Here is a 288,358-nt window from a genome sequence, read left to right on the forward strand (position 1 = left end):
GGAATCTGTGTAGCTACATTCACAGATTCACTTTTCTGTTACCTGAAAGGAGAAAATGAATGCAATAGTGTAATTAAGAGCTCACATGTTAGGTGTGAAAAGAAAAAGTGCCGATGGTGATATTTGATTTGTTGCATGTGTTAGAGAATGTTTGATTTTATTTCTGAGAATAGAGTTTAAATAATAAGGTTGGTCATTTCATTTCATAATTATGTGATTTTTACATGGGATTGGACATCTACAATAAGAATCTCAACGCATTTTTTTTTTTTTTTTTTTTTTGCGGTACGCGGGCCTCTCACTGTTGTGGCCTCTCCCGTTGCGGAGCACAGGCTCCAGACGTGCAGGCTCAGCAGCCATGGCTCACGGGCCCAGCCGCTCCGCGGCATGTGGGATCTTCCCGGACCGGGGCTCGAACCCGTGTCCCCTGCATCGGCAGGCAGACTCTCAACCACTGCGCCACCAGGGAAGCCCTCAAAGCATTTTAAAAAATATATTTTCTTGGCCGCTGCGCCACGCAGCACGTGCAGTCTTCGCTCCCCGACCAGGGATCAAACCTACGCCCCTTGCATTGGAAGCACGGAGTCTTAACCACTGGACCACCAGGGAAGTCCCTCAAAACATTTTAAAAAGTAGGTTCATTGGCTCACTCATATTGGGGAACGAATTAGGGACAACCAGTTGTCAACCATCACCTGCAAAAAATGTTCACATAAAAATAGCAAAAATTGGGAATTCCCTGGCGCCCCAGTGGTTAGGACTCAGTGCTTTCACTGCCGAGGGCGTGAGTTCAGTCCTTGGTTGGGGAACTAAGATCCCACAAGGCACACAGCAAGGCCGGGGGGGAAAAAAAAAAAGCAGAAATTGTAGAAGAGGGAAAAGACTAAAGAAAATACAGAGTGACTACGGAGGGGACAAAGATGTAAAAAACTGGGGTATTGTGTGATGTTGGGACAATGCAAATCACTGGACTTCTGTATTACATTTATTTTATCACAGGTCCCTTGGTGAAGAAAATCTTTGCACATGGTCACTTCTATCTCAGTGTGTCTTCTTCAGACAGTGACCGCCAGGCAACTCTTGAAAGGAGCAGTTGCACAAATTAGTTGCATTCAAGGACTTTCATTTCTTCAGTTTAGCCCAAGGCTCTTAATCTCAGCAACAAAGTATATCTGAGACTGGTGCACTCAAGGAGTGTGTCATCTCAAGACAAAAACGCAGAGTGCCATTCATCCATTGCTTTCTGTGCCACTGCCCACCTTCTACGCCTTAATACCTTTGATCTATGGCCAGGGCTCCTTATCTGGTTGACTTCCCTTTAGTCTCTTTCTCACCCCTCCAATAAATCCTCCATACTGACTCTAATTGTGCATCTTTCCAGAACCAAGACCCAGCATGGCGTTCTTCCTTCATTGGATTTCTGCAGTGCAGCTAGAAAAAAACCCAGCTTCTCAGCTGGCCGTTTAAAACCTTCCCCAGCCTTCTCCTGACCTGCCTTTTCTACTTTGTCTTCTTTACTCCCTGCGTTCTATACAACTCCATGCTGTTGTAGCTACTGTTTCTGAATGCATCCTGCTCTCATCCACTTTCTGGGTCAAGCTCAAGCTTGCTTCTCAGCCTTGCTGCTAACCCCATCCCTTTACTGCCATTCTGACAATGGAGTCCTATCCATCCTCCGTGACCTTGTTCAAATAATTCCCTAGAGAATCCTCCTAGATGTCTGCAGTTGGAAGCAACCTACCTTTTGCTTATGTTCCCAGAACACTTTGCACCTTTTTCAGAAAACTCTTCAGCAGCTGGCCTTTTTAGTCAATTACTACCACTGCCTCCCTTTCACTAGATGATGAGTGCCTTTGGGGCAAAGCCTGTGTTGTAGTCATCATTGTGTCCCTGATAGTACCTAGCACAGTATGAACATTTGATGGGGATTCAGGAAACATTTGGTGACAACCTAAGATAAGATTACAGCAAGAATATCACACAAGTAATATCCAGGAGGTAATACTGAACATCCTGTTAGTTTTAATGGTAACTTTATCTCTGGCCCTATTTGTAAGACTGTTAGGCAATAAAGAACTTGCTAGATAAAACATTTCTGTCCCCTTTACTGAAGATTGTCATTCTATCCATTTATGCTAGATCTTTATTAGGGGGGTCAAAGTCAAATAGCAGAAACAGTTGAGATTGGCATTTTAAATAGAATTTGGTGTTACCCAGGTGTAACGAAAATTTCTAGTATATGATTATTGAAAGTCAGTTCTCCTACCATTGTGTAATATATTTTTTAGCGCATTGGTCAAGTGTTCTTCCCTGTTTGTTTTTAGAACCCTCTCCCTCCCGTACCATGGCAAACAGACCAGAGAGAGTTAGTAAAGAGTACTGATAACTATCACTTATGTATGTATCTTTTTATCATGTTCTGAGCACTATACTGTATTTTAGGTTATTTAAACCTTCTAAAATCTCTTCAAGGAAGGATTTGTTTCCTTTCTGTGAATGATGAATATTAGGCTCAAAGAGCTTAAAATTTCTTGTCTCAGATCTAACAGTCAGCAAATGGCAGAACCAGGTTCCAATCCAGATTTTCTGACTCAGAATAGCCTACTCGACCTTGGACGAGAGAAAGAAGAAGAGTTGCTCTATAGAAATATCATTTGCAGTCCATCCCCAGACCCAGCCAATATTCCCAGAATGTATCTAACCTCGAAAAAATCCGTGTAATGACTAGATTTCCCTGTACAGCCAAGCTTATCTATTTGTGTTTCAGCAATACCTGTATTACACTGAAAACTATCTGTGACCATTTTCCAAGATTAGTGTGGTTTGTTCTCTGAAAGAAAAACTTATGCCAGAGCTTATTAGAGCTCCAAAATGGGGAAGATGGAGCTAATGCAAGTCTTGTTGTAAATTGTCTAATTATCTTGACCTTCAAGAAAAGTTCAGAAGGAGCTTCCTTCATTCTCTCTTTCTATTATTTTACATTTTCACCGTTTTCTCAATACCAAAGAAATGTTTCTAAGGAGCTCCACTCCCGAGAACAGCCTGTCCGGGTCCTTTTGCTCCATCTTCTCCTGTATTCAGAGCCATTCCTATCTTTGCCTTCATGATCCTCAAATTCAGTATTTCTTAGCGAGCCTTTAATTTGCTCTCTTTTTGTTCTTCTCCTCACGGGACCAGCAGGTCATTAGATGCCCTCTCTGTGTGTCTGCCAACCTAGCTGTACTTCCCAAGTCAAAATTGGGCTGTGTGGTTTGACAAATACAAGCATGCTCTTCGAGGTAAGGGAAATGGACATTAAAATTGAGATTGTCCCAAACCCTTTGGATGTATGGCCCCATACCTATCTATGTATATTTTGTGTTCCTTTATTCTGTAGCTGTAACTTACCTTCACATGGGAGCAGAGGAGAGGGACTTGGATACCCCCGTTCCTGACTAGGTACGCGATTTAATTCTGTTACTTCTTCTTATTCACAACACCTCTCCACAGATTCCCTTGGAAAATAGAGACTGGCTAATTTAGAAGTGTTTCACGGATATGTCATCACCCTGTTTAGAGTGATCTTACTCCAAATTCTTGCACATAGCATTCAATAAGTATTGTTGAATGAATGAATGAACGAATTGAAATGAAACTGAGTTTATTTTAACTGTAGCACACAGGTACTCTTTGTGGTTAATATTCTTCTGTTGTCCATTCTCTGATTCTTGGCATGTGCCGCAAAGGTGAGGCAAAAGCTAACCCAGACTCTGAATTTTCCTGATAGTGTCTCTGATAAGGTTGGGCTACTTAGTGACATTAGTGAGATGTAAAAATCTCAAATGTTTCTGATGTGCATATCTCTCCCTCATCACCACAGATGATTCAGCCCCAGTTTTATTTGATCGAGACCCCGTGGATGTTGGGGATTTCCCCGCTATGCATCTTTATCGCCGCAGACTTACACCAAGACTCAAGGTGCTTTTGTTTTATGACTTAAATCTGTAATATCCAGATCCTGACATATTTTTCTCTGCACTAAGTGAACTCAGACTTGCCCCGCAACTCAAGATGTGACCCTAGAAATGCAAAAGGAGCCTTTATGAGAGGCAAAAACACATCTTCATTCTGCTGCCTGCACATCAAATTCATTAGCTTGTTCCCGAGCCTAAAAGGAGGGTAAATGCTGAAGGTAGATGATTCACTGTGAAGTGTAGAGTTAATTAAAGTCGTTGGCAGATGTTATATGACAACAGGGGACTCTATGGAGTCTTAGTACCTCCTCAGTACCTTTCATATGTCTTGTGGTTGGGTGACCAGACATGATGCAGCCTAAACTTGAGTTGTCTCTTGCTCCTTTTCATTTCTTCCAGTGGTCATGCAAGATTGTTAATGTTGTTTTCAAAGAAATTCTAGATCGGTTACTTATGCCACTGAATTAAACTAGCTGGAGATCATGATCCTTTTGCTTTCCCTTGTCAGTGATGTTACGACCGGGCCCGAGGCTCACAGTTTTCAATGTTCGCCGTCTCAGGACGTCTTTATTCCACGTTCCTTCCTTAGGTCTTTGTGTGAGTCTCACGTGATGGTGAGGAGATGGCCAAGATGAAGGGAAGCCGAAGGGGGTCAGGAGTGGGCATTCTGAGCTAAGCAAGGAGCATAAACAAAGGTGTCAGAGAGGAACAGCACAGGATGCTTGGGAAACCGCAAACAGTTGCGCGACCTCTGTAATTAGTCCAGAAATGGGAGGAGATGAAGCCGGACAGGTCGGCAAAGCCAGGTGGGGAACGACAAGGCCAGGTGGGGAGGGACAAGGACGCGGTGCGGTGCTGTGTGGGGGCCTCCTCATGTAGTACAGGGAGCCTCCCGGGGGTGAGCCAGGAGCGATGCTGTTAGAGTTACACTTACATGTGTGACTTGGGCAGCTGGGCGGAGGTTGGGGGGACTTTGAAAAGCACAGGCCTGGAAGAAGGAAGTCAGATGGGGAGGGAGCATGGAAGCCCAGGAAAGAGATGATAAGGGCCCACAGGAGGGTATTAGAAATGGGGAGGATGGGCTGAATCTGAGGGATATTTTAGGGGAGGGGAGGGGCGGGGTGTTTGGCTGGCTGGTTGGGCGGATCTGGGGAGGGAAGGAATGAACCCCAGTTCTGGCGGGTGCAGGGCGAGACCACGGTTGTTGGCAGCTGGGACTGACAACTCAGGAAGAGCGGCAGCAGGGTCGTCCTTCAGTTCAGCAGGATTTACAGAGGGCCTTCCTCAAGGTCAAGTAGCTGGAAGATGGTGAATGGGGTGCAGGAGACGTTGAGTTTGAGGTTCTGGTGGCATACCCACGGACAAATGTCTGACGGTGGGAAATGGAACTTTGAAGCTGGAAGGAGGGGTATGGGCCAGAGATAACAGATCTGTGAGTCCCCAGCTCATAACTGGTAGTCGAAACTGAGATTCAATTTATCTACCCAGGGAGCACGTGGCAGAAGGGGAACAATGGGCTTGGTAAAACTCTAGAAGATGTAAACATTAAACTGTTTATAGAATTCCCTTTATCGTTTGATAGGTAATCCATGCACATTATATGAAATCCAAAGGGTCGGAAAGGCACGTAGAGAAAAGTGAGTCTTTCTCCAACCTCATCCCCTGGCTGTAGTGCTCCCAGCGCTGGGGGCTGCCACCTTTATTGGTTTCTTGTGTACCGTTTGAAAGATATTCTCTACATATGCACATATTTGCAAATATGTTTGCGGTTGTTGGGGTTATTTCACACAGTGCCGTCTAGTGTTCAGTCTGGTCGAGCTGCGGTCCTGGGGACCCACCCATGTGCAGATGTCTAACAGTCGGTGAGAAATAGACCTTTGAGGCTTGCAGGAGAGGTGTCAGCCAGAGATAACAGATTTATAAGGCATCAGCTCACAGGTGGTAGTTGAAACCCTGAGATTGGATTATCTAGTCACGGAGTGCTTATTTCCTCCTAGAAATGCAACAGAGAGGGGAAGAGAGGAGTGAGCGATAGAAAGAAAAAGGGGGAGAGAAAGGGTGTGAACCTGAGGAGAAGTGAAGAAGGGGAGGGACGTTATTGCTTTTAAGAAAATAAATTATTAGAGGAAAAAAAGAGAACAGTTCAAGTTGTGTTTTGTTCCAGATAGCTAACGGGGTGGGGGAAATAAAGCATTATGATAAAATGGACAGCATAGGGCTTTTGGAAGAGGTGGAGGGACAGACAGCACAGAGACACCCTTTCTCTGCTTGTTTAATTTCCTTAAGACCTACATTCTGGGAAGTCTCGCGAAGCCTTCAAACCTAGAGGCCTCTCAGTAGTATGCATTGAAAATACATGGGACGTTTTCCTTTTAAAAGCATTCTAGCAACACCCTCCTCCTTTTGAATGAACCGGCCTCATGATGTCAGAAGTGGCGCACTCCAGCTCGGAGGTTCTGGGCAGTGGCTTGCTGGCCTCTAGTGGCCAGGAAGGAGCCTCGCCGCTCCCGGCTCCGCCTGGCTTCACTGTGACTTCAGCGAGGAGAGGGGGATGTGGACAGGGGTTTATGCTAATAAGGGTCTTAGTTACTAACCACGTGGAGGGCTTCTTGGGAATACTGGAGACGATTGGCTTCTTCATGCAAACCCCCATTTACCTGGATAACAAACTTGCTTTGGCCCAGAACAGATTATGGAGGCAGCATTTAGGCCCAGACTCGAATTCCTTGTTTCTAAGACGTAGAAAATATTCTAAAGATAATGCTTTCCAGTTTCTCTGGTGAAAGGTGCAAAAGTAGATGGCAGGTAAGATAGGTTTGGAGCAGACTCGTGAGCATGTGAGGAAGCAGATCAAATGGAAATAACGAAAACCAAACAAGTGTGTAAACTCTAAAGGAGGATGTACATAGCATTATTTTGAGGAAAACTCAGTGATCATGTGGCCTCCGTAATAGTTTCTTGAGCAACCTTTGCAACTTCTCCAAGCTTCAGCTTGCCCATCTGGGAATACCGGTACGTCCCACGTGTATGCGTTGCCAAGATTACACGAGTCAGAACGTGAAGGGCTTACTTTACCTTTCACTGTGCAGCAGTGACACTTATTAAGTTTTAATAAATTTAGCTATTATTATTATTTTACTGTTTTAGTATTATTATTCTCTAGGAGCTACAGTCCCATCTTCAGTTTTAGGACAGACCGGGAGAATCTTGCCCTAAATTGAAATTCTGCTTGACAGTTTATACAGGTCTTCAAGTACATGTTGATCCCACTTAATTAAGGCAGCGCCTAAAATTCCTCATAAACTTCTCCTCAAATAGATGGAATGCTCCTTCTTCTAAGGGGAAAGATGTACTTGAATGGCCTCTTTTTTTTTTTTTTTTTCCCCGCGGTACGCGGGCGTCTCACTGTTGCGGCCTCTCCCATTGCGGAGCACAGGCTCCGGACGCGCAGGCTCAGCGGCCATGGCTCGCGGGCCCAGCTGCTCCGCGGCATGTGGGATCTTCCCGGACCGGGGCACGAACCCGTGTCCCCTGCATCGGCAGGCAGACTCTCAACCGCTGAGCCACCAGGGAAGCCCTGATAGTACTTTCTGTTATTTATTTTTATTATCCCACTAGACTATAAAGAAAATGGTTGTTAGAAAACTCCGTTTTTAATAACTCAGTTTTAATAAATTCTCAAATACATAGGGACTTTAAAGGAAAAGCTTTTCATCTAACTTATATCATTATTTGTGGCGGTAAAGAGTGGGTTATCAATTGTTAAAAAAGAGAAAAGCCCTACCTGAAACATTCCACGATGAATGTTGAAGCTAATCCAACATCCCCTGTCAGCCATTCTGTAGGGTTCCATTGATCACTTAGGAGCACGAAAGCGAGTGTCTGGATACTGTTTCGAATGTGACTGCCTTTCGGGACTTCCGTGGTGGTCCAGTGGTTAAGACTCCGCCCTTCCAATGCAGGGGGCGCGGGTTCGCTCCCCGGTTGGGGAACTAGGGTCCTGCATGCTGTGTGGCGTGGCCGAAAAATAAAAAATAATTTAAAAAAAGAATGTTACTGCCTCTCAACTTTAAATAAACCTCGTCAATTACCTTTATTTTTCCAGAAGGAATTAACTTCTAGTTTTCAACTAGCTTGGCATTTTCATCTTCATTTCTAATATTTCCGGTATTCTCCAGCACAAGGGTCCTCACTTTTCTCCACGTATCTTCAGAATAGAACTCCTGTCTGTCCTCATGACTAAGCTTCGAACCACACGTCATCATATCCCAAAGACAGATTCATTCCTAGTTAGACACAAATCAAAAGTTTGTGAGTGATTTGACACTTATAATGTCCTTTATTATTTTGAATGAGTACATTATCACCAGGTACACCAAAAAACTGATATTGACATTACTTGTTTGCATTCAAGGCCACGGAACCAAGAGTAGGATGAAAACTGGAAGTGGAGAGAACGGGAGAGGATGACATCTTCCTGACTTGGCTAAGGAGCCAGACTTGGAGGAGTCGCAAGAAATCCGTCTGTCTTTGACTGCTGTGTCACTTTCCATGTATCTCCCAGTGCCCTAAGCCAGAGTTTCTTGCTCCCCGACGCACACTCCCCTGCCCCCCTCCCAATCAGAAGTCCTCTATTCTCAGTCTCTGTGGTCTTTGCTCCTTGTACCTGATCACACTCATGGGGTGGACAGTGCTTGCTACATTGTGCAGTTCATCTGTGGTGCCTTAATCTTCAGGCCTTTAGAAGAAAAGCAAAAACTTGTGGATAATGATGCCATCATGGATCTTTGTTTGAACATGGGCAGTTCCTTGTGCCACAGTGTTGGTTTTGGCAGCCAAATGTATCTGATTCTTCTTCAGACTGTGAGTAAATCTGGAGATTTTACAGGGCTGCTAGCTCACGAAGTGTTTCATGTTAGACTTGTGGAGTCCTCGCTCACGTAACTTCCTAGTTACCCTAGACAAGCAAATCTGCGCTCCCCGTGACTTTCATGACAACAAAGGGAAGGTTCTTCTAGTATGGCAGAGGCCCCAGGGACAATTCTACTGGTGATTTTAAGTTTTCCAAACACTGCTGAGTTTTCCTTATTATTCTCTTGGCCTTCTCTCTGAGTGGTGAGGTTACGCTAGAAGTGGAGCTTCTTAATCATAACATCACTACCTCATTAGCAGAAAGAAGTCAGGCCCAGAGAGCATAAGTCCTAGAAAGTTGTTTGCAAGCAGCCTCAGTAGTGGTGCTGCTGTCCTTGCCTGTCAGTGTAGAAGCCCAGCCGGAGAAGGCCTGGCCGGGACAGTAAATTAAACAAGGGGGCCCCTGGGCTGAGGTGGCTCGGAGGCCACTGTGAAAGTGCACTGAAGTCTAAGCCTGCATATGCCTCAAGGCTACTAAATTGAAACCTAAGGGCAACCAATCACAACAGGCCAACTAGGCTTTAAGCTGTAACCCATCGAAGCATTTCCTTTCTTTGCTTCCACACTTCTCTGTATAATCTTTCAGCAGAGCACCCCTAACAACTTCCGGTTTGGCACTGTGCCATTGGAATCAATGTTTGCTCGGATAAAATTTTTAATATACCTCAGTTTATCGTTTGACAACACCAAACGCTGAATACCTTCAGACAGGGACATTTATTTCCTCCCGAACATTCAGTTCAGTGAGCAGATGTGATGTCTGCTACAGTAGAATTCTGGCAAACAGGGAAAATAATCATCTTCTGTTTTCAATCTTTCTATGTTTTGCATTATATTTTTGATGTACCAGGGCGTAAAAGGCTTCCGACAGTAATAGGGACATTCCATGAGGTGGCAGTAATTTTACTGAAGCAAGTGCATTGAAATTCACTTGAGGTTTTTCTCATTATCAAATTCTATGCCAAATGAATATTCCATAAATCCAAATGGATTACCAGTGGGATATACACTTGTTATAGAACAACATTACATATTTGGTCTACATCAGAAATCGTAAGCCTTGTTTGCCGTTGAAAATGTCTTTATATGTTCCTTTTTAAACTTTTTAAACCATTTTTAATTGAAGTATAGTTAATTTACAATGTTGTGTTAGTTTCAAGTGTACAGTGAAGTGATTCAGTTATTCATATATATATATATATATATATATATATATATACACACATATTCTTGTTCAGATTCTTTTCCCTTCTAGGTTATTACAAGATATTGAGTATAGTTCCCTGTGCTGTACAGTCGGTCCTTGTTCGTTATCTCTTTGATACATAGTAGTATATGTATTTTAATCCCAACCTCCTAATTTATCCTGCCCCCCCACCCCCCATCCCCTTTGGTAACCATAAGTTTGTTTTCCATATCTGTGAGTTTATTTCTGTTTTGTAAATAAGTTCATTTGTATCATTTTTGTAGATTCCACGTATAAGTGATATCATATGATAGTTGTCTTTCTTTGTCTGACTTCCTTAATATGATAATCTCTAGGTCCATCCATGTTGCTGCAAATGGCATTATTTCATTCTTTTTTGTGGCTGAGTAGTGTTCCATTGTGTGTGTGAATGTATATATATACATACACACATACACACATACCACATCTTCTTTATCCATTCCTCTGTTGATGAACATGTATTTTGCTTCTCTGTCTTGGCTGTTGTAAATAGTGCTGCTCTGAACATTGGGTGCATGTGTCTTTTCAGATTAGAGTTTTGTCTGGATATATGCCCAGGAGTGGGATTGCTGGATCATATGGCAACTCTGTTTTCAGTTTTTTTGAGGAACCTCTATACTGTTTTCCATAGTGGCTGCACCACTTTACATTCCCACCCACAGTGCAACAGGGTTCCCTTTTCTCCACACCCTCTCCAGCATTTATTGTTTGTAGATTTTTTAATGATGGCCATTCTGACTGGTGTGAGGTGATACCTCATTGTGGTTTTGATTTGCATTTCTCTAATAATTAGCGATGTTGAGCATCTTTTCATGTGCCTGTTGGCCATCTGTATGTCTTCTTTGGAGAAATGTCTGTTTAGGTCTGTTCTTCCTGAGAGGCGCGTCTTAACTATCTAGGGCCCATTTTTCCAAAGCACAATGCTGTTGCATACTTAATAGACTCCAGCATAGTGTAAACATAACCTTCGTATGCATGAGGAAACCAAAAAATGTGTGTGACTGACTTTATTGCAATATTGGCTTTATTGCAGAGGTCTGGAACTGAACCTGCAGCATCTTCGAGGTACAGCTGTGTTTGTAAAAAAGACTGCAGTAATATCCTCCCACTGTCCACACCCATGAGCACTTCCCTCCCACACTGGCTCTGTGCTTGCCCGCGTGACTTACTTTGGTTAATGGGGCAATAGCAAATGTGACATAAACGGAGACTTGAAAAGTGCTTGCCTTCTTTTGCTGCTCTTGGGAACCCTGTAATCACCACCATCCAACAGGCCCAGACTAGCCTGCTGGATGATGAGGGACACATGGCCAAGTCATCCCCTGCCTCACCTGACAGAGAGCCAACAATCAGACACGTGAAGGAGGCCATCTGGAACTAACCAGAGAAAGAAAATTTAAGATAAGATCTGAAGCCTACTAGGAGTTAGCCAGCAAGTCTCTCTGTGCCAGCCAGTGCCCAATATCAAGCCAGGAACTGCCTCTCAAAGAAGGCGGGCTGGTGCCAGACACGTAACAAGACCCTCCTCAGGAGGATAATAGTTATGTATAATGCCTGCACTAAAAGATCCTGGTAGATAGCCTTTGAACAAGTGGTCACCTGGCAGTCATGTGTGTAATACTCGTGTGATAAACTGTATTCAGCATTTGAAGCTAGAGTAAAATGATAGCCCCAAATTAACTTAAATTTGAGATACTTTATTCTTTAATAAAAACACAGGATCATACTATACAGAATTTAAATATGCGTGAATCTGAACAATTTCTTTTATCACAGTGAGCATGCAAGTGTCTACAAGATGAGCACTCTTAAAATTAGGGCCAGATGATAGCTTCAGTTAGCTGGTTCCAAGTTTCTTTTAACTCTTGATGTCTTGGAATAGAATCTCGAGTGAAGAAGTCCTATATTTGGCAATATCTTAACACACTTATTTCTGTCTCAAGAGACCTAGTTACTACTACAGATGTGAATAATTCTAAACAGCAATACATGATTTACTTAGCTTCTGTACTTGTAAACTGGGAAAGGGAAGAAAAACAAAAAGTGTGGAATCATTTTAACATCATTAATTGTTGACTCTTAGTAAAAGTTACATATGGCCAGAAATATACATGGGATACAAGAACAGTAAGAAAAAGTCCTGCATCTTATTCCACTTAATCATCACACATGTAACAACTAATTGTAACTTTTATGGATATTTCATAAAACCAACTTGCACTCCCTTTTAAGTCCTCAGCTTCATTTTCTTTTTCTAAGGAAATTTTATTTATTTATTTATATATAAACATCTCTATTGGTATATAATTGCTTTACAATGGTGTGTTAGTTTCTGCTATATAACAGAGTGAATCAGCTCTATGTATACACATATCCCCATATCTCCTCCCTCTTAAGCCTCCCTCCCACCTCCCCCATCCCACCCTTCTAGGTGGACACAAAGCACCGAGCTGATCTCCCTGTGCTATGCGGCTGCTTCCCATTAGCTATCTATTTTACATTTGGTAGTGTGTATATATGGAACTTTACTTTTATTTATTTATTTATTTTTGGCTGCGTTGGGTCTTCGTTGCTGCACGCAGGCTTTCTCTGGTTGTGGCTCGCGGGCTCTAGAGCGCAGGCTCAGTAGTTGTGGCGCACGGGCTTAGTTGCTCCACGGCATGTGGGATCTTCCCGGACCAGGGCTCGAACCTGTGTCCCCTGCATTGGCAGGCAGATTCTTAACCACTGCGCCACCAGGGAAGCCATCAACTTTATTTTCAATCCCTGCTGTTAGCTTCATGCTTGGGACTTGCCAGATTAAAAATTTTATAACCATAAGCGTTTCAGAAGGAATTGTGATTAATTTTGGTAGATTGTATAGTGGATTACCACCATCTTTATTTCCTCTCCCCTACCGTTTAATTCAGTTAGGCCGTAAAGCTTGTGAAGGATATGTTTGCTATTTCGTTTCTGGCCTCTCCAGCACTTACCACAGTGTTTGGTAGGAGCTTAGTAAATGATTGTTGAATACTCAGAGGAAGTGCCTAATCCGTCCCTTCTTCTCCCTGACTTCCTCTTAGTCCTCAGTACATTTTGGCGAATATGACTAAGACATGCTCAGAATATGCGAGGGGGTTTAAGTAGGGATGCTTTAATGTCTCTGCACTTTGTCTCCATATATTACTGCCTGTAATTCCATGACTAGTGATACTCCCCTAGAGATCTGGACAGTATGCTTTCTTCTTTCCATTTCTCATGCTCTCTGTGAATCCCCATCCACCCTACGCATCAGGGCCAGGGCTGAATAACGTGTGTATCTTTACCTGGGTCAGTTTTGCAAATGTAAGGAATTTGTTGCTTCAGTGATTTGGACAAATCAATTCAGGTGGTTTCATGCACACATTCAAAACTGTGCCCATGTAATCATTGGAAAGAGTTAGCAAGGAAGGAGGCAAGCCTGGGAGAGATGGAATGCACTTACATTTTTCATTTCCCTCTGCATAAATACGTGTCATAAATACATTTTCTAAAATTTCTCTCGAGACTTCCTCTTTCACTGGATTGTTTAGAAGTGTGGTGTTTAATTTCCAAAAGATTGGAGATTTTCCTTTCTGTTAATGATTTCCAGTTTAATTCCATTACGATCAGAGATTTTAATTCTTTAAAATGTATTCATGTTTTATTTATGACCCAGGATGTGGCCTATCTTAGTGAGTATTCCCTGTGTGCTTGAGAGGAATGGGTATTCTGTTGTTGTTGGGTAGAATGTTCTGTAGATGTCAGGTGGATCCCGTTTGTTGATGTTGTTCGGTTCTTTTATACACTTGCTGATTGTTTATCTGGTAGTTCCATCAGTTACTGAAAGAGAGGTGTTGAAATTGTCAGCTATGATGTGGATTTGCCTATTTCTCTTTCAGTCATGTCAGTTTTGGTTTTGTGTGTTTTGCAGCTCTGTTGTTTGGGGTGTACATGTATGTGGGATTGCTACATGCTCCTGGTAGACTCATCTTTTTATCATTATATAATGTCCCACTTTATCCCTGGTGATGGTTTTTCCCCTGAAGTCTACTTTATCTGATATTAGTAGGTCACCCCTGCTTTCTTTTGAATGGTGTTTGTATGATACATCATTTTGCATCCTTTTATTTTTAACCTACCTATATCATTATATTTGAAGTGAATTTCTTGTAGACAGCATGTATTTGGGTTTGGGGAAATTTTAATTATTGTTTATTCTGCTCTTCCTTCCTGTTCATAATCTCTCAATCTCCTGTTTTCCCATTGTACTTTATTTGTATTTACGGTATAGCAGTTTATCACATCTTGTCTTATGTACGTATTCGAATGTGATTATAGAAGCAGTTTCTTATGTATTCGAATGCGATTATAGAAGCAGTTTCTTATATCTTTGATCCCCCATATGGAAGACAGGCAAATTTTGGTGGCTTGAGTTCAATATAGTACTATTTTTAAATTCGCTGTGCTCTATTACCTGGTTTTCTTTCATTGAAGTGCAGTTGACTTCCAATGTTGTGTTAGTTTCTGGTGTACAGCAAAGTGATTCAGTTATACATATATATACACATTCCTTTTCATATTCATTTCCATTATGGTTTATCACAGGATATTGAATATAGTTCCGTGTGCTATATACATCAGGACCTTGTTGTTTCTCTCTCTTACCTGTTAATGGTAAACTTAAAGTGTAAAATCCATGAAAGAAATGAGATTTTACATTTTGAAAAATCTCATCCTTAGTTTACTTTAGGAAGGCATATTGATGTTTGGTTGCTACACATAAAAATGCTTATGTAAAAGATTTAAAACTTTATTTTTAATTCCATCAAAGGGAAATATTATATCAGAGAGTCATAGTCTCAAATTCTGAAATCTGGGAAATCTAAATTTAAGAAAATACAAACTCGAGTGTATTTGACATGAGAACTTCTTGGGTGAATTAACGTAAGATTGTTAGAGGATGAAGAACTGTGGTGAAGGAGGGGAGTAGGTGGGAAGAAGCAAGTGAAAACTCCTTTCATTGCCAATTCATACCCATTCTCTGCAACAAATCAAATATTCTTACTCCCTAATTTAATGTCAATGCTAACATTGCCCCTCATATATATATATATATATATATATTTTTTTTTTTAAATCTTTTTTGGAGTATAGTTGATTTACAAGGCTATGTTAGTTTCAGGTGTACAGCCCTCATATGTTAATAATAGCAAAATATAGGGATTTCTGTTGGCTCATAAAATAATAGCCTCATTGATGAGAACTAATAATTTTCGCAGAAGTGTTTTAGTAACATGTAGACTATGGTAACATCAGGGAACATTTTGCTTTTCCTTCAAGGGTTGCAAACTCCACCGCCCACCTGGGTCAGGGAGGTCATTTAAATGTGTGAAATGGGTCAAGGGTTTACCAAGGAATGTTGAGGACTGTGGTAAAGTAGCAAGCGCACGCCCCATATAAAGGCATTCCATTTAAAACATGTTAAAAATTTTATGAAGGACATACAAAACACGTCTCCTGGCCAAGCCACCTTTGTGCGACCTCCAGTTAAATTACTTAGCCATTTCAATGGAGAAGAAAACTAGTCTGTCTTTATCACGTTCAGGGTGCCTTTACCTCACATGTAACTTTCTCGTTTCGGAGTCATGTGGAATCTCTGTATATGGAATCATCATATGGGGACATTTTACAGTATGTAGTGACTATAAGACAGGATGCTATGCCTCAGGAATTTCTGACCCCTAGAATCTTAAAATCAATAGGCAGATTAAAAAAATCAGGGTCCCAAAAAGGTCTAAATAGTCATTTTTACTTTAAAACTTATTTTGTATATGAACATATATAATCTTTCTTTAAAATTAAGAATGGGACTTCCCTGGAGGTCCAGTGGTTAAGACTCCATGCTCCCCCTGCAGGGGGTGCACGTTTGATCCCTGATCGGAGAACTAAGATCCCACATGCTGCGTGATGCGGTCAAAAAAAAAACAAAAAAAAAACTTAGGCTAAAACAGCAAATAATTAAAACACTTAGCAAAAAAAAAGAATAACAATTATTTTTAAAAATTAAATTAAGAATGGCATCAATGATTCAATATATATTTTGCTCTAGATCAGGGGTCAGCAAAATTTTTCTGTAAAGGTTCAGATAGTAAATATTTTAGGCTTGCAGGCCACATGATCTCTGTCGCGAGTAGTAAATTCTCTCATGATAGTACAAATGTAGCCACAGACAATATATGTGTGTGACTGTGTTCCAATAAAAGTTACTTATGGACTCTGTGATATTTTCACAGAAAAAAATTGGGGTACTAGTTTTTTAAAAACAAATGGGTAAAACCATTACTAGTTACCCAAACCTTTAATGCTCAGCCAAAATTGAGTTGATATGACCCTTGTTTCTGCACTCGAAATGAGCTCCATTTACTATCAAAATCCCACAGGGTATTTTCCAGTTGTTTTGGAAAGAAGGCAATATCATGTCTCAGAGCCAGCCCAGTGGCGTACAATGACCAGGCAGTGGGAGTGTCTGCCCACATGGGAAGGCTTATGACTTGCACTGTTTTGCTGTGCCTAGTGATAATAAAATGCAGACAGATTTTAGTCAGGTTTATTTTTTATTATTCTTGAAATTGTCTGTAGTCAGTGAACCCTATTGTTGGCTGTACTCATTGCCTACACCAAGGGGCAGACCGCTTCCACTGGCCCATCCTTGGAATGCCACATGGGGCCAGCCTACATGACGTTTGCCCACATGGTATCATTGGAGGGCTGTAGGAAAGCCTCAGACAAGTCTACCATAAAACAGCTGAAATTCTGCCATTCATAACAGAAATAATAATGATAGAAGTGGAGAATTAGCATTCATTGACTGTCTACCACGTGCCAGAAATTATGTGTTAAATGCTTTATTTATATTTGAAAGATGAGCGAATGGAGTTTCTGAGAGGCGAAATAACTTATCCAAGGCCACAGAAGGGGGCCAGATTCGGGGGGATTCGGGACTGGGCGCAGGGAGTGAGTAGGGTGGGGAAGACGATGTGAGAAACCTCAGGAAAGAGGATGCATAAAGTCATGAGAAGAAACGGTTCTGAAGAACCTAGGGGCAGGACAGGAATAAAGACGCAGATGTAGAGAATGGACTTGAGGACACGGGGAGGGGGAAGGGTAAGCTGGGACGAAGTGAGAGTGCGCCATGGACATATATACACTACCAAAAGTAAAATAGATAGCTAGTGGGAAGCAGCCGCATAGCACAGGGAGATCAGCTCGGTGCTTTGTGACCACCTAGAGGGGTGGGATAGGGAGGGTGGGAGGGAGACGCAAGAGGGAGGAGATATGGGGATATATGTATATGTATAGCTGATTCACTTTGTTATACAGCATAAACTAACACACCATTGTAAAGCAATTATACTCCCATAAAGATGTTAAAAAAAGAGAGAAATGTATGTGAACAAACAGCTCACGAGATGGGAACTTGAAGTGGCTATTAAAAATGTGGGGAAAAAAGAAAAGAAAGAGAGTCGTGAGAAGAGGCAGTTGCATGAGGAAAATATGAAAGGGTAGGGTTGAAATGAACGAGTGTGTCACAAGTTTCCCATGGCTGCCTTTGTTCCCCGGTGTGTCCTTTCTCCTCATCTTGAGCAGTGTATTTACAGCTAACAATATGCAGAATGCTTCCAGATTGCTGCTATCACAGGAGCCAGGGGTTTTCTGTGTCCGCTGAGCCTGCGGAATGCTCACTTGTTCAGTTTGTCAGCTATGCTGCAAACAAAGACTATGAACCATGTGACCAATCGTCATGTAGAATTGCTCGAAAAGAAAACTTACTCCATACACATTTATAAAGAAGCTCAAATAATCATTCAAGCCTTCTTCCTGGCACTTTGCCATAATATTAAAAAACAACAACACTGAAGCATCAGCATATTGTAGAAGCATCAGCATATTGTAGAAGAATTAATTACCATAGTTTGATTGTTATATAAGATCACCTTTTCTAACCCCTAAAATCTATTTAACACCTTTTGAAAAGTGAGGTGATTGTGTAAGATGTAAAGGTAGTTTTGGTCTCATAGAAAGATTTCAGCACTTAACAGGCTCAGGGCCTTCCTCGTTCAAAAGAGGTGTGTCTTATTTTGGCAACCCAGATCTTTTTCCTATGACTCTGTAAACATTTTAAGTATGGCCATAGCTGTCATGTAGTAAAAGACCTCAACTAAGATGAATACTAAAAGCACCTCTAGTGAGAAAAAGAAAAAGAAAAGAATAGAAAAAATAAGATGAAAGCATGTCTACAATTGGTAAAAAGGGAAGGGAGAGACAGGGAAGTTATCATCATATTCACTGAAATTGAAAGTAAATGTGAAATGGATAGAAAGTTTTAACGTTAGGAGACTAAAAGTGGTCCTGCAACTTCAGTGTGCATCTCTATCACCTGGAGGGATTGTTAAAACACAGATCACAGGTCCTCACCCTGAAAGTCTCTGATTCAGGAGGTCTGAGGTGAGGCCCAATAATCTGCATTTTTGGCAAGTTTCCAGGTAATGCTGATGATGCAGGTGTGGGGGGACCACCCTTTAAGAACTGTTGGACCAGAGCAATGCTGCTTACTCTTTTCAAACTAACTACTCCTGATAGCAGAGGAGAGCAGGCCACCATGGGCTGCATGTGTGAATCCTGTATCTACCATTCACCAATTGTATGACCTTGGCGTAGGTACTTGACTGCTCTGTGAATTTTGCATTCTACTCTGTGACATATCCCTGTTTTTTTTCATATAAGAATGATACCCCCTTAAATCTTTTGAGTAAAATGTTAAGTTCTAGGGTAAGGCACTGATCTGCAAACCCCACAGCACGCTAGAGTCACCAAGGGGACTCGAAAAAATACTGATGGCTGGTACCCATCCCCAGAGACTCTAACGTATTAAGTATAAGGTTAGCTTGGGAAGAGGCATTTTAAGAAAGTGGTTGGTGTAGTTATAACAGTACATGGTATAGATCAGTGAAAATATATAAGCCGAGGCTGCATGCATCTACATGGAGAAATAAACCCTCAAAAAAGCAACAGGAAATAGTCACATTATAACACAATAATACTTCTGTAAGGATCAAACACATTTAAAACAACTCCACATACATAGATGGTAAAAGAGTAAGAGTGTGGACAGGAAACATAACGTACACCCCCAAGGTAATATTTACCTCTTGTTAGGAAGGGGCTTGGAGGATGCCATTGAAGCGGCATACAAAAGAAACTTCTGGTGCAAAAATACTTAATTACTTTTAAAAAAGGAACGGGAGCAAGTGTGACAAAATGTTAACATCTAATACATCCAGGTGGGAGTTAGATGAGTAATTTTTATATCATTATATGCATTTCTGTTGTGTATTTGCAACTCATAGAAAGGGAAGCTACATCTTCTATGCTCAGGGAGTGTGTCAGTTGTGGACCCTGCTGTGTGGTACTGGAAAAGACAAAGGGGAATCTATTGCACTGAGAGAAATCTCAAAAATACTTGACACAGGGCCCTTTTATTCAAGGAGAGTCTTGTAGGATGAGAGCTGTCAGAACACATTTGGGAAGCACTGCTTTATTGAATGGTGGACACCATCATCCAACGTTCGGTGTCATTATATGTCACCCCCGATGAGTGAAGACACAGACTTAAGCTTGTAAAGGATGGACTGTCATAGTCATGCTTGAGCTCCCACCCCTGCTTGATAGTAGGAATCAGGCAATTTAGATCTGCAAGTAGTTCAGAGTCGGGAGGTACGTCCCGGGTCCTCAGTGTTGCACCCCGGTTCAGAGATTCACTAGGATTCTTGGAAAAGGATTCTTGGGAATCAGCATATAGTTGCAGTCGGGGCTGAGATTTATCACAGCCATGTCGTAAGGATACAGAGCCAGATCCTACGGGGACAAACACAGGCGGAGTCTGGAGGAATCCATGTGTACGCCTCCCATGAGGGGCCACACGCAACATCCTCTTCCCCCAGAAATTAAAATGCAGCATCATGTGTGCAATGCTTTTGCCCAGGGAAGCCCTTTGAGACTCAGTTTAGGGTTGTTCTTTGTTTTTTACTGGAGGCTGGTCACATAGGCACCCTCTGCCTATCATGTAGCAGAAGTCCAGACTTCCAGAAGGAAAGTAGGTGTCAGAATAAAAGACGATGTTTGTATTCGGTTCAGGCACAGTAAAAATTCATATCAATTAGGGAGTATTAAGTACCCCCCTCCCCCCGAAATCGAAGCTCCCAGACACCAGCCAAGGGCCAAGTTTGCAAACAGGCCTTTCTGAGGGTAGCAGTCTCAGGACTGCTATGTTCTTGTGTCTGCAGAGGACAGTTGGTGGAAATCTCAGATACTACCATCGCTAGTATTAAGGAACCCTACAGGATAGAATGATGGGGTGAAACCAGCAAGGTGAAGCCTATTAAGGGAAAACAAGAGCTTTGCCTTAAAGTCCAAAAGATCAATTCCGAGTACTGGCTGGAGGAGACCCAGCTTGACAGCAGTTAATGTGAAAACCCCCCAGGGGGTTTGCTGCTCAATATCAATTAACAGTGTTAACTGAGCCATTGGAAAAACTAATTGAAACTTATTCTAAATTAATGGGCGTGTCATGTCCAGATGGATGTAGAACTCCCATGGTATTCTGAAATGACCAAACATCATTTGGAAAATGTATGCACTTCTAAGGCTTTTATTCTAATACATGGATGAATATATAAAAGATGTGCAGTAGGTAGTGTGGGCTGCTAGAGTGACACATGTATGAGCAGCTTTACCTTTTTTTTTTTCTTTGCGGTACGCGGGCCTCTCACTGTTGTGGCCTCTCCCGTTGCGGAGCACAGGCTCCGGACGTGCAGGCTCAGCGGCCATGGCTCCGCGGCATGTGGGATCTTCCCAGACCGGCGCACGAACCTGTGTCCCCTGCATCGGCAGGCGAACTCTCAACCACTGCGCCACCAGGGAAGCCCAGCCTTATCATTTTTGAAATGAGGTTTTGAACATTTTGAAATGAGTCTGGGAGATTCTCTTTTGCTCCATTTGGCAGAACTGAGACCATGGAGGCAGCTTTAGGAGACAGGTACGGAGACAATGTAAAAAAGGAATGAGGGCAGCCCAGCTATGGAATTAGCTGACTTGGGCAAGAATGTCTTCCCCAATAATGGAAATGTACACACAGCTGGATGAACATGTGTCTCTAGACTGGAGGAGACATTGAAACTGAAGATCTGTAGAGTCTCTTTCTACTCTACAATGCTTGACCCTGTGGTCCTATTAATTTAGACGTTTCCACTGTGCCCGTGGCTCAGAGGCTGCTGAATGGACGGTCAAAGGAAGAACAGGAGTCATGACCTTTGTCAGGTGTCTCAGTCTCATTTTGAGTGTTGCTGCAGGAACCCCGGGGATGCTCCCAAGCCCTGGGGGCTCATTTCATAACATTGCCTCATACAGGCAGGCCCTAAAAGTTTTGGAGACAAAACTTTTCACTGGCAAGATTCATGCTTGAAATTCTACCTCGAGAATTAATCTGCTAAGGATTCTGTGACAGACATCAAGACACTACCTCAGTGAAGGACTCTGTTAAATTTGAGATGCAATTTCAGTATACACCAGGAAGTTCCTTAGTCCCAACTGACCAGAGCTCCTCACGTTATACCATTAAGCATTCATTTTTCTGCATCTTACTAATATGTCAACTTTCACAAGTCACCCACTAAAAATAAATACCCCTGGGTGAAGTAGTGCTTTAGCTAATCTCATGTAAATCAGGGTTCTCTAAATGCTTCATATTATGTAAAAAATATTGATTTCTATCAGGAAAAATTCAGTTGTATCAGTAAAAAAAAAAAAAAAAAAATTGTGTCCCCACCATGCCTATATCTATTTTAGTTCCTCATATACTTGACTCCCTGGACTCAGTCTCATTCAAACTTACTTCCTTGAAACAACCAGAACCCTAGTCACAGCCAGCTCTCTGCCTGCCCTGCAGCTGTACCCTGCTAGTGCCTTTGGCTGGAGTAAAACTCACCGCCACGCAGACGGGTCTCTCTTGAAATTCATAGTGCAAACCTCACGTGGGCCCTTAGTGCAGCTGGGCCATCAGACTGTTCTTCCCCAATCTAGTCACTCTCCCGGAAGTATATCTCAGACTTGAGTGTGCTGTCAATCACCGGGGGTCTTGATAAATACACTTTCTGATCTTGCCATTGAGTATGAGAGCCTGTGTTTCTAACAGGCCTCCAGGTAAGGTACAACGCTGGTGACCCTCGAGTAGCAAAGTCCTAGATGACTATTTCATACTTTATTATCTCCCTTCAAGCTTCTAACACTTGCTCCCCGACCCCTACAACCAGCTAGTGACCTGCTTCTTACCGTACCGAGAAAGTGGTAGGAATCAGAGGAGGGCATCACAGACTCCGTCACCTCACCTACTGTCCTGCCAGCACCTGGACCCACGCATTCTGCCTTCCCGTCTGTTAACAGACATCTCAGACATACGTTGCTCAAGAGTGAACTTCTGATGTTGTCCCTACTATCTCTTCTACCAAGTTCCATGCGCCCATCTCTGCCGGGCGCGTCTCTGTCATTTCTCCAGTTGCTGAAATCAAAAGCCTTGAAGTAATCCTTTCTCACGTTTCTTTCCTTCATACCCTATATCCAATCCTATTTGCTTTACCTTCAAAACACATCCATAGTCTGACCACTTCTCACTACCTGTACTGTTACCACCCCCTCCAAGATACCTGGATCACCATAATCATCTGGTAAATGGCCTCCCTGCTTCTAACCTTGCCCCATTAGGGTCTATTTAAAACTCAGCAGTGAGAGTGATCTTATTAAACTTACCATATGTTATTGAATCTAAGATGCCATCAATTGTAGGAAGCAGCCTTATTTTATGTATAAGTAAGTTTAAAGTAAGGGACATTGCCTTGAAGTAAACTATGACGCTTTGCCTTAATAATAATCTTGTGCAAAACATCACTTAGTCTCACCAGAATCTGTCTGCTTTGAAGATACTTCACAATTCCAGGATACTTGACACTTTTTACTGCATGCAGATTCATTCATTGCTTGATGGAATGGTAGGCAGTCCTTTCGGATGTATATCATGAACAAAAGAAAACCCAAGTCCATCTACTCATTGATACATTTTTAAAGCACTTACTTGGTAATTGCTTTGCAAGAAGTTATGGACTTTCAGTCATTCCTCCAACGATGAACATTCATTTCACTAGTATCCAATTTTTACGCTGCTGCTGTGTTTCCCTGACTTTCTGTTGCACCTTAACTTTTTGTTCCAGTACCAAATCATCATGTAATCTTTTGGAAGGCACTTGAAAAAGCAATTAGACTCAACATGGGTAGTACGGATAATGCACAGAACTCGCCTAAAGGGAGGACAATGAGAACTTTCCTGAACAAGTTCCTCTGTGCAGGCAGTGACAACTATGCCTGAACTGCCACTTGCCAGACAGGTATTCGAATACAATTTCTACAAGGATAATCCCGATAACCCCAGTGATAAAACGTAGGGAAAAAGTGATAAAATTCAGTACGTCAGATCATGTCCCTCCTATACTCGAAACTATCAAAGGCTGTCTATTGCATTTACCAGCATCTGTACCGTACCCTACAGAGTGTTAGGCGTGAGCTCCCTGGCCCCCACCACAAGCACTTGGGTCTTTGCCCTAGAGGGGGTTTGTCGTTAGAGTAACCAGGTGGGTGTTTGGAATCTAGCCACGAGGATACTGAGTTGAGGATATATTTAGTTTGGACTTCTGCGCTGTATTTCAGTGGTTCACAGTCCTACCTAGAGGTAAACTACTGCTAGCTTTCCCACGTACGAAATGGCTTCCAGAAATTCTCCTCATGTCCGCTGTGCTGACTCGCCTGTGTTAGGACATGAGGATGCAAGGCCAAAGGCTGTTTGGTAACATAACCACGTGCTCTGGCTCCCGGCACCGGGAAGAAGGGACGGACGGGCAGAGAAACACTTATCGGAATGCATGGTGCCAGAAGCTAGACCATGGGAAACTCTTCTAAGCACTAGCATATAAAATCGTAGGCAGAGGGCTTCCCTGGTGGCGCAGTGGTTGAGAGTCCGCCTGCCGGTGCGGGGGACACGGGTTCGTGCCCCGGTCCGGGAGTGTCCCACATGCCGCGGAGCGGCTGGGCCCGTGAGCCATGGCCGCTGAGCCTGCGCGTCCGGAGCCTGTGCTCCGCAACGGGAGAGGCCACAACAGTGAGAGGCCCGCGTACCGCAAAAAAAACAAAACAAAACAAAAACAAAACAAACAAACAAAAAATCGTAGGCAGAGTGGTTTACTCACATCAATGCTTGTCGAAACAGAAGTTCTCTCCTATCAGGAACATACATGAAACTGCAGCCGTAAACACCACCCCATACTTCAGGATTCTCAGTGTGTGTGCTGTTTGTCGGATTTTAGGGGTGGTAATATACTGCAGTTTCCTTTGTCATTCTACGTAAATCTTTGATTTTGTGCCTCATTTTGTATTTGTGCCTTTGAAGTCTTTTTTTTTCTAATACTTTTATTGGAGTATGATTGCTTTACAATGGTATGTTAGTTTCTGCTTTATAACAAAGTGAATCAGCTCTACATATACATATATCCCCATATCTCCTCCCTCTTGCGTCTCCCTCCCTCCCTCCCTCCCTAACCCACCCCTCTAGGTGGTCACAAAGCACCGAGCTGATCTCCCTGTGCTATACGGCTGCTTCCCACTAGCTATCTGTTTTACGATTGGTAGTGTGTATATGTCCATGCCACTCTCTTGCTTTGTCACAGCTTACCCTTCCCCCTCCCCGAGTCCTCAAGTCCATTCTCACCATCTGTGTCTTTATTCCTCTCCTGCCCCTAGGTTCTTCAGAACCATTTTGTTTTTGTTTTTTTTAGATTCCATATATATGTGTTAGCATACGGTATTTGATGTTCTCTTTCTGACTTACTTCACTCTGTATGACAGACTCTAGGTCCACCCACCTCACTACAAAGAATTCGATTTTGTTTCTTTTTATGACTGAGCAATATTCCATTGTATACATGTGCCCCATCTTCTTTATCCATTCGTCTGTCGATGGACACTTAGGTTGCGTCCATGTCCTGGCTATTGTAGATAGAGCTGCAGTGAACATTGTGGTACATGACTCTTTTTGAATTATGGTTTTCTCAGGGTATATGCCCAGTAGTGGGATTGCTGGGTCATATGGTCGTTCTGTTTTTAGTTTTTTAAGGAACCTCCATACTGTTCTCCATAGTGGCTGTATCAATGTACATTCCCACCAACAGTGCAAGAGGGTTCCCTTTTCTCCACATGCTCTCCAGCATTTATTATTTGTAGACTTTTTGATGATGGCCATTCTGACTGGTGTGAGGTGATACCTCATTGTGGTTTTGATTTGCATTTCTCTAATGATTAGTGATGTTGAGCGTCTTGTGTTTGTCGGCCATCTGTATGTCTTCTTTGGAGAAATGTCTGTTTAGTTCTTCTGCCCATTTTTGGATTGGGTTGTTTGTTTTTTTGATATTGAGCTTCATGAGTTGCTTGTATATTTTGGAGATGAATCCTTTGTCAGTTGCTTCGTTTGCAAATATTTTCTCCCATTGGGAGGGTTGTCTTTTCGTCTTGTTTATAGTTCCCTTTACTGTGCAAAAGCTTTTAAGTCTCATTAGATACTCTTTGTTTATTTGTGTTTTTATTTCCATTTCTCTAGGAGGCGGGTCAGAAAGGATCCTGCTGTGATTTATGTCATAGAGTGTTCTGCCTACATTTTCCTCTAAGAGTTTGATAGTGTCTGGCCTTACATTTAGGTCTTTAATCCATTTAGAGTTTATTGTCGTGTATGCTGTTAGGGAGTGTTCTCATTTCATTCTTTTACATGCAGCTGTCCAGTTTTCCCAGCACCACTTATTGAAGAGGCTGTCTTTTCTCCATTGTACATTCCTGCCTCCTTTATCAAAGATAAGGTGACCATATGTGTGTGGGTTTATCTCTGGGCTTTCTATCCTGTTCCACTGATCTATAGTTCTGTTTTTGTGCCAGTACCATACTGTCTTGATGACTGTAGCTCTGTAGTATAGTCTGAATTCAGGGAGCCTGATGCCTCCAGCTCCATTTTTCTTTTTCAAGATTGCTTTGCCTATTCGGGGTCTTATGTGTTTCCATACAAATTGTGGAATTTTTTGTTCTAGTTCTGTGAAAAATGCCATTAATAGTTTTATAGGGATTGCATTGAATCTGTAGATTGCTTGGGTAGTAGAGTCATTTTCACAGTGTTGATTCTTCCAATCCAAGAACATAGTGTATCTCTCCATCTGCTTGTATCATCTTTAATTTCTTTCATCAGAGTCTTATAGTTTTCTGCATACATGCCTATTGTCTACTTAGGTAGGTTTATTCCTATGTATTTTATTCTTTTCATTGCAGTGGTAAATGGGAGTGTTTCCTTAAATTCTCTTTCAGATTTTTCAGCATTTGTGTATAGGAATGCAGGAGATTTCTGTGCATTAATTTTATATCCTGCTACTTTACCAAATTCATGGTTTAGCTCTAGTAGATTTCTGGTAGCATCTTTAGGATTCTCTATGTATAGTATCATGTCTTCTGCAAACAGTGACAGCTTTACTTCTTGTTTTCCAATTTGGATTCCTTTTATTTCTTTTTCTTCTCTGATTGCTGTGGCTAAAAATTCCAAAACTATGTTGAATAATAGTGGTGAGTGTGGGAAACCTTGTCTTGTTCCTGATGATGTTAGTGGAAATGGTTTCAGTTTTTCACCATTGAGAACGATGTTGGCTGTGGGTTTGTCATATATGGCCTTTATTATGTTGAGGAAAGTTCCCTCTATGCCTACTTTCTGGAGGGTTTTTATCATAAATGGGTGTTGCATTTTGTCGAAAGCTTTGTCTGCATCTATTGAGATGATCATATGGTTTTTATCCTTCAATTTGTTAATATGGTGTATCACGTTGATTGATTTGCGTATATTGAAGAATCCTTGCATTCCTGGGATAAACCCCACTGGACCATAGTGTATGATCCTTCTAATGTGCTGCTGGACTCTGTTTGCTAGTATTTTGTTGAGGAGTTTTGCATCTATGTTCATCAGTGATATTGGCCTGTAGTTTTCTTTCTTTGAGACACCTTTGTCTCGTTTAGGTATCAGAGTGATGGTGGCCTCATAGAATGAGTTTGGGAGTGTTCCTCCCTCTGAATATTTTGGAAGAGTTTGAGAAGGATAGGTGTTAGCTCTTCTCTAAATGTTTCATAGAATTCACCTGTGAAGCCCTCCGGTCCTGGGCTTCTGTTTGTTGGAAGATTTTTAATCACAGTTTCAATCTGAGTCCTTGTGATTGGTTTGTTTATATTTTCTGTTTCTTCTTGGTTCAGTCTCAGAAGGTTGTGCTTTTCTAAGAATTTGTCCATTTCTTCCAGGTTGTCCATTGTATTGGCATAGAGTTGCTTGTAGTAGTCTCTCATGATCCTTTGTATTTCTGCAGTGTCAGTTGTTACTTCTCCTTTTTCATTTCTAAGTCCATTGATTTGAGTCTTCTCCCTTTTTCTCTTGTTGAGTCTGGTTAACGGTTTATCAATTTTGTGTATCTTCTCAAAGAACCAGCTTTTAGTCTTATTGATCTTTGCTATCGTTTCCTTCATTTCTTTTTCACTGGTTACTGATCTGATCTTTATGATTTCTTTCCTTCTGCTAAATTTGGGGTTTTTTTTATTCTTCTTTTTCTAATTGCTTTAGGTGCAAGGTTAGGTTGTTCATTTGAGATGTTTCCTGTTTCTTAAGGTAGGATTGTATTGCTGTAAACTTCCCTCTTAGAACTGCTTTTGCTGCACCCATAGGTTTTGGGTCGTCATGTCTCCATTGTCATTTGTTTCTAGGTATTTTTTGATGTCCTCTTTGATTTCTTCATGATCTCTTGGTCATTCAGTAGCGTATTTTTTAGCCTCCATGTGTTTGTATTTTTCCTGGAGTTGATGTCTTGTCTCGTAGCGTTGTGGTCAGAAAAGATAGTTGATGTGAACAACCAAACCAAAAAAGAAATCCACCAATGATAACAAGCACTAAAATGTATACTAAGAAAAAAAAAGGACATACAGAACCCTAGGACACATAGTAAAAGCAAAGCTATACAGACAAAGTCACACAAAGAAGCATACACTTACATACTCACAAAAAGAGAAAAAGGAAAAAAAGTATATATAAAAGGAAGAGAGCAACAAAAGCAATAAACAAATGTACCAATGATAATAAGCTCTACATACTAAATACAATAAACATAAAACCAGAAACAGATTAGATGCAGAAAGCAAACCCCAAGTCTGCAGTTGCTCCCAACGTCTACTGCCTCAATCTGGGGATGATTCATTGTCTATTCAGGTATGAATAGACAATGCAGGGTACATCAAGTTGATTGTAGAGATTTAATGCAGGGTACATCAAGTTGATGTACAGGGTACATCAAGTTGATTGTAGAGATTTAGGGTGCAGGGTACATCAGATGCAGGGTACATCAAGTTGCTTGTACAGATGCAGGGTACATCAAGTTGATTGTAGAGATTTAATCCGCTACATCTGAGGCTGCTGGGAGAGAGTTCCCTTTCTCGTCTTTGTTCGCACAGCTCCTGGGGTTCAGCTTTGTATTAGCCCCGCCTCTGCGTGTAGGTCACCTGTGGGCATCTTTTGGGAAGTCTGAGGTCTTCTGCCCACATTCAGCAGGTGTTCTGTAGGAGCTGTTCCACACATAGATGTATTTTTGATGTATTTGTGGGGAGGAAGGTGATCTCCATGTCTTACTCCTCCACCATCTTGAAGATCCCTTCCAATTCTTTCTTTTAATTGTGCAAGATTCAGGCCCCATGAAACCTGTATCTGTCCATGCTCTGACATCTATACCATCAGCCTTGGGCCCCTGTCCCCACACACTTGCCCTGAGCTCCTGCCGTGCTGGCCTTCTCACCATTCCTCAGACAATTCCGTCATTCCCTGGTCTCTGCACTGGTCCCCCTGCCTGGAGCCTTCTTCCTCCAAACATCCACATTGCTTGCTTCTTCCCCTTTCAGCAGTTTTTCTCAAAATTGACATTTACAGGGAAACTATATTCAATATCCTGAGATAAACTATAATGGAAAAGAGTAGTTTAAAAATGTCTATGTATAACTGAATCACTTTACTGTACATCAGAAACTAACAAAACATTGTAAGTCAACTATACTTCAGCGAAGAAGAAAGAAAAAATAAAATTCACCTTCTCCGTAAGGCGTTCCCTGTCCTGTCCTCTCCTTTGAATATGAAGTCCATATCTATACACACTCCTGAAATTTCTTATTCCGCTTTCGTTGTCTCCTTTCTGTAGCATCTTTCACACTCTAAAGTAGATAGATTGATAATGATTGATCAAGCAATAGATAGATGATAGACACTATCAGCAAACAATCAGGTTATTATGCTTCAAGCTAATTGCCTGCCCCTCCACAAGAATGTACTCAATAAATATTTGTTAAATGAATGAAACACTCCTTACATCAAAACCTGTGAATCATTTACTTAGGTCTCACACACACACACACACACACACACACACACACACACAAAACGGTCTTCTAAACCAAATGGATAACAACTTCTAGGACCTTAAGTGAAATGAAAATCAAGATGGAGTCACTATTGCTAAGAGAGCTCTCTAAAATGGAGCTGGGAGGCCATTAAGGAAGTGTGACTTATGCATGTCTCAGCCTGGATGGAATCTGATCTTTGGACCTGATGAAGCCTCCCAGAACACCGGCCAGAAACTCAAGATACTTATCTGACCGTGACCCTAAAGTAACTCGTGACAGTCTATCTATTATTGGACCCTTACCCTGAAACAACTTGTGTTCCTTAAGGACAGATATTTTCTGACTCGAGTCAGAGTCAGTCACCGTTCTCTCTCTCCAGGCAACTTTTAACCAACCATCGTGTGGCTTTTTGTCTCTATAAGCCCCTGACTCTTTCTCTTCCCCAGAGCATTCTTTAGGGATGCTAAAGAATGTGGGGATCTCCCAAATTGCAATTCTTAGGATCCCAGATAAACACTTTTCTTATCTGCAGCCTCCTGCATTATTATTATTTTTTTTGGTTGACACCCTTTACTGTGCCTTGTAGAAATTTAATATCAACATGATACTCTGTGCCCCAGATTGTGAAAGTGTGGAGAAAATGTGACTCTTTGATTGAAAAGGCCCAGGGAAATATTGTAGGGTTTAGTTGTAGTTGGTGGATGCATAGTCTTCTTTTTGGATTGTGTGAGGATTTTTCTTTTAAGACCATTTTTTTAGAGCAGTTTTAGGTTCGCAGAAAAATTGAGGAAGGTACAGACTTTTCCCATATACCCCCTGCCCAGAGGTTGCAGGTTCTTACTACAGAAAAAGGACGGGATGATTTTTATAGTTGAATGACTGCAGGACAAAAGACAAAAGCTGCCTTTGAAATAAAGCTTCTCAGACGCATGGCTCTCGGTTCAGGAAACCAGAGAATTCTATGGTGGTCATTATTTAGAACAGTGAGGAAAATGAGTACAGCGGAAAATGTGGAATGCTGTGAGCATTGGATACAAGCCAGACGTTTGAAATGATTGTTTATTAACTTCTTTTCTGCCTGAATTTGTTTAGCTTTTTTTTTTTTTCTTCTCTTCTCGCCTGAGAAGCGAGGATCATTTTTCCACACCTGCATGATAGGGTAGCATCCAGGGCTCCATTTCCATCACAGTGCAGGAGGGGATGGCGGCAGGATCCTGACAGATCTTAATTTCGCTTCTGTCTCAGAACTTCACGTTTCAGGAAAAATCTTCCTCCTTGTCAACAACAAATTAAGTTAGTGTTCATAGCTATGTTTCTTGTGTTTCCCCTGGCTGTGGGCGGCTTCGAGCAACTTCTGTCACTGTGTGAGAGGCTGAATGAGAGGTCACGCTTCTCCTTCTCGCTGAAACAAAAGAAAGATTCAGTCACTATGTTTTCTGCTTGGCTTAGCACATACCCTGGGATGCTTACATATTTTGCATGGCGATTCTAGGGAAATGTTAATTTCAAGAGCAGGTATCCCCCATGAGGATCAGTTGTCAGGGTGGTTAACCACGTTTGTCCTTCATGTATATTTTACAAACGTATTTGTAGCTTTGGTTCATGTCTGATACTGAGCCTTGCCAGTTGTCAGAGAGCTGTAGCTTTCTGTTCACAGCATGATGAACTGGCAGGAGGGGGCCTCCAATGGGAGCTGATGGCTTGTGGGGGCCGAGGGAGGGGCCACACGTGCCAGGGCCTATGAGGGCTTATGAGGTTTGTTACTTTGCTATCCAAGTGAATAAGACACTAGCCTTACTGCCTTCGTCCTGGCGCCCACACAGCAGGCCGAGGGACCCTGTTGAAACCGGAATCAGATCATGTCACTCCACGGCTTCGCACGTTCCCCTGGGTTCTCATTTCACTCAGAGGAAAGACAGAGTCTTCACAATGGCCCCCAAAGCCCTCCTCGATCGGACCCATGCCCGCCTCTTACCTCTCCAGCCTCTTCTATTATTCTCCACCCCCCTTGCTCCATCCACTTGGACCACACCGGTCTTCTTGCTGGGCCTAGGACACACCAAGCCCATACCCTCCTCTGGTCCCTTGCATTTGCTGTCTCTTCTGCCTGGAATTCTCTTCCCCCAGATTTCCTCAAGGCACCCTCCCTCATCTTCCACAGATCTCTGCTTAGAAGTCATCTTCTCACGGAGGCTTACCCTGACTGCTACATTTTAATTAGCACCCTCCAGACACCGCACTCACACATATATACCTAACTTTTCTCTGCTTTCATTGTCCCATAGCCCTCTGTCATCATGTAACATTCTAGATTATCTTTCTTGATTGTTGTATCGTCTGTCTTTCCTACTGTGTACAACGTAAGCTCCAAGAAGGCATTGATTTTTACCTTGATATGATATTCACTGCTCTAGTCCAAGCCCCTGGAATAGCACTTGGAATATAGCCAGGTTGAGCATCCATTACTGGTTTGCCAGGGCCGTTCCGGTTATGCCTGAGGTCCTGGTGTGATTATTAACGGCACTCCCTTCGCTGTGCAAAGTGTTAATGATTAGATTTATGGTCACTGTACACAGAGGAGAGGCTCAGTAACTATATCTTTATTTATTTATTTTTTCATTTCAGTTTATGGACAATGTATCTGCTAGGTTTTTTTGGTTATTTTTGTGTTTTTTTGGTTTTTTCTGGGGGGTGGTACGCGGGCCTCTCACTGTTGTGGCCTCTCCCGTTGCGGAGCACAGGCTGCGGACGTGCAGGCTCATCGGCCATGGCTCACGGGCCCAGCCGCTCCGCGGCATGTGGGCTCTTCCCGGACCGGGGCACGAACCCGTGTCCCCTGCATCGGCAGGCGGACTCTCAACCACTGCGCCACCAGGGAAGCCCTCAGTAACTATATCTTAATTGAGAGGCTGCTCCCTCAGGGGTAGAACCTTTTCTAGTTGTGGTTCAGGCGAATAGTCAGGACTGGGGGAAAAAATCAGAGCGCTCACCAGGATAAAGCAGCTGAGGCTCAGAAATGGTGGTATAGAAGAGCAGCTGGCAGCTGGACGGTCAGTCTTTGGGCTACAGTCCATCAGTCTCTGATATTCAGGAGCAGGGTACCAGTTTCCTACAAAGAGCACAGTGGAGTCACTGCTCCTGCCAGAAGCCTTGGGGACTAGAAAGTTGACCAGAGCAGAAATGTCGAATAGCATCCAAAACAGAAATCTAGCTTTAGAAACTGGGGTAGCAGCCAGGTAATCACACGCTCAGTTAAAAGCGCAGCTAATGAAAAGGATCCTCGGGACTTCCCCGGCGGTCCAGCGGTGAAGACTTCGTCTTCCCACGCAGGGGGTGGGGCGTCGATCCCTGGTCGGGGAGCTAGGATCCCACATGCCTCGTGGTCAAAAAACATAAAACAGAGGCAACATTGTAACAAATTCAATAAAGACTTTATTTTACTTTTTTAGTATTTATTTACTTATTTAATTTTATTTATTTTTGGCCGCATTGGGTCTTCGTCGCTGCACATGGGCTCTCCTGTAGTTGAAACGAGCGGGTTCTATTCTTCGTTGCGATGCGTGGGCTTCTCATTGCGGTGGCTTCTCGTTGCGGAGCATGGGCTCTAGTCACGTGGGCTTCAGTAGCCGTGGCACGCGGGCTCAGTAGCTGTGGCCTGCGGGCTCAGTAGTTGTGGCTCGTGGGCTCAGTAGTTGTGGCTCGTGGGCCCTAGAGCGCAGGCTCAGTAGTTGTGGCGCACGGGCTTGGTTGCTCCGTGGCATGTGGGATCTTCCCGGACCAGGGCTGGAACCCCTGTCTCCTGCACTGGTGGGCGGATTCTTAACCACTGCGCCACCAGGGAAGCCCTCAATAAAGACTTTTAAAATGGTCCACATCAAAAAAAAAAAAGAAAGAAAAACAAGATCCTTAATGCTTTACTCTCTTGAATGAATTCTGTGAAGCCTTTACGTATATTCAGAATCATCCTTTTCTTAATGAAGACTGTGGCTCCCCTTCTATTTGCCTTGTTAATCTGTGACTTTCCCTTGTTTCAAAATATATTCTTGAATATCTTTTTAAATATATCTTTCACCTTGATTTCTCTTATTCCCTGTATTAGTTTTCTATTGCTGACCTAGCAGCCGGCCACAAGCTTTTAGCAGCTCAAAACGACACAAATTTATCATCTCACGGTTCTGCAAGTCAAAAATATGGGTTGGATCAGCGGGTTTTTCTACTCTAGGTCCCACAAAGCTGAAATCAAGGCATTGGCTGGCCTGGGCACTTACGTGGAGGCTCTGAGAGCTATTCCCCTGCTAGGCACATTCAGGTTTTTAGCGGGATTCAGTTCCATGCTGCTTTAGGACTGACACCCCCATTTCCTTGCCGGCTGTTGTCTGGGAGTCATTTACAGCTCCTGGAAGCTGCCCACATTCCTTGGTTTGTGGTCCCTTTTTACCTTCAAAGCCAGCAAGAGGTGGTCGACTTCCTCTCCCAATTGGAATCGCCCTGACCTGTTCCTCCCTAGCATCTCTCCTCCATTCTCCTCTGCTGCTGCATCTCTCTGACTGACTTCCCAGCCTTCCTCTTTTGTTTCTCTGGATTCATTTGTTTCGAATGGGCCCACATAGATAACCCAGAATATTCTCCCTATTATAAGGTTAACTGATTAATCGCTGTTCATCAGTTATTGATGAACTGGTAATTGTAATAAACTGTAATAACTGTAAGAAACAGATGAATTACATCTGCAAAGCCCCTTCACAGCAGTACCTAGCTTAGTACTGGGTTGAATAAGCAGGAAAGGGGACTCTTGGGGGAGTCACCTTTAAGAATTCTGCCTGTCACACTCCTCCTGCTTTTGAAAATGTATATTTGAATCTCTCTTCAAAATGTTTACTGTCAGGCACTTGAGGTGTTCTTACTTGTGAGTATGAGGGCCTCCCTGCCCTGCAGCTCCCCAAATGATGCCTGCGAAGGTGGTAAAATGGGTGGGCAGAATCTTGGGCTGGACTTAAAAAAGTAGACTCATTTGGTGAGAACTGATTTGAGAGAGACCTCCGGCTTCTGGCTGGTACTCAGTAGCTTCATTCCTTCCTACCAGCAGAGTGTTCAGTGAATAGCAAAATTCGATGTCAACAATATGTCTCCAAGTCTCTGATTTCCCAGGCAGGGGAAATGGGTAGGAGGATGTGCACAGGGCTTAGAAAACTCCAGCACGGGAGCATAATTATCAAAACGGTGCACCCGGGAAGTGGAGGTGGGAGGATCCCACGGAACTGAGGCCCACCAGATAGAGGTGAATTGTGACAAGGGACATGCGGGTGATGATTCTGAAACTGCCGCAGTAACTCCTCTCTGGAGCTAGGATAGGTCAAAGGCGGGGGTTCTCCAAGTGTGAGTCCTAGACCAATCAGCGTCACCTGGGAACTTGTTAGAAGCGTCAGTTCTTGGGCCCCATTCCCGACCTATTGAATCAGAAACGCTAGGGATAGGGCCCAGGTGTCCGTGTTTTAACATGCCCTCCAGGTGATTCTGATGCAGGCTGGAAGGAGTCCAACAGTGATTTCAAAGGGATTCCAAGAGGTTCCCCTTTCTGAAGATTAGGCTGCTCTCAAGATAATGGAGAGAAAGGAAAGGGGTTTGCTCCCCGGTTGGGGTCCCCTTCTGTTTAGGCATCACACTGCACAAGAAACGGAAAGAGACACATTATCTGCAGGAGGTAAGGGTGTAAGGTTAAAATATCACGGACACTCTCAGTTACCTTTCATGCATAACACCGTGTTAGTGATTTTCTGAGAAGACGTGAGCACAGAATTATTTCCTCTAGAAATGTATACGCAAGACGCAGTTCCTTAACATCATATTTGAACATTCCTCTAGAACGGGAGCTTTTGTTGCCCGGAACCTCTGGGAACATTTTCCAACTTCAGTAATCTAGGGCTATACTTAGTGCCCAGGGGAAAGAATATTTAAAATTTGAAAAACATTCCCCAAGAGATTCTGATCAAGTTCAGCGTTTCCTGGTCCTGGTGAAAGCCACGGAGGAAAGAGTGTTCACGTCACGGTTCCAACCTGAGCTGAAGGTATTCCTAAGTCGTTCAACTGAAGCCCTTGAGGTCTGTCAGCTTTTCACTCACGACCCAGGGTGTGGAGGGCCCTGTTACCAATTTGGCTGCTAGATGGCTGGTGCTGAATAAAAGTAAGGGTCTAAACAGCAACAGTGAGCCCTGGCTCTCTACAGTGAGCTTCTCCTTTGATTGAACTTGGATGTGGGGCTGGCAAGTTGCCCAGACCATCAGCGAGTGAAAGAATTTATTGTGAGTAAATGCTTGAGGCGGAGGGAGTGGAAAAGGTCAAGGACACGGTTGAACTCAGACATCAGCTTGGCTTCATAAAGAGAGGCGTGGGCCGTGTTAAAGGAATTGAGGCTTTTGTCCTCTTTTTCTTTCTTTGCTAAATGCTGATTGACTCCCTTTTCACTGAGACGGTATGCTTTGGCTTTTGTTTTCCTCTGTGTTGTTTTTTGGTTGGCCTGGAAGCTCCATGACCAAAAGAAATGGCTTTTCTTGATGTTTTGTCTTCAAGTTTTGACATACCCCAGTAGCAACTCCTGAAACTTGTTCCTTGAGAGCTGCCTGCCCCCCAGCTCTGCCTTTTCCAAACTCTGTAAGCTTGGGCAAGTCACTTAGCGCCTCAGCGTCTCATCTGCAACATACAGATATAATAGTTCTTACCTCACTGGGTGACTTTAAGGGCTGAGTGGTTCATAAATGCCGAGTGCTTACAACCACGCCTCACACAGAATAGGCGCACAGCAAGTATGAAAATTCTTATTGCTGTTGTGGTGGCTGTTTGCCCTGCCCTGGGTCTCTTACTTCTCACACTTCCCATCCTTCACCCAGTATGTACCACGTGCCTGGTGGCCATAACTAGGGGAGAAGACAGACGCCATGGATTGGGGGTGAAATAGTTCCCCAAAGGCCACATCCCATCTGCATTCATAGTACCTCCTTGTCTTCTCTGACTGACCGAGAGTTCCTGAATGAAATGGTAGGAGAGTGAAAGAATAGCAAAGAACTACTTTAATGACCTGAAAACGTGGCCTTTTAGCATCTAGAAATGTAAACAGTAGAAACTAGCACAGACAAATTTTAAATCATTCCAACATAACGTACAGCCCGTGTCAGTCAGAATAGGCAACGTCTTGTGCAGGGAAGCCCGGCATTGTAAGAATGTATGACAACAAGGGCTTATTCCTTGCTCACATAACCAGTCTGTCCTGGGGAAGCTGGGTCTCTCCTCCATAGCTCTCTTCTCTGGCCGACTTGGGCTGTAAGGGCAGCCAGCATCTGGAGGGTTGCTGTATTGTCACCATGGCACATGAAGAAGGTCACGAGGGACTTCCCTGGGGGTCCAGTGGATAAGACTCCGGGCTCCCAACGCAGGGGGCCCGGGTTTGATCCCACATGCTGCAACTAAGAGCCCACACGCATGCTGCAACTAAGAGCCCACACGCATGCTGCAACTAAAGATCCTGCACGCGTGCTGCAACTAAAGATCCCGCCCGCCACAAGGAGGATCCCATGTGCCGCACTAAGGCCCGGTGCAGCCAAATAAATAAATAGATAAAAGAAATATTAAAAAGAAAAAAGAAAAGTAAAGCTTAAAATAGGATAAACAAGAAAAAGAAAACAGTCACGAGGCAAATCATGTACTCGCTCTTAAAGCTGCAGCCCAGAAATCAGCCACTTCTCCTCACATTCCTTTGGCTAAAGCAAGTCAGCTGTCTATGCTTAACTTCCACAGGGTACATTTAATCTTTGAAGCAATATCCTAAAAACTATAAACATTGTAAACTATTGCTTCAAAAGAAATAATGAAAAATATTTCATATTTAACAGTATAAGGACACAAATGAACCTGAAGTGAATCATCTCAACCCCAAATGCAAATTATATCAAGTCAGTTTTTTCAGTCTTAGCTCCCTTTTTTTTTGGCCGCACTGTGTGGCACGCGGGATCTCAGTTCTTCGACCAGGGATCCAACCCGTGCCCCTGCATTGGGAGCATGGAGTCTTAACCGCTGGACCACCAGGGAAGTCCTTCATGTAATATTTACACGATTAGTATACTTTTTCAAAACCATCACCATAAGCAGAATGATACAATTTTCAAACACTTCAGTTGTCTGAGAAAGAACTGCATAAAAAGATCAGTCTCATTCCGATTTTAGGACAATAGAGAGATAAGTGGAATTTTTCTCCCTGACTTAATTGTATTATCCTACATTTGTAGATATATAATTCCTAAAGTGTATTTTTCTGTAATGTCTTTTGTTCCTGGTGTTCAGTGTATGCATATATGTATTCCACTTGCTTTAATTCAAAGAAACTACTTAAAATTTAACTAAGGAAATATATCTTTGAGAAAGTCTATCAAGTTTACTAGGTTGTAAGCATGGACTATAGTCTTTTTCCTTTTAAGTTAACCTTGGTAATTCCAGCTGTATAGTTCAGTGTTTGCATTTAAAGCCAACTCTGAATTATCCACAGCCATGAAATGAGAATAATAAAAAACAGTATCTTAAGTTACTGTTTTATATACTTATTTAATCCCTTCAATGCTCAGAAGGAGGTGCTAGTATCCCCCCCGCCCCCATTTTACAATTTTAGAGATTGAGGAGAGGCTAAGAGACTTAACCAGGGTGACACAGTAAGTGGCAGAGAGAGCATGCAAATCCTAGCCTCCCTGGGCACCGGAGTCGGTGCTCTTAATACCACTCTATGCTCAGGCGCTGACCAAGCCCCCCCAAAGTGAAATAAGATCATTTTGATTATCCAACTGAACTTATCCACATGGAATCCCTGAATATATAAAACAAAAACAGGATTACTTAGGGCCAGATAAAAAGACATCCCAGTGAGTTAAGAGTAGGTATAATTTACCCAAAAGCATAGCGATCACCTACCCACACAGGTAGAATGAGTCCAATACAACGATATCTATGTTTAAAGTATATAAGTAGGGAGTAGCAGGCTTTTGTGGGCTAAACGGATGAAAAAACAGTTGTGCTTAGAGATAAGCAGCCGAATTCTTAATATTAAAGGAAAAACAACTATTTAAGAAATTGGGTTAAACTGGTAGGTATGTCAAAGGCTTCTTTAGTAAAAGTAGGGATGAACAGCAAGGAATGTGCAATAGCTTCAACTCACCTATTAACACGTGAACCTCCAGGCCTGCCAAGAGACTTAGAGTGGCCAAACGTGTCATAATAGGCTTTTAGTTTTCAACAGGATCAGAGAGAAATCACATTTTAACTCCGATTAATTCCAACATCCTGTTAATTGAATACCTTGACAAGCTGGTTAATGAGACCGTGGACGGAAGAATGTAAGAGCACTTGTTTTTTTATTGTGGCTTTTCAGTTTACATTTCCTTCATAAAGAAAAGCTGATAAATGACACTGGAACATCTATATTTGTAACCAGAAAATAAATTGCTATTACAGTAACTTTGCTGCGGTAGGCAGGCTACAGTATAAAGGGAATTTATTTTTAGGTAGATTGCTGGTGTTCAAAAATGTTCTATTTGCAAGGCTAGCTTGGTTAGCTACTATGCAGAAAAGAGTTAAGATAACATGCCTGAGACTGCTTTCGGAAGAATGGTCTGTTAGTAAGGTTGGACCTTGCCTGGCATCTGGGAACTTGGGTTTTGGGAGGGTTCCCACCAGTCCCAGAACTGATAAGGGTGACTCACTGTGTCTAAGTGGTTTGTGCAGTGTAGTGCCTGCTGAACTCTGCTTTCCTTCTGGGGGGAGTTTTGATATAGGATTGACAGAGGGGACCTACGTGACCAGCCCCCAGTGAAAAGCCCAAATGCTAAGTCTCCAATGGGCGTCCCAGGGCAGTAACATCACACACGTGTTGCTGCATTTTTGTTGCTGGGGGAAGAGTGCGCTCTGAGTGACCCCTCATGGGAGGAATGAAACCAAGTAGGACCGTGTGGGCCCCCTCCCTGGTAGAAAAGCGCCTCTGTGTCCCCCGTTTCTTGTCTGTAGAAAAAGGCTTTAGTCTCCTAGACCCTTCGTGAGTTCCAAAGAGCAGACTCCAACATTTGCTCATTGGGGAAGTGAGGGAATGCAGAAACAAAGGAGGAGCAATCAAGCAAGAAAAGTAATGACGGCTTAAACAGTAGTTCAGCAATAAAACAGAGTCTTAGTTCCTCCTCAGGAGATCCACATAATAATCTGACGTACACCTTTGAGTTGTTCTGCACAAACTAAGACTCCCCACCCAGGCGGAGGATGGTGACTACACGCTGACCACAAGCAAGTAGACCTGAGACTGACTGGAACCAGAAGTTTGGTGATTGATTAAGATTACCAAAACATCACCCTGTTACCTCACCACCAACCAATCAGAAGAAAGTCTTGCATCCTGCAGCCCTCCCCCCAAATGTTGCCTTCAGAAACCCTCCCCTGAAGCCACCAAGGAGTTCTGGTCTTTTGAGCGTGAGCTGCCCATTCTCCTTGCTTGGTGTCCCGCAAATAAATGCTGTACTTTCCTTTACCACACCTGGTGTCAGTAGACTGGCTTTGCTGCTCGGTGGGCACACGGACCCAAATTTGGTTTAGTAACTGGAAGAGAGTAAAAGGAAGCCTGCATGTGGATTCCTCTAGATCCTGCTCGTGTCTTTTTCCCTCGTGATCTGGCTGTATATCCATACTGTATCGCCGTAATACATCTTAGCCATGTGTGCCGCTATATGCTGAGTCCCGTGAGTCCTTCTAGTGAATCTGAAGGTGGGGATGGTCTTGGAAACCCTTCAGCACAGCTACTTTCTACAGGCATTTTACATCCACAGGCTTTAGTTTGAAAAGCAGTGCTAAGTACATGTGTTTCATCAGAAGCTTGTAGAAAGATGATGTCTTGCCCCTGTTCTGACCAGATAAATAAAACTCCAAATATATTTGCAATCTTTGATTTCAATACATCAGCCCGCAACAAACATTTTACACAGTAAGAAGCTCTGGAAGAGAATCAGGAAGGCAGTGAATGCACACAGCAGAAACAATAGTTCACTTTTAAAGAAAAGTAAGCAGAAATGTCATTGTTCCTTTAGCCTTGGGGCACAATTATTCTTTGTTCTGAGAATTGTAAAAAGAATAAAATCCAAGAAGCCATATGAAGGTCTCCTGTGGACTTTTAAAAGTATCAGCCAAGGGAGAAAGTGGGCAGAGATAGAGGGATCATGTTATTAACAAATGTTGTCTTTTTTGTTTGTTCGTTATTTTGTAATGCTTTTCTCCTTTTAAAATTTTTTTGCGCTTTGTGAATGTTGTCTTTTAAAATTATAATAACATTACCTTCACTACAATATCAGTATGTGTTTTATCTACTCTTCTTTTTAGGTACTGGGGGGCTGTGAAATATTTGTGAACAAAGGAAGAAAAAACATTCACACTGTATGTTTTGAAACGGAATTGAAAACAAAAGAAAAGAACAAAGCAGAGCATTCACTGAGATCATCACATGAAAAGAGAAGATGCCTGACAGGATTAAAATGCCAGTGCCTGGCATCAGGTAAAATTAAAATGTCAATTTCATAATAAATATGTCATGAAGAGATCCTGTCACACAGTATGAAATGTTAGAAAACGACAGTGCGGTGCAATGTACATCTTCTAAGCATCACTGTCGTTTTTTTCCCTCATCCTTTAAAGCAATATGATTTTTCAGAATGCATAAAATACAATGTTAGGACAGCGTTTAACACGTTTCATATAGTTTCACAGGGCACTTCCAGAATATGAGTAATAATTTAAGGAAGATATTTCATCTATTGAGAGTACGGTTTGGCACTCTCTTCCTTTCCTCTACGATTCCTGTAACATTTATGCATCTTTAGCATCGGCCTCCTGTGTTTTTCCGCTTGCCACCCACTGACTACTTTGTAATTAAGTTTATTTTTTTCTCCACAAACTGAAGATTTCTTAATGGAAGAAATGGTAAAAGACTGGCCTTAAAGGGCAACGGCTTTTGCCAGAAAGTTGCAAGAGGATAAGGTTAAAAAGAAGAAAGATAGTGAGAGTAATGAATAGTTTGAGGACTAGAGATAGCATGGAGTTACTGGAATTGCAATGTGAAGCCTATTGAAATGATCTGTCGTTAAAATAGAAGTGATGTGACAAGTAGCTATGTCTATCAAAGAACTTTAATATTGCCTCAAAAAGGATTATTTTCCAATACTCTCAGTCCAGTTAGAATAGATAAATCATTTGTAACAAAGATATTTTTATTTCTGTTACATTCCTCATAATAAAGGTGAGTAGATTTGGCTTCACAAAATTATTTCTAAGACCGTAAACTCCTTTAAGGAAGGGAAGTGACTCCATTATTCCTTACTTATATGTTTCTCCCCACACCCTCAGGCTCTTCTCAATGCTTAGTTCATAAAAGGAATTTGGAGAAAAGTGGAGGGGGTGATGGGGGCAGGTTGCTCCTTTTGTTGATAGGTCGACTTGAAGAAAAATGCACAATATAAGAGTTGTGAGTTTGGTGTTTGTTTTTAACTTTTTATTTTATACTGGGGTATAGTTGATTAACGATGTTGTATTAGTTTCAGGTGTACAACAGAGTGATTCAGTTATACATATTACATGTATCTGTTCTTTTTCAAATTTTTTTTCCCAATGAGGTTGTTACAAAATATTGAGCAGAGTTCCCTGTGCTACACAGCAGGTCCTTGTTGGGTATCCATTTTAAATACAGCAGTGTGTACATGTCAAGACCTTGCTGGGGACTATTGCCCAGGAGACAGCCTCTCAGTAGTTCCGAGGGAACTGCTCTGAAGAGGAAGAGGAAGAAGCCTAGTTTATATATGATTTTTGGCTAGGGAATCTATGCAGTCAAGCATGCATCTTGGTAGAAGATTACTGCTGTTCACAAAGAACAGGTATCTCAGGTTAATGATTTTGGTGCTTTTCTATGTATGGGTCTAACTATCTAAGGGGCTTGTTTTCTCCAAAGCACAGAGTGCCTCATCCTGATTTTCATCCTGAATGGTTCTCAGGGTACACTGTCAGTCAGTAACGACTTAGAGCTGGGTGCTGAGCAATGCTCTTTGCTCTTCTTTGTTTACAGCTATGTTATAAAAAATTAATTTTACTTTGTAATTCATAATTGAGAGGTGGACTGCAGCTCTATCTGATTTCAGTTCTAGAATTTCCACTGGGTTCTATTTATAGTTGATACTTCTTTGCTGAGAGTCCCTGTCTGTATATTCATTGTGAGGGTATTTTTATTTACTTCCCCTGAGCATAATTAAAATAGCTCCTTGAATATCCTTGCCTAATAATTTGGACAACTGCGTCATCTTAGGGTTGATCTCTGTTGATTAACTTTTCTCCTCAACACTGGGCCACGTTCTCCTGTTTTGTTGTATAATTTTGGATTTTTCCCTGGATATTGTGACTGGTATATCATGGAGACTCTGGATTCTGCTCTCGTCTCCTGAAGAGTTGATTTTGATATTTTGCTTGTTTGTTTGTTTTTAAGTCGGGTATGTCATTTGGCTGGTTTCAGACTTCATGGTCTGAATCTCCTGAGGTGGCAACGTCTCAGATTTCAGCTCTCTTAGATTTAGCTGTGTTAATTTGAGCCTACCCTAGCACCTGTGCAGATCAGGGGTCAGCCAGAGAATTGAGCGAAATTTGTAGAGAGAAATCGATGCACCCCCCTCTCTTGTCTCCTTTCCATTGTCACCCCCTTGCTTTCCAGTGGCTGTGGTTGCCCTGGATTCTATCCTCTATTTCTTCAGGCCAGAAATTCTGCAGATTTTCTGAGTTTTAGCCACTCCAGGTAGAGATACCTTTGTTTTTTCCTCAGTCTAACGGATGGAAAACTGGTACTGTGCTCTGTTCCTTCTTCCGAGTTTCAAATTCCCTCCAAGATCTACTGTTTTTGTTTATTCTCCTATGCCTCCCAGTCACTGTTTGTTTTATATTATTTTTGGTATTTTTTTCCCAGCATCTTAAATTGTTTCCTGTGGCAGGGTTGGATCTAGTAGAGCTACTCAGCTGTACTGATAGCAAAACGGATAGCTCTATGTGATTTCAAATGTGACAACTATAAAATGAACTTTGTGACTGTAAAAGTTTCCATGGTGTTTTCGCTAGTGGGATGTTATAATAAAAATAACCGGCCTAGCTATTAAAAGTGAGCCTACCAAATATAACTTTTCTATGAGCTATTTAAATATTTTAAAAATAGAACTTTCAAAAGATAGTAAAATAAAAAGTAAACAGAACTATAGTTACTTGGAAATTCATATTATAAATTAAGGGTATTTGAAGGAAGGATAAGTGGCATTACAGAAGACATAAGGTGAGACGTAAACACAAAGGCTGTGACCTCGATTCTAAGTCATTATAGATAAAGACATTGGACTTCAGTATAGGTTTTCTCCCTCAAAGTCTGATGTGGGTTGGCAGGGGCTCTCGTCCATTTAGTGACTCAGGGATCCAGCGTCGCACCATCTCGTGATGTTGCCATATAAACACGTGGCTTGCATGACCTCTGCTGTAGGGAGAGAAAGAGCCAGAGAGTTGCTTGCACACAGGCTTTTTATAGCCGGACTTGGAAACGGCGTGCCATTTTTGTCTACATTCCATTGGCAAGAACTCAGTGAAATGCTCCCAGTCCATCTGCAGGGGAGGTTGGGAATGTTGTCTTTCTGAGTGTCCAAGAAGAGGAAGTGGTACGGTGAACACACGGCACCGTATGTGCAACGCTCTCCTTGTAATCGAGGCTACAAGAGGGAAAAAAAAAGATACGGTTTTTAGTCCACATTTCTCTTCTTAATGGGAAAGAAAGTTGCTACTTCTTGCATATTACAAGAATACTGATAGGATCAAGATTACCTCAGAAAAGTATTTATGCAGTTGATCCAAAAGGAGCAGAGAGGCCCACTTACAGTAAAGAGTGACATCTGTAGTTATAGACAGACTGGTATTTGCGTACGAGGGCGGTGTTTTATAAGATGTTCTTTCTGCTCCCTTTTCTCAGTAGTTTTAGCAGCCTGCTCTATATTATAAGGGCAATACGGAGTCTGTAGTTCTTGTACCATAAGAGGTATAGGATATGTAGCTTTTATATACAAGAAGGTAATCTGCAGCCTATATGGAGGGTGGGAGCACTGAGAGCCCGCCACTGAGGTTGGTGCAGCTGGGCTCCCTTCATGCTGATTGTCCTTCAACCCCAGGGAGGCTGGTGGGATGGGCTTTGACCTATCTCTCCTGGGGCTCTCTGCCCTGACATGTGGGAGTGGCCTACGTGTAATCCATTCAGGAATCCCAAAGCTTGAAAAGTTCTCCATTGATTACTGATTCTCCCTTCAAGAGTATTCCCTACGTCAGATTTGGGACTTACCGTGCATGGTCTGTTTTATTGTTACAGTTGGGTTTTAATTTTGTTTTAACTCAGAATATCTTAGCTGATCTTTCATAGTTTCTCTGGTGGGGTTCTTTGTATTGTAACGAACTTTAACCTCTTTCCTGTTTTACTAAGTAAATGTTTAACACAGTTTTTTTTAGCTCCTTTCATACCTATATACAGAGAGGGAGAGAAGTGGAGCGAGAAACCAAAAGATATAGGAATAGATGGCAATTTCTGTATCCGATACAGGATTTTTGTGCAGAAATGATCAAAAACTATTTTCTGAAAGAGCCAGTATCTCTGTCACAATCATTTTATGAAGAAATTATTTTATTATTTTAATACTGTACATAATATTTTCTGGAATTTATAATATATTTCTAGAATTATAATACATTAATATATTATTGTATATTAATATATTATATATATTTTCTAGAATTTATACAATATAAAGTATACAAAAAATGCCCCAAAAAATCAAAAAGAAAAAAATCGCTCACAGTCCCATCATTCATTCACTGTTTACAATTTAGAAAATGTGTGCACTGAAAACCTGATGATATTTGTAAGGAGATAGAGGGCAAATCCGTTATAAAATCATGAACAGCTGGTTAGCTGAGGAGGCAGTCTGTAGAAATGGAGAGAATGGAAGATTTGAGACAGTGATATTAGAAGAGCATGAAGCAACTAAATGAATGAAGAGGCGTCAGAGAGGAAAATTTTTTCCTCTACCCTTCTGAGTTCTTCTTGCCGGTCTAAGAATTAATCTGACATGAGACAGACTGACAGCAGAAAATCAAACAAAAATTTAGTAACATGTAGACGTGGGAGAGACCCAGGAAAACTGAGTAACTTGCCAGAATGTGTGAAGCCCTCACCTTAAATACCATCTTCAGCTAAAGACAAAAGAGGATGTTGGGGGCAGTGGTTTGGAACTTCAACGGGGAGGAAGGCAATTCACACAGAGATGGAAAAGCAAATGTTCGCTAAACAAATGTTTGCTGGGCCTTGCAGAGATGATGCAGAAACAGAGTGGACCCTGATCTCTAGGCCCTGCTGAGTTTCCCCAATACATCTAGCCTGTGTTCTTTAGATACCTCTAGTGATAGCTCTATTCTGGGAACAGGACTTCTGTCTAAATTCTTTTAGGCAGTGAGGTGGAAGGTCAGAGATTCTTCCTGAGTCTTTTGGGTCTTGATGGTTTTCAGCTTGAAATAATCCGCATGTCAAAGAGACACATTTTGGTGTGGCGAATTTTGTTCCCCTATAGAGTAAAAGTGTTATAAAGGTATAGTGTTAGGGCTTCCCCGGTGGCGCAGTGGTTGAGAGTCCGCCTGCCGATGCAGGGGACACGGGTTCGTGCCCCGGTCCGGGAAGATCCCACATGCCGCGGAGCGGCTGGGCCCGTGAGCCATGGCCACTGAGCCTGCGCGTCCGGAGCCTGTGCTCCGCAACGGGAGAGGCCACAACAGTGAGAGGCCCGCATACTGCAAAAAAAAAAAAAAAAAAAAAAAAGGTTCTTAACCTCAAATGTGAAATGAGGATGATAATAAGTGCTACCTCAAAAAGGTACAGGGAGGACTAAAAGTACATGACACATTGTAAATGTTCACGTGTTATTATTAATACTGTCACTGCTACTGTGTATATGGTTTATTCAAGAATGACTACGGGAACCATCGATTGATGGAGCCATACTCAAAGAAGGCCCCCGGGCTTTAAGTCAAAAGACTGATAAATAAATGTACATATAGCTTTATGTTAAAATGAAGTTTTCAATTCTCCACTTTAGCCAGCTTTGCCAATTACCAAACCAATTCCAATCCTAATTGCCTTTTTTTTTTTTTTTTTTTTGCGGTATGCGGGCCTCTCACTGTTGTGACCTCTCCCGTTGCGAAGCACAGGCTCCGGACGCGCAGGCTCAGCGGCCATGGCTCACGGGCCCAGCCGCTCCGCGGCATGTGGGATCCTCCCAGACCAGGGCACGAACCTGTGTCCCCGGCATCGGCAGGCGGACTCTCAACTACTGCGCCACCGGGGAAGCCCCCTAATTGCTTTTGATGAGGGAATTGTCCTACAAGCTGGTTTATTTTTCTGCAAATTATTAGCTTACAAACACAAAAATAAGACCCAAATCCTATGAAAATACAAAGCTCCCGTGACAGATAAGTATCACTTCACTCAACCCTTCCTTCCATAGTTTTTTAAAGATTAAGAGTTTAAAACAGTAATGCCATGTGCCTGTGGCCCATGGCATCCTGTACCAGTCCGGCTCCACCCTTCTGTCCCTATGCAACATTCATCTTATATAAAACAAGGGCCAAGGTCTTTTCAAGCTGAGGTTGCCTTCTGTAGCTGGTGTAGGATTCCCGTTGCACCTTGCTTTCAAACATTTCAGTGTTGCCTCTCTCTTGTTATCTTACCTTAAAAAATCATATTGAAGTAAATGGTGTCAGACGTATCCTGAGACCTAGCCTATTGTATTGGCCTAGGTCACCCAGAGGGGTCTACCCACGAGAAATGAGGGAAATTAATCACTACCTCCCGACAAAATAAACGGAATTTCCCTTTTCTTATCCAGGATCGTAATAATAACTACTTCTGGTTAGGCTATAAAGGGCTCAAGTGAAGAGGGCAATGGAATCCCAGGTTGCTTCTGATAGAATCATCTCAATGTTTTAGTAATTAGCAATTGGGCTTTTCTCAAATGTCTTATATGGAAAATCTGTAATTATTTGGAGAAAAATGTTCCCTATTTTGGGGGTCAGATTGGGAGAAGATACCCCAAAGTCTACAGCTATTGATCCAAAGGGAAGACAAATCAGAAGGAAGCAAATATCATGCAGTAATATTTATTAAGGTAGGGCTCTGTTGGGCTTCTTCCCAAAGGTAAAAAGAGACTCGGCCCCTCTTCTCCCGGTGATAGTAGATTTAAGAAAATCAGCTCAGATTGTGATGAAACAAAAGACATATTAGAGCTGAAGACAAAATGGCCAACAAACACTCAGACCAAGCAGAGAGCAAATACAAAATCACTGAACGTTGTATCGATTTTTCTGTCTGAAAGCTGGATATATGTTTGACTATAGGATTTCAGAATTCAATCGAACGTCTTAGATTAAGAATCGTAACTCTTAGCCTTAAAAGGGATACTCATGATTTAGAGGCAAGAGCACCAAATGAGGTTTCAGAAGACCTGAATTCTAGTCCCAGCTCCATTCTGTATTTAGGTGAAGACACTTAACCTCTCAGAACTGAGTGAATTAGGATCACACACTTACTGGATTCTAATCTAGTCCTTGACCCTTAGCAGCCATGACCTTGGGCCCAGTGCTTAACCTTCCCTAGCCTTGGATTGGCTATTTGCAAAACAGGGATAATCATAGAACTAAACTGTAGTAGGTAGAAGTGATGATTCCATGGAATAAACATACGTAAAGAGCATAGCACTGTGGCCAGCATACAAGTACTCAACAAATATTAGCTGGAATTTACTTATTCACTTGTCTGGGAGGTGGTTAGAGAGACTGGCAGGAAGGAGTGAGTGTCAGAATCGGTGGCGTTAGCTCATTGAAAGGGAGCTATTTTTTTTTAAATTATTTACAATTTTTCAGCCTCTAAAGAAATGCTGGTACCCTAAGGCATAGTCCTGGGTGACCACACCCTAGTCAAACCTCTCATAACAGATCTTGCTCTTTTGCATGAAGATCCAGGGTCTGTGAATGCCTTCTGTGTAGTACTCATTCTTTTTAACCAGAAACTAGACAGTTAGCCTGGGGAATAAAAGAGTATGCAGAAGTACAATTTATATTTATAGTAATTATTTTAGCTTTTATTCCAGTATTGACAATGCCATATTAATAGTATCCTTTTCCAACAATTGAGAACTGTTTAGTCACCAAAAAGATGATCCAAATTTAATGCACTTAGGGCTTAGAGAGTGCCTGCTTAGAGAGTGACCTCCAGGAAGTCAACTCTGAGACAATCAGGATAAAAAGAGGTTTGGGGGAAGGATGGAGAAGTAGCATCTCTGAAAAGTAAATGGCGGGGGAAGGCTTGGGCAGAGAAAACCTTGATCCTGAGATGCTGATTTGACACTTCTGAAAGGAAAGCGAGGAGCTTCAGACCAAAATGCAGATGTGATCAAGTTTCAGCCAACCCGAGAGGGAGCTCCAGACCAAAGATTGCTCCTTAGAGGAGTCCCACATTGGGCAGGAAGGGCCAGGTACCAGTGACCCACCATGCTCATTCACATGGTGGGGATTGCCCATCAAGCATGCATCGCCTCTGCCCCCACCTCCGAAGTTGAGGCGCATCCTGAAGGTGATATAGCTGGAGGCTGCCCGCTAAGCCTACTGTTTGTAGCTGAGCAAGAATTTTCTTTCTTGAAGGAAGATCTGAGAGGCGTACCTGAATGGCTGCCAAAGAGAGTTCCCATAATATACACACCCTCAATATATTTTATTAGAATACAGACTTTTCCCGTTTTTATACCTTACATCATTTAATGTTTTGTGATTTAAATCTTTATATTTTTTCTTGAAATTTTTTTACCAAATTCTTGAGTAGTTAAATTGAAATAGCAAATTACAAATTATAGTAAAGGACTTTAAAGTATATATTTAAAAGTCGATTTATTTTATTTTTAGAGGCAACTAAGTAAATATTCATTCCTGTGTTCCCAGGTGTACCGATAAAGTTGGCATTTAAAATGCTGAGGTGCCTAACCATAAAATTTCATTTATATTTTGTATTGAATTAAAATTCGTACTTTTGAAGTCATAGTTTTGATATTGCAAGCACATGTTAGATGCAAAAACAGCATTCTCTTTTAGTTTTCAGGTTCTTTGAGGATAGGCATTGTATCCGTATTGCCAAGTATTTTCCAAGAGGTTCTGTAGCCCAATTATAATGACCAGAGAATCACCTCATTTCTTGAATGTGATGAAGGATTATTTAAAATAGACATTTAACATTAGTGAGATATATAAAACATTCATTGAAAATGAACTATGTTTTTTACATAACCTTACCTTTTAGTGAATTCAGGAGGATGATAGACTATGCTTTTGGATTACTCTGTGATACAATGAAAGTTGTAAACAAAATGAGCCATGGACATTAGAAATGAAAAGCCATACTCTCTCCATCATGACAGTAAACCAGAGGATATTCTTTCATATATATTTTTACAGACATGTATGGACAGACAGATTGAATTCTGTAGATATACGTTGGAATTTCCAATGTGCTTTAAGACCTTTTAAAAAATGTAAATATTGGCTCCCTGGATTATCTAAAGATTTAAATAAGTTAAGCTGCACATACATGGCAGTCATAATTATTATGTAACTAACTTTTGTATTCTGTAGCCAAAAGAAATTCCTGTATTCTGATGAGACTCAGTAAATATGGATAGAAAAAAATGTTTATTTAACATCTCCTAATTATATCACATTTTGCTGAGTATTTTTCCAATATTTTACTATAAAATTTTTCAATGATACAGACAAGTGGGAAGGATTGTACAGTGAACACTCACCAAAGAGATTCTACAAATAACATTTAACTTTACTTGCTTTTATCTGTCCATCTATCCATTACTTCATCCTTGCATCAGTCCAAATGATTTTCAACACATTTGAAAGTAGATCGTACATATCAGTATATTCCCCCTAAAATACATTAGAATTCATTAGAGTTTAATATTCGGTTGTATTTTTTTCTTTTGAGGTAAAATTTCGATACAATATAATGCAGATGTCTTGAGTGTGCCATTCGGTGAGGTTCCACAGATGCACAGATCTGTGCACCCAGAATACAGTATGTTAATATCATCCCATAAATTTTCTCATGCCTGCGTACCACTTCCCAGTGAATCTCCCAACACCCCACAGGGAAATACCATTGTCTTTTTTTTCCACCATAGATGAGTTTAGCCTGCTCTAGAAATTCATGTAAATGGTATCATACACATTCTTTCTTTCCTTTTTTTTTTGGTTCGGTTTTGTTTTTGGTTTTGTATGTTTTAAATTAATTTTTAGTGGAGTATAGTTGATTTACAGTGTTGTGTTGGTTTCTGCTGTACAGCATACAGCAAAGTGAATCAGTTATACATGTATTCACTCTTTTTTTAGATCTTATTCCCCTATAGGTCATTACAGAGTATTGAGTAGAGTTCCCTGTGCTATACAATAGGTTCTTATTAGTTTTCTATTTTATATATAGTAGTGTATATATGTCAATCCCAGTCTCCCAATTGATCCACCCCCCCTTCCCCCTTGGTAACCATAAGTTTGTTTTCTACATCTGTGACTATTTCTGTTTTGTAAATAGGTACGTTTGTACCGTGTTTTTAGATTCCACATGTAAGCAATATCATATGATATTTGTCTTTCTCTGTCTGACTTACTTCACTCAGTATGATAATCTCCAGGTCCATCCATGTTGCTGCAAATGGCATTATTTCATTCTTTTTAATGGCTGAGTAATATTCCATTGTAGATATGTATATATGAGGAGTACAGGGTGGCAGTGCCGACCTTCTGTGCAGGTTACTCTCTGTTTTGCCTTCTGCAAACCAGTTGCTGTACTCTCCTCCGAGGCTCTGAAGCTCCCCCTCTGTCTAGGCTGATCTCCCTGCTGGTGAGGAGACTTCCCAGAGTGCAGGAACCTTTCTTCCTTCACAGGTCCCTCCCTGGGGCACAGGGCCTGTCCCAATTCCTTTATTTTTCTTTTTCCTTTGTCCTACCCAGTTACGTGGAGGTTTTCTTGCCCTTTCAGAAGTCTGAGGTCTTCTATTGGCGTTCAGTAGATGTTCTGTGTGAATCGTTCTACTTGTAGATGTATTTTTAATGTTTTTGTAGGAGAAGGTGAGTTCCATATCCTACTCCTCCACCATCTTGATCCCCTTCAGCATTAATGTTTTAAATGTCTGGTAAAATTCAACTGTGATGCCATCTCGTCCTGGGCTTTTCTTCTTTGGGAGATTTTTGATTACTGATCCAGTCTCCTTACTAGTAATTGGATTGTTCAGTTTCTATTTTCTTCCTGATTCAGCCATGGTTGATTTTATTTTTCCAAGAATTTTTCCATTTCTTCTAGGTTGTCCTCTTTGTTGGCATATAGTTACAGTAGCTTCTTATGATTCTTTGTATTTCTGTGGTATCTGTTGTAATGTCTCCATTTTCATTTATAATTTTGTTGATTTGGATCTTCTCTGTCTTTTCCTTGTTTAGCTAAAGGTATGCCAATTTTGTTTATACTTTCAAAAAAACTACTCTTAGTTTGCTTAATTGTTTTCCTGTTCTCAGTTTCATTTATTTCTGCTCTAATATAATTTTCCATTGTCTGCAAACTTTGGGCATAGCTTTCTTCTTTTTCTAGTTCCTTAAGGCATAGAGCTAGGTTGTTTATTTGAAATTTTTCTAGTTTCTTTTTTTTTCTAGTTTCTTAGTGTAGGTGTTTATTGCTATGAACATCCTCTTAGAACTGCTTTTGCTATATCCCACAAATTTTGATAGGCTGTGTTTCCATTTTCATTTGCCTCAAGTTACTTTTTATTTCCTCTGCAATTTCTTTGATACATTGCATGTTCAGGAAAGTGTTTTTAAACTTCCATGTATTTGTGAATTTTCCAGTTTTCCTCCTGTTATTAATTTCTAGTTTCATACAGTTGTGGTCAGAGAAGATATTTGGTATGATTTCAATCTTCTTGAATTTTCTAAGACTGGCTAAACATATGGTGTGTCCTAGAAAATGTTCCATGCATGCTTGAGAAGAATGTGTATTCTGCTGTTGTCAGATAGAATGTTCTGTTTTTATCTGTTAGGTTCATTTGCTGTATGTTGTTCTCATCCACTGGTTCCTTATTGATTGTCTGTTTGGACGATCTATCCATTGTTGAGAGTGGGTAATTAAAGTCGCAATTATTATATTGTTTTTTATTTCTTCTTTAAACTCTGTTAGTTCTTGCTTTATATACTTGGGTACACCAATGTTGGATGTATAAATATTGAAAATTGTTATATGTTCTTTGTCTCTTTTTACCATTTTTAGTGTAAAGTCAATTAGGTATTCCTGCTTTTTCTGGATACCATTTGCTGAAATATCTTGTCTATCCCTTAACTCTTAGTATGTTTGTAATGCTAAAGTGAGTCTCTTGTAAGCAGCATATCACTGGATCTTGTTTTGCTTTTTATCGTTCTACGTATTTTTTTTAAATTTTAACATCTTTATTAGAGTATAATTGCTTTACAATGGTGTGTCAGTTTCTACTTTATAAAAAAGTGAATCAGTTATACATATACATATGTGCCTATATCTCTTCCCTCTTGCATCTCCCTCCCTCCCACCCTCCCTATCCCACCCCTCTAGGTGGTCGCAAAGCACTGAGCTGATCTCCCTGTGCTATGCGGCCGCTTCCCACTAGCTACCTATTTCATGTTTGGTAGTGTGTATATGTCCATGCCCCTCTCTCACTTTGTCCCAGCTTACCCTTCCCCCTTGCTGTATCCTCAAGTCCATTCTTTAGTAGGTCTGCATCTTTATTCCCGTCTTGCCCCTACATTCTTCTGACCATTTTCTTTTTTTTTTAATTCCATATATATGTGTTATCATATGGTATTTGTTTTTATTTTTTGACTTATTTTACTCTGTATGACAGTCCCTAGGTCCATCCACCTCACTACAAATAACTCAGTTTTGTTCCTTTTTATGGCCGAGTAATATTCCATTGTATATATGTGCCACATCTTCTTTATCCATTTATCTGTCAGTGGACACTTAGGTTGCTTCCATGTCCTAGCTATTGTAAATAGAGCTGCAATGAACATTTTGGTACATGACGTTTTTAAATTATGGTTTTCTAAGGGTATATGCCCAGTAGTGGGATTGCTGGCTCATATGGTAGTTCTATTTTTAGTTTTTTAAGGAACCTCCATACTGTTCTCTATAGTGGCTGTATCAGTTTACATTCCTACCAACAGTGCAAGAGGGTTCCCTTTTCTACACACCCTCTCCAGCATTTATTGTTTGTAGATTTTTTGATGATGGCCATTCTGACTGGTATGAGATAATATCTCATTGTAGTTTTGAGTTGCATTTCTCTAATGATTAATGATGTTGAGCATTCTTTCATGTGTTTGCTGGCATACTGTATATCTTCTTTGGAGAAGTGTCTATTTAGGTCTTCTGCCCATTTTTGGATTGGGTTGTTTGTTTTTTTGATATTGAGCTGCATGAGCTGCTTATAAATTTTGGAGATTAATCCTTTGTCAGTTGCTTCATTTGCAAATATTTTCTCCCATTCTGAGGGTTGTCTTTTGGTCTTGTTTATGGTTTCCTTTGCTGTGCAAAAGCTTTTAAGTTTCATTAGGTCCCATTTGTTTATTTTTGTTTTTTCTTTCCATTTCTCTAGGAGGTGGGTCAAAAAGGATCTTGCGGTGATGTATGTCATAGAGTGTTCTGCCTATGTTTTCTTCTAACAGTTCGATAGTGTCTGGCCTTACATTTAGGTCTTGAATCTATTCTGAGTTTATTTTTGTGTATGGTGTTAGGCAGTGTTCTAATTTCATTCTTTTACATGTAGCTGTCCAGTTTTCCCAGCACCACTTATTGAAGAGGCTGTCTTTCCTCCACTGTATATTCTTGCCTCCTTTTTCAAAGACAAGGTGACCATATGTGCGTGGGTTCATCTCTGGGCTTTCTATCCTGTTCCATTGATCTATATTTCTGTTTTTGTGCCAGTATCATACTGCCTTGATTACTGTAGCTTTGTAGTATAGTCTGAAGTCAGGGAGCCTGATTAGTCCAGCTCCGTTTTTCTTTCTCAAGATTGCTTTGCCAATTCGGTGTCCTTTGTGTTTCCATACAAATTGTGAAAAATTTTTTTCTAGTTCTCTGAAAAATGCCAGTGGTAGTTTGATAGGGATTGCATTGAATCTGTAGATTGCTTTGGGTTATAGAGTCATTTTCACAATGTTGATTCTTCCAATCGAAGAACATGGTATATCTCTCCATCTATTTGTATCATCTTTAATTTCCTTCATCAGTGTCTTATAATTTTCTGCATACAGATCTTTTGTCTTCTTAGGTAGGTTTATCCCTAGATATTTTATTCTTTTTTTTGCAGTGGTAAATGGGAGTGTTTTCTTAATTTCTCTTTCAGATTTTTCATCATTAGTGTATAGGAATGCCAGAGATTTCTGTGCATTAATTTTGTATCCTGCTACTTTACCAAATTCATTGATTAGCTCTAGTAGTTTTCTGGTAGCATCTTTAGGATTCTCTATGCATAGTATCATGTCATCTGCAAACAGTGACAGCTTTACTTCTTTTCCAATTTGGATTCTTTTTATTTCTTTTTCTTCTCTGATTCCTGTGGCTGAAACTTCCAAAACTATGTTGAATAAGAGTGGTGAGAGTGGGCAACCTTGTCTTCTTCCTGATCTTAGTGGAAATGGTTTCAGTTTTTCACCATTGAGGACGATGTTGGCTGTGGGTTTATATGGCCTTTATTATGTTGAGGGAAGTTCCCTCTGTGCCTACCTTCTGGAGGGTTTTTATCGTAAATGGGTGTTAAATTTTGTCAAAAGCTTTCTCTGCATCTATTGAGATGACCATATGGTTTTCTCCTTCAATTTGTTAGTATGGTTTATCACATTGATTGATTTGCGTATATTGAAGTATCCTTGCATTCCTGGGATAAATCCCACTTGATCATGGTGTATGATCCTTTTAATGTGCTGTTGGATTCTGTTTGCTAGTATTTTGTTGAGGATTTTTGCATCTATGTTCATCAGTGATATTGGCGTGTAGTTTTCTTTGTTTGTGACATCTTTTTCTGGTTTTGGTATCAGGGTGATGTTGGCCTTGTCGAATGAGTTTGGGAGTGTTCCTCCCTCTGCTATATTTTGGAAGAGTTTGAGAAAGGTAGGTGTTAGCTCTTCTCTAAATGTTTGATAGAACTCGCCTGTGAAGCCTTCTGGTCCTGGGCTTTTGTTTGTTGGAAGATTTTTAATCACAGTTTCAATGTCAGCGCTTGTGATTGCTCTGTTCATATTTTCGCTTTCTTCCTGGTTCAGTCTCGGAAGGTTGTGCATGTCTAAGAATTTGTCCACTTCTTTCAGGTTGTCCATTTTATTGGCATAGAGTTACTTGTAGTAATCTCTCATGATCTTTTGTATTTCTGCAGTGTCAGTTGTTACTTCTCCTTTTTCATTTCTAATTCTATTGATTTGAGTCTTCTCCCTTTTTTTCTTCATAAGTCTGGCTAATGGTTTATCAATTTTGTTTATCTTCTCGAAGAACCAGCTTTTAGTTTAATTGATCTTTGCTATCGTTTCCTTCATTTCTTTTTCATTTATTTCTGATCTGATCTTTATGATTTCTTTCCTTCTGCTAACTTTGGGGTTTTTTTGGTTCTTTCTCTAATTGCTTTAGGTGTAAGGTTAGTTTGTTCATTTTAGATGCTTCTTCTTAAGGTAGGCTTGTATAGGTATAAACTTCCCTCTTAGAAATGCTTTTGCTGCATCCCATAGGTTTTGGGTCATTGTGTTTTCATGGTCATTTGTTTCTCGGTTTTTTTTGTTGTTGTTTTGTGTGGTATGCGGGCCTCTCACTGTTGCCTCTCCTGTTGTGGAGCACAGGCTCTGGACACGCAGGCTCAGCAGCCATGGCTCACAGGCCCAGCCACTCCGCGGCATGTGGATCCTCCCCAACCAGGGCACAAACCCGTGTCCCCTGCAACGGCAGGCCGACTCTCAACCACTGTGCCACCAGGGAAGCCCTGTTTCTAGGTATTTTTTGATTTCCTCTTTAATTTCTTCAGTGATCTCTTGGTTATTAAGTAGTGTGTTGTTTAGCCCCCATGTGTATGTATTTCTTACAGATTTTTCCTGTAATTGATATCTAGTCTCATAGTGTTGTGGTCGGAAAAGATACTTGATACAATTTCAATTTTCTTAATTTTACCAAGGCTTGATTTGTGACCCAAGATATGATCTATCCTGGAGAATGTTCCATGAACATTTGAGAAGAAAGTGTATTCTGTTATTTTTGCATGGAATGGCCTATAAATATCAATTAAGTCCATCTTGTTTAATGTATCATTTAAAGCTTGTGTTTCCGTATTTATTTACATTTTGGATGGTCTGTCTATTGGTGAAAGTGGGGTGTTAAAGTCCCCTACTATGATTGTGTTACTGTCGATTTTCCCTTTTATGGCTGTTAGTATTTGCTTTATATATTGAGGTGCTCCTATGTTGGGTGCATAAATATTTACAATTGTTATATCTTCTTTTTGGATAGATCTCTTGATCATTATGTAGTGTCCTTCTTTGACTCTTGTAATAGTCTTTAAAGTCTATTTTGTCTGATATGAGAATTGCTACTCCAGCTTTCTTTGATTTCCATTTGCATGGAATATCTTTTTACATCCCCTCACTTTCAGTCTGTATGTGTTCTAGGCCTGAAGTGGGTCTCTTGTGGACAGCATATATATGGGTCTTATTTTTGTATCCATTCAGCCAGTCTGTGTCTTTTGGTTGGAGCATTTAATCCATTTACATTTAAGGTAATTATCAATATGTATGTTCCTATTCCCATTTTCTTAATTGTTTTGGGTTTGTTATTTAGGTCTTTTCCTTCTTTTGTGTTTCTTGCCTAGAGAAGTTCCTTTAGCATTTGAGGTAAAGCTGGTTTGGTGGTGCTGAACTCTCTCAGCTTTTGCTTGTCTGTAAAGGTTTTAATCTCTCCATCAAATATGAATGAGATCCTTGGTGGGTAGAGTAATCTTGGTTGTAGGTTTTTCTCTTTCATCACTTTAAATATGTCCTGATACTCCCTTCTAGCTTGCAGAGTTTCTTCTGAAAGATCAGCTGTTAACCTTATGGGGATTCCGTTTTGTGTTACTTGTTGTTTTTCCCTGACTGCTTTTAATATTGGTTCTTTGTATTTAATTTTTGGTAGTTTGATTAATATGTGTCTTGGCGTGTTTCTCCTTGGATTTATCCTGTATGGGACTCTCTGTGCTTCCTGGACTTGATTAACTATTTCCTTTCCCATATTAGGGAAGTTTTCAACTATAATCTCTTCAAATATTTTCTCAGTCCCTTTCTTTTTCTCTCCTTCTTCTGGGACCCCTATAATTCGAATGTTGGTGCATTTAATGTTGTCCCAGAGGTCTCTGAGAGTGTCCTCAATTCTTTTCATTCTTTTTTCTTTCTTCTGCTCTGCAGTAGTTATTTCCACTGTTTTATCTTCCAGGTCACTTATCCGTTCTTCTACCTCAGTTATTCTGCTATTGATCCCTTCTAGAGAATTTTTTATTTCATTTATTGTGTTGTTCATCTGTGTTTGTTTGCTCTTTGGTTCTTCTAGTTCCTTGTTAAATGTTTGTTGTATTTTCTCCATTCTATTTCCAAGATTTTGGATCATCTTTACTATCATTATTCTGAATTCTTTTACAGGTAGACTGCCTATTTCCTCTTCATTTGTTGGGTCTGTTGGGTTTTTGCCTTGCTCCTTCATCTGCTGTGTGTTTCTCTGTCTTCTCATTTTGCTTAACTTACCATGTTTGGGGTCTCCTTTTCGTAGGCTGCAGGTTCGTAGTTTCCGTTGTTTTTGGTGTCTTTCCCCAGTGGCTCAGGTTGGTTCAGTGTGTTGTATAGGCTTCCTGGTGGAGGGGGCTAGTGCATGTGTTCTGGTGGACGAGGCTGGATCTTGTCTTTCTGATGGGGAGGTCCACTTCTGGTGGTGTGTTTTGGGGTGTCTGCGGCTGTTATGATTTTAGGCAGCCTCTGTGCTAATGGATGGGGTTGTGTTCCTGTCTTGCTAGTTGTTTGGCATAGGGTATCCTGCCCTGTAGCTTGCTGGTCATTGAGTGGACCTGGGTCTTGGCGTTGAGATGGAGATCTCTGGGAGATTTTCGCTGTTTGATATTACGTGAAGCTGGGAGGTCTTTTTTCGGCCAGTGTCCTGAACTTGGCTCTCCCACCTCAGAGGCACAGCCCTAACGCCTGGCTGGAGCACCAAGAGCCTGTCCTCCACATGGTTCAGAATAAAGGGAGGAAAAAAAAAGAAAGAAGAAGATCAAATCAAATCAAATAAAGTAAAGTAAAATAAAGTTATTAAAATAAAAAATAATTATTAAGAAAAAATTTTTTTTCAAGTAATAAAACCAAAATTGGACAGACAGGACCCTAGGACAAATGATAAAAGCAAAGCTATACAGACAAAACCACACACAGAAGCATACACATACACACTCACAAAGAGAAAAGAAGGGGAAAAAATATATATATATCATTGCTCCCAAAGTCCACCTCCTCATTTTGGGATGATTTGTTGTCTATTTAGGTATTCCATAGATGCAGGGTATATCGAGTTGATTGTGGAGATTTAATCCGCTGCTTCTGAGGCTGCTGGGAGAGATTTCCCTTTCTCTTCTTTGTTCGCACAGCTCCCGGGTTTCAGCTTTGGATTTGGCCCCGCCTCTGCGTGTAGGTCGCCTGAGGGCGTCTGTTCTTTGCTCAGACAGGACGGGGTTAAAGGAGCAGCTGATTCGGGGTCTCTGGCTCACTCAGGGTTGGGGGAGGGAGGGGTACGGATTTGGGGTGAGCCTGCAGCGGCAGAGGTCAACACGACGTTGCACCAGCCTGAGGCGTGCCATGCGTTCTCCCAGGGAAGTTGTCCGTGGATCACGGGACCCTGGCAGTGGCAGGTTGAACAGGCTCTGGGGAGGGGAGGTGTCGAGAGTGAGCTGTGCTTGCACACAGGCTTCTTGGTGGCAGCAGCAGCAGCCTTAGCATCTCATGCCTGTCTGTGTGGTCCACGCTTTTAGCCGCAGCTCACGCCCGTCTCTGGAGCTCCTTTAAGCGGCGCTCTTAATCCCCTCTCCTCGTGTACCAGGAAAGAACAAGGCAAGAAAAAGTCTCTTGTCTTTTCGGCAGCTCCATACTTTTTCCCAGACTCCCTCCCAGCTAGCTATGGCGCACTAACCCCTTTAGGCTGTGTTCACGCCACCAAACCCAGTCCTCTCCCTGGGATCTGACCAAAGCCTGAGCCTCAGCTCCCAGCCCCCGCCCGTCCCAGGGGGTGAGCAGACAAGCCTCTCGGGCTGGTGAGTGCTGGTCGGCACTGATCCTCTGTGCGGGAATGTCTCCGCTTTGCCCTCTGCACTGCTGTTGCTGTGCTCTCCTCCGTGGCTCCGAAGCTTCCCCCGTCCGCCACCCGCAGTCTTCGCCCGCGAAGGGGCTCCTAGTGTGTGGAAACCTTTCCTCCTTCACAGCTCCCTCCCAGTGGTGCATGTCCCATCCCTATCCTTTTGTCTCTATTTATTCTTTTTTCTTTTGCTTTACCCAGGTACGTGGGGAGTTTCTTGCCTTTTGGGAGGTCTGAGGTCTTCTGCCAGCGTTCAGTAGGTGTTCTGTAGGAATTGTTCCACATGTAGATGTATTTCTGATGTATTTGTTGGGAGGAAGGTGACCTCTGTGTCTTACTCTTCCGCCATCTTTAAGCTCCTCTCTGGATCTTTTTTTTCAATCCATTCATTTATTTTATGTCTTGTGATTGGAGAATTTAACCCATTTATATTTAAAGTAATTATTGATAGGTACAGACTTGCTATTGTCATTTTTAAAATTGCTTTCTGGCTGTTATGTAGATCCATTGCTCCTGCTGTCTTTGTGTGTGTGTGTGTTTTGATGTCTTTTGGTATCTGTATGCTTTGAATTCTTTATCATGTTCTTTTGTGTAACTCTAAAGGTTTTTTTCCTTGTGCTCACCATGAGGCTCACATGAAATAGCTTAAAATTATAACACCCTGTGTTACACTGATAACAACTTAACTTCACCTGAATTTCTAAGCTTTACATTTTTACTTCTCCTTCCCCTCACATTTTTGGTTACTGATATTACAGTTTACATATTATTGTATAACTAATAACAGATTATTATAGTTCTGGTAACTTTTACATTTGGTTTTTAAGTTTTAAACTAGAGCTGTAAGTGAATTATGCACCACTATTATCATAGTAAAGAATCTAACTTTGACTATATATTTACCATGATCAGTGAGTTTTACTCTACCTTCTTACATTTTTATGATGTTTATTATTGTCCTTTTACTTTCACTCAAAGAACTCCCTTTAGCATTTCTTGTAAGGCACGTCTAGTGGTGAGGAACTCCCTCAGCTTTTGTTTGTTTGAGAAAGTCTTTATCCTTCCTTCATTTCTGAAGGACAGCTTTGCTGGGTATAGGAATCTTGGTTAACAGGTTTTTATTTTTCCTTACAATATTTTGAATATATCATGCTATTCTCTCCTGACCTGAAACGTTTCTGTTGAGAAATCCATTGACTGTGTTATGGGGGTTCCCGTGTACATAACTTCTCTTCTTTTTGTGCTTTCAAAATTCCGCCTTTGTGTTTGACATTTGACAACTTAATTATAATGTATTTTGGAGTAGCTGTCTTTGAGTTCAACCTATTTGGGATCCTTTAAAGACTCATGGATCTGGATGTCCATTTCTCTCCCCTGGTTTGGGAATTTTTTCAGCCATTATTGCTTCAAATATACTTTCTGGCCCTTTGTCTTTTTCTTCCCCTTCTGGAATCCTATAATGTGGATATTGTTTCTTTTCATTGTGTCCCATATGTCCCATCAACTTTCTTTACTCTTTTTCTTCTTTTTTCTCCTCTGACTGGATAATTTCAATACTCCTGTCTTCTCAGCCACTGATTCCTTCTTTGGTATGGTTGAGTCTGCTTTTGAAGCTCCCTACTGAATTCTTCAGTTTATTCATTATATTTTTATATTTTTTAGCTCTAGGATTTTTTATTTTTTGTTTTTGATGGTTTTTATTTCTTTGAAGTTTTGTTTTTGTTCATGTATTGTTTTACTGATTTCATTGAGTTTTCTGTGTCTTCTTGTAGTTCACTAAACTTCTTTAAAAGGATTATTCTGAATTCTTTGTCTGACAGTTCGTAATTTATATTTCTTTACAGTTAGTAATTGGAGTTTTCTTAGTTTCCTTTGGTGTCATATTTACTTGGTTTTTTATGATCTTTGATTCCTTACATTGGTATCTGCACATTTGAGTAAGTGGTTTCCTCTTCCAGACTTAACAGGTTTGCTTTGTCAGAGACAGTTCTTCAGAGCTGTTGGGTTCCTGTACATGTCTGCTGGTAACATCCTTGGGCCACTGGGGCTTGCTGGGTCTATTTTGGGGTAAGGCCACTACATGAGCTCCAAGGTTGGGGGGGTGTGTGTTGCTGGCTGAGAACTGTTGGATAGAACTGTTAGCTTTGTACCCTGCCCACATGAGGTTGTAGGATGGGCTCCACAGTTGCCTGAGTTTTCTCGTCAGGCTTCCTAGATGGTGGGGACTGGGTACTATACTGACTAAGCAATAAGGTGGAGCTATGAATTAATATTAAAGGATAGCAACTCTGGAAATCAGATTCTTCCCCCTCCTCAGGGTTTGTTTTTGCTACTTGTTTTAGTTGTTGTTTGTTGTTTTAGTAACATTTTAAACTCATTTTGTAAAGTCTGTATTCTTTGTCATATGTGGTTGAAGTCGTATGTGGCTGAAGTCTGTACTCTTTGTCATGTGATAGAAGTCTCGTTTGTTATTGTAGTGGTCAGCTAGTGACTTGACAGAGTTCCCTAAATGCCCCTCCCCCCAAAAAAGTGTCCTAGTTTTGGCAGATGGGCTCTTTGTGTTGGAGGAAACCTTCAACTGTCAGCCAAATAATATACAACTCTATCATAAACTTCACTTTTTGCTTATGGAGAACCTGAAGGTCAGACAAAGGTGAGAGTTTAAAGCCTCTCAATTTTCTTAAAATTTATTTATTTATTTATTTTTGGCTGTGGTTGGGTCTTTGTTGCTGTGCGCGTGCTTTCTTTAGTTGTGGTGAGTGGGGGCTACTCTTTGTTGCAGTGCGCGGGCTTCTCATTGCGGTGGCTTCTCTTGTTGCGGAGCACAGGCTCTAGGCGTGCGGGCTTCAGTAGTTGTGGCACGTGGGCTCAGTAGTTGTGGCTCACAGGCTCTAGAGCACAGGCTCAGTAGTTGTGGCTCGCAGGCTGTAGAGCATAGGCTCAGTAGTTGTGGCACATGGGCTTAGTTGCTCCGCAGCATGTGGGATCTTCCCGGACCACTCAAACCCGTGTCCCCTGCATTGGCAGGCAGATTCTTAACCACTGAGCCACCAGGGAAGCCCCAGCCTCTCAGATTTTTTAGAGCATGTACCCAGCTTTGGATATGTGCTTGGCCTTCTATTAATAGATTCCTAAGACTATGTGGGAGTTTTTCAAAGTCCTTATTCTCTTCATTCCCTAGCCTTTCCTCCCAAGTTTTTCATTTTGTCTATTGTTTATTCCAACTGTTACTCCTTGTCCAGCAGGTAGCAGCTAATGCTTTTACGTTTTAAGTAGTTTTGAACGTCCCCACCCCACCCTGGTAGCTGCCTCCACCTTGGGAAAGTTCTAAGTGAGGTGAAATAAACATCAGCCCTTTCAGCTGGTACTTCAGGAAGCCAAAATAAAGGGCTAAACAACCAACCTCAATTCTTTGAGAATAAGGTTCATTTTTCTCCTTCTGGTACTAGGAACCTATACCTGGAATGTGAGCTGTTGTCTTCCAAGATGCCACTGAGAAGGGAAGCAGGGGATAAGGGCAGGGTAAGTGAAAGTTTTTTTCTTGATTGGTTGCTATCAACTTTATTTCCAGAGTTCTAATGAAGTTGATTCTGACAGTTTTGGGCAGTTTATTTGCTGCTTTTGTGGAAGAACAGGCTTTCGGAGTACCCTGTCCATGCTATTTTCACTGACATTACTGTATGCTTATTTTAAAATGTGGTTTGTGGATACAATCAAACTATCATTTCCACAAATGCAAACGGACTGAGTATTGAAAATGTAGCAAAAAGTATGGTGATGATGGAAATGATGTAACCAAAGAATCAGGACTATTAACATTACATGGTGCTCTCCTCTGACAAAATTTTGATAGTGTTTGTTGGTGGCCAGTGCAGTATGCTAGGAACAGTTGGACCAGAAAGAACATTTTGAACCCTAAGCTGTGTGTTAGTGGAGGAGATTCTGTAGATTGCTTTTTTGCGTGTGTGGAAAAATGAGGGACTAAGAAATTGGACATCAATAGGAGATGTTATAGTGGTTTTCCAAGGAGATGTTATAGTGGTTTTCCAGTTATGTTCATCAAATTCGAATGTTTGCAGAGGGAACTTGGACTGACTTGAAGTAAGGGGGATTGACAAGGAAGGTCACAGATGGTGAGGTTCCAAGCTTCCCACTTCAGTAGTCAACCACAATAGTCTCATCTGTTTAATATATTAGGGCTCTATGAAAAAAAATTTCAAACTTAGTTTCCATTGTTAAAAACTTATAAAAATCACAACATAGCCTGCTATAAAGGACTACATGATAAAGATGACTGATTATAAATACCATAGAACTTTGGGCAAAAAGAATCTTTGTGAGATGGGGTAGAATTAGGGTTGCACTAAATTAGAAGATTAGGAAGTTATCCCAGTCTAATCCCCAGGGAGAAGGGCTATAGACACCATTGCCTTCTAATCCCATTAGTGTCTAACACAAGGTAGGTACTTTTGTAAATATCTATCATCTGAGCTATGGAAGGAAATAAGGTTGGATAAGCCTGTGGGGCCAGATTATAGCAGGTTTTGATCTGAAGGAAAAAAAAGTAGCGGATAAAGTAAATAAAATTCCTGAGAACAAAATGTTATCATACAAAGTTTAAGGAAATGGCATGTGATAAGAATTTTAGGATGAAGACAAGCATTAAGGGGACCAGCCAGAAAGGTACTGATCGTTTGGTCAATTTATAGTATTAGAAGAGTCCTCACTTTTAGGTATTTGGTGTATTTGTGGAAGGGAGTTAAAAGCATTAAACATAATTTTGGCCCTCAAAGAGCTTCAGGTATGTAGAAAAGCTTAGAATGAGTAGGTGATTTCAAGGAGGGCCAAGAGATGGAAGAGCAGCTCTGGAACTTCTAGCTTGAAGTTTTTGGAAATTCTTTAAAAAAGGAAAAGGGGTTGGGCTTCCCTGGTGGTGCAGTGGTTGAGAGTCCGCCTGCCGATGCAGGGGATGCAGGTTTGTGCCCCGGTCTGAGAAGATCCCACATGCCACGGAGCGGCTGGGCCCGTGAGCCATGGCCGCTGAGCCTGCACGTCCGGAGCCTGTGCTCCGCAACGGGAGAGGCCACAACAGTGAGAGGCCCGTGTACTGCAAAAAAAAAAAAAAAAAAAGGAAAAGGGTCAAGTCCATATGGCCACAGCAAAGTATGAAATTTTAAAAACTGATCTTTTATGATCAAAGTGAGAATAGTGTTCTCTTTAAGGAGGGGACGGGGTAAGAGGGAGCCTTCTCAGGTCCTGGAAATGTCTAGATCCAGGTGTTGGGTTTCATGGATGTGTTAAGATGTAAGTTATGTAATTTTTAGAAATTGCTATATGTTTTTAAAAGTACCTTCTATGACATTTTGGACAATTCTCTGAAAACTTATGCTTATAAAATGTATATTTAGACTTATAATTTATACTTAAAATTCTTCCTTGGATATAAGTAAACAGTTTAAATTTTTTTATACCATGAAGCTCAAGTCATATTTACATTTGCTTGGTTAATGACATGGCACATCAGCTTTTAGTCTTTGAGGTAACTGCACTTAGGGAGATGCCCTGTGGTCACATATGTTTCTATCCTTTGCTTTCCTTTCTCATTTTCTCCTGTCAAATGCAAGCTATTCTGCTAAGGAGGAATAACCCAGCTCCTTTGTATCTGCAGACAACACTAGTCCGAATAATTGACAAACCACAGTATAGCGGGGAACTCAATGTATCCCTTTGGAGCAAGTGTTCCCATTCTGTATCATTCCAGCATCATTCACAACTAGTACAGGTGGTTCTTTCTTATGCTGAGAACAGCCTGAAGTTTTCACCAGGTAATTTTTGATTTCTTTACTGACCAATATTCCCTAAATTCATAAGAAAAAATGTAATAATTTTACCATGTTAAAAAGATCACAATTAATAAGAGCTTGTTTGTCACCTAACCATAATATAGTTAACACATGGCAGAAGAAATTGCTTGGGTTTAAAAATAGCTTTATTTAGCATACCAAAAACACAGAAATGTAAGAAAAAACTTACCTAGAATAAACATAAAAAGTTAAATACCATAATTTAATGTAAACCAAGTGTTTAAAAATGTGTAATATTATAAAATACATGCTATTTACACAGAACCAAGTTAAAGCTACCTCCACAGTTATCCTATCAGATCATCAATCTTGAAGTCATCAGTAACAGTGAATCAAACACAGCATCTGTATTTGTACTGGTCAATAGGAAAACAGGAAATCATTTAATTTACTTTAAACAGATACAGTTCATTGTAACATTCAAAGCAGGGAGGCAGAAAAGTGCCAGTTCTAGGATTCCAGACACAAGCAGTGCATGTGGAGGCCTGGAAACGGGTCCACTGGAAGGCCCAGAAGCCCATTCTTTCATTTAAATGCACATTGGTTGATTCAGTTTAGTTACTACTTAAGGAAGGTACTAAATATATCTGTAAAAATAAACCTTTATTAAAAATAATCAAAGGTGAATGTAATAATCAGGTAATAAGAAAGGCCAAAGCATAAAAAATATGTTATTCCAGATAAGCCCCATTAATTATAACAAATGTTAAGAAACGCAGTTTATAAAACCAGATGGGGTAGCAAAAGGGTTTCTAAAAATGTCAAACCCAAACCAATATCAAACAAAACAAAGTAACCGAAGAGACTGTTTCTTGAAGAAAGTATTTTGTTTATCTTAACAATTTACTTCTTCTGTCATTATCACCTGAATGCTGCCAGGAGACCTGTGGCTCATGCCAGTTATCACTGTGGAATAGTGTGGTCTGTGACCAGCAGTCTAAAAAGCTGTAGTCATTGATCAGTTTAATCATTTGGCTTTTCCTTCAAGGATCAACATTCATTCTTATACTGAAATTCGGGTATCTCTAAGAGGCAGCATTAAGTCCAATACCAGGAGTTTAGAATGTAAAATAAAATTGCAAGAATACATACTTAGTAATAGAACATCCTGCTTCTTTGTCTAATCCTGTAATTCTCAAACTTTTGGTCTCCAGACCCTTTTATACTCAACATTCGTTGGGGATCTGGACACCAAAGAGCTTTTTTTGTTTATGGAGTTTATATCTACCAGTATTTGCCATCTAAGAAAGTAAAACTGAAAAAAGTTTTAAGTATTCATTTAAAAAGTAAAAAGTCCATTACATGCTAACATAAATAACACTTTAAAGAAAATAGTTATATTTTCTAAAACAAAAAAAAAATTCATGGGAAGATGGCTTTTACATTTTTAACTACTTTTTGAGAGAGAGTGGAAAGACAGCTAATGTCTTGGTTATTATTATGAGAATACTTTTGATCCCACAGATCCCCTCAAAGGTTCTCAAGGACACCCAGGGGTTCACTGGCCACACTTGGAAAACTGCTGGTTTAATCTAAGGCCTGTTATTAATGACAAAAAAGTCCACACAAAAGGAGCCTTACTTTTGCTTTAAAAATAAACCAAAATACATACCTACACACATGCACACAAATCACTGGCTCCAACACTCCCACTCTCAGCTTTAAATAGAAGCCACAGATCACCATGTACTCATGACCAAATTCAAAATAATATTGTCATTTCTGCTGAGACCAGGTTCAAGATTTATTCATTTTTAGTCCATGAAAGCTATAAAACCTATTATCTAAACACAGACATCTTAGTTCCCTTTCCAACATTTGCTTAATCCTGTTTGTGCTGAGCTGGCAGTCGTCATTCGGTAGGCCCAGCATTGGTAGAGACCAGAGAATGACAGGTGTTTAACTAAGAGCCCACACACTCAGATTAGGAACATGTTAGCCATTTATGGAGCCGCCTACTCTACTTCCTCACTATGTGAAAACTCAGATACATTTTAGGGAAACGGGGAGAAAATTCTCCCTTCATAGGAGCAGTGAGAACGATGCTATGACCTTTCACCTAGAGAGCTCTTCACGTCTTACAAATGACTTTCATGCACACCATCTCATTAGATACTTTTTAAGCCCCAGGAGAAAGGCAGGGCAAAGGATACTATTGCTGTTTCAGAGGGGAGGAATTTGAGGGTCAGATGTGGGTCTTTGCCAAGGTAGACTGGCAAGTGTATGGCAGAGCGGAATTCAAATTCAGGTCATCTGACTCCTTAGTTCAGGGTCCTCCTTCCTTGGGTTTGGGGGAGTCTGGCTGGGCTGGAGATGGAGGCAGCACGGTATGACACTTCCAAAACCTGCATTCCTTCTGCCTGCTCAACCATTTTATCCAACACTATGCAGTCATGGGAGTGGCACAGACATTTCCCTGACAGATATAATGAATTTTCCATCAGTGCATGTATAACTTTTATTTTTTCCTTTCTGAGCCAGTTTATGTTGGCAGTTCGTTCGCAGCCTGTTCCCCCTGCTCCAAGGGAAAAGTAAAAATCCTGCAGTTAAAAAAAAAATCTGATGAAAATACAAAATGAAATAGCAACAATGAGGTCTGTGTGCAGGTATAACTAGATTTATTGTGCACCTGGCACAGCACAGACTTTGCAATCTTCCTCCACCAACTGGAGAACAATATAAAAATCACAGTTCTTAATTTAATGGAAAATTGCCTCCTAATCATCTTGAGACAAAGGCTTCACCCTATATAAAAACATTAAGAAAATAATTTCAGGAATTGTAACTAAATTCTTAGGTGCTTGAAGATTCTGTGGTGGTAGGAGAAGGAGTAGAGTAAAGGGCAATGAAACAACGAGAAACAAATACTGTTGCCAATGGGCAAAGGAGAAATCTGCATCTGTTCCCTATCATTAATACGTGTATCTACTTGAGAAATTATTCTTTTGCCAGGATATCCACTCCATCAAGATGTTAATACAAATAGCATGACACATGCAAAGATACTGAGCAAATACTGTTTAATTTTTGTGGGGGAGGCAGTCAATAACAGCAATAAAAATCCCTCCTATGAAACCAGCCAAATGCCACTAAGGACCCATGATTTTCTTGCTGTCCACTGAAATAAGCAAGGTATTGTTTATTGTGCCTTCCTTCTCTGTCGCCTTCTGAGCTGTTCCTAAAGTCAAGATTGACTACATGCATTTTTTTTTCCTTTTAAGGTAGTTGAAGAAGGTTAACAAAAGCCTGTACGAATCAGAAAACATGCTAAGTTCATCTTATTTTCAAAATTCAACAGCATGTTGCTACCTGTTACACAAGTTGTTGGTGCCTTCTCCCCCACCCCGGTTTTGGTGAGTAATGTTCTAACTTTACAGGTGATTTAGATAGATGTTAATGACTTTTTAAGACAGTTGCCCGTACACTGGGCTGATGTACACACACACATATGTGCATGTACATATATACATAAACATATGCGTACACACATGTACATCTCCTCACACGAAGACCTCCACTAGTATTTTTCCCTCTTAACATATTTCCATTAGCAAAAATGAGCATGGATAATGAATTTATAGTAGGAAACAAAACTAATGAAAATCAAATCAGAGGATGTGAAGTGGTATGCTGTCAGAATCCAATAAGTCAAATGCACATTTATGTAGTGGTAAAGTGCTAGAAAGTTCTTTCATTAGTATTTTAAAAATGATTATAATAAAAAGAAGTGTGCAGTTTCATTTGATGGTGGTGACCACAGGCACCATAGCAATGGCACTGGCTGAGTTGGAGTTGATGATGTCCTCATACTCTGGGGGTGGATCTAAATGAGGTTCTGTTTCACTCCTCCGCAGGTTCACCTGACCAGTGGCTTCCTCGTAGGTCGGTGGGGGATCGCAGTTGGACAGGCGAGTGGAGACGGAATCTGAGCGCCCAACTACATATTCCAGAAAGCCTGGCGACAATCCGCTGCTATCAAAGACTTCATCTGGTGGAGGAGGCGGAGTGATAATATTGAGGTGCTGAGGGAAAGGAATATGGCCTTCAGTCACTGTCTGTCTGCGAGTTTTGTTTCTTAGGAAGCATCTCCAGATTAGGAAAATGACAAGGAGGATAATGAAGAGGCCAAAGATTAATGGAAAGGTAAGGTAAAACTGAAACCAGTCACTTCCTCTGTTACTCTCTCCTTGTTGTGCTTTTGTGTAAGTGTTCCAAAACTCCTTCTGAAAATACAAGACGAAATGAATTGAAAATCAGTGTAATCAAAAGATAGGAGATAGCAAATGAACACATATCTGGGTTCTGTTAACATGATGAAAACAAAACCCAAAACCAGACTCGCTGGTTCAGATGACCTACAGCCTATATTTTCCCTGACAAGAAGTTACAAATCATGGTGCTCACTCCGGATCCTCCCCTACAATAGTCAGTCAGAACCAAAAGTCTTCAAGACTTGGTGTTATTTGTATTTTCAGTTATGACATATTAGAAGGGGAAAAAAAGCATAAGGGATTTTCCTCTTTCCAAATATAGAACATAATCTTCCCTTTAAAATATAAGTTAAATACCATTTTCCATGTCCAATTACGAGGTTTTCATTCAGGCATCCCATCATCATTGTGCTATTTCTGGCTGTTGTAGGCTCTTAGTGTTCAAATGCTTCACAGATGAATGCCTTGTTTTCTTAATGGTTCTGTTTGGGATCCTCTTCTACCAGGTATTCCTCCCCAGCCCCAAAGTACACAGCTCTAATGCATCTAAGTAAGTAAGTCCCTAGCATATAAACATTCAATGAGTAGTAGTGATTATAATGAATTCTTGTATATCATAATCAAGCCTCTGCTTCAAATTGACTGATTAACCTATATCCCAAACCTTGGTACAGACACCACCCCCAGTGCTACTGACTTTGTTTTCAAGGCTTAAACTTAGCCAATAATAGCTTTTTTTTTTAAAACAATATTTGCAGGCACTACAGGTCACTGATATTATTTAAATATCTGGCAGAAAGTAAGACGGTGGGCACTATAAAGCTGCTTGTTTTATAGTACTATATTTTATTAGTCATAAAGGCTTTTAAAATTCTCTGGGTATAACAAATGACCCACAGTCATCAATGTTCCACCCCTGAACTCAATCTCCTATAAGGTACATTATTATTCCAACATTCTGTGATTCTAAGATAAAATTTCAATGTTATAAGAAATATGGTATTTACTAAAGGCTATGTACAGATGAAAATACACAAGGTGCACTATTAAAACAAGCCAAGAGTAGAGACAGTATAATCCCAAATCATACAGCATTTATTTTAGGACAATACCCCAAACTGGAAATTATATTTTTATTAGTGAAACAATCACTTGATAATCACAAGTTGAAAACTCATGAAACACAGATACATGAAGTTTTTTTAAACAATAAAACTGTACACTATTATCTTTTTGTATAACTGTTACTTTTAGGATTGCCAACTTTACTACAGAAAATATATACTACATAAAAATTTACTAATGCAGAAACATCTAAAAAAGAAAACCAATCACCTGCAATTAATTACATTGCAAAGATATAATCACTATTAACATTTTTGGTTTACATCTACTCTTACTTCCAACTCACATTCGAATCCTTACACACATACACATTCTTTAGAAATCTGGAATCAAACTAATAAACCACAATAAACTTTTTAATAATGTACTTACAGAGACCTACCAAGTATCTGATTTGTAGTCGATTTTCTTTACCTATATAGATGAGGATCCCTCCTCTCTTCCTAATCTCTCAGATCACCATCTCCTTCCCCCGCCCCGCATTTAATCTTAACCACAAAACACAATAAGTATGTGATTTCAGATAATTATCTAATGTTAATCTTAGATAAACACAATAAAATGTGGATTTTTAATCTTGTCCAGTCACTTTGGGATAATCAAGCATCAATGATGCACATGAAAATGATTTTTTTTTTCATGCTTGGCTTGTGTGATTCAATTTCTGAGGTTTCTTCCGCATGCTCAGAAATAATCTACAGACTAGTAATTTTTTTCTTTGGGAGAAAAAAAACTTTAAAACAAAGTCACACTTGTAGTTTCCAGGGTTAAAAATAAAGCTTAGGCAAAAATGGAATTACAACACCGATTTTTACTTTACCTATAGCAACTCAATTCTTAAGCCACACCCAATAATGAAGGTATAATTATCATCCCTACTTGCAGATGAGGAAATGGAGGCTCAGAGATGTTACCGAATAATAAAACCAAGGTCATTTAACACACAGATGTTGAGGCTGGGATTTAGAATGCCACAGGCCTGGCATCAGAGCAAACCAAAAAGCAATCTGCCCTGATGTATAAGGTATTTTAAACCTGGACACTTTCCTAGAAAATTCAATCTTCTCATCATGTTAAATGTGGAGTTGAAAGCAAGTTACACTGATCTGAATAAAAGGTACTGACAGATTTATTTCTTGGGAAACTAGCCTTACTTTGTCTTTGAGGCAAGAGAATTGGAGAAATAGTCATGTGAAATCAAGTAAAATACTACAAATGCCATTCAAACAAGTAAAATAGTATAACTGTCCTTCAAACAAGTAAACCCAGTTTATGTGTTTCTGAGCTCTTTAGATTCTTCTCTGTCTCACTGAAAACAGCCAGAAGATATTCAGAAAGAGCAAATAAGTGATTTCAAGACTTGGTAAAAATCCTTAATCTTTACTGCAGAAGGTATTCATATGGATTAAGACTTGCCGACCAGGTGAGTGGCAAGCAGCCTGCTTTATGAAGAAGGTATTCTTGATCTCCAATGTGAGGTAACAGGTTTTGTTGTTACTGATGCTTCTGTTTTGTTTTGTTCCTTCTTTCCATGATGGCTTTTACTTTTGTCATTTCTTAACCCTGGTCTGGATCTTTCAGATTACATGTAAGGATCAAATTTAACTTGCATGGAAAATAATAATTTATAACTAAATATAATATAATAATGATACACTATATTACAATGTGATATTATAACTAATAAAAATATAATATAAAAAAAGACTTGGTAAAACAGTGCTTTAGAGGGAATGAACATTTGTTTAATGAAGAAAAAATTTTAATGAAAAAGATTAAAGGGATTCAGTAGTTTTAGATAAGGCTAAAATGATACAGATAATAAATGTAATCAGAAGGGACCAGACAGGTCTGACAATCATTTCAGATATGCATCCCTGGGCTAAATCCCACTTGCTGGTGGTGTATGATCCTTTTAATGTATTGTTGAATTCAGTTTGCCAGTATTTTGTTGAGGATTTTTGCATCTATGTTCATCAGTGACACTGGCCTGTAATTTTCTTTTTCTGTAGGATCTTTGTCTGGTTTTGCTATGAGGGTGACGGTGGCCTCACAGAATGAGTTTGGGAGTGTTCCTTCCTCTGCAATTTTTTGGAAGAGTTGGAGAAGGGTAGGTGTTAACTCTTCTCTAAATGTTTGATAGAATTTGTGAAGCCATCTGGTCCTGGGCTTTTGTTTCTTGGGAGTTTTTAAATCACAGTTTCAATTTCGGTACTTATGATTGGTCTGTTCGTATTTTCTACCTCTTCCTGGTTCAGTCATGGGAGATTGTGCCTTTCTAAGAATCTGTCCATCTTATTGGCATAGAGTTGCTTGTAGTAATCTTTCATGATCCTTTGTATTTCTGTGGCATGTGCTGTAACTTCTCCTTTTTCATTTCTAATTTTATTGATGATCCTTTGTATTTCTGTGGCATGTGCTGTAACTTCTCCTTTTTCATTTCTAATTTTATTGATTTGAGCCCTCTCCCTTTTTTTCTTGATGAATCTGGCTAAAGGTTTATCAGTTTTGTTTATCTTCTCAAAGAACCAGTTTTAGTTTCCTTGATCTTTTCTTGTTGTCTTCATTCTCTATTTCATTTATTTCTACTCTGATCTTTATGATTTCTTTCCTTCTACTAACTTTGGGTTTTGTTTCTTCTTTCTCTATTTGCTTTAGGTGTAAGGTTAGGTTGTTTATTTGAGATTTTTCCTGTTTCCTGAGGTAAGACTGTATTGCTATAAACTTCCTTCTTAGAACTGCTTTTGCTACGTCCCATAGGTTTTGGATTGTCATGCTTTCATTTTCATTAGTCTCTAGGTATTGATTTCTTCAGTGATCCATTGGTTATTTAGTAGCATATTTTGTAGCCTCCATGTGCTTGTGTTTTTTTTTACACATTTTTCCTTGTAGTTGATTTCTAATCTCACAGCATTGTGGTTGGAAAAATGCTTGATATGATTTCAATTTTCTTAATTGTAAACCAAGGTTTGCTTTGTGGCCCAGCATGTGATCTATTCTGGAGAATGTTCCATGTGCACTTGACAAGAATGTGTATTCTGCTGCTTTTGGATGGAATGCTCTATAAATTTCAGTTAAGTCCATCTGCTCTAGTGTGTCATTTAAGGCCTGTGTATGTCTATTGATGAAAGTGGGGGTGTTAAAGTCCCCCGCTACTATTGTGTTACTGTCGATTTCCCCTTTTATGGCTGTTAGTATTTGCCTTATATATTGAGGTGCTCCTCTGTTGGGTGCATAAATAGTTACAATTGTTATATCTTCTTCTTGGATTGATCCCTTGATCATTATGTAGTGTCCTTCCTTGTCTCTTTAACATTCTTTAAAGTCTATTTTGTCTGATATGAGTATTGCTACTCCAGCTTTCTTTTGATTTCCATTTGCATGGAATACCTTTTTCCATCCCCTCACTTTCAGTCTGTATGTGTCTCTACGTCTGAGGTGGGGCTCTTGTAGACAGCATATATACGGGTCTTGTTTTTGGATCCATTCATTCAGCTAGTCTGTGTCTTTTGGTTGGAGCATTTAGTCCTTTACATTTAAGGTAATTATCAATATGTATGTTCTTATTGCCATTTTGTTTTGGATTTTGTGGTGAAGGTCTTTTTTCTTCCCTTCCTCTTTTGGTCTCTCCTCTTGTGATTTGATGACTATCTATCTATCTTCAGTTTTGTGTTAGGATTCCTTTTCTTTTTGTGTGTGTGTGTGTATCTATCTATCTATTGTACATTTTTGGTTTGTAGTTCCCATGAGGTTTTGATATAGCAGTCTATATATATAAACAACAAGATTGTTTTAAAAGTTACTGGTCTTTAATTTCCGATGCATTTCCACTATCCTGCATTTGTACTCTCCTCTTCTCATGATTGATTGCTGGTTGAGAGACAGCCAAGAGCTAGAGCAGGGTTGAATGATAAGGTTCATCTCCTACATGAGGCTACTCCTTCAAGACAGAGAGGTGGTTGTTTCATCTACTATATAGAAACCAATACAAAGAGTCAAGGAAAGTGAAGAAACAGAGGAATATGTTGCACATGAAATAAGATAAAAACCTCAGAAAAAAAATCCTTAATGAAACTGAGGTAAGTGACTTAGTTATCATCTGATAAAGAGTTCAAAATAAATAATGGTCATAAAGATGTTGCTGTACTCAGAAACATCAGGAAAGGAATGGATAAACTCAGTGATAACTTCAAAAGGAAGTCACAAAGCTGAAGGATACAATAACTGTACTGAAGAATACACTAGTGGGGTTCAACAGCAGACTAGATGAAGCAAAAAAGGTCAGTGAACTCGAAGACAGGGCAGTGGAACTCACCCAGTCAGAGCAGCAAAAAGAAAAAAAGAATGAAGATGATAGCTTAAGGGACTGTGGGGACAACATCAAGCTGACTTAACATTCACATTTTAGGGAGGTGCCAGGAGGCGGAAAGAGGAGAAAGGGACAGAAAGATATTTTGAAGAAATAATGGCTCAAACTTCCCTAACCTGGGGAAGGAAACAGACATCCAGATTGGGAAGCCTAGGGAGTTCCAAACTAACAAGATGAACCCAAAGAGACGCACACCAAGACACATTATAATTAAAAGTTAAGGAGAGACTTCTAAGAGCAGCAAGAGAAAAACAATTTGTAACATACAAGGGAACCCCCGTAAGACCATCAGTAGGTTTTTTAGGTGAAATGCTGCAGGCCAGAAGGGAGTGGCATGATATAGTCAAAGTGCTGAAAGAAAAACTTCCAACCAAGAATACTCTCCCCATCTAAGTATTGATAGTTAGTTGGAGACAGAAAGAGTTTTCTGGACAAGCAAAAGGTAAAGGAGTTCATCATGTTAAAGGAATTTCTTTAAGCTGAACAAAAAGGGGTACTAGTAACAAGAAAACATATGAAAGGATAAATCTCACTGGTAAATATATAGTAAAATGGTGGCTTAAAGCGAGTATGAATGTTAAAGGACAAAAGTAGTAAAAATAACTACAGACATAGTTGACTCTTGAACAACACGGGTTAAGTGTGCTGACCCTCCACCCACTTGAAAATTCGCATATACCAGTTCCACATCCGTGGAGTCAACCAACTGTACGTTGTGTAGTACTATAGTACATATTTTGTAGTACTGTAGTACATATTTAGTGAAAACAAATCCATGTGTAAGTGGACCTGGGCAGTTCAAACCCGTGTTATTCAAGGGTCAACGGTATGTAAGGGGGGGATATACGAGATAAAGAGATGTAAAATGTGATATGAAAAACATAACGTGGCAGGGGGAGGAGTAAGAATGTAGAACTTCAGAATGTGTTCAAAGTTAAAATATATAGACTGTTACTATAAGTTGCTATATGTAAGCCTCATGGTAGACACAAAGCAAAAACCCTATAGTAAGACACACAAGATAAAGCAAAAGAAATCTAAGCATACTACTAAAAATCATCAAATCACAAAGGAAAAGAACAGAAGAAATGAGAACTATAAAATGGTAAGAAAAGAATTAACAAAACAGCAGTAAGTATATACCTATAATTACCTATAATTCATTAACAAAACAAAAATAAGTATATACCTATAATTCATTACTTTAAATGTAAATGAACTAATAAAGTCTGTAATCAAAAGGCATTAAAAAAAAAGACGACCTATCTATCTATATGCTGCCTTCAAGAGACTCACCTTGCATGTAAGGACACAGAGACTGAAAGTGAAGGGATGGAAAAAGATACTCCATGCAAACAGGAACCAAAAGAAAGCCGGGGTAGCTATACTTACACCAGACAAAATAGACTTTAAAACAAAGACTGTAATAAGAGAGAAAGAAGGGCATTACATAAAGGGGTCAGTCCAACAGGAGTATGTACCATTTGTAAATATGCACCCAACATAGGAGCACCTCAATATATAAAGCAAAGATTAACAGCCCTAAAGGGAGAAATAGCAGTACAATGATAGTAGGGGACTTTTATACGTCACTTTCATCAATGGATAGGTCAACCAGACAGAACATCAATAAGGAAACATCAGCCTTAAATGAGTGATACATTAGAACAGATGGACTTGAGAGAGATACAGATCATTCCATCCAAAAGCAATAGAATACACATTCTTGTTAAGTGCACATATAATTTCTTCCAGTATAGTTCATATGTTAGGACACAAAATAAACCTTAATATATTACGAAGATTGAAAGCTGCTATCAAGCATCTTTTCCAACCACAGTGGGATGAAACTAGAAGTCCGTTACAAGAAGGAAACTGGAAAATTCAGAAATTAAACAACATGTGAACAACCCATGGGTCAACGAAGAAATCACAGAGAAAAAAAATTCCTGGGACAAATGAAATGGTAATAAAACATACCAAAACATACGGGATGCAGCAAAAGCAGTTCTAAAGGGAAGTTCATTGCAATAAATTCCTACATCAAGAAACAAAAATTGTAAAAAACCTAATTTTATACCTCAGTGAACTCAAAGAAGGAAAAGCGAAGGCCAAAGTTAGTAGAAGGAAGGAAATAACAAAGTTCAGAGTGGAAATATATGAACTAACTAGGGACTAAAAAGACAATAGAAAAATCAGTGAAACTGAGAGCTGGTTCTATGAAAAGCTAAACAAAGTTGACAAGCCTTTAGACTCACCAATAAAAAGAGAGGACTAAAATAAAATCAGAAATGAAACAGGACACATAACAACCGATACCACAGAAACACAAAGTAACACAAAGTATGTAAGAGACTACTATGAACAATTACCTGCCAACAAATTTGACAACCTAGAAGAAATGGATAAATTCCTAGAAATGTACAAACACCAAGACAGGATCATAAAGAAATAGAAAATCTGAACAGACCAATTACCAGTAATTAAATTAGAGATTATTAAACAAAAAACCTGCCAGCAAAAGACAAGGACCAGACAGTTTCACTGGTGAATTATATATACAACACATTCAAAGAAGAGTTAGTACCAATCCTTCTCAAAGGCTTCCAAAAAAAGGAGAGGGAACACTTCCAAACTCATTTTACAAGGTGAGCATAACCCTGACTCCAAAACCAGAAGAGGATGCTACAAGAAAAGAAAGTTACAGGCCAATATCCCTGATGAACACAGATGCAAAAATCCTCAACAAAATACGAGCAAACTGATTTCAACAATATATGAAAAGGATCACACACCATGATCTAACCAACTCAGGTGGGTAACCCCATCTGAGAAAGGGCACTGCTTACCTGAGGTCTGTTGAGCTGCTATGTGCTTTCACATACTGCCTCTGTTGCATGTTGCTTGCACATCATGGCTGCTATCAACAGTATACCCAGAGCAGTGTGATCAAGGGCATGTGGTCTAATAAGGTGATTAGACCACTAATTGTAGAGGCTTTAATTGACCATGAATGTGTGTGAGGGTACTCCACACCTCAAGGCCAAGGAGAACTTAGGAAGGTGGACTGGATCACCAGGCTATTGTCACTGACCAAGGAGAGGCTCTGGGCTAAAGGCAGGATGAAAGGGTTCCTGTAGGTAAGGAAGATAGGAGACTTCTGAAAATTGAGTTGGTGGGTCACGCTTGGACTGTGAGCCTTAACCCAGAACAGTGAAGTAGCCTCCTGACAGGAAACTGACGGCACCACAAAAGGGAAAATACAACAGAGGCCTGCAGTCTCTGTGTCACTGCTTCACTCACTACTATTGCTCTTCGCCTCCCAGACCTGATGAGATAAGCATCCCGGCCATGATGTTGCTAAACAATTAATGGACAAATATTTATAAATGTCCTGTCCTGAGCGCCTGGTGCCAGCACCTCCTAACAACTCTAAGGAGGTGTACCAGCTCCTTGATAAATGTAAAACCCCATGGAAGCTTCCAGGGCACTACTCAGTGCCGGCAGACCAACACGCCAAGACTGTGCTATTATGCTGCAGAGGCTCAGAGGCTTTTTCCAAAGGCCTTGTGCGTATCATGCTAGTGGAGGCACACCCTGGAAAGGAAAGCAGCTGCCCACGAAAGGGGCTCACAGCGATGTCATTCAAAATCTTCCAATAATAATTCTTAAGATTGAGGCAATAGGAAAAAATCAAGAAGTGCAACAGAAACAGATCAGAAACTATACCTTAACTAAATTCAAACCTTTCCTAAAGATTTTATGCAGCAGGAAGAAGAAGGGGAAGCTAACTGGCCATTGCAGGTTTTCGTGTTTTTTTGGGGGGAACAAACTCTGAATTGCTACTCATGGCTGCCAAAACGTGTTAACTGGTTGGTATCTCTGAAGATCCTAAAATCTATAACCTGCCCCTCTCCTGTATGATACCACAGATCCTGAGCCCCTCAGCTTTCCCCTGAATGAGGCAGAATGGAGAAACATGCCTCATGAGACATTCCTGCCACCAAAAGAAAAGCTGACGAGATTATCGGGGCCTCTATTGAGGAGGAGGAGGGAGAAGAGAAGGCAAAGGTTCCTAGAGCCACCGATACCTGTACCAGAGCCGTCCCTCTCCTTACTTGGATATTTATTGCCTAGCACCACCCCCATCCTTCCACCACAGTGATCACTGCTAAGCATCACAGTGAATGGAAAACATTAAGACGAGAACCATCTCCTGCTGCACAAAATTGGCACAATCCAATGGGTTGATGGTTTCCATGACCACAGTGACCCAAATGACCCCTTCTTCATTTCCAACCCTGAATGGGCCCCCTTGGACCCTGAGTCCAGAGAATTCTTTTTACAGGGTGTATTCCCCTAATTATTGGGGGGGTGTGTGGCACTACCTTTTATTGGGATTCCTGAAATGATCCAAAGGGCACTAAAACTCCTAGGAGCAAACTTACAATCTTTCTCTCTGTCCCTTGAAGATGTAAATCTTAGCTCCTGGGGAGATTATATTTCAAAGACATGGTAACTAAAACACTGCTCATAATCACCTAAGACTGAAGAAAAAGACGGTGGGGGGGATGCTTTTAATAATGCAACTGCCTTCAAAGCTCTGTTGCACAAAATCTACTCCATAGCCTCCATAATATTACTTGTCAAGGACAAATACAAATCTTTAAAGTCTTCTCCGAAAATATTAGTAAAAAGCTTTAGCCACTGGAGCAGGTAATCCTAACTTGTTCCATCTGCCAGACACAATTTGGATTCAATCATTATTTATACACAAGTGAGTTTTGTATTGTTGTATCTTATTCACGGCTAAAATTTGGAATGGAAGCTATAAGGTCTCTGTGGGTCTATGTATGTCTATGGATGCATGTTACGTATATGTGACCTTTTATCTACCTCTGGGTTATATTGCCAAAATTAATTTATTTAAAACAATCTCTATAACATCACCTCACACTGGTCAGAATGACCATCAAAACTTGTACAACAGAAAAGACGAACCAAGATGGCAGAGTAGAAGGACGTGCTCTCACTCCCTCTTGTGAGAACGCCAGAGTCATGGCTAGCTGCTGGACAATCATCAACAGGAGGACACCGGAGCCCACCAGAAAGGGTACCCCCACATCCAAAGACAAAGGAGAAGCCACAATGAGATGGTAGGAAGGGCACAATCACAGTAAAATCAAATCCCGTAACTGCTGAGTGGGTGACTCACAGACTGGAGAACACTTATGCCACAGAAGTCCACCCACTGGAGTGAAGGTTCTGAGCCCCATGTCAGGCTTCACAACCTGAGGGTCCGGCAACAGGAAGAGGAATTCCTAGAGAATCAGACTTTGAAGCCTAGTGGGATTTGACTGCAGGACTTCGACAGGACTGGAGGAAACAGAGACTCCACTCTTGGAGAGCACACACAAAGTAGTGTGCGCATCGGGACCCAGGGGAGGAGCAGTGACCCCAGGGGAGACTGAGCCACACCTACCTGCTAGTGTTGGAGGGTCTCCTGAAGAGGCAGGGGGTGGCTGTGGCTCACTGTGGGGACAAGGACACTGGCAGCAGAAGGTCTGGGAAGTACTCCTTGGCATGAGCCCTCCCGGGGGCTGTCATTGGCCCCACCAAAGAGCCCACGTAGGCTCCAGTATTGGCTCGCCTCAGGCCAAACAACCAACAGGGAGGGAACCCAGCCCCACCCATCAGCAGACAAGCAGATTAAAGTTTTACTGAGCTCTGCCCACCAGAGCAACACTCAGCTCTACCCACCACCAGTCCCTCCCATCAGGAAACGTACACAAGCCTCTTAGATAGCCTCACCCACCAGAGGGCAGACAGCATAAGCAAGAAGAACTACAATCCTGCAGCCTGTGGAACAAAAAACACATTCACAGAAAGACAGACAAGATGAAAAGGTAGAGGACTATGTACCAGATGAAGAAACAAGAGAAAACCCCAGAAAAACAACTGAATGAAGTGGAGATAGGCAACCTTCCAGAAAAAGAATTCAGAATAATGATAGTGAAGATGATCCAGGACCTTGGAAAAAGAATGGAGACAAAGATCAAGAAGATGCAAGAAATGTTTAAGAAAGACCTACAAGAATCAAAGAACAAACAGATGAACAATACAATAACTGAAATGAAAACTACACTAGAAGGAATCAATAGCAAAATAACTGAGGCAGAAGAACGGATAAGTGACCTGGAAGACAGAATGGTGGAATTCACTGCTGCAGAAAAGAATAAAGAATAAAGACTGAAAAGAAATGATCCCACATGCCGCGGAGCAACTAAGCCCGTGCACCACAACTATTGAGCCTGCGCTCTAGAGCCCACGAGCCACAACTGCTGAAGCCCGTGCGCCCTAGAGCCCTTGCTCCGCAACAAGAGAAGCCACCGCGATGAGAAGCCCGCTCACCGCAACGAAGGGTAGCCCTCGCTTGCCGCAACTAGAGAAAGCCCGCGCGCAGAAACGAAGACCCAACGCAGCCAAAAATTTAAAAAACTGTAGATTCTGATTCAGTAAGTCTGGGGTAGTGCTTAAGACTACTGAGTTTCTAACAGGCTCTCAGGTGAGGCTGCTGCTGCTGCTCTACAGACCACACTTTTAAGTAGCAAGGTGCTCATGCTGGTTTGACTGCCTGGGATGCCTAGGTCCCGCCCCCGGAGACTGATATAATTGGTCTGGGATGTACCCTGGAGGTAATTCTAACGTGCAACAAAGCTTGAGAACCCCCATGGCGAAGTGTGTGGTTATTTATCAATTTTAGTTATTATTTTGTTAGTAGCTCTAATGTGATCCTGTTTGCCTACTCCTCAGCCCCCCATTTGTGCCCACTCATTCCTCTCCTTTTCAGATCCCAACCTCCAGATGACAGGGGGATTACGATTAACGATTAGCACTTCATCCTTTTGCTCTTTTCCATCTCTGAGAACTGAGAGGTAGTTCAGGATGGAAAACACAGACTTGGGCAACCTGGAATTGGGAAGAATAAGCAAAAAGTGTTCTACGGGGTGATTTAAAAGGGAAGCTCATTGAGACAGAATGGGGAGGATTACTAGGGAAAACTGTCATAGCAAAATTCGCTTGTAGTCTTGGGCCTGAATTTGGGTTAGTGAAAATAGCGATCTACCCTCCTGAATCCTGGCAACACCTGACAACTAAGCAGCTACAAAGAGTTTTTCCTTCTAAATATGCAGGTAACGAATGTTGGTCAAAATGCAAGAGACCCACCAGTAGCAAAGTACAGACATGAAATCTTCTCCCCAAAGCATAAACAGCACAAAAAAACTTAGAAGTGGGTGGACAATGAGGATGGTGATGATAAACGATGACTAACACATAATGTACCTACTATATACCAGACACTGTTCAAAATGATTTACATATAGCTCATTTAATTGCAAAAACCCAATGGGATTGACACTTTTATTATCTCTATTTTACGTGTGAGGAAACTGAGGCACAGAGAAGTTACATAACTTGGCCAAGTTTACCCAAGATGAGTAAGTGGATAAACTGGGATTTGAAGCCAGGTAATCTGAGCTTAAGAAATCGGTACAGCAAACTGCCTCTCCAAGTCAGGAAAATAAGGATCCTCAGTCAATTTACAGTTATAAACACAGCTGCTTACACTGTGCTTCCTCATATCTAGAGGAGTACAGTTACTAGGTAGGATCTGAGTCGAGGTCAGAGAGAGGAGGGGTCCTTCAAGCAAGCAGAGAAAGAAAGAAAGTAAAAACTGTGACCAACTTTGACTAAGAAGAGGTAAATGCCAATAGCATTTTCTGGAAACTGAACTCACAGGGCCATAATTTTCATTTTTTAAAAAAGTGTTAAAATGCAGTGATGAATTGTGGATGGTAATTACTATGTAGATAAACTTATTCACGTTTTATTAGATGTTCAAAGCAATCTGCTAGCTTTAAAAAGACTCACACTATTCCTGTAACCTTGAATACTGCATACAAAAATCTGTAATTTTCAACTTTTATCTTTGTAACACATAGGCGGCTCAGAAGAAACAAAATATTTTGAGAATTTTTTCCCCAGACATGGACAACCTTAGACTTTACATGGGTACAGATTTCATCTGGTCAAACACGGTGGACTGAGTGAGAGACTGAGGTTTTGAAAGGGAACAGAAAAAAAAAAAAGACATATGGAAAAAGGAGATCATTTCCTTGGGGAATCTTCTTTTAACTAGCAAACAATTTCTTTCTATCCATAGCCCTGAAGACAACGTAAAGAGCTAACTCTTTTTCACATCCTGAAAGGAGAAACCAGAAGCCAGGCTGATTTGGGGCCACTGGGTGTGGACACAGGTGGTCACAGTCTGGAATGAGGTAATGGTCCAGGTGGGGCCAGCAGCTCTCTAGTGTTAGCTGCCCTGGGTGTGTGGCAGGCTGCGCCATGCTCTCTCCCCACTCCCTTTCTGGTAAGCTTCTCCAGTACCTTGACCTCAACTCAACATCATCTGTAGCTGATGCCTCCCATATGTATACTTCAAAACAAGACCTCCTCCTGAGCTCCAGATTCATTTTTCTGGCTACCTGCATGACAATTCCACTTGGATGTCTAAAATATGCATCTCAGATTTTGTTTAGATGACATACCTTCCCCACCCTTCCACCTCCAATGTATCCCCAGCAAAAGTCCCCAGATTAATAAACAGCACTACCATCAACCCAGGTGCTCAAGTCCAAACCTCTGAATCTAGATTTTCTCCATTTCTTATTTCTCACTTTCAAATCGATGAACAAATCCTATCAGCTTATCCAAAATCCATGTGACTCTGTCTATATCTCATTTCCTTAGCCACCCCTGTCGTTCCAACTACCATGGTCTTTCACCTGGACCTCTGCAATACCTCTTACCTGGTCCTCTTGCTTCAACTCTTCCCCAAACCCAACATCCTTCAGAACAGCCAGAATCATTTGCCTGCTTAAACCCCTTTACAGCCTTGCATTTGCACTTGGAATATAATTTGGACTACTCTAATACTGCTTACAAGACCCTACATCTCCACCTTACCTTGTACAACTCTACCTCAATTCATTATGGTTCAGTGACATACACCTCCTCCTTTCCGATACTCTAACACCTAAAATGCCTTCCCTTGGCTATTATATGCTGACTCTCACTTATCCTTTGGCCTTCAATATAACATCAACCCACAGAAGTATCCCTGATCACCTTATTCAAAATAATAATAATGTCTCCTCCAGCAAAAGCTATTCTCTATCACAGTAAACTAAATACTTATCTATGGTTTTAATCCCAATTGAAATTAATCATATTTATTTACTTATTTATTTTTAGGCTTTAAGTTCCTTTAAGACAAGGGCCTTTGTCTGACCATGCTATATCCTCATTGATGAGTATAGTGCGTGATACACAGTAGGCATGCACTAAATACTTGTTAAATGAACAATGAACAAAAAGAAATGAATGAAATTAGGGCAATTATATTCTCACTCGATATCATATACAATTAAAAATTAGCAAAAAGTGGTAATCCCAACATCTGTTTTAAATTTTATAAACATCTTTCTAAATTTCTTGAGTTAAAGGGAAAATAAAATTTGATATTCTAAGCTATTTAGAAACTAAAAGCAGTAAGAGAATTACATATTAAAATATGTTAGGATGGCCAAAATGGTATGTGGTGGCAATTAATATCTTGAAATCTAAGGAAGAATCTTGATAGATTACTAAGTATAATAAATAAGATTATCTATTTTTACTTTTCATTTAGTCGACAGATATTTACAAGGCATCTATTACAAGTGATTTATTATTGTGGTAGAAAACATGTAACACGATATCTACCCTCTTAATTAAAATTTAAGTGTACAATACAGTATCTTTAACTATAATCCCAATATTGTGTAGCACGATATCTAGAACTTTTTTATTGTGCATAACTGAAACTCTACACACATTGAACAGCAAATTCCCAGTTTTCCCTGCCCCCCAGCACCTGGAAATCTCCATCCAACCTTCTTTTTATGAGCCTGATTACTTTGTATATCTTCTATTAGTGGAATAATGCAGTATGTGTCCTTCTGTGATTGGCTTATTTCACTTATCATAGTGTCCTCAAGGTTCATACATATTGGAGCATATGAGAGGATTTCTTTCTTTCCTATTTGTATTTTCTTCACTGCTTCTTCCTTATGCATTCATTGGAGTCCTTTGTGGTTCCATGTGAATTTTTTTTTTAATAAATTTATTTATTTATTTATGGCTGTGTTGGGTCTTCGTTGCTGTGCGTGGGCTTTCTCTAGTTGTGGCGAGCGGGGGCCGCTCCTCGTTGCGGTGCACGGGCTTCTCATTGCGGTGGCTTCTCCTGTTGCGGAGCACAGGCTCTAGGCGTGCGGGCTTCAGTAGTTGTGGCACGTGGGCTCAGTAGCTGTGGCTTGCGGGCTCCAGAGCACAGGCTCAGTAGCTGTGGTGCACGGGCTTAGTTGCTCCGCAGCATGTGAGATCCTCCCGGACCAGGACCTGAACCTGTGTCCCCTGCACTGGCAGGTGGGTTCCCAACCACTGCACCACCAGGGAAGCCCCTATGTGAATTTAAGAAAAAATAATACTAATCCTTCTCAAACTCTTCCAAGAAACTGAAGAGGAGGAAACACTTCTAAACTGATTTTATGTGGCCAGTATTACACTACCTCCAAAGTCAGAAAATGAAATTACAAGAAAAGGAAACTACAGGCCAATATCTCTGATGAATATAGATGCAAAAAACCTCAACAAAATACTAGGCAAACAAAATTCAACAGCACATTAAAGGGATCATATATCATGACCAAGTGGGATTTATCCCTGGGATACAAGGATAGTTGAATGTATGAAAATCAATCAATGTGACACAAAACATTGCTGAAAGAAATTTAAAAAGAAACAAATAAATGAAAAGACATACCATTTCATGGATTAGAAGACTTAATATTGTTAAAATATCCATACTACCCAAAGCAATCCACAGATTCAATGCAATCCCTATCAAAATCCCAAAGGCATTTTTTTTTCACAGAAATAAACGTATCTATCTTAACAAAAAGAAAGCAAATCCAGATAATGTTAATGGGAATTCTACTAAACCGCCTAAGAACAAAACACCTATGATACGAAAACTCTTCCAGAGCATATAAACATGGAGAAAACTTCCCAGTTTGTTTTACAAGGGCAGAATGATCCTAACACCAAAGCAGGACAGGGGTGTTACTCACACATATTTTTTAAAAATCTACATGTTAAAGTATGAACACAGATGAAAAATCATAAGTAGAAATATTAGCAAGAGTAATGTCAGCATCATGGTGAAATAAGAGATTTATTGTTTTCGTCCCCCCTCAACAACAATTTGGCATCCATTCATGGACAACAGTGCCTTGTGGGAGCTGTGGGATGATGCAGCTCCATATGCTAAATGTCCCAGAAGGAGGCTCAACCACCCACACGCTGGGTAAAGGGCATATTGACTTGGTCCCAGGTATGGCTCCTGGGGTAGCCTGTGAACCAGTTCCAGCTTCTCTTGGCCACAGTCCAGGAGCCCCTGGAAAACACTGTCTTAGACAATCACCCACAGATGTGAGAACCTTTGTGGAAGTCCAGGTTTCCAGAGGAAAAGTTCCAACACACCATTGGAAAAAATAATACAAATTTCAGACACATTGGAGAGGAATACTGAATTGTGAGCTTCATGACTGGGGGTCAAGAAGAAGCTGAGAGAGTGGCAGACAGGCCTCTTAGAGGGCATTAAAGGGACATGGATCCTAATAATTGTGTCTTGGACTCCATCAAGAAGCCTGCCCACAAACACTGGTTATGCCTTGCTCATGGATGACCCCAATTGACCTGTGGGTACCCTCAGTACTCAGCATGCCTCCTCTACACACACACACACCCACACTTTGGTCAGCTCCCTGTGTGTGCTCCCAGTGGTGGTGGCAGGGTGAGCTTTGGAAAATGGCTAGTAAGCACGTGCAGAAAATCGCCCAAATCTGCAGGCTAGGGAAACACCACAAACTTGAGATTTAGTGCCACTTTTTGGAAAACAAAAGTGAGACTGTCATCACCTGTACTGGTGCAGCGCAAGAACAAGAGAAGGCATAAGAAAAACCTTAAGGGGCTTCCCTGGTGGCGCAGTGGTTGAAAGTCTGCCTGCCGATGCAGGGGACATGGGTTCGTGCCCCGGTCCGGGAAGATCCCACATGCCGCGGAGCGGCTGGACCAGTGAGCCATGGCCGCTGAGCCTGCGCGTCCAGAGCCTGTGCTCTGCAACAGGAGAGGCCACAACAGTGAGAGGCCCGCATACCGCAAAAAAAAAAAAAAAGAAAGAAAAAGCTTAAGACTTCTGCCACAAGAGGGAGGAAGAAGTATGGAGCAGCTATATCAATAGAAGGTCTGAGAAAGCCTCAGAATCACTACCAGGGCTCAGAGCAGGTATTTCTCTCCTGAAGGCAATTAGTAAAGACTGTAGGAGGTGACTACTGCTTCAAATGAAAAGACAGCAATGCAAAACTTCAAGGAACATGAAAAACATCAAGGAAACATGACATGACCAAAGGATCACAATAATCATCAGTAACCAATCCCAAAGATGCAAGGGAAAAACCTGTGTTAGATACAAAAAAAAGATTATAATAAAAGGAATCAAAGCATTCCACTACAAAAAGTCATCAAATCAAGACAGCAAGAGAGGCAAAAAAAGGAACAAAGGATGTACAAAACAGTCAGAAAACAATGAACAAAATGGCAATAGTAAGTCCTTACCTATAAATAATTATTTTAAACATAAAAGGATTAAATTCTCTAATCAAGAGACATAGGATGGCTGAATGGATTAAAAAAACAAGATCCAGTGATAAGTTGCCTACAAGATAATTACTTTAGCTTTAAGGACATACATATATAGAGAGTGTAGGGGTGGAAAAAGGTATTTCTAGCAAATATAACCAAAAGAAAGCAGAAGTAGCTATGCATCTATCACACAAAATAGATTTAAAGCTAAATATGGCCAAAGACACAAAGTCATTATGATAAAGGAGTCAATTCATCAAGAAGATATAACAAGTGTAAATATTTAGGCACCCAACACAGAATGCCTAAGTAATATAAAGCAAACACTAAGAGATGTAAAAGGAGAAATAAATAGCAATACAATAATAGTTGGGGCCTTTAATACTCTACTCTCAACACAGATCATCCAGACAGAAAATCAACGAGGAAAGGTTGGACTTTACTGTACTTTAGGTCAAAGGGGTCAAATAGATATATACAGATCATCCCATCCAACAGCAGGAGAACACACACATTCTTTTCAAGCACAGGAGAAACATTCTCCAGTGTAGATCGCATGATAAGTCTCAGAAAAAGTCTTAGCAAATTTAAGAAGACTGAAATCATACCAAGTAGCTTTCCTGAGCACAATGGTATGAAACTAGAAGTCAGCAATGGAAGGAAAGCTGGAAAAATCACCAATATGTGGAAATTAAAAAAACATACTCCTGAACAACCAAAGGGTCACAGAACAATTCAAAAGGGAAACAGAATATTATCTTGAGGCAAACAAAAGTGGAAACAGCATATGAAAACAAATGGGATGCACAAACAACAGTTCTAAGAGGGAAATGCATAGTGACAAATGCATACATCAAGAAAAAAATTAATGAAATTGACAACCTTTGGCTAGACTAAGAAAAAAAAAGACTCAAAATCAGAAATGAAAGAGGAGACATTACAACTGATACCACAGAAATACAAAGGATCATAAGAGATCCTATAAACAACTATACACCAACAAATTGGAACCTAGAAGAAATGGATAAATTCTGAGAAACATGCAACTACCAAGACTGTTATCAGGAAGAAACAGAAAATCTGAACAGAACAATAATGAGTAGGGTAATTGAATCACTAATGAAAAAGCTCTCCCAAAGAAAAGCCAGGACCAGATTGTTTCCCTGGTGAATTCTACCAAACATTTAAAGAAGAATTAACACCAATCCTTCTCAAACACTTCCAAAAAATTGGACAGGAGGGAACACTCCAAAAATCATCTTACAAGGCTAGCATTACCCTAATACCAAAGCCAGGTAAGGACACTACAAGAAAAAAAACTACAGGTCAATATCCCTGTTCAGTATAGATGCAAATATCCTCAACATAACCTTTGCAAACGGAACTGAGCAGCACATTAAAAAGGTCACGTTCTATGATCAAGTGGGATTTATCACTGGGATGGAAGGATAGTTTAACATATGCAAATCAAAAACTGATCCACTACATTAATAGAATGGAAGATAAAAATCATATGATCACCTTGATGAATAAAAATAATTTAATAAAATACATTCTTTCATGATAAAAATTCTTAAATTGGGTATAGAGAGAAGACACCTCAACATAATACAAGCCATATAGAGCAAGTCCACAGCTAACATCATCCACAATGATGAAAAGTTGAAAGCTTTTCCTCTAAGATCAGGAACAAGACAAGAATCCCACTTTCACCACTCCTATTCAACATAGTACTGGAAGTCCCAGCCATAGCAATCAGGCAAGAAAGAGAAATAAAAGGAAACCATATTGGAAAGGAACAAGTCAGAATGTCTTTGCAGATGATATGATTATATATATAGAAAGTCCTAAAGACTCCACCAAAAACCTGTTATAACTAATCAAGGAATTCAGGAAAGTTGCAGGATACAAAATTAACGTAAACAGTTGTATTTTCTATACACTAACAAGACATCTGAAAAATAAAGAAAACAATCTTATTCACAATAAAATCAAAAGCAATAAAATATTTAAGAATAAACTGAACTGGGCTTCCCTGGTGGCACAGTGGTTGAGAGTCCGCCTGCCGATGCAGGGGACACGGGTTCGTGCCCTGGTCCGGGAGGATATATATATAATATATATATATATTATATATATATATACACACACACACACACATACACAATGGAGTATTATTCAGCCATGGGAAAGAAGGAAATCCTGATGTTAACAACTAGAATGAACTAGAATTACTGAGAAGTAATAAACATTAACACTTGCATAATTTAATAAGCTAACATACTTCAGATAAAGTTGAAGACTCCATTTATTTAACCCCTGCCCAATCCCGTTTTTCACTTCTTCCTGGGAGGCAACCGCTATGATGCATTACAGAACATGTTTTTATCCACATTTTTACCATACACATGCACCCACAGACACCAGAGCCCCAAACCGCCCCTCTCACCTCACCCCACATAACCACACTGTTTATAAGGGGAAAGTAGAGGTTTTCTAAGGACAACTGCATGTCCTGCATAGGGGACCAGAGGAAGTCACCCTCACATCTATGGGGAAGACAGGCTAAGGCTCAGTTTCCCTTAACACTGTAGCGCAGGGTGAGCTTTTCAAAGAGGGACTCTGCTGTGTTGGCTTCCAGGGCCCCCCATCTTGCTAATCCAGAATTAACCATTAACATTTCAAATAAAGTGAAGACCCCCTTTATTTCAACCCCTGCCCAATCTCATTCCCTTCACTCTTTCCCCTGATCAACCCCAATCATGATTTTCAGGGCATGTTTTTATACTTCAACTATGTAGAGACATCCACACTCACCAGGGCCCCAAGCCACCCCCACATTGTTTATTAGGGGAAGACGGATTTTGTGTTTTCCAGGGTCCCATGGAACACCTTCTCCCTCCCTCTGTGGAGATCCTGAGCTACATGTGGACCGGGCATGGGTGGCTGGAGAGACTCCTGGATACTTGTTTTAAAACTTTAAAGGTAAGAGAGTTGCACACACGAATCAACCGGGCAATTGTTCTTATTTGATCTCTTCTACCCTTGATCCTTTTCCCTTTCAGTGGACTCCGTAGTAGGGATAAAGAGAAAAATGTCATTTACTACCCTAGAAGAGCTATTTACTCTACTGTAAATACAGTGGAGGCTGGTAAAAGCGTGTTGATAATAAGACATATTAGCTTTGGTTCTCTTGGTAGCAAATAACAAAAACTAAATCAAAGTTGGATATATGAAACCCAAGGGCAGAAATACAGCCAGGCTCAGGAAAGGTCTAGGAAGCAGCTATATCATTTCCAGTAATGTGATCACCGAACTGCTTTTCAACAAAGGGCGTCTTCCTAAGCAAACATTCAGAATGTAGTCTAGAGATTCAAAATGAACTCTGCTGCTGGTTGGAATTAAAATACACACACACACACACACACACACACACACACACGCATGCATATACACATACGATACAAAGGAAAGAAAACATATATAAGTGGATGTTTTGTTATTACAACATGCATGCCAGGCATTGGTGACCATGGGAAGTCACCCCCGTTGTTTCTGAGCAAGACAGCCTGACACTCATTTTTCCATTATCACTGTTGCCCAGAGTGAACTTGTCAAAGAGATACTCCACCATTCAGACTTCCAAACCCCTCCACCCCCCATCTTGCTACTCATACTTAACCATTAGTATCTGCATAATTTAATGAACATGAACATTTCAGGTGAAACTGAAGACTCCCTTTATTTTAATCCCTGCGCAATCCTATTCCCTTCACTTCTTCCCCAGAGGCAACTGCAATCATGATTTTCAGGCTATGGTTCTATACTTTTACTATGCACATGCACCCACATTCACCAAGGACCCCTACCTCACCCCACCCCACCCCAGTCTACCCCCATATACCCACATTATTTATAAGGGGAAGATTGATTTTGTGTTTTCCAGGGCCCCATGGAACACCTTCTCCCTCCCAGTGGAGATCCTGAGCTGCATATGGTTGGGGTATGGCTGTGTTCAGAGACTCCTGGATACCTGTTTTAAAACTTAAAAAATGAGATTTGCCCACATGAATCAACCAGAGACCTTTATTTATTTATGAACCAATAACTTTATTGGAAGAAACGGAAAAACTGGAAGAAAAAAACTTAAGTGATAAAGTCCAGGAAAAGAGTCCTGCACTTGTTGCAAAAAAAAAAAAAATCGAATTTCTTCTGCAAGGGCACTATTGCCGTCTGCATGGCAGGCACGGTGACCAGCGCTCTGGTCACCCCGTGGCTCTGGGGAAGTCCAGTCCACGCTCAGTTCTTGTCGCTGTCGCCCAGGGTGAGCTTGTCAAAGAGGGACCCTGCCAGGTCGACGTCCGGGGCCCCCATCATGCTCAGGGTGGTGACATGACCCTCCAGCTCGCTGATGAACGCCACCTGCTGGCGGAGGTAGTGAGTTGCCAGGAAGTGGCGCAGGTGGGGGTCGCTCATGTCGATGGCCAGCTGGTGCAGGTGGAGCAGGCTCTGGTTCACGAGCTTCTCCAGGAACAAGGCGCACTTCATGGCCTTGAGGCCACTCTTCCACTCGTCACTGTCTGGCTTCCTGATGTCTTGGAAGTGGAGGCGGCCCCCACGCTGGTTCTGTAGACCCATCAGGCCCTGGGCCCGCCTGCTGTGCTCGTGGGAGCGGTGCAGGAAGAACCGGGTGAAGTGCTTCAAGGCCACGTCGTCGCGGTCGAGGTAAAAGGCCAGGGCCAGGCACACGAAAGAGGCGTGGAGCTCCAGGGTGAAATGGCTGTTGACAGCGGCCTCGCAGTCGCGGTGGTAGTTCTGGCGCACCTGAGAGGGCGGCGTGGGCAGCGTGGCGAGCGTGAAGGCAAGGCCGCGGAGCCTGCGGTAGCTGCCTCGGAGCGGTCCCATGTGGTCGAAGAGGGCGGCCGCTTTGGGATGGACGGAAAGGGCGGCCCATTACCCGGGTTTGGGAGGGGGAAAGGAGGTTCCGGTTCCGTTACCGGGGGGGGGGGGGGGATTGGGAGGGTTGATGTGCACGGAGGGCGGGGCACGAAACCTGTGTTCCAGGTTTCATCCAGGCCTGGGTGAGGTAGGCCGACTGCGCTGAGCATCTGGCATCTATTAATCTTTAAATTTTGCAATAATATTTTTATCTTCCAAGGACTTTCTCTTGTTCTCTAATTGCTCCTTCTTATAGCACCCTGCTCTCATTTTATAAACCCACTATCTTCCTTAAAATTCTGAGAATATGAATTTGGATTTATTCTGTTTCCTGTATTATATTTGCTTTTTCTGCAGAAATAGTTGTGTTTGTTCATCATGATCTTCTCTTCTACTTTCCTCAATGTCTGGCAAGCCTTTTTGTTCATTTAAACTTAGGAAGAAAGGACTCATTTGATTAGCCTCGGTAATTAGCACGGATAAGCTCTGGAGTTCGGACATCCATTTCACTTATAGTCTCCTCCTTGGAATGGGAGGGCAGAGCGTGTCAATTATTCAGTGGCCTCCTTTGTGGGAACATGGCATGGAGCTTTCAGGTAGGCTAGAGACCCTCACTGTTGCCAAAAGAAAGATGTAATTTCTCACATCAGAAGACAAATGTTTTTCCCTTCGAGGTAGCTGTGTCCTGATGTTTCCCTTCTGTGCAGGTCTACAGGTATCTTAAGCTCATTCGGTGTCTTTGGAGTGCAGTTTTGGGAGATTAAAGGTGGTCATATGGCACAGGTGCTTATGCCCAATGGAAGCAGGGGTGGGGGAGGCTCAGGGCAGGATGAAACATGTACCGTTCATAGAGTAGGTCTTTCATCTCACTGCTGACCTAGGACTCTGTACAATGCTTCAGTTTTGGTGACTGTTCCTGAAGTGTGTCTGAATGGCCTCAGTTTTCTACCGCAGATGTTTCAAATTCTCTGAATTAACTAATTTGACTGTATCTGCCATTTCCTATCTTCCAAGAATTCGTCATATATCTGGTGTGCTAATGATACCCTTTAGGGTATGTGGTGTGTGTGTGTGTATGCGCGCATGCGTGCGCGTAGATGTTTTTGGTGTGTTTAACCACTACCATGATTCAATTATCATTTTTTAAAAATTTCTAAAACTGTAAAGAATTTTCTGAATAGGTAATATAGTCACATGGTTCAAAGCCACACTGGTCTCCTTTCTGCAGGCAACCAGTATGGTATTACTTCTTATAAATCAGGAGGAGAAAAGCAAAAGAGGAAGAAATAATACTCATGAAACAGAAGAGAAGAAACTTTTAAATATATTCTTTAGAAGTACATTCTTCTCAAGTACACATAGAATATTTACCAAGATAAATCATATTCTGGGCCATAACCAAGTCTCAATAAATTTCAAAGGATTCAAATCACACACGATTAAAAAAGAAAAAAACATGTAAAATCAAAAATCTAACCATCGCCCTTAAGGAACAAGAAAAAGAAGAGCAATAAACACCCAAATCAAGCATAAGTCAGGAACAATCAAGAAAGGAAAATTCAGTGAAACAGAAAATAAACAAAAAATAGAGAAAATAAATAAAACCAAACACAGACTCTTTAGGATTAAAGAAATTTCTAGACTGACAGATCAGGAAAAAAGAGAGAAGGCAAATTACCAATATCAAGAATGAGGGGGCTTCCCTGGTGGCGCAGTGGTTAAGAATCCGCCTGCCAGTGCAGGGGACACGGGTTCGAGCCCTGGTCTGGGAAGATCCCACATGCCAAGGAGCAACTAAGCCCGGGTGCCACAGCTACTGAAGCCCACGCACCTAGAGCCCTTGCTCTGCAACAAGAGAGGCCACCACAATGAGAAGCACGTGCACTGCAGCGAAGAGTGGCCCCTGCTTGCTTGCAACTAGAGGAAGCCCTCATGCAGCAACGAAGACCCAACGCAGCCAAAAATAGATTAAATAAATAAATAAATTTAAATAAATAAAATAAAAAACAAAAATTAAAAAAGAAAAAAAAGAATGAGGGAGAAGACATTACTACAGATTATGGAAAGGGAACAGTATTGCTGTGATTAGTCATGGCAATGACTAGACTAGACCAGAATCATGATTAGACTATGATTCACCTCTAGCACCTGGGTATGTTATTACTCCCCCAAATTGGGGTTCTCTTAGCAAGGAAGAAGGGGGTAAAATGGTTCTTAGATCAACTATCTGCCACACAGATTGCAACTTAGAATACATTAATTCAGGCAATTACTTTCTTTTCTCACCAAGAATGTTGGTGGTAGGACAATTCAGACCAAACTGCAATGAGCACAGGATTTCTAGTATAATGGAAATGAGTAATACAACAGGTGGTGGAGTGGAAAAGGCAAAGAGAATGGCATATACTGGAACAAGGTATCTCTTTATAGTAAGTTGAAGAGACATTACAATTCTTAGTAAATAATTATTTATCTCAGTTTTGTCTAAAGTTTACCCTGGATACTTTTTCTTTTTGTTTTTTGAAGTATAGTTGATTTACAGTGTTGTGTTAGTTTCTGGATTTTAATATTTTAAAATACAAAATAGCAAAATGGAACAGTTTTAATGAAAAACTAATATAAATTCTAGATTTGTGGGGAAATTCTAGATTTGTGGGGAATTATTGTTCTTACTACTTTATCTCATTTTAGTTATTAGTATGTACCTGGATCTTTATAATGTAATCTGTCTTTCAAAGTAATAAAAATAAATCTGTATAGAATTGAAAAGTTTCACTAACTTTAAATAGAATTCTTTATCATCTCTTCTACCTCTTCAGACATTACTCTAGAATTATAATGAAACCTCATCAGTTTATTTAGCTTAAAGACAGCTCCCTTGAAAATGATCTCACCATTAAACCAAACAAGTTCAAAACTGTCCAAGAGTTCAGGTTGCCACTTCTCAGATAGTAACAGGAAATTTCAGCCAACCTCTGTATTCTTTCCCAGTTGGCCCTATTATATTGCAAGTTCTATTAGGTTTTCTTTTTCTTTTCTTCCTGCCTTGTGCTCCAACTATGTCAGCTACATGGTATGATGCTCCGGAGTACCTGATTAGGAATCAAAAGCCACGAGTTCCAACTCCAGTCAGAAATCAGGCGCATCATTGGTCTTTTTGGCACTCACAATATTGGTCTACAGATGCAAAGAATGTCACCTGCTTTGCCTGTTCTAATGCACTTTAAAACAGTAAAAATAAAAATACAGCTAAGAGTATGAACCAGCCACCAGTTTTTCCATTTCGATCATATCTGGGCTTGAATAAGCATATTGTGATGTGCCTTTACTAATGGCCTAATAAGAACTGGCATAAGAAGCCTAGAGGTAAATTGTTCCACTGTGAAACCCCAGCATAACCATCACCCATTAAATTAGGAGGGAACTGTGTTCAACGCAGAGGGAGGAGAAGGCAGGGCAGGGAGACCTGGGTCCTACTTGGGGCTGGACCAATCAATATCTTGCTGTGGGGAAATGAGCAAACAGACAACTTCTCTGAGGCTGTTATTTCCTTCTTTGTGAAATGAAGAGCTTGACCTATTTGGTTTTCCTGGACCCTATCAGTTATAACAATGACTGGAGCCTATTCCATGAGTCCTTTCTTCAATAATAGAATGGAAAGAAAAATCAGGCTTTAGTCTATTCATGATGAGCAGTGATCGGTATCAACTACTAGCTTTGGGAATGGGGTAATATTTTAACATTCAGATAGTAATGCTATGTTAAGTTATGACAGTGCAACCCTCTGAAGCATACAATTCAAGAAAAGGCGGAGCCCTCTTTGCTCTGCAGGTGGCTGTCTGTGCACTAGGGGAAGAGATGCCCTGTTTCAGCTTGATGGTACTTAAGACCTATGGCTGACAATATAGGGCTATTGCAAAGTTCTAATTTCCTTTGCCATGGATTTTACTGTACCTTGCAAGTGGCTAAACTGAATCTTTTTTTAATCAATAGTCACTTTATTTATTTATTTATTACATCTTTATTGGAGTATAATTGCTTTACAATGGTGTGTTAGTTTCTGCTGTATAACAAAGTGAATCAGCTATACGTATACATATATCCCCCCATATCGTCTCCCTCTTGTGTCTTCCTCCCACCCTCCTTATCCCACTAAACTGAATCTTATTTTTACAGTTGCTGATATTCCAACCATGAGAACCATGGTCAGAAGTCTTGCCTTGGGGGAGCTGCACCCTAACACTAGAGGAACTGTGCCCTAACGCTGGGGGAAAGGACCAGTTACCACCCCCAATATTAAATCAGCAGCCACCCACTGTAACAGAAATTGATTTACAGTAGTGGCCCCATCCAGATGGGAATCTCTGAGGAGTGCGCAGGGGTGGTGATTGGCTGCTGTATTTTATCAAATATACCATGAATTGAAAAGCACACTTTTTTTCTGTATTAAAAAAGAAAAAAACATGCTTTCAAACACATGTCATTGATTGTAAGCTGCAGCACCTCAATTTCACAGAAGTTAAAATGTGAATAAATGATTAGAGAATTGATGAAATATGGTAAAACATATTGGGTTTTGTCATCCACTTGCCTTAGTATATTTATCAAAGTAGCTACTTTTTAAAATTATTCATAATTGTTTAAACTTTTTGGTAATTTATTTGTGGCCCTAATGGTCCACAGTATTATGCATAAATATGGAAAACATTAATTTAAAAAAACTGGCATTTTCTGTTGGATATTGTATCATTTTACAACACTTCAGCCTCATCCTAGGATGGGTGGTTTCTGACTTTTTTCTTCTTTCTTTTACTTCTTTGGAGAGAGAGGTTTAATGTATTAGGCTAAGGCATATAATTCCTTGGGTAACAGGTAAACCCCTGTTCTCTGAATTCATAGCTAACCTCCTCCTAGCATGCCATGGGAGGCATGTGACACCATCTTTCAGATGAAATAATAGGTGCGTTAAACATTTACCAAGCAAAGTTGCTGATTTAGGGTTCTACTCAAATCCCAGTTTGAATGTGAAAGTTCCATTCTCATCAATTCCACTGACTGAACGCCACTCATTATTGGATAGCATGAGCCGTTTCTAACAGTGACAGTACTGCCTAGCAAGCAATCAGGCACTCCAAAGCAGTGGCATGGTGGCTGACGGGGCCACTAGGATCACCACTGCACATGCTAGGTTGGTTGGTCACACTTTCATAAATTCAAAGTTACTGTTTAGACCCTAAGACCCTGAACTACTAAGGGGAGCTCTAAGAAAGCCACATGTAGGGTACTTGCAAGAGGAGAACACTAACAACCATTCCCCAGTGGACATCTGCTTAAGCAGTGGAATGGCCGATGTGCCCCACTCCTGCCCCCTGTGCCCACAGGGTGGATATGAGGAAAAGCAAAGTGGGGAACAGGGTCAGCAATAGAGCAGACTACTTCCAAGGATTAAAATGAGGGTGTAAGTACTTCCCATAAGTTAGGTGGATACTGTGCAAAACTTGAGCTATGTTGCTGCTACTCTGCCCCAGAGGGCTGTTTGCCAGGCAGACGGCCTCAACAACGAGGAAGTGAGGTGTGCATACCAGGATAGGAGCCAGCTGGGGAAGGGTGCAAAAGAGGCCAGTGCAGAGTCATGAGTCCTATTCTTGGAACTGTGTTGTGGGGAGGCTTCTTCTAGGAGCCCTTGAAGAACACTGTGCATCTCCCACCCAACTTATAATTAGGCCCACCAAAGAATTAGTGACAGCCAAGAGGGGGTGACAGCAATACCAGTTAAGTTAGAGACATCTGTCCCCTTTCCCCTTCCTTCTCCCAGGTCCTCAAAATACCAGAGGAGAGAGAAATGGGAAGGGGCAAGGGTTAAAGAGTAGATCATGACCGTTTCCTTCCTCCACGATCTTCAGGTCAAGGTCTAGCAGAAGCTGAAGGAGCAGAGGAGGAAAAGGTGAGTGCCTAAAGCGAATCCAACACTCAACTTTCAAGTGGAAGAGAATGGATAGGAATTTTTATGTCCCAAAGTGCCTAGAAAGGTAAGAAATTTGCCTGTCTTCAAGGAATAAGAGTCTACACTGTCAAACTAGAGTGGTCATGCAAGGCAGGGTCTTTTCAGACACCTGATTCATCACTTATGTGACCTTAAACTCTGGTGTGATATTCCCATGGAACCCTTGAATTTCTACCAGCTCTATTAGGAGAACTCCTTCTGGGCAAACTAATTCTAATGAGTATTGATGAGCTCTGAAATTCCACATGTGTCTTGAGGGTAATCAGGGGGTAAATAGCAGCATATTTGGAGGTTAAACAGGGCATCACTAACTGGACATTGCTGCCTAAGATACGCAGAGTTATATTAAATCTATGGTACAGATGATTCTACAAATGACAAAAAAAATGGACCCCTCAGCCCCACCAGTACCCAGTCTCTGAGGGGAAGTCTGTAAAAAGATTAACTGGCATTAAGACAGGAAACGTGCTGAGGTAACTTCAGGTCAAGGTTAACAGACTGCTGGCATGGGCAGGAGAGACCCACACTGGAGCAAGTCCACTGCTTTGTTAATATGCAGGCTGAAACCCTCCAAATTAAGTTACTACCATAACCTGAAAAGAATAACTGAAACTACATAGGATTTATAATCTACAAAAGGGCCCAACTGCCAGAGAATAAAATTCACCACAAATTTAAAAACAACATCGACAATATAATCAATAAAAACTTACCTTAAATGATCATATAATGGACAACATGCTGTCAGATCTTCCCGATCTTTCTGGTAGCTCAGAATACCAATTCCACAAAATAACAGACTTTGGTCCTGTTTAACTTACTCTCAAGAGATCCCAAAGGAAACAGTGACAGGGCTTCCCTGGTGGCGCAGTGGTTGAGAGTCCGCCTGCCGATGCAGGGGACGCGGGTTCGTGCCCCGGTCCGGGAAGATCCCACATGCCGCGGAGCAGCTGGGCCCATGAGCCATGGCCGCTGAGCCTGTGCGTCCGGAGCCTGTGCTCCGCAACGGGAGAGGCCACAACAGTGAGAGGCCCGCGTATCGCACAAAAAAAAAAAAAAAAAAAAAAAGAAAAGAAACAGTGACAAAGCCCATGGGAGCCCCAGGAAATACCCCTTGTGGCTAAAAGGGAACTTCATATTTGGCTCCTCCAAGAGGGTCTGGGATGGGTCCAGGGAAGGTGTGGAAAGATTTGGACGGAAATGCATAGAGTATGACTGGGAGACAGCCACACCGATGCCCCCTGTTTGGCCCCTATATGTCTATGCCCAGACTCGACTCTCTACCTTCCTAAATTCCCTCAGCTCTCAAAGGGCAAAGCTCTGAATCAGTAGCTCAAGGGCCATCAGTGGATCATGAGAAGCTAAGTGAAATAGGAGTTCCCCTAACAATGTCAAAGAATCCAAGTTTCTGCCTGCAGGTGTGACGAGTAATCTCCAGGGAACTAGTGACCAACTGTTAAATACCTCAGACACTGAGCACTTCTTGTTAATCACCATCTTCACCCAAAAATGTCTACATGCTACGTACGTCCTGCCGTGGGCTCTGAATTCAGAGATCCCCTATGTAGCTTTTGTAGCATATCCTAGTATGAAGGGGCACTGCATATCTCTTTCTTCAATTTCTCTTTTAATAATTTCCACACAAGACAAATTTAAGGCAACACTTTGGAATGAGAGGTATTATCCAAAAAGGAATAGCTGGACTTAGACTAAAATCCTTGGACCCAGTTTCTAAATTGCAGACACAGCTTGGGGGAGGAGTGGAGCATGGAGTGCACAGGGCATGGGACAGCCCCAGACAGGACAATCGTCCGCACCCCCACAAATACTACCCGCTGCAAAGCTTTTTGAGTATTCCAACTAAGCAGTTTTAGTTAAACCATTTGCTTTACAATCTAACAAAATGTAATCGGCTGATCACCTACATTAGAATCCCCAGGACTGCTCATTAAAGCAGATTCCCTGGTCCTATGGAGACCTGTGGACCCTGGACTGTGCATTCTTAAAATAATTTTTTTTCTTATTTTGGAGTAATTTTAGATTTACAGCAAAATCGCAAAGATAGTACAGAGCATCCCTCTGTACCCCTCACCCAGTATCCCCTCATGTTAGCATCTTACATTAGGATGGCACATTTGTTATAATTAATTAACTAATATTGGTCCATTATTATTAACAGTGGATTTGGATTTCACTGGTTTTCCCACTAATGACCTTTTTGTTCCAGAATCCAATCCACATTGCACTTAATCGTCATATATCTTTAGTCTCATCTGTTCTGTGACAGTTTCTCAGTCTTTTCTTCTTTTTCATGACCTTGACAGTTTTGAGGGGTCACTATTTTGTAGACTATATCTCAATTTGGATGTCTTTGGTAATTTTCTCATAATTCCATTGGGGTTATTGCTTTGGGGGGAAAATATCACAGAGGTGAAGTCCCTTCTCATAACATGCTATACATGACTTATCACTGGTTATGCTAACTTTGATCACCCTGTCAAGGTAGTGGTTTGCCAGCTTTCTCCACTGGCAAAGTAAGTGGAGAAGTAAGGTATTTCCCTCCACTTTCCGTACTCTAATCTTTGGAAGCAGATCATTAAGACCAAGCAACCCTCAAGAGAGGCAGAGAATTAAGCTCTGCCTCCTGGAGAGGGGGGTATTTACATACACAGTTTGGAATTCTTGTGTACTGTAGATTTGTCTCTCTCACCTATTTATTCATTTATTTATATCATTATGGACTCAAGCATTTATTATACGCTTTAGGTTATAATCCAATACTACATCACTTATTTTGTTATTCAAATAGTTCTGCCTTTGGCCGTTGAGAACTCCTTCAGATTGGCTCCTGTGCCTCTTGGACATGCTCTCATTTGCTCTTTGAGTACTTCCTTACTTTCTGTTACTACAGTACACTTCAGCTCATCTTGTATTCTCCCTGCTCCAGCCCTCGAATCAGCCATTTCCCCCAAAGAGTCCTGATTTCTTTTGCTGTGGTATAGTATGAGAGACCCAGATCTGGGCATTGAGGGGGACTGTGCAGTTTCGAGAAGCAACCAAGCCGATTCTTAATGCACTCTTCAAGTTTGAGGACAGCCATTTTGGAAAGTCAAGCACAAATAAACTAGAAATAATTTGTCAAGAAAAGTTCTGAAATAGTTGTTTTAAAGAATTACTACTATTTGGTTCATGTTAGTTCAAGATTAAAACTTCCAAAATGCAAAGTACCCTGGGGGACCTGTAGAGAGGAAAAGAGAGAAAACAATGGTAGAGATCGAATAATGATTCTGAAATAAAGTGATTATAATTCAGCACCTAAAAATTAGAATAAAATATATTTATCAAAGGCGTTCTCTGTGCCAGGCACTAAGCTAAGCGCACAGCTCCAAACATAATGCTGAGGGTGTAATTTCTCCTTTTTTAAAGGTACAGAAATTGAGGCCTAGAAAGGTGAAATGTTTGCACAAAGCAATACAGTCAGTAGGTGGCAGAGCTGAGACACCAAATCAGGTCCATGTAATCTTCCAAGCAGAGGATTTGTGCAGGGCATTCTGTTAAGTACTGCTTATGTGAGTATACAGGCTGTTTCTCCCAGATCTCAAATGCCAGGAGGGAGGGTCAGCTTATTCACTGTTGTATGTCCTGTGTCTGTTATACAGTAGGCACTCAGCAGATAACATCCGAATAAATCTGACCAAATTTCTACATTGGTGAAGAGGAGGACCATGAGGTATAACACATTTTCTTCTATTGTATCTTATAATTAGACTTATGTTCCAAATTAGGTAAGAAATTACCAAAAAAGAATTTTTACTGAAAGCATACTTCTAACTTCACACAGTTCAGATTTGGGGATGATGAAAATTAAGTATGAGTAAAACTGTCCTGAGTGATAAATTTTAGTAAACAAAAAGATAGTATGTACTCTAAGACTAGAAAGCAAATGTCAAAAGTCATAATTTTCTTCACTGCCTGGATTAATCAAGTGAACTTCAAAGACGATACTATGTTATTCAAATGCTTCTTAACACAGAGTAGATCCTTCTTAACAAATAACAAACAATATTCTGAAATAGATCAAGGATCAGAATACCATTTCTGTTACACTTACTAGACCAAAATCCCCTGATTACACCTTTTTGTAAATGGTATGGTTTCAATGGCATAAGCAAACTCAGATGACAGGCCGTAAACCATAAAGAAGGAAAGAAACCTAACACCAACATAATAAAAAATACGTTTTAAATTAAGTCCACATCTATCAGCTAACTTGTGAACAAGTTTCCGATCACTACTTCTATGAATTAAATGTACTTCATAACATGCCAATCCATTCGTTCATTCCTTCATCAAATATTTATTTAATTCCCATTATGTGCTAGCACTGTCTCAGATGCTAAAGACCACAGCTATGAACAAAACAGACGAGAAACACTGCTGTCACAGAGCTAACAGTTCTGGGGGGGAGCACCAATAAACAAATACAACAAATAGATGTCAAATGGTGGTAAGTGCTGAGAAGAAAAATAATTCCCAGAAGGGGCAAGAGGTTGCAATTTAAAGTAGGATACTTCCTCACTGAGAAAGTGAACGGGGAGTGATGAGGGAGCTCAGAAACATCCATGTGGAATAGGAAAGAGCAAGTGCCAAAGCCCTGAGGCAGGACATGTGCTATGTGTGTGTAAGGAGCCACAAGGAATCCACAGAAAAGTGATTAAGGGGTGATGTGTCATAGGAGATGAGATAAAGAAGTACCTGCAGCCATAGTGGAGGTGTGGAGGGGAAAGGGATGAGGACTGATCGTTTAGTGCCTTGTGGGTGATTCTGAGCACTTGGATGTGTACTGAGGAAGACAGGAAGCCTTTACAGAGAAGACACTTTAAAGGATCACTCTAGCCTGCTCTTTTGAGAATGACCTATGAGGAGGGGGCCAAGAAATCATACGAGTGACAGAGTGATGGTGGCTTGGATGTAAAGTGGTAACAAGTAGAGAGGCTGAGAGGTGGCTCTATTCTGAATATACTTTCATGTTAGAACCAACACTGTTGGCAGATGGAGTGAGGATATGAAAAAGGGAGAAGAGCGGCTGGGCCCGTGAGCCATGGCCGCTGAGCCTGCGCGTCCGGAGCCTGTGCTCCGCAACGGGAGAGGCCACAACAGTGACAGGCCCGCGTACCGCAAAAAAAAAAAAAAGGGAAGGAGATTTCACAGAAGAGAATATATAAATGGAAAATAAGAAAGGCTCCTCAGAGAAACAGCCAATTCCAAGACTGGGGTAGAGAAAGTACAAGATTATCCTGGACACCTTGTTGGGCCAAAAAGTAAAAAAGTGCTAGAAAAACTGATAGGGACATGTCAAAGAGACAGAGAAGCCAGTTTGAAGAAACTTCCATTAACCAAATTTGAGACATTTTGATCAATTTACCCTGAAGATATACTTCCAATAATGCAAACCTTGGCAACAAGGTTTGGGGCTTAGCAAAGAGATGGATGGATGCGTTACTACTGCATACTGAGATCAGAAAGGCTGTGGCAGAAGCAGATTTGGAGGGAAGGGACACAAATTTGTCTACGTAGAAATGTATCCAATTCCAAGAGGAGATGTTGAGTAGGCAGTTAGTCACCCAGGTCTGCAGTTCAAGGTAACCCTCCAGGATATAAATTTGGGAGTTATTAGCATTTCAAGCCACAAACTAGGAAAGCTCACCAGGGGAGTGAGTACAGACAGAGCAGAGTTTCAAGAAATGAGCTGATTGCTGAAGGGAGATGTAGGGTGAAGAGAGTTTTTTTTCCTAAGAGGTGTGTAGGCTAATGAGAATGATTCTACAGAGAGGAAGAGGTGATGCTGGAGAGGGCGGAGAATTGCTTGAGCAATTGCTGAAAGAGTTTCTTCTTCTATTTGCTTCGAAGATTGCTGAAATGCAGCATCCTGTCTCTGAGGGCAGGAAAGGATACAGAGAAGCACTGATACGCATAAGGGCCAGAGAGGGAAGCAATAAAAACATCATCATTCACCTTGAAAGCAATAAAAGAGGTCGGTAAGGTAGTAAGGTATACGATTAACACATAAAAATCAATAGCCTACAAAACATATACCTGACAATGGATTTGTATCTAGAATATACAGAAAACTCTCAAAACTCAAAAATACAAGAAAACAATCCAATTAGAAAATAACCAAAAGACAGGAAAGGGGGCTTCCCCGGTGGCGCAGTGGTTGAGAGTCCGCCTGCCGACGCAGGGGACACGGGTTTGTGCCCCGGTCCAGGAAGATCCCACATGCCGCAGAGCGGCTGGGCCCGTGAGCCATGGCTGCTGAGCCTGCGCGTCCAGAGCCTGTGCTCCGCAACGGGAGAGGCCACAACAGTGAGAGGCCCGCGTACAGCAAAAAAAAAAAAAAAAAAAAAGGGAAAGGAGATTTCACAGAAGAGAATATATAAATGGAAAATAAGCATATGAAAAGATGTTCAACATTACTGGCCATTAAGGAAATGGAAATTAAAACCACAATGTGGTATCACTACACGTCTATCAGAATGACTACAAAAGGAAACACAGTAACAGCACCAAGTGCTGGCAAGTATGAAGAGAAACTGGATCACTCAAACACTGCTGGTGGGAATTTAAAACAGTAATTTATACAATGACAACTTAGTCTGTCAGTATCCTAAAGAACTATACATATACTTAGCATACAACAATTATACCCCAGAGAAATAAAAACTTATGTTCACACAAAAACCTGTACACAAATATTCATAGCAGCTTTATGTAAAATAGCCCCAAACTGGAAACCCAGATGTCCCTCAACGAGTGAATGGTTCAACAAACTGTGATACATCCATACCATGGATAATAAAAAATAATGAACTATTGATATACACACAACTTAAGTGAACTCAAGAGCATTATGTTGAGTGTAAACAGGCAATATTAAAAGGTTCCATATATATGATTCCATTTATATAACATTCTTGCAATGACAGAATTACAGAGGTGGGGAACAGATTAGTGATTACCACAGGTTAGGGATGGTGGTGGTGTGGGGGGGTGCGACTATTAAGGGAGATTTTGTACAAATGAAAGAATTCTGCATCTTAACTGTAGTGGTGGTTACAGGAGTCTACACAAGTGATAAAATGGCACAGAACTATACACACGGATTGTACCAATGTCAGTTTCCTGGTTTTGATACTGTACTACAATTATGTAAGATGTAATGACTGAGGGAAACTGGGTAGAGGCTACATGGAACCTCTCTGTATTATCTTTGCAATTTTCTGAGAATCTATAATTATCTCAAAAGTTTTTAAAAATCTAATGCATCCTTGTAAGTATAACTTGGACCACAGGATTTCTCAGAACTCAAGTCAAAATAAATATATGGTTTATTAATTTTAAAAAATCAATAACCTAGTACATGAGTGTTCATAGCAGCTTCATTTGTAATAACCCCACACAGGAAACAACCCAAATGTCCATATACATATAATGATATACTACTCAGCAATAAAAATGAATAACTATTGATATGTGCACTATGGACATCTGAACATAATCATGCAGAGTAAAAGAAGTCAGACAAAACAGTGCATAATGTATGATTTCACTTACAGAAAACTCTAGAAAATATAAACTAATCTACAGTGACAGAAGTCAGATGAATCATTGCCTTGGGGTGCTCTTGATCATGGGGAGAGGTGGGAAGGAGGAATTACAATGGGGCAAGAAGGACCTTTTGGGAATGATGAATCTGTTCACTATCTTGACTGTGGTAATGGTTTCATAGGTGTATGCATATGTTAAAACTTACCAAGTTGTATACTTTATATATGTGTGGTTAATTGTATGTCAATTATAACTCAATAAGGTTTAAAAAAATCAGTAGCTTACACATTCACAAATAATAACCAATTAGAATATATCATGGAAAAGAACCCATGTACAGTAGCAACAAAGAAATAGTTAGGAACCAACCTAAGAACTGTGCAAAACTTATATGATGAAAACAATAAAACATTCCTGAAAGAGAGAAATACTGATTTCAACAAATAGAAAGAAATCTCTTCTTGTAGAGGGTGATTTAATACCTTAAAGATGTTAGTTCTCCCTAAATTAATTTACAAACTGAAAGAAATCCCAATAAAAATACTGACAAATGATTTTTTTCTGTGCTAGAAAAATTAATACTAAAATTTATATGGAAAAATAGGCATGTAACAATAGCTCACAAAACACTGAAAAAGAAGAGCTTATAAGGAGAACTAGTTCTAATTTATACTAAGTATACTAAAAATCTTCTATAAATAAAACAGTGTGTCACTGGCATTTGAGCAGAAGGATGGACCAATGGAAAAGAATATAAAATCCTGAAATTGACTAGGCACATACTGAAATTAGGTATATGATAAGGGTAATTAAATCACTGGGGCAAAGAAGGATTTCATAATAAATTGTGTTTGGACAACTGGATAGCTATGTGAAAACAAATCAGATCCATAACTCACACCACACCCAAGAATAAACTGTAAGTGAATCAGAGATCTAAATGTAAAAACTCAAATATGTTAGAAGAGATTGGGTGAATTCCTCTATAACCAGGGCATAAGAGGATGGTTTTCTACTATGATTAAAAATCTGGATTTAATAAAATATTTCTTTAATTTATGGCTACAATGAAAATGAAAAAAAAACTGCATGATAAAAATCCATAAGCAAAGTCAAAATATAAATGACAACTGTAAGCAAATATTTGAAATATATCACCAATAAAAGCTATAGTATCTCTAATATACTTATTAAAAATTCAGGGAAAAAAGACCATAAATCTGATACAAAAATGGGCAAAAGGCAAAGACAATTCACAAGACAGATATAAAAATGGCCCATAAACACATGGCAAAATACACAACTTCACTCATAAGAGAAATGTAAATTGAAACACCACCAAGATACCACGTCACACCCAAAAGATTGAAAAGAATGTCAACGCTTTTAAAATACACTCTGCTGGTCAGACTGTGAGGAAATAGGCACTCTCAAATATCTGGTGGGAATGTAAAATAGTACAAGCTTTACAGAGGGTACTCTGGCAATATCTAACAAAAGTACATATGCATCAATCCTTGACGAGCAATCCACTTCTAAGAATTTACCCTGAAGATACACTTCCAATAATGCAAAATTATTTACTACAGCATTATCTGTAATTGCAAAAATACTGGAAACTACTTAATGCCTAAATACAGTAGACTGGTTGAATAAACTGTGACACATCCTTACTAGGAAGTACTATACAGATTTTTAAAAATAGGATAATCTCTGTGAATACATAAGGAGTGACTTCCAGAATGGATAGATGGATGGATGAATATAAATGTTTTCCCCCTCCCTATTACGATATGGGTATTAAAATTCTGAAACCACTGTATGTGTGTTGTAGAACTGGGCAAATGAGTTAATATATTGATGTTACTGAAAGTCAGGGAAGAATATCTACAAAGAATATCTACATCGCACCTACCAATACAGAATGGGGAAAACAAAGAAGAACCCTGAGGGGTATTGGAATCGGAGATCAGCAGGATGAATATGCAAGTCCATACACCACACACATGCACATACACACATTTATGTGCATACATGTGTGTAATTATTTTCCTACCTCTGTTGCTGGAAGGCCCAGAAGCAATGATACTCTGATAGCAATGAGAACACTCTAGCTCCCAGATCTTGGTTTCTAAATATTATTCCTAACTATAAGTAAGAAAGGCTCCTCAGAGAAACAGCCAATTCCAAGACTGGGGCAGAGAAAGTACAAGATTATCCTGGACACCTTGTTGGGCCAAAAAGTAAAAAAGTGCCAGAAAAACTGATAGGGACATGTCAAAGAGACAGAGAAGCCAGTTTGAAGAAACTTCCATTAACCAAATTTGAGACATTTTGATCAAAACACTGACAGTTGGGCTTCCCTGGTGGCGCAGTGGTTGAGAGTCCGCCTGCCGATGCAGGGGACACGGGTTTGTGCCCCGGTCCGGGAAGATCCCACATGCCGCGGAGCGGCTGGGCCCGTGAGCCATGGCCGCTGAGCCTGCGCGTCCGGAGCCTGTGCTCCGCAACGGGAGAGGCCACAGCAGTGAGAGGCCCGCATACCGGAAAAAAAAAACAAAAAACAAAAAACACTGACAGCAATGAATTATAACTCACTGAATAAAATGATCTATGAAAGATAGATAAAGGGAAAGTTCCTGCCCATAGTGGAATGCCAACTAACAAACGTACACAGAATGATTGAGTCAGAAATTCACCATTTAGCGTTATATTAAACTAGAATTTAATTGATTCAGTCAAGAACTATCAACAGCAGACATTAAAACTAGACGGTAAGGTTGGAACTCATTTGAAAATACAAAATAAGGGAAACAACACATCAAAAAGCTGTGGACTGATTGCACTCAAGATCAACTCTAGGAACGAGTGGAAGGAGAAATTCTACTGAAAAGGAAAAATAAAGTTGATTTCTACTTGTATCTCACAAATCTTAGGACTTTTAATAAACCCGTTATACATATTGCTATGATAATCTGAACTTAAACTTAGCTGAGAGGGGAAATGTATGTGAGAGCAAAATGCCGTGTAAGGTGGGCAGAAATCATGTCTGACTAATGTGTACGATCCACAGCCAGTGTATATTTACAAAGTTTATTTAAGTCCTGACATATTCCATAGTTCAATCTCAAAGTATTATACTTCATGTAGTACTAAGAATGCTGTTCGATGATTGTAAAAATACTAGTACCTGGAGAAAAGCCTAATGACATTTAAATATGCTTGTTTTTAATAATGTTCTGGATTCAGAAGGGAAATTCAGGCTCAAAATTCTATATGCAATAAAAAGATTACACACTAAAAAAACCCCACAAAAACTAGTAGGTAGAAGTTTGGTGGAGAACAGAATATTTACACAGTCTCAAAGTATCTTCCCACTAAAGTTCTTACCATTCCTTTAAAGGAGAATGATAAAGCAGGATGAAAAGCCATTAGCTTTATGAAAACCACAGTAGAATATCTAAAATTTGTATTTTTTGGAAAATCACAATATCAAAAACTAAGTTCCATTTAAGTACATGAACTAGTTTTTTATTAAAACCTGCATGCTACAAAGCACCATTTATACGATAATCCTATTGTTCTTATTAAAAATTTATACTAAAAATAGGCTAGAATGATAAATACCAAAAGTATAAAACTGATGGTGCTAAGAATTCAAGTGATTTTATTCATTTTATGTTTTACTACATTTTCAATTTCTCTACAATGAACATATATTAAGAAGAAGAAAAAATGTGTAAAAAAAACCCTGCAAGAAGTAAGCAGATACAGAAGAAAAAAGCTGGAAAGAAATTAAAAAGCCAACAGTGCTTTGTGATTGCATAATGGCATCATGGGTGATGTATTCTTTTCCCTGTTTTTAACTGTGGGACTTAAGATTTAAAAGCCATGATGCTCACAACTTATCACTTTATAAACTGATTTTACCTTTGCTGTGCACACTGGAATCTAGCAATGCTGCCTCTCTGATAATCTCTCCTTGAACTCCTTCCTCTTACGCCCTGGATCCTTCTCTACCTAACAAGAGAACAAATCCTCTTTCTTTAAAACTTCTGCATCCACTGCTCCTGAGATTATTTGATGTCCCTTTATCACAGCTAACATCATTTGTTTCGCATGTAGTGTTATTTTCATGGTTAGCGTACAGGAATGGATCTTTATATAATGGCAACCACTGGTAATGTCATTTCCTACCATAAAGCAGTTCCAGAGAATGTATACCACTGCCTTGTGCTTTCTCATCCCTGTTCTCCTTGCATAGCAATTGGTCTAGAGTAAGGAGAGGTGAAGAGGTATCTTGTCGGAGTGGGTAGGGGAGTTCTGATATGTCTCTTCTTTTGTAGAAGTAAAACGTTTTATTATTTTTTATAACATCTTTATTGGAGTATACTTGCTTTACAGTGGTGTGTTAGTTTCTGCTTTATAACAAAGTGAATCAGCTATAGGTATACACATATCTATCCCCATATCTCCTCCCTCTTGTGCCTCCCTCCCACCCCTCTAGGTGGTCACAAAGCAGTGAGCTGATCCCCCTGTGCTATGTGGCTGCTTCCCACTAGCTATCTATTTTACATTTGGTAGTGTATATATGTCAGTGCCACTCTCACTTTGTCCCAGCTTACCCTTTCCCCTCCCTGAGTCCTCAAGTCCATTCTCTACATCTGCATCTTTATTCCTGTCCTGCTCCTAGGTTCTTCAGAACCAATTTTTTTAGATTCCATATATATGTGTTAGCATACGGTATTTGCTTTTCTCTCTCTGACTTACTTCACTCTGTACGACAGACTCTAGGTCCATCCACCTCACTACAAATAACTCAATTTTGTTTCTTTTCATGGCTGAGTAATATTCCATTGTATATATGTGCCACATCTTCTTTATCCATTCATCTGTCGATGGACACTTAGGTTGCTTCCATGTCCTGGCTATTGTAAACAGAGCTGCAATGAACATTGTGGTACATGACTCTTTTTGAGTTATGGTTTTCTCAGGGTATATGCCCAGTAATGGGGTGGCTGGGTCATAGGGTAGTTCTATTTTTAGTTTTTAAGGAAGCTCCATACTGTTCTCCATAGTGGCTGTATCAATTTACATATCCACCAACAGTGCAAGAGGGTTCCCTTTTCTCCACACCCTCTCCAGCATGAATTTTTTGTAGATTTTTTGATGATGGCCATTCTGACTGGTGTGAGGTGATACCTCATCGTAGTTTTGGTTTGCATTTCTCTAATGATTAGTGATGTTGAACATTCTTTCATGTGTTTGTTGGCAATCTGTATATCTCCTTTGGAGAAATGTGTATTTAGGTCTTCTGCCCCTTTTTGGATTGGGTTGTTTGTTGTTTTAATATTGAGCTGCATGAGCTGCTTGTAAATTTCGGAGATTAATCCTTTGTCAGTTGCTTCCTTTGCAAATATTTTCTCCCATTCTGAGGGTAATCTTTTGGTCTTGTTTATGGTTTCCTTTGTTGTGCAAAAGCTTTGAAGTTTCATTAGGTCCCATTTGTTTATTTTTGTTTTTATTTCCATTTCTCTAGGAGGTGAGTCAAAAAGGATCTTGCTGTGATTTATGTCATAGAGTGTTCTGCCTATGTTTTCCTCTAAGAGTTTTATGGTGTCTGGCCTTACATTTAGGTCTTTAATCCATTTAGAGTTTATTTTCGTGTATCGTGTTAGGGAGTGTTCCAGTTTCATTCTTCTACCTGTAGCTGTCCAGTTTTCCCAGCACCACTTATTGAAGAGACTGTCTTTTCTCCATTGTATATCCTTGCCTCCTTCATCATAGGTTAGGTGACCATATGTGCGTGGGTTTATCTCTGGGCTTTCTGTCCTGTTCCATTGATCTATAATTCTGTTTTTGTGCCAGTACCATACTGTCTTGATTACTGTAGCTTTGTAGTATAGTGTGAAGTCCAGGAGCCTGATTCCTCCAGCTCCATTTTTCTTTCTCAAGATTGCTTTGGGTATTTGGGGTCTTTTGTGTTTCCATACAAATTGTGAGTTTTTTTGTTCTAGTTCTGTGAAAAATGCCATTGGTAGTTTGATAGGGATTGCACTGAATCTGTAGATTGCTTTGGGTAGTATAGTCATTTTCACAATACTGATTTTTCCAATCCAAGAACATGGTATGTCTCTCCATCTGTTTGTATCATTTTTAATTTCTTTCATTAGCATCTTATAGTTTTCTGCATACAGGTCTTTTATTCAACATAGTTTTGTAAGTTTTAGCCACAGCAATCAGAGAAGAAAAAGAAATAAAAGAAATCCAAATCGGAAAAGAAGTAGTAAAGGTGTCACTGTTTGCAGATGACATGATACTATACATAGAGAATCCTAAAGAGGCTACCAGAAAACTACTAGAGCTAATCAATGAATGTAGTAAAGTAGCAGGATACAAAATTAATGCACAGAAATCTCTTGCATTCCTATACACTAATGATGAACAATCTGAAAGAGAAATTAAGGACACACTCCCATTTACCATTGCAACAGAAAGAATAAAATACCTAGGAATAAACCTACCTAATGAGTAAAACATTTTAAAACAGCATCACTATCTGTTAGCTTCCTCTGCACTTTCTCCCAGATGAAGCACGGTATGGTCATAATGGTATCTATAACTTTCCCGAACAAAGCCTTGTGTAAATCATGCTTCCCCCTTGCTCAGATGATCGATCTCAACTCAGCAGGGTCCTATGGCAATGGAGCCCTCAAAGACAGACCAGCACACAGGGAAGTGAAACTAGACCTCCGACCCGCAGAGTCGGGTGGCTTAGTTAGAGGCCCCGTTCAGAGTTAGTTCTTAGGGAGGGTAGTTTTTAAATGACAGCAGTGCACACAATTTGGGAATGCAGGTTTCAAATATACATCACAAAGGTAGGCAAATCTGTGAACATTTAAAAAAGACTGCCGATATACTTACAGTTTTTTCGTTATTTTCAAAAGCTTCTCTTGCTTCTTCAAATGTGCAGACTTCTTCTTTGCATTCACGTTCAATATTGCCCTGCCTTATCTCTTCAAAAAGTCCATTAGCTCTTGGGTAGCGTTTTAATACTGAATTGGCTTTTTCTCCTGTGAGGAAAACTAAAAAGAGATATAATAATAAGCATAAAACTGTAATTTAAAAAAATGTGGAAAGTTAATAAACAAGATGAAATCTGCTGGATACTCTTTAGAAAACATAGCCAACACCCTAAACCTCTTTCTCTAGGTCAGCAAAGTGACATTCAGCTCTCAACCACCAATCTGCTGTCTTCCTCATCATGTGAATGTGTCCTTTCAGTAGCAGTTGCCCTGGGCAGGGACAACAACATGATTAACGATGTTATATCCAGACTTTAGCACATTTCTGCCAACCATGGGTGTTTAAATATAGCAATAATGATACCAGTACTTGTGCTCATTACTGTAAGAGGAAGCCCCCAGGCGTTCTGCTGTTGGACAGCAGCAATGAGGTCAAAATCCAGTCTATGGACTATCAGTCTTTGTCCCCCTAACTAAAAAATAATAAAATTCCAATCAACCTAATAGAAACCCAGAGAACACTTACGAAAGGAAGTACGAAAGGAAGAGTTGACAAAATAATATCAAGAAATTAAGACAAATTTGGCCATAATTCATTCCAAGAGATATTAGTAATAATTTTGTTCTAAATGCACCTAAATATATTTTGACACTTTAATATATTTAACCCCATTTCAGTGTCCTTCAGAAAAAGAAAATTGTTCTGCATGACTTATAGGGGCATTTCATATAAACATTCAAAATGCACATTTATGATACCCAGTAAAATAAGGCAATGGTTATATGCATACTCATGGGGAATTATTTTTTTTTACGTACAGATTCATTTTAAACTATACTTCAATTACATTTTTCTAAAACTGTCCTGCTTGTTTGGAGAGATAAATAGAATGCTACCAGAATTTAATCTTTGCTAATGCAAAGAAATTACAAAATTCCCTAATCTTAAAGACCTCTGACATGAGAGAAGGCACATTACAGATCCTTCAAGATGTATTTTTTAAAAAAAAAAAGTGTACATTTTGCAAAAAACATTTTGAAGTAAAATGAAAACCGGTAAATGCTCTTTTAAAAATGGCCACAATAGCAATGAATTTAAGGTTTACCTCATTTTAGAAATGTGTATTTCACGTCACAGAAGATACGGATTCATTACTTAGGATTCTTTAAAGTATCCAAATTGATACCAATTAGATGGCTACATTGAAAACTACAGTAGGCCTTCCATAAGTGTTTCCTTCCTTCTGTACTTCAGAAGGGTAACCATCGATAAAAATTAATCACACAGTCATAAAATATCATTAGAAGAAATCTTAAAAAATAAAAAAATAAAAGGATGCTATTGAGTGCGAGAGTAATAGTAGAATATTCTATCAGTGCTTTTCACAGTTTAGCAGCATCAGAAGCCCATGCTGGACTTATCACACATATTGCTGGGCCGACCTCCCAGAGTCTCTGATTCCATAGGTCTCGGGTAGGGCCAAGAAGCTGCATTTCTAGTAAGATCCCAGGTAACACTGGTGCTGCTGGTCCCACTCCCACAGTTTGAAACCACTACTCAAATGGGAGCTCCTTAGAAAACTAGTTCTGAGGAAGGTGTTTATGGAATGCTGGGATTAACAAATTTAAAAAAGATCTTTTACTGCATGACTTTTCAGGACCCTTAATATGCACTTAATATATATTTTAAATCTCCAGAAAACGAACATGACACAGGCATGTGTCATATTTATTTGACTGTGGAGCCCTTTTTCAAGGAACATTTCACTGAATTAACAACTTCCTAGCCATTGGTTTTATTTATGCCATGACAAACAATTCTCTTCCATATAATAGGCCAACTAATTCATGAAGACAGTAACTGATTTCTCTCGAGGCTTCTCTTTTCTAGGATAAACATGTCTAGTTCCTTCATCTGTTGGTCATATAAAATAGATAGGAGTCTCCGTACCGTCTTTACCTCATGAAATATTGTATTCTACACTCAGTGTGGTCTGACAAGTAAAAAACTGATCAGGGCTATTGGCTTCCTTGTTTCTAAACACAACAGATATGTCAATAAAGTCTAACGCATCTTTGGCTTTTGGGACAGTTTTCTTGAAAATAAACCAATCAGTAATAATGTATTTTAAGCTTTTAAGAGGAAAAAAGAAACCTAAATTCTCCTAAGAGAAAATGTTATATACACTATCTCCATAAAGGGGTGAAGGAAAGCAGCTAACTCTTGAAACCAAAAAGCAGGCTAATTCAGAAGGTTAAGCAACTATAAGGTAATATAGCAAGACACAGCCCTTCTTATTCCAGCCGAATCAAATTACCAAGAGCATTCCACAAACACCTTCTGTGTATTTTCTTGTACTGGGAGGCAACATGATATAATACAGAGAACTCTAGATGGAATAAGCTGGCAAGTAGATTTTATCTCACCTGCCAAATGTGCTCAATTAGAAGATACCACCTAGAGTAAGAGTCTGACCAGTAGGAAAGATATTGTTACAGATTAGTTCCATTTGCCATATATTAGGGAATAGGAAGTTGTGGCAGAGTATTTGCTGTTCCTCATCAAGGTAATTTGGAAATCTCATGGGTGATACCAGAATTGGGACTCTTTCTATGTGGAAACAAAATAAAGAGAAAGGTGGCAGCTTGGACCTATAGGTTAAGATCAGACTATTTCTTCCTAAAACACTGGGCAGTTTCCACAATGCTAGGGCTTGTGTTTGGACTTAATGTTTGAAACTAGAGTTGATTACTTCCCTCTACCTCCTTCTCATCAAAATGTGTGAGTTGGGCTTCCCTGGTGGCGCAGTGGTTGAGAGTCCGCCTGCCGATGCAGGGGACGCGGGTTCGTGCCCCGGTCCGGGAAGATCCCACATGTCGCGGAGCGGCTGGGCCCGTGAGCCATGGCCGCTGAGCCTGCGCGTCCGGAGCCTGTGCTCCGCAACGGGAGAGGCCACAACAGTGAGAGGCCCATGTACCGCCAAAAAAAAAAAAAAAAAAAAAAAGGTGTGAGTTACCCCACAGCTGTCCAGAATCATGTGTATGCCTTCATCAGAGATTACATGATGTGGCAAGTATACAGACTGTAAATTTACTTTGAGAACACAACACTAAGGTATTAATCAAACATGTTCTTTTCTCATTAAAGGACATAAAGAAAAACCTAAGCTGTTTCTTTAGATTCAGTTAGGAAACACCCTTACTAAAGAAAATATTTAAACTCTAAGTCTGGTAAACACATAAACGACCACAAAATAAGTATATTAATTCAAAAAACGTAACTACTTTTTCATAATTTCAAAATAAATAGCTCTCACCCATGCTTTCTCCTCAAAAGAAAAAAGATAAATGAAATAAGATAGCTTCTCAAGTAACTCTCTAAATTACTGCCTTAAACCGAAATATGTAGTCATGTTACATATTTTTAATGCATTGCAGCATACTAAAACTGACATTTTAATGCCAAAAATCTTTATCTAGGCAAAATCATGTCCGTACATTTGCTGAAAAACAGCAGATGGTAAGGCCTGAAAATTAACAGCCCACATGGAAAATCTCTACTCCACTTATCTAATCAGTTCTCTAATCTTGGGTCTGGATTCATTGAAACAGTCATTATTTAAAGTTGCAAATGTTTACATTTTTCTTTTAAGTGAACAAAATTCCTTCTTTAGGACATATTTACTGAACACAGACTATGTACAATGAGATCATGACAAGTCACAAAGATGAGTAGGAGACTGCCTTTGACCTCAAGGTTCTTCAGTGCAAGAGATAATGAAGATAAAAGAGATACAAAAACAGCTCTAACACAAGATGAACAAGGTAGATGCTCTTTGAGGTCAGCAGGCAGGCGTACTTCTACTGGGTAAGTGTGTTTCGGGATGGGAGAGGAACCTGGAGAAGGGCAAGTAAAAAGTATATTTGGGCTGGCCTTTTAAAAATTGGCAGGATTGGGGCATGCAAAGATGGTGAGGAAAGACATCCTAGGAAGACAAAATAGTGAGTGAGGGCCTGAAATCGAATAAACCTATGGCCATAAATGAGGAATATGAGCTGGTCAGTAGGGCCAGAGTACACGATTCAAAAGAGGGAGAGAGGGAGATGAAACCGGAAAGGGGCCTGATAGCCATGTCATGGAGGCATTTAATGTTAGGCTAAGATATTTAAACTATTTGACAGCATTCAAGAGTTTAAACCGATACTTCATGGAGAATAACCTAGAAAAATGTATAAGTACAACAGATTTGGGGGTAGGATGAAGAGAAAATGGACGGATAAAGGCAGGAAAAAGGCTACTTACAACAGACCAGGTTAAGAAATAATGAGATCATGCATTAGCATGGTGGCAATAGGAAGGGAAAGAAAGGGACAGATGTGAAATATGGGTGATCTCTTTGGCCACTACACCCATCATGTACCTTATTCCTCAGTCAAACCAAATCTTACCATCCTTCATATAGGTTCTTTTTATGCCTCCATAATTCTGTACCTAATATTTCCTCTACCTAGCAAACTCCTATTCCATTCAGATGTAAAATCCTCTAAAAACTTTCCCCAGATTGTACTCCCCACTTCGTTAGACAGAGCTGCTATAGACTCTCAGTATTTAGGTATACTTCAATTATAGCAATTAACTATATTGTAATTTTATTATAATTTTTGGTATGCCTATCTGGTTCCCCCTCAAGACTTGAGGGCAGGGCCCATGTATTATTAATATTTTGATCCAACATCTGTCTTTCATAATACCTAGTAAAGACCTTGGTACAGTACATGATTCAATAAGCGTGGAATAAAGGAAAAGGCAGAATGGGAGAAACTTGATATCTGAATGACTAGAAGCTGGGAAGCCATGGACCATGCCTCTAATTATGAGGCAGCATCGCAAACTTAATATATTATGAAATCAATACATTTACTGCAAAGTTTCTAGTGAGACAGCATTTGAATATCCTTTTGCAAGAGAAACTACCTTTTGAAATTTGTACAGTACTTCTGTTTGGGCTCCGCTTGGAGCACGTCTTTTTTTGTTCTGAAAGAACCATTGATTTGCTGTAATACTTATGTAGAGGGAGAGTAGCTGGACAACTACTGTTGTGGGAAGAGGGCATAGCCAGATGCTTTTTGGCTTGGCAAGGAACTAGCACCTTGGCTCTCCAGGGTGCTGCAGTGAATTCATGAAGAATGTGCAGGATATTTTACAGTTTTGGAGAAATGCATTGATACTTAACATCTGTTGGATACCACACAAACTATGAGCTTAAGGTAATTCACAGTTTCATTATTAGATAGTTCTACATTCCTTTCCTTTGTGAAACTGGATTTTCAGCTCTGATTTTTTTTAAAAAAAGTGCTGTGTTTGACAAGAAGTGAGGTTTGAGAAGTGCGGTGCCTAACAGGTACACACATCCAATTAGTAACTGCATGGCTATTTTAAGATAGAAATATCGAAACAAAGCAAGTCACATGAGTTTTTTTGGTTTCCTAGTGCATTTATAAAAGTTACGTTTACACTATACTATAGACTATTAAGTATGCAATAGCATTATACCTTTAAAAAGCAATGTGCATACCTTAGTTAGAAAATACTTTATTGCTAAAAATGCTATTACCTGACAACACAGGGTTGCCACAAACCTTCAATTTGTAAAAAAACACAATATTTGCAAAGTGCAATAAAAGGAGGTATGACGCAGGCTTCCCTGGTGACGCAGTGGTTCAAAGTCTGCCTGCCGATGCAGGGGACGCGGGTTCGTGCCCCGGTCCGGGAAGATCCCACATGCCACAGAGCGGCTGGGCCCGTGAGCCATGGCCGCTGAGCCTGTGCATCTGGAGCCTGTGCTCTGCGACGGGACAGGCCACAACAGTGAGAGGCCCGCGTACCGCAAAAAAAAAAAAAAAAAAAAAGGAGGTATGTCTATTATTTTTTCAAATGGTTACCAAGCTGTCAGGATATAAATACCTATTAAGTTGTTTGGACCTAATTACTTAATAAATGGAACTATTAGGCATTTCTTTTGGCCTACGGCTGCTGTGAAAAAGTCTCTGCAATAACTAAGGGCACCTTAAACTCAGAAAGTTTGGGAACCTCTGACCTAGGGGTTCTAGAGGCTGATGGAGTCCTGCCACTGCTCTCCCAAATACGTCTGACACACCATGCTTGAATGGGCTAGGAAGTTCCTTCTCTGAGGAAGGAAACTGAAATCCCTTTTGAAAGTTTACAGTTACTGAAACCTGTCACATGGGTTACTGTGGCCCTGATAAGAGCTAGCAGGAAAAGAATACAGTACAGTTCCCCCCCATCCAGTCAAACCCTTCAATTGTAGGTTATCCTAAGGTCTCCCTCAATTAGCCACTCTGGTTCTGTGAGCTTGCCTGGGAAAGAGGCCAGGGAGATGAAAATGAAACAACAGGGTCACTAGGTAGCCGGAACACCGGGCAATCGGGCCTCCTGTGTTATGGAGCAAGCACAGGTGAGTGAAATGCTGGGTAGAAAGGTGCCCTACTCTTTTCCTGGCACTGCTGGTAATTACTACCAGCCAAGCAAAGGCAACCTATGCCACAGTTCACAAAGTGACTCCTCTACTGTCCTTGGAATTGTCCTGGGTACCAGAAAGCCTGGTTTGAGTGCCCTGGTTTTAATGTAAGACTATACGCCGGCGACAATAGCAAGAACATGAAGATTAAGAGAGAATGGGAACTTCCTACAAATGCACCTAGCATTCCATTATCTTTCTTCAGTGCAGGAGGCAGGGCATACTCCTCTGTTTGTGGGAGAGGGTGAGCTTCATGTCCTACTACTCCGCCATCTTGATTGCTCCTCCCAGGGCGTACTCCTCTAGACCTAAGGTGCAACCCTAGAGTTCTTCAATTTCCCATGGGAATAGGGTTGGTCAGGGAAGGAAGACAGACATTCTCATATTTCCAGGGGCTGTGGCTATTTAATCTGAGTAACAAATGTGATCTCATTGGTATTCCAAGCTTGTTAAATGGTACACATCAGTTATGCATTTAGACAGTAAGAAAAAGTTGTTAAAGCAAACAGCTATGTGAGGAAAGCAAAAACCCTACACTTCCCTTCCTCATCCATAAAATTGGAATAACAGCACCGACGTCATAGTTATAAATGAGGTAATGGACATAAAGTGCTTTGCTCAGAGCTTGGCAAAAAATGGAGCTCAATAAACAAGAGTGTGATTTGCTGTCACCATGACAGCTGTCATGGTGGCAGTTACTCCATTAAAGGAAAAACAAGAGATTTACCAAGATGATAAAAAAAATACACTTAGAAAATAAAGAATAAATGATAAAGGATAGGGTTAGCTTTCAGTCAGTCTGTATGTTTAACTCCAGGGATGCCTAGAAGTTTCGTCCCCTTGGTCAAGATTGGGATGAAATGTACTAGCTTTATAAAGTGCTGTTTAAAGCCCTTGGGGGCACTCTGTACTAGCTTGTCTACACTGTTTATTGAAAATGTATAGATTGATGGTTTGCACTGATGGTATGCAGCCTAATTTCATCTGTATGACCATTGGGTATCAAAGATTCTCAGTAAACATGTGCCTTGGCTTCCCTGAGTCCAAGGTTATCTTGCATGTATCTCGACTGTTCACAATTAGAAGAAAAAGCATGCCCTGTGTGACTAAAAATGGCCTTAGGAGCCATCTTTCTCCTGCTGCACCATACCTTTAGACATTATTAAAGCCTTATGAGAGTCTCATAGGGCCTTTCAATTAGCTAATGTTGAGTAGTGCCTACTTTGATCAGTCATAAATATTTTGAGGATATCATGAGATTTAAAAATTTCAGAAGTTCTTCAGAATGTAAATTAAGGACTATCTCTGGTCCTTATTTAGAAGGACTTGATTTTGTAAGAAACTCATAAGCAAGTATCCTTTACCATACCTTATATGTTTACTTTTATTAACTTCAACTTTGATTAAATGTATGCTGATAGTCTATCATCATGAGAATTTTAATAATAGATCACAAAGAAGCTCTTAAGAAGGACAGATTAAGAAATGAGAATCATACACATGACAGATATATATGTTCAGTGAATCATGAATGAGTAGCTATAACAAAATATACTAAATAAATTATTTTCCATTGATACTTGGGTTATTTGATAGTTCAGGTAGCTATTCAATATTTGACATAATCACTGTGGATATTAAGGACAGTAAGACATTATTTATGTAGAAGTCACTCAAATAAATCCAGTCTCATAAACTTAGAAACAAAAGATGACCAAGGTCATGCATTATAACTTATGTTTTACCTACAGGGGAGCCTCAGCTCCCTTAGACTAATCAAGGATCAATTTACTCAACCCTCATCCACGAGCCTGGCTATAAGACTTGAAAGCCTCATTGCACATTAAAGCTGAGAAGTAGAAGGGACTAGGGGTGGGCTGAACTAGATCAACACACTGACAGCAACAAGAAGTGAAAGCTGATGAATCTGAAGACAAGAGGAAAGACAGACAGAAGGCCCTTTGAGGGTTATTGAGTAGGTCCTAACCCTGCTCACACTAACAGCTCCCAAAGCTGTAGGCATCAATGATTATGTTTATGATGGTGAACCTGACTCACCAAGAAAGGACCACATGATGTTCACGATATTGTTTAAGAAGGCAGTAAGGTATATGATCTATTTTAGAACTATTTCCATAAAAATAGTTTTTAAAAAGTTTTTTTTAACAATTAAAAAAGGTGAGCATGAGCAGTCTGCAAAATGTATTTATTCAAGTGGAAACTTCATTCCTAGACAGTGCTGTGTAAATGTTGGTGTGCCACAGACTGAAACTATAATGAGTCCACATGCTAACCAGGAAGCTGTTTCTTTTCTGAATAAATCTCTGATATCTTGTTTAGTTGTGAATTTCTCATAAAAGACTGCATAAGATGCTAAGCTATCCACTTATTTGAGCCTTCTGTTAGTCATATGAAAACTGCCTTTTGAGGCTATCTTGTTGAAGTCTGAGAAAGCCAATATCCGTTCACCACTTTCACTAACCCTTTATTGAAACAAATGAAACTGCAGGCAAAGAGAAGAGGATGGTAGGGTGAAAAGGTCCCGAATTTGTAGTCAGGTATGCGGATTCCTGTCCAGCTCTGGCACTAACCTGGCTGCATGATTCTGCATTTGTTGCTTAATTTATCTGGGCCTGTCTCCTAATTTGTGAACCTAAGGTGTTGTATGTATATGATTTCTTAGGTCCTTTGAGTTGTAACTGTGAAGTTCTATACTTGGAAAGATTTTTGTTAAGTGGGAGTAGTGTATCACATCCAAATTCTTTGGGGATATGAACACACTATTTTTCAGCCAAGCAACCACCATCCCACAAACCAGCCAAAAAAAACAAACAAACAAGAAGCAAAAATCAACAAGAAGCGCACTAAATCCTGTGCTCAGATTTATATACTATAAAAGAAAATCTTATGAAGTGTCATACTCATAATTCTTTGTTTTCTTGCTTCTAAGCCATTTTGATACCATCATTTACTCAGTTGTGCGTGCATACGATGCCTTCAAGGTTTTTTTCCTGCTGAAATGGGTATTAAATAGGCATTTCTTATCAGACTGATGGATATAACTTTCCCTAGAAAAACAAAGTCTCACTAGAATTCTAAAGTGACATTTCACCTCCTAAAAACCAATATTATGCAAAATAAAAAGATCCTATTTGGATTATCTTCCTATTAGTTAGGGAGGTGGAAAAATCAGATTATTTCCCAATTGTATTTCACCACTGTAACCTATTTGTGGAAATTAAAGGTTAATTTTTTCATAGCAGGTAGGTTTATAATTCAGAATTTGTTGTACAGTGGTGCTCATGTGCCCAAACAGGTTGTCACAAACTTACAGCTTAGTTAGAATGGCATGTAGTATATGTATTCACAGGAATTAGGAAGCTGAAACCCACTCAAGGACTGAGATATTTGAAAAATAATGTGAAGTTACAGGACTGAGCTAGTTAGAGTGGGGAGTCTCAGGGTTTGAGAGAAGAAGTAATTAATATCTTTAATATCCTGAACCTGCTTCTTAAGGACAATGTAGTGGTTATGATCACGAACTAAAACTTTAAAAAAAGATATCTTTGTGCTACCGGAGGTATGCAATGAAACGCCAGATGATAACAGGCAGGTTTCCTGGAATAACTGTGGAGAAAATGCCAGAAATGGATTTCTATGAGAGAGAAGACAAAACAGGTAATGTACGTCTATAAAGCCAATATTTTTTTAAAACAAAACAAATATGGTTCCCCCCTGCCGACTGGGTCTTGCTAACTCAATATGGTTTTCTTAAAAGCTAAATTTTACATCAAATATTCAGATGTCTCTTGTCTAACAATTTTACGCTTTGTAAGGAATAATGAGATACAGAGAAAAGATCTAATAGATTCTCCCATAAAGGAAGGTAAAAGGCCAAATTTTCTTTGAAGGAGTTTTACAATTCATAACGCCTTATCAAAAAGAATTCTTAATGAAATAAGGATGACAGCAATCAAGTTAATAGCAATTGCAATAACTGGTTTAAATGTATGGTATGGTACTCTAACACATGATATTTATAGACTAGGGGCTGTGCCTTACCCACAGGAAACAAACATGGAATTAGAAAATGGTCTAATTTGCACAAAATTAAGCACACGATCAGGTGGAATCATGAAAACACGGGAATTCCAAAGATAGGTATTTCTCTTATCACTAGTGCCTCAACTGTTATCAACAAGAATATCATTAGTCTTAGAGTTTATAGTTGTCACGACCATAAAACTTTGTTTTTAGCTTATGGATCTGATTTACACTGATTACAGTTCTGTCCCATATGGAAGAAAATAGAAACAACTATAACAATCACCATTTAAATGGGGGGAAAGGCATGTAGAGAGACTCAGCAAATGTGAAATATAGTTTTAAATACATAGCTCTATGTTATAATCAATGCTTCACAATCTGTCAACATAGACAGTATGGGATTATCTATGTGATAGTTAGCTGTAATCTAGATGTAAGGAGTGAATAGATGTTAGGAGTGAATAGTTGTCCTAATAGAACACATACTACATTTAATCAAAAAGCCACATTTCAGAGGTGGTTGTTCAGACAGCATTCAAAGATAGTATTCAGCTATCTTTCTCTTCGGTGCACAAACAGCAGAGCATGGTGGATTTCAGAAATGGCGTCTCATTGACAAATTAGTGCCTTTGTTAATTAGCACATGGATTTCAGAAATGACTTTTCGCTGGTGAAATCAATGTTATTTATATGTGAATTTGCTCTAGAAATGATAGAATTCAAACTTTCGCTTGCTCTGTCTGAAGGGGAGGTACTACATACCAGGAGCTCTCTTTTCCTCCCCTTCTCTCATAGTGGCTCCTCAGGGACCCCTTTAGAAAACCTGGCGCTTCACTGAGCAACACTGGAAACCACTGATCCATCTCAATCCCTTCATTTTACACTGAAATCCAGAGGTTAAGTGACTTATCCAAGGACACAGCTGCTTGATTATAGGACCAGGACTGTACCTTGGTTTCTAGAACCATAATGAAAGAAAATTTCACATACTGCGGTATGGGAAAGTCATTCTGGCTTATATATGATTTAACTCGAAGTTTATGCTAACTAAAACAGCCTGTTTGTGGCCTATCAAACATGCATTGTACAGCTGCCTTAATCCTTAAAGAAAAGGGTGCACTGGCCAGAAGTAAAAAATGTCCATGTTAAAAATAAAGGTGAAATGCCTCCCTTCCTGGGTCGCCAATGCTGGTATGCTTTCAGTGATAGGACTCCCTTCCCAGGTGCCAAGGCCATACTGAGTCCCTGTGTATATGCTGATTTGTTGTGGCTGTTGTTTTGAAATCTTGAAGGAATGGATCCCTGACTTCTTTGATGTTCTTTGTTCTGACAAGATATAAAACTGTGCTGAAAACCATGCTTCTTCAGACTAGTTCCTCAGAGTTACCTGAGCTGCTGTCTACTGGGCTACAGTTCTTAGTTTGGCTCAAATAAAACTTCTTTCTATTCCTATCATAGATCAGTTTATTGATTATTTCTGTTGACAACCATATGCATTTGTCCCTCGGTAGCCATGGGGGATTCATTCCAGAACCCCCTATGGATACCAAATTCTGCAGATGCTCAAGTCCCTTATGTGAAATGGCATAGTATTTGCATATAACCTATGCACATCCTCTCATATACTATAAATCATCTCTACATTACTTATAATAACTAATACAATGTGATACATAAATAGTTGGAAACATAATGTAAATTCTATGTAAATAGTTGCAGGCATGCAGCAAATTCAAGTTTCACTTTTTTGAACTTTCTGAAATTTTTACTTTTTTCCAATATTTTTGATCCATGGTTGGTTGAATCCATGTATGTGGAACCTGTGGATACCTGCAGACACAGAGGGCCAACTCTAGTGCTCTCCTTTAGACCGGAATTACTTCTATGAAAATCATAATATGTTAATTATGGCTTATCTCTAAAGATTTCCTTCCCTTTATTCTAAATCAGTGGTTTTCAATCTTGGGAGATATCGCACCCCAGGGAACATTTGGCAGTGTCTGGATACATTTTTGATTCTCACAACTTGGGGGGTAGGTGCCACTGGCATGTAGTGGGGAGATGCCCCACAACAAAGACTGACCTGGCCCCAAATGTCAATAGTCACTCCTACATGTATGCCCCAAAGAACTGAGAACAGATACTCAAACAAAAACTTGTACATCGAGGTTCACGGTAGCACTATTTAGAATAGCCAAAGGGTGGAAACAACACAAACGTCCACCAACTGATGAATGACTAATCACATTGTAGTATATTCACACAATGGGATATTATTCAGCCATAAAAAGGAATAAGGTACTAATACAACATGGATAAACCTAAAAACCATTATGCTACGTGAAAAAAGCCAGACACAACAAAAGGGCACATATTGTATTATTCCATTTAAATGAAATATCCAGGATAGGTAAATCCATAGAGCTAGAAATCAGATCACAGGTTGCCAGGGCCTGGGAAGGGAGAAACAGAGACTGTTTAATGGGTAGAGGGTCTCCCTTGGAGGTGATGGAAATGTTTTGGTACAAGATAGTTGTACAACACTGTGACTGTACAAATGCCACTAAACTGCACACTTTAAAATGGTCAATTCTATGTTATGTGAATTGTTTTGCCTACATTATGTGTTTTGCCTCAATTTTTTTAAAAAAATGTCAATAGTGCTAAGGTTGAGAAACCATTCTAAACTTACGTACCAAAGTTATTTTCTTCTTGAATAGGTAAAAGGCAAAGAGGATTCCATCAAAGACAAAAAGCATCAAGCACTATAATGAGTTTAAAAAAAAAAAAAAAGCAGCCTGACCCTTAAATAGTAAGCTCATTTTTTTTCTGATGGAAAAAACTTGCCAGGAAAAAATAATGGCTGTTGTCAACCCCAAGCAGATTTGTTTTACTGTTATAAAATTATGAAGCTAGACAAGGGTTTACGATAAATTGGTGACATCATCTGAACTGCAGAGGCATGAATATGCTACCATAATAGAAAGACTCTCAGATTTAATATAGGCCAGAAAATGAAATAACTGTCTTTAAATGTGTGCCTTCACTTGAACTGTAAACTGGGAGCTGTCAAATAAAATTCGGCACTACATTACGAGACAGTCACTTTACAAGGCTTGTCAGTTTGAACACTCACTCATTCCCTGTTTGAAAACATGGAGCTGTATGCTCAGAATGAAAGTTTAGGATTGGCCTCAACTGAACAGTAGTTCACCAGTGACTCAAAGAGCTTAGAAATTTACTGTGGTAGCTATAAACCATCTTTCCTTCCATTAAGTCTTAATAAGTGGAGGGGACATGTTTGGGTTCTTTGAACTAAAGGAGCCAAGTACATCCAGTGACCCAAAGGAATGATGCTGCTATGTTTTAATAATAATAAAAAGAGTGTAACTGGTAGCACTGTCTCTGTTTCTCTACAGCACAACAATATATTCATGTATACTAGGACATCAAGGGCATGTTACCATTAAGCATGGAAAATGAAGATGGAAACTGACTTTGCAGATTAAGAATTTATAGACCTAGGGTTACCTACTAGGCTAGGTAAAAGCTATCTCCAAAGATTAAATACTGAAAGAGGAGAAACAGAAAAAATGCTAAGGTATCTTTTATATTTTTATGTTAATTATTCTTCACAAATAAGACCTGTCTGCCTGCTATCATTCAGCTATTCCAGATATTGTTTTCTACACAACAAAGCAAAATTAATCAGTTTGAAGATTCATGGCTAAATATTTTTCCTATTTTGTAAAAGACGAGTAGGAACATCTTGTGGTTTGCTATTATTGAGGAAACATGATGAATTTCTTCCAGAAGCTTTGTTATTAAGGTAAAGACAGTGAAATTAGCCATCATAACTGCATATTAGAGTAATAAATACCATAAATTGCTGCTATAGCACTTAAAATATGCAGAAAGTGTGTTCTGACAGAAAAAAATCAGATGGAAAATAGGTGTGATTCAAAGTCAAATTCTACTCAAAGATTGTAACAAAAACAACAACCCCCAAATTTTTTAGCAAGACATCTCCCAAGAAATTGCTTTGTGGAATACTGAGACTTTTGTCATTTTATCATGAATGTACCAGTTATTCGGGGCGGGGAGGGTAGGGGTAGGGGCGGGGATGAGAAGGTAGGATAAAGTTTTACTTTCCATCTGAAGACGATTATTGATATATACTCTCTAGTATTATGTACATGATATTTGGTAAGCCTATATATACATATTTGCAAAATCATTACATTCTCTTCTTTGTGAAAATGCTAATTCTCTACTAAAATCTTACACATAGTTTTATTTATACATGCTATTGTTTTTTTGTAACAGCATCTCCCCTTGTCGTCTACATGCTGTTCTGGTATTCCATGCTGTATTTTATTCTTTGTGTTATGAAGAACCACAAATATAAAAACCTATCAATCAAGAAGGTTGACTTTCACCACAGAAGTGGTATCTTAGGCCCCTTACTTTGGGCACCTCCCACTGTGGGCTGTGTACAGCAAGCTTCTGAGTTGAATTATCCTGTTATCTAGCTTGGTGACTGCCAATTACTGCTGCTGCCTTTGAATTACTGCAGCCACGGACCACCGCTGCTCAGAGGATTTTTTTTTTTTTTTTTTTTTGCAGTACGCGGGCCTCTCACTGTTGTGGCCTCTCCCGTTGCAGAGCGCAGGCTCAGCGGCCATGGCTCACGGGCCCAGCCGCCCCACGGCATGTGGGATCTTCCTGGACTGGGGAACGAGCCCGTGTCCCCTGCATCGGCAGGCAGACTCTCAACCACTGCGTCACCAGGGAAGCCCTGCTCAGAGGATTTTGATATTTGAGGCACTCTACTAACTGACACATGTGTTGTAGCTGTTACCATAAATGTTGATGAACACTGAGCCATTTCTCTTTTCCTATCTGCCCACTCCCCCCATGCTGTGAGAAACATATGAATATCATCGTAGTTCTAAGAAAATATTTTCTTCCATACCTTTCACAGCATCAGATAGCTCCTAAGTTTTTAATCAACTTTATACACTGCTGATGACTAGGGTGTTCAGAATACAATTTGTTGGAAGAAAATAAAAACTGGATATGACATAAGGAAACCCACGTTTGTCTTCTGACTCTTCATTTATAAACTGTGGACTTTAGATAAGACTTTCTCTCATGACCCTCAGTTTTATAATATATAAAATGAAGGTAATAATACCTATTTACATTATAGGGTTCTCTTACAACTCAAATAAGATAATGAAGGAGAAATATGTACGAGTTATGAAATGCTCTACAGATACTTGTTAATATCAAAATAATTATATATTCATAAAAGTCCTAAATACTAAATTCTAGCTAAATACTAAATCCCTATATAGCAAATGGGATTTCAATGCCACATACCAAGGACACAATTTGTAAGAATTTGTTTATGAATTTTTTCATATCACATAAATAAAAGAATGATTCCTCTAACATATTTATAAATAATTTCTTCATCCAGTATCAAAGAATACTAAAAGAAATTCACCTCAATTTCATTTTAATTTTTCATCTACACTGTATGGTTTCCCAGCTGTGTTCTTTGTTTTCATGGCTCCTTAATTAATGAGGCTAGTGCCATGTCTTTGTGATATTTTCCTCTGCTGTCCCTTTGTATGACACATTGAGCTATGTTTGTGAGAATCTTTGCCAAATCTACTAAAAACTCCATTGTACACTGCCAGAAAAGGAAAAAAAGAGCCCACAGAAGCACCTTTTTTTTCACTAAGCATCCTTTTTTTCATCAATTAACAAGTATAATCAGACAAACTAAGTAAAGCTTAGAGTGTAAAGGACAGATTCTTTGAGATTCAGGATTTTAAGGATGTTTTTAAAGTGCTTAACACAGTCAAAATGCTGCTATTACACACTTCCATGTGTTTGTAAAAGTAGTATTTCTTTTGAAGCACTTCCCTTATCTCATCTCCAGGTTGGAAACATGCCCATCTTTGCAGATTACAGTACCATGCCCTGTCCTTTAGCAAGAACTCTATTAATTACCTGACCATTTAAACAAATACTTGGTGGGGCGCCTTTTAAAGCAAGCACCGAATGATCTCCCTGCTAATAACCTGATGACCATTGTGAAAAGGAAGAATGAAAACAAGAAGTAATATGTTGCCCTGTCTCAGTGCAGCTTTCTTCACCATATGGCCATGATGAAATCCAATCATCACAACATTCTCCAAATTCACTTGAAGCTTGGAGAAAGTGAGGATCAAACCATGATGAGTCACTCTGGAAGGTTCTGTTGACAGCTGACTTGGAGTTAGGATGTGGTATGGATTAGTCCCAGAACTTTGACCAGTTTTTTTTATTTAGTCATTTTTTAAAAATTTCTAAACTTTCAGAGATTGGTATCTTTTGTGAAGGTTGGGAAAGAACCAGAGTACCCAGGAAAGCACTGGAGAAAACACACAAAAGCTGGCTCATCAAGGTTCAGGAAGATATTTTCTATCTATAATCCTTAGGGCTGCCTACCAGGGCCCATACTGACATGGGGCGAGAAAGATGCCTAGAGCATAAACATAAGGAAGCACTCTCTGTCACTTGCACAACCCTGGTCCCAGCCCTGCTGCCTACAGAGGCATCTGATCAAATAACTTCATTTTAACTACTGAAAGACATAACCAATGAAGATATACAGTAAGGACAGCAACGAGCACATCACTGCACTCTTCCATTATACTTCAGAGTTCTCAACATGCTTTCATATATATTATCACATTATGACAACCACAATCTCCTGAGGCTAATAGTGCAGAATGTTTTTAATCCCACCTCAGAGATGAACAAACAAGTTTAGGGGAACAGTAGGATTTGATCAAGACAGTAGAGGTAGAACTTGAATTCAGGTCTTTGACCTATGTCCAGTACTCTTCTCATTATACTTCCCCAATACCAAGTCTTCCTCTGAGGTCCTTTATAGCATCAGATTTTTATGGTCTACATTGATTAGAATTATTTATGAAATCACTGCAGTGGCTGGTTATTAACAACTTAAGAAAGAAATGACCTTAAATTTGTCTATTGTTCACTGCCCATATAACAGCCTTATGAGAAAGGAAAAATAAAAAGAATTCATCTAATGCTTCTTAATGCCAGGCTTAAACATTTTAGGGGCAACCAAAGCCATTTATAAGTCAACCTCACAGATGAATTTTTTACTATTATCACTGGTTGCACAGTACAATCATATTTTTGTTTATGTTATTATCAGCAAGGCTCAGAAACCATTAGCAGCATATGGGTTACTTTGCTAAGAGTTGTAAAGAAGCTGGGATTAGGGCAGGTTTATATAATATCAAGTTTGAGCCTTCTCTCCCTGTACTGGAAGATGTCCAGAAAAGAGCAGGGGAAACAAAAGACCCTTTCCAGTGAGCAACATGTGATCTGTTGGTCTTTTTCTGCACAGCCCTGCTTCAAACGAAACCTTTCTAACACTAACCAGAAATATGATTTAGGTGTCCACAAAAAAAACCAAAAAAGAACAAAAAAAAAACAACAAAATACAAGCTTTGAGTTGCAAATCTAATTTCCTGGATATAGTGGATTAATGTGGAGAGAATCTAAGTTATTTAAAAGTAAAGAGAAACTTACTTCTCCCCATGTTTTCCTGTGGTCTCTGGTAGGTCCTTTGATGATGATTCCCTGTAAAAAACACAGCACACACACACACAGTCAGATTCAAGTTCCATTAAAACTTATGTTGTCAACATGAGCATTTCATTCCAGTGCATTCCAATCTTACCCCCTTACCTAAATAAAACGGATATCTAACCTCAGAGGACAGAGACACAGTATTCTGGAAGCACGGGCTCTACATCAGCTTACTATGACCTTGTTTATCTGGCATTAGTTTCTGCCCTTGCCAAATAAAAGTCATCAAATTGGTCACATGGTTTATCTCTTAGGAAGGCAGTGATATCAGTAAAAAATGGTGGACAAAAATGCCAAAAGGCCCAATTTTAATAACAAGGCTAGCATGTTATTAGTTTGCCTATCCCTGGTTTCTCTTCAATGTCACTCTGTGACAAATCCAATACCATTTATAGTGTAACATTTTCCTGAATGGTGTCAAACAGCAGTACCTCTAATCAAATTATCCCTGCAGCAAAGCAGCCCACAGAGTTACTACCAATAAACAGTATGAATCAATAACTATGAGCTACTGACAACAGAAACTCTGGAGGAAAAAAATACATATTGCAAATGCAGGTGTGCATGGAGGAGCAGCAATTTATACTATAATGCTTTATTTTCTCACAGGGTTTAATCACAGAACTACCACACATCTATTGTTCACCTGCCACATTCCCAGTATGGAGCTAAGCACCAGAGAGGCAAAATTATAAGACATAATTTATCAATACGTTAAGGAATATATAATCTACTTGAAGTCAAGCATGAAGAGGAGAGTGATGTCATCAAGATGGTCACATAGATCATTCCCAACTTCAGTCTCCCTCACAAGAAGACCACCTAGCAACTATGCACAGAAAAGACTCCATTGTGAAGATGTTAGAACCTGAGGGTAAGGCTGAAGCACCCTGCTGGACAACAGAGACTGAGAAGGAGCATATTAGAAGGGTGAGAGAACTGGATATACCCTGACCACATCACCCTCCTCCCTGTGGGGAGAAGTGGGAATATGGATTCCATAATGGGAAAAGAGAGCCCGAGGTGGACAACCAGCATATGGGACACTTCCAGGAGGCCCACTCAGGTCTTGCCTCATGGAGATCATCAGAGGAATCTGCTAGGCTTGACTACTGGGGATCAGAGAGAGATGGAGAAGGGGGGCGGAGCTTACAGCAAACACTGCTCAGGCTCTGGAAAACGGCATTCCTGCTCATATCAGTGCCTGAGCAAAGATCCCAGCCAGCAACTCTGGCCATCTGCAGAGCTGAGCCAGTGGCCCCTTCTGGCTAGGGAGCTCAGTTGGTAGTTCTACCTGATTTGGACCCACAATCAATGGGCCAGACTGGAAATGGAGCCTGTTCTACCATCCAGCCCATGAAGGCAAGCAAATACTCAGCCTTACCCAAGTGCTGAGCATAGCCTCCAGTCTCTCCTTCCAGGAAGCCTGGCCAGGGAACTAGAGCAGCCACAAGCCCATCGTATAGCCCCACTTGGTCAGGCAGCCAAACCAGCAGCCCTGCCCAACTGGTGAGAATAGCCACTGGCCCTGCAAAGCCAGAGAGCTGGAACAGTGACCCTGGGTGACAAGGGAACCCAGCCTATGGGACTGCTAGAGAGGGAGAGCCCACCCTACAATCCCACTCAGCCATGGATCCCAGCCTTACAACCCTGATAAGCAGAGAAGCCCAGTCTACGGCCCTGCCCAATTGCTGAACACAGTCTGCGGCCTTGCCCAGGCAGGAAGCCCAGCCAGTAATCCTGCCCAACCAAGAAGCATAGCCTGTGATCCCACCCAACAAGGAAGCTCAGCCTAGCGGCAGAGCACAGTCTACTGATCAGGAACACCAGAATGCAGCCCTGCTCAACTTCAGGGCACAGTCTGCGGCCCCACCTAATCGCAGAGCACAGCCTAAGGCCACGTCGAACCAATACGTCCTGCCTGGGGCGCTACTTAAACATAAAATCCAGCCAGCGGTACCACTTGGTCGTGGAGCACAGTCTGAGACTCCACACAACAAGGGGTGATTGCTAAACCCAACCCACAGCCCTGCTCAATCATGGAATCCAACCAGTGGCACCACCCTAGCAGTGAACACAGCCTGGGACTTTACCCAACTGGAGGTGATTGCAGAAGCCCCATCTGACTGCTGAACAAAACCAGTAGCCCCACCCAAACAGGGAGATGGTTACCCAGTGGTCCTGCTTGAACATGGAGCCCAGCCAATAGGCCTACCCAACTGTGGAGCCCAGCCAGTGGCATCCCCCCAACCTCAGAGCACAAGCAATGGCCTCATCTAACTAGAGACCCCAACAGCAAGCCCTGCTGACTGTGAAGGCTACCAGCTGACCTGTCCAGTAGCCTCAAGCAATCATGACTGGTGAAGGTCTTTCCCTACAGAAGTGAACGTGTAAAGTCTGGAGGAAACTGTTTAAACAATGCAAGGAATCAAGGATCACGAAGAAAATAGGTAAACATAACATGACACCACCCAAAGAAACTAATAAAGCTCCAATAACTGACCCTAATGTAACAGAGGTCTATAAGCTGTCTGAGAGAGAATTCAGAATAATCCTCTTAAAGAACTTCAGTGAACTACAAGAACACATAGACATCTAAAGAAAATTACGAAAACACTACACAAACAAAACAAAAAGTTCAAGAAAGAAGGAAACTATCAAAAAAAAAAAGAAATCTTAGAGCTGAAGAATACAATGGCTGAAGAATTCAATAGAACAAAATGGCAATACCTATCAAAAATTACTTTAAACATAAATGGATTAAATTCTCCAATCAAAAGACAGAATGGCTGAAAGGATAAAAAACAAGATCCCAATGGCATGCTGTCTACAAGAGATTCAACTTTAGTTTAAAGGACACATATAGGATGAAGTGATAGATATTCCAAGCAAGTGGTAACTGAAAGAAAGCAGGGATAGCTATACAAATATCAGACAAAGTAGACTTTAAGCTAAATATAGTCATGAGAGACAAAGAAGGTCATTATATAATGAAAACGGGGTCAATTAATCAAGAAGATATGACAATTATAAATGTTTTAGCACCCAACACTGGAGCACCTAAATATATAAAGCAAATACTAACATAAATAAAATGAGAAATAGCAATATAATAACACCAGTTTACTTTAATATCCCACTCTCAGCAACGGACAGATCATCCAGACAGAGAATCAATCAGGAAACAGTGGATTTAAATAACACTATAAACTAAATGGATAAAACAGACACATATAGAACATTCCATCCAACAGCAACAGAATACACATTCTTCTCAAGTACAGAGAAAATTTTTCTAGGATTGATCATATGGTAGGCCACAAAATAAGTCTCAACAAATTCAAGAAGACAAATTTTATCAAGCATCTTTTACAAACACCATGTTATGAAGGCAGAAATCAATAACTGTTAGAAAGCCAGAAATTTTTCAAATACATGGAAATTAAACAACACACTCCAGACCAACCAATGGACCAAAGAAGAAATCAAAAGGTAAATAAAACAAATTTTGAGACATACAAAAATGGAGAAGAACTTCAAGATGGCGAAAGAGTAAGTAGAGATTACCTTCCTCCTCACAGATACATAAGAAATACATCTACACGTGGAACAACTCCTACAGAACACCTACTGAACACTGGCAGAAGACCTCAGACCTCCCAAAAGGCAAGAAACCCCCCACGTACCTGGGTAGGGCAAAAGAAAAAAACAGAGACAAAAGGTTAGGGACGGGACCTGCACCAGTGGGAGGGAGGTGTGAAAGAGGAAAGGTTTCCACACACTAGGAAGCCCCTTCGCGGGCAGAGAGCAGAGTGGGGTGGTGGGGAGGAGCTTCGGAGCCACGGAGGAGAGCGCAGCAACAGGGGTGCGGACAGCAAAGAGGAGAGGTTCCGGCAAAGAGGAGAGGTTCCCGCACAGAGGATCGGTGCCGACCAGCACTCACCAGCCTGAGAGGCTTGTCTGCTTACCCGCCGGGGTGGGCGGGGGCTGGGAGCTGAGGCTCCAGCTTTGGAGGTCGGGGCCCAGGGAGAGGACTGGGGTTGGCTGCGTGAACACAGCCTGAAGGAGGCTAGTGCACCACAGCTAGCCGGGAGGGAGTCTGGGAAAATGTCTGGAGCTGCAAAGAAGCAAGAGTTTTACTTGCCTATATGTTTCACGGTGCGTGAGGAGAAGGGATTCAGAGCACCGCTTACAGGAGCTCCAGAGACGGGCACAAGCTGCGGCTATCAGCGCAGACTCCAGAGCCGGGCATGAAACGCTAAGGCTGCTGCTGCAGCCACCAAGAAGCCTGTGTGCGAGCACAGGTCACTCTCCACACCTCCCCTCCCGGGAGCCTGTGCAGCCCGCCACTGCCAGGGTCCCGGGATCCAGGGACAACTTCCCCGGGAGAACGCACGGCGTGCCTCAGGCTGGTGCAACATCACGCCAGCTGCTTCCGCCACAGGCTCGCCCCGAAATCCGTACCCCTCCCTCCCCCCGGCCTGAGTGAGCCAGAGCACCCGAATCACCTGCTCCTTTAACCCCTTCCTGTCTGAGTGAAGAACACACGCCCTCAGGCGACCAACACGCAGAGGCGGGGCCAAATCCACAGCTGACCCCCAGGAGCTGTGCGAACAAAGAAGAGAAAGAGAAATCTCTCCCAGCAGCCTCAGGAGCAGCGGATTAAATGTCCACAATCAACTTGATGTACCCTGCATCTGTGGAATATGTGAATAGACAACGAATCATCCCAAATAGAGACGGTGGACTTTGGGAGCAACTATATATATATATATATATATATATATATATATATATATATATATTTTTTTTTTCCTTTTTCTCCTTCTGTGAGTGTGTATGTGTATGCTTTTGTGTGTGATTTTCTCTGTACAGCTTTGCTCTTACCATTTGTCCTAGGGTTCTTTCTGTCCCTTTTTTAAAAAAAATTTTTTTAGTATAGTTCTTAGCACTTGTTATTATTGCTGGATGTGTTTTTTGGTTTGGTTGCTCTCTTCTTTCTTTCTTTCCTTTTTTCTCCCTTTTATTCTGAGCTGTGTGGAAGACAGGCTCTCGGTGCTCTGGCTGGGTGTCAGAGCCGAGTTCAGTACATTGGTCCACCAGAGACCTCCCAGCTCCACGTAATATCAAACGGCGAAAATCTACCAGAGATCTCCATCTCAACACCAACACCCACCTTCACTCATGACCAGCAAGCTCCAGTGCTGGACACCCTATGCCAAACAACTGGCAAGACAGGAACACAACCCCACCCATTACCAGAGAGGATACCTATAATCATAATAAGGTCACAGACACCCCAAAACACCTGTCCACCAGAAAGACAAGATCCAGCCTCATCCACCAGAACACAGGCATTAGTCCCCTCCACCAGGAAGCCTACACAACCTACTAAACCAACCTTACCCACTGGGAGCAGACACCAAAAACAACGGGAACTACGAACCTGCAGCCTGCAAAAAGGAGACCCCAAACACAGTAAGTTAAACAAAATGAGAAAACAGAGAAACACACAGCAGATGAAGAAGCGAGGTAAAACCCCACCAGACCTAACAAATGAAGAGGAAATAGGCAGTCTACCTGAAAAAGAATTCAGAGTAATGATAGTAAATATGATCCAATATCTTGGAAATAGAATGGAGAAAATACAAGAAACGTTTAAGAAGGACCCAGAAGAACTAAAGAGCAAACAAACAATGATGAACAACACAATAAGTGAAATTAAACTTTCTCTTGAAGGAATCAATAGCAGGATAACAGAGGCAGAAGAATGGATAAGTGACCTGGAAGATAAAATAGTGAAAATAATTACTGCACAGCAGAATAAAGAAAAAGAATGAAAAGAATTGAGGACAGTCTCAGAGACCTCTGGAACAACATTAAACACACCAACATTCGAATTATAGGAGTCCCAGGAGAAGAAGAGAAAAAGAGAGGGACTGAGAAAATACGTGAAGACATTGTAGTTGAAAACTTCCCTAATACGGGAAAGGAAATAGTTAATCAAGTCCAGGAAGCACAGAGAGTCCCAAACAGGATAAACCCAAGGAGAAACACGACAAGACACAAATTAATCAAACTATCGAAAATTAAATACAAAGAAAAATTATCAAAACCAGCAAGGGAAAAACAACAAATGACATACAAGGAAAGCCCCATAAGATGAACAGCTTATCTTTCACCAGAAACTCTGCAACCCAGAAGGGAGTGGCAGGACATATGTAAAGCGATCAAAGGGAAAAAACTACAACCAAGATTACTCTACCCAGCAAGGATCTCATTCAGATTTAATGCAGAAATTAAAACCTTTACAGACAAGCAAAAGCTGAGAGAGTTCAGCACCACCAAACCAGCTTTACAACAAATGCTAAAGGAATTTCTCTAGGCAGGATACACAAGAGAAGGAAAAGACCTACAATAACGAACCCAAAACAACTAAGAAAATGGGAATAGGAACATACATATCGAGAATTACCTTAAATGTAAACGGACTAAATGCTCCCACCAAAAGACACAGATTGGCTGAATGGATAGAAAAACAAGACCCATATATATGCTGTCTACAAGAGACCCACTTCAGACCTAGCGACACATACAGACTGAAAGTAAGGGGATGGAAAAAGATATTCCATGCAAACGGAAATCAAAAGAAAGCTGGAGTAGCAATTCTCATATCAGACAAACTAGACTTTAAAATAAAGACTATTACAAGAGACAAAGAAGGACACTACATAATGATCAAGGGATCGATCCAAGAAGAAGACATAACAATTGTAAATATTTATGCACCCAACATAGGAGCACCTCAATACATAAGGCAAATGCTAACAGCCATAAAAGGGAAAATCGACAGTAACACAATCATAGTAGGGGACTTTAAGACCCCACTTTCACCAATGGACAGATCATCCAAAGGAAAACAAATAAGGAAACACAAGCTTTAAATGATACATTAAACAAGATGGACTTGTTATTTATAGGACATTCCATCCAAAAACTACAGAATACACTTTCTTCTCAAGTGCTCGTGGAACATTCTCCAGGATAGATCATATCTTGGGTCACAAATCAAGCCTTGATAAATTAAAGAAAACTGAAATTGTATCAAGTATCTTTTCTGACAACAATGCTATGTGACTAAATATCAAGTACAGGAAAAAATCTGTAAAAAATACAAACACATGGAGGCTAAACAATAGACTACATAATAACCAAAAAATTACTGAAGGAATCAAAGAGGAAATCAAAAAAAATACCTAGAAACAAATGACAATGAAAACACGACAACCCAAAACCTATGGGATGCAGCAAAAGCAGTTCTAAGAGGAAAGTTTAGAGCAATCCAATCCTCCCTCAAGAAACAAGAAACATCTCAAATAAACAACCTAACCTTACACCTAAAGCAATTAGAGAAAGAAGAACAAAAAAACCACAAAGTTAGCAGAAGAAAAGAAATCATAAAGATCAGATCAGAAATAAATGAAAAAGAAATGAAGGAAACGATAGCAAAGATCAATAAAACTAAAAGCTGGTTTTTTGAGAAGATAAAATTGATAAACCATTAGCCAGACTCATCAAGGGAAAAAGGGAGAAAACTCAAATCAAGAGAATCAGAAATGAAAAAGAAGTAACAACTGACATTGCAGAAATACAATGGATCATGAGAGATTACTACACGCAACTGTATGCCAATAAAATGGACAACCTGGAAGAAATGGACAAATTCTTAGAAAAAGGCAACCTTCTGAGATTGAACCAGGAAGAAACAGAAAACACAAACAGACCAATCACAGGCACTGACATTGAAACTGTGATTAAAAACCTTCCAAAAAACAAAAGCCCAGGACCAGATGGCTTCACAGGTGAATTCTATCAAACATTTAGAGAAGGGCTAACTCCTATCCTTCTCAAACTATTCCAAAATATAGCAGAGGAAGGAACACTCCCAAACTCATTCTATGAGGCCACCATCACTCTGATACCTAAACGAGACAAAGGTGTCTCAAAGAAAGAAAACTACAGGCCAATATCACTGATGAACATAGATGCAAAACTCCTCAACAAAATACTAGCAAACAGAATCCAACAGCCCATTAAAAGGATCATACACCATGATCAACTGGGGTTTATTCCAGGAATGCAAGGATTCTTCAATATACGCAAATCAATCAATGTGATACACCATATTAACAAACTGAGGAATAAAAACCATATGATCATCTCAATAGATGCAGAAAAAGCTTTTGACAAAATTCAACACCCATTTATGATAAAAACCCTCCTGAAAGTAGGCATAGAGGGAACTTTCCTCAACATAATAAAGGCCATATATGACAAACCCACAGCCAACATTGTCCTCAATGGTGAAAACCTGAAAGCATTTCCACTAAGATCAGGAACAAGACAAGGTTGCCCACTCTCACCACTCTTATTCAACACAGTTTTGGAAGTTTTAGCCACAGCAATCAGAGAAGAAAAGGAAATAAAAGATATCCGAATTGGAAAAGAAGAAGTAAAACTGTCACTGTTTGCAGATGACATGATACTGTACATAGAGAATCCTAAAGATGCTACCAGAAAACTACTAGAGCTAATCAATGAATTTGGTAAAGTAGCAGGATACAAAATTAAGGCACAGAACTCTCTTGCATTCCTATACACTAATGATGAAAAATCTGAAAGAGGAATTAAGGAAACACTCCCATTTACCACCGCAACAAAAAGGATAAAAGACCAAGGAATAAACCTACCTAAGGAGACAAAACACCTGTATGCAGAAAACTATAAGACACTGATGAAAGAAAATAAAGATGATACAAGCAGATGGAGAGATATACCATGTTCTTGGATTGGAAGAATTAACACTGTGAAAATGAGTACACTACGCAAAGCAAACTACAGATTCAATGCAATCCCTATCAAACTACCAATGGCATTTTTCACAGAACTAAAACAAAAAATTTCACAATTTGTATGGAAACACAAAAGACCCCAAATAGCCAAAGCAATCTTCAGAACGAAAAACGGACCTGGAGGAATCAGGCTCCCGGACTTCAGACTATACTACAAAGCTACAGTAATCTAGACAGTATGGTACTGGCACAAAAACAGAAATATAGATCAATGGAACAGGATAGAAAGCCCAGAGATAAACCCACGCACATATGGTCACCTTATTTTGATAAAGGAGGCAAGAATATACAATGGAGAAAAGACAGCCTCTTCAATAAGTGGTGCTGGGAATACTGGACAGCTACATGTAAAAGAATGAAATTAGAACACTCCCTAACACCACACACAAAAATAAACTCAAAATGGATTAAAGACCTAAATGTAAGGCCAGAAACTATAAAACCCTTAGAGGAAAACATAGGCAGAACCCTCTATGATATAAATCACAGCAGGATCCTTTTTGACCCACCTCCTAGAGAAATGGAAATAGAAACAAAAATAAACAAATGGGACCTAATGAAACTTAAAAGCTTCTGCACAGCAAATGAAACCATAAACAATACCAAAAGACAACCCTCAGAATGGGAGAAAATATTTGCAAATGAAGCAACTGACCAAGGATTAATCTCCAAAATTTACAAGCAGCTCATGCAGTTCAATACCAAAAATGCAAACAACCCAATCCCAAAATGGGCAGAAGACCTAAACAGACATTTCTCCAAAGAAGATATACAGATTGCCAACAGACACATGAAAGAATGCTCAACATCATTAATCATTAGAGAAGCGCAAATCAAAACTGCAATGAGGTACCACCTCACATCAGTCAGAATGGCCATGATCAAAATATCTACAAACAGTAAATGCTGGAGAGGGTGTGGAGAAAAGGGAACCCTCTTGCACTGCTGGTGGGCATGTACAGTGATACAGCCACTACGGAGAACAGTATGGAGGTTCCTTAAAAAACTAAAAACAGAACTACCATATGACCCAGCAATCCCACTACTGGGCATATACCCTAAGAAAACCATAATTCAAAAAGAGTCAAGTACCGCAGTGCTCATTGCAGCTCTATTTACAATAGCCAGGACATGGAAGCAACCTAAGTGACCACTGACAGATGAATGGATAAAGAGGATGTGGCACATATATACAATGGAATATTACTCAGCCATATAAAGAATCAAAATTGAGTTATTTGTAGTGAGGTTGATGGACCTAGAGTGTGTCATACAGAGTGAAGTAAGTCAGAAAGAGGAAGACAAATACTGTATGCTTACATATATATATGGAATCTAAAAAAGAAAAAAAAATGGTCATGAAGAACCTAGGGAGGATAATGGGAATAAAGTGATAAAGGGAATAAAGATGCACACCTACTAGAGAATGGACTTGAGGACACGGGGAGGGGGAAGGGTAAGCTGGGACAAAGTGAGAGAGTGGCATGTACACATATACACTATCAAATGTAAAACCGATAGCTAGTGGGAAGCAGCCGCATAGCACAAGGAGATCAGCTCGGTGCTTTGTCACCACCTAGAGCAGTGGGATAGGGAGGGTAGGAGGGAGGGAGACACAAGAGGGAAGAGATATGGGGATATATGTATATGTATATCTGATTCACTTTGTTATAAAGCAGAAACTAACATACCATTTTAAAGCAATTATACTCCAATAAATATGTTAAAAAAAGGTACTAAAAATAAATGAAACCAAAAAAAGCCCAAGAAAAATGAAAACAAAAATAGAAACACAACACAATAAAACCAATGTGATGCAACAAAGCATCTCACTGCTTTTGAGAGGAATGAGTTCTAAGAGGAAGTTTATAGCAGTAAACTTTTAAGAGAAAAGAAGGATCTCAAAAGAACAACCGAACTTTACCCCTCAAGGAATTAGTAAAAGAAGAACAAACTAAGCCCAAAATTAGAGGAAGGAAATACTAAATATCAGAGCAGAAATGAATGAAATAAAGAATAGGAAAAAGAAAAGATTAACGAAACTAAAAGTTGGTTCACTGAAAAGATGAACGAAATTTACAAATTTTTAGCTAGACCAAGGAAAAAAAAAGGACCCAAATAAATAAGGTCAGAAATGAAAGAGGAGACATTACAACTAATACCACAAAAATACAAAGTATCATGAGACTACTATGAATAATTATACACCAACAAATTAAACAACCTAGAAGTACTAGCATAGGAAAAAAACAAAACAAAACAGAAAGACCCAAAGAAAAGAATCCAGAATCCAGAAATAAACCCAAGCATATAAGGTCAACTAATATTTGACAAGGGAGGCAAGAACACTCAATGTGGAAAAGACAGTCTCTTCAATAAACGATTCTGGGAAAACTAGATATTCACATGCAAAAAAATGAAAGTGGACCACCTACCTTACGCCATCGACAAAAATTAACTTGAAATGAATTAAAGACTTAAATGTAAGACTTGAACTCATAAAAGTCCTAGAAGAAAACAAAGGGAAACAACACAGGCAAGAAAAAGCACAAATAAATGAGACTACACCAAAGTAAAAAGCTTCTGCATAGCAAAAGAAATGATCAACAAAATGAAGAGGTAACCAAAGGAATGGGAGAGTTTATTTGCAAACCACATATCCAATAAAGGGTTAATATCCAAAATATACAATGAACTTACACAACTCAAAAGCCGAAAAACAACCAAATTTTAAAATGGGCAATGAATCTAAGTAGATATTTTTCGAAAGAGAACATATAAATGGCCAACAGGGATATGAAAATGTGCTCAACGTCACTAATCATGAGAGAAATGCAAATCAAAACCACAATGATACATCACAGCTCACACCTGTTACTATGTCTATTATCAAAGACAAGAGATAATAAATGCTAGTGAGAACATGGAAAAAGGGGAATCCTTGGACACTGTTGGTGGGAATGTAACCTAGTACAGCCACTGTGGAAAGGAGTATGGAAGTTCCTCAAGAAAATAAAAAAAACAGAAATACCATGTGATCCAGCAATTCCTCTTTGGGGTATATAGCTGAAGGAAATGAAATCACTATCTGGAAGAGATTTCTGTACCACTATATTCACTGCAGCATCATTTACAATAGTCAAGACATGGAAACACCTAAATGCCTACCAACAGATGAATGGATAAACACACACACACACACACACACACACAAATATTATTCAGCCATAAAACAGGAAATCCTGCCACTTGTGACAAGATGGATGAATCTTAACGCATTAGGCTACGTGAAATAAGTCAGATACTGAAAGACAAATACTGTATAATCTCACTTATATGTGGAATCCGAAGAGAACCAAACTCATAAAAATAGAGAGTAGCCTGGTGGTTGCCAGGAGTGGGGGCAGGGAGTGGTGGTGAGAATGGGTGAAGATGGTCAAAAGGTACAAACTTCCAATTTTAAGATGAGTAAGTTCTGGGGATGTAATATAGAGCATGATGATTATAGTTATCAATACTTACTGTATATTTGAAAGATGCTAAGCAAGTAGACCTTAAAAGTTCTCAACACACCACACAAAAAATTATAACTATGTGAGGTGATGGATCTGCTAACTAACCGTACTGTGGTGATGGATATGTTAAGTAACATTATTGTGGCAATCATTTCACAATATATCTATGTATCAAATCATCACATTGTACACCTTAAACTTATACAATGTTATATATCAATTATATCTCAAATAAAGCTGGGAAAGAAAGAAATAAAGCATATATGAAATAGAGACAATCAGGGAATAAATATGCGACTGAAACCTGAGAACTAGTTGTGTAACACTGGAAAATTTTCTATCTCAAGTTCTGTGCAAAAGGAGGGAGCAGAACTAGATGAGTGTTTCCCAAATTGATGTCCACAGGATGTTAAAAGGTGCATTATTCAGAAATAGGGCTCTGATCAAATAAATGTAAGACATGCTGTCTTAAGGTTAAACAGGTTTATTATAAAACTTTTCAGAGCCTTAAAAATGCTAATAAGCAATGTGACAAAACTATAGTCTCTCAATGTATTTGGCTATACAATCCTTTTTGTGAGCAATCAGTATTTCTTAGGAGTTCTGTTCTTGGGAGCTCAGTTTGGGAAACTGGACAAGATAACTGCTAAAACCTCTCGCAGCTCTGAATTGCATTACTTTCTAACAAGGCATTAATTGTATGGAACAAAATTAACATAAGGTGAATCAAGAAAGAAGTCAAGGGGGCTTGATTCTCAGAGAATTTTGGAGCCAAAAGGAACTTGAGAAATCATCTAATGATTTCTCACCACCTCACCTTTTTTTTTTTTTTTTTTTTTTTGCGGAACACGGGCCTCACTGTTGTGGCCTCTCCCACCGCGGAGCACAGGCTCCAGATGCGCAGGCTCAGGGGCCACGGCTCACGGGCCCAGCCGCTCCGCAGCATGTGGGATCTTCCCGGACCGGGGCACGAACCCGTGTCCCCTGCATCGGCAGGCGGACTCTCAACCACTGCACCACCAGGGAAGCCCACCTCACCTTTTATTTAAAGCAACAGACTCACTCTCAAAAAATCTTATGCAGAACACTAATATATAAAATGGGTTAGGGCCAAAGTTTTCAGGTTGAATTGAAGTGGAGGGCTGTAGTCCCACTCACTGGGATTTCTCCTTGAGGTAGCCTAGAAACACCTCGTCGGAAAGCAAGAGTTTAGTGAGCCCTGGCCCTTTGGATGAAGCTATTCTGGGAAGGCTTTAGGAAAGAGCTGGAACTCTCATACATATTCACAGGAAGGTCCTTCACCCTTCCCAGTATCATCTCAATTTTCACTGTCACCCCTCCAAATCAGATAAGTAAAATAAGCATTAAGTAAAGAGAATTATAAAACCTTTTTGACTCCAAGAAAAACCACAAGAAAGTCAATACACTAAAATGCAATCCCTATACAAACAAGATGCTATGAAAGAGCTAAGCCAGGGAGTCACATGGCTAAATTTGGATTTTAAGAAGTTGTCTGTGGTGGCAGCAGGGAAAGGAGATTTGACTGGCAAGGCTTCTTGTATTTTATTTCTTGTTTCTTCTTTAATATTTAATAGTCTTTTTGAAAAGAATCAAGCCATTCTCAGTTGTGTTAGGGGAAGCACAAAGTAAAGGGTTGTCAGGCATAGGCCAGGATTTTCAAGAGGACTTGCCTCTCCAGAGGTCAACATGGTGGAGAGAACAGGCTTCAGAGGCAGCTCTCTTCCAGGCGAAGACAAAACCAAGGAGGTAAAGATCAATATTACCCGTCAGCTGACTCACCTAGTGTTCCAGTAGTAAACTTGCAAAGATCCGAATCTTGTTTTAAAGAAGACAGTTTCCTTACAGAGGTATGGAGTTTAAGGCCTACTGCCAATATTGCCCCCAAAACCCTGTATTCCCCCAGTCCCAGGTTATTACCCTGCTTCTTCTCCTGTTGCCAGGGTTTAGCTTTTTCTTTCTACTCTGATTCCCTCTTGCTTTATTCTCTTCTTTCGGCTGCTGTGTGTGTGTGTATATATCTAAGTCTGTATACCTCTCTAAGCAGCAGTATTCATCAATCTTGACTCTTAGTCAGATCCTCATCCCAAACTAAATATCACTTCTAAAGTAATGGCAACACACTTAAAAACAACAACAAAGCAGCTTTTAGCCAGACATTAGGAAATCTAAATGAAAATCACTGTTCCATGGACTTACCCAGCCTGGCATTAAACATTCTCGACAAGCAGGTTCCACCTTCATCATCAGTAGTCACCCTACATTGCAGCCAAGTGGCCTCTACTCATCCCTTAAGTATGCTTTAAACTGTTCCAGCTCTACTCCTCTGTGCTTTTTCTCTGCAATGTACATACCTACTAAGATTCCATTCATCCTTCACTATCAGTAGTGTGGCCTTTCCTCATCACATGAACAGGAAGTAATCTTTGTTTCCTTTGAACTCTCATACAATATGGAACTTAGGTGCTATGTCATACAGATGTGCATACCTTACAGTATCCATCAGACTGTCCAGTTTTCAGAGGGTAAGCAATTTGTCTTCAACATCTGTGCCTAGGTTGTACAGGACACCAGATCATTCCCAATGAGGGCTCTAGGGGCCAGACTTAGAGGAGGCTCTCATACCTGGTATATTCAGGACACACTGTTTGCCCTTAGTATAGAGCAATGCATCAAACTCCAGTCATTTACATACCACCTTAATCAATTTTATGATTTTTGCTAAATGCATTTATTGTCTACACTTACTGTTTCCTTCAATTAAGCCATTTTTTTTAAACTTCAGTATCCACTTTAGCCTTGTCCTGTAAAATACTATGTGAAATCATGGGTTCAAAACGTTATCTTTTTCTAATGCATATAAAAATGCATAACTATTAAAGTTCTAGAACTTTTTCAAGGTTCCCTCTAGTTATCTTGCATATCACAAGCAGTACACTTTGTGGAACACCGTTCACTCCTGTCTTCAGTCAATTAAAAAAATACTGGGGGTCTTTTACTTGCCAGGCACTGTTCTATTCTTTAAAAGGGCATTTGTTCTCAACTGGAGACAATTTTCTCCCCAAAAGACGTTTAGCAATGTCTAGAGATATTTTTGCTGGTCACAACTGAGGAGGGGTGCTACTAACCTCTAGTGGGTTGAGGCCAGGGATACTGGTAAACATCCTACAATTCACAGAACAGTCCCCTACAACAAAGAATTACCTGGTCCAAGATGTCACCAGTGTCAAAGTTGAGAAACCCTGCTTCAGAGAAACATGGTAAACAAAAGAGAGACAAATTCTCTGCTTTTTTGGAGCTTACAATCCAGTAACAACGTTACGGATGCTACTGTCTTCCAGTACATTCAAGTAACATTCATCAGTCTACAGGTTTTTAGGATTTCTTCTCTGTGGTGTGAATTTCTTATATACGGAAGGCATGCTGGTACTGAGCAAATTTCCAGAACGGTGGCCTCTTAAATAATGGCAGGTTACGTACATCCCGACAAAAGCTCCCCCACCAGGTCAGAGTGTGGGCTTTGCCACCACATGTACCAGGGTTTGAGGCCTGCCTTGCCAATCACTAGCTATGTGGCCTTGTGCAAGTTATTTAACTCTCTAAGTCTCAGTTTCTCCATCCATAATGGAGTTATTATTGGTAGCCCTGATTTCACAGACTTTGAGGGAAGATTAAATGAGAACAGCTAGAACAGTTCTTGATAACAATAAATAAACAGTGAGTAGGACCTGTGAGGATCATAACAAAGACTTCCTTTTCCCAAAATGTCTTGGTTCAATGTAGTTCTGGTGGTCAATCTGGTTCACTACATTAAGTGTAAATATTACTACTTAAGACAGAGGGTAGAATAATATATATTTTATGACCTGAATTTTTAAAAATAAAATTTGATTTTACAGTTTTAGCTTCAGTTGCATGTCCTATTTAAGTTTGAAATGTGTGCCCTCAGTTCTTTAAGAGCCTCCTTCGCCGTTTTTGACGTCCTTACACGCTTGCCTCTCTCCTCCCAGCCTTTCAGTGACAATCACAGCCTGGAAACTCCTAATCCCAGTAGTGATTCTTCTTCCAGTAATCCTCTGCGATTCAATTATATCTAGCTCTTTATTAGTTCTGAAACACTGCAGGGTACATTTTAATTTGTAGAGAAGCACTTCAATGATGGTTTTATTTTTTAGCCACATGGCTCTCTCATGGTTGATTAGGTAGGTCAATCGCTTCATTGTCCTCCACTGTGGAAGACACAGATATGCACTTGCATTAATTTCTGGCCACCTTACTAAAGGCTTTGCCAGTCCTAGTCTCCTGCTCTTCCCCAAGCCCCAAAGTCCTTCCAATTTTTAAGAGTCAGAGGGCCTAAGGGCCCTGTGGCATACTCCAGAGACAGATGAAGTCCATTGTCTCCTAATGGTGTCTCTTAAAGCCCCAGCTCTCTTCAGCTGCCTAAGGGCCCTTCTGTGAGAGATGGGCTTATTCTACTAGGTTTCTCAGAGCTTCCTCTCTGTACCTTCTCCACTTCCACATCCTTCAAATAATGAAGATTCGACTGGTATATGATGAATATCTACAACGGTTAAGACCATTTCACATACATCATCTTATCAGTGCTCACAACAACCTTATGAGATAGGTACAACAATATATCTTGATAACTGATAAAACTAAATTTCAAAGAAATTGACTCACTCATGTTCACATCATCAGTAAGCAGGGGCATCCCAGAATTGTTTTTAACTCATCAACACATCTGCATCAAAACTGCTCGGAAATGTACAGCTCAATGACTTCACAAACACACCTGTCTAACTGGCATCCAGATTAAGATTCAGAACACATTCCACAGGGTTTTAACCTAGGGGTTCTGACACCAAGTCTAGCGCTCTTTAAATCATGTATGTAGTCATTCAACAAATATTTACTTACTGCTTACTAAACGTCAGAAATTTGGTAAGCACTGCAGACTTGATGGTGAATAAGACAGACTTGATCCCTGCCTTAATAGAGCTTAGAATCTATAGGGGGCCATAATAGTTAAAAAACAAAACAAACAAAAAAACCCCCATACATTGGGACTTCATTGGTGGTGCAGTGGATAAGAGTTCACATGCCACAACTAAGGAGCCCTCGAGCCACAACTAAGGAGCCCACCTGCTGCAACTAAGACCCAGCACAACCAAATAAATAAATAATAAAATAAATAAATATTACAAAAAAACCTATACATAAAGGAACTTATGTTATTAAGGGAATTTAAAGAAGCTCAGTATGGCTTCAGCATGGCAAGCAAGAGAGAAGAGGTTGGAGAAAGAGATAAACAGTCAAATCATACAAGGATTTACTGGTTGAAAAATAGTTTGGATTCTAAATGTAGTAGAACACCGCTAAACAATACCCCTGCATTCATAAAACAACCTATTCCTAAAGAGCTTGCTTAATTCTTCAACTACTCTAACCTTTGGGTACTTACTCCACGCCACTCACTTCACTAGGCCTGTCGATCTCAATGTATAAATATAATAACTGACATAAAGGCTTTGTTTCGGCCTGTTCTCCAGTTATCCTCAGATTTGGGTAGAGTAATACGTAGTCAATTCAGCACAATCATTTCTTCAATTCCGCAAATATATCCTATGTGACTACTCAAATAAATATTGTGTTTCTACCACATGCCTAGGTACTGGGGAGACAGCAGTAAATAAAAAAGACAAAAATCCCTGCCCTCATGAAAGTTACAACCTAGATGGAAACCTGTGCTTGTTTATTGAAACAAGCAAAACATATAGCATACTAAATCGTGATAAACAGTGGTGCATACAAAGGATAAAAAAATAAAGCAGGAAAGGAAGACGGGATTAAAATGACTATCTGTGTAAACAAGCACTTCTTTTTGAATACTTGTCTTTTAGTAGTTTATCAATGACACAACTGTTGGTGGTGTATACCAGGGGTCAGCAAACTTTTTCCGTAAAGGGCCAGAGAGTAAGTATTTCGAGCTTTGCAGGCCAATTGGTCTCTGCTACAATGATTCGATTTTGTTGTAGCACAAAAGCAAGCACAGAAATGCATTTGTGTGTGTCTGTGTTCTAATAAAACTTTATTTATGGATACTGAAATTAGAACTCTGTATCATTTTTCACGTGTCATGAAATTTCCTTTTAAAATTTTTCAACCGTTTAAAAATGTAAAAACGATTCTCAGTTCACAGGCCACACAAAACAGGAAGCAAGCCATTATTTGCCAACCCCAGGATTATACTGTGAAATGGCTTACTGAATTTCCATAAATCAACAAGTCAAAAGACATACAAGTAGGCCCAGGATAAATATTATTGAAATATAAAGATCTAGCACTATCAATAACAACAGTTAGAAAATTCTCTAATAACTTTTAAGTTAGAGATATTAATTTTATATGATAGTGGGACTTATATTTCAAGTACAGAATAAAATATTAAAGACAATGGTGTAGCTATCTAAATAAATCATGCTAATGCTATAGAAGTACCTCAGTGAATAAAAAGAAGTCATCACAACTTACATCAAGTAATCTAGATGCCCTATAAATCACCTGATGAAGTCACCGGTATTTCCTAACAGAAACCATTTATTTCATCCACAGTAATGTTTCAATTATCACTTCCACCCCAATAAAATACAAAGCCATATATCCAGCCTTGACCTTTCCCCTAACTTCCATAATTCCGAATGCCTCAGAGAAATCTACACCTGGATATCGTGCCATCACCTGAAACATCACAGATCTAAAACCAAGTATTTTCTCCACCACATATATAAAATAGCTTCCCCTCTAAATTCCATAACTATATTATTGATATCATCATTATCTCATTCAACCCAAGTGTTGTGGGATTGACATTTTAAGGTATTTAAAGTTTTATTTCTCCCAAGAGTTCATTTTTTTCCTTTTCTTTCACCCTTACCTACTACTGCCTCCACAAGTAGCTAAGCCATTCTGTGCTCACTGCTTCAAATGAAAGATAAGCTTGGGTCAGAAAAAGAGAAAAAAAAATTCCTAACTTTGTCTTCCAAGGTACAGCAGACAATATGACTGAAGAATGTAACGAGAGCATGGATTCCCCCTCCGATCTCATCCATTCATTCCCCCATCCCAGGCTAGAAAGGCTCCCTTAGGTTAAAGGGAGAAGTCAGTGGGCCATATGACAGAAGGGCCAGATCTGCAGGGACCAAACAGGTGAGTAACGCTGGGCCATTTTAGTGAGGAGCATTACTTGAATGCCCAAGAGTCCCTTAGGAGTGGTTTTAGCATCAAAAGACCACAAGTGCAAGCATATGGACAGAATCTTTCCTGGTGGTGCATGGTGAGGGCTTCTCTCAGATGGTGCTCATCCCCTTGCTGACAACCTCCCTGCTAGAAGGATGCCTAACTATGTCTGAGGCTTTATTCAGTCCCCATCCAATGTGCCATGTAGATAGCCCACTCTGCAACTCCCCTGGACCATAAATCCTGAAGAACAGAGCCCCGATCACTCCTTGGAGGTGATGGTGGTAATGGTGGTTACGGTGATCAGGGCAAGCCCAGTACTCTGAATTAGCAAGATGAGGAAAGTGGGGGTGGAGGGGTAGACACCTGTAACTGCTAACCTGATTTCTTACACCATAAATGAGTTTTGCGTGTTTTTTGATCTTCATTTAAATGGAATCATAGTGTATACTTTGGGAGTTAGCTTCTTCCACTCAACTTCATGTTTGTGAACATCTATACTGTTGCATGTGGTTGTAGTACATTCATCCTCACTACCCACTCCCTATTAGTTATACATTCCTATTTATTTATTCATTCTATCACTGATGGAAATTTGGGTTGTTTCCAGTTTAGGGGAAGTAGTAAAACACACCCCTGTTACATGGTTTACAGCAGTGGCAGTATCCTCGGCTCAATCTAACATAAACAATCAGTAAGACATATTCACTCTTCCTTTGCTGTATCTCTAATACCTGATCCCAGTCTTTCCACACTCACTACTTCAAAACATAATCTTATTTCTTCAAGTTGATAGTAAGCCTCCCAAGGACAAAAAATATCTTAATTCTTTGGATCTTTCACAGGATATATACTTAGTATATATTCAAGGAATAATTACTGTACATGTATAACCACTACTATCAAAGTGACCACTAACAACATTTAAGGTAGAAATGCAAGTGGCATTCTGACATCTTGACTCATAAGGTCTTGGGATTTTTAAAGCATCCTATTTTGGGTATCTCTCAGCAAATTAAATGTCCCTAAGACATCACCTAAATACCAAAAGAGCCTGCCATTAAATACATACCTTTCCTCATCTTTAGTAAGGAGCTCAGAGGGAGGTAATACAGAAGAAATAGGAGTGAAAGGAAGAAGTAGGTGCCAGTAATATATTTGAAGGTAGGACACTATCAACTCACAGCTTTAATATCATCAGGAGAAACTGAGAACCCAGGCCTTTAGCATAGCAACCCACGAGAACAATAACAACAGAAGACAATAACATAGTGCTTTGTCATCAGATCATTATGTATACTAATTCCTTTAATCTTTGTTATCTTATGAGTTAGGTATAGTACTAGCATTAGCAAGAGAGGTAGAGATAAGGAATCTGATGCAGAATAATTAAGCAATTTGTCAAAGGTCATACAGTGTGCAAAGTGGCAGAGCTCAAATTCTAACCCAGGCAATCTGGCTTACGTGCTCTTGACTGGGAGAGGGGGATTTCTTCCTCCAAATGGGGTGAGAGTTCTACAATTTAAAGAAAAAATCAGATTGAGCTACCTGTGAGCCTACCTAAGTGTGGATTTTAAAGATGCTTTACATATGTAAATAAAACTTTTCAGCCATTAAAAAGAATGAGAGGAGGGATTATGATAAAGAGACAGGAGGAAACTTTTTGGGGTGAGAAGTTACTCATTATCTTGATTGTGATGACAGTTTCATGGGTGTATACATGCACAAAAAATTATCCAGTTGTACACTTTAATTATGTGCATGTATGTCAACTGTATGTCGATTATACCTCAGTAAAACTATATGCAAAAATGATGAAATAGATCTACAGATGAGCCAGTCATAAAAAAATGGATGCCCACAATGTATTGAGTGGAGAAAAAAATTATGACAGTATTCATTATAATTCATTAAATACATTTAAACGTGTAAAAACATTATACACACATATAGGTATATAAATAAATAAATGTGCAAATAAATGTTATCTGTGGGGTTTTCCTTTTTCCCAGTCTGTGGTAATATAAGGAGCTTTCAGTGAGGCCTCTGTCAACAGGTAGGTGACTGAGCCACCTTGAAGCAGATCCTCCAGCCCCATTCGAGGTGTCACATGACTGCAGGTCCCAGCTGACATGTTGTTAGCAACCTTGTGAAAGACCCTGAGCTAAAACCACCCAGCTTAGCTACTGCTGGATCATTAACTCTCAGAAACTGTGGGAGATAATTATTATTTTAAACTGCTAAGTTTTGGGGTAATTTGTTATGTAGCAGTAGATAAATAATACAGTACTTATTATTCGTTTATATAAAATATTATTAAAATAAAGCATACATACATAAAAGTGTACAAATCGTAAGTATATTCCTTGTTGAATTTTCATAAAGTGAGCACAACCCATGTAACCAGTGCCCAGACCAGAACACCAAACAGAATACTGGCACCCGAGAAGCCCCCCCAACCCCCCCTCCTGTCTAGTCACTACCTCACAGCAAGGGTAGCCACCAGCCTGATTTCTTACATCATAGATGAAGTTTGAGTGTTTTTGAACTTCATATAAGTAGAATCACAGTGTATACTCTTCTGGATCTAGCTTCTTCTGCTCAACATAATGTTTATAAGATTCATCCATATTGTTCCATGTAGTTATGGTTCATTCATTCTCACTACCAATTCCATGATAGGTATATATCCCCGTTAATGTATTCATTTTACTACTGATGGACATTTGGGTTTTCTCAAGTTTAGGTCTACTACAAATAGTGCTATGAACATTCTTGTACCTGTTTTTTTATGAATGTATGTAACTGTTTCTGCGTCTATGCCTAAAAATGGAATTAATGGGTTCATAGGCATGCGTATATTCAGCTCCACTCATTACCTGATCAACACTCTTCCAGTGTGGTTGGACCAATACACACTATCAGCAGCACTAGTGCAGAGTTCCAGTTACTCCACATTTTCACAGACTCTTGGTATTGTCTTTTTCATCTTTCCTACTCTGGCGGGTGTTAATGGTATCATATCATATTTTCCTGATGAGTGATGAAGCTGAACACCTTTTTGAACATTACTTGGCCATTTGGACATCTTATGTGAAGTGCCTGATTCAAATCTTTTGCCCATTTAAGCAAATATTACTTTTAAGATGAGCAAAATGCCATAATTTTCTAAACTAATAGGTTCTCTGTGGTATTGTGAAAACAAGTACCTTTGAGCAGAAGAGAGCCATCAAAAATAAAAGGAAAGTTAGAACTAACAGCAGGAATATGGTTAGGTACCTCTTCTAAATCTAGAAATGTTTTGAAAAGAGAAGCAAGAAAAGCAGTAAGTCAGAAAGAACCTTCAACGTGGAAATGAGACAAAAAGGGAGAGGCTACTATGAAGATGATGCATGTGGGTAGGATTTGCTTCGTTTTGGCGGATGGGAAGTGCAGCACACACAGGACATAACTCAAGAACCATGTTAGCCATAGTCACTGTCCAGAAAAGCTTTTCTGAGGAAAACAAGGGGCACAGATGGGCTTTACCCCTATTATATAGTGCTATATAATTCAGAGCAGTTTAGTGCTAGTAGGGAAAACAGTAAATATCTGCAAGTGGAAAAGTGTATCACCTACAAGTGTGGTCCCATTACATTACACTTCTCAGAGAGAAAAAATTGTAATTTACATATATCTTTGAATAGCCAATAAATACATACTCACCTTCCTTTAACCTCACAGGCCCACATTAGGTTTCACTTTCTTTTTCTCTTTTATGAGTTACCAAAATGCACTATGGCATTAGCTGCTTATTTTTAGTTTACTGATTAAATTTTAATACAACTCTTCAGATAGCAGAACAATCAGTTAAAGAAAGTTAATACTGCTGGACAAGATCAATGCATAATGGACACCATGTGTGAGTGAAAAAGTAGAAGAATAAACAATGTGGCTTTGGTTGTATTACCTTAGGCAAACCACAGCACAAAATCTTAGCCCTAAATGCAACAATACTGGTGCTTTAAATGTGATCATATAAGTAATTCAGGTTTACAATTTTTTTAAATAAATGAGGTCAGATATACTAAATAACTTCAAGAGCTCAACATTTACAATTCAACAAGAAAAAAAATCCGTTCTCACATTTTTAACATTCCCACTATCCTACTGTGTATGCACATGACAAAAATGGCATTGAAATATCATAACAAATAGTATATCGAACAAATCTGATATACCTCTAAGGCTTTAGAAGAAGAGCTCTTTCTATGACATGTAATAAGTTGCATCACTATTTAACAAAGTGTATCATTGTAGTGAATATGTTCAAGGATATTACAGTAAAGCTACTGGGAGAACCAAAATTTAATGGTTTGACATAGTCCATTAAACATTAAATTAAAACATTAACCTCAATTCTAAAGAAGGTTTATTTTGCAGGATGACTTTCCTAAATAAGTAACATTTATACCTTCTTCAATAAAAACTATTTCTGAGTAAAGGTCCATTTCCTATAAGCATCATTCAAATTTTTTTAAAGGAAATTTGTCTCGAGAACAAAATTAAGTTCGCAATGCGACCCAACAATAAGAATCACATTCTATAAAGGCTCGTGTCAGGTAAAACTAAAAAAATGTTTTTTTCCTTTGCAAACTAGTATCTTCTCCTGCAGAAGTAGCCCACACAAACTCACAAGGATAGATTTCTAGAAGAAGCTATTATACTGATGCCACTGGGCAGCACTGACCACATAGGTTAAAAAAAATAAAAATCTCAAGATGATGCGGAATGTTAGGCTTGAATTGTCTGTTGCTATTATTTTTAAATTCTACCACTCAATCTAACTGAACTGGAGAGCTATGAATTCCCAGACAAAAAGCAGAAGAGAAATGAAACCAAGGTCCTGGAGAATCCACAAACTAGAAAATGAGCTTAATCACATTTGACTACAAATCACCAATCCCCAAAGGGAGATTTAATTTCATAATCATGCCCTATTTTGTTTAATGCTGGCAGGGATCATGCATATCTTGTTTGATTCTATATCCTCACACTCATCACTCTACTTGACACACACTAGACATGCAAAATTTACTGAATAAAAAATTTATTGAAAAAATACAAAATTGTATTTTAACAAATTGAGCTCATATGATACTCCATTTTGTGTCCAACTTTTTTCATTCATACATAATAATCTTCCTATGAAATAAAATATTTCATAAACATGATTCTTGATGGTTACATTATATTCATGTACCATAATTTAATCATTCCCTAAATGTTCTACTATTCAGAAATAAACTTTGTCCCAGAGATAAACCCACGCACATATCGTCACCTTATCTTTGATAAAGGAGGCAAGAATATACAGTGGAGAAAAGACAGCCTCTTCAATAAGTGGTGCTGGGAAAACTGGACAGGTACATGTAAAAGTATGAGATTAGAACACTCCCTAACATCATACACAAAAATAAGTTCAAAATGGATTAAAAACCTAAATGTAAGGCCAGAAACTATCAAACTCTTAGAGGAAAACATAGGCATAACACTCTATGACATAAATCACAGCAAGATCCTTTTGGACCCACCTCCTAGAGAAATGGAAATAAAAACAAAAATAAACAAATGGGACCTAATGAAACTTAAAAGCTTCTGCACAGCAAAGGAAACCATAAACAATACCAAAAGACAACCCTCAGAATGGGAGAAAATATTTGCAAATGAAGCAACTGGCAAAGGATTAATCTCCAAAATTTACAAGCAGCTCATGCAGCTCAATAACAAACAAAAAAACCAATCTAAAAATGTGCAGAAGACCTAAACAGACATTTCTCCAAAGAAGATATACAGATTGCCAGCAAACACATGAAAGAATGCTCAACATCATTAATCATTAGAGAAATGCAAATCAAAACTACAATGAGGGCTTCCCTGGTGGCACAGTGGTTGAGAGTCCGCCTGCCAATGCAGGGGACACGGGTTAGTGCCCCGGTCCGGGAAGATCCCACATGCCGCAGAGCGGCTGGGCCCGTGAGCCATGGCCGCTGAGCCTGTGCGTCCGGAGCCTGTGCTCCACAACGGGAGAGGCCACAGCAGTGAGAGGCCCGTGTACCGAAAAAACCAAACCAAACCAAACCAAACCAAACAAAACAAAAAAACTACAATGAGATATCATCTCATACCAGTCAGAATGGCCATCATCAAAAAATCTAGAAACAATAAATGCTGGAGAGGGTGTGGAGAAAAGGGAACCCTCTTGCACTGTTGGTGGGAATGTAAATTGGTACAGCCACTATGGAGAACAGTATGGAGGTTCCTTAAAAAACTACAAATAGAACTACCATACGACCCAGAAATCCCACTACTGGGCATATACCCTGAGAAAACCATAATTCAAAAAGTGTCATGTACCACAGTGTTCACTGCAGCTCTATTTACAATAGCCAGGACATGGAAGCAACCTAAGTGTCCATCAACAGATGAATGGATAAAGAAGATGTGGCACATGTATACAATGGATTATTACTCAGCCATAAAAGAAACAAAATTGAGTTATTTGTAGTGAGGTGGAGGGACCTAGAGTCTGTCATACAGAGTGAAGTAAGTCAGAAAGAGAAAAACAAATACCGTATGCTAACACATATATATGGAATCTAAGAAGAAAAAAAAAAAGGTCATGAAGAACCTAGGGGTAAGACGGGAATAAAGACACAAACCTACTAGAGAATGGACTTGAGGATATGGGGAGGGGGAAGGGTAAGCTGTGACAAAGTGAGAGTAGCATGGACATATACACACTACCAAACGTAAAATAGATAGCTAGTGGGAAGCAGCCGCATAGCACAGGGAGATCAGCTGGGTGCTTTGTGACCACCTAGAGGGGTGGGATAGGAAGGGTGGGAGGGAGGGAGACACAAGAGGGAAGAGCTATGGGAACATATGTGTATGTATAACTGATTCACTTTGTTATAATGCAGAAACTAACACACCATTGTAAAGCAATTATACTCCAATAAAGATGTTTAAAAAAAAGACAAATAAAAGAAACTCTGTTACATTCATACAATAAAAATTTATGCAGCCATTAAGAACTGATTCTATTTTTTGCTGTCATAAATAATGTAGCAGTGTATATTTTAAAATATAAACTGTTATTCTCATTTCTGATTACTGCCTTGGGACAGATAAATGGGAGAAACTGGATTTAGATTATCTAGAGATAGAGCTATCTTATCCTTTGTGGCAAACCAGCATATATTACTAGGAAAATCAGAGGGAGTTATCAACTCTTCACACATGTGTAAATTAATTTAATCAGCTTGCTTCTTAATACCTAGCTGAAATAGACTACAAAAATTGGAGTTTTCCCATGCTAAAACAGAGATGATATGGCAATGAAAGAGTTGGATCATATAGGGTGGGTATGGGAGAATTGATCTTTTTTTTTTTTTTTTTTGAGGTACGCGGGCCTCTTACTGTTGTGGCCTCTCCCGTTGCGGAGCACAGGCTCCGGACGCGCAGGCTCAGCGGCCCTGGCTCACGGGCCCAGCCGCTCTGCAGCATGTGGAATCTTCCCAGACTGGGGCACGACCCCGTGTCCCCTGCATCGGCAGGTGGACTCTCAACCACTGAGCCACCAGGGAAGCCCAGGAGAATTGATCTTGATCAAGGAATGTGCACTGTGCTACTCCTTTGTTCTTGTTACTTAGTGAATTGTGAGAAATATCTGGAACTGGGTTTCCTCTTCTATATAAGGCTTCCTGGTGAAATGAACTGAGACTTGAGAAGCTTGACAGGAAAGGGCAGATATAACTTGTGCATACCTTGAGGTATTCACTGCAGGGGTTATTGTAGGCATATGATCATTTGTTGCTTTACCTCTCATGCTATCTTATCTAAAAGTTCAATTGTTATATACTTCAGCAGATCACCTACGTTGGCATCCTACATCACCACCAAGTCATAATAAATAACAGACACCATTTCAACACATTAAACTTAACATTTCAGTATCAAATTAATTTTATTTACTCATACCCTACCTAGTTCTGGAAAGACTTAAAGATGATCCATATAAAATCAGATAATAAAAGAAGATAAAATAAAATTAAAAAACAAAAAGCATTTGAGGAAAATGTGACAAAGGGAAAAATCAAGAATAGAAGAGTTTCAGGATAATATAGCCTCAAGAGAGAGAACTAAGATTTGTATACAAAAAACTTGCTGAAAGGTTCTGTGTCTTTGTTAAAGAAAGAGATAAACCTCTTAGTAGCTAATGCCAAGAGAAAAACACTATTAGTTACATAAGCCATGGCATTCCTACGATAAAAACAAACCAATTGCCTAGAAGGCTTATCACTTATGATTTTGAGATTAGAGAGAAAAATTATCCCAAGTGTCATACTGTAATGAACAATATCTTCAACATCCATATGGTAAATACTATAAGGTTTTGTTTTGTTTTGTCTTGAACTTTTTGGCTGCACCACATGGCATGTGGTATCTTAGTTTCCCGACCAGAGATTGAACCGGTGCCCCCTTGCAACAGAAGCACAGAGTCTCAAGTGCTGGAGCGCCAGGAAAGTCCCTAGTATAAGGCACTTTACAACACAATTTCAATAGTTTCTTTGTTATAAGTAGGCCAATGGCAAGATAGCACAGAAGCAGTGTACTCTACATTTGTATAATATATTTAGAAATGGACCCACTCAAATGGCTTCCTAAAACTTCCTAGATACAATCAAAAACACACCAGGCCCAGAGGAATGCCCATGCCAAAGGAAACTCACTGCACCTGGCTGATTCTGACAAATATCCTGATGGCCACTCTATAAACAAATCCTAAATGATCTGACTCACTCTGCTGGCCCTTAGCCAAAAAAGAGTGGCAGCCCTGGAAAAAATGCCGATAAGCAAACCCAAGGGCCAAGAGAATTCAGAATATCATTCTACACTAAATAATTAAGGATGAGGGACTATAGTTCATCTGGGGGTAGCCTTGGGTCCCTCAGAATTACTACACCTCGGAAATACATTGTGAATGCCTGTCAAGTGAGTTTACCAAATCAGTACAGCCCTGGGACCAACTGGCCAAAACAAAAGAGGATGTTTGTTACAATATAATCATGGCTGAAAAGCAACCCCCAAATCTATACTGGAGTCCAACTGTCTGGGGACAACGCACTAAGTATTCTGGTATTGGGTGGGGGAACATTTTTCTGGACTATTGTCATGTCAGTACTCAATTTTCAGGTGGCTGCAAATTTCTCTATAAATCCTTTATTTCCCTTAGTTACATACCTTTTCATCAGAGTTGAGGTTGAGGGAGCAGAGGGTACAGAGGGGGTTCTGTCTGAAGATTTTTTTTGCCCTTCCAACACTGCGTCAAGAAGAATCTTTATATCATTTTACTTGATCTGCACATTAGAAACCCTATGAATTCAGTAAGGTGAATAATATCATATTTGTCTTACAGATGAGGAAACCAAGGCTTGGTTTGGTTGTAACCAAACTCTGCAGAGTTGCTGCTTGGTAGACCCTGTAGCACATCCTAGATTTGCTTCTCACTCTAATGCTGTCCCCACTATAGTAGTGAACCAAGAATGGAAAATTTTCAGCTCTCAGCTTAATTCCATATGTCCTACAGTGGATTTTCGAATACTAAAACTGACATTTTTGCGACTTGCAATTAAAAGCAACAAACACAACTACATGCAAAGCTGCATCAGAGGTCTGAAGACAAGGGTGACATTCTAGGCTGAGTACTGGTCCCTGTTAATTGTTTTTCCACTCCAACAAGAATCCTACAAATCAAGTCAAGCCAGCTGTCTACAAATACTATATACTTTCCCACTTCCAAGCCTTTGTTCATACCGTTCCCCTTCATTTAAATATGATGTCCCTTCCTTTTGGCATATTTGAATCCAAAAGTCATTATTAATGACAGTATAATTTCCTGCCTCCTTAGAAATGCATCTCTATCAGCCCAGCAGGACATAATCTCTCCGTCCTCCGAATTTCTATAGCATTCAAATCTGTAGTACTCATTTGTCAAATATTACTCTCTCTTGTTTGTTCACCAATTTTCTGTGTATTATCTCCCCCAGATCACAAGCTGCTTGAGGGATGAAGCCATCACTTGGCCTTTCTGCACCCAGGTGACACAGAGAAAAAACACGCAATAACTGATGGCTAAGACACCAAGACCCCTGAACAGCCTAAACAAACCAGCTGCCGACTTCACTTTCTTTCATTATAAACTCAACCAATCTTTTAATTTTCCATTTTCCCCTTTACCTTTCTTTTTCTACTTTAACTGTTCATAACACAAAACCAAATTTTATGTTTTACCATTGCACTGACTACCGATTCTTGCATGACATGTATGGGAAATATTTTCTACTCAATGATATATACATAGGGCAGACAACTTGGAACACACATAAATTTTCATCACTACTTCATAATCCACTGTATGAATAGTTATCATTTATGTAACCAGTGCTTTACTGGTGTTCATTTAGGATGGTTCTGTTTCTTTATTATAAATAATGTTGATATGTACCCACCTATATTTTTATGCACATCTTATTGTTTTCTGAGATTCCTAGGTTGATTGATACATATTGCTAACTTGCCCTCCAGAAAGTTTAAAGCAATTTCATTTTTACCACCAGTATACGAGAATGCTTGTTTACAGAAAGTGGCTGTCTCAGGTTGGCTTTAGGGAGGTTGACAGTGAAGGAAGGAGGGAGGAAGAAAGAGAACCAGATTAGGGAGGATTAGGCCTTTAAAAAAAGATTCGAAATAAATAAAATAGTAGACATAGAAGTTTTCATCATACTGGCTTCTCTACTTTTCAGTATGCCTAACCTTTTATAATTAAAAAAAAAAACTTTTAAAGACTATTTCTCACACTTGTCAACAATGAGTATGAGCATTTTGTTTTTCAAATTTGTGAATTCTATAGATGAAAAATGGTATCTCATTGCTTTAGTTTACAATTCCTTGATCACAATCAGGTTGAACAGATTATATATAATGTATATATGAGCTAGCTGTATTTCTTCTTTTATAAACCTATAGCTTTTGGTTAAAATTTTGTGCTCTCTGCTCTTTTGGGGCATTTATGCTCTGTTTTTAATTGCAAAAGCATGGATGAAGAACATTTTCTCTCAAAAATAAAACTTCTACCCAAAAGAACTACCTTCTAAGTAGGATCTTTACATGTGTGGCCCTTATTTGATCTCTTCCTCCTTATATATGTGGCCTTCGAAGGAAAAAAATTTGTCCACTACCAAAATGGATATAAATTTCCTAGAAGCAACTTAAAAACTGCTTCAGAAAACCTCCAGAAAACCTCCTGCCTTTCCTAGAACAACTAAAGGGAAGGACTGTGGAGGAAAGCTTGGTCTCTGAGGAAAGGGATTTGTCTAATAGATATGACTGTAGTGTTTCCCTGTTGCTGCCGTAAGTAAGGACAAGGGAATTTATGGCTGAAAAAAACATATATTTGGATAAAGAAAGAGACATTACAATTCACAACTATCTAGAGAACACAATAAGGAATGCAAATAAAGTCACGAATCACAGGAAGGAGTGCCCTAAGAAGGCAGTAGAGAATAGGAGTGGGGGCAGCAGCAGCAAGGAGTAGAGGGTCCTAAGGGTTCCCAGATGCCCTCAGCTTCATTCCAACCAGTTTAAAGAGGACACCCAGAAACTATGTGTTGATACAGAAATTAAATATACTCACACTACAAATAAGGGGACCCATTAAGTGCTGCATCCCCTCCCTCTGTCAAATGCAATTCATAAAAGGAAAAAGGAATTGAAGGACATCTAGAAATCACAGAACCCTAGGAAGCAGAGAGACTATTTATGGAGTCCATCACTTACAGGGAAATGGTTTCCATACTGCTGGGGCCAAGTTCCTAGAACCACATTCTCTTGTACTACTGCTTATTTCCATCTCTGACCATAACCTTCATCTTGAAAATGGCCAAAGTAAGTTTAATTTGAAACCAAGAGCCAGACCACACTTTTAAAATAGATGCAAAGAATCTGAAGAAATAGCAAAGAAACAGATTTTGTTCTTGAGATTTAAAATGGTAAGCGTACTACTAAAATATGCTCAATATGTGACATAATTGGTTGGACATGTGCCAGGACATTTTTGAGGGAGACCCCAATCATCAACAGGAAACTGTAGACTACCTACACAAATGCCATCCACAATGCCTTTGCCCCCCAGCCTTTCTGTAGGAGGAGGGCTGGAAAAGTTCTCAGACTCCCTTGTAACTAAGGGTGTACATGTGACCCAGTTCTAGCCAATGTGATGTAAGGGAAGAGTCTTGTTTTCAAGACGACATACCTCTGCAAACCCTTCTGCCATTTGCCCTCTTTCTTCCTGCATGGAATACGGATGTGAGGTGTGGAGTATAGCCATCGTACAATAATGCGAATGAGAACCACATGCTAAACTTAATGGGTTGGAAAAACAGAAAGGTATGTGTCCTTGAAGACATCCACCCTGAACTGCTTACCTCCAAACTAATTTTGTGAGATAACTACACTCTTATCTAAGCCTCTATTAATTGCATTTCTGCTAATTGCAGCCAAACTCATTCCTACTAATATACCAAGGGTAAACAAACAAACTAATTGAGCTCCTCACTGTGGTATAAAGAGGCAGATACACATCAAAAATGAAATTAAAATGTCATAGATGCTATAAAGGAAGTAAAGGATACATTAAGGGAAGAATGGTCAGGTTAGTGGTAACCAGAAAAGATATGAAGTCTTCACAGACCAGGCAACACTTGAGAGTCCTGAAAAATGACTTGTTTGCCAGGGGCAGGAGGGAAAGTCTACACGTCAAGCAACCTAGGACACTGCAACACAATAGACTTCCCATTCTTCTAACAAAAATGTAACAGGATCTACCACAGTCAAGCATCGTGCCAGGAGTCTGATTACCAAAATAACATAAAACCTGCCTTCATGTTGCTTAGTCTAATTGACTTTTGTCAAGGCTATCTCAATAAAACAAGTAGTCACAACTTGGTGGCTGCATAACCGTATCACAGATATACTGCTGTGTTTGGCCTATAAGAAGTCTGGTTTTCCAAGTCTTCCAAACTAAAACCTACACTTTGTTCCTTATCACCGAGGAATCGCCTCCCTCCTAGAACAAAGGGAAAGACATCGTGTTGTCACTTATTTTCATTAAAAATCTCGGTGCAATTATGAAGCTGGCAAATATCCCCAGGAGATCAAATCAGTCTATTTTGTAACTCACAGCTTCAAATCCTCTGGAGACTATCAGGATACAAGTACTAAAGAAAATTACCTCACCATCTATTCACTTCCTTGGAAACTGCTTCTGAAATGTCTGCAACGTCTTGCTTTAGCTACCAAGGAACACCAATCTTAAGGAAGGTTCCTCCCACATACCAATTTATTGATAGCTACTAATTTGAGGAGAAAATTCTCTTTGGAAAAGCATTTCACCAAACTTCATAATAAGCATTATAGGATTCTAACACCTCATGCAGTTTATTCTAAAACAGATTTTCTTCCTGTCCTTCTTATCACACAGACACTGTGAAACACAAGGAAAGTCCCGTGAAAATACAGCCCCTTACCACCCGTTGAACTGAAGCATTCATCTACCTCAGAGATAGGTAGGACAAAGGGACATAAAATGATGTGGTCTGGTACAAAACCAATAGGAAGGTAACTGGATGCTCAGAAGAATCAAATATAAATTCATTAAATTATAAGCGAATCTTTCAGAATCATCTGGAAAAAAACTGAATCCTGCTGGCAACACGCATGAATATCCATAAAGACATTCTTTGGCCTTACCTTGTTATTCTGGTCTATAATTGTTTTCACATTTTGAGTGCTCACTCATGCAATTCAGGCCTCAAAGCAGCTTTGGGGCACTGGATTTCAACCCCAGAAAAGGGGTGCATACAGGGGGATCCATAGCTACAGGTCACTAGAGCCAACAGCAAGATAGCTACCACAGCCCCTTCAAAGTCCTAAGCCTTCTCAGGGTCCACCAATCTGCCTACGGCACTAAGTAAATGGAGACTTAGGGCAGAGAATTGAATGAGTTTCTGAGTTATGATGCTGAATACCTGGATTAATCTTAGGAAATAGCTCCATACTGCATCTCTTTTACAGTAACCACACTGACAAGTCAATGCCAAATCTCTCATTTTAGTGACAGGCCAACATGGCTGCTTTGATCTCATTCCCATTCAATAGTGAGTAACACCTACAGTACAGCCTGTGATTTACCATAACGCTATCAAGACCCCACATAATCTCTTACATGTGAATTTACAAGAGGATAATGAGCCAAAAGTATTGTGAGTTGTATTTTCATGAATTTTATACTTTGTATGTGTGCAGACATACACGCAGAACACTTTAACCCCATCATTAGAGAAACCTTAATTCTTTGCTCTTCTATCATTGTAAATTCCTTGATGATTTCTATAAGTCTCCTAATTACTGTATGCATTCTTAAGGTGTTCAAGTTAATAATCTCATTTACTCTGGCTGTCATATCAGGTAGAAACTACAAAACGAACTTTATTTAATTATCTAGCTCACTATTCCCTACAGTTCTTCAGCAAATGAGTGAGAAGAAATAACCATTACAGGGACTTCCTCCCAAACGCATTTATATAGCACTATATAACAAAGTATATCATGGACAAAGTAATCTTATTTAAAATGGCTTGAAATATATCAGCTGCATATCTACATGAGTACAAGAAGAAAAAATATACAAATATATTTCTTTAATTTTCTTATTTCTGAGATAATCAAAATGCTCACTCTTAGTTAATTTATTAATGGTGAGTAATTTATTATGGTGAAACAACATTTACTGAATACCTACTACAAGCATTGTACTAAGCAGAGTAGAATCTAGCATTTGACTTAAAACAGCTCTAAATAGGTTTTTTAAAAATCTCCAGGCTTGGTGAAAAGTTATTCTATTTTCAATACAACTTAGTGAGGTGGGATCATATAGGTTGCTCATAGCCCTTAAAGGATTCTGCTTATCTCTAAAATGTCTCTGCCCCCTACTCCCTTTTGTATGGAAAACAAGAGGCTAGGACATCACAGGATTCTGTCTTACCAACATTCCCTAAAGGAGCACATGGTCTTGGATTCTAAGAGGTTATTCAGTAAATTGGTTTTTTGCCCTCATGGAAGTATTCCTCAAAACTTTCCATTTCTGGATATGATAAACTCAGAACCTATAGGACTCTCTCCGTCCCCCGCACATATACACACAAAAAACAACCACAAAACCTACGTATCATAGAAAGAAATGAACTGAAGGTACTGGACAGTGAGCAAAAGCATACAGACTCTCACAGGGAACTCACAACTGCTGGGAGGAATAGAGACAGGGAACTATATCAATAAGTTTTACTCACCATGGCTTTTAGCCTGGGGCTAAGTGCAGCATTTGTGATGAACAGCAGCTAGTGGAGGACAGGGCACACACAGAAAAAACCCGACATAATCGTGGCGTAGGGAACCAGAAAAGGTGAGTTGGGAAAATGCTGAAGAAGTGAGGGAATCCCAGAAGGAAGACAGCCAGAGAGGGAACCCCCAAGCTCTGTATTCAATTACATCTGTAATTGAATCCTAACTATGGTGGTATGGAATAAATGCAAAACAAAAGAACAAATTTTGAACTAAGACTATAACTGCCACCCAGAAGGTGCTGATGAGTGAAGAGAAGCAGACAGACACTGGCAGATTGTGCACTCAGTTGAAGGAGAGGAGATGATGTGCCTTTTAGTCTGGATTTAGGTGAAGCCCAAGTGCTCACAGCAGAAGTATAAGCATGTGTGAAAAACCCAGTCATTCAGACCTGAAAAACCAGATAAAAAGAATCCAGGAAATCATGAGCATTGAAGAGAAAGACCCAAAGAGTAGATCCCTAATCCCTGATTACCCACATCTCTGACTAAACCCTGAACAACACTTGCACAGGCTAGACTATTAACAGCCCATCCAAAAACAGCAGATCTGAACAAAGACAAGAGCTACTACACAGGAGTTAGCTGTTCAAGCCCAGCCAAGAAAACTGGCTGCTAAGATAAAGAAATAGTACTTATTGGATAAAAATAACATAGTCCAGAATTTCCTCAATTTAACATTCATAACATCCAAGATATAATCCCAAAGTAGCCAGCATACAAAGAATCAAGAAAATATCGCACACGCACACACACAAAATATAACACATTATCAGGAGAAAAGAAAATCATTCTGGTCCAACTCCAAGATGAACCAGAACTAACAGACAAGGATGTTAAAGTGGCTATCCTCAATGAAATACAAGAAGACAATGTTTTCAATTCATAAAAACCTGACTTCTGACCTTGGTATAGAAGGACTTTGGAATTTATCACTCCCATTCTCACAACAAGAAAAAAGGTGAACAAACTGAAAGTCAACAACTCTTTCTAGATCCAGCAGAGCACTGAGCTCACAGGGCAAAACACTGTCCCCAAAACTGTAGAAACAGACAGGTGCATACAGAAAATCCAACTTACCAAAGCAGAGGCCCAGGAACAGAAAACTCCAGAACCAGTACCAGAGTAGAAAACCTAAACTGTAGTTGATTGCTAGAAGCTCAGTGTGGACAAGTTTGAGAGTTAAAAACTTCAGGGGGGCTTGATCTTAGGGGGACCCTCATACTTTTTTGAGTTTTACCACCAGGAGCCCTGCCAAGTTCTCACAGTGAAGATCAGAGAAAAATTCCCTCAGGCTTCCAGAAGTGGGAGGGGGAAAGTAGCCACTTTGTAATATGCCCAGAACATTCTCTACCTCTTAACAAGGTCTGCCCTCAAGAGAAACTATTTAACAGAGCCTAATCAACCTTGGGGAAGTGAAATACTCAAATTGGCTCAAAATACCCAAATACCCAGTTGGTTCTAACCCCCTTTAGCCTTCCACACGGGGGGAAGGAAATCACCCAATTCCAGCCCCCATCTAGCCTTCCTATTTCACCTAACGGTGAAAAACAAATGCTGAGAAGCAGTCGTGAAGGTCACAGCCCAGGGGTACAGGCTCACTAAAAGACTGAGACCCAGTGTTAGGATTATAAAACACTTCCTCTCTCCCCACACCTTCCCACTACATCAGTAGAACTCTTGTATAATGACAGGGGAATAAAACTGAGCGAATAGCTCATCCCAGACCTTATTTAAGAACAAGTCCCTAGGAGAACCTGAAGACAATAGGGGAGTGAAAAACAAAGACACCAGCGGAAGGTTTATCCTCTGTCACCTACAGCTACAGTACATACTACACAGTCTAACTTCTAGCTAGATAAACATCAAACTTCACACTAAAGGCCTATTTACCTCAGCTCCTATTACTCAGTACATGATGTCCAGTTTTCAACAAAAAATTTCAAAGCATAATAAAATAAAACAATCTAGTTAGATGAGACAAAGAAAGCATGAGAACTAGACTCAATTATGGCAGAGATGTTGGAATGATCAATTGATGAAAACTTCAGCAGAGAAATTGGAAGTCTCAGCAGAGAAACAGAAACAATAAAAATGAAATTTTAGAACAACAAAAAAATATAATTTCTGAAAAAAAATCACTAGATTGACTAACATCCAAATGGATATGACAGAGGAATGAGTAAGTGAACTTAAAGACAAATCAACAGAAATTACAGAAGGTGAAGAATAGAGAGAAAAAATTAAACAAAATGAACAGAAGCTAAGAGACCTGTTAAATGATATTATACAGTCATAAATAAATGCAAATAGAATACCAGATGAAGAGGAGAGAGAAAACGTATTTGTAGAAATAATGGATAAAAATTTCCCAAAATTGATGAAAGAAATTCGCAGATACAAAATACATGAATCAAAGCAGGATAAACACAGAGAAACCCAGCCACGGTACATAATAAACCATTGTAAGGCAAAGATAAAGAGCAAACCTTGAAAGCAGCCAGAGAAAAATGACATATCACCAACAAGAGAACAATGATCTGATTAATGCTTAACTTCTCATCAGAAACCATGGAAGACAGAAAGACTGGAACATCTTTGAAGTCTTGGGGGGGGGGGAAAGAAATGTTAACCCAGAATTCTGTATCCAGCAAACATATCCCTGAAGAGTGAAAACAAAATAAAGATACTTTCAGATAAAAGAAAACTAAAAGCATTTGTCACTGGCAGATCACTATAAGAAGTGCATTTGCTGGCAGCAGACTTGCACTGTAAGAAATGCTAGAAGTTATTTAGATGTAAGGCAAATGATACTAGATGGAATTGGGACATTCAAAAATGAATAAAGAGCATCAGAAGTGATAAATGGAGGAATAAATACAGAGGACTATATTTTGCTTTTTTCCTCTGAATTTCTTTATAAATCAAATAACTGTCTAAAACTAAAATGGTAAGTGTCTTGTGGAGTGTGTATGTGTGTGTGTGTGTGTGTGTGTGTATGTGTGTGTTTACATGTATCAACTGTAACAAAAAGGATAGAGGTGTGGACCTATAAGTTTGTGAGTTTTCGATGTTTTACTTGAAGTAGTACAGTATTAACTAATGTACTAAGTAGTACATTATTAACTAATTAAGTGGACTGTGAAAAGTTATTTTTGTATATTATAATCCCTAGGGCAGCCGCTATAAAAATAGTACGAAAAAGAATAGCTAAAATATCAAAAGACAAAATAAAAGAGAATTCTGAAAACATATTCAAATCCTCTACAAACAAGGCAGGATGAAGAGAGGAAGGAAAAACAGAGATGTGTAGAAAATAAAAAATATTAGGCCTAAGCCCAATCATGTCAATAATTACATTAAAGATCAATGAACTAAACACTCCAATTAAGAAGCAGAAATTGTCAGAAGGCAAAAATAAAACAAACTACACAAGTCTACACTGTTTACAAGACACTCATTTTAAATATAAATACACAGACAGGTTAAAAATGAGCAGATGAAAAACATACCTTGCAAAGAGTAATAAGCAAAAGGCTGGAATGGCCATTAACATCACAAGACAAATTTCAAAACCAAATGTATTACAAGAAATAAAGGAGAATGATAATAGAGTCAATAATGATAAAAGAGTCAATTCAACAGAAAGGGACCAACCCAAATGTGTATGCATCCCATAACAGAGTTTCAAAATATAGGAAACAAGAATTGACAGAATTAAAGGGAGAAACAGACAATTCTCCAATCATAGTTGATGACTTTAACACTCCTGTCTCAGCAATGGATTGAACTAGAAAAAAAAAGAACAATCAGCAAAACCATAGAAGACATGCACAACATTATTAGCCACTTTGACCTAATATATATTTATAGACTGATATACCCCAAAATGGCAAAATACACATTCTTTTCAGATTTACATGGGATAGTTACCAGGAGAGATCATATTCTAGGTTATAAAACAAGCCTCAATAATTTTTTTCTTAAAGAAACCAAACCTGAAATCATATGGAGTATGTTCTCTGACCACAAAAGAATCAAATTAGAATACCATTTTAGGGCACACAGGACCACCCTCAAGTTTGTGATTCACCACGGAAGAGTCAACAGTAGGTTATATTCATGGCTAAGATTTATCAGTCTAGGGTACAGAGTAAAAGCAGGAGGAAAAAGATATGCATTGGGTAAAATCCAGAGAGGTCACAGACCTTTTTATACATACTCTCTCTAGAAGCAAACTATAGGGATATATGCAAAATACCTCTGACCAGGGAAGAGCAGAAAGAGCAACTGAGTCTCAGCTTTCATGGCTTGTAAGAAAGGCTGGTCATACAGGCATATCCTGCTACTTGACCGCCATGGTAACTGAAACTCAGGACCCCAACAATGAAACTAGGTACACTTCATCAATCTGGATGTTTGTACAAAGCAGTTCTGACAAACAGGTACAGCACGGTCTATTGCTCCTGGTGTTCAAAACTAAATCAACCATTAACATAAAAACATGCGGAGGGCCACATTCCCAGGGGTTAACCAAGAGTCAATCATGGCTCCAGGTTCCCTTAGAGACATGAAGGAGTCAGCAACCAGACCCCCTGTGTTAACATTGTCCTCACAAATACCAATATGTAAACCAGGAAAACACTACATATTTGGAAAGTAAACAATAAAACTCTAAATAATCACTGGATCAAAACATAAATTACATATATGCTAACTTCTCTCATGAAAGGGATCTGATAAGTTGAAGGAGTATTACTGTATTAGAATAAAAATTATAGTAGTATGTAGTGAAATGTATGTGACTGCATTTGGATAAAAAGCTTTCAACAAAGGGAAACACACAAAAAATCAATTACAAGAGAAATTAGACAATATTTTGAACTAAATGGTAATGAAAATACAACATAAAATCTGTGGAATGCAGTTAAAGTTGTGCTTAGAAGGAAAGTTATAGCCTTAAATGTCTATATTAAAAAAGATCATAATGCAAAATCAACAAGTACTATATAGAAAAATTTTCAAAAATATATAAGTAGAAATTACCCTCCATGTTGTCTTCCATTTTTCCCAGATCTAATGCCAGAATAGAAATGTTTGTAGGTGCTTGTAGGGTGAAACATTTGGTTTCTTTGGAAACCAAAATATCACAAAATCTATGAGCAAGAGGGAACCACCTCCTGAGTAGGAATGTATCATTTAAAGTACACCCTAACCCTAACCCTGGTAGTCCAGTGGTAGAGAATCCACCTTCCAATGCAGGGGACGCGGGTTCAATCCCTCATCAGGGAACTAACGTCTCACATGCCACGGGGCAACTAAGGCCACGCGCCACAACTACTTAGCTCACGCACCTCAACTAGAGCCCGCGTGCCTCAAACTACAGAGCCCACGCGCCCTGGAACCCGCATGCCACAACTACAGAGAGAGAACCTGCATGCCACAACTAGAGAAAAGCCTGCATGCCGCAATGAAGATCCTGCTCGCTGCAATGAAAACATCCTGCGTGCTGCAACGAAGATCCCACATGCCGCAACTAAGACCCGACGCAGCCAAAAAAATAAAAAAATAAAGTACACCATTCTGAGTAGGCCCAAACACTGTGATTATTCTCTGTTTCCTACCACACTTAGAGAGATGTAGAGGCTGGGGGCGGGGGGAGGGAGGGAGGCGGGAGGCAGGTGTTAGGGGTCAGCTTTAGAATTTGTGTGGTCCTTCCAGTTGTATAAAAAGACTTTCTGATGAGCAGATTTTAGTATTTTTGTTGGCCTGGCAATGTGAGAAAAGGGTAATTCCAATAGGGGCCTCACTCTGCCCAGAGACGAGTACAAAGGCTCAAAGGGTAACCCATGGTACATATAGGAGCCGAGTGTTTGGCCAGTGAGAGCCCCACTGCCCCACTGCGTCACACAGTCAAACATTCCCAAAGCAGCAACTCAATGGATCACAGGGCCACAAGTATTACTAGTACAGCTATTAGGTTGGCTTGCCACACTTCCACAGGTTAGTCTGGTCAGGAGACAATGAGCTCAAATGGATTCAGAAAATTTATTACTCAAACACACAGCAAAAGCAAAATCAGCACGGTGTCAGTGTACCAAGCCCTTAATCCCACATGCTGACATCAAACAGGAAGGGCCAGATGACAGATGTTCAAGCGATGTGTCATGCTGCTGTCAAGGAGCCACCTCTAAACTAAATCCAAGCAGTTTTACAGACTTACAGAGACACCTCAAGGGTACAAGGTACAAGGTGGAGACCCCTGCACTCAGCTGAACGAGGAGATGTATGAGAAATGGACTTATGACAGTTTCCCACAAGGTACGTTAGGAGAAACCACCTAGTGACAGCTCCTCACCAAGCTGCTTATCTCCCCTTGCTCCGGGAGGAACCACAAGGCATTTCGCCAAGACTTGAGTCAGACTGTGGTGAAGCATTGCCCACGTGCCCTGAATGAAGACGTGCAAGGTGGGCAGGGTGCTGCACAGAGAAGCTTTTCCACAATATGTTGATTTTATGTGCTTTTACTACAGTGATATTCAATGCCAAGAATTCTGAAGCACTCACTAAGAAGTGATACTGAGCATTTCAGCTGGGCCCTGAATTAACTGAAAGAAAGTCATGGAGGAGGACAGTAAGTGTGAAGTTTTTAACAGAATATCTTCTGTCATCTACCCATACAGGCTAATGGAATTAACCACTCCAAATACAAACACCCTTGAAGCAGGGGGCCTATTTGTGGGAGATGTGTGTAGTGCACAATGAAGGAAGCTGTGTACCAGCTATATGACTTCCTTAACCACTCACTCTTGGTCCTACAGAAGGATACTCTCAGGGTCTTGTAATACTCTGTGGTGTGGAATTAATGCTGCTACTTCTGGTCAAAAAGAATAAGGTCAGATCAAAGGCTGTGGTTCTAAAACAACCAGTGCACTATAATCAGCAATATCTGCCCCAGACAGTGTGAGAACCTTAGGCTATAAACAAACCCATCTCAGAGCTCTCTGAGACAGTCTGCCTTAGTCCTGGCTAGCTGGGGAACCTACAACAAAATGAGTTTGGGTTTTTTTTTTTTTTGAGCCAATGAATTAGACAAGCTTTATGTTGATTAAAGACCAGACAAGATGCTAAGCGGTGAACCAAAATCAAAACAAACACTGATGCACAGTTTTGCTAAGAGAACTCTCTCTCTAGTAAGTTTAGAAAATGAACACTACGGTTATATACCCTTAAAATAAACAGTGAACTTAATCATTATAGGTAGCTTAAAAATATTGATTGTGATCAGTGATCACACACTGCATGAAACAACTAACAAATTATTTAATATTCTCATTTTTTTAAGAAATGTAGAGAACAAAGGTATTTAATTATGTTCGTGTCCCAACCACTTACTGACAAATTTTCATCTTACAGTGAAATAACATATAATATAAAAATGATAATAACATCAAACAACTTTCACTTTTCACCAGACAATCTAACACTACATTTACCTTTTTTTAAAAATTTTTATTGGAGCATAATTGCTTTACAATGGTGTGTTAGTTTCTGCTTTATAACAAAGTGAATCAGTTATACATATACATATGTCCCCATATCTCTTCATTCGTGCGTCTCCCTCCCTCCACCCTCCTTATCCCACCCCTCTAGATGGTCACAAAGCACCGAGCTGATCTCCCTGTGCTATGTGGCTGCTTCCCACTAGCTATCTATCTTACATTTGGTAGTGTATATATGTCCATATATATACTACCACTCTCTCACTTCAACAAAATGAGTTTGAATTACGTTTCTTCAAATACAGATATGGACAGACAGACAGCAAATGGTCACATAGCAACTAAGATTTACCTATGCCAAAGTGGAGGCTAGATTTGCATTAACTTTTGGTCATCTTATAGTAAACATTTTGTAATAAAAAGAATAAAATACTCCTTATAAATTTCTCTTTAATATGACTAAATGTAGGAAGGAAATGCTTAAGATTTCTTTGCCAACATTATACACAGACAGCGACTGACTTGATTAAGGCTGTTTGAAGACATTTCATATACAGTTTTAGACAAATGGGTCCCACACAAATGTGATGAAGGAAAAAAAGAGAAGCAAAACCACATGCCATTGTAGTAATGTAACAGGACAAAACATAACACTATCAGCTGAAGTCCAGTGACTCTAGCACAAGAAAGGGAAACCATGAATAGGCCCAGAGAAATAGGTAAGAGTTAACCGCACTGTGTCACTGGGCAGGCCTGCTATGAGGACTGCAAGTAACAGGAAAAATAACTCACAAAACAACTTATGGTCTATTATCCAGCCAGGAAAGAAACAGACAATGGGGGAAAAGTCTACACAAACCTTGAGAGAGTTCTGTGGATGTGATAATCAAAGTACATTCTCTCACACATCATGCTTGAGAAAGGAATGTAATGAGAAAGAGGCCTCACTCTCCTGTCATCCCTGCTTGCATCGGCAAGGAGGAATAGAAGGTCAGTGGCACAGAAAAGCACCAAAAGACAAAACTTGTTTGGAGGGAGTGATGTAGACCACTGTTAGCCCCTTAAGTTAGGGGGTCTTAAATCTAGGTCAACACTGATTTCTCCAAAGCAGTGGCTAAGGGAACCCCATGTGGTCACATTCGTGATTATACTGAGGCTGCTTCTTACCCAGAGGTCTCTGTCCTGAATACAGAGTTTCCTCCCCTTTAACAATACAAGACACAAAGGAGAAGCAGCAGATATATACACGGGGTAGTGGGCAGGGTGGGAAAGTTCTATGACATTTTAGTTTAAGGTAGACAGTCATTTACATGACCCTGGATCGTCAAGGAAAAATTCTGCCTAAAAAATTCTGATATAGCTGTGGGAATTGTTAGTGTGCAGAATGTAGCTGGTTATGAGAATTAATGGCATTATCCAAGGGCAAGGGCCAAAGTCAAGGAAGGAGTTTTAAGGAGTGAATAAGTGAGAGGTCGAGTAAGATGAAGTAGGTAAATGAAGCATTCTACTGGAAGTGGAGCTCATCATAGGATATCAACTACTCTTTGAGGGATACAAAGGAAAAAAACATCCATTAAAACCCATCTTTTCTTCACCAGAAGACTAGATCTATCACTCAAATACTTATATTCATCATCATGTTTTAATAGAAGGGTGCACTGGATAATCTCATTAATTCAACAATATCTGAATAATCTCATTCATTCAAGTATTTTTGAGCACCTACCGCATGCCTGCCACTGTGTTAAGCACAAAGAAATTGCCCTTTCTAACAAATTTACATAGTATCCTCTCATTCATTCATTTATCAATTCATTCAACAATCATTAAGCACCTAATGCTTGCTAGACCATAATGTTTGATGCTTGAAATGCATGCATAGTAAGTGTTCAATATATATTTTCTCTTCCTGAACACAAGAGTTTTACTGTATAAAGCTGAAAATGGAAAGAGGCAGCCCAAAAGCATGCTTCATGCACTGGGGCCTCCTGAAAAAAGCTCCAAGCTTTAGTGTCAGAGAGCTGGACTGGAATTCCAGCTCTACCACATACCCCAAAGTGACCTTGAGCTCTTAACCTCTCTGAACTGCAGTGTCCTCAGTATACAGTGGGGGTAAATGTCATATCCCCTGCAAGGCAACAAAAATAATAAAAGTAAAATGTCTGGTACAACACAGAGGGGTTGTCATTGCTGTTATTATCACTATTAAGGAAGATAATCTGTGTGGTAAGGAGTTGCTTGAGAGATGAGAAGAAAAAATAATGTGGGCAACCTTCTGAATAATGAACTCACTATACTCCCATGAAGGACAGGGTTGCTAAGAGTGTGCTTGGGTCCCAGAGGAAAAAACAAAATCCCATTCTAAGCAGGATTTACCCCAGTGCCCTTCCTGGTCTTCTGAAGGCCCTGATTATCTTCTTCCTCTTATCAGCCCTGATGAAGTACACTAGAGGCCACCCAATCTAGTGGCAGGGAGTCGCGGGGTGTTCAGAATCCTGATTCCCAACACTAACCAGGCAGAGACCAAGTAGTCAAAGACAACAGTGATGCTCTGACCCCTGGCTAACGAGGCTGAGATTCTGGCAGAGAACTAGCACCAGTTCATTAGTTAAGAACTGAAATGCAAATGAGGAATCAGACAGAAAAAGCAGAAGCCAGCTGCGGAGCACAGGCTCCGGCCACGTAGGCTCAGCGGCCATGGCTCACGGGCCCAGCCACTCCGCGGCATGTGGGATCTTCCCGGACCGGGGCACGAACCCGTGTCCCCTGCATCGGCAGGAGGACTCTCAACCACTGCGCCACCAGGGAAGCCCTATACAACTTTTTAAGAAAGTAAAGAGGTCAGACTTTAGGGGTGGGTGGGGCTTTCTAGAAGCACTGTGAAGGGTGGTACCTGTAGGCTGGAGGCTTTCAGTATCTGTGGATGGGCAGATCTGCATTAAGCACTGGTAAGAAATGCCTGAGGAGACCAGTAAAAAGGATATGATTATAGTGTTAGGAAAGAAGTAATGAACCCTGAACAAGGACAACAGAGTGGGGATGGACTATTGAAAACTTTGCAAAGGTCAATTTTGTAAACTAGGTGAACATTCAGAGTTGAGAAAATGAAATATAAAAAGATGCTAATAATAAATATTAATATCTACCATTTGCATTTTAAGTTAAAGGAACTTTAAAATACAAGGAACACTAAATTTTGTATACTTCATATTAATGCAAAATAAAACACTTGTATTTTCAGACTAACTGCTTATGAGCCTAAAGAAAGAATTTTATTTTTACTCCTCTATATAATAATATTTTCTTGACAAATCCTAGGGAAAATATGAGTGAGATACTGAAGTATGATAAAATTACACAGGAAAGTAAATATACTCTTGCCAAAATCATTATCCTGGTCCCATGAGTAATACTAACACAGAGGAAAAAACTAGGACTATATTCCATTAACTTTTTTTCTGCAGTGACAGCAAATTTTAAACTAGGCATGTGTTTCTAACTTTGCCAGCTTTCTCCCTGAAGCAAACGTGTCAGAGAGGATTACTGTGGCAAGTTAGTCATATGGATTTTTTTTTTTTTTACAAAATGGTAACGCATAACATTAGAAACCAAACCACAAAGAACAGGCTCTCTAGAGCCAGACTGGAGCACATACACAGAACATACAGTGCTTTGAGTAACAAGGTTTTGTCACTCAAAAAGGAGGAGTTTGGTTACCTAGGATTCCAGGAAATAACACATATCTTCTAAGACACAAAGAAGGGAAAAAACAGAATGCAAGGAACTTATTCCAAGGCAGGAATATAAAAGAGAATACATTTTCCTAAAGAAATCCTAGATTTTAAATTCTGAGGCACTGAAAAAAAACGTACCTAAGAAGCTCAAATTGTTATTTAAATTCTGACCCATTTAACTGCCAAGACTTTCAAGAAGATAATGAATGCTATCAAAACTTCATCATAAGTATGTGAATGAGCTTGAAAAGAAGTATACCAGCTGTTTCCATGCAATAATAGAGAAAGCAAAGCAACCACTGAGCATCTTTAAGAGCTCTAATTATCTCTGCCTTGTGGAACTTTATTCGACTCTCACTTCATTATGCTCAATAACATTCTTGAGAAATATTTATGTTTCTGCTTTACAAAGGGTAAAGCATACCCCTTTCACAGCAAAGGTGTTCAATAAATGCTAAATAAAAGTTTGACAAACGTTGTATAAAGCCATTTCTTAAAGAGACTCTAAAAGTCAACTTGCACTGACAATATTATTTCAAGGTTTTCAGGATAACCCAATCACTTTGCCATTGTAGGAAAGGTATTGCAATACCAAGAGGTTGTCTTCTAAACCCCGTGAAAAGGGAGAAAAATCAAAACAAAACCAGAGTCAGATATGGCAGGAATGCTGGAATTATCAGACCAGGAATTTTAAAATACTAAGAATAACATGCTATAGGCTTTAATGGAAAAAGTAAACAACATGCAAGAAAAGATGGACAATGTAAGCAGAGAGATGGATATTCTAAGAAAGTATCAAAAAGAAATGCTACCAATCAAAAACGCTGTAACTGAAATAAAGAATGCCTTTGATGGGCTCATTAGTAGAATGGACACAGGTGAGTAAAGAATCTCTAAGCTTGAAAATATGACAATAAAAACTTACCAAAACTGAAAAGAATATCCAAGAACTCTGAGACAACTACTAAAGATGTAACATATGTGTAATGAGAATACCAGAAAGAGGAAACAGAGAAAAGAACAGAAGCAATATCTGAAGCAATAGTGAGTGAGAATTTCCCCAATAAGTGTCCGATACCAAACCACAGATCCAGGAAGCTCAGAGAACACCAAGCAGGATAAATGCTTAAAAACATAACAAAACAAAGAAACAGGGCTTCCCTGGTGGCACAGTGGTTAAGAATCCGCCTGCCAATGCAAGGTACATGGGTTCAAGCCCTGGTCCAGGAAGATCCCACATGCTGCGGAGCAACTAAGCCCGTGCGCCACAGCTACTGAGCCTGTGCTCTAGAGCCTGCGAGCCACAACTGCTGAGGCCACGTGCCTACAGCCCATGCTCCACAACAAGAGGAGCCACCGCAATGAGAAGCCCGCGCACAACAACGAAGAGTAGCCCCCACTTGCTGCAACTAGAGAAAGCCCATGTGCAGCAACAAAGACCCAACACAGCCAAGAAATAAATTAATTAAACCAAAAACAAAAAGTTTAAAAAATACAAAAACAAAGAAACAAACAAAAAGCTATGTCTAGGCATGTTATATTCAAATTGCAGAAAATCAAAGACAAAAAAATCTGGAAAGAAGCCAAAGGGGGACAAAAAAAAACTTACCTATAGAGGAACAAAGGTAAGTTGATCCTTGAATAACCTGGTTTTGAACTGCCTGGGCTCACTTATATGCAGATATTTTTCAATAGTAAATACTGAAGTACTACACGGCCCATGGTTGGTTGATGCAGATGCAGAGGACGCAGATGCAGAGGGATGGCTGTAAGTTATACTCACTTGGATTAACCCCCACATTGTGCAAGGCTTAACTGTACATCTGACTTTCCCTCAGAAACGAAGCAAGCAAGAAGGGAGTGAAGAGAAGTATTTACAGTGTTGAGATTAAAAAAATCCACCAATTCAGAATTCTGTACCCTGAGAAATTATCTTTCAAAAGGGAAGGAGAAATAAAGACTTTCTCAGACAAACAAAAACTGAGGAAACTTTTAGACAGATCTGTCTGACAAGATATGTTAAAAGAAGTTCTTCAGAGAGAAGGAAAATAATATAGGTCAGAAATAAGGATCTACATAAAGAAAGGAAGACCATCAAAAAATGAATAACTAAAGGTAATATAAAAACTTTTATTTTTCTTATTCTTAAATGATCTAAAATATAACAATTTGTTGAAAATAATAGCAACAATGTATTCAATTATGAATGCTTATATATGTAGTATGCTTTTGTATAAGTGAAATGAATGATAACAATGATACAAGGAATAGGAGGGAGGAATTTGGAATATTTTGTTATTATACGGTACTTGTATTACCCATGAAGTGATACAGTATTATTTGAAAGAGGAATTGGATTAGTTGGAAATGTATATTTAGCCAATGCTAGGGAAACCATTAAAAGTTTTTTCAAAAAGGCACAATTGATACGCTAACAAATGACAGAAAATGGAATCATATAAAGTGCTCAGTTAAAACCACAAAAAGCCAGAAAAAGTATGAAAGACAAAAACAGGAACAAAGAACAAGGGCAACAAATAGAAAACAGTGACAAATATGGTAGTTATTAATCCAACTATATCAATAATCCCTTTAAACTGTCAATGATCTAAATATACCAATGAAAAGACAGATTGCCAGAGAGGATGAAAAAAACAAAACCCAAATATATGTTGTCTACAACAGGAGTCCCAACTCCCAGGCCGCAGACCAGAACGGGTCTGTGGCCTGTTAGGAACCAGGTCACACAGCAGGAGGTGAGTGGTGGGCAAGTGAGCGAAGCTGCATCTTCCGCTCCCCGTCACTCGCATTACCACCTGAACCGTCATCCTGCTCCCACCCCTGTCCGTGAAAAAATTGCCTTCCACGAAACCGGTCCCTGATACCAAAAAGGTTGGGGACTGCTGGTCTACAAGAAACTCATTTTATTATTTTTTTTAACTTTTTACTTTATACTAGAGTATAGCTGATTAACAATGTTGTGACAGTTTGAGGTGCACAGCAAAGTGACTCAGCCATACATATGCATGTATCCATTCTCCCCCAAACTCCCCTCCCATCCAGGCTGCAACACTAAGCAGAGTTCCCTGTGCTATACAGAAGGTCCTTGTTGGTTATCTATTTTAAAAACAGCAGTGTGTACCTGTCAATCCCAAACTCCCTAACTAACCCTTCCCCCAACTCTTCCCCACGGGGAACCATACGTTGTTTCTCTAAGTCTGTGAGTCTGTTTCTGTTTTGTAAATAAGTTCATGTGTATTATTTCTTTTTAGATTCCACATATATGCGATATCACAGGATGTTTCTTTCTCTGACTTACTTCACTCAGTATGACAACCTCTAGGTCCATCCACGTTGCTGCAAATGGCATTATTCAGAAACCCATTTTAAATATAAAGACATATATACATGAAAAGTAAAGGCATAGAGAAAGATACACCATGCTAGTAATTAATCAAAAGAAAGCAGAAGCAGCTGTATCAATTTCAGACAGAACTACTTCAGGGCAAGGAAAGTTTTCAGCAATAAGAGGATAATACCATAACATAATGATAAAGGGGTCGATCCTCCAAGAAGACATAACAATCCTCAATGTGCATGCACATAACAACAAAGTGTTAAAATATATTTGGCAAAACCTGACAGAACTGGGCTTCCCTGGTGGCGCAGTGGTTGAGAGTCTGCCTGCCGATGCAGGGGACACGGGTTTGTGCCCTGGTCCGGGAGGATCCCGCGTGCCGCGGAGCTTCTGGGCCCGTAAGCCATGGCCACTGGGCCTGCGCGTCCGGAGCCTGTGCTCCACAACGGGAGAGGCCACAGCGGTGAGAGGCCCACGTACCGCAAAAAAAAAAAAACAAAAAAAAAAACCTGACAGAACTGCAAGGAAAAGTAGATGAATCCCCTATTATAGTTGCAGACTTTAACACTCCTCTAACAGAAATGGACAAATCCAGCAGGCAGAAATTCAGTAAGTACACAGTCAATCCCTACAGCACCATCAATCAATTGGATATAATAGATATCTAAAGACTACTTCATCCACCAACAGCAGAGTTCACAATTTTCTCTAGCTTGATGGAATATGCACCAAAACAAACCACATTCTGGAACATAAAACACAACCTTAACAAATTTAAAAGAATAGAAATCATACAGTGTCTGCTCTCAGACCACAGTGGAATTACACTAGAGATCAGTTAACAGTAAAATAACTGCAAAATCCCAAAATATATGCTGATTAAACAACTCACTTCTAAACAACACATGGGTCAATGAAGAACTCTCAAAATAAATTTTAAAATATTTTGAACTAAATGAAAAAGAAAATGCAACTTACCAGACACTATGGAATGCAGTGCTTAGAGAGAAATTTATAGCATTGAATGCATATATTAAAAAAGAAGAAAGATCTAAAATTAACAATCTAAGGTTCCACCTTAGGAAGCCAGAAAAGAGCAAATTAAATTCAAAGTAAGCAAAAGAAGAGAAATAATAAAAATTAGAGCAGATAGGGCTTCCCTGGTGGTGCAGTGGTTGAGAGTCCGCCTGCCAATGCAGGGGACACGGGTTCGTGCCCCGGTCCAGGAAGATCCCACATGCCGCGGAGCGGCTGCACCCGTGAGCCATGGCCGCTGAGCCTGCGCGTGTCCAGAGCCTGTGCTCCGCAACGGAAGAGGCCACAACAGTGAGAGGCCCGCGTACCACAAAAAAAAAAAAAAAAAAGAAAGAAAATTAGAGCAGATATCAGTGAAATTGAAAACAAGAAATCAACAGAGAAAGTAAAACCTAAACCTGATTCTTTGAAAAGATCTTTAAAATTGGTAAACTTCTAGCCAAGCTAAGAAAAAAAAGACGAATTACAATATTAGAAATGAAATAAAAGACATCACAACAGATTGCATGGAGACATTAAAATGTTAATAAAAGATTATTATGAACAAATCCATGCCCACAAATTTTATAACCTAGATTAAACAAACCAATTCCCTAAAAGAGTCAATCTGCCAAAACTTACACAAGAATAGACAGCATGAATAGGCCTATATATATTAAAGAAATTAAATCAAAAATTAATAACCTTCCAAAACAGAAAGCAACAGGTCCAGATGGGCTCACTTGAGAATTCTATCAAACCCCTAAGGAGAAATTATACCAATTTTCTACAATCTCTTCCAGAAGACAGAAACCAAACTAAGGGAATACTTCCTAACTCATGAGGCCAGAATTAACCTAATACCAAAACCAAAGACATTACAGGGAAAGAAAACTACAGACTAGTACCTCTCATGAACATACATGCAAAAATCCTCAAGAAAAGATTAGCAAATCAAATGCAACAATGTATAAAAAAGATTACACACCATAACCAAGAGAGATTTATCCCATGTATGCAAGGCTGATTCAACATTTGAAGATCAATTAATGTAATCCATCACATCAATGGGCTAAAGAAGAAAAATAACATGATCTTATCAGTAGATGTAGAAAAAGGACTTGACAAAATCCAACACCTATTCATGATTAAGAACTCTCAGAAAATTAAGAATAGAGGGGAACTTCCTCAATGTGTTAAGGATATCTACAAACAACATACAGCTAACATCATACTTAATAAGGAGACACTCAAAGCTTTCCAACTAAGATAAGGAACAAAGAAATAATGTGCCCTTTCACCACTCCTTTCCAAGTTATACAGACTGGTAAGTAAGAAATCAAATGTTCACAGATGGCATTATTATCAATGTAGAAAATCCAAAAGAATCAACAACAACAACAACAATAAAACTCGTGGAACTAATAAGCAATGATAGAAATGTTGCAAGATACAACATTAATATGCAAAAGTTAATCAATTTCCTATATACCAGCAATAAATAAGTAGAATTTGAAATTAAAAATACATTACCATTTACATTAGCACTCCCCCCACCAAAATGGATTACTTATGTATAAATCTAAAAAATCTGTACAAAATCTGTATGAGGAAAATTACTCATAATTGTGACAAAAGATATCAAAGAACTAAATAAATGGAGAATTATTCCATATTCATGGATAGAAAGACTCAATAGTGTCAAAATGTCAGTTTTTCCCAAGTTGATCAACAGATTCAACATAATCTCAGTGAAAATACAGCAAGTTATTTTGTGGATATCAACAAACTTATTCCAAAATTTATATGGAGAAGCAAAATACCTAAAAGAATCAACTCAATACTGAAGCAGAACAAAGTCAAAAGACTGACTCGACCCCATTTACAGAATTACAATAAAGGTACAGTAATCAAGAGACTGTGGTATTGAGAAAGAACACAAATAGATCAATGAAAAAAACAGGGAGCCCAGAAAAAAGACCCAAATAAATATAGTCAACTGATTGTTAACAAAGGAGCAAAGGCAACATAACGGGGCAAAGATAGCCTTTTCACCAAATGGTGCTATAACAACTGAACATCCACCTACAAAGAAAAAAAAAAGAATCTAGACGCAGACTTTACACCCTTCACAAAATTTAACTCAAAATGATCAAAGACCAAATGTAAAATACAAAACCCCTGGAAGATAACATAGGAGAAAACCTAATTGGCCTTGGATATGGCAATGACTTTGAGATACAACACTAAAGGCATGATGTGTGGAAGAAATAAACTGATAAGCTGGATTTCATTAAAATTAAAAACTTCTGCTCTGTGAAAGACAATGTTAAAAGGATAAGAAGACAAGCCACAGTCTGAGAGGAAATACTTGGAAAATAGATATCTGAAAAAGGAGTGTTATCAAAAAAATACCAAAAAACTCTTAAAACTCAATATGAAAATTAACAAACTGAATTTAAAAATGGGCAGTGACAGCTTTACTTCTTGTTTTCTGATTTAGATTCCTTTTATTTCTTTTTCTTCCCTGATTGCTGTGGCTAAACCTCCCAAAACTATGTTGAATAACAGTGGTGAGAGTGGGCAACCTTGTCTTCTTCCTGATCTTAGCGGAAATGGTTTCAGTATTTCACCACTGAGAATGATGCTGGCTGAGGGTTTGTCATATATGGCCTTTATTATGTTGAGGAAAGTTCCCTCTATGCCTACTTTCTGCAGGGTTTTTATCATAAATGGGTGTTGAATTTTGTCGAAAGCTTTCTCTGCATCCATTGAGATGATCATATGGTTTTTATCCTTCAATTTGTTAATATGGTGTATCACGTTGATTGATTTGCATATACTGAAGAATCCTTGCATTCCTGGAATAAACCCCACTTGATCATGGTGTATGATCCTTTAAATGTGCTGCTGGATTCTGTTTGCTAGTATTTTGTTGAGGATTTTTGCATCTATGTTCATCAGTGATATTGGCCTGTAGTTTTCTTTCTTTGTGACATCCTTGTCTGGTTTTAGTATCAGGGTGATGGTGGCCTTGTAGAATGAGTTTGGGAGTGTTCCTCCCTCTGCTAGATTTTGGAAGAGTTTGAGAAGGTTAGGTGTTAGCTCTTCTCTAAATGTTTGATAGAATTCGCCTGTGAAGCCATCTGGTCCTAGGCTTCAGTTTGTTGGAAGTTTTTTAATCACAGTTGCAATTTCAGTGCTTCTGACTGGTCTATTCATATTTTCTATTTCTTCCCGATTCGGTCTTGGCAGGTTGTGCATTTCTAAGAATTTATCCATTTCTTCCAGGTTGTCCATTTTATTGGCATAGAGTTGCTTGTAGTAATCTCTTATGATCTTTTGTATGTCTGCAGTGTCAGTTGCAACTTCTCCTTTTTCATTTCTAATTCTATTGACTTGAGTCTTCTCCCTTTTTTTCTTGATGAGTCTGGCTAATAGTTTATCAGTTTTGTTTATCTTCTCAAAGAACCAGCTTTTAGTTTTATTGATCTTTGCTATCGTTTCCTTCATTTCTTTTTCATTTATTTCTGATCTGACTTTTATGATTTCCTTCCTTATGCTAACTTTGGGGGGTTTTTGTTCTTCTTTCTCTAATTGCTTTAGGTGCAAGATTAGGTTGTTTATTTGAGATTATTTCCTGCTTCTTAAGGTAGGATTGTATTGCTATAAACTTCCCTCTTAGAACTGCTTTTGCTGCATCCCATTGGTTTTGGGTCGTCATGTGTCCATTGTCATTTGTTTCTAGGTATTTTTTATTTCCTCATTGATTTCTTCAGTGATCGCTTCATTATTAAGTAGTGTATTGCTTAGCCTCCATGTGTTTGTATTTTTTACAGATGTGTTCGTGTAATTGATATCTAGTCTCATAGCGTTGTGGTCGGAAAAGATACTTGATACAATTTCAATTTTCTTAAATTTATCAAGGCTTGATTTATGACCCAAGATATAACCTATCCTGGAGAATGTCCCATGAGCACTTGAGAAAAATGTGTATTCTGTTGTTCTTGGATGGAATGTCCTAAAAATATCAATTAAGTCCACCTTGTTTAATGTATCATTTAAAGCTTGTGTTTCCTGGAGGACGAGGGCAAGATGGCGGAAGAGTAAGATGCGGAGATCACCTTCCTCCCCACAGATACACCAGAAATACATCTACACGTGGAACAATTCCTACAGAACACCTACTGAATGCTGGCAGAAGACCTCAGACCTCCCAAAAGGCAAGAAAGTCCCTACGTACCTGGGTAGGGCAAAAGAAAAAAGAAACAGAGACAAAAGGATAGGGACGGAACCTGCACCAGTAGGAGGGAGCTGTGAAGGAGGAAAGGTTTCCACACACTAGGAAGCCCCTTTGCGGGCGGAGACTGCGGGTGGCGGAGAGGGAAGCTTCGGAGCCAGAGCCACGGAGGAGAGCACAGCAACAGGTGTGCGGAGGGCAAAGGGCGGAGTGATTCCTGCACAGAGGATCAGCGCCGACAGGCACTCACCAGCCCAAGAGGCTTGCCTGCTCACCCTCCGGGACGGGGGGGGCGGGTGCTGGGAGCTGAGGCTCGGGCTTCGGTTCGATAGCAGCGAGAAGACTAGGGTTGGTGGTGTGAACACAGCCTGAAGGGGTTAGTACACCACAGCTAGCAGGGAGGGAGTCTGGGAGAAGTCTGGAGCTGCCGAAGAGGCAAGAAACTTTTTCTTACCTCTTTGTTTCCTGGTGCGCTAGGAGAGGGGATTAAGAGCACTGCTTAAAGGAGCTCCAGAGTTGGGCGTGAGCCATGGCTAAAAGAGTGGACCCCAGAGACAGGCATGAGACACTAAGGCTGCTGCTGCCGCTGCCAAGAAGCCTGTGTGAGAGCACAGGTCACTATCCACACCCCCCTTCTGGGAAGCCTGTGCAGCTCGCCACTGCCAGGGTCCCAGGATCCAGGGACAAATTCCCTGGGAGAATGCACAGCACGCCTCAGGCTGGTGCAACGTCACGCTGTCCTCTGCCGCTGTAGGCTCGCCCTGCCCTCCGTACCCCTCCCTCCGCCCGGCCTGAGTGAGCCAGAGACCCCGAAGCAGCTGTTCCTTTAACCCCGTCCTGTCTGAAAGAAGAACAGACGCCGTCCGGCGACCTACACACAGAAGCGGGGCCAAATCCAAAGCTGAGCCCCAGGAGCTGTGAGAACAAAGAAGAGAAAGGGAAATCTCTCCCAGCAGCCTCAGAAGTAGCGGATTAAATCTCCACAATCAACTTGAGGTACCCTGCATCTGCGGAATACATGAAAAGACAACGAATCATCCCAAATTGAGGAGGTGGACTTTGAGAGCAAGATTTATTATTTTTTCCCCTTTTCCTCTTTTTGTCAGTGTGTAGGTGTATGCTTCTGTGTGAGATTTTGTCTGTATAGCTTTGCTTCCACCATTTGTCCTAGGGTTCTATCCGTCCATTTTTTTTCTTAAAAAAATTTTTTCTTAATAATTACTCTTCATTTTAATAACTTTATTTTTTTATTTTACTTTATTTTATCTTCTTTCTTTCTTTCTTTCTTTCCTTCCCTCCTTCCTCCCTCCCTATCCCCCTCCCTTCCTCCCTCCCTTTCTTTCTTTTTCTTTCTTTCTTCCGTCCTTCCGTCCTTCCTTCTTTCCTTTCTTTCTTTCTTTCTACTTCTTCTCTCTTTTATCCTGAGCCATGTGGATGAAAGGTTCTTGGTGCCGCAGCCAGGAGTCAGTGCTGTGCCTCTGAGGTGGGAGAGCCAACTTCAGGACACTGGTCCACAAGAGACCTCCAGGCTCCACATAATATCAAACGGCAAAAATCTCCCAGAGATCTCCATCTCAACACCAGCAACCACCTGCACTCAACGACAAGTAAGCTACAGTGCTGGACACCCTATGCCAAACAACTAGCAAGACAGGAACACAACCCCACCTATTAGCAGAGAGGCTGCCTAAAATCATAATAAGGCCACAGACACCCCAAAACACACCACCAGACGTGAACCTGCCCACCAGAAAGACAAGACCCAGCCTCATCCACCAGAACACAGGCACTAGCCCCCTCCACCAGGAAGCCTACACAACCCACTGAACCAACTTTAGCCACTGGCGACAGACACCAAAAACAATGGGAACTACGAATCTGCAGCCTACAAAAAGGAGACCCCAAACACAGTAAGATAAGCAAAATGAGAAGACAGAAAAACACACAGCAGATGAAGGAGCAAGATAAAAACCCACCAGACCTAACAAATGAAGAGGAAACAGGCAGTCTACCTGAAAAAGAATTCAGAATAATGATAGTAAAGATAATCCAAAATCTTGGAAATAGGACAAAATGGAAGAAACATTTAACAAGGACCTAGAAGAACTAAAGATGAAACAAGCAACAATGAAACACACAATAAATGAAATTAAAAATACTCTAGAAGGGATCAATAGCAGAATAACTGAGGCAGAAGAACGGATAAGTGACCTGGAAGATAAAACAGTGGAAATAACTACTGCAGAGCAGAATAAAGAAAAAAGAATGAAAAGAACTGAGGACAATCTCAGAGACCTCTGGGACAACATTAAATGCACCAAAATTCAAATTATAGGGGTCCCAGAAGAAGAAGAGAAAAAGAGAGGGACTGAGAAAATATTTGAAGAGATTATAGTTGAAAACTTCCCTAATATGGGAAAGGAAATAGTTAATCAAGTCCAGGAAGCACAGAGAGTCCCATACAAGATAAATCCAAGGTGAAATACTCCAAGACACATATTAATCAAACTGTCAAAAATGAAATACAAAGAAAACATATTAAAAACAGCAAGGGAAAAACAACAAATAACACACAAGGGAATCCCCATAAGGTTAACAGCTGATCTTTCAGCAGAAGCTCTGCAAGCCAGAAGGGAGTGGCCGGACATATTTAAAGTGATGAAGGAGAAGAACCTGCAACCAAGATTACTCTACCCAGCAAGGATCTCATTCAGATTTGATGGAGAAATTAAAACCTTTACAGACAAGCAAAAGCTGAGAGTTCAGCACCACCAAACCAGCTTTACAACAACTGCTAAAGGAACTTCTCTAGGCAGGATACACAAGAGAAGGAAAAGACCTACAATAACGAACCCAAAACAACTAAGAAAATGGGAATAGGAACATACATATTGATAATTACCTTAAATGTAAACGGACTAAATGCTCCTACCAAAAGACACAGATTGGCTGAATGGATACAAAAACAAGACCCATATATATGCTGTCTACAAGAGACCCACTTCAGGCCTAGAGACACATACAGACTGAAAGTAAGGGGATGGAAAAAGACATTCCATGCAAATGGAAATCAAAAGAAAGCTGGAGCAGCAATTCTCATATCAGAAAAAACAGACTTTAAAATAAAGACTATTACAAGAGACAAAGAAGGACACTACATAATGATCAAGGGATCGATCCAAGAAGAAGATATAACAATTGTAAATATTTATGAACCCAACATAGGAGCACCTCAATACATAAGGCAAATACTACAGCCATAAAAGTGGAAATCGATAGTAACACATTCATAGTAGGAGACTTTAACACCCTACTTTCACCAATGGACAGATCATCCAAAATGAAAATAAATAAGGAAATAGAAGCTTTAAATGATGCATTAAACAAGATGGACTTAACTGATATTTATAGGACATTCCATCCAAAAACAACAGAATGCACATTTTTCTCAAGTGGTCATGGAACATTCTGCAGGATAGATCATATCTTAGGTCACAAGTCAAGCCTTGGTAAATTTAAGAAAACTGAAATTGTATCAAGTATCTTTTCCGACCACAATGCTATGAGACTAGATACTAATTACAGGAAAAGAACTGTAAAAAATACAAAATACATGGAGGCTAAACAGTACACTACTTAATAACGAAGTGATCACTGAAGAAATCAAAAAGGAAATCAAAACATACCTAGAAACAAATGACAAAGGAGACACGACGACCCAAAACCTATGGGATGCAGCAAAAGCAGTTCTAAGAGGGAAGTTTATAGCAATACAATCCTACCTTAAGAAACAGGAAACATCTCAAATAAACAACCTAACCTTGCACCTAAAGCAATTAGAGAAAGAAGAACCAAAAAACCCCAAAGTTAGCAGAAGGAAAGAAATCATAAAGATCAGATCAGAAATAAATGAAAAAGAAATGAAGGAAATGATAGCAAAGATCAATAAAACTAAAAGCTGGTTCTTTGAGAAGATAAACAAAATTGATATACCATTAGCCAGACTCATCAAGAAAAAAAGGGAGAAGACTCAAGTCAATAGAATTAGAAATGAAAAAGGAGAAGTAACAACTGACACTGCAGAAATACACAGGATCATGAGAGATTACTACAAGCAACTCTATGCCAATAAAATGGACAACCTGGAAGAAAGGACAAATTCTTAGAAATGCACAACCAGTCAAGACTGAATCGGGAAGAAATAGAAAATGAATAGACCAGTCAGAAGCACTGAAATTGCAACTGTGATTAAAAAACTTCCAACAAACTGAAGCCTAGGACCAGATGGCTTCACAGGCAAATTCTATCAAACATTTAGAGAAGAGCTAACACCTATCCTTCTCAAACTCTTCCAAAATCTAGCAGAGGGAGGAACACTCCCAAACTCATTCTACGAGGCCACCATCACGATGATACCCAAACCAGACAAGGATGTCACAAAGAAAGAAAACTACAGGCCAATATCACTGATGAACAAGATGCAAAAATCCTCAACAAAATACTAGCAAACAGAATCCAACAGCACATTAAAAGGATCATACACCATGATCAAGTGGGGTTTATTCCAGGAATGCAAGGATTCTTCAATATACGCAAATCAATCAACGTGATACACCATCTTAACAAATTGAAGGAGAAAAACCATATGACCATCTCAATAGATGCAGAGAAAGCTTTTGACAAAATTCAACACCCATTTATGATAAAAACCCTGCAGAAAGTAGGCATAGAGGGAACTTTCCTCAACATAATAAAGGCCATATATGACAAACCCACAGCCAACATCATCCTCAATGATGAAAAACTGAAAGCATTTCCACTAAGATCAGGAACAAGACAAGGTTGCCCACTCTCACCACTGTTATTCAACATAGCTTTGGAAGTTTTAGCCACAGCAATCAGAGAAGAAAAGGAAAGAAAAGGAATCCAAATCAGAAAACAAGAAGTAAAGCTGTCCCTGTTTGCAGATGACATGATACTATACATAGAGAATCCTAAAAATTCTACCAGAAAACTACTAGATCTAATCAATGAATTTGGTAAAGTAGCAGGATACAAAATTAATGCACAGAAATCTCTGGCATTCCTATACACTAATGATGAAAAATCTGAAAGTGAAATCAAGAAAACACTCCCATTTACCACTGCAACAAAAAGAATAAAATATCTAGGAACAAACCTAAGGAGACAAAAGACCTGTATGCAGAAAATTATAAGACACTGATGAAGGAAATTAAAGATGATACAACTAGATGGAGAGATATACCATGTTCTTGGATTGGAAGAATCAACATTGTGAAAATGACTCTACTACCCAAAGCAATCTATAGATTCAATGCAATCCCTATCAAGCTACCACTGGCATTTTTCACAGAACTAGAACAAAAAATTTCACAATTTGTATAGAAACACAAAAGACCCCGAATACCCAAAGCAATCTTGAGAACAAAAAAACGGAGCTGGAGGAATCAGGCTCCCTGACTTCAGACTATACTACAAAGCTACAGTAATCAAGACAGTATGGTACTGGCACAAAAACAGAAAGATCAATGGAACAGGATAGAAAGCCCAGAGATAAACCCACGCACATATGGTCACCTTACCTTTGATAAAGGAGGCAGGAATGTACAGTGGAGAAAGGACAGCCTCTTCAATAAGTGGTGCTGGGAAAACTGGACAGGTATATGTAAAAGTATGAGATTAGATCACTCCGTAACACCATACACAAAAATAAGCTCAAAATGGATTAAAGACCTAAATGTAAGGCCAGAAACTATCAAACTCTTAGAGGAAAACATAGGCAGAACACTCTATGAAATAAAGCACAGCAAGATCCTTTTTGACACACCTCCTAGAGAAATGAAATAAAAACAAAAATAAACAAATGGGACCTAATGAAACTTAAAATCTTTTGCACAGCAAAGGAAACCATGAACAAGACCAAAAGACAACCCTCAGAACGGGAAAAAAATATTTGCAAATGAAGGAACTGACAAAGGATTAATCTCCAAAATTTATAAGCAGTTCATGCAGCTCAATATCAAAAAAACAAACAATCCAATCCAAAAATGGGCAGAAGACCTAAACAGACATTTCTCCAAAGAAGATATACAGACTGCCAACAAACACATGAAAGCATGCACAACATCATTAATCATTAGAGAAATGCAAATCAAATTGCAATGAGATATCATCTCACACCGGTCAGAATGGCCATCATCAAAAAAATCTAGAAACAATTAATGGTGGAGAGGGTGTGGAGAAAAGGGAACACTCTTGCACTGCTGGTTGGAATGTGAATTGCTACAGCCACTATGGAGAACAGTATGGAGGTTCCTTAAAAAACTACAAATAGAACTACCATATGACCCAGCAATCCCACTAGTGGGCATATACCCTGAGAAAACCATAACTCAAAAAGAGTCATGTACCAAAATGTTCATTGCAGCTCTATTTACAATAGCCCAGAGATGGAAACAACCTAAGTGCCCATCATCAGATGAATGGATAAAGAAGATGTGGCACATACATACAATGGAATATTACTCAGCCATAAAAAGAAACGAAATTGAGCTATTTGTAGTCAGGTGGATGGATCTAGAGTCTGTCATACAGAGTGAAGCAAGTCAGAAAGAGAAAGACAAATACCATACGCTAACACATATATATGGAATTTAAGGAAAAAAATGTCATTTAGAACCTAGGGGTAAGAGAGGAATAAAGATACAGACCTAGTAAAGAATGGACTTGAGGATATGGGGAGGGGGAAAGGTAAGCTGTGACGGCGTGAGAGAGTGGCATGGACATATATACACTACCAAACGTAAAAAAGATAGCTAGTGGGAAGCAGCCTTATAGCACAGGGAGATCAGCTCGGTGCTTTGTGACCACCTAGAGGGGTGGGATAGGGAGAGTGGGAGGGAGGGAGACACCAGAGTGAAGAGATATGGGAACATATGTATATGTATAACTGATTCACTTTGTTATAAAGCAGAAACTAACACACTATTGTAAAGCAATTATACTCCTATAAAGATGTTAAAAAAATAAATAAATAAAAATAAAAAATGGGCAAAAGATCTGGACACCTGAAAAAGAAAATATACAGATGGCAAGTAAGCATATGAAACGATGTTTAATATCTTATATCATTGGTGAATTCCAAATTAAAGCAATGAGATATTACTACACACCTATTTGAATGACCAAAACCCAAAACACTGAAAAAACCAAATGCTAGTGAAAATGTGGAGCAACAGGAATTCTCATCCATTGTAGGTGGAGATGTAAAATGGTACAGCCACTTTGTAATACAAACTGGCAGTTTCTTACAAAGTTAAACATACTCTTATCATATGATCCAGCAATTGTGTCCACAAAAAAAGCCTACACATAGATGTTTACAGCAGCTTTATTCACAGTTGCCAAAACTGGGAAGCAACCAAGATGTCCTTCAGTAAATTAACGGATAAATTGTGATATATCCAGACAACTGAATATTATTCCGCACTGAAAAGAAATGAGCTATCAAGCCATTAAAAGACATGGAGGAAAGTAACGCATATTGCTACATGAAAGAAGCTAATGTAAAAAGTTCACATAGGGTGGCGCAGTGGTTGAGAAAAAAAAAAAAAAAAAAAGAAGTTCACATACTGTGGAATTCCAACAATTGACATTCTAGAAAAGGTAAATCTATGGAAACAGTAAGAAGACCAGGGTTGCCAGGGATCAATAGGCAGACCACAGAGGATTTTTAGGGCAGCAAAACTATTCTGTATGATGTTACAATGGTAGATGCATGTCATTAAACATTTATCCAAACCCACACAATGTACAACACCAAGAGTGAACTCTAATGTAAACTATGGACTTTAGGTGATAATGATGTGTCAGTGCAGGTTCACTGCTTATAACAAAGGTACCACTATGTTGCAGGATGTTCATAGTGGAAGAGTTCGTGTGTGTTTGTGGGTATATGGGAACTCTGTATTTTCTGCTCAATTTTGCTGTGAACCTAAAATGCTCTAAAAACCAGTTCATTAATGTTTTTAAAGCAAAGGAGTAACCCTTTCTCTTTCCTTGTAATGATTTGTTCCATTCCCAGAGCTTCCTGTCCACCCATGCCACTCTCCTGAATTCCACCTGGATATCAAACAGTCATCTCAGACTCAGCATGCCTAGTACTGAATCCTTGGTCTTCCTTCTCTCAAATTTTTTTCTCCAACAATCTTCCATATCTCACTAAATAGCTACTCCATCCTTCTAGTTGTTCAGATCAAAATCCTAGGCGTCATCCCTGACTCTCATGCTTCGTCACATTCCCCTTCCAATTCCACTTCCAATAAATGATCAGGAAATCTGATCACTTATCATACCTCCAGCATTATACTGTCTTGGTCCGAGCCACCACAACCTCTCCTCAAATTGGTCTCTTCTGTTCTTGCTCCCCTTATAATCTATTCTCCACAAAGCACTCAGATTGATCCTTGCAAAAAACAAATCAGACCACATCATTTCACTCTTCAAACATTTCATGGCTTTCCTTCTCACTCAATAACCTTACAATGTCCTCTCACAAGGAGCTGAATAGCCCTACATGCTCTTCCCACCCTCCAACACACCTTCTTACTTATCTGACCCTGTTTCTTATTATTCATCCCCACTCATTCATGCTACTCTAACCACAAGGACTGTTTTGTGATTCCTAGCAAAAAGGTCTCAAAAAGGTACCACCTCAGGACGTCTATACTTGCTGTTCTCTGTGCCCAGAAAGCTCTTCCTCCAAATAAATGGTTTTCTCATCTCTTACAAGTCTTTGCTGACAGCGAAGTCTTCCCTGATCACCACCCTCCAACAGACTCTATTCAACTACTGGTGAATACCTATAGATGCTCCACTATTCACTTTCCCTACTTTGTATTTCTCCAAAGAATGCAACACTTTATAACTTTACATACATACACATATATACATATACGTGTATGTGTATATATATATATATATACACACACACACAGAGAGAGAGAGACAGCACACACATGCACACTTATATTTTATTTATTTATTTTGTTTATTATCTTCCTCCCTCAAATAGGATGTGAGCTCCTTGAGGACAGAAATTTCCAATAAAATACAAATATTTTATTCACTGCTGTATCCTTAGTTCTTAGAACAATGCCTGGCAACTGAGAGGTACACAAACATTTGTTGAATAATAATCATATAAATACTTACGATATGTCATCTTATGGCAAGGGCTGGGGCAAGAGCGTTACAGCACAGCAAGTCTAGACTTAATTTCAAAAAATTCTTCTAAATGAGAAAAGTTGTGAAAAAACACAACTGTGTAACCATTAGAGGGAGCTGGAGTAGCTGAACTGACTAGTTTATTTACCAGCATTACTAACCTTGAAAAATCCATAGAGTTCATGGACTATTTAAGTTCCACTGAACAGTAGTATGCAAACAACCTCCCTTAAGGAGTGTTCCTTCAACTTCTCCCCTCTCTACTTTTAGATTTATGTTTCTTCACTCATTCTTTTCCCCTCTATTCTCTTGGTGCCCGATTCTATTCCCTCCTGCCCTCTGGCTCCAGTTCTCTATTTCATCAATTATATCCCCTTAGCATTACACCTTCAAACACTCCAGCAGGCTTTTTACCTCTTTTTACACATTCCTGTTTTCTTGATCCCGTAAAATTCTCAAACTCCAGTGTTTTTCTTCCCTTCTCACTTCATCAACAATTTACCAAAAACTTGGTTTATTTTCAGTGCTTCTACTTCCTGACCATCATTGTTCAAAGAAGTGGTTCTTAACCAGGGTGTACATGAAAATCTCCTGGAATTTTTTCATGCCCAGGTTCCACACACTGAAATTCTGACTTGATGAGTTTGCATTGGGGGGAAGGGCACTAAACATAAGTATGCTGGTGAAAACAACTCCCTAACAGAGTCTAATGCACACCCCAGATTAAGAACCATTACCTCAAATACCTGCCATATGTTTTTTCTGGTCATAATAATGATAATATTCCACCAACTGAGGAGTATAATTAAATCAACCCTCTGTATCTGACACACATGAAAAACAAACAAAAAGGCTCCTGGTCACCAAATCCAACTGTGTTCTCTTAGTTTTATCCTTTCCAAACTTTACAAGATATTTGATACCACCAGCTTTTAAGTATGCTCCTCTCTTCGATAACTTTTTGGTCTTTTATTTTTTTGGTCTCCCTTCCTCCCTGCCAATTTGTCTTAATCCATCTAGATCAGTGCCTCTCAATGTGATCCAAGGGTCAGCAGCATCACTATCATTTGGAAACTTGTAAGAAATGAAAACTCCTCAGGCCCCATCCCAGACATCAGAAACTCCAGGGATGGGGCCCAGAAATCTACGCATTCTTGTGATTATTATGCATGCTGATGTTTGGGAACCACTGTGCTAAGCCACCTGTTTTAGAAATATGGGAGGAATCTACAATCACAGAACTGAAGCTCCAACAGAGTAGATGTCAATACATCCATATTTTGAAGTTAACTGCTAGTGAAATTATACTACTTGTCATAAGAAATGGCAATTAGGAATAACGATAGCTACCATTATTAGGGCAATTAGTATGTGCTAGATATTATGGTAAGCTGTTAATACACTTGATCTCACTTATCAGGTGTTATAATTATCATTTTTACAGATGAGGAAACTGACACTTAGAGAAAGATTTTTAACATCTTGCCTCCAAATTTCACGCCCTTGACCACCATATTATTGTCTCCTGCAAAGAGTGGGAAAGAAGGAGTCTTGGACAGAATCCTAAGAAGACTCAGTGGAAGTGACTGAGGTTGACTGGTCAAAGAATGAGAGGAAAAACCAGAAATAAGGGAGGAAGTCCAGGTGAGGAAAGTTTTAAGTAGGAAGCCTTAATCACAGTAGTTGGGATTTTTTTTTGTTTTTTCAGTGAATCTACAGACCACAGAGGATGTAGAACTTTTTTAGAAAATGTTTTATGGCGGCTACTCATTCTCTCTGATTCCCAAGTTTTACTGACAAAAACCAGACACTAACTTGCAGTGTTTTGAGGGGAACAGTGGTTAATATTATATATATTTTTAAAAAGTGACATGAAGAAAAAGAGTTTTCTTCATGTGGAGAGGGGATAAATTGAGGGGAGAAACCTTACAAGTTTACTAAGAGCCAGAATAGGTTTTCTGCTTTGCAGGCACAGAAGCCTAGAGTAACCAAGTAGTCAATCCTGACTCATTTTTAAAACTAAAGTATCAATTTTCTTCACTTATAAGCTGAGTAAACATTTGCTCACGGTATTCTCTGCGATGGGTAAATCCATCTAGCAGACGAAAGCTAGGTGTAGGGGTGATGAGCTTGAGTGGTGAGGGGCAAGAGGAAGATAATCCCTGTTATGAGCCGGAGGTGACTAGAAGGCCAGTGGTGCTGGTGCAGTGAAGAGAACTGGCTGGCAGAAAATAGGACAAGCCTATTGAGGGCACTCTGAAGTGAAGAGACTCATTAGCCAAATACTCAAATCACCTTTTAGGAGGAGTATAATGCAATTGACTAGTCTCTCTAATTGGTCTAATAGGTTACAGCTTCTTTAGTTACATTAGCTTTCATAAGATACCATCTGGCCCGCTTAATCCGCTTACAAATTTCCTAAATTCCAGCAGCAACCTATTTGTGTCTTTCTACAAATGATTAATCTTCCTTTCATGTTGACTTTTCACTCGTTTCAGTGTCAGAAGTTGACCTTTTAAAAGAATTGGCCTTTTTCTGATGTCTATTTTGTCAATATCCGCAAAGCTTTTTCACCTCTTTTAGAAGGATAATCCACAGACTAATACATGGGAACATATTTCCATACTTGTTTCTTATCCATATTCCAAATAATGTTGTTCAAATACTAAATACAATTTCAGCATTTTGAATTTCTTCCATTACCCCATGAACTTTATGTGATACAAATTACTATCTTTCCAACAGCACTTATTAACATCTAAGTGTATTCATTAGGCACTTAGTACCTACCCAGCAGCCCTAGGTACTGGGATAACACAGAAGACTGACGTTCCAGTAGCAAGAGAGAAATAAGGCCAGTAGTATCAGTTTAGCAGAAAAGGGGGGTGACTAATTCATTCTGATGGATCTGGCAATTTTTCCAAGTGGTGAATTAGGCTGAGTCTGAAGGGATGAATAGGAGTTCATTAGCCACTGGAAAAGGGAAGTATCCCTAGCACCTCCCTCCCCAAATCTGGTAATGTTAGTGGCATTTAACTTAAAATAACAGTAAAAGAAAGAATAAAATGACAATAACACAAGAAGAAATCGTGCTCACTTCATGATTTGGGGGTTGGAGGGGGTACTGAGCCTTTAAACACACTTCAGATCTGAAAGTAAATGTTTATAAAACAGGATTCACAATCGAGGGAAAGGGGTGGAGGAGGAAGAAGTTCAGTTTGTTTTATTGTATTAAGTTAAACAAATGAGTAAAAATATCAACATCTATGCTTGGGAACACATACTACTTTCCATAAAGATCCTAAGCTTGAAAATGAAAGCCTCAGAATCTTATCTAAAATTACAATATTTGCCCTGGTGTTGTTTTTTTTTTTTTTTTTTGCGGTACGCGGGCCTCTCACTGTTGCGGCCTCTCCCGTTGCGGAGCACTGGCTCCGGACGCGCAGGCTCAGCGGCCATGGCTCACGGGCCCAGCCGCTCCGCGGCATGTGGGATCTTCCCGGACCGGGGCACGAACCCGGTCCCCTGCATCGGCAGGCGGACTCTCAACCACTGCGCCACCAGGGAAGCCCCTGCCCTGGTGTTTTATATCCCCAATACCAAACAATCAACCACACCCTAACCAACTTCCACTTACTCTAACTTTCACATCTCCACATCCTTCAAAGTTTGGCTTAATTTATAGTATAACTATCTCAAAGCATTAATTTAGTTCTAAGTTTTGGCACTCCACCTCTTCATCCTTCCGTTCAATTATTTCCTCTTAAATTCCATTAATTTCGCCTTTCTCCTTAAGGGACACTTAGAAAATACATCAACAGCACAATTACAAAACCAATGGCTGCAGCAAGTCTGCACACACACACTCATTTCCACTCACATCCTTCTCGAGGCTGTTTCTACCACTGATCAAAATCAGCGGACCAGGAAGGAGGAAAAAGCTGAGCCAGGAGGGTTGTTCCCTTCCTTCCACTCCCCCCAAGCCTGCCCCCCCCCGCTCCCCATTCCCCCAGGGCCGCACCGCGACCTCGTGCGCCCCCCCTCCACCGACCCGCCCCCGCTGTCACCAGCCACTGCCTAGAAAACAGTCATAGCCTTTGTTAAAACGTCCATGAGCACAATGTACCAGAAGACGGACACATTCCCGGGGGCGGGGTGAAGAAAGTCACACGAATGCCACTCCCTCAAGCTTGGGGCGACAGCCCACCTCCTCCAAATCCTCTCCCCCCGCGACGCGGAATGTTCCTGGCAACTCTGCACTCCGAGGCGGCAGCGCGGGGGAAGGGACAGGCCCGGGACGCCCGCCGCTCAGGGGCACCAAGCGAGGGTACTGAACTTGAAGCTGGGACACCCTCCAGCGCTCTTGGCGAGGCTCCCGGTTCTGCCAAGCCTGAGTCCGGACTTCCAGCCTCTGGAGCCCTTTCCTTCAATTTCTCCTCACACATACCCTCTCCCGCTCCCGCCACCACGCACTCAGCTCCCCACGCGGCCGGGGCCGGACACTGTCCGGCAGCGAGGCCAGCCCCGCTGCCGCACGTCTGGCAGGTTTCTCCTTATGGGGCCGACGTCTCCCCGGGCCGCCACCCGCACACGTTCCGAACCCTCCCCGGACGCCCGCCCGAACCACGTTCCCCGGCTGCGAGCCCCGCGCCGCCACCGCACTCACCGCGCGTCCCGCGCCACTACTCCGCGCTCCTGCCGGCCGCCAACCGCGCTTGCGCCTTCCCACCGCCGCCGAGCCCAGGAGGAGCCAGGAGCCGACGGGAAGGGCGGTGGGAAGCGGCGGGGGCGGGGCCCGGGCGGAGTTAGGAAGGGGAGGGGAGGGGCCAGGCAGGGTGGGAAACAGAGGGGCGGGGCCTCCGCCGCCTAGGTTCGGAAGACTTAGTGCTCAGGACACCGCGTTAGAGCTTTCCACTCTTGAGATCTGTTATAAATAACACTGGCAAGAGAAGTCGTCGAGGCCCCTGGGTGCACCCCACGCACATTCACACTCCAGAAAGCCCAGCATGGCGCGAGGCCAAGCTAGCCAGCCCCCCGCGTCAGCACGCCTCTCCCTGGACCCACCCTAGATCCTCGCGAGCCTTTCACCCTTTTACATGCCTACCTCCCCACACACTATTCCGCCCACTGGCCTCTCTCCTCATTGCGCGGTGTCCTCAGCCCATGGTAAGCGGCATGGAAATTTCTCACCCACAAAGCGCCTGTGCAGGGCACCCTAGTTAACATGTCTCTGCTGTGTGAGCCCAGAACGTGGTTGGTGACTTTCCAACCGTTGCCCACTGTTACAGTTCAGCCCTTTCCCTGAGAACAAACTCTTCTGCTGTTCTGGCCTTTTGCTGACAACATCTGCTTTTTCTTAAAAAAAAAAAAAAAAGTCTTGAACAAACCTACCCAAATATCTTGGGGAGAAGAACACATGTTGTCAAATAAGACCCATTATTGACCCTGCTTTTTTAGGGAGCTACCTCAGAATTTGAGCCTTCTTAAAAGCCCTTCTGAGAAACAGAATATTCAGCCTGTGTTGTCCTGTGAATTTTGCTCTATTGGTTTCAGGTTTTCTGGCAGTTAGCATTTTAAGAAGCCTAACTTGATTATTATTCCATGCTGCATGCGTGCTTAGTTTTAAGTTCTGTACTTTTCTGTTTAAAATCTGGTAAGCTGTGGTATCTCACATGCCTTCAGATCAGCTATTAAAACAAACACACCTGAGTGAATCCAAAGTGAATTGGCCTGTGGGCCTGAAGTGATTTATTCCAAATTACTTTTCCTTTCTTCTTTTTACTTCAGTTATGATGGAACTAAGAAACATTTGGCTTATTAAGAATAATAGAATTGCCACAGGGCCACACCAATAGTCCTTCCCAGCAAGTATTCTGACCGAAAAGGGAAAGGAACATTTTTGGGGAGAGACTGGTCACTGCCCTTAGAGATCTGAATATCCTGAAATGCTTCCCATTAACCTTTGTGATTCTTCCGTTTGTGTATTTTACAAACCAGACTTTCTGAACTCATTTCTGTTTTGCTTTTGTCAAATAAGCATAGGGGGATTGCAGTAAGAACAGACTGCAAGAGGGTATGTATACTGGTAAATGTAGACAGACTCTGTAGGCTGAATAAATCTGTAAGTGCCTGGAAGTAGGACCTTGTCCTAGTTACTTCACTGGTAAAATGTTTTACATACAGAAGGTGCTAAAAGAAAAAACAACAATAACACTGTGTTAATAAAGATAATTTTTGCATCTTTAATAGATGCAGATATATGTTTGTTCACTTTCATTTGATTATGGATTTATTTTCTTATTTTATATCTGAATTTGTCTGAATATTTTTTTTGTCTGAATATTTTGATTGAAGTGACGAAAACTAAAATGCAGTAGCTTAGGCAAAAAGAGAAAGTTATTGTGTAACCCAAGTTGCGAAAGGGAAGTCTATGATTGGCCTTAAGAATAAATGGAACCAGTAACTGAATGCTTCAAATTCCAGATTAGGCTCTCAACCCTGCCTCTCTTGGAAGGGTTCACTCTTCAGAACCTCCAAGTCATGTTCTGTACACTTGGAACCATGGCTTCGGACAAATTGTGGGCTCACATCTACCAAGCTGTCAGCAGACAGAAAGTACCTCTCTTCCCGAAGTTTCAATTTTTAGAACACCAGATAAAGAGCATGACTGGGTGAGGCTGAGTCATATAACCATTCTTGGAGAGAAAGTGCAGGTGGGACATAAGAATGGTACCCCCCAGTAGAAACTCAAAGTTGGAGGAAAAAAATGAAGAGAAAATTTCTAAATGAAAACAGAAGGTAGAAGGAGATGCTGTCTTCAGAAGAGAAGCGCTACAGAGACTGAAAAAAAAAAAAAAGTTCAATGTTCACCATGGAACAACTGTATTTAAGGAATACAGCCTTGGAATTATCTTTGATCTCTCTCTCTTTTATTCAAGTACGAACCAGTCTTCTCAATAATGTCTCTGTATTGGTTTTCCATGGCTGCTGTTAAAAAAATCACCACAAACTTCATGGCTTAAAACAACACAAATGTATTACAGCTCTAGAGGTCAGAAGTCTGAAAAGTGTCACACTGGGCTAAAATCAAGGTGCCAGATGGGTTGAGTTCCTTTACGGAGGTTCTAAGGGAGAATGATTTTTCTTGACTTTTCCACTTTCCAGACACCACCCACACACCCTGGATAATGGCCCTTTCCTTTCCATTGCTGTAAAGCCAGCAATGACATTCCTCTCTCACACTGACAATTCTGCTTACCTCTTCCACATTTGAGGACCTTTGTGATTATATCAGTCCCACCCAGATAATCCAAAACAATGTCCTTATTTTAAGGTCAGTTTTTTAGCAACCTCAATTCCATCTGAAACTTTAATGCCCCTTTGCCATTTAACATAATATTTCCACAGGTTCTGGCTACTAGCACATGGACATGGTGGGGGCATTATTAACCCTACCATAGTCTTTATTTTCATAAAAATAATAGAGCCTAAGGCATTGGTTCCCAAACTGGGACACTTCTAACAGATACTGATGTCTGGATACCACCCCCAGATCTAATGATTTAATTGGCCTGGAGTCCACTGGCCCTTAACACACACACACACACACACACACACACACACACACACACACACACACACACACACACACACACACACACACACACACACACACACACACACACACACACACACACACACACACACACACGATTGGATCAGGATGGACCCTCTCACCCATGCTGGCCCAATCAGAGAACTTGCCTGGAGATTTAGAACTTGCCTGGGGATTAGAAAGGGGAAATTAGTAACACTGGGTGTTTGGAGCTATAATATCAATTTAGGACCTATGGCATCAGGAGAAAGATAAAAAACAAGTCAAGAAAGGGAAGAGACACAAAGAGAAAGGAGGTAAACAGAGTGGAGCCAAGCCTGGAGTCTCAGTGGCTGTCCACCTCCTGCTTACAGTGGCATTCTTACCCTTGGCTGCTATGAGGCACCCCTGCATTCTCATAAGAAAATCTTATTTTGCTGAAGCTAGCTCACATTGGTTTCTCTTGCATAAACCCCCAAATGTTCTCATTAATACATGATGTGAGCTTAATTTTCCCCCAATTGCTTATTTATGAGATGTCTCTTGTTTAAGAAATGAAGCAAATTTCAGAACCAAACTGTCAGAGTTGGTATTCAAGAGCTGTCTACTTCACTAGTACCCCACCTCCTGGTTACCCTCCTTCCTCTTAATAGTTACTCAAAGGCCCAGAAGGGGACTCACAAGTTATCTCAGCCTTTTTCTCATTCAATAGTCCAGTCTCCACAAGACACACCAGGTGGATGTAGTTCTAGTTCTCTGCTTGACTGCTGGCAAGTAAATGACTTGCAAATCAAATCTCCGGCCTCCCCTTCTCCTAATCTTCAGTTCTATAGTTAAAACTGACTAATGGATCTTTCCTCCTCAACTGATAAGAAATGAAACTCAGTTTTTCTTCCAAATCCTGCTTTTGTCCTGCAATTTCTTTCCTTGTTAATGAAACCCCTACGCACCCCATCACACATTAGAAATGGGAAAGTCACATGCAAAGTAAATTAGTTATTGCTATTCCCCTTGCTCTCCTAGTACCAGCAACCCCCTCTTCTTTATGCCTGAATCTTTCACTTTACCCAGACCTCTGAGGCAGGGGAACAATGTAGCTCTGGCATTAATTACAAAGCCTGACACATACAAGGTTAGAAAAAATTCTTGTGGGAAATAAAGAAGGAACACAAGGAAATAAGATTCCATGCTGTCTTCTGCTCATGACTTGCCAGATCCTTTTTTCATCCCTTAATCATTTCACTCATTAGTTCTCCAATTTCCAATCTAATAGTTTGCACCCAGCACTTGCTTCAAGAATTGGCTTAAACACTCATGTCCAGAATAAGCGGAGGGGTGCATACCCTGTTGTGCCCCTACTCTGGTAAATCCTTTCCTTTAGGACTTTTCATCACTTATGTGGTTAATCCCTACTGATGATATAATTTAGTTTTTCCTGACTTTGTTGTATTGTTCCATGTATTTACATTTCTAACTCCCATGTGGTTGGGAAACTGCAAGAAAGCAGAGTTTAATTTTTGTATTTCTTTTGTATCATCTCAAACAATCTTGGTAAGCATACAGGTAGCATGGAAGACCATATGATGGGCCATAAAACTAAGGTCAATAAACTTAAGAGGACTGAAATGAAACAGAGTATGCACTCTGACTACAATGAGATTAAATTAGAAATAAGTACAATAGGGACTTCCCTGGTGGTCCAGTGACTAAGACTGGCACGCCCAATGCAGGGGGCACGGGTCCAATCCCTGGTCAGGGAACTAGTTCCCACATGCTGCAACTAAGAGTTCGCACGCCGCAACTAAAGACCCTGCATTGCCGCAACTAACAGATCCCGCATGCCACAACGAAGATCCCGCACAAGGCAACTAACCGCAACTAAGACCTGGCACAGCCAAATAAATTAATTAATTAAAAATAAAAAATAAAATTATCAAAACATTAAAAAAAGAAATAAGTACAATAGATATTTAGACAAAATCCATATATTTGGAAATAAAATAATAGAAAAAGTCAATCATGTTTTATATGCTAGCACACAATTAGAAAATAAAACTGGAAACAGTTTAATTTATGATAACATCAGAAACTATAAAGTGGTTAAGAATAAATTTCACAAAGGATATGCAAGACCTCTTTATTATTAACTACAAAAAACTGCTGATAGAAATTCAGAAAGACCTAACTAAATGGAAAGATACACCATGTTCATGTACTGGAAAACTCAATGTTAAGACATATTTCTCCCAGTTTTGATTTTAGACTCATCACATTCCCAATCATAATCCCAGCAGACCTAAAAAATAATCACACTGAATATAAAAGGAATATAGGAAAATAAAGCCATATAGGAATGTAAAGGAAGAATACAAATTATCCAAAGCAATTTTGAAAAAGAAAAGCAAACTTAGAGGACTTACAATAACTGACTTTTAAGACCTACTATAACGTCATAGACAGCCTGGCATACAGACCAATAGAAATATCAATAGATTAAATAGAGAGCACAGAAGTGTCCCATTTATATGGTCATTTGATTACTGACAAAGTAGCCAAGGCAATCTGTTAGGGACAGGAGAGCCTTTTCCATGAATAATGCTGGAATAACGGGGTACCCATATGCAAAGATATTGAAACTTGATTCCTACTTCACACAATAAAAACTTAATTTGAGATAGAACATAGACCTAAATGTACAAAGTAAAACTATAAATCTTGTATGTGGGGGACTTCCCTGGTGGCACAGTGGTTAAGAATCCACCTGCCAATGCAGGGGACACGGGTTCGAGCCCTGGTCCGGGAAGATCCCACATGCCGTGGAGCAACTACGCCCGTGCGCCACAACTACTGAGCCTTCGCTCTAGAGCCCGCGAGCAACAACTACTGAGCCTGCAAGCCACTACTACTGAAGCCCACGCACCTAGAGCCCATGCTCCGCAACAAGAGAAGCCACTGCAATAAGAAGCCCGCCGCTCCACAATGAAGAGTAGCCCCTGCTTGCCCCAACTAGAGAAAGCCTGCGTGCAGCAACGAAGACCCAATGCAGCCAAAAATAAATTAGTTAAGTAATATTAAAAAATAAAATAAAATAAATCATTTATGTGGAAACAGAATATTTTTGTGACTTGGAGGTAGGCAAAGATTTCTAAGACAGAACAAAGAAAGCAATAACCATAAACAAAAATAATGATGAATTAGACTTCATGAAAATTTAAAACTTTTGTTCATCAAACAGTATCATTTAGAAAATTAATGAAAAACCTTCAGACTGGGAGAAAACTCTGCATAACATATATCTCACAAAATACTGCCATCAATATACAAACAGAATTTCTGAAACTCAATAATAAAAAGAAAAAAGCAATTTAAAAATGAACAAAAAAGTTGAGTAGAGATCTCACAAAGGAAGAGATACAAATGGTCAATGAGCACATGACAATGTGCCCAACATCATCAATCATCAGGGAAATGCAAAATAAAACCACAATTAGCTCACAAAACATACCCACCAGTTTGGCTAAAATTGAAAAGATCAACACCACCAAATGTTAGTGAACATATGGAGCAATCGGAACATTCATACATTGTCGGTGGGAGTGAAACAACATACAACTACTTTGGACAAAGATCTGGCAGCTTCTTCTAAAATTAGACATATGCCTACTCTATAACCAAACAACTCCCCTCATCAGTATTTACTCAAGAGAAATGATAACAAATGTGTACAAAAAAGACTAGTATGAAAAGGTTCTTAACAGCTTTATTTACAGTAGTCTGAAATTGGAAACAGAGTTGCCCATAAGTAAGACAATGAATAAACAAACTGAGATCTTCACACAAGGAGGTATAACACAGCAAAAAAAATAAATAAAATAAAAAGAAATGAACTACTGAAACAAGTAACAATGTGGATGAATCTGAAAAAAAAGTGCTGAGTGAAGAAAGCCTTACATGAAAGACTATGTAGGAACAAAATGAAAAGACAACCCACAGAATGGGAGAAAATATTTGCAAATGAAGTGACCAACAAGAGATTAATCTCCAAAATATACAAACAGCTCATGCAGCTCATTATCAAAAAAACAGGGCTTCCCTGGTGGCACAGTCGTTGAGAGTCCGCCTGCCAATGCAGGGGACACGGGTTCGTGCTCTGGTCTGGGAAGATCCCACATGCCGCAGAGCGGCTGGGCCCGTGAACCATGGCCGCTGAGCCTGCGTGTCCGGAGCCTGTGCTCCGCAACGGGAGAGGCCACAGCAGTGAGAGGCCCGCGTACCGCAAAAACAAACAAACAAACAAACAACCCAATCCAAAAATGGGCAGAAGACCTAAATAGACATTTCTCCAAAGAAGACATACAGATGGCCAACAAACACATGAAAAGATGCTCAACATCACTAATCATTAGAGAAATGCAAATCAAAACTAAAATGAGGTATCACCTCACACAGGTCAGAATGGCCATCATCAAAAAATCTACAAACAATAAATGCTGAAGAGGGTGTGGAGAAAAGGGAACCCTCTTGCACTGTTGGTGGGAATGTAAATTGATACAGCCACTATGGAGAACAGCATGGAGGTTCCTTAAAAAACTAAAAATAGAACTACTATATGACCCAGCAATCCCACTACCGGGCATATATCCTGAGAAAACCGTAATTCAACAAGAGTCATGTACCACAGTGTTCATTACAGCACTATTTACAATAGCCAGGACATGGAAGCAACCTAAGTGTCCATCGACAGATGAATGGATAAAGAAGATGTGGCACATATATACAATGGAATATTACTCAGCCATAAAAAGAAACGAAATTGAGTTATTTGTAGTAAGGTAGATGGACCTAGAGTCTGTCATACAGAGTGAAGTAAATCAGAAAGAGGAAAACAAATACTGTATGCTAACACATATATATGGAATCTAAAAAAAAAAAATGGTCACGAGGAACCTAAGTGCAAGATGGGAATAAAGATGCAGACCTACTAGAGAATGGACTTGAGGACATGGGGAGGGGGAAGGGTAAGCTGGGACAAAGTGACAGAGTGGCATGGACATATATACACTACCAAATGCAAAACCGATAGCTAGTGGGAAGCAGCCGCATAACACAGGGGGATAAGGTCTGTGCTTTGTGACCACCTAGAGAGGTGGGATAGGGAGAGTGGGAGGGAAGGAGATTCAAGAGGGAACAGATATGGGGATATATGTATATGTATAGCTGATTCACTTTGTTATAAAGCAGAAACTAACATACCATTGTAAAGCAATTATACTCCAGTAGAGGTGTTAACAAAAACAAAACTAAAAATAGAGCTACCATATGATCCAGTAATCCCACTCCTGGGCATATATCCATATAAAAACATAGTGTGAAAGGATACATGACACCAATTTTCATTTCAGTACTGTCTACAATAGCTAAGACATGGAAGCAACCTAAATGTCCATCGACAGATGAATGGATAAAGAAGATGTGGTACATATATACAATGGAATATTACTCAGCCATTAAAAAGAATGAAATAATGCCATTTGCAGCAACATGGATGGACCTGGAGATTATCATACTGAGTGAAGTAAGTCAGACAGAGAAAGACAAATATCATATGATATTGCTTACATGTGGAATCTAAAAACACGGTACAAACGTACCTATTTACAAAACAGAAATAGTCACAGATGTAGAAAACAAACTTATGGTTACCAAGGGGGAAAGGGGGGTGGATCAATTGGGAGACTGGGATTGACATATATACACTACTATATATAAAATAGAAAGCTAATAAGAACCTATTGTATAGCACAGGGAACTCTACTCAATACTCTGTAATGACCTATAGGGGAATAAGATCTAAAAAAAGAGTGAATACATGTATAACTGATTCACTTTGCTGTATGCTGTACAGCAGAAACCAACACAACACTGTAAATCAACTATACTCCACTAAAAATTAATTTAAAACATACAAAACCAAAAACAAAACCGAACCAAAAAAAAAAGGAAAGAAAGAATGTGTATGATACCATTTACATGAATTTCTAGAGCAGGCTAAACTCATCTATGGTGGAAAAAAAAAGACAATGGTATTTCCCTGTGGGGTGTTGGGAGATTCACTGGGAAGTGGTACGCAGGCATGAGAAAATTTATGGGATGATATTAACATACTGTATTCTGGGTGCACAGATCTGTGCATCTGTGGAACCTCACCGAATGGCACACTCAAGACATCTGCATTATATTGTATCGAAATTTTACCTCAAAAGAAAAAAATACAACCGAATATTAAACTCTAATGAATTCTAATGTATTTTAGGGGGAATATACTGATATGTACGATCTACTTTCAAATGTGTTGAAAATCATTTGGACTGATGCAAGGATGAAGTAATGGATAGATGGACAGATAAAAGCAAGTAAAGTTAAATGTTATTTGTAGAATCTCTTTGGTGAGTGTTCACTGTACAATCCTTCCCACTTGTCTGTATCATTGAAAAATTTTATAGTAAAATATTGGAAAAATACTCAGCAAAATGTGATATAATTAGGAGATGTTAAATAAACATTTTTTTCTATCCATATTTACTGAGTCTCATCAGAATACAGGAATTTCTTTTGGCTACAGAATACAAAAGTTAGTTACATAATAATTATGACTGCCATGTATGTGCAGCTTAACTTATTTAAATCTTTAGATAATCCAGGGAGCCAATATTTACATTTTTTAAAAGGTCTTAAAGCACATTGGAAATTCCAACGTATATCTACAGAATTCAATCTGTCTGTCCATACATGTCTGTAAAAATATATATGAAAGAATATCCTCTGGTTTACTGTCATGATGGAGAGAGTATGGCTTTTCATTTCTAATGTCCATGGCTCATTTTGTTTACAACTTTCATTGTATCACAGAGTAATCCAAAAGCATAGTCTATCATCCTCCTGAATTCACTAAAAGGTAAGGTTATGTAAAAAACATAGTTCATTTTCAATGAATGTTTTATATATCTCACTAATGTTAAATGTCTATTTTAAATAATCCTTCATCACATTCAAGAAATGAGGTGATTCTCTGGTCATTATAATTGGGCTACAGAACCTCTTGGAAAATACTTGGCAATACGGATACAATGCCTATCCTCAAAGAACCTGAAAACTAAAAGAGAATGCTGTTTTTGCATCTAACATGTGCTTGCAATATCAAAACTATGACTTCAAAAGTACGAATTTTAATTCAATACAAAATATAAATGAAATTTTATGGTTAGGCACCTCAGCATTTTAAATGCCAACTTTATCGGTACACCTGGGAACACAGGAATGAATATTTACTTAGTTGCCTCTAAAAATAAAATAAATCGACTTTTAAATATATACTTTAAAGTCCTTTACTATAATTTGTAATTTGCTATTTCAATTTAACTACTCAAGAATTTGGTAAAAAAATTTCAAGAAAAAATATAAAGATTTAAATCACAAAACATTAAATGATGTAAGGTATAAAAACGGGAAAAGTCTGTATTCTAATAAAATATATTGAGGGTGTGTATATTATGGGAACTCTCTTTGGCAGCCATTCAGGTACGCCTCTCAGATCTTCCTTCAAGAAAGAAAATTCTTGCTCAGCTACAAACAGTAGGCTTAGCGGGCAGCCTCCAGCTATATCACCTTCAGGATGCGCCTCAACTTCGGAGGTGGGGGCAGAGGCGATGCATGCTTGATGGGCAATCCCCACCATGTGAATGAGCATGGTGGGTCACTGGTACCTGGCCCTTCCTGCCCAATGTGGGACTCCTCTAAGGAGCAATCTTTGGTCTGGAGCTCCCTCTCGGGTTGGCTGAAACTTGATCACATCTGCATTTTGGTCTGAAGCTCCTCGCTTTCCTTTCAGAAGTGTCAAATCAGCATCTCAGGATCAAGGTTTTCTCTGCCCAAGCCTTCCCCCGCCATTTACTTTTCAGAGATGCTACTTCTCCATCCTTCCCCCAAACCTCTTTTTATCCTGATTGTCTCAGAGTTGACTTCCTGGAGGTCACTCTCTAAGCAGGCACTCTCTAAGCCCTAAGTGCATTAAATTTGGATCATCTTTTTGGTGACTAAACAGTTCTCAATTGTTGGAAAAGGATACTATTAATATGGCATTGTCAATACTGGAATAAAAGCTAAAATAATTACTATAAATATAAATTGTACTTCTGCATACTCTTTTATTCCCCAGGCTAACTGTCTAGTTTCTGGTTAAAAAGAATGAGTACTACACAGAAGGCATTCACAGACCCTGGATCTTCATGCAAAAGAGCAAGATCTGTTATGAGAGGTTTGACTAGGGTGTGGTCACCCAGGACTATGCCTTAGGGTACCAGCATTTCTTTAGAGGCTGAAAAATTGTAAATAATTTAAAAAAAAATAGCTCCCTTTCAATGAGCTAACGCCACCGATTCTGACACTCACTCCTTCCTGCCAGTCTCTCTAACCACCTCCCAGACAAGTGAATAAGTAAATTCCAGCTAATATTTGTTGAGTACTTGTATGCTGGCCACAGTGCTATGCTCTTTACGTATGTTTATTCCATGGAATCATCACTTCTACCTACTACAGTTTAGTTCTATGATTATCCCTGTTTTGCAAATAGCCAATCCAAGGCTAGGGAAGGTTAAGCACTGGGCCCAAGGTCATGGCTGCTAAGGGTCAAGGACTAGATTAGAATCCAGTAAGTGTGTGATCCTAATTCACTCAGTTCTGAGAGGTTAAGTGTCTTCACCTAAATACAGAATGGAGCTGGGACTAGAATTCAGGTCTTCTGAAACCTCATTTGGTGCTCTTGCCTCTAAATCATGAGTATCCCTTTTAAGGCTAAGAGTTACGATTCTTAATCTAAGACGTTCGATTGAATTCTGAAATCCTATAGTCAAACATATATCCAGCTTTCAGACAGAAAAATCGATACAACGTTCAGTGATTTTGTATTTGCTCTCTGCTTGGTCTGAGTGTTTGTTGGCCATTTTGTCTTCAGCTCTAATATGTCTTTTGTTTCATCACAATCTGAGCTGATTTTCTTAAATCTACTATCACCGGGAGAAGAGGGGCCGAGTCTCTTTTTACCTTTGGGAAGAAGCCCAACAGAGCCCTACCTTAATAAATATTACTGCATGATATTTGCTTCCTTCTGATTTGTCTTCCCTTTGGATCAATAGCTGTAGACTTTGGGGTATCTTCTCCCAATCTGACCCCCAAAATAGGGAACATTTTTCTCCAAATAATTACAGATTTTCCATATAAGACATTTGAGAAAAGCCCAATTGCTAATTACTAAAACATTGAGATGATTCTATCAGAAGCAACCTGGGATTCCATTGCCCTCTTCACTTGAGCCCTTTATAGCCTAACCAGAAGTAGTTATTATTACGATCCTGGATAAGAAAAGGGAAATTCCGTTTATTTTGTCGGGAGGTAGTGATTAATTTCCCTCATTTCTCGTGGGTAGACCCCTCTGGGTGACCTAGGCCAATACAATAGGCTAGGTCTCAGGATACGTCTGACACCATTTACTTCAATATGATTTTTTAAGGTAAGATAACAAGAGAGAGGCAACACTGAAATGTTTGAAAGCAAGGTGCAACGGGAATCCTACACCAGCTACAGAAGGCAACCTCAGCTTGAAAAGACCTTGGCCCTTGTTTTATATAAGATGAATGTTGCATAGGGACAGAAGGGTGGAGCCGGACTGGTACAGGATGCCATGGGCCACAGGCACATGGCATTACTGTTTTAAACTCTTAATCTTTAAAAAACTATGGAAGGAAGGGTTGAGTGAAGTGATACTTATCTGTCACGGGAGCTTTGTATTTTCATAGGATTTGGGTCTTATTTTTGTGTTTGTAAGCTAATAATTTGCAGAAAAATAAACCAGCTTGTAGGACAATTCCCTCATCAAAAGCAATTAGGGGGCTTCCCCGGTGGCGCAGTAGTTGAGAGTCCGCCTGCCGATGCCGGGGACACAGGTTCGTGCCCTGGTCTGGGAGGATCCCACATGCCGCGGAGCGGCTGGGCCCGTGAGCCATGGCCGCTGAGCCTGCGCGTCCGGAGCCTGTGCTTCGCAACGGGAGAGGTCACAACAGTGAGAGGCCCGCATACCGCAAAAAAAAAAAAAAAAAAAAGGCAATTAGGATTGGAATTGGTTTGGTAATTGGCAAAGCTGGCTAAAGTGGAGAATTGAAAACTTCATTTTAACATAAAGCTATATGTACATTTATTTATCAGTCTTTTGACTTAAAGCCCGGGGGCCTTCTTTGAGTATGGCTCCATCAATCGATGGTTCCCGTAGTCATTCTTGAATAAACCATATACACAGTAGCAGTGACAGTATTAATAATAACACGTGAACATTTACAATGTGTCATGTACTTTTAGTCCTCCCTGTACCTTTTTGAGGTAGCACTTATTATCATCCTCATTTCACATTTGAGGTTAAGAACCTTTTTTTTTTTTTTTTTTTTTTTTGCAGTATGCGGGCCTCTCACTGTTGTGGCCTCTCCCGTTGCGGAGCACAGGCTCCGGACGCGCAGGCTCAGTGGCCATGGCTCACGGGCCCAGCCGCTCCGCGGCATGTGGGATCTTCCCGGACCGGGGCACGAACCCGTGTCCCCTGCATCGGCAGGCGGACTCTCAACCACTGCGCCACCGGGGAAGCCCTAACACTATACCTTTATAACACTTTTACTCTATAGGGGAACAAAATTCGCCACACCAAAATGTGTCTCTTTGACATGCGGATTATTTCAAGCTGAAAACCATCAAGACCCAAAAGACTCAGGAAGAATCTCTGACCTTCCACCTCACTGCCTAAAAGAATTTAGACAGAAGTCCTGTTCCCAGAATAGAGCTATCACTAGAGGTATCTAAAGAACACAGGCTAGATGTATTGGGGAAACTCAGCAGGGCCTAGAGATCAGGGTCCACTCTGTTTCTGCATCATCTCTGCAAGGCCCAGCAAACATTTGTTTAGCGAACATTTGCTTTTCCATCTCTGTGTGAATTGCCTTCCTCCCCGTTGAAGTTCCAAACCACTGCCCCCAACATCCTCTTTTGTCTTTAGCTGAAGATGGTATTTAAGGTGAGGGCTTCACACATTCTGGCAAGTTACTCAGTTTTCCTGGGTCTCTCCCACGTCTACATGTTACTAAATTTTTGTTTGATTTTCTGCTGTCAGTCTGTCTCATGTCAGATTAATTCTTAGACCGGCAAGAAGAACTCAGAAGGGTAGAGGAAAAAATTTTCCTCTCTGACGCCTCTTCATTCATTTAGTTGCTTCATGCTCTTCTAATATCACTGTCTCAAATCTTCCATTCTCTCCATTTCTACAGACTGCCTCCTCAGCTAACCAGCTGTTCATGATTTTATAACGGATTTGCCCTCTATCTCCTTACAAATATCATCAGGTTTTCAGTGCACACATTTTCTAAATTGTAAACAGTGAATGAATGATGGGACTGTGAGCGATTTTTTTCTTTTTGATTTTTTGGGGCATTTTTTGTATACTTTATATTGTATAAATTCTAGAAAATATATATAATATATTAATATACAATAATATATTAATGTATTATAATTCTAGAAATATATTATAAATTCCAGAAAATATTATGTACAGTATTAAAATAATAAAATAATTTCTTCATAAAATGATTGTGACAGAGATACTGGCTCTTTCAGAAAATAGTTTTTGATCATTTCTGCACAAAAATCCTGTATCGGATACAGAAATTGCCATCTATTCCTATATCTTTTGGTTTCTCGCTCCACTTCTCTCCCTCTCTGTATATAGGTATGAAAGGAGCTAAAAAAAACTGTGTTAAACATTTACTTAGTAAAACAGGAAAGAGGTTAAAGTTCGTTACAATACAAAGAACCCCACCAGAGAAACTATGAAAGATCAGCTAAGATATTCTGAGTTAAAACAAAATTAAAACCCAACTGTAACAATAAAACAGACCATGCACGGTAAGTCCCAAATCTGACGTAGGGAATACTCTTGAAGGGAGAATCAGTAATCAATGGAGAACTTTTCAAGCTTTGGGATTCCTGAATGGATTACACGTAGGCCACTCCCACATGTCAGGGCAGAGAGCCCCAGGAGAGATAGGTCAAAGCCCATCCCACCAGCCTCCCTGGGGTTGAAGGACAATCAGCATGAAGGGAGCCCAGCTGCACCAACCTCAGTGGCGGGCTCTCAGTGCTCCCACCCTCCATATAGGCTGCAGATTACCTTCTTGTATATAAAAGCTACATATCCTATACCTCTTATGGTACAAGAACTACAGACTCCGTATTGCCCTTATAATATAGAGCAGGCTGCTAAAACTACTGAGAAAAGGGAGCAGAAAGAACATCTTATAAAACACCGCCCTCGTACGCAAATACCAGTCTGTCTATAACTACAGATGTCACTCTTTACTGTAAGTGGGCCTCTCTGCTCCTTTTGGATCAACTGCATAAATACTTTTCTGAGGTAATCTTGATCCTATCAGTATTCTTGTAATATGCAAGAAGTAGCAACTTTCTTTCCCATTAAGAAGAGAAATGTGGACTAAAAACCGTATCTTTTTTTTTCCCTCTTGTAGCCTCGATTACAAGGAGAGCGTTGCACATACGGTGCCGTGTGTTCACCGTACCACTTCCTCTTCTTGGACACTCAGAAAGACAACATTCCCAACCTCCCCTGCAGATGGACTGGGAGCATTTCACTGAGTTCTTGCCAATGGAATGTAGACAAAAATGGCACGCCGTTTCCAAGTCCGGCTATAAAAAGCCTGTGTGCAAGCAACTCTCTGGCTCTTTCTCTCCCTACAGCAGAGGTCATGCAAGCCACGTGTTTATATGGCAACATCACGAGATGGTGCGACGCTGGATCCCTGAGTCACTAAATGGACGAGAGCCCCTGCCAACCCACATCAGACTTTGAGGGAGAAAACCTATACTGAAGTCCAATGTCTTTATCTATAATGACTTAGAATCGAGGTCACAGCCTTTGTGTTTACGTCTCACCTTATGTCTTCTGTAATGCCACTTATCCTTCCTTCAAATACCCTTAATTTATAATATGAATTTCCAAGTAACTATAGTTCTGTTTACTTTTTATTTTACTATCTTTTGAAAGTTCTATTTTTAAAATATTTAAATAGCTCATAGAAAAGTTATATTTGGTAGGCTCACTTTTAATAGCTAGGCCGGTTATTTTTATTATAACATCCCACTAGCGAAAACACCATGGAAACTTTTACAGTCACAAAGTTCATTTTATAGTTGTCACATTTGAAATCACATAGAGCTATCCGTTTTGCTATCAGTACAGCTGAGTAGCTCTACTAGATCCAACCCTGCCACAGGAAACAATTTAAGATGCTGGGAAAAAAATACCAAAAATAATATAAAACAAACAGTGACTGGGAGGCATAGGAGAATAAACAAAAACAGTAGATCTTGGAGGGAATTTGAAACTCGGAAGAAGGAACAGAGCACAGTACCAGTTTTCCATCCGTTAGACTGAGGAAAAAACAAAGGTATCTCTACCTGGAGTGGCTAAAACTCAGAAAATCTGCAGAATTTCTGGCCTGAAGAAATAGAGGATAGAATCCAGGGCAACCACAGCCACTGGAAAGCAAGGGGGTGACAATGGAAAGGAGACAAGAGAGGGGGGTGCATCGATTTCTCTCTACAAATTTCGCTCAATTCTCTGGCTGACCCCTGATCTGCACAGGTGCTAGGGTAGGCTCAAATTAACACAGCTAAATCTAAGAGAGCTGAAATCTGAGACGTTGCCACCTCAGGAGATTCAGACCATGAAGTCTGAAACCAGCCAAATGACATACCCGACTTAAAAACAAACAAACAAGCAAAATATCAAAATCAACTCTTCAGGAGACGAGAGCAGAATCCAGAGTCTCCATGATATACCAGTCACAATATCCAGGGAAAAATCCAAAATTATACAACAAAACAGGAGAACGTGGCCCAGTGTTGAGGAGAAAAGTTAATCAACAGAGATCAACCCTAAGATGACGCAGTTGTCCAAATTATTAGGCAAGGATATTCAAGGAGCTATTTTAATTATGCTCAGGGGAAGTAAATAAAAATACCCTCACAATGAATATACAGACAGGGACTCTCAGCAAAGAAGTATCAACTATAAATAGAACCCAGTGGAAATTCTAGAACTGAAATCAGATAGAGCTGCAGTCCACCTCTCAATTATGAATTACAAAGTAAAATTAATTTTTTATAACATAGCTGTAAACAAAGAAGAGCAAAGAGCATTGCTCAGCACCCAGCTCTAAGTCGTTACTGACTGACAGTGTACCCTGAGAACCATTCAGGATGAAAATCAGGATGAGGCACTCTGTGCTTTGGAGAAAACAAGCCCCTTAGATAGTTAGACCCATACATAGAAAAGCACCAAAATCATTAACCTGAGATACCTGTTCTTTGTGAACAGCAGTAATCTTCTACCAAGATGCATGCTTGACTGCATAGATTCCCTAGCCAAAAATCATATATAAACTAGGCTTCTTCCTCTTCCTCTTCAGAGCAGTTCCCTCGGAACTACTGAGAGGCTGTCTCCTGGGCAATAGTCCCCAGCAAGGTCTTGACATGTACACACTGCTGTATTTAAAATGGATACCCAACAAGGACCTGCTGTGTAGCACAGGGAACTCTGCTCAATATTTTGTAACAACCTCATTGGGAAAAAAAATTTGAAAAAGAACAGATACATGTAATATGTATAACTGAATCACTCTGTTGTACACCTGAAACTAATACAACATCGTTAATCAACTATACCCCAGTATAAAATAAAAAGTTAAAAACAAACACCAAACTCACAACTCTTATATTGTGCATTTTTCTTCAAGTCGACCTATCAACAAAAGGAGCAACCTGCCCCCATCACCCCCTCCACTTTTCTCCAAATTCCTTTTATGAACTAAGCATTGAGAAGAGCCTGAGGGTGTGGGGAGAAACATATAAGTAAGGAATAATGGAGTCACTTCCCTTCCTTAAAGGAGTTTACGGTCTTAGAAATAATTTTGTGAAGCCAAATCTACTCACCTTTATTATGAGGAATGTAACAGAAATAAAAATATCTTTGTTACAAATGATTTATCTATTCTAACTGGACTGAGAGTATTGGAAAATAATCCTTTTTGAGGCAATATTAAAGTTCTTTGATAGACATAGCTACTTGTCACATCACTTCTATTTTAACGACAGATCATTTCAATAGGCTTCACATTGCAATTCCAGTAACTCCATGCTATCTCTAGTCCTCAAACTATTCATTACTCTCACTATCTTTCTTCTTTTTAACCTTATCCTCTTGCAACTTTCTGGCAAAAGCCGTTGCCCTTTAAGGCCAGTCTTTTACCATTTCTTCCATTAAGAAATCTTCAGTTTGTGGAGAAAAAAATAAACTTAATTACAAAGTAGTCAGTGGGTGGCAAGCGGAAAAACACAGGAGGCCGATGCTAAAGATGCATAAATGTTACAGGAATCGTAGAGGAAAGGAAGAGAGTGCCAAACCGTACTCTCAATAGATGAAATATCTTCCTTAAATTATTACTCATATTCTGGAAGTGCCCTGTGAAACTATATGAAACGTGTTAAACGCTGTCCTAACATTGTATTTTATGCATTCTGAAAAATCATATTGCTTTAAAGGATGAGGGAAAAAAACGACAGTGATGCTTAGAAGATGTACATTGCACCGCACTGTCGTTTTCTAACATTTCATACTGTGTGACAGGATCTCTTCATGACATATTTATTATGAAATTGACATTTTAATTTTACCTGATGCCAGGCACTGGCATTTTAATCCTGTCAGGCATCTTCTCTTTTCATGTGATGATCTCAGTGAATGCTCTGCTTTGTTCTTTTCTTTTGTTTTCAATTCCGTTTCAAAACATACAGTGTGAATGTTTTTTCTTCCTTTGTTCACAAATATTTCACAGCCCCCCAGTACCTAAAAAGAAGAGTAGATAAAACACATACTGATATTGTAGTGAAGGTAATGTTATTATAATTTTAAAAGACAACATTCACAAAGCGCAAAAAAATTTTAAAAGGAGAAAAGCATTACAAAATAACGAACAAACAAAAAAGACAACATTTGTTAATAACATGATCCCTCTATCTCTGCCCACTTTCTCCCTTGGCTGATACTTTTAAAAGTCCACAGGAGACCTTCATATGGCTTCTTGGATTTTATTCTTTTTACAATTCTCAGAACAAAGAATAATTGTGCCCCAAGGCTAAAGGAACAATGACATTTCTGCTTACTTTTCTTTAAAAGTGAACTATTGTTTCTGCTGTGTGCATTCACTGCCTTCCTGATTCTCTTCCAGAGCTTCTTACTGTGTAAAATGTTTGTTGCGGGCTGATGTATTGAAATCAAAGATTGCAAATATATTTGGAGTTTTATTTATCTGGTCAGAACAGGGGCAAGACATCATCTTTCTACAAGCTTCTGATGAAACACATGTACTTAGCACTGCTTTTCAAACTAAAGCCTGTGGATGTAAAATGCCTGTAGAAAGTAGCTGTGCTGAAGGGTTTCCAAGACCATCCCCACCTTCAGATTCACTAGAAGGACTCACGGGACTCAGCATATAGCGGCACACATGGCTAAGATGTATTACGGCGATACAGTATGGATATACAGCCAGATCACGAGGGAAAAAGACACGAGCAGGATCTAGAGGAATCCACATGCAGGCTTCCTTTTACTCTCTTCCAGTTACTAAACCAAATTTGGGTCCGTGTGCCCACCGAGCAGCAAAGCCAGTCTACTGACACCAGGTGTGGTAAAGGAAAGTACAGCATTTATTTGCGGGACACCAAGCAAGGAGAATGGGCAGCTCACGCTCAAAAGACCAGAACTCCTTGGTGGCTTCAGGGGAGGGTTTCTGAAGGCAACATTTGGGGGGAGGGCTGCAGGATGCAAGACTTTCTTCTGATTGGTTGGTGGTGAGGTAACAGGGTGATGTTTCGGTAATCTTAATCAATCACCAAACTTCTGGTTCCAGTCAGTCTCAGGTCTACTTGCTTGTGGTCAGCGTGTAGTCACCATCCTCCGCCTGGGTGGGGAGTCTTAGTTTGTGCAGAACAACTCAAAGGTGTACGTCAGATTATTATGTGGATCTCCTGAGGAGGAACTAAGACTCTGTTTTATTGCTGAACTACTGTTTAAGCCGTCATTACTTTTCTTGCTTGATTGCTCCTCCTTTGTTTCTGCATTCCCTCACTTCCCCAATGAGCAAATGTTGGAGTCTGCTCTTTGGAACTCACGAAGGGTCTAGGAGACTAAAGCCTTTTTCTACAGACAAGAAACGGGGGACACAGAGGCGCTTTTCTACCAGGGAGGGGGCCCACACGGTCCTACTTGGTTTCATTCCTCCCATGAGGGGTCACTCAGAGCGCACTCTTCCCCCAGCAACAAAAATGCAGCAACACGTGTGTGATGTTACTGCCCTGGGACGCCCATTGGAGACTTAGCATTTGGGCTTTTCACTGGGGGCTGGTCACGTAGGTCCCCTCTGTCAATCCTATATCAAAACTCCCCCCAGAAGGAAAGCAGAGTTCAGCAGGCACTACACTGCACAAACCACTTAGACACAGTGAGTCACCCTTATCAGTTCTGGGACTGGTGGGAACCCTCCCAAAACCCAAGTTCCCAGATGCCAGGCAAGGTCCAACCTTACTAACAGACCATTCTTCCGAAAGCAGTCTCAGGCATGTTATCTTAACTCTTTTCTGCATAGTAGCTAACCAAGCTAGCCTTGCAAATAGAACATTTTTGAACACCAGCAATCTACCTAAAAATAAATTCCCTTTATACTGTAGCCTGCCTACCGCAGCAAAGTTACTGTAATAGCAATTTATTTTCTGGTTACAAATATAGATGTTCCAGTGTCATTTATCAGCTTTTCTTTATGAAGGAAATGTAAACTGAAAAGCCACAATAAAAAAACAAGTGCTCTTACATTCTTCCGTCCACGGTCTCATTAACCAGCTTGTCAAGGTATTCAATTAACAGGATGTTGGAATTAATCGGAGTTAAAATGTGATTTCTCTCTGATCCTGTTGAAAACTAAAAGCCTATTATGACACGTTTGGCCACTCTAAGTCTCTTGGCAGGCCTGGAGGTTCACGTGTTAATAGGTGAGTTGAAGCTATTGCACATTCCTTGCTGTTCATCCCTACTTTTACTAAAGAAGCCTTTGACATACCTACCAGTTTAACCCAATTTCTTAAATAGTTGTTTTTCCTTTAATATTAAGAATTCGGCTGCTTATCTCTAAGCACAACTGTTTTTTCATCCGTTTAGCCCACAAAAGCCTGCTACTCCCTACTTATATACTTTAAACATAGATATCGTTGTATTGGACTCATTCTACCTGTGTGGGTAGGTGATCGCTATGCTTTTGGGTAAATTATACCTACTCTTAACTCACTGGGATGTCTTTTTATCTGGCCCTAAGTAATCCTGTTTTTGTTTTATATATTCAGGGATTCCATGTGGATAAGTTCAGTTGGATAATCAAAATGATCTTATTTCACTTTGGGGGGGCTTGGTCAGCGCCTGAGCATAGAGTGGTATTAAGAGCACCGACTCCGGTGCCCAGGGAGGCTAGGATTTGCATGCTCTCTCTGCCACTTACTGTGTCACCCTGGTTAAGTCTCTTAGCCTCTCCTCAATCTCTAAAATTGTAAAATGGGGGCGGGGGGGATACTAGCACCTCCTTCTGAGCATTGAAGGGATTAAATAAGTATATAAAACAGTAACTTAAGATACTGTTTTTTATTATTCTCATTTCATGGCTGTGGATAATTCAGAGTTGGCTTTAAATGCAAACACTGAACTATACAGCTGGAATTACCAAGGTTAACTTAAAAGGAAAAAGACTATAGTCCATGCTTACAACCTAGTAAACTTGATAGACTTTCTCAAAGATATATTTCCTTAGTTAAATTTTAAGTAGTTTCTTTGAATTAAAGCAAGTGGAATACATATATGCATACACTGAACACCAGGAACAAAAGACATTACAGAAAAATACACTTTAGGAATTATATATCTACAAATGTAGGATAATACAATTAAGTCAGGGAGAAAAATTCCACTTATCTCTCTATTGTCCTAAAATCGGAATGAGACTGATCTTTTTATGCAGTTCTTTCTCAGACAACTGAAGTGTTTGAAAATTGTATCATTCTGCTTATGGTGATGGTTTTGAAAAAGTATACTAATCGTGTAAATATTACATGAAGGACTTCCCTGGTGGTCCAGCGGTTAAGACTCCATGCTCCCAATGCAGGGGCACGGGTTGGATCCCTGGTCGAAGAACTGAGATCCCGCGTGCCACACAGTGCGGCCAAAAAAAAAGGGAGCTAAGACTGAAAAAACTGACTTGATATAATTTGCATTTGGGGTTGAGATGATTCACTTCAGGTTCATTTGTGTCCTTATACTGTTAAATATGAAATATTTTTCATTATTTCTTTTGAAGCAATAGTTTACAATGTTTATAGTTTTTAGGATATTGCTTCAAAGATTAAATGTACCCTGTGGAAGTTAAGCATAGACAGCTGACTTGCTTTAGCCAAAGGAATGTGAGGAGAAGTGGCTGATTTCTGGGCTGCAGCTTTAAGAGCGAGTACATGATTTGCCTCGTGACTGTTTTCTTTTTCTTGTTTATCCTATTTTAAGCTTTACTTTTCTTTTTTCTTTTTAATATTTCTTTTATCTATTTATTTATTTGGCTGCACCGGGCCTTAGTGCGGCACATGGGATCCTCCTTGTGGCGGGCGGGATCTTTAGTTGCAGCACGCGTGCAGGATCTTTAGTTGCAGCATGCGTGTGGGCTCTTAGTTGCAGCATGCGTGTGGGCTCTTAGTTGCAGCATGTGGGATCAAACCCGGGCCCCCTGCGTTGGGAGCCCGGAGTCTTATCCACTGGACCCCCAGGGAAGTCCCTCGTGACCTTCTTCATGTGCCATGGTGACAATACAGCAACCCTCCAGATGCTGGCTGCCCTTACAGCCCAAGTCGGCCAGAGAAGAGAGCTATGGAGGAGAGACCCAGCTTCCCCAGGACAGACTGGTTATGTGAGCAAGGAATAAGCCCTTGTTGTCATACATTCTTACAATGCCGGGCTTCCCTGCACAAGACGTTGCCTATTCTGACTGACACGGGCTGTACGTTATGTTGGAATGATTTAAAATTTGTCTGTGCTAGTTTCTACTGTTTACATTTCTAGATGCTAAAAGGCCACGTTTTCAGGTCATTAAAGTAGTTCTTTGCTATTCTTTCACTCTCCTACCATTTCATTCAGGAACTCTCGGTCAGTCAGAGAAGACAAGGAGGTACTATGAATGCAGATGGGATGTGGCCTTTGGGGAACTATTTCACCCCCAATCCATGGCGTCTGTCTTCTCCCCTAGTTATGGCCACCAGGCACGTGGTACATACTGGGTGAAGGATGGGAAGTGTGAGAAGTAAGAGACCCAGGGCAGGGCAAACAGCCACCACAACAGCAATAAGAATTTTCATACTTGCTGTGCGCCTATTCTGTGTGAGGCGTGGTTGTAAGCACTCGGCATTTATGAACCACTCAGCCCTTAAAGTCACCCAGTGAGGTAAGAACTATTATATCTGTATGTTGCAGATGAGACGCTGAGGCGCTAAGTGACTTGCCCAAGCTTACAGAGTTTGGAAAAGGCAGAGCTGGGGGGCAGGCAGCTCTCAAGGAACAAGTTTCAGGAGTTGCTACTGGGGTATGTCAAAACTTGAAGACAAAACATCAAGAAAAGCCATTTCTTTTGGTCATGGAGCTTCCAGGCCAACCAAAAAACAACACAGAGGAAAACAAAAGCCAAAGCATACCGTCTCAGTGAAAAGGGAGTCAATCAGCATTTAGCAAAGAAAGAAAAAGAGGACAAAAGCCTCAATTCCTTTAACACGGCCCACGCCTCTCTTTATGAAGCCAAGCTGATGTCTGAGTTCAACCGTGTCCTTGACCTTTTCCACTCCCTCCGCCTCAAGCATTTACTCACAATAAATTCTTTCACTCGCTGATGGTCTGGGCAACTTGCCAGCCCCACATCCAAGTTCAATCAAAGGAGAAGCTCACTGTAGAGAGCCAGGGCTCACTGTTGCTGTTTAGACCCTTACTTTTATTCAGCACCAGCCATCTAGCAGCCAAATTGGTAACAGGGCCCTCCACACCCTGGGTCGTGAGTGAAAAGCTGACAGACCTCAAGGGCTTCAGTTGAACGACTTAGGAATACCTTCAGCTCAGGTTGGAACCGTGACGTGAACACTCTTTCCTCCGTGGCTTTCACCAGGACCAGGAAACGCTGAACTTGATCAGAATCTCTTGGGGAATGTTTTTCAAATTTTAAATATTCTTTCCCCTGGGCACTAAGTATAGCCCTAGATTACTGAAGTTGGAAAATGTTCCCAGAGGTTCCGGGCAACAAAAGCTCCCGTTCTAGAGGAATGTTCAAATATGATGTTAAGGAACTGCGTCTTGCGTATACATTTCTAGAGGAAATAATTCTGTGCTCACGTCTTCTCAGAAAATCACTAACACGGTGTTATGCATGAAAGGTAACTGAGAGTGTCCGTGATATTTTAACCTTACACCCTTACCTCCTGCAGATAATGTGTCTCTTTCCGTTTCTTGTGCAGTGTGATGCCTAAACAGAAGGGGACCCCAACCGGGGAGCAAACCCCTTTCCTTTCTCTCCATTATCTTGAGAGCAGCCTAATCTTCAGAAAGGGGAACCTCTTGGAATCCCTTTGAAATCACTGTTGGACTCCTTCCAGCCTGCATCAGAATCACCTGGAGGGCATGTTAAAACACGGACACCTGGGCCCTATCCCTAGCGTTTCTGATTCAATAGGTCGGGAATGGGGCCCAAGAACTGACGCTTCTAACAAGTTCCCAGGTGACGCTGATTGGTCTAGGACTCACACTTGGAGAACCCCCGCCTTTGACCTATCCTAGCTCCAGAGAGGAGTTACTGCGGCAGTTTCAGAATCATCACCCGCATGTCCCTTGTCACAATTCACCTCTATCTGGTGGGCCTCAGTTCCGTGGGATCCTCCCACCTCCACTTCCCGGGTGCACCGTTTTGATAATTATGCTCCCGTGCTGGAGTTTTCTAAGCCCTGTGCACATCCTCCTACCCATTTCCCCTGCCTGGGAAATCAGAGACTTGGAGACATATTGTTGACATCGAATTTTGCTATTCACTGAACACTCTGCTGGTAGGAAGGAATGAAGCTACTGAGTACCAGCCAGAAGCCGGAGGTCTCTCTCAAATCAGTTCTCACCAAATGAGTCTACTTTTTTAAGTCCAGCCCAAGATTCTGCCCACCCATTTTACCACCTTCGCAGGCATCATTTGGGGAGCTGCAGGGCAGGGAGGCCCTCATACTCACAAGTAAGAACACCTCAAGTGCCTGACAGTAAACATTTTGAAGAGAGATTCAAATATACATTTTCAAAAGCAGGAGGAGTGTGACAGGCAGAATTCTTAAAGGTGACTCCCCCAAGAGTCCCCTTTCCTGCTTATTCAACCCAGTACTAAGCTAGGTACTGCTGTGAAGGGGCTTTGCAGATGTAATTCATCTGTTTCTTACAGTTATTACAGTTTATTACAATTACCAGTTCATCAATAACTGATGAACAGCGATTAATCAGTTAACCTTATAATAGGGAGAATATTCTGGGTTATCTATGTGGGCCCATTCGAAACAAATGAATCCAGAGAAACAAAAGAGGAAGGCTGGGAAGTCAGTCAGAGAGATGCAGCAGCAGAGGAGAATGGAGGAGAGATGCTAGGGAGGAACAGGTCAGGGCGATTCCAATTGGGAGAGGAAGTCGACCACCTCTTGCTGGCTTTGAAGGTAAAAAGGGACCACAAACCAAGGAATGTGGGCAGCTTCCAGGAGCTGTAAATGACTCCCAGACAACAGCCGGCAAGGAAATGGGGGTGTCAGTCCTAAAGCAGCATGGAACTGAATCCCGCTAAAAACCTGAATGTGCCTAGCAGGGGAATAGCTCTCAGAGCCTCCACGTAAGTGCCCAGGCCAGCCAATGCCTTGATTTCAGCTTTGTGGGACCTAGAGTAGAAAAACCCGCTGATCCAACCCATATTTTTGACTTGCAGAACCGTGAGATGATAAATTTGTGTCGTTTTGAGCTGCTAAAAGCTTGTGGCCGGCTGCTAGGTCAGCAATAGAAAACTAATACAGGGAATAAGAGAAATCAAGGTGAAAGATATATTTAAAAAGATATTCAAGAATATATTTTGAAACAAGGGAAAGTCACAGATTAACAAGGCAAATAGAAGGGGAGCCACAGTCTTCATTAAGAAAAGGATGATTCTGAATATACGTAAAGGCTTCACAGAATTCATTCAAGAGAGTAAAGCATTAAGGATCTTGTTTTTCTTTCTTTTTTTTTTTTGATGTGGACCATTTTAAAAGTCTTTATTGAGGGCTTCCCTGGTGGCGCAGTGGTTAAGAATCCGCCCACCAGTGCAGGAGACAGGGGTTCCAGCCCTGGTCCGGGAAGATCCCACATGCCACGGAGCAACCAAGCCCGTGCGCCACAACTACTGAGCCTGCGCTCTAGGGCCCACGAGCCACAACTACTGAGCCCACGAGCCACAACTACTGAGCCCGCAGGCCACAGCTACTGAGCCCGCGTGCCACGGCTACTGAAGCCCACGTGACTAGAGCCCATGCTCCGCAACGAGAAGCCACCGCAATGAGAAGCCCACGCATCGCAACGAAGAATAGAACCCGCTCGTTTCAACTACAGGAGAGCCCATGTGCAGCGACGAAGACCCAATGCGGCCAAAAATAAATAAAATTAAATAAGTAAATAAATACTAAAAAAGTAAAATAAAGTCTTTATTGAATTTGTTACAATGTTGCCTCTGTTTTATGTTTTTTGACCACGAGGCATGTGGGATCCTAGCTCCCCGACCAGGGATCGACGCCCCACCCCCTGCGTGGGAAGACGAAGTCTTCACCGCTGGACCGCCGGGGAAGTCCCGAGGATCCTTTTCATTAGCTGCGCTTTTAACTGAGCGTGTGATTACCTGGCTGCTACCCCAGTTTCTAAAGCTAGATTTCTGTTTTGGATGCTATTCGACATTTCTGCTCTGGTCAACTTTCTAGTCCCCAAGGCTTCTGGCAGGAGCAGTGACTCCACTGTGCTCTTTGTAGGAAACTGGTACCCTGCTCCTGAATATCAGAGACTGATGGACTGTAGCCCAAAGACTGACCGTCCAGCTGCCAGCTGCTCTTCTATACCACCATTTCTGAGCCTCAGCTGCTTTATCCTGGTGAGCGCTCTGATTTTTTCCCCCAGTCCTGACTATTCGCCTGAACCACAACTAGAAAAGGTTCTACCCCTGAGGGAGCAGCCTCTCAATTAAGATATAGTTACTGAGGGCTTCCCTGGTGGCGCAGTGGTTGAGAGTCCGCCTGCCGATGCAGGGGACACGGGTTCGTGCCCCGGTCCGGGAAGAGCCCACATGCCGCGGAGCGGCTGGGCCCGTGAGCCATGGCCGATGAGCCTGCACGTCCGCAGCCTGTGCTCCGCAACGGGAGAGGCCACAACAGTGAGAGGCCCGCGTACCACCCCCCAGAAAAAACCAAAAAAACACAAAAATAACCAAAAAAACCTAGCAGATACATTGTCCATAAACTGAAATGAAAAAATAAATAAATAAAGATATAGTTACTGAGCCTCTCCTCTGTGTACAGTGACCATAAATCTAATCATTAACACTTTGCACAGCGAAGGGAGTGCCGTTAATAATCACACCAGGACCTCAGGCATAACCGGAACGGCCCTGGCAAACCAGTAATGGATGCTCAACCTGGCTATATTCCAAGTGCTATTCCAGGGGCTTGGACTAGAGCAGTGAATATCATATCAAGGTAAAAATCAATGCCTTCTTGGAGCTTACGTTGTACACAGTAGGAAAGACAGACGATACAACAATCAAGAAAGATAATCTAGAATGTTACATGATGACAGAGGGCTATGGGACAATGAAAGCAGAGAAAAGTTAGGTATATATGTGTGAGTGCGGTGTCTGGAGGGTGCTAATTAAAATGTAGCAGTCAGGGTAAGCCTCCGTGAGAAGATGACTTCTAAGCAGAGATCTGTGGAAGATGAGGGAGGGTGCCTTGAGGAAATCTGGGGGAAGAGAATTCCAGGCAGAAGAGACAGCAAATGCAAGGGACCAGAGGAGGGTATGGGCTTGGTGTGTCCTAGGCCCAGCAAGAAGACCGGTGTGGTCCAAGTGGATGGAGCAAGGGGGGTGGAGAATAATAGAAGAGGCTGGAGAGGTAAGAGGCGGGCATGGGTCCGATCGAGGAGGGCTTTGGGGGCCATTGTGAAGACTCTGTCTTTCCTCTGAGTGAAATGAGAACCCAGGGGAACGTGCGAAGCCGTGGAGTGACATGATCTGATTCCGGTTTCAACAGGGTCCCTCGGCCTGCTGTGTGGGCGCCAGGACGAAGGCAGTAAGGCTAGTGTCTTATTCACTTGGATAGCAAAGTAACAAACCTCATAAGCCCTCATAGGCCCTGGCACGTGTGGCCCCTCCCTCGGCCCCCACAAGCCATCAGCTCCCATTGGAGGCCCCCTCCTGCCAGTTCATCATGCTGTGAACAGAAAGCTACAGCTCTCTGACAACTGGCAAGGCTCAGTATCAGACATGAACCAAAGCTACAAATACGTTTGTAAAATATACATGAAGGACAAACGTGGTTAACCACCCTGACAACTGATCCTCATGGGGGATACCTGCTCTTGAAATTAACATTTCCCTAGAATCGCCATGCAAAATATGTAAGCATCCCAGGGTATGTGCTAAGCCAAGCAGAAAACATAGTGACTGAATCTTTCTTTTGTTTCAGCGAGAAGGAGAAGCGTGACCTCTCATTCAGCCTCTCACACAGTGACAGAAGTTGCTCGAAGCCGCCCACAGCCAGGGGAAACACAAGAAACATAGCTATGAACACTAACTTAATTTGTTGTTGACAAGGAGGAAGATTTTTCCTGAAACGTGAAGTTCTGAGACAGAAGCGAAATTAAGATCTGTCAGGATCCTGCCGCCATCCCCTCCTGCACTGTGATGGAAATGGAGCCCTGGATGCTACCCTATCATGCAGGTGTGGAAAAATGATCCTCGCTTCTCAGGCGAGAAGAGAAGAAAAAAAAAAAAAGCTAAACAAATTCAGGCAGAAAAGAAGTTAATAAACAATCATTTCAAACGTCTGGCTTGTATCCAATGCTCACAGCATTCCACATTTTCCGCTGTACTCATTTTCCTCACTGTTCTAAATAATGACCACCATAGAATTCTCTGGTTTCCTGAACCGAGAGCCATGCGTCTGAGAAGCTTTATTTCAAAGGCAGCTTTTGTCTTTTGTCCTGCAGTCATTCAACTATAAAAATCATCCCGTCCTTTTTCTGTAGTAAGAACCTGCAACCTCTGGGCAGGGGGTATATGGGAAAAGTCTGTACCTTCCTCAATTTTTCTGGGAACCTAAAACTGCTCTAAAAAAATGGTCTTAAAAGAAAAATCCTCACACAATCCAAAAAGAAGACTATGCATCCACCAACTACAACTAAACCCTACAATATTTCCCTGGGCCTTTTCAATCAAAGAGTCACATTTTCTCCACACTTTCACAATCTGGGGCACAGAGTATCATGTTGATATTAAATTTCTACAAGGCACAGTAAAGGGTGTCAACCAAAAAAAATAATAATAATGCAGGAGGCTGCAGATAAGAAAAGTGTTTATCTGGGATCCTAAGAATTGCAATTTGGGAGATCCCCACATTCTTTAGCATCCCTAAAGAATGCTCTGGGGAAGAGAAAGAGTCAGGGGCTTATAGAGACAAAAAGCCACACGATGGTTGGTTAAAAGTTGCCTGGAGAGAGAGAACGGTGACTGACTCTGACTCGAGTCAGAAAATATCTGTCCTTAAGGAACACAAGTTGTTTCAGGGTAAGGGTCCAATAATAGATAGACTGTCACGAGTTACTTTAGGGTCACGGTCAGATAAGTATCTTGAGTTTCTGGCCGGTGTTCTGGGAGGCTTCATCAGGTCCAAAGATCAGATTCCATCCAGGCTGAGACATGCATAAGTCACACTTCCTTAATGGCCTCCCAGCTCCATTTTAGAGAGCTCTCTTAGCAATAGTGACTCCATCTTGATTTTCATTTCACTTAAGGTCCTAGAAGTTGTTATCCATTTGGTTTAGAAGACCGTTTTGTGTGTGTGTGTGTGTGTGTGTGTGTGTGTGTGTGTGAGACCTAAGTAAATGATTCACAGGTTTTGATGTAAGGAGTGTTTCATTCATTTAACAAATATTTATTGAGTACATTCTTGTGGAGGGGCAGGCAATTAGCTTGAAGCATAATAACCTGATTGTTTGCTGATAGTGTCTATCATCTATCTATTGCTTGATCAATCATTATCAATCTATCTACTTTAGAGTGTGAAAGATGCTACAGAAAGGAGACAACGAAAGCGGAATAAGAAATTTCAGGAGTGTGTATAGATATGGACTTCATATTCAAAGGAGAGGACAGGACAGGGAACGCCTTACGGAGAAGGTGAATTTTATTTTTTCTTTCTTCTTCGCTGAAGTATAGTTGACTTACAATGTTTTGTTAGTTTCTGATGTACAGTAAAGTGATTCAGTTATACATAGACATTTTTAAACTACTCTTTCCCATTATAGTTTATCTCAGGATATTGAATATAGTTTCCCTGTAAATGTCAATTTTGAGAAAAACTGCTGAAAGGGGAAGAAGCAAGCAATGTGGATGTTTGGAGGAAGAAGGCTCCAGGCAGGGGGACCAGTGCAGAGACCAGGGAATGACGGAATTGTCTGAGGAATGGTGAGAAGGCCAGCACGGCAGGAGCTCAGGGCAAGTGTGTGGGGACAGGGGCCCAAGGCTGATGGTATAGATGTCAGAGCATGGACAGATACAGGTTTCATGGGGCCTGAATCTTGCACAATTAAAAGAAAGAATTGGAAGGGATCTTCAAGATGGTGGAGGAGTAAGACATGGAGATCACCTTCCTCCCCACAAATACATCAAAAATACATCTATGTGTGGAACAGCTCCTACAGAACACCTGCTGAATGTGGGCAGAAGACCTCAGACTTCCCAAAAGATGCCCACAGGTGACCTACACGCAGAGGCGGGGCTAATACAAAGCTGAACCCCAGGAGCTGTGCGAACAAAGACGAGAAAGGGAACTCTCTCCCAGCAGCCTCAGATGTAGCGGATTAAATCTCTACAATCAACTTGATGTACCCTGCATCTGTACAAGCAACTTGATGTACCCTGCATCTGATGTACCCTGCACCCTAAATCTCTACAATCAACTTGATGTACCCTGTACATCAACTTGATGTACCCTGCATTAAATCTCTACAATCAACTTGATGTACCCTGCATTGTCTATTCATACCTGAATAGACAATGAATCATCCCCAGATTGAGGCAGTAGACGTTGGGAGCAACTGCAGACTTGGGGTTTGCTTTCTGCATCTAATCTGTTTCTGGTTTTATGTTTATTGTATTTAGTATGTAGAGCTTATTATCATTGGTACATTTGTTTATTGCTTTTGTTGCTCTCTTCCTTTTATATATACTTTTTTTCCTTTTTCTCTTTTTGTGAGTATGTAAGTGTATGCTTCTTTGTGTGACTTTGTCTGTATAGCTTTGCTTTTACTATGTGTCCTAGGGTTCTGTATGTCCTTTTTTTTTCTTAGTATACATTTTAGTGCTTGTTATCATTGGTGGATTTCTTTTTTGGTTTGGTTGTTCACATCAACTATCTTTTCTGACCACAACGCTACGAGACAAGACATCAACTCCAGGAAAAATACAAACACATGGAGGCTAAAAAATACGCTACTGAATGACCAAGAGATCATGAAGAAATCAAAGAGGACATCAAAAAATACCTAGAAACAAATGACAATGGAGACATGACGACCCAAAACCTATGGGTGCAGCAAAAGCAGTTCTAAGAGGGAAGTTTACAGCAATACAATCCTACCTTAAGAAACAGGAAACATCTCAAATGAACAACCTAACCTTGCACCTAAAGCAATTAGAAAAAGAAGAATAAAAAAAACCCCAAATTTAGCAGAAGGAAAGAAATCATAAAGATCAGATCAGTAACCAGTGAAAAAGAAATGAAGGAAACGATAGCAAAGATCAATAAGACTAAAAGCTGGTTCTTTGAGAAGATACACAAAATTGATAAACCGTTAACCAGACTCAACAAGAGAAAAAGGGAGAAGACTCAAATCAATGGACTTAGAAATGAAAAAGGAGAAGTAACAACTGACACTGCAGAAATACAAAGGATCATGAGAGACTACTACAAGCAACTCTATGCCAATACAATGGACAACCTGGAAGAAATGGACAAATTCTTAGAAAAGCACAACCTTCTGAGACTGAACCAAGAAGAAACAGAAAATATAAACAAACCAATCACAAGGACTCAGATTGAAACTGTGATTAAAAATCTTCCAACAAACAGAAGCCCAGGACCGGAGGGCTTCACAGGTGAATTCTATGAAACATTTAGAGAAGAGCTAACACCTATCCTTCTCAAACTCTTCCAAAATATTCAGAGGGAGGAACACTCCCAAACTCATTCTATGAGGCCACCATCACTCTGATACCTAAACGAGACAAAGGTGTCTCAAAGAAAGAAAACTACAGGCCAATATCACTGATGAACATAGATGCAAAACTCCTCAACAAAATACTAGCAAACAGAGTCCAGCAGCACATTAGAAGGATCATACACTATGGTCCAGTGGGGTTTATCCCAGGAATGCAAGGATTCTTCAATATACGCAAATCAATCAACGTGATACACCATATTAACAAATTGAAGGATAAAAACCATATGATCATCTCAATAGATGCAGACAAAGCTTTCGACAAAATGCAACACCCATTTATGATAAAAACCCTCCAGAAAGTAGGCATAGAGGGAACTTTCCTCAACATAATAAAGGCCATATATGACAAACCCACAGCCAACATCGTTCTCAATGGTGAAAAACTGAAACCATTTCCACTAACATCATCAGGAACAAGACAAGGTTTCCCACACTCACCACTATTATTCAACATAGTTTTGGAATTTTTAGCCACAGCAATCAGAGAAGAAAAAGAAATAAAAGGAATCCAAATTGGAAAACAAGAAGTAAAGCTGTCACTGTTTGCAGAAGACATGATACTATACATAGAGAATCCTAAAGATGCTACCAGAAATCTACTAGAGCTAAACCATGAATTTGGTAAAGTAGCAGGATATAAAATTAATGCACAGAAATCTCCTGCATTCCTATACACAAATGCTGAAAAATCTGAAAGAGAATTTAAGGAAACACTCCCATTTACCACTGCAATGAAAAGAATAAAATACATAGGAATAAACCTACCTAAGTAGACAATAGGCATGTATGCAGAAAACTATAAGACTCTGATGAAAGAAATTAAAGATGATACAAGCAGATGGAGAGATACACTATGTTCTTGGATTGGAAGAATCAACACTGTGAAAATGACTCTACTACCCAAGCAATCTACAGATTCAATGCAATCCCTATAAAACTATTAATGGCATTTTTCACAGAACTAGAACAAAAAATTCCACAATTTGTATGGAAACACATAAGACCCCGAATAGGCAAAGCAATCTTGAAAAAGAAAAATGGAGCTGGAGGCATCAGGCTCCCTGAATTCAGACTATACTACAGAGCTACAGTCATCAAGACAGTATGGTACTGGCACAAAAACAGAACTATAGATCAGTGGAACAGGATAGAAAGCCCAGAGATAAACCCACACACATATGGTCACCTTATCTTTGATAAAGGAGGCAGGAATGTACAATGGAGAAAAGACAGCCTCTTCAATAAGTGGTGCTGGGAAAACTGGACAGCTGCATGTAAAAGAATGAAATGAGAACACTCCCTAACAGCATACACGACAATAAACTCTAAATGGATTAAAGACCTAAATGTAAGGCCAGACACTATCAAACTCTTAGAGGAAAATGTAGGCAGAACACTCTATGACATAAATCACAGCAGGATCCTTTCTGACCCGCCTCCTAGAGAAATGGAAATAAAAACACAAATAAACAAAGAGTATCTAATGAGACTTAAAAGCTTTTGCACAGTAAAGGGAACTATAAACAAGACGAAAAGACAACCCTCCCAATGGGAGAAAATATTTGCAAACGAAGCAACTGACAAAGGATTCATCTCCAAAATATACAAGCAACTCATGAAGCTCAATATCAAAAAAACAAACAACCCAATCCAAAAATGGGCAGAAGAACTAAACAGACATTTCTCCAAAGAAGACATACAGATGGCCGACAAACACAAGACGCTCAACATCACTAATCATTAGAGAAATGCAAATCAAAACCACAATGAGGTATCACCTCACACCAGTCAGAATGGCCATCATCAAAAAGTCTACAAATAATAAATGCTGGAGAGCATGTGGAGAAAAGGGAACCCTCTTGCACTGTTGGTGGGAATGTACATTGATACAGCCACTATGGAGAACAGTATGGAGGTTCCTTAAAAAACTAAAAACAGAAGGACCATATGACCCAGCAATCCCACTACTGGGCATATACCCTGAGAAAACCATAATTCAAAAAGAGTCATGTACCACAATGTTCACTGCAGCTCTATCTACAATAGCCAGGACATGGACGCAACCTAAGTGTCCATCGACAGACGAATGGATAAAGAAGATGGGGCACATGTATACAATGGAATATTGCTCAGTCATAAAAAGAAACAAAATCGAATTCTTTGTAGTGAGGTGGGTGGACCTAGAGTCTGTCATACAGAGTGAAGTAAGTCAGAAAGAGAACATCAAATACCGTATGCTAACACATATATATGGAATCTAAAAAAAACAAAAACAAAATGGTTCTGAAGAACCTAGGGGCAGGAGAGGAATAAAGACACAGATGGTGAGAATGGACTTGAGGACTCGGGGAGGGGGAAGGGTAAGCTGTGACAAAGCAAGAGAGTGGCATGGACATATACACACTACCAATCGTAAAACAGATAGCTAGTGGGAAGCAGCCGTATAGCACAGGGAGATCAGCTCGGTGCTTTGTGACCACCTAGAGGGGTGGGTTAGGGAGGGAGGGAGGGAGGGAGACGCAAGAGGGAGGAGATATGGGGATATATGTATATGTAGAGCTGATTCACTTTGTTATAAAGCAGAAACTAACATACCATTGTAAAGCAATCATACTCCAATAAAAGTATTAGAAAAAAAAAGACTTCAAAGGCACAAATACAAAATGAGGCACAAAATCAAAGATTTACGTAGAATGACAAAGGAAACTGCAGTATATTACCACCCCTAAAATCCGACAAACAGCACACACACTGAGAATCCTGAAGTATGGGGTGGTGTTTACGGCTGCAGTTTCATGTATGTTCCTGATAGGAGAGAACTTCTGTTTCGACAAGCATTGATGTGAGTAAACCACTCTGCCTACGATTTTTTGTTTGTTTGTTTTGTTTTTGTTTTGTTTTGTTTTTTTTGCTGTACGCAGGCCTCTCACTGCTGTGGCCTCTCCCGTTGCGGAGCACAGGCTCCGGACGCGCAGGCTCAGCGGCCATGGCTCACGGGCCCAGCCGCTCCGCGGCATGTGGGACACTCCCGGACCGGGGCACGAACCCGTGTCCCCTGCATCGGCAGGCGGACTCTCAACCACTGCGCCACCAGGGAAGCCCTCTGCCTACGATTTTATATGCTAGTGCTTAGAAGAGTTTCCCATGGTCTAGCTTCTGGCACCATGCATTCCGATAAGTGTTTCTCTGCCCGTCCGTCCCTTCTTCCCGGTGCCGGGAGCCAGAGCACGTGGTTATGTTACCAAACAGCCTTTGGCCTTGCATCCTCATGTCCTAACACAGGCGAGTCAGCACAGCGGACATGAGGAGAATTTCTGGAAGCCATTTCGTACGTGGGAAAGCTAGCAGTAGTTTACCTCTAGGTAGGACTGTGAACCACTGAAATACAGCGCAGAAGTCCAAACTAAATATATCCTCAACTCAGTATCCTCGTGGCTAGATTCCAAACACCCACCTGGTTACTCTAACGACAAACCCCCTCTAGGGCAAAGACCCAAGTGCTTGTGGTGGGGGCCAGGGAGCTCACGCCTAACACTCTGTAGGGTACGGTACAGATGCTGGTAAATGCAATAGACAGCCTTTGATAGTTTCGAGTATAGGAGGGACATGATCTGACGTACTGAATTTTATCACTTTTTCCCTACGTTTTATCACTGGGGTTATCGGGATTATCCTTGTAGAAATTGTATTCGAATACCTGTCTGGCAAGTGGCAGTTCAGGCATAGTTGTCACTGCCTGCACAGAGGAACTTGTTCAGGAAAGTTCTCATTGTCCTCCCTTTAGGCGAGTTCTGTGCATTATCCGTACTACCCATGTTGAGTCTAATTGCTTTTTCAAGTGCCTTCCAAAAGATTACATGATGATTTGGTACTGGAACAAAAAGTTAAGGTGCAACAGAAAGTCAGGGAAACACAGCAGCAGCGTAAAAATTGGATACTAGTGAAATGAATGTTCATCGTTGGAGGAATGACTGAAAGTCCATAACTTCTTGCAAAGCAATTACCAAGTAAGTGCTTTAAAAATGTATCAATGAGTAGATGGACTTGGGTTTTCTTTTGTTCATGATATACATCCGAAAGGACTGCCTACCATTCCATCAAGCAATGAATGAATCTGCATGCAGTAAAAAGTGTCAAGTATCCTGGAATTGTGAAGTATCTTCAAAGCAGACAGATTCTGGTGAGACTAAGTGATGTTTTGCACAAGATTATTATTAAGGCAAAGCGTCATAGTTTACTTCAAGGCAATGTCCCTTACTTTAAACTTACTTATACATAAAATAAGGCTGCTTCCTACAATTGATGGCATCTTAGATTCAATAACATATGGTAAGTTTAATAAGATCACTCTCACTGCTGAGTTTTAAATAGACCCTAATGGGGCAAGGTTAGAAGCAGGGAGGCCATTTACCAGATGATTATGGTGATCCAGGTATCTTGGAGGGGGTGGTAACAGTACAGGTAGTGAGAAGTGGTCAGACTATGGATGTGTTTTGAAGGTAAAGCAAATAGGATTGGATATAGGGTATGAAGGAAAGAAACGTGAGAAAGGATTACTTCAAGGCTTTTGATTTCAGCAACTGGAGAAATGACAGAGACGCGCCCGGCAGAGATGGGCGCATGGAACTTGGTAGAAGAGATAGTAGGGACAACATCAGAAGTTCACTCTTGAGCAACGTATGTCTGAGATGTCTGTTAACAGACGGGAAGGCAGAATGCGTGGGTCCAGGTGCTGGCAGGACAGTAGGTGAGGTGACGGAGTCTGTGATGCCCTCCTCTGATTCCTACCACTTTCTCGGTACGGTAAGAAGCAGGTCACTAGCTGGTTGTAGGGGTCGGGGAGCAAGTGTTAGAAGCTTGAAGGGAGATAATAAAGTATGAAATAGTCATCTAGGACTTTGCTACTCGAGGGTCACCAGCGTTGTACCTTACCTGGAGGCCTGTTAGAAACACAGGCTCTCATACTCAATGGCAAGATCAGAAAGTGTATTTATCAAGACCCCCGGTGATTGACAGCACACTCAAGTCTGAGATATACTTCCGGGAGAGTGACTAGATTGGGGAAGAACAGTCTGATGGCCCAGCTGCACTAAGGGCCCACGTGAGGTTTGCACTATGAATTTCAAGAGAGACCCGTCTGCGTGGCGGTGAGTTTTACTCCAGCCAAAGGCACTAGCAGGGTACAGCTGCAGGGCAGGCAGAGAGCTGGCTGTGACTAGGGTTCTGGTTGTTTCAAGGAAGTAAGTTTGAATGAGACTGAGTCCAGGGAGTCAAGTATATGAGGAACTAAAATAGATATAGGCATGGTGGGGACACAATTTTTTTTTTTTTTTTTTTACTGATACAACTGAATTTTTCCTGATAGAAATCAATATTTTTTACATAATATGAAGCATTTAGAGAACCCTGATTTACATGAGATTAGCTAAAGCACTACTTCACCCAGGGGTATTTATTTTTAGTGGGTGACTTGTGAAAGTTGACATATTAGTAAGATGCAGAAAAATGAATGCTTAATGGTATAACGTGAGGAGCTCTGGTCAGTTGGGACTAAGGAACTTCCTGGTGTATACTGAAATTGCATCTCAAATTTAACAGAGTCCTTCACTGAGGTAGTGTCTTGATGTCTGTCACAGAATCCTTAGCAGATTAATTCTCGAGGTAGAATTTCAAGCATGAATCTTGCCAGTGAAAAGTTTTGTCTCCAAAACTTTTAGGGCCTGCCTGTATGAGGCAATGTTATGAAATGAGCCCCCAGGGCTTGGGAGCATCCCCGGGGTTCCTGCAGCAACACTCAAAATGAGACTGAGACACCTGACAAAGGTCATGACTCCTGTTCTTCCTTTGACCGTCCATTCAGCAGCCTCTGAGCCACGGGCACAGTGGAAACGTCTAAATTAATAGGACCACAGGGTCAAGCATTGTAGAGTAGAAAGAGACTCTACAGATCTTCAGTTTCAATGTCTCCTCCAGTCTAGAGACACATGTTCATCCAGCTGTGTGTACATTTCCATTATTGGGGAAGACATTCTTGCCCAAGTCAGCTAATTCCATAGCTGGGCTGCCCTCATTCCTTTTTTACATTGTCTCCGTACCTGTCTCCTAAAGCTGCCTCCATGGTCTCAGTTCTGCCAAATGGAGCAAAAGAGAATCTCCCAGACTCATTTCAAAATGTTCAAAACCTCATTTCAAAAATGATAAGGCTGGGCTTCCCTGGTGGCGCAGTGGTTGAGAGTTCGCCTGCCGATGCAGGGGACACAGGTTCGTGCGCCGGTCTGGGAAGATCCCACATGCCGCGGAGCCATGGCCGCTGAGCCTGCACGTCCGGAGCCTGTGCTCCGCAACGGGAGAGGCCACAACAGTGAGAGGCCCGCGTACCGCAAAGAAAAAAAAAAAGGTAAAGCTGCTCATACATGTGTCACTCTAGCAGCCCACACTACCTACTGCACATCTTTTATATATTCATCCATGTATTAGAATAAAAGCCTTAGAAGTGCATACATTTTCCAAATGATGTTTGGTCATTTCAGAATACCATGGGAGTTCTACATCCATCTGGACATGACACGCCCATTAATTTAGAATAAGTTTCAATTAGTTTTTCCAATGGCTCAGTTAACACTGTTAATTGATATTGAGCAGCAAACCCCCTGGGGGGTTTTCACATTAACTGCTGTCAAGCTGGGTCTCCTCCAGCCAGTACTCGGAATTGATCTTTTGGACTTTAAGGCAAAGCTCTTGTTTTCCCTTAATAGGCTTCACCTTGCTGGTTTCACCCCATCATTCTATCCTGTAGGGTTCCTTAATACTAGCGATGGTAGTATCTGAGATTTCCACCAACTGTCCTCTGCAGACACAAGAACATAGCAGTCCTGAGACTGCTACCCTCAGAAAGGCCTGTTTGCAAACTTGGCCCTTGGCTGGTGTCTGGGAGCTTCGATTTCGGGGGGAGGGGGGTACTTAATACTCCCTAATTGATATGAATTTTTACTGTGCCTGAACCGAATACAAACATCGTCTTTTATTCTGACACCTACTTTCCTTCTGGAAGTCTGGACTTCTGCTACATGATAGGCAGAGGGTGCCTATGTGACCAGCCTCCAGTAAAAAACAAAGAACAACCCTAAACTGAGTCTCAAAGGGCTTCCCTGGGCAAAAGCATTGCACACATGATGCTGCATTTTAATTTCTGGGGGAAGAGGATGTTGCGTGTGGCCCCTCATGGGAGGCGTACACATGGATTCCTCCAGACTCCGCCTGTGTTTGTCCCCGTAGGATCTGGCTCTGTATCCTTACGACATGGCTGTGATAAATCTCAGCCCCGACTGCAACTATATGCTGATTCCCAAGAATCCTTTTCCAAGAATCCTAGTGAATCTCTGAACCGGGGTGCAACACTGAGGACCCGGGACGTACCTCCCGACTCTGAACTACTTGCAGATCTAAATTGCCTGATTCCTACTATCAAGCAGGGGTGGGAGCTCAAGCATGACTATGACAGTCCATCCTTTACAAGCTTAAGTCTGTGTCTTCACTCATCGGGGGTGACATATAATGACACCGAACGTTGGATGATGGTGTCCACCATTCAATAAAGCAGTGCTTCCCAAATGTGTTCTGACAGCTCTCATCCTACAAGACTCTCCTTGAATAAAAGGGCCCTGTGTCAAGTATTTTTGAGATTTCTCTCAGTGCAATAGATTCCCCTTTGTCTTTTCCAGTACCACACAGCAGGGTCCACAACTGACACACTCCCTGAGCATAGAAGATGTAGCTTCCCTTTCTATGAGTTGCAAATACACAACAGAAATGCATATAATGATATAAAAATTACTCATCTAACTCCCACCTGGATGTATTAGATGTTAACATTTTGTCACACTTGCTCCCGTTCCTTTTTTAAAAGTAATTAAGTATTTTTGCACCAGAAGTTTCTTTTGTATGCCGCTTCAATGGCATCCTCCAAGCCCCTTCCTAACAAGAGGTAAATATTACCTTGGGGGTGTACGTTATGTTTCCTGTCCACACTCTCACTCTTTTACCATCTATGTATGTGGAGTTGTTTTAAATGTGTTTGATCCTTACAGAAGTATTATTGTGTTATAATGTGACTATTTCCTGTTGCTTTTTTGAGGGTTTATTTCTCCATGTAGATGCATGCAGCCTCGGCTTATATATTTTCACTGATCTATACCATGTACTGTTATAACTACACCAACCACTTTCTTAAAATGCCTCTTCCCAAGCTAACCTTATACTTAATACGTTAGAGTCTCTGGGGATGGGTACCAGCCATCAGTATTTTTTCGAGTCCCCTTGGTGACTCTAGCGTGCTGTGGGGTTTGCAGATCAGTGCCTTACCCTAGAACTTAACATTTTACTCAAAAGATTTAAGGGGGTATCATTCTTATATGAAAAAAAACAGGGATATGTCACAGAGTAGAATGCAAAATTCACAGAGCAGTCAAGTACCTACGCCAAGGTCATACAATTGGTGAATGGTAGATACAGGATTCACACATGCAGCCCATGGTGGCCTGCTCTCCTCTGCTATCAGGAGTAGTTAGTTTGAAAAGAGTAAGCAGCATTGCTCTGGTCCAACAGTTCTTAAAGGGTGGTCCCCCCACACCTGCATCATCAGCATTACCTGGAAACTTGCCAAAAATGCAGATTATTGGGCCTCACCTCAGACCTCCTGAATCAGAGACTTTCAGGGTGAGGACCTGTGATCTGTGTTTTAACAATCCCTCCAGGTGATAGAGATGCACACTGAAGTTGCAGGACCACTTTTAGTCTCCTAACGTTAAAACTTTCTATCCATTTCACATTTACTTTCAATTTCAGTGAATATGATGATAACTTCCCTGTCTCTCCCTTCCCTTTTTACCAATTGTAGACATGCTTTCATCTTATTTTTTCTATTCTTTTCTTTTTCTTTTTCTCACTAGAGGTGCTTTTAGTATTCATCTTAGTTGAGGTCTTTTACTACATGACAGCTATGGCCATACTTAAAATGTTTACAGAGTCATAGGAAAAAGATCTGGGTTGCCAAAATAAGACACACCTCTTTTGAACGAGGAAGGCCCTGAGCCTGTTAAGTGCTGAAATCTTTCTATGAGACCAAAACTACCTTTACATCTTACACAATCACCTCACTTTTCAAAAGGTGTTAAATAGATTTTAGGGGTTAGAAAAGGTGATCTTATATAACAATCAAACTATGGTAATTAATTCTTCTACAATATGCTGATGCTTCTACAATATGCTGATGCTTCAGTGTTGTTGTTTTTTAATATTATGGCAAAGTGCCAGGAAGAAGGCTTGAATGATTATTTGAGCTTCTTTATAAATGTGTATGGAGTAAGTTTTCTTTTCGAGCAATTCTACATGACGATTGGTCACATGGTTCATAGTCTTTGTTTGCAGCATAGCTGACAAACTGAACAAGTGAGCATTCCGCAGGCTCAGCGGACACAGAAAACCCCTGGCTCCTGTGATAGCAGCAATCTGGAAGCATTCTGCATATTGTTAGCTGTAAATACACTGCTCAAGATGAGGAGAAAGGACACACCGGGGAACAAAGGCAGCCATGGGAAACTTGTGACACACTCGTTCATTTCAACCCTACCCTTTCATATTTTCCTCATGCAACTGCCTCTTCTCACGACTCTCTTTCTTTTCTTTTTTCCCCACATTTTTAATAGCCACTTCAAGTTCCCATCTCGTGAGCTGTTTGTTCACATACATTTCTCTCTTTTTTTAACATCTTTATGGGAGTATAATTGCTTTACAATGGTGTGTTAGTTTATGCTGTATAACAAAGTGAATCAGCTATACATATACATATATCCCCATATCTCCTCCCTCTTGCGTCTCCCTCCCACCCTCCCTATCCCACCCCTCTAGGTGGTCACAAAGCACCGAGCTGATCTCCCTGTGCTATGCGGCTGCTTCCCACTAGCTATCTATTTTACTTTTGGTAGTGTATATATGTCCATGGCGCACTCTCACTTCGTCCCAGCTTACCCTTCCCCCTCCCCGTGTCCTCAAGTCCATTCTCTACATCTGCGTCTTTATTCCTGTCCTGCCCCTAGGTTCTTCAGAACCGTTTCTTCTCATGACTTTATGCATCCTCTTTCCTGAGGTTTCTCACATCGTCTTCCCCACCCTACTCACTCCCTGCGCCCAGTCCCGAATCCCCCCGAATCTGGCCCCCTTCTGTGGCCTTGGATAAGTTATTTCGCCTCTCAGAAACTCCATTCGCTCATCTTTCAAATATAAATAAAGCATTTAACACATAATTTCTGGCACGTGGTAGACAGTCAATGAATGCTAATTCTCCACTTCTATCATTATTATTTCTGTTATGAATGGCAGAATTTCAGCTGTTTTATGGTAGACTTGTCTGAGGCTTTCCTACAGCCCTCCAATGATACCATGTGGGCAAACGTCATGTAGGCTGGCCCCATGTGGCATTCCAAGGATGGGCCAGTGGAAGCGGTCTGCCCCTTGGTGTAGGCAATGAGTACAGCCAACAATAGGGTTCACTGACTACAGACAATTTCAAGAATAATAAAAAATAAACCTGACTAAAATCTGTCTGCATTTTATTATCACTAGGCACAGCAAAACAGTGCAAGTCATAAGCCTTCCCATGTGGGCAGACACTCCCACTGCCTGGTCATTGTACGCCACTGGGCTGGCTCTGAGACATGATATTGCCTTCTTTCCAAAACAACTGGAAAATACCCTGTGGGATTTTGATAGTAAATGGAGCTCATTTCGAGTGCAGAAACAAGGGTCATATCAACTCAATTTTGGCTGAGCATTAAAGGTTTGGGTAACTAGTAATGGTTTTACCCATTTGTTTTTAAAAAACTAGTACCCCAATTTTTTTCTGTGAAAATATCACAGAGTCCATAAGTAACTTTTATTGGAACACAGTCACACACATATATTGTCTGTGGCTACATTTGTACTATCATGAGAGAATTTACTACTCGCGACAGAGATCATGTGGCCTGCAAGCCTAAAATATTTACTATCTGAACCTTTACAGAAAAATTTTGCTGACCCCTGATCTAGAGCAAAATATATATTGAATCATTGATGCCATTCTTAATTTAATTTTTAAAAATAATTGTTATTCTTTTTTTTTGCTAAGTGTTTTAATTATTTGCTGTTTTAGCCTAAGTTTTTTTTTTTTTTTTTTTTTTTTTTTTGACCGCATCACGCAGCATGTGGGATCTTAGTTCTCCGATCAGGGATCAAACGTGCACCCCCTGCAGGGGGAGCATGGAGTCTTAACCACTGGACCTCCAGGGAAGTCCCATTCTTAATTTTAAAGAAAGATTATATATGTTCATATACAAAATAAGTTTTAAAGTAAAAATGACTATTTAGACCTTTTTGGGACCCTGATTTTTTTAATCTGCCTATTGATTTTAAGATTCTAGGGGTCAGAAATTCCTGAGGCATAGCATCCTGTCTTATAGTCACTACATACTGTAAAATGTCCCCATATGATGATTCCATATACAGAGATTCCACATGACTCCGAAACGAGAAAGTTACATGTGAGGTAAAGGCACCCTGAACGTGATAAAGACAGACTAGTTTTCTTCTCCATTGAAATGGCTAAGTAATTTAACTGGAGGTCGCACAAAGGTGGCTTGGCCAGGAGACGTGTTTTGTATGTCCTTCATAAAATTTTTAACATGTTTTAAATGGAATGCCTTTATATGGGGCGTGCGCTTGCTACTTTACCACAGTCCTCAACATTCCTTGGTAAACCCTTGACCCATTTCACACATTTAAATGACCTCCCTGACCCAGGTGGGCGGTGGAGTTTGCAACCCTTGAAGGAAAAGCAAAATGTTCCCTGATGTTACCATAGTCTACATGTTACTAAAACACTTCTGCGAAAATTATTAGTTCTCATCAATGAGGCTATTATTTTATGAGCCAACAGAAATCCCTATATTTTGCTATTATTAACATATGAGGGCTGTACACCTGAAACTAACATAGCCTTGTAAATCAACTATACTCCAAAAAAGATTTAAAAAAAAAAAAATATATATATATATATATATATGAGGGGCAATGTTAGCATTGACATTAAATTAGGGAGTAAGAATATTTGATTTGTTGCAGAGAATGGGTATGAATTGGCAATGAAAGGAGTTTTCACTTGCTTCTTCCCACCTACTCCCCTCCTTCACCACAGTTCTTCATCCTCTAACAATCTTACGTTAATTCACCCAAGAAGTTCTCATGTCAAATACACTCGAGTTTGTATTTTCTTAAATTTAGATTTCCCAGATTTCAGAATTTGAGACTATGACTCTCTGATATAATATTTCCCTTTGATGGAATTAAAAATAAAGTTTTAAATCTTTTACATAAGCATTTTTATGTGTAGCAACCAAACATCAATATGCCTTCCTAAAGTAAACTAAGGATGAGATTTTTCAAAATGTAAAATCTCATTTCTTTCATGGATTTTACACTTTAAGTTTACCATTAACAGGTAAGAGAGAGAAACAACAAGGTCCTGATGTATATAGCACACGGAACTATATTCAATATCCTGTGATAAACCATAATGGAAATGAATATGAAAAGGAATGTGTATATATATGTATAACTGAATCACTTTGCTGTACACCAGAAACTAACACAACATTGGAAGTCAACTGCACTTCAATGAAAGAAAACCAGGTAATAGAGCACAGCGAATTTAAAAATAGTACTATATTGAACTCAAGCCACCAAAATTTGCCTGTCTTCCATATGGGGGATCAAAGATATAAGAAACTGCTTCTATAATCGCATTCGAATACATAAGAAACTGCTTCTATAATCACATTCGAATACGTACATAAGACAAGATGTGATAAACTGCTATACCGTAAATACAAATAAAGTACAATGGGAAAACAGGAGATTGAGAGATTATGAACAGGAAGGAAGAGCAGAATAAACAATAATTAAAATTTCCCCAAACCCAAATACATGCTGTCTACAAGAAATTCACTTCAAATATAATGATATAGGTAGGTTAAAAATAAAAGGATGCAAAATGATGTATCATACAAACACCATTCAAAAGAAAGCAGAGGTGACCTACTAATATCAGATAAAGTAGACTTCAGGGGAAAAACCATCACCAGGGATAAAGTGGGACATTATATAATGATAAAAAGATGAGTCTACCAGGAGCATGTAGCAATCCCACATACATGTACACCCCAAACAACAGAGCTGCAAAACACACAAAACCAAAACTGACATGACTGAAAGAGAAATAGGCAAATCCACATCATAGCTGACAATTTCAACACCTCTCTTTCAGTAACTGATGGAACTACCAGATAAACAATCAGCAAGTGTATAAAAGAACCGAACAACATCAACAAACGGGATCCACCTGACATCTACAGAACATTCTACCCAACAACAACAGAATACCCATTCCTCTCAAGCACACAGGGAATACTCACTAAGATAGGCCACATCCTGGGTCATAAATAAAACATGAATACATTTTAAAGAATTAAAATCTCTGATCGTAATGGAATTAAACTGGAAATCATTAACAGAAAGGAAAATCTCCAATCTTTTGGAAATTAAACACCACACTTCTAAACAATCCAGTGAAAGAGGAAGTCTCGAGAGAAATTTTAGAAAATGTATTTATGACACGTATTTATGCAGAGGGAAATGAAAAATGTAAGTGCATTCCATCTCTCCCAGGCTTGCCTCCTTCCTTGCTAACTCTTTCCAATGATTACATGGGCACAGTTTTGAATGTGTGCATGAAACCACCTGAATTGATTTGTCCAAATCACTGAAGCAACAAATTCCTTACATTTGCAAAACTGACCCAGGTAAAGATACACACGTTATTCAGCCCTGGCCCTGATGCGTAGGGTGGATGGGGATTCACAGAGAGCATGAGAAATGGAAAGAAGAAAGCATACTGTCCAGATCTCTAGGGGAGTATCACTAGTCATGGAATTACAGGCAGTAATATATGGAGACAAAGTGCAGAGACATTAAAGCATCCCTACTTAAACCCCCTCGCATATTCTGAGCATGTCTTAGTCATATTCGCCAAAATGTACTGAGGACTAAGAGGAAGTCAGGGAGAAGAAGGGACGGATTAGGCACTTCCTCTGAGTATTCAACAATCATTTACTAAGCTCCTACCAAACACTGTGGTAAGTGCTGGAGAGGCCAGAAACGAAATAGCAAACATATCCTTCACAAGCTTTACGGCCTAACTGAATTAAACGGTAGGGGAGAGGAAATAAAGATGGTGGTAATCCACTATACAATCTACCAAAATTAATCACAATTCCTTCTGAAACGCTTATGGTTATAAAATTTTTAATCTGGCAAGTCCCAAGCATGAAGCTAACAGCAGGGATTGAAAATAAAGTTGATGGCTTCCCTGGTGGCGCAGTGGTTAAGAATCTGCCTGCCAATGCAGGGGACACAGGTTCGAGCCCTGGTCCGGGAAGATCCCACATGCCGTGGAGCAACTAAGCCCGTGCGCCACAACTACTGAGCCTGCGCTCTAGAGCCCGCGAGCCACAACCAGAGAAAGCCTGCGTGCAGCAACGAAGACCCAACGCAGCCAAAAATAAATAAATAAATAAAAGTAAAGTTCCATATATACACACTACCAAATGTAAAATAGATAGCTAATGGGAAGCAGCCGCATAGCACAGGGAGATCAGCTCGGTGCTTTGTGTCCACCTAGAAGGGTGGGATGGGGGAGGTGGGAGGGAGGCTTAAGAGGGAGGAGATATGGGGATATGTGTATACATAGAGCTGATTCACTCTGTTATATAGCAGAAACTAACACACCATTGTAAAGCAATTATATACCAATAGAGATGTTTATATATAAATAAATAAATAAAATTTCCTTAGAAAAAGAAAATGAAGCTGAGGACTTAAAAGGGAGTGAAAGTTGGTTTTATGAAATATCCATAAAAGTTACAATTAGTTGTTACATGTGTGATGATTAAGTGGAATAAGATGCAGGACTTTTTCTTACTGTTCTTGTATCCCATGTATATTTCTGGCCATATGTAACTTTTACTAAGAGTCAACAATTAATGATGTTAAAATGATTCCACACTTTTTGTTTTTCTTCCCTTTCCCAGTTTACAAGTACAGAAGCTAAGTAAATCATGTATTGCTGTTCAGAATTATTCACATCTGTAGTAGTAACTAGGTCTCTTGAGACAGAAATAAGTGTGTTAAGATATTGCCAAATATAGGACTTCTTCACTCGAGATTCTATTCCAAGACATCAAGAGTTAAAAGAAACTTGGAACCAGCTAACTGAAGCTATCATCTGGCCCTAATTTTAAGAGTGCTCATCTTGTAGACACTTGCATGCTCACTGTGATAAAAGAAATTGTTCAGATTCACGCATATTTAAATTCTGTATAGTATGATCCTGTGTTTTTATTAAAGAATAAAGTATCTCAAATTTAAGTTAATTTGGGGCTATCATTTTACTCTAGCTTCAAATGCTGAATACAGTTTATCACACGAGTATTACACACATGACTGCCAGGTGACCACTTGTTCAAAGGCTATCTACCAGGATCTTTTAGTGCAGGCATTATACATAACTATTATCCTCCTGAGGAGGGTCTTGTTACGTGTCTGGCACCAGCCCGCCTTCTTTGAGAGGCAGTTCCTGGCTTGATATTGGGCACTGGCTGGCACAGAGAGACTTGCTGGCTAACTCCTAGTAGGCTTCAGATCTTATCTTAAATTTTCTTTCTCTGGTTAGTTCCAGATGGCCTCCTTCACGTGTCTGATTGTTGGCTCTCTGTCAGGTGAGGCAGGGGATGACTTGGCCATGTGTCCCTCACCATCCAGCAGGCTAGTCTGGGCCTGTTGGATGGTGGTGATTACAGGGTTCCCAAGAGCAGCAAAAGAAGGCAAGCACTTTTCAAGTCTCCGTTTATGTCACATTTGCTATTGCCCCATTAACCAAAGTAAGTCACGCGGGCAAGCACAGAGCCAGTGTGGGAGGGAAGTGCTCATGGGTGTGGACAGTGGGAGGATATTACTGCAGTCTTTTTTACAAACACAGCTGTACCTCGAAGATGCTGCAGGTTCAGTTCCAGACCTCTGCAATAAAGCCAATATTGCAATAAAGTCAGTCACACACATTTTTTGGTTTCCTCATGCATACGAAGGTTATGTTTACACTATGCTGGAGTCTATTAAGTATGCAACAGCATTGTGCTTTGGAAAAATGGGCCCTAGATAGTTAAGACGCGCCTCTCAGGAAGAACAGACCTAAACAGACATTTCTCCAAAGAAGACATACAGATGGCCAACAGGCACATGAAAAGATGCTCAACATCGCTAATTATTAGAGAAATGCAAATCAAAACCACAATGAGGTATCACCTCACACCAGTCAGAATGGCCATCATCAAAAAATCTACAAACAATAAATGCTGGAGAGGGTGTGGAGAAAAGGGAACCCTGTTGCACTGTGGGTGGGAATGTAAAGTGGTGCAGCCACTATGGAAAACAGTATAGAGGTTCCTCAAAAAAACTGAAAACAGAGTTGCCATATGATCCAGCAGTCCCACTCCTGGGCATATATCCAGACAAAACTCTAATCTGAAAAGACACATGCACCCAATGTTCAGAGCAGCACTATTTACAACAGCCAAGACAGAGAAGCAAAATACATGTTCATCAACAGAGGAATGGATAAAGAAGATGTGGTATGTGTGTATGTGTGTATGTATATATATACATTCACACACACAATGGAACACTACTCAGCCACAAAAAAGAATGAAATAATGCCATTTGCAGCAACATGGATGGACCTAGAGATTATCATATTAAGGAAGTCAGACAAAGAAAGACAACTATCATATGATATCACTTATACGTGGAATCTACAAAAATGATACAAATGAACTTATTTACAAAACAGAAATAAACTCACAGATATGGAAAACAAACTTATGGTTACCAAAGGGGATGGGGGGGTGGGGGGGCAGGATAAATTAGGAGGTTGGGATTAAAATACATATACTACTATGTATCAAAGAGATAACGAACAAGGACCGACTGTACAGCACAGGGAACTATACTCAATATCTTGCAATAACCTAGAAGGGAAAAGAATCTGAACAAGAATATGTGTGTGTATATATATATATATATATATATATATATATATGAATAACTGAATCACTTCACTGTACACTTGAAACTAACACAACATTGTAAATTAACTATACTTCAATTAAAAATGGTTTAAAAAGTTTAAAAAGGAACATATAAAGACATTTTCAACGGCAAACAAGGCTTACGATTTCTGATGTAGACCAAATATGTAATGTTGTTCTATAACAAGTGTATATCCCACTGGTAATCCATTTGGATTTATGGAATATTCATTTGGCATAGAATTTGATAATGAGAAAAACCTCAAGTGAATTTCAATGCACTTGCTTCAGTAAAATTACTGCCACCTCATGGAATGTCCCTATTACTGTCGGAAGCCTTTTACGCCCTGGTACATCAAAAATATAATGCAAAACATAGAAAGATTGAAAACAGAAGATGATTATTTTCCCTGTTTGCCAGAATTCTACCGTAGCAGACATCACATCTGCTCACTGAACTGAATGTTCGGGAGGAAATAAATGTCCCTGTCTGAAGGTATTCAGCGTTTGGTGTTGTCAAACGATAAACTGAGGTATATTAAAAATTTTATCCGAGCAAACATTGATTCCAATGGCACAGTGCCAAACCGGAAGTTGTTAGGGGTGCTCTGCTGAAAGATTATACAGAGAAGTGTGGAAGCAAAGAAAGGAAATGCTTCGATGGGTTACAGCTTAAAGCCTAGTTGGCCTGTTGTGATTGGTTGCCCTTAGGTTTCAATTTAGTAGCCTTGAGGCATATGCAGGCTTAGACTTCAGTGCACTTTCACAGTGGCCTCCGAGCCACCTCAGCCCAGGGGCCCCCTTGTTTAATTTACTGTCCCGGCCAGGCCTTCTCCGGCTGGGCTTCTACACTGACAGGCAAGGACAGCAGCACCACTACTGAGGCTGCTTGCAAACAACTTTCTAGGACTTATGCTCTCTGGGCCTGACTTCTTTCTGCTAATGAGGTAGTGATGTTATGATTAAGAAGCTCCACTTCTAGCGTAACCTCACCACTCAGAGAGAAGGCCAAGAGAATAATAAGGAAAACTCAGCAGTGTTTGGAAAACTTAAAATCACCAGTAGAATTGTCCCTGGGGCCTCTGCCATACTAGAAGAACCTTCCCTTTGTTGTCATGAAAGTCACGGGGAGCGCAGATTTGCTTGTCTAGGGTAACTAGGAAGTTACGTGAGCGAGGACTCCACAAGTCTAACATGAAACACTTCGTGAGCTAGCAGCCCTGTAAAATCTCCAGATTTACTCACAGTCTGAAGAAGAATCAGATACATTTGGCTGCCAAAACCAACACTGTGGCACAAGGAACTGCCCATGTTCAAACAAAGATCCATGATGGCATCATTATCCACAAGTTTTTGCTTTTCTTCTAAAGGCCTGAAGATTAAGGCACCACAGATGAACTGCACAATGTAGCAAGCACTGTCCACCCCATGAGTGTGATCAGGTACAAGGAGCAAAGACCACAGAGACTGAGAATAGAGGACTTCTGATTGGGAGGGGGGCAGGGGAGTGTGCGTCGGGGAGCAAGAAACTCTGGCTTAGGGCACTGGGAGATACATGGAAAGTGACACAGCAGTCAAAGACAGACGGATTTCTTGCGACTCCTCCAAGTCTGGCTCCTTAGCCAAGTCAGGAAGATGTCATCCTCTCCCGTTCTCTCCACTTCCAGTTTTCATCCTACTCTTGGTTCCGTGGCCTTGAATGCAAACAAGTAATGTCAATATCAGTTTTTTGGTGTACCTGGTGATAATGTACTCATTCAAAATAATAAAGGACATTATAAGTGTCAAATCACTCACAAACTTTTGATTTGTGTCTAACTAGGAATGAATCTGTCTTTGGGATATGACGACGTGTGGTTCGAAGCTTAGTCATGAGGACAGACAGGAGTTCTATTCTGAAGATACGTGGAGAAAAGTGAGGACCCTTGTGCTGGAGAATACCGGAAATATTAGAAATGAAGATGAAAATGCCAAGCTAGTTGAAAACTAGAAGTTAATTCCTTCTGGAAAAATAAAGGTAATTGACGAGGTTTATTTAAAGTTGAGAGGCAGTAACATTCTTTTTTTAAATTATTTTTTATTTTTCGGCCCCGCCACACAGCATGCAGGACCCTAGTTCCCCAACCGGGGAGCGAACCCGCGCCCCCTGCATTGGAAGGGCGGAGTCTTAACCACTGGACCACCACGGAAGTCCCGAAAGGCAGTCACATTCGAAACAGTATCCAGACACTCGCTTTCGTGCTCCTAAGTGATCAATGGAACCCTACAGAATGGCTGACAGGGGATGTTGGATTAGCTTCAACATTCATCGTGGAATGTTTCAGGTAGGGCTTTTCTCTTTTTTAACAATTGATAACCCACTCTTTACCGCCACAAATAATGATATAAGTTAGATGAAAAGCTTTTCCTTTAAAGTCCCTATGTATTTGAGAATTTATTAAAACTGAGTTATTAAAAACGGAGTTTTCTAACAACCATTTTCTTTATAGTCTAGTGGGATAATAAAAATAAATAACAGAAAGTACTATCAGGGCTTCCCTGGTGGCTCAGCGGTTGAGAGTCTGCCTGCCGATGCAGGGGACACGGGTTCGTGCCCCGGTCCGGGAAGATCCCACATGCCGCGGAGCAGCTGGGCCCGCGAGCCATGGCCGCTGAGCCTGCGCGTCCGGAGCCTGTGCTCCGCAATGGGAGAGGCCGCAACAGTGAGACGCCCGCGTACCGCGGGGAAAAAAAAAAAAAAAAAGAGGCCATTCAAGTACATCTTTCCCCTTAGAAGAAGGAGCATTCCATCTATTTGAGGAGAAGTTTATGAGGAATTTTAGGCGCTGCCTTAATTAAGTGGGATCAACATGTACTTGAAGACCTGTATAAACTGTCAAGCAGAATTTCAATTTAGGGCAAGATTCTCCCGGTCTGTCCTAAAACTGAAGATGGGACTGTAGCTCCTAGAGAATAATAATACTAAAACAGTAAAATAATAATAATAGCTAAATTTATTAAAACTTAATAAGTGTCACTGCTGCACAGTGAAAGGTAAAGTAAGCCCTTCACGTTCTGACTCGTGTAATCTTGGCAACGCATACACGTGGGACGTACCGGTATTCCCAGATGGGCAAGCTGAAGCTTGGAGAAGTTGCAAAGGTTGCTCAAGAAACTATTACGGAGGCCACATGATCACTGAGTTTTCCTCAAAATAATGCTATGTACATCCTCCTTTAGAGTTTACACACTTGTTTGGTTTTCGTTATTTCCATTTGATCTGCTTCCTCACATGCTCACGAGTCTGCTCCAAACCTATCTTACCTGCCATCTACTTTTGCACCTTTCACCAGAGAAACTGGAAAGCATTATCTTTAGAATATTTTCTACGTCTTAGAAACAAGGAATTCGAGTCTGGGCCTAAATGCTGCCTCCATAATCTGTTCTGGGCCAAAGCAAGTTTGTTATCCAGGTAAATGGGGGTTTGCATGAAGAAGCCAATCGTCTCCAGTATTCCCAAGAAGCCCTCCACGTGGTTAGTAACTAAGACCCTTATTAGCATAAACCCCTGTCCACATCCCCCTCTCCTCGCTGAAGTCACAGTGAAGCCAGGCGGAGCCGGGAGCGGCGAGGCTCCTTCCTGGCCACTAGAGGCCAGCAAGCCACTGCCCAGAACCTCCGAGCTGGAGTGCGCCACTTCTGACATCATGAGGCCGGTTCATTCAAAAGGAGGAGGGTGTTGCTAGAATGCTTTTAAAAGGAAAACGTCCCATGTATTTTCAATGCATACTACTGAGAGGCCTCTAGGTTTGAAGGCTTCGCGAGACTTCCCAGAATGTAGGTCTTAAGGAAATTAAACAAGCAGAGAAAGGGTGTCTCTGTGCTGTCTGTCCCTCCACCTCTTCCAAAAGCCCTATGCTGTCCATTTTATCATAATGCTTTATTTCCCCCACCCCGTTAGCTATCTGGAACAAAACACAACTTGAACTGTTCTCTTTTTTTCCTCTAATAATTTATTTTCTTAAAAGCAATAACGTCCCTCCCCTTCTTCACTTCTCCTCAGGTTCACACCCTTTCTCTCCCCCTTTTTCTTTCTATCGCTCACTCCTCTCTTCCCCTCTCTGTTGCATTTCTAGGAGGAAATAAGCACTCCGTGACTAGATAATCCAATCTCAGGGTTTCAACTACCACCTGTGAGCTGATGCCTTATAAATCTGTTATCTCTGGCTGACACCTCTCCTGCAAGCCTCAAAGGTCTATTTCTCACCGACTGTTAGACATCTGCACATGGGTGGGTCCCCAGGACCGCAGCTCGACCAGACTGAACACTAGACGGCACTGTGTGAAATAACCCCAACAACCGCAAACATATTTGCAAATATGTGCATATGTAGAGAATATCTTTCAAACGGTACACAAGAAACCAATAAAGGTGGCAGCCCCCAGCGCTGGGAGCACTACAGCCAGGGGATGAGGTTGGAGAAAGACTCACTTTTCTCTACGTGCCTTTCCGACCCTTTGGATTTCATATAATGTGCATGGATTACCTATCAAACGATAAAGGGAATTCTATAAACAGTTTAATGTTTACATCTTCTAGAGTTTTACCAAGCCCATTGTTCCCCTTCTGCCACGTGCTCCCTGGGTAGATAAATTGAATCTCAGTTTCGACTACCAGTTATGAGCTGGGGACTCACAGATCTGTTATCTCTGGCCCATACCCCTCCTTCCAGCTTCAAAGTTCCATTTCCCACCGTCAGACATTTGTCCGTGGGTATGCCACCAGAACCTCAAACTCAACGTCTCCTGCACCCCATTCACCATCTTCCAGCTACTTGACCTTGAGGAAGGCCCTCTGTAAATCCTGCTGAACTGAAGGACGACCCTGCTGCCGCTCTTCCTGAGTTGTCAGTCCCAGCTGCCAACAACCGTGGTCTCGCCCTGCACCCGCCAGAACTGGGGTTCATTCCTTCCCTCCCCAGATCCGCCCAACCAGCCAGCCAAACACCCCGCCCCTCCCCTCCCCTAAAATATCCCTCAGATTCAGCCCATCCTCCCCATTTCTAATACCCTCCTGTGGGCCCTTATCATCTCTTTCCTGGGCTTCCATGCTCCCTCCCCATCTGACTTCCTTCTTCCAGGCCTGTGCTTTTCAAAGTCCCCCCAACCTCCGCCCAGCTGCCCAAGTCACACATGTAAGTGTAACTCTAACAGCATCGCTCCTGGCTCACCCCCGGGAGGCTCCCTGTACTACATGAGGAGGCCCCCACACAGCACCGCACCGCGTCCTTGTCCCTCCCCACCTGGCCTTGTCGTTCCCCACCTGGCTTTGCCGACCTGTCCGGCTTCATCTCCTCCCATTTCTGGACTAATTACAGAGGTCGCGCAACTGTTTGCGGTTTCCCAAGCATCCTGTGCTGTTCCTCTCTGACACCTTTGTTTATGCTCCTTGCTTAGCTCAGAATGCCCACTCCTGACCCCCTTCGGCTTCCCTTCATCTTGGCCATCTCCTCACCATCACGTGAGACTCACACAAAGACCTAAGGAAGGAACGTGGAATAAAGACGTCCTGAGACGGCGAACATTGAAAACTGTGAGCCTCGGGCCCGGTCGTAACATCACTGACAAGGGAAAGCAAAAGGATCATGATCTCCAGCTAGTTTAATTCAGTGGCATAAGTAACCGATCTAGAATTTCTTTGAAAACAACATTAACAATCTTGCATGACCACTGGAAGAAATGAAAAGGAGCAAGAGACAACTCAAGTTTAGGCTGCATCATGTCTGGTCACCCAACCACAAGACATATGAAAGGTACTGAGGAGGTACTAAGACTCCATAGAGTCCCCTGTTGTCATATAACATCTGCCAACGACTTTAATTAACTCTACACTTCACAGTGAATCATCTACCTTCAGCATTTACCCTCCTTTTAGGCTCGGGAACAAGCTAATGAATTTGATGTGCAGGCAGCAGAATGAAGATGTGTTTTTGCCTCTCATAAAGGCTCCTTTTGCATTTCTAGGGTCACATCTTGAGTTGCGGGGCAAGTCTGAGTTCACTTAGTGCAGAGAAAAATATGTCAGGATCTGGATATTACAGATTTAAGTCATAAAACAAAAGCACCTTGAGTCTTGGTGTAAGTCTGCGGCGATAAAGATGCATAGCGGGGAAATCCCCAACATCCACGGGGTCTCGATCAAATAAAACTGGGGCTGAATCATCTGTGGTGATGAGGGAGAGATATGCACATCAGAAACATTTGAGATTTTTACATCTCACTAATGTCACTAAGTAGCCCAACCTTATCAGAGACACTATCAGGAAAATTCAGAGTCTGGGTTAGCTTTTGCCTCACCTTTGCGGCACATGCCAAGAATCAGAGAATGGACAACAGAAGAATATTAACCACAAAGAGTACCTGTGTGCTACAGTTAAAATAAACTCAGTTTCATTTCAATTCGTTCATTCATTCATTCATTCAACAATACTTATTGAATGCTATGTGCAAGAATTTGGAGTAAGATCACTCTAAACAGGGTGATGACATATCCGTGAAACACTTCTAAATTAGCCAGTCTCTATTTTCCAAGGGAATCTGTGGAGAGGTGTTGTGAATAAGAAGAAGTAACAGAATTAAATCGCGTACCTAGTCAGGAACGGGGGTATCCAAGTCCCTCTCCTCTGCTCCCATGTGAAGGTAAGTTACAGCTACAGAATAAAGGAACACAAAATATACATAGATAGGTATGGGGCCATACATCCAAAGGGTTTGGGACAATCTCAATTTTAATGTCCATTTCCCTTACCTCGAAGAGCATGCTTGTATTTGTCAAACCACACAGCCCAATTTTGACTTGGGAAGTACAGCTAGGTTGGCAGACACACAGAGAGGGCATCTAATGACCTGCTGGTCCCGTGAGGAGAAGAACAAAAAGAGAGCAAATTAAAGGCTCGCTAAGAAATACTGAATTTGAGGATCATGAAGGCAAAGATAGGAATGGCTCTGAATACAGGAGAAGATGGAGCAAAAGGACCCGGACAGGCTGTTCTCGGGAGTGGAGCTCCTTAGAAACATTTCTTTGGTATTGAGAAAACGGTGAAAATGTAAAATAATAGAAAGAGAGAATGAAGGAAGCTCCTTCTGAACTTTTCTTGAAGGTCAAGATAATTAGACAATTTACAACAAGACTTGCATTAGCTCCATCTTCCCCATTTTGGAGCTCTAATAAGCTCTGGCATAAGTTTTTCTTTCAGAGAACAAACCACACTAATCTTGGAAAATGGTCACAGATAGTTTTCAGTGTAATACAGGTATTGCTGAAACACAAATAGATAAGCTTGGCTGTACAGGGAAATCTAGTCATTACACGGATTTTTTCGAGGTTAGATACATTCTGGGAATATTGGCTGGGTCTGGGGATGGACTGCAAATGATATTTCTATAGAGCAACTCCTCTTCTTTCTCTCGTCCAAGGTCGAGTAGGCTATTCTGAGTCAGAAAATCTGGATTGGAACCTGGTTCTGCCATTTGCTGACTGTTAGATCTGAGACAAGAAATTTTAAGCTCTTTGAGCCTAATATTCATCATTCACAGAAAGGAAACAAATCCTTCCTTGAAGAGATTTTAGAAGGTTTAAATAACCTAAAATACAGTATAGTGCTCAGAACATGATAAAAAGATACATACATAAGTGATAGTTATCAGTACTCTTTACTAACTCTCTCTGGTCTGTTTGCCATGGTACGGGAGGGAGAGGGTTCTAAAAACAAACAGGGAAGAACACTTGACCAATGCGCTAAAAAATATATTACACAATGGTAGGAGAACTGACTTTCAATAATCATATACTAGAAATTTTCGTTACACCTGGGTAACACCAAATTCTATTTAAAATGCCAATCTCAACTGTTTCTGCTATTTGACTTTGACCCCCCTAATAAAGATCTAGCATAAATGGATAGAATGACAATCTTCAGTAAAGGGGACAGAAATGTTTTATCTAGCAAGTTCTTTATTGCCTAACAGTCTTACAAATAGGGCCAGAGATAAAGTTACCATTAAAACTAACAGGATGTTCAGTATTACCTCCTGGATATTACTTGTGTGATATTCTTGCTGTAATCTTATCTTAGGTTGTCACCAAATGTTTCCTGAATCCCCATCAAATGTTCATACTGTGCTAGGTACTATCAGGGACACAATGATGACTACAACACAGGCTTTGCCCCAAAGGCACTCATCATCTAGTGAAAGGGAGGCAGTGGTAGTAATTGACTAAAAAGGCCAGCTGCTGAAGAGTTTTCTGAAAAAGGTGCAAAGTGTTCTGGGAACATAAGCAAAAGGTAGGTTGCTTCCAACTGCAGACATCTAGGAGGATTCTCTAGGGAATTATTTGAACAAGGTCACGGAGGATGGATAGGACTCCATTGTCAGAATGGCAGTAAAGGGATGGGGTTAGCAGCAAGGCTGAGAAGCAAGCTTGAGCTTGACCCAGAAAGTGGATGAGAGCAGGATGCATTCAGAAACAGTAGCTACAACAGCATGGAGTTGTATAGAACGCAGGGAGTAAAGAAGACAAAGTAGAAAAGGCAGGTCAGGAGAAGGCTGGGGAAGGTTTTAAACGGCCAGCTGAGAAGCTGGGTTTTTTTCTAGCTGCACTGCAGAAATCCAATGAAGGAAGAACGCCATGCTGGGTCTTGGTTCTGGAAAGATGCACAATTAGAGTCAGTATGGAGGATTTATTGGAGGGGTGAGAAAGAGACTAAAGGGAAGTCAACCAGATAAGGAGCCCTGGCCATAGATCAAAGGTATTAAGGCGTAGAAGGTGGGCAGTGGCACAGAAAGCAATGGATGAATGGCACTCTGCGTTTTTGTCTTGAGATGACACACTCCTTGAGTGCACCAGTCTCAGATATACTTTGTTGCTGAGATTAAGAGCCTTGGGCTAAACTGAAGAAATGAAAGTCCTTGAATGCAACTAATTTGTGCAACTGCTCCTTTCAAGAGTTGCCTGGCGGTCACTGTCTGAAGAAGACACACTGAGATAGAAGTGACCATGTGCAAAGATTTTCTTCACCAAGGGACCTGTGATAAAATAAATGTAATACAGAAGTCCAGTGATTTGCATTGTCCCAACATCACACAATACCCCAGTTTTTTACATCTTTGTCCCCTCCGTAGTCACTCTGTATTTTCTTTAGTCTTTTCCCTCTTCTACAATTTCTGCTTTTTTTTTCTTCCCCCCCGGCCTTGCTGTGTGCCTTGTGGGATCTTAGTTCCCCAACCAAGGACTGAACTCACGCCCTCGGCAGTGAAAGCACTGAGTCCTAACCACTGGGGCGCCAGGGAATTCCCAATTTTTGCTATTTTTATGTGAACATTTTTTGCAGGTGATGGTTGACAACTGGTTGTCCCTAATTCGTTCCCCAATATGAGTGAGCCAATGAACCTACTTTTTAAAATGTTTTGAGGGACTTCCCTGGTGGTCCAGTGGTTAAGACTCCGTGCTTCCAATGCAAGGGGCGTAGGTTTGATCCCTGGTCGGGGAGCGAAGACTGCACGTGCTGCGTGGCGCAGCGGCCAAGAAAATATATTTTTTAAAATGCTTTGAGGGCTTCCCTGGTGGCGCAGTGGTTGAGAGTCTGCCTGCCGATGCAGGGGACACGGGTTCGAGCCCCGGTCCGGGAAGATCCCACATGCCGCGGAGCGGCTGGGCCCGTGAGCCATGGCTGCTGAGCCTGCACGTCTGGAGCCTGTGCTCCGCAACGGGAGAGGCCACAACAGTGAGAGGCCCGCGTACCGCAAAAAAAAAAAAAAAAAAAAAATGCGTTGAGATTCTTAATGTAGATGTCCAATCCCATGTAAAAATCACATAATTATGAAATGAAATGACCAACCTTATTATTTAAACTCTATTCTCAGAAATAAAATCAAACATTCTCTAACACATGCAACAAATCAAATATCACCATCGGCACTTTTTCTTTTCACACCTAACATGTGAGCTCTTAATTACACTATTGCATTCATTTTCTCCTTTCAGGTAACAGAAAAGTGAATCTGTGAATGTAGCTACACAGATTCCTTTAGAAAGCAATCAGACATAGAATGACTCTAAGTGAAGCCTCCAGGCACTTTTCTATGTGTATAAAATGCATGCACTCTGCATACCAGTGGCAAAACCAGAAAGAACATTCACTGGTTTTCTTCCTCAGGATCTGTTAGGATTCCTTCTAGCCCCCATCTTTACTCACTCTCTAAGGAAATTAAGATCTGGGCAGCAATGCCAGGCTAGGGGGTCAGCGGGGACCAGGAACCCAGGAGTGTATTTAAAAACAGAAACATTGGGACTCCACTGGTGGTGCAGTGGTTAACAATCCGCCTGCCAATGCAGGGGACATGGGTTCCATCCCTGGTCCGGGAAGATCCCACATGCCGCAGAGCAACCAGGTCCGTGTGCCACAACTACTGAGCCTGTGCTCTAGAGCCCGTGAGCCACAACTACTGAAGCCCACATGCCTAGAGCCCGTGCTCCACAACAAGAGAAGCCACTGCAATGAGAAACCCGCGCACTGCAACAAAGAGTAGCCCCCGCTCGGCGCAACTAGAGAAAGCCTGTGCACAGCAACGAAGACCCAACACAGCCAAAAATAAATAAATTATTTAAAAAAAACAGAAACATTTATTAGTGTTTGACAATTAATTAGATCTTATCTTCTTGCTTTTAAAGACAGTTTCATAATGTTAAAATGTAGTCTACCATTCTACTGGTGATAATTCAAAGTCCTTCTCGCTCACCCTCTCTGACATAAATCACAGCAATATTTATTTATTTATTTATTTTTGCGGTACGCGGGCCGTACTGTTGTGGCCTCTCCCATTGCGGAGCACAGGCTCCGGACGCGCAGGCTCAGCGGCCATGGCTCACGGGCCTAGCTGCTCCGCGGCATGCGGTATCCTCCTGGACCGGTGCACGAACCCGTGTCCCCTGCATCAGCAGGCGGACTCTCAACCACTGCGCCACCAAGGAAGCCCCATAGCAATATTTTTTTATCTGTCTCTTAAACCTAAGGAAATAAAACTAAAAAAAAAAAAGGGACCTAATTAAACTTAAAAGCTTTTGCATAGCAAAGGAAACCATCGACAAAACAAAAAGACAACCTACTGAATGAGAAAATATTTGCAAATCATATGACTGATAAGGGGTTAATATCTAAAATATATAAATAGCTCATACAACTCAACATTTTAAAAAAAACCAACTAAAAAACAGACAGAAGGGACTTCCCTGGTGGTCCAGTGGTTAAGACTCTACGCTTCCAATGCAGGGGACGTGGGTTCAACCCCTGGTTGGGGAGCTAAGATCCCACATGCCACACAGGCAAAAAATTGAAAAACAAAACCAAAATAAACAAACAAAGAAAAAAACCAGGCAGAAGACCTGAATAGGCATTTTTCCAAAGAGGAAATGCAGATGGCCAATAGGAAAAGATGCTCAACAGCACCACTCATCAGGGACATGAAAATCAAAACCACAGTGAGATACCACCTCACGCCTGTCAGAATGGCTGTCATCAAAAAGAACACAAATAACAAATGTTGTCAAGGATGTGGAGAAAAGGGAACTCTTGTACACTGTGGGAGGGAATGTAAATTGGTGAACTACTGTGGAAAACAGTATGGAGGTTTCTCAGAAAACTGAAAATAGAACTACCATATGACCCAGCAATTCCACTGGGAATTGCTGGGACATATGGTAAAAAAAAAAACAAAAAACCAAAACCAAAACCACTAATTCGAAAAGATACATACATCCCAATGTTCATAGCAGATCTATTTACAATTGCCAAGATATGGAAGCAACCTAAGTGTCCATCAACAGATGAACGGATAAGGAAGATGTAGTGTGTGTGTGTGTGTGTGTGTGTGTGTGTGTGTGTGTGTGTGTGTGTGTGTGTATACACATACATACACTCATACAATGGAATGTTACTCAGCCATAAAAAAGAATGAAAGTTTGCCATCTGGGGCAACATGGATGGACTCAGAGGGTGTGCTAAGTGAAATGTCAGACAAAGACACATACTGTATGATAGTACTTATATGTAGAGTCTAAAAAAATACAACAAATCAGTGAACATCACAAAACAGAAGCAGACTCACAGATATAGAGAACACACTAGTGACACTAGTGTTTACCAGTGGGGACAGGGAAGTGGGGGAGGAGTAACATAGGGATAGGGGAGTAGCAGGTACAAACTATTATGTATAAAAGAAGCTACAAGGATATATTGTACAGAGGGAATATAGCCAATATTCTATAATAACTATAGATGGAATATTACCGTTAAAAATTGTGAATCACTATATTGTACACCTGTAACTTAAATAATATTGTACATCTATTATATTTCAATAAAAAGTGCTTTTTGTTCAAATTCTCCGTTGAATTTGGTTAGTCCATTTACATGGGTAAGTGAAAGAATCACAGAGATACTGGGACACAACACTGACAAGTAATAGTTGATAAATATTAAAATATATATTAAGGGCTGTATAATACCTTTGCTATCAAGCCTATCGAGGTGTTCACTGATCCATGCCATTCTTGGTGTTGACTAGGAAAAAAAACTCCAATCCAGCCAGTCCTTAATACATAGAGTTAATATGTTCTGAGAGGGAGGGGGCAGTCAATGTAACCTTTATCCCTAACAGAAAGTGCTATTTCAGTAACCCACTTGAACATTTAAAACTCTTGGAGGCAAGATGGTAAGGACAATTAAACTGCAGATAAATGAGTGCCTCATTCAATTACTGTTTGGATCAGAAAAAAGAAAGAAAGAAACAATAAGGTGACTGTTTAAAAGGAGAGTAAACAACTCTTTCCTTAGAGCACTAATCTTGGGTGACAATGGGGCAAAAGGCTTATATCTTGGGAGGCAGCTGCACCCCTGCCTGGAAACCAGGAACTCTTTAATACAGAGGAGTAAATTATTTTCTAAATGCATTGATCCAAGCTCCTAAAAAGTCTGCTTATCTCCAAGGTAGAAGAACTTCATTTTGTTCTGAATGAAAGGGTAAAGCTCTTTGTTTCTGGTTAGAGATCATTAAGATGATACTTTAATATTCTCCTCACACCCAGATTTTTCAGATATTTATGAAAAAATCTTCCTGATTTAAATTATCTTGGTCCATTAAAAATTGTGACTCACTATATTGTACAACTGTAACATACGTAATACTGTACAGCAACTATACTTCAATTAAAAAAAAAAACCCAAATGAAAAAAAAAAGAAACTATCTGGGTCCACAAAGTCAGATAATCTGCTTCAACCACTACATTTTACACCTGAGAAAAGGACCCCAGAGGTTAAGGAAACAGCTCTAGATTGTCTATTATTCTTTAAATGTACCTGCTTTTAAAAAAGGGAGCACGAAAAGCATTTCTTATCAATATATACAAGCTGTTTTTTGAAATCTTTTCGATCGTGAGCTTGTTTGGAGTGCTACAAGCTCTGATAGCTAAGTAAGGAGGGCCTACATAGGACAATGCCCAGATACCAAATCTCGAACTGAATTCTGAGCTGATCCACTGATAGCCACCCAAAAATACTGTGATAAATCCACACTCATATCTCCTCTGACAGCCTCGTTTTTTCCTCCTCCATTGTTTATTTTTTTGCATTGCACGTCCTTCCTCCTGTTAGATTCTGTGGCATACGTGAGCCGTATGGATTCACAGGTGCAGGTCAACATATTAGTAAAATAATAAAAACAAACAAAAAAATCCCAGAAAAGCCTATTAGCCTCCCAAGCCTCCTTAGCATGAAACTCATGTATTAGCTCTTGCTCATGTCAACTTATTATTCCCACAAGAGTTGGTTGACATGGATATGTATTTATTGGACATATGTTTAGGTTGCTACAGGAGAGAAAAGGAGAGTCAATTCTAGGCACTGGCTTTTTTTTTTTTTTTTTTTGCATGTGACGCTGGTGCCAGGTGGAGTGCAGTAGGAGCATGGAGAGTGCCAAGTTCCTGTCCTTGACCCTGGTGGAGCAGCACCGTAGTTTTAAAAGGTGGGGTTACAGGGTGGGTCCCCAAAGGGATGCTCTCATATTAGCCCTGGCCAGCTTGGCTCAGCCTCTCCAGCCTGGCAAGGGTAACTACACTTACATCAGACAAGACAGACTTTGAGTCTAAAACTGTCTTTGGAGACAAAGAAGGTCATTGCATAACGATAAAAGGGTCAATTCAACAGGGTGATATAACATTTATAAATATATACACAGCTAAATACATAAAGCAGATATTGATAGATCTTCATGTTGTATGTCTTAAATATACAAAATTTTTATTTGTCAATCATACATCAATTAAGTTGGAAAAAATATTGACAGATCTAAAGGCAGAAACTGACAGCAGGACAATAATAGTAGGAGACTTCAAAAGTAGGAGACTTCTACTTATGATAGTAAATAGAACATCCAGACAGAAAATCAAGAAGGAAACAGCTGACTTGAGAACACTATAGACCAAACTGACATAACAGACATATACAGTACTTAGCATCCAAGAGTAGAAGAACACACATTCTTCCCGAGTGTATACAGAACCTTCTCCAGGATAGATCACGTTAGGTCGCAAAACAAATCTTAACAAATTTAAAACCCCAAATAGCCAAAGCAATCCTGAGAAATAAGAACCACACTTCCTGATTTCAAAATATATTGCAAGGCTACAGTAATCAAAATAGCATGATATTGGCATTAAAAACAGACATAGAGACCAAAGGAACAGAAGAGAGCCCAGAAATAAATCCATACATCTATGGTCAACTGATCTTTGACAAGGCTGCTAAGAACACCCAACGGGGAAAAGATACTCTCTTCAATAAATGGTGCTGGGAAAACTGGATATCTACATGCAGAAGAATGAAATTATCTCACCCCATATTAAAAAAAAACAACTCAAGATGGATTAAGATTTAAACATTAAACCTGAAACTGTAAAACTACCAGAAGAAAACATGGGGAAAAAGCTTCTTGACGTTGATCTGGGCAATTATTTTGTGGACAGGTCAGTAAAAGCACAGGCAACAAAAGCAAAAGTGGACAAGTGAAATTGTATCAAAAGCAAAAGCTTCTGCAAAGCAAAAGGAACAATCAACACAGTGAAAAGGCGATCTGCAGAATGGGGGGAAATATTTTCAAACCGTATATCTCATAAGGCTTAATAGCCAATATTTATAAGTAAGTCATACAACTCAATAGCCATAAAAAAACAGCCCTCAATTTAAAAATGGGCAAAAGACCTAAATTTCTACAAACAAGAGATACAAATGGCCAAAACGTAGGAAAGGGTGCTTGACCTCACTAATCATCAGGGAAATGCAAATCAAACCACAATGAGATACCATCTCACACCTTTCAGAATAGCTATTATCAAAAAGACAAAAGAGGGCTTCCCTGGTGGCGCAGTGGTTGAGAGTCCGCCTGCCGATGCAGGGGACGCGGGTTCGTGCCCCGGTCCGGGAGGATCCCACGTGCCGCGGAGCGGCTGGGCCCGTGAGCCATGGCCGCTGAGGCTGCGCGTCCGGAGCCTGTGCTCCGCAGCGGGAGAGGCCACAGCAGTGAGAGGCTCGCGTATGGCAAAAAAAAAAAAAAAAAAAAAGACAAAAGATAAGTGTTGTTGAGGATGTAGAGAAAATGGAACCCTTGTGCATTGCTGGTAAGAATGTAAATTGGGATAGCCATTCTTTTTTTTTTTAACATCTTTATTGGAGTATAATTGCTTTACAATGGTGTGTTAGTTTCTACTTTATAACCAAGTGAATCAGCTATACATATACATATATCCCCATATCCCCTCCCTCTTGCATCTCCCTCCCTCCCACCCTCCCTATCCCACCCCTCTAGGTGGTCACAAAGCACCGAGCTGATCTCCCTGTGCTATGTGGCTGCTTCCCACTAGCTAGCTATCTTACATTTGGTAGTGTATATAAGTCCATGCCACTCTCTCACTTCGCCCCAGCTTACCCTTCCCCCTCCCCGTGTCCTCAGGTCCATTCTCTACATCTGCATCTTTATTCCTGTCCTGACCCTAGGTTCTTCAGGACTTTTTTGGTTTTTTTAGATCCCATATATATGTGTTAGCAATATGGTATTTGTTTTTCTCTTTCTGACTTACCTCACTCTGTATGACAGACACTGGGTCCATCCACCTCACTACAAATAACTCAATTTCGTTTCTTCTTATGGCTGAGTAATATTCCATTGTATATATGTGCCACATCTTCTTTATCCATTCATCTGTCGATGGACACTTAGGTTGCTTCCGTGTCCTGGCTATTGTAAATAGAGCTGCAGTGAATATTGTGGTACATGACTCTTTTTGAATTATGGTTTTCTCAGGGTATATGCCCAGTAGTGGGATTGCTGGGTCATATGGTAGTTCTATTTTTAGCTTTTTAAGGAACCTCCATACTGTTCTCCATAGTGGCTGTATCAATTTACATTCCCGCCAACAGTGCAGGAGGGTTCCCTTTGCTCCACCCCCGCTCCAGCATTTATTGTTTGTAGATTTTTTGATGATGGCCATTCTGACCGGTGTGAGGTGATACCTCATTGTAGTTTTGATTTGCATTTCTCTAATGATTAGTGATGTTGAGCATTCTTTCATGTGTTTCTTGGCAATCTGTATATCTTCTTTGGAGAAATGTCTACTTAGGACATCTGCCCATTTTTGGACTGGGTTGTTTGTTTATTTGATATGGAGCTGCATGTGCTGCTTATAAATTTTGGAGATTAATCCTTGGTCAGTTGCTTCATTTGCAAATATTTGCTCCCATTCTGAGGGTGGTCTTTTCGTCTTGTTTATGGTCTCCTTTGCTGTGCCAAAGCTTTTAAGTCTCATTAGGTCCCATTTGTTTATTTTTGTTTTTTCTTTCCATTTCTCTAGGAGGTGGATCAAAAAGGATCTTGCTGTGCTTTATTTCATAGAGTGTTCTGCCTATGTTTTCCTCTAAGAGTTTTATACTGTCTGGCCTTACATTTAGGCCTTTAATCCATTTTGAACTTATTTTTGTGTATGGTGTTAGGGAGTGTTCTAATTTCATTCTTTTACCTGTACCTGTCCAGTTTTCCCAGCACCACTTATCGAAGAGGCTGTCCTTTCTCCACTGTACATTCCTGCCTCCTTTACCAAAAATAAGGTGACCATATGTGCGTGGGTTTACCCTTGGTCTTTCTATCCTGTTCCATTGATCTATCTTTCTGTTTTTGTGCCAGTACCATACTGTCTTGATGACTGTAGCTTCGTAGAATAGTCTGAAGTCAGGGAGCCTGATTCCTCCAGCTCCGTTTTTCTTTCTCAAGATTGCTTTGGCTATTCGGGTTCTTTTGTGTTTCCCTACAAATTGTGAAATTTTTTGTTTTAGTTCTCTGAAAAATGCCATTGGGAGTTTGATAGGGATTGCACTGAATCTGCAGACTGCTTTGGATAGTAGAGTCATTTTCACAATGTTGATTCTTCCAATCCAAGAATATGGGATAGCCATTCTTTAAAACAGTATGGAGATTCCTCAAAATATTAAAAATAGAACTACCTGATGATCCAGCAATCTCATTTGGGGGTATACATCCAAAGGAAATGAAATCAGTATATTGAGATATACTCACGCCAACGTTCACTGCAGCATTATTCACAATAGCCAAGATATGGAAACAAATTAAGTATGTGTTCGGAGATGAACAGATGAAGAAAATATGAGGTACACACACACACACACACACACACACACACACAAATATTACTCAGCCTTGAAAGAGAAGAAAATCCTGCCTTTAACATGGATGAATCTGGAGGGCATCATGCTAAGTGAAATAATCCAGATGCAGAAAAACAAATACTGCATGATTTCACTTATATGTTGAATCTAAAAGAGTCAAACTCCTTGAAGCAGAGAATAGTAGTAGGAGAGTAGGTTGTCAGAGGCTGGGGGGAGGGGGAGATGGGAAGGTTGTTGGTCAAGGGGTACTAATTTTCAGTCAGTTAAGATGAATAAATTCTGGAGATCTAATGTATACCACAGTGAATATAGTTAACAATACTGTATGTTTGAAATTTTCTGAGAGGGTAGATCTTAAGTGTTCTCAATACCCACAACAAAAGATGGTAACTATCTGAGGTGATGAATATGTTAATTAGCTTGACTGTGGTGATTGTTTCACTATGTATATGGTTATCAGATTATCAAGTTGTATACCTTAAAAATATGACATTTTAAATTGTCAATTATACCTCACTAAAGCGGGGGAAAAAAGATTAATAAATTTCAAAAGACTGAATAGAGAAAAACTCTGTACATGAAGATTCATAGCAACATTATTCATAAGAACAAAAAAGTGGAAAAACCCAAATGCTCATCAACAGACGAATGGATAAGTTACATATGGTATATCTACATAATTGATTAGTATTTGGCAATAAAAAGAAATGAAGTACATATACATGCTTCACCATGGATGAAACTTGAGAACAGTATGCTAAAGGAAAGAAGCCAGTCAAAAATGACCACATTTTCTATGATTCCATTCATATAAAATGTCCAGAATAGGTAAATCTAAAGAGACAGAAGGTAGATTAGTGGCTATCAAGGGCTGAGGTGGCTGGGGGATGGACGAGGTGACTGCTAATGGGTATGGCGTTCCTCTGAGGTTCATGACTATGTGTCAAAACTGATTGTTTTGATGGTTGCATAATTCTGTTAACACACTAAAATCCATTAAATTGTACACTTTGAATGAGTGAATTGTTAATGTGTAAATTATCTCTCAGTAAAGCTGTTATTTTAAAAAGGAAGAATCTACATCAGTGTGCAGCAGAGGAGACGAGCTAGAAAGAATAGAGTCCAGAAGAATACGGCCGTCTGTCCTCCAGTAGCTGAAGGAGACTGGTTCCAGGACCCCCGCAGATACCAAAATCCGTGGCTGCTCAAGTCCTTTATATGAAATGGTGTAGTACAGTCGGCCCTCTATGTCTTTGGGTTCTGCATCCATGGACTCAACCAACTGCAGATGGAAAATATTTGGAAAAAGAAAATTCCAAAAAATCCCCAAAGGCAAAACATGAATTTGCGGCGCGCTGGCAAGTATTTACATAGCATTTACTTTGCAGGAGGTATTATAAGTAATCTAGAGATGATTTAAAGTATACAGGAATGTACACTGGTTATACGTAAATACTGCACCATTTTATATAAGGGACTTGGACATCTGTGGATTTTGGTATCCGAGGGGAGTCCTGGAACTAATCCCAGGTGGATACCAAGGTACCACTGTGAAATGTTTCTCCTTCGTGAAATCAGGAACGATACTTTATCCTTTGATATCTTTCCCTATACCAAATATTAGTGCCTTATTACAGGAAATAATTTGTGCCTCTCCTGATAGTTTAAAGCTGAGTTCCAATGACGTAATTCTTTAACTCCTAAAACTCCTAAAACTTTTGGTTTGTCATTATTCTAGTACGCTTCCAATTATAAGTTATAGTGGCTGTTTTGTTTCTTTTATTAAAGTTGTACGTACTTTACACAACACATCATCTTGGTTGTGGTTTCTTTTGCAAGTCTGGAAATAATATAAATTTTCACTGTCATGCTCTTTCCATTTAATTATTTAAGTAATAAGAGCTTTCTTGATAGTTCAGCAAGAACAAACTTTATATCTTTCCATAGTAGAAATTAAAGGCAAAAAGAGATGAAAGTTCAGAGAGGCTGAACAGAAAAAAGATGTGAAAGAGCTATACACTGACAACTAAAAAATATTGCTCAGATAAATGAAAGAATACATACATAAATGAAGAGATGTACCTTTGTCATGGGTCAGGAAACTCAATATTGTTAAGCTGTCAATTATCTCAAAACTTATTTGTAGATGCCATAAAATCCTAATCAAAATCCCCACAGGTTTTTTTTAAGACATTGATTCTAAAATTCCTATAGAAATTCAAAAGACCTACAAGAGTCAAGACAACTTTGTAAAAGAATAAAGAAGTTGGAGGACGAATACAGCCTAATTTTAAACTTACTGTAAAATATAATCAACACAGAGCAGAACTGGTGTAAAGACAGAAGATTCAATGAAACTGAAACGCGTGTCTAGAAATGGACCCACAAAAATAGGGACAACTTACACTCACAAAGCGACAAAAGTAATTCAGTGGAGAAAAGCTCCTCTTTCCCATAAAATTCTGGAACTACTGGATATCCACAGGCAAAAAATAAAACTAAAAATAATAACTTTGATCCATATCATTCATCACCTAAAAAGTTAAATTGAAACAGATGACAGATCTCAATGGAAAAGCTAAGATTATACAAATTTTAGCAGAATGAAAAAAGTCTTCATGACCTATGAATAGGCAGTTTTCTTATATACAACACAAAATGACAATCCATAAAAGAACACACTGATATACTGGGCTTCATCAAATGTAAACACTGCCCTTAGAAAGACGGTGTGAAGACAATGGAAAGACAAACCACAGATGGAGAAAAAGATTTACAAATCATATTGCATCCAGAATACACAAAGAATCCTCAAAACAAGAGATGTCAAGCAGAACAATTTTAAGAAGTGCAAAAGTTTGAACAGATTCTTCACCAAAGGATCGATATGAATGGCAAATAAGCACAGGAACAGATGTTCAACACCAGTGGTCCTTAGGGAAATGCAAATTAAAACCACAATGAGATGCCACTACACACCTATTAGAGCAGCCACAACGAAAATGACTAACCTTACCGAGTGTTAGGGAGTATGTAGACAGAGCGCCATTCTCATATACAACTAGAAGGAATATTAATTAGTACAACCACTTTGGAAAAGTTTGGTGGTGGTCTAAAACATAAAACATCATCTGCTCCCACCATGCCACTCATAGCTAAAGTTTACCCAAGTGAAATGAAAATATGTACATGGACATACAAAACCAGGAACACAAATATTTGTGGCAGCTCTATTCTTAATAGCCTCAAACTGTAAACAACCCAAATGTCCATCAAAAGGTGAATGGATAAATAAATGGCACTATGTCCATACAACAGAACAGTATCTACAACAGAAAGGAATGTGCTTTCACCCACCGCCCATCCTGGGAGAAATGCAGGCTTCACAGGGCGCCTGCGTTGACCCACCTCCGGGAAGAACCTGGCTGCAGCTGGCTACACGGTCTCCTAGCAACCGGAGAGGCCGGAACAGCAAACTATTGAAGCGGTGGTCCCCCCCCAAAGGCCAGGGGAACCATAGCGGACAAGAAGTGGCTGCTAGGACCGGGGCCACTGGAACCGATGCCCCTGGACGTGACCTGCAAGCCCTGGTACAAAGACAAGTTACTCTCCAAGTGTTTTGCAAAGCACAAGAACGTGCTCCCGAAGTTCCCCACCTCCCTGGACAGCCGGCGGTGGATATTTGTGAAAGAGCTGCTGGACGACTTCCGGAAGGGTTGCCCACCTTGTGAAGATCTGATCACTCGCAGCCCTAAGGAGGGCTTCCTCCCCTGGATTGTTCACAGAGTTCCCCAGCATGCCCCCAAAAAGGGTCAGAAAAAGCTGCCCGAGGAAGCAAACCCGTTTTCCACGCTCTCGCCAGCCCAGCTAGCACAGAAGGCATTCGTGGAGAACATCGAACCCCAGCTAACCAAGCACCCCTTGGCTCTCTACCCGAATCTGGAGGAAAATCTACCTGCAGACCTCTTATTAAAGGTGCTGGAAGTGCTCGATCCTGACGGGAAGCTGGAGGACACATGGGCTTATTGTCAGGGCCCCAGGAAAAGAACGAAGTCCCCCACAAAGCTTCGTAAAAAACGTCCTGGCAAGGTCTACCTGGAACCTCCAAAGAAGGCTCCTGTGTCACATCCAGCCACTTTGCATCACGAAGACAAGAAGTCAAGCAGAAAGGATTCACTCACTGATCCTCCTGTTCACAGAGCAGTACCGAAAGCAATTCGTAAATCCTTCAAATGGGCTGCTGCTTTTGGAAACTTGGGCATTGATGAAGAGCTCATCACGAAACTGTGTGAGGTTGGCTGTGAGTGGCCACCAGCCCAGGATACAGTCTACATGAGGAAAGTAACCCAGGTCCCTTCAAAGGTAAAGTACAGCATCGGGATAGAGAAAATGGAGAAGATAAAAATTACCCGGAGAGGAAGGAAACTGGGAGAGGAAACCCCAGAAACCACAGAATCCTTAAAAACCCAACTCGGTGGAGATGAGGTATGGTGCATTGTACCTGAAGCCCAAGTTGTGGAAAAAGCTAGTAAATGACGAACCTTCAATTGACCCCAACGTCTTACTTGAAGATGGGAGTTTTAGAAAGGAGCTTCCTGAACACGACACTCTTGAAGATCTTTATGGAACAAATAGCATTTAAAGGTTTCATTCTAAGCAAGGGCTACAGGATACCAGACATCCTTGAGAGGCTGGTCCTCAGGAAGGGATGGAAATATGATTCTGTTAAGACTCCTATACACAAAGTAATAAAAATCAGCCAAAATGGAGATGATGCACGGGAAGATGTTTAGACAGTTTTCTATTTACTACTTACTTGGCTATTTCTCTCTCTCATTTTAATACCAATCAGAATTCATGGTGAGTGTCCTTCCCACCATGTATGTACAACTTTGATTCTACATCTCTTCATTTAACACCTAATCCTTATAAATATTTCTCAGTGACCTTCTGCTTGGGTTCATCAATATTACATACATTTTATCAGTTATGAAATCAATATTCACATATACTCTTCTCACATTTTATCATGTGAATACTACATTGTTGTATCAATTATTTGTAAAAATAAGACCATTAAAAAAAGAATTACTTTTTAAAAGTATGATCTAGTTAGGTCAGCTACAAAATGGGATACATTTCAAAATAACTGTGCTGAGAAAAAGGAGTCAGAGAGTTCTACTTGTATTAAAATTATAATGAATTAATTATGACATTTACTTTCTTAAGCAAAACTTGAAATCGGTAGCCAAAATAATGTGTAGCCCCATTTAATAATGAAATGGTTATCCCCCTTATTAGCATCGCATCAAGCCCCCAAAACAGATTGAAAACTATTTACCAAAATTATAGGTGAAACTTTACTTATGCTCTTTTGTCATGCTTCCCAACTGAACATACTTAAAATTTTTTACCATATTCATAAAAATTCACTGTGAAAGAGTCTTGCCATATCATATAACACAGGTGCAGAATAGCAGGGAGCTTCAAGTTCTTGGCAAATCTAGTGTGCAGAATAGGTCTGCACGAGCAAAACTACACAGCACCATCAAATCTCCACACATATCTATTCAAGTAAGATTAATCTTTGCATTCCATGAATAGCGACTTAAAACGCACTCATAAATGTAAAATAAGAAATCAAGCAACTTCTTTACATTTCCAAAAGAACAGGTAAAATTGTCTGGGACAGGAAAGTTGTAGCTAGAAAGATTTGCAGCACAGATTTGCAGCACACTTCTGTTTCCAGTAATGAAGGAATTTATCTGTAAATGGAAGTATGTGTATATACTTCACCCTCGTGAGAAAGGAACACAGCCATCAGGTTGTAGTATTCACCAACATCCTCACTGCAATCAACTACTCCCTTTTCACTCACTTCCGCACTTTCACTGAGGTTACTTAGTGTCTGAATCCCTGACTTGCTCCCTGTGACTACTCTCATCCACGTTCTTGATTTAAATATTCACAAAGACGATCCATTCAAATCCTGGCACTAGCTCCATTCGTCTGGTCCTCATCTCACTAGAGACACCAGTCCCTACAGTCAGACTCTAGACTTTGTTCTGGGCAATAATTACACCAACTTCACATCTCAATTTCAGTTAGTTATTCCACCTTCCGATCCCTGCTTTTTACCTACTTGATCACCCCTTTTCATATTCCCAAACCTCCAATCCTTCAATTCCAACACGTTTCCAATCCAGTGACCCTGACCACTCTTTCAGCATTCATCGTGCCTTGCTTTCAGCTCCTTACTTTCCCAGCTTAGACTCCACCGTCCTCTCCTATCCTTTCTTTGAGTCTACTTTTAACTCCTTTGCCTCTCTCTCTCGCTCTTATATTCTTCTGAGAAAACCCCAGTCCTGGTTAAATCTTAATCTCTGCCATTCTTGTACTTGCACCCAAACAGTTAAATATGGCTAGAGAAAAACACATACCACACTGACTGCTTACATATGGCATGAATCCTACAAGAGCCTTCAACGCTAGCTGAAAGTTCTGCCCCATTTCCCTCATCAATATATTTTCCCATTTTCCAATGATCATCTTATTTCTGTCATCGATTGTCCAACACCCTGTTTCCATTTCTCCTTCTCAAAGCATTGCTTTGTACATCACGGATAAAATAAAAAAATTTAGAAGAGAACCGTCTTTTTCTCCCATCACCACATCTACCAGGCCAGTGACATCTGTACCCATATTCTCTATCCCCACGGAGATAAAGGATGAACTCTTTCTTCTACTGAGGCAAAGCCTTTCCTTTGTGCACTGGATCCCAGCACTTTGCCAAATTAAATATTTGTGAACACAGCCTGAAGGGGTTAGTGCACCACGGCTAGCAGGGAGGGAGTCCGGGAGAAGTCTGGAGCTGCCGAAGAGGCAAGAGACTTTTCCTTCCCTCTTTGTTTCCTGGTGCGCTAGGAGAGGGGATTAAGAGCGCTGCTTAAAGGAGCTCCAGAGACGGGCGCAAGCCGCGGCTAACAGCGCAGGACCCAGAGACGGGCATGAGACGCTAAGGCTGCTGCTGCCACCACCAAGAAGCCTGTGTGTGAGCACAGGTCACTATCCACACCTCCCCTCCCGGGAGCCTGTGCAGCCCGCCACTGCCAGGGTCCCGGGATCCAGGGACAACTTACCCGGGAGAACGCACGGCGCGCCTCAGGCTGGTGCAACGTCACGCCGGCCTCTGCCGCCGCAGGCTCGCCCCGCACTCCGTACCCCTCCCTGCCCCCCGCCTGAGTGAGCCAGAGCCCCCGAATCAGCTGCTCCTTTAACCCCGTCCTCCCTGAGCAAAGAACAGACGCCCTCAGGCGACCTACACGCAGAGGCGGGGCCAAATCCGAAGCTGAACCCCGGGAGCTGCGCGAACAAAGAAGAGAAAGGGAAAGCTCTCCCAGCAGCCTCAGGAGCAGCTGATTAAATCTCCACAATCAACTCGATATATCCTGCATCTGTAGAATACCTGAATAGACAACGAATCATCCCAAATTGAGGAGGTGGACTTTGAGAGCAAGATTTATTATTTTTTCCCCTTCTCCTCTTTTTCTGACTGTGTTTGTGTATGCTTCTGTGGGAGATTTTGTGTGCATAGCTTTGCTTTCACCATTTGTCCTAGGGTTCTATCCGTCCGTTTGGTTTTTTTTCTCTTTTTAAAAAATAATTTTCTTAATAATTATTTTTTATTTTAATAACTTTATTTTACCTTATTTTATTTTACTTTATCCTCTTTCTTTCTTGCTTGCTCCTTCCTTTCTTCCTTTCTTTCTTTTTCCTTCCTCCCTCCCTCCTTCCCTCCCTCCCTCTCTCTCTCTTTCTTTCTTTCTTCCTTCTTTTTCTCCCTTTTATTCTGAGCCGTGTGGATGAAAGGCTCTTGGTGTTGCAGCCAGGTGTCAGGGCTGTGCCTCTGAGGTGGGAGAGCCAACTTCAGGACACTGGTCCACGAGAGACCTCCCAGCTCCACATAATATCAAATGGCAAAAATCTCCCAGAGATCTCCATCTCAACACCAGCACCCACCGTCCCTCAACAACCAGCAAGCTACAGTGCTGGACACCCTATGCCAAACAACTAGCAAGACAGGAACGCAACCCCACCCATTAGCAGAGAGGCTGCCTAAAATCATAATAAGTCCACAGACTCCCCAAAACACACCACCAGATGTGGACCTGCCCACCAGAAAGATCCAGCCTCATCCACCAGAACACAGGCACTAGTCCCCTCCACCAGGAAGCCTACACAACCCACTGAACCAACTTTAGCCACTGGGGACAGACACCAAAAACAGTGGGAACTACGAACCTGCAGGCTGCAAAAAGGAGACCACAAACACAGTAAGATAAGCAAAATGAGAAGACAGCAAAACACACAGCAGATGAAGGAGCAAGATAAAAACCCACCAGACCTAACAAATGAAGAGGAAACAGGCAGTCTACCTGAAAAAGAATTCAGAATAATGATCGTAAAGATGATCCAAAATCTTGGAAATAGAGAAAATACAAGAAACATTTAACAAGGACCTAGAAGAAGTAAAGATGAAACAAGCAACGATGAACAACACAATAAATGAACTTAAAAATACTCTAGAAGGGATCAATAGCAGAAAAACTGAGGCAGAAGAACGGATAAGTGACCTGGAAGATAAAATAGTGCAAATAACTACTGCAGAGCAGAAGAAAGAAAAATGAATGAAAAGAACTGAGGACAGTCTCAGAGACCTCTGGGACAACATTAAACGCACCAACATTCGAATTATAGGGGTTCCGGAAGAAGAGAAAACGAAAGGGACTGAGAAAATATTAGAAGAGATTATAGTTGAAAAATTCTCTAATATGGGAACAGAAATAGTTAAGTCCAGGAAGCACAGAGAGTCCCATACAGGATAAATCCAAGGAGAAACACACCAAGACACATATTAATAAAACTGTCAAAAATAAATTACAAAGAAAACATATTAAAAGCAGCAAGGGAAAAACAACAAATAACACAAAAGGGAATCCCCATAAGGTCAACAGTGGATCTTTCAGCAGAAACGCTGTAAGCAGAAGTTACTGGTAGGACATATTTAAAGTGATGAAGGAGAAAAACCTACAACCAAGATTACTCTACCCAGCAAGGATCACATTCAGATATGATGGAGAAATTAAAACCTTTACAGACAAGCAAAAGCTGAGAGATTTCACCACCACCAAACTAGCTTTACAACAAATGCGAAGGGAACTTCTCTAGGCAAGAAACACAAGACAAGGAAAACACCTACAATAACAAACCCAAAACAATTAAGAAAATGGGAATAGGAACATACATATCGAGAATTACCTTAAATGTAAATGGATTAAATGCTCCCACCAAAAGACTCAGACTGGCTGAATGGATACAAAAACAAGACCCATATATATGCTGTCTACAAGCGCCCCACTTCAGACCTAGAGACACATACAGACTGAAAGTAAGGGGATGGAAAAAGATATTATGCAAATGGAAACCAAAAGAAAGCTGGAGTAGCAATTCTCACATCAGACAAAATAGACTTTAAAATAAAGACTATTAGAAGAGACAAAGAAGGACACTATATAATGATCAAGGGACTGATCCAAGAAGAAGATATAACAATTCTAAATATTTATGCACCCAACGTAGGAGCACCTCAATACATTAGGCAAATACTAACAGTCATAAAAGGGGAAATTGATAGTAACACATTCATAGTAGGGGACTTTAACACCCCACTTTCACCAATGGGCAGATCATCCAGAATGAAAATAAATAAGGAAATACAAGCTTTAAATGATACATTAAACAAGATGGACTTAATTGATATTAATAGGACATTCCATCCAAAAACAACAGAATACATATTTTTCTCAAGTGCTCATGGAACATTCTCCAGGATAGATCATATCTTGGGTCACAAATCAGGGCCTTGGTAAATTTAAGAAAATTGAAATTGTATCAAGTATCTTTTCCAACCACAACGCTATGAGACTAGCTATCTATTACAGGAAAGTATCTGTAAAAATCTACAAACACATGGAGGCAAAACAATACACTACTTAGTAACGAAGTGATCACTGAAGAAATCAAAGAGGACATCAAAAAATACCCAGAAGCAAATGACAATGGAGACACGACGACCCAAAACCTGTGGGTTGCAGCAAAAGCAGTTCTAAGAGAGAAGTTTACAGCAATGCAATCCTACCTTAAGAAACAGGAAACATCTTGAACAAACAACCTAACCTTGCACCTAAAGCAATTAGAGAAAAAAGAACAAAAAAACCTCAAACTTAGCAGAAGGAAAGAATCATAAAGATCAGATCAGAAATAAATGAAAAAGAAATGAAGGAAACGATAGCAAAGATCAATAAAACTAAAAGCTGGTTCTTTGAGAAGATTAACAAAATTGATAAACCATTAGCCAGACTCATCAAGAAAAAAGGGGAGAAGACTCAAATCAACAGAATTAGAAATGAAAAAGGAGAAGTAACAACTGACACTGCAGAAATACAAAAAATCATGAGAGATTACTGCAAGCAACTCTATGCCAATATACTGGATAACGTGGAAGAAATGGACAAATTCTTAGAAATGCACAACCTGCCAAGACTGAATCAGGAAGAAATAGAAAATATGAACAAACCAATCACAATCACAAGCACTAAAAGTGAAACTGTGATTAAAAATCTCCCAGGAAACAAAAGCCCAGGAACAGATGGCTTCACAGGTGAATTCATCAAACATTTAGAGAAGAGCTAACACCTATCCTTCTCAAACTCTTCCAAATGTAGCAGAGGGAGGAACACTCCCAAACTCCTTCTAGGAGGCCACAGTCACCCTGACACCAAAACCAGACGAGGATGTCACAAAGAAAGAAAACTACAGGCCAATATCACTGATGAACATACATGCAAAAATCCTCAACAAAATACTAGCAAACAGAATCCAACAGCACATGAAAAGGATCATACACCATGATCAAGTGGGGTTTATTCCAGGAATGCAAGGATTCTTCTATATATGCAAATCAATCAACATAATACACCATATTAACAAACTGAAGGAGAAAAACCATATGATCACCTCAATAGATGCAGAGAAAGCTTTTGACAAAATTCAACACCCATTTATGATAAAAAACCCTGCAGAGGGCTTCCCTGGTGGCGCAGTGGTTGAGAGTCCGCCTGCCGATGCAGGGGACGCGGGTTCGTGCCCCGGTCCGGGAAGACCCCACATGCCGCGGAGCAGCTGGCCCCGTGAGCCATGGCCGCTGAGCCTGCGCGTTGTGTTCCGCAACGGGAGAGGCCACAACAGTGAGAGGCCCGTGTACCGCAAAAAAAAAAAAAAAAAAAAAAAACCCTGCAGAAACTATGCACAGAGGGAACTTTCCTCAACATAATAAAGGCCATGTATAACAAACCCACAGCCAACATCATCCTCAATACTGAAAAACTGAAAGCATTTCCACTAAGATCAGGAACAAGACAAGGTTGCCCACTCTCAACACTCTTATTCAACATAGTTTTGGAAGTTTTAGCCACAGCAATCAGAGAAGAAAAGGAAATAAAAGGAATCCTAATCACAAAAGAAGAAGTAAAGCTGTCCCTGTTTGCAGATGACATGATACTATACATAGAGAATCCTAAAGATGTTACCAGAAAACTACTAGAGCTAATCAATGAATTTGGTAAAGCAGCAGGATACAAAATTAATGCACAGAAATCTCTGGCATTCCTATACACTAATGATGAAAAATCTGAAAGTGAAATCAAGAAAACACTCCCATTTACCACTGCAACAAAAAGAATAAAATATCTAGGAATAAATCTACCTAAGCAGACAAAAGACCTGTATGCAGAAAATTATAAGACACTAAAGAAAGAAATTAAAGATGATACAAACAGATGCAGAGATATAGCACGTTCTTGGATTGGAAGAATCAACGTTGTGAAAATGACTCTACCACCCAAAGCAATCCACAGATTCAATGCAATCCCTATCAAACTACCACTGGCATTTTTCACAGAACTAGAACAAAAAATTTCACAATTTGTATGGAAACAAAAAAGACCCCAAATAGCCAAAGCAATCTTCAGAACGAAAAACGGACCTGGAGGAATCAGGCGCCCTGACTTCGGAGTATACAACGAAGCTACAGTAATCAAGACAGTACGGTACTGCCACAAAAACAGAAATATAGACCAATGGAACACGATAGAAAGCCCAGAGATAAACCCACACACATATGGTCACCTTATCTTTGATAAAGGAGGCAGGAATGTACAGTGGAGAAAGGACAGCCTCTTCAATAAGTGGTGCTGGGAAAACGCGACAGGTATATGTAAAAGTATGAGATTAGAACACTCCCTGACACCATACACAAAAATAAATTCAAGATGGATTAAAGACCTAAATGTAAGGCCAGAAACTATCAAACTCTTAGAGGAAAACAGAGGCAGAACACTCTATGACATACATCACAACGAGATCCTTTTGGACCCACCTCCTAGAGAAATGGAAATAAAAACAAAAACAAACAAATGGGACCTAACGAAACTTCAAAGCTTTTGCACAGCAAAGGAAACCATAAACAAGACCAAAAGACAACCCTCAGAATGGGAGAAAATATTTGCAAATGAAGCAACTGACAAAGGATTAACCTCCAAAATTTATAAGCAGCTCATGCAGCTCAATATCAAAAAAACAAACAATCCAATCCAAAAATGGGAAGAAGACCTAAACAGACATTTCTCCAAAGAAGATATACAGATTGCCAAGAAACACATGAAAGAATGTTCAATATCATTAATTATTAGAGAAATGCAAATCAAAATTACAATGAGATATCATCTCACACCGGTCAGAATGGGAGAAAAGGGAACACTCTTGCACTGCTGGCGGGAATGTGAATTGGTACAGCCACTATGGAGAACAGTATGGAGCTTCCTTAAGAAACTACAAATAGAACTACCATATGACCCAGCAATCCCACTCCTGGGCATATACCCTGAGAAAACCATAATTCAAAAAGAGTCATGTACCAAAATGTTCACTGCAGCTCTATTTACAATAGCCAGGAGATGGAAACAATCTAAGTGTCCATCATCGGATGAATGGATAAAAAAGATGAGGCACATATATACAATGGTATATTACCCATAAAAAGAAACGAAATTGAGCTATTTGTAATGAGGTGAATGGACCTAGAGTTTGTCATACAGAGCGAAGTAAGTCAGAAAGAGAAAGACAAATACCGTATGCTAACACATATATATGGAATTTAAGGAAAAAAATGTCATGAAGATCCTTGGGGTAAGACAGGAATAAAGACACAGACCTACTAAAGAATGGACTTGAGGATATGGAGAGTGGGAAGGGTAAGCTGTGACAAAGCGAGAGAGAGGCATGGACATATATACACTACAAAACCTAAGGTAGATAGCTAGTGGGACGCAGCCGCATAGCACAGGGAGATCAGCTCGGTTCTTTGTGACCGCCTGGAGGGGTGGGATAGGGAGGGTGGCAGGGAGGGAGACGCAAGAGAGAAGAGATATGGGAATATGTGTATATGTATAACTGATTCACATTGTTATAAAGCAGAAACCAACACACCATTATAAAGCAATTATACTCCAATAAAGATGTAAAAAAAAGAAGCATTCAGATTTATTAAAACTAATTTAGAATAGTAATAAAAAAGATGTGGCACATATATATATACAATGGAATATTAATCAGCCATAAAAAGAAACGAAACTGAGTTATCTGTAGTGAGGTGGATGGACCTAGAGTCGGTCATACAGAGTGAAGTAAGTCAGAAAGAGAAAGACAAATACCGTATGCTAACACATATATATGGAATCTAAGAAAAAAAAATTTCATCAAGAACCTAGGTGTAAGACGGGAATAAAGACACAGACCTACTAGAGAATGGACTCGAGGATATGGGGAGGGGGAAGGGCAAGTTATGAGAAAGTGAGAGAGTGGCATGGACATATATACACTACGACATGTAAGACAGCTAGGTAATGGGAAGCAGCTGCATAGCACAGGGAGATCAGCTTGGTGCTTTGTGACCACCTAGAGGGGTGAGATAGGGAGGGTGGGAGGGAGGGAGACGCAAGAGGCAAGAGATAGGTGGATATATGTATATGCATAACTGATTCACCTTGTTATAAAGGAGAAACTAACACACCATTGTACAGTAATTATACTCCAATAAACATGTAAAAAAAAGTGAATCAGCTATATGTATACATATATTCCCATATCCCCTCCCTCTTGCATCTCCCTCCCACCCTCCCTATCCCACCCCTCTAGCTGTGACCCCCCCCCCAATTTTTATCTTCAGTGGTGAACTCCAGATCTGTATAATCAGTTTCCCATATGACTCCTCTACTAGCATGTATAATAGGAATTTAAAATAAAGCATTATCTTCCACATATAAGCAATATCATATATTTCTCTTTCTGTTTGAGTTACATCACTTAGTATGATAATCTCTACTTCCATCCATGTTGCTGAAAATGGCATTATTTCATTCTTTTTTACGGCAGAGTAATATTCCATTGTGTGTGTGTGTGTGTGTGTGTGTGTGTGTGTGTGTGTATTCATTCCACATCTTTTTACCACTTACATGTGAAATCTAAAATATGACACAAATTAACTTATTTACAAAACGAAGTAGACTGACAGGCATAGAAAGCAAATTTATGGCTACCAAAGGGGATAGGTGGGGGTAGGGATTAATTAGGAGTTAGGGATGAACAGATATACACTACTAAAAGTAAAAAATACATAAACAACAAGGACCTACGGTATAGCACAGGCAACTATATTCAATATCTTGTAGTAACCTATAATGGAAAAGAATCTGAAAAAGAATATATGTATGTATAACTGAGTCACTTTGCTGTACACCTAAAACTAACACAACATTGTACATCAACTACACTTCAATGAAAGAAAGAAAGAAAAGGCATTATCACAAGAACACATAAATTCCTACTTCTAAATTTGCTCTTCTTGCCATATTCCCCATTTTGGTAAATGGCATCACCGCTCGGCCAATTGCTCAGGCTAGCCTTGACTTCTCTAATTCCATGCTGAAGTTGGATATAACTTCACGATATATTCCCAAAGGGAGCGCTTCTCACCATCTCTACCCTTACTGCTCTTCTCTGAGCCACCATATCTTGCCACACAATAGCAAGGGCCTCTTACCTTGCTTTCCGACTGCAATTCTTTTCACACTCTACAATATTTTCCACACAGTAAACCAGAGTCACCTTTTAAACATCAACGTCAGGTCCCATTCCTCCCCAATTACAATGCTCAGAAGGCTCCCCATTACACTTGGAAGAAAATCTAAAGTCTCCATTGAGAATGAGAAATACCCCATTTCAGAGCTTTTTGAATCTGCTCTTCCTTCTGTCTGCAATGTTCTTTTCCTAGATGTTCATACGGTTCGCTTTATTCAGGTATCGCTCAAATGTCGCAACTCTGGAGAGTCCTTCTCAGACTACCACACCCCAATTATCACCGTCTATCACTCTCTACCACCTTCCCCTGCTTTATCTTTAAATGTATCTCTACGAGATGTGGTATGTATATCTATGTTTATGTCTGTATTTCCTCTCTTCTCTAGGCTTAACCCTCTGTGAAAACAGAGACATTTTAAATTAGCCTCTAAGTTCTCACTACATAGAAAATGCAGAGCACAAAGTAGATGCTCAATAACTATTTGCTGAATGAATTAATAGAGGAGACGCTTTTCTAAATGATAGGATTGATTAAGAGTCTACAATTTCTCCCTCACATTTTAACAATGAAAACCCGTTCTACCCTCATCTTCTGTTCCCATAATGTGAAACAATCCCTACCAGAAGTGGTCTCTTCCTCTTCAAAAGGTCTCATTCGTTTTCCTTCTTTTTACTGATCAAATACAATTTATCAGAGTTTCTTGTATTATAATACATGCCTTTCTCAGAGTTTCCACTGCAGTCACACCCACAACAAGGGCTACGTGTCATTTCCTTTGTATGTAAGGTTAATACTATATGTCCCAGTCAATGTGCTCATTATCTACTTTACCCCATTGGATTCTAACACAAATCACCCCCTCTTAAATAACAGGCCCTCAAATACTCAACTGCATGAATGAATGAGTTTATCTCTGAAATAAATAAATCAGGTACATCAAACTGTAGTGTGAAATGACTCCATGGGCAGTAGTTCAGTAGAAGAGCTGTGATGTGCACGACAGGTAAGAAAGGAGATTTCAGTCTCCCATTTAACCCAAAGTAGAATCAATTATCTACAGTTTCCTCAATTCTAAAAGTGCATTCAAGAATATGTACAAGTCATAGAAATAGCAACCCATTTATAGTCAGAAGACACACACTAGAATATCTTCTTTTCCATATTTTGGTTATGTGACCTTGTACTTCAAGAAGCATGTCTCCTCATCTATACAATGGAGGCTATATTAGCAAACTCAGACTTTGCTGAAAATTAAAGGATTACTTTATATAAGTGCCTAATACCGCCAACATCACAGAACAGATACTCAGCATACATTTGGGAAAGAGGAGGGAGTAAGGAAGAAGGGTCCTAAAAAGGTACCCAGGAAAGAAGCCAAGAAGAAAAAAAAAAACAACACTTTTTGATGGTGTTTACCCAGGGTGATAGCCTTCAACTAAACCTCACTCAATCCTAGCTTTTGCTTAAGATGAAAATGTGCACTTGCAAAATAAGAGTCACTAATAAGGCCTCCTATCGCTTATCGGTGAAAATAAAAGTTTCCTTGGAGAAATTATATGGGTTCCTTCACTGCAGCAATTACCCACATTGGTATTAGTTGTCATACAGGTATAAACAGACGCAAACAGAAGTTAGACTTCTTAACACCAGGGAGACTTCAAAATCCATAGTTTTTCGAAGAAGAAGAAATTAGGGAGAGCCTGATGTATAACTGTGTTAGTGTAGCTACTTAAAGTTTTCAAAATGCCCATCCACAATCTTTGGGGGGCTTTTTGTTTGTTTTGAGGTTTATAACACAGAGAAACCCCAAAGACTTATTATCTCCATTTTATAACTGAGAAAACTCCAGGTAACTGTATTATCTAAGGTCAAGTGTGAGGTCAAAGTCTTCTAGTTGTGTGTATTATTTCCACACTGACACTCAGCAGTACCATGGACAATGAAATATTCACCTTGAAACCTCGGACCCCAACCACTGAAAGTAGAGGAAGAACATTCCCAGCACCAGGGCCTCTAGGAAAGGAAACATAAAGACGGAGTTGCATTTTCTGCAACCAGTTGTACCCTGCTCTTCCATCTCGCCTGTTACAGCCACCACAGCTGTGTCAGTTGTGTGGCAGGAGCAGGGATATATTAGATTCAACTCTGGAAGGATGCAAAAATCACAAACCCAGTAGAATTGGATATCATGGCCAGCGATACCCATGTCATGCTCTCCTGACCTCTTACCATTTAAGCAGAGGATAAGGATGTTGTTCTCTTTTCAATGTATCATTAGAGCAACTAAAGAATCTTCAGTATGTATGATAAAAACCAGGCCTTTGAGTAAGGAAAATATTTATAGCACCATTTGTAATATTTATAGCATACCCAACAAATCTTTGCATTGTGAGGAAGAAACTGATAGCACATGGAAGAACTGAAAGATAATGAAATAGCTACTCTTATAGTTCACTAGTTTACATAATGGGAAATCTGCTCAGCCATCCAGGGGGCTGTATGCTGGGCTCCTAAGCCAGGCGAGTCTGTGCACGGGGTTCCAAGATTTTGCAGAGTCACTGTTTGGGTTCCTGGCTGAGCAAGCCTAGAGGCTGCGCTCTGCAGTTGGATGGGGCTGCTGGCTTGCGACCCTGCCTAAGCAGGGATAGAGGACGAGTTCCATGGCTGGGCCTGACTGCTGGCTGGGGACCCGATCTGGCTAGAGCTGCCCCCGTGCTCCCTGGCCAGATGAGATTACTGGCTCCACACCACAGGTGGAAGGAACTGCTGGCTGTGCTCTCTGATTGGGCACCACTGCCGTCAGGTACACAGTCCATCACAATCTCCATGCTGGAAGCCGGAAGCCCTGCCCCCGCCCCCTTTATTTCAAGCTGATACCAGGTGGTTGAGCTCTCCCTTTTCTCCCAGTGTTCCTCGAGAAGGATGGATGTGGACCTCATGGGAAGCTCCCCAGGATGGAACCCGGATGCTCACGCTGGGGTCTCTTTGCTCCACTGGAGAAACCTCTTGGTGCGGCTGCGTGCTGGCCTGCAGGAAGGGCTACGTGGTCAAAGTGAAGCTGCCTTGTGGTCCACAGGGGGGTCCTTCGGCCTCACTTCTGGCTCCTGGGATTTTTTTTTTTTCTTTTTCCCCACAGAGGCCTTCTTGTCTGTGGAGAGTTGCTAGTTTGTATTTCCTTGAGGAACACTAAAGCCGGGAACCTCTGATTCCACCATCTTGCTGATTTCACACCCCTCTTCCCCAATCGGACCTTCTTTCTAGCATGTGGGGAAAGTAACTAACTTCTAAAAATCACTCAGCGGACTTCCCTGGTGGTGCAGTGGTTAAGACTCTACGCTTCCACTGCAGGGGATGCGGGTTCGATCACTGGTCAGGGAAGTGAGATCCCACACGTGCCGTGTGGTGTGGCCAAAAAAAGACTATAAAATTTAAAAAAACCCTCAAATCTACTATACATTGCATATTTGCATTCTTTCCTTCGTATCCTTAAATAAAAACATATTCAGCTTTGTGAGCTATCATATTTTTCATAATACACTACAGAATACCAGTACCAGTATTTAATGGATCTGGATTCAATAGACTAAAGGTCTATACTCTTGAAGTAATTTTAAGTGATATCTATTACTTTACTACTACACTAAAATAATTTAAAATAAAAGCATTAAAATTAAGATCTACTACTCTTTGCACCATTATTATTATTACACCCCAAGTAGAGAAAGCTCTGCAATAGAAATAAATAGACATGATCTAATGTCCCTGACCTTAGGAAGTTTGCAATTTCCTTAGAATGAAAAGACAGATACACTTGAAATTAAACACCAGCTCAGGGCTATAATATTACAAATGTCTAAAGGCTATATAAATTTATATTTTTCATAAGCTACTTTTTGAAGATTAATTCCTCTTTCT

At 40.4% G+C, this 288,358-nt stretch overlaps 2 protein-coding genes across 6 annotated transcripts; both read right to left on the reverse strand.

Annotated features, from left to right (window-relative positions):
* Nucleotides 1-66,280: 66,280 nt before the first annotated feature.
* Nucleotides 66,281-201,541, reverse strand: PRRG1 (proline rich and Gla domain 1). 5 transcript variants are annotated; one of them, XM_060137803.1, is made up of 5 exons: nucleotides 201,439-201,534; nucleotides 153,643-153,693; nucleotides 132,435-132,485; nucleotides 114,125-114,285; nucleotides 66,281-70,364 (listed from the first exon to the last, which is right to left on the reverse strand). In XM_060137803.1, the coding sequence occupies exons 3-5, from the start codon at nucleotides 132,442-132,444 to the stop codon at nucleotides 69,879-69,881; spliced, it is 657 nt and encodes a 218-aa protein (XP_059993786.1). In that variant the 5' UTR covers nucleotides 132,445-132,485; nucleotides 153,643-153,693; nucleotides 201,439-201,534; the 3' UTR covers nucleotides 66,281-69,878. The 5 variants fall into 5 exon arrangements, with proteins under 5 accessions (XP_059993786.1, XP_059993784.1, XP_059993788.1 ...); XM_060137801.1 differs by lacking the exon at nucleotides 153,643-153,693 and having other exon boundaries at nucleotides 201,439-201,541; XM_060137805.1 differs by lacking the exons at nucleotides 153,643-153,693; nucleotides 201,439-201,534 and adding an exon at nucleotides 177,232-177,303.
* On the reverse strand, nucleotides 92,788-94,742 carry LOC132513283 (ferritin heavy chain-like). Its single transcript, XM_060137463.1, has one exon. It carries the CDS (start codon nucleotides 93,553-93,555, stop codon nucleotides 92,950-92,952), a length of 606 nt encoding a protein of 201 aa, XP_059993446.1. The 5' UTR covers nucleotides 93,556-94,742; the 3' UTR covers nucleotides 92,788-92,949.
* Nucleotides 201,542-288,358: the final 86,817 nt, after the last annotated feature.

This window comes from Lagenorhynchus albirostris, chromosome X (assembly GCF_949774975.1).
Source record: "Lagenorhynchus albirostris chromosome X, mLagAlb1.1, whole genome shotgun sequence".
NCBI lineage: Eukaryota > Metazoa > Chordata > Mammalia > Artiodactyla > Delphinidae > Lagenorhynchus > Lagenorhynchus albirostris.

Coding starts and splice junctions, on each gene's coding strand:
- LOC132513283 (XM_060137463.1), bottom strand. CDS start 93,555: ATGGGACCGCTCCGAGGCAGCTACCGCAGGCTCCGCGGCCTTGCCTTC.
- PRRG1 (XM_060137801.1), bottom strand. Junction 70,365..114,124: donor TTGAAAATAACGAAAAAACT/GTAAGTATATCG, acceptor TTGTATTTTCAG/AAGGAGTTTTGGAACACTTA.